The sequence below is a fragment of the Amblyomma americanum genome, chromosome 1 (genome assembly GCF_052857255.1).
Source record: "Amblyomma americanum isolate KBUSLIRL-KWMA chromosome 1, ASM5285725v1, whole genome shotgun sequence".
NCBI classification, from domain to species: Eukaryota; Metazoa; Arthropoda; class Arachnida; order Ixodida; family Ixodidae; genus Amblyomma; species Amblyomma americanum.
In genome coordinates, this window is record NC_135497.1 from 410,504,167 (window position 1) to 410,780,525 (window position 276,359).

The 276,359-nt window shown below is 46.2% G+C and overlaps 1 protein-coding gene and 2 long non-coding RNA genes across 3 annotated transcripts; 1 reads left to right on the forward strand and 2 right to left on the reverse strand.

Moving 5' to 3' along the window:
• Positions 1–3,527: 3,527 nt before the first annotated feature.
• Positions 3,528–5,784, reverse strand: LOC144102903 (uncharacterized). Its single transcript, XR_013308262.1, has 2 exons — positions 5,578–5,784; positions 3,528–3,787 (listed from the first exon to the last, which is right to left on the reverse strand). It is a non-coding gene; the product is annotated as an uncharacterized LOC144102903 (long non-coding RNA).
• A 95,386-nt stretch (positions 5,785–101,170) lies between these two features.
• Positions 101,171–237,458, forward strand: Cad86C (Cadherin 86C). Its single transcript, XM_077650297.1, is given in 24 exon segments — positions 101,171–101,468; positions 185,151–185,209; positions 185,451–185,519; positions 193,092–193,237; positions 194,021–194,065; positions 194,510–194,602; positions 196,819–196,902; positions 197,535–197,660; positions 199,416–199,556; positions 201,715–201,793; positions 203,838–203,959; positions 206,231–206,431; positions 208,375–208,536; positions 210,041–210,205; positions 210,666–210,736; positions 211,441–211,684; positions 218,257–218,385; positions 218,387–218,491; positions 219,579–219,658; positions 220,131–220,202; positions 221,063–221,134; positions 226,195–226,362; positions 233,510–233,635; positions 234,922–237,458. Coding segments are annotated over 24 exon segments (5,163 nt in total). The 5' UTR covers positions 101,171–101,271; the 3' UTR covers positions 237,329–237,458.
• A 25,165-nt stretch (positions 237,459–262,623) lies between these two features.
• On the reverse strand, positions 262,624–273,705 carry LOC144102914 (uncharacterized). Its single transcript, XR_013308263.1, has 2 exons — positions 272,335–273,705; positions 262,624–263,086 (listed from the first exon to the last, which is right to left on the reverse strand). It is a non-coding gene; the product is annotated as an uncharacterized LOC144102914 (long non-coding RNA).
• Between the last annotated feature and the right edge of the window lie 2,654 nt (positions 273,706–276,359).

The window sequence follows — 276,359 nt, forward strand, 5'->3', positions numbered from 1 at the left end:
ACAATTGCCGTGGCCGCAAAACATGCGCGAAATGCGCCTCAAGTGAGCACATTTCAAAGAACTCTGAAGCAGCACCACGCCGCATGAACTGTCAAGGAGATCACCCCGCTTATTCAAAGTCTTGAAAAACCGAAAAGAAATAATTACTCTGAGAACAAAGGAAACATTTCATTCAGAGAAGCATGTCAACGACTCTCACATGCCATTTGCACGTTCTTCTTCACTGCAAAAACAAAATTATCTGATGTGGTGCGACGGGGCGGGGCACCACACCGGGCTTCGGCGCCAGCTCAGGCCAAATGCAGTGAGCCTGCGGCAGGGCCATCTGCGCCCCTGGCAGACGCAGCGAAGGCCGCCCTGCCATCTCTAGAAAGGGGCTTCGTGTCGGCAGCCCAAATGACTTCCCCCATCGGGGATGGTCTGCATCTCGCACACCCGCGGCTCGATCGCTGCACTCCAGCAACTCCAGTAAGGCAATGGACACGATCCCCACCGCATCCACAATGCAGGGGCGGCACAGATCACTTGAGCGTGCCAGGAAACCAAAAACTCAGATTACAGGCCCCAATAAACCGGGAGCCTAGGTTTTTTAACTTTATCCCCCCAAGAACAGTAAAAATGGCATTCCTAATTGATTGGAACTGGCGCGGGATGTTGAACAACTACAGTGATGTAAAAGACGTTTTAAACTCATTTTCTCCCGTGGCATCAAGCTTACAGGAAACAAACTGAGGACCTCAACACGATAACATTTTGAATAAATATAAAGTCTTTGACTGTGACAGAGAACACTAAAGAAGGCTCTCTGGAGGTGTCACTATTATAGTACAGAGTAGTATTGCTACTCGCGAAGTAAAGCCTAAAACTACATATGAAGCATTTGCAGTCACTGTCTTGCATTTCAAAACAATTACAGTATGTTCCATATAGCTTTCTTCTTTCACTTCCTCCTTTATCTTTTCTCTTACGGCGCGGTTCAGGTGCGGAGCCCTCCACTACGGCACCTCTTTCTTATTTCACTCCCTCCTTTATCCCTGCCCTTACTGCGCGGTTCAGGTGACCGCCGATATATGAGACAGATACTGCGCCATTTTCTTTCCCCCAAAACCAGTTATTTTTATTATGTTCCATATACCTCAAGCCGCACTTAACAGTAACACTCCATTATCTAGAAGGAATTTTTAAACAGCTACCAGATCCATATCTGGTCGTTGGAGTTTTTTATTCCCACTCTGCTTTTTGGGGAAGTGAACACGTCGACACTAGAGGTCGTGTTTTATAGGATTTTCTTCTGTACGATAATGTCTGCCTGGTTAATACAGGGAACTTCAAGCTCTTGAAAAATGAGCTGCATAGACGTGTCTTTTAGTTTACCCTCTGTTTTTACTGATTTTAATTGGGGTGCTCTTGAAAAGAGCACCCCAATTAAAATCAGTAAAAACATTTACTAGAAGCGATCACTTTCCCATAGTAATTAACTTGTCATCACCATCATCAATCATTCCATGTAAACCACATATACTAGAAGCGATCACTTTCTCATTGTAATTAACTTGTTATCACCATCATCAATCATTCCATGTAAACCACGTCGTTGGAAACTCCACGTAGCTGACTGATCACTATTTTGAGAAAAGGCCACACTGGAGAAAATCTTTCGCAGACGATGTTGATGTAGACGAACTGAACGAAATAATTACAACGTGTATCATAACTGCGGCACGCCTTGCCATTCATTAGTTTTCGGGTGTGGTACACCAAAACCACAAGGTTTTTTAAAACCAAGATTGCAGAGAAGCAACAAAGAAACCGAATAAAGCCTGGGGAATTTTTCGCCAGTATCCAACGATCGAGAACATTGTAGGTTTTAAAACGGCGCGCGCAAAAGCACGACATATCCCTCGCAATTCAGAGAAAACTTTCTGGGGAACTTAAGTATCTCCTATAATCAGTTCAATCACAACTAAAAAATTGTGTAAGGAAGTTCGTAATCTGAATTGCAGCTTCTCTCCTTTCACAATTCCCCCTCTAAACAGCCACTGGTACACAAACAAATACAGAGGAACAAGCGGGCATTTTAGGTGAACATTTCTCAAGTGTTTCCAACTCATCACACTACAAGGAACAATTTTTCAGATACAAAAACACAGCGGAGAAACAAAGACTTCCAAATAGCGGCAGTACAGACGAACTGTGCAATAATTTAATCACATCTCATGAAATAAACAAACAGGCTGTGCCCGGCCCTGACCAAATTCATTATAAAATGCTGGCACATCTTTCTCAGCCCTCTGTAGAAGCACTTTTGAGATTCTTTAACAAAATACGGGTGTCAGGGAAAATACCCCAAGCTTGCGAAGATTATATTATTGTACCATTCTTGAAACCTGTAAACCCACCAACCTCCCCTAGCAGTTACAGGCACATAGCCCTTACAAGCTGTCTCGCTAAATCATTTGAAAGCGTTGTGAACATTAGACTCATGTTTGTTCTTGGACCTCGTGAAATTATTGACATCCACCAGTGTGGATTAAAAAAATCTCACTCAACAACTGGCCATCTCATCCGCCTTGAAAAAACTGTCAGAGAAGTATTCATACATAAAAGAACACTGTGTATAAGTTTTTCTTTGATATGGAGGAGGCTTATGATACTACCTGGAGGTTCGGTATTTTCTGCGACCTAGCAGACCTAGATATCCGTAGAAGGATGTTGAACTGCTTGAAAGAGTTTCTATCTGAAAATTCATTTCATGTACGCCTAGGTTCCATTCTTTCCAAAAAATCCGTACAAGAAAATGGGGTTCCGCAAGGGTGTATTTTAAGTACTACCCTTTTCGTCGTGAAAAAGAATTCTATAGCTAAAATATCCGAAGTCCATTATGTATTCTCTGTATGTCGATGACCTTCAAATGGCGTGCATATTGTATTGTATTGGGTTTGATGGCCCATAAGCAACTTAAGCTATCATGCGCCAAACACATGGTATAATTTATTTCAAAAATGGGGTGTCCTCAGCGAAAGTCCTTGTCCGGACAAGGACTCCGAGGAGCCATCAAATCGAATGCAGACCTCAGCCTTCTTCTCAGGACTGAGAAAATGGATGAGGTGCGTCAAAAGATGCCCGAAAGCACGGGGTAAAATATTTTTAAAATTGATAGTTCTGCGATATTTGATATCATTCCTGTCAGAAATTTGGCCAATGGTGGTTGAAGTGGAAACCACCACCTTGATGGATTATGGTAGTGGGAACTGCTGAATGTTGGCATAACGGCAAACCATTATGCCAGCATATGGCAAGCTGGTTGCCGGCATAGTGGCAAGCTGGTTGGTGGCATAATGGCAAGCTGGTTGCCGGCATAATGGCAAGCCATGTTGCCGGCATAATGGCAAGCCATGTTGCCAGCATAATGGCAAGCCACTATGCCAGCAAGTTGAATGCTGGAATAGTGACGGACTAGCCGCACTTCAGCCATTCGATGTGACTGTTCTTGAGGTGACATGTAGCAGTAAAAGGAAGCGCACCAATTTTTGAGGTTCAGAGCTCACGACTGGTTTATTATAAATTTACTACGAGGTACCATCCGAGCACTACCACATGACTGCAAAAGAAAGTTATGCATTTTCCAAAACTTCAGCAGCGGATTTGGTTTTTACTGCTTTGCCGCGCTTTCCCTGTCGACCGGCTTCCGTGAAAAAGCTGCGCAAATACTTCCTTGCTGCCCCAACCCTGGAATGTACAGGTGGTTCGGCAGCAGGATGCAGTTCCACGTATTTCTGCAAGCAATCTGAAAGAGCAATGCAGATAACACAAATTGGGTCTCAACTTCATCTTTTTCAGAAAATGTGGCCTATGAATAATTTATCAACACACAAAGGACAAAATTAGCAGTAAACAGCATCAAAACATGCAGTGCTCATTGGAAAGAAATGTGCGGCTGTATCATTATGGCATTTGGAGTGAAATACAGTAAAATCTCATTAATTCTAACTCGAAGAAGACCGGAAAAATGTCCAAATTAAGCGAAGTTCCAATTATCGAATGGGCGCTACAGTCAGCGGTAGTTGCGCCCACTACACAGGTAGCACCCGAAGCAGACACACGCAGTCACACATCGCGAGCTAGCCGCTACTTAACGTTAGGGGCAGCGATTCTGAGAATTCATGCGTTATGCACCAAGAACAAGTATTGGGATGCATTCACGTGAGTAGTGAGCTTTAGTGCTGGAAAAGATGACAGAATCTATGCTCCAAACACGTTTATTTACAGGGAAGGGTTGTCACTATTAAAAGTAATAAGTGATCAGCATTTGCTAGTGTTTCTTCTGCTGAGAGGCCTTCAGCATCAACTGCAGCTTGCCCAAGAGCTCCAGCGCAACTCGGAGTTCTCACTGGCAGAGAAGTAGCATGCTGCAACATCAAGCACTGAGATTCTTCACATGCACCTGACAGTGGTATAGGCCGTCGCTGCTGTCTGACTCATCACTGTCGGTCCTTCTCACCGCCGGAGAGCCCTGTGGCGTCTGCTGACAGCATGCAATCTCAATTATATCGGCGCCACTCAAGGGTTTCAATGTCTCCACACCGCTGTCCGTGTAGTTTGCGGCAAAAAGAGCATGACAGTGGCGGCCGAACTGCTTTGTGCACACCATTTGATAGTGACACAGGGACTGCGGCACAAATAAAACCAGGAACGGCTTGTGCCGAAGCATTAGCAGCACGGGCGAGTGCCCCTGCAGCGAAAACCTGCTATGGCAAGCACCGGAGTGCGGGCTGCGCCAGCATCGTGCGCTTGGCTTTTTTAATTTTTCATTGCTTTACATCTCTAGTAAATTTGCAGCGCACTGTAACCCCTGTGGGTCAACTTCTAGCTATGAGGAGCGATGTCAGCCATGAGCTCCTAGTTCGAATTAATTTTTGCAGATGCCAATTTGTTCGAAATATCGAGTTTCCCCCACTGAAATACACAGGGCTGTGCCAGAACCCAGGCAACAGTTCGAATGAACAGAGTTTGAATTAACGAGCTCTTACTGTATCACGAGCAGAATAGAAAGAGGTCTAACAGAATGCTCAAACACCAATTGTAACTGAATAAAACTATTATTTTTACGCAGCCACATTGCCACATTTTGGGCAAATTTTGTCAACATGGAACTACACTGGACACGGCACAGCCACGTGCAAGATAACAAATGTATCAACATGGAAGGCAACACACATGCAGGGAGCGATTAGAAAAACAAAAAATATGCTGTTACAGCACTAGACTGCTGTGCACGGAGGCTTTTTATTTTACCAGAATGATAATAGATTTGGCACTGCTCACTAATGCTTTCGCAGTCAATGGATAGTTCCTCGATCATTGCGTGAATTATTAATTTTTCTCAGAAAGGACGACACACGCACACACTAACAATTATTTCCAAGGTGCCATCACAATATTCTTATAAAGGATGCATTGTGACATCAGAAAAAGCTGTACAGATTGAAGAGAAAGATTGAATAAAAACAATAAAAAAAGGGGAACAAAGATGCAATAGTGCCCACAGTAGGACTTCAACTTCCAAAGTGTGCTTACTTGCAACTGCCTCTACCTTCTCCGGTGTGGCAGGCATTTTTCTCAACGAGCCTGCCATGCTCCTGCATGCTTCGCAGGTGAGACTGCGTGCAGCAGCCTCCTCCCGCGACCAAACTACACGTGCCATTTCAAGTGTGAATTTCGCATCGGATCGATTTTGCAGCAGGGAATTCCACTTGGCCTCCGTGATGATATGTCCCGGGAGTACCTGCACCTGCAGTCATTAAAGAACAATCAGTCGCATTTTTTCTTACAGCACTTTATGACAATTGTACAGAGGTTTTGAAAACGCTGACACAGTCACAGTCACAAGCAGTGCGAGGGCAATGAAGCAGTCTGCCAGTGTACCTTGTGAATGGTAACAGCCGATGGCAAGGTCTGAATAAAACACAAATGACAGAAACAAACAGACATCGATCAAGAGGACGATGCACAAAGTGACAGTGAAACCATGCTACATATTCAACGTGTATGCACCTTTTTACAGAAGCAGTTCACTGGCTGTGATGTCCACGGCGACACGGAATAATGTGAGGAAACATGGTACAGGAGTCCTGCCAAGGTCTTTGGGGCACACCTAACGCCAGAACGTTCAGCCACCTTCCATATTCCAGATCCTCACCTACCTTATCAGTATTTTCCATACATGTTAATTTGGGGACACCAATTTAGAGTTCCCCACAGCAAGGAAGAGGAAACAACGAAAAGCAATATTGACCGTGAAAACACATCCTAGTTGAGCAACACAGCCGTGAAAAACCAGCAATGAAGCCAGAAAAAGCTGCACTTCCACAACAATCAATCAAGGGAGTGGGCGCACACCTTTGCGGAGCTCACGCAAATACCGCGTTTGGATCGTCGGACTTACCCGTCTCCCCACCCCTCTCTTACACACTCCCAACCAGGGTTTAAGAATAGCATATGGAGGTGTTGACACTCTCCCCCCGCCGTGCCCAAGAGCACCGCCCACTCGCGGCCACAATATGTTCGGGGGGAGAGGGAAGTGTTGCCATGGTAACCGGTCGCTAACTTAGAGGGTGATGTGAAAGGCGAGCCCTCGCTGGGCGGCTCGGTCCGGCGTGGCGCGGCACTGAGCACGTGCTTTTGGCACATTTCGGAGTGTGCAGCTGCGCTGCTGTGCTGTTTTTAACAAGTTGTTTTATTTTGCACCAAGACTTTGTGTTTGGCTATCGTCGGCAGAGTAGCCCACAGCAGGTGAGTGCAGCACAATGGGAGGAAAGTGCTTCGTGCAGAACTGCAATTCGGGCTACCAGACATGTGCGGAGCGTGTGCCATTATTCAAAGCTCCGTGCGACAATGTTCGTTTGGAGAAGTGGCGCCGTGCGATTCCTAGGGCAGACCAGACATTAATGCCCACTGACCATGTCTGCGCCAAGCATTTTGCAGAGGATGCGATATCCCGGGCATATTATGCGGAGCTCGATAAGAGTGCTACTTTAAGCGGAAAAAATGCCCGTGCTTTCCAGAGATGCAGTTCCTACATTACAGTAGCCGACGGGTAATTCGGACTCCAAAACTTCGGTCTTGTAGGATATTTCGGACCTCAATGAGGCGCCGTCAGTCACCCCATAGAAGCACGCACATACATATTCGCGATGGATATATCGGATATCAAAAGTCCAAAAGCTCGATTTTTCGGACAAATTTCAGTCACCTGCGGGCCAAAATCGGCCATCTTATCGGCTTTCCGCCGGCGCAAAAGGTGCCATCTTGGATTGAGGTGGATTTACGGTGCAGTTGTATTGGCTTGACATACTTTCGGTACCTCATTGTTGCCAGTAGAGGTCCCTGCGATCTCCGACACTTCGAGGTTGCAGCCAGATTGTCATCGCTGTCAACTTGTTTCTGTCGCCGACGTTGTCGCGGGCAATTATTGCTTGTCACATACATTTAAAATTGGTTGTTGGGGGAAGGAAATTTTGCAGGAGCTATCTCGCATCTCGGCCGGAAGGAATAAAGGAGGGACTGAGAGAAGGAAGAAAGAGGTGCCGTAATGGAGGGCTCCGGGATAATTTAGGCCACCTGGGGATCTTTAACATCGCACAGCACACGGGCGCCTTAGCGCTTCGCCTCCATCGAAACGCGGCCACCGTGGTCGGGATCCAACCCGGGTACTCCGGATCAGTAGCCGAGCGCCCTAACCACTAAGCCACCGTGGCGGGTCTCATACGTTTGCCATTCGTCGTTTTGTCACTTAGGTTTCTCTGACCGCGTCGACCGAGTGGCGCTCAGTCTTCACGAAGTTGCATCCGTTCGCCGTTTTGTGATTGCGTCCGGCGGTTCCGCCTCTTTGAATGAAAAGTGCCTTATCTTTGCGTGTGTTTGACGAGCAGTGTGGTGCACACTCGGGTTGTGGACAACATGGCTCTGCCGGGTACATCAAAGAAGTGTGGGAAGTATTCCAACTAAATGTAGTGACCTTGCTGTCTAGCGTATACAGTGAAAGCACAAGTTTGGAGCAAATACAGGCGCAAATCGTCGCCAGCAAGAGAAATTTGTCGCGAGGTAAAATCAGTGACGTTTTTTAAGCCGATTTCATCTCAATAAAGTGGTTTTTTTGTACTTCACGGATTTTTCGGTCTGTTCGATTATTCGGACCATTTTCCGGGTCCCTTCGATTCCGAAAAATCGGTCGGTGACTGTGTTTCCGAACTGTCCTAAGTATCTCACACGGCCACAGGACATCTTACACGGCCACAGAGACATAGAAAACCACCCCGGAAGAGGAAACCTCCTGCGCAAGCATCCAAGCTACGTCAGCCGAAGGTCGACAACAGGGCGATGCAGCCTCTCCAAGCTTCTTTGCATGCTGTGATGCCTGCAAATAAGAGAACAGCTTTGTAGCCATCGGTTAAGCGACAGCAATTTGACTCTGACTCTGCCACTCTGATGCCTGCACTTGATGGTGCTTCAACAAATACACCGCATCGCCATTTAGCATCCAGTGGAAAGGAGCTTATTGAAAATTGTGCCCGTTCTATGATAATTTGCATCGTAATAAAAATGCTTTTTTCTCAAGCTTTTGCGTTGGGTTATGGTACACGATACGACGCACCCTTTCATCCCGTCTGATACATTTCCAGCGTGAGAAAGTTTTTACCTAAAACGAGTTGTAAATAGCTTCGCTATACTAGTGATCTGCATCTTGAAAATTAGCCCACTCAACGAAACAATGTTTGAACGGTCTTCATACAGAGTGAAGAAGCAACGATACGCGTCAAGCAAAAACTTTCCGGTGCAATAATTTTCTGCCCTTGTGGGCGTAAAAGGGCACGGGGACCCCCACTTATCTTTATTATGCTTAGATCTATGATTCGATCGAATGAAACATGAATTGAGCGAGGAAGCGAAACGTGAATGAGCTTCGAGTGCTGCTCGACTGAGCCCATATCATTAACCGCTTTGCGCAAGATAATTTCATGCAAACAAAATTTTAAGACTGCTACACTACTGATTTTATTTTAAGCAACGAATTTCTTCTGTGATTTGAATTCAATTCACGCCACCAAAGCGAAAATCGAGCTTGGGCAGCGGAATCTCAAGGCGCCAGAACCGCTCAACTGGGCCCGCTGACATCGGCGCCATCTGCCGGCTTGCAGCCAAACTGCATGGCGCACTCCGCCATGGCCGAACATAATCGGGACGCTCCAGCGGGCGCAGTGTCAACACCTCAGTATTCTTGCACCGTGCTTCCAACAGATCGTCTTCAGACGCCTCCAGACCCGCTCTCTGTCATCCCCTCAGCTGTTATCCCACCATTGTGGCACGTCCCCTGCATGCTCCCTATGCAGTGACCCTCAGGCCACACTCCCCCACATCCTTTTCGGCTGCCCTACTGACCCTCCCCCGCAGGGACAGCACGGCATCTCGAGCTGAGAGGACTGGGAGGTCCTGCTCACATCTGCGGACTTGAGATCGCAGCTTGCTGCGGTGACTCGGGCTGCCAACGTCGTGTCCCTACATGATCTACATGATGCAGTGCGGGACCGCGCAGTGGCCCAGGGACCCAGCAGGGTCTAAAACTCACTTGCAGAAATAAAGTTTTTCTGTCTGTCAGTCCTCATGGAAATTTTTCTCCACAACGCATGTTAACACGTGGTTGGAGATGGCAAAAACTGCATTAAAGACATGAGTTGCATGTAAAAGTGTTGACAATCTTGGTTACGTGCCTGCAACATGCAATTTTGACATTCTGCTGCACCAGCAACAGCAACTGTCTAAGAAATATAACAGTGCTAACACATGCATTCACAGAATGAGAGGAGAAATACGAGACTGAAGCGCTGGCTGTACTGAAATTTTATTGATGGAAGGCAGACGCGGTATAGCAGTGAGGAACAGATGGGAAAAAAATGGGAGCGATACAGTCGGGGATAACAACAGCAACAAAAAATGTAAGCACAGGCAAGCAACATAAGAAAAACCAAAACAAAGGAAAATACTCATTTTGTTGGCCACTTCTAAAAGCCGACATCTGCTGCAAAGAGTTATAAAGACAGGCTGCTAATGCGCCTACTGCCTTACATGGTATACTTCAAAGCTTACACGCCATTTTGTCTGCACTATTACAGAGAATCCAGATGTCTCCCGACCAAGCCATGCATCCTTTGCACTAACCAACGTGCACAACCAAACCTATGTACTCGCCTCTTTAAATCGCTTCAGTTCCAAAAAATGTGGATGCCAGGTAAAACATGAAACTCAGTTCAAGTGTTCCACATGAGTGGCCTACGCCATTGCCTTGACATGTGGAAAGCTTTGTCAGCCAAACTGGCCGGTGCATCGGGGAACGTCTGTGGGAGCATGCCCGAAATTTAAGTGATTTAAAGGACAAGTACACACATTTGGTTATGCATGCAGGTTAGGAAGTGCAAAGGGTGCATGGCTCCGCTCAGAGACCAAGACTGAGTGCCGATAAGACAGCGCATGTCAGCCTGGAAGCATACCATATAACAAATATGGCACTAGGTGCATTAGCCCCACTCTTTATTGTTCTTTGCTCCAGAGGTCAATTTTTGACAAGTGGCCAACAATTTTCTTTTTTGTGCGTGTTTTGGTATGGATTGATTTTCTTATACTGCTTGCTAGCGTGTGCATTCTTCGATGCTGTAGTTATCCCCAGCTGTATCGCTGCCATCCTTTTCCCACCTGTTCCTCGCTTTTATAAGGTGCCTGCCTTCCATCAATAAAATTTAAGTTGACAGTCGGCGTTTGTGCCTCGTATTTCTCCTCTCGTTCTGTGGGTGCATGAGTTAGGGCTTTTACATTTCTTAGGTTCAGAATGCACCAACTCGCCCAGAAGGAAGTTTTAATCAAACAGCAACTGACTCTCCTTTGCATCGCTGGTAGCCAAAATACCACCGAATGGCCGCTTAGGCAGCAATCACGGTGTTCGGCCCAAGGCAAGCCATCCTGTGGCTGCTGCAACAAACATGCCAGAACAATGTGCGTCTTCTTTCTCATCAAGGAATGACAGTGGCAAGTGACAGTAGACAGCCTAGTGTGCCTTTATGCAAAAGCTGCCAGAACCAACAGAATAGTCAGCTGTGCTTCCAGGAAAGAAAGCATTTTTTTATGCACCCCTATGCAACAAAACAAAGCAGTCTTAACGACTTATTATGAAATGGGTTTAGTATGATATGCAACTTGCAATCTCTTGCTACTGAAATAAACATATACATGCTCACCTGTCCATTTACGGCATCAAGTGTGTTTAGTGGCAGGGTAGCAGGAGCCTTTGCTTGAGTAGTGTCCTCTGCACATATTGAGGTCAGAAGACATCACACTTTTGACATGAAATGCAGTTTGGCCAACTCAGAAACCATGATCATAACTCGATGATGGGCGGCAGAAATCTGGAAGTCAGCTACCCAGCAAAGCAAGAACTCCGTCATGGCACGTGTTGCCCTGAACGCAGAAGTTGGGTGCAGTGCTGGAGATGATCGCCTTATGCCCCACATGCATGTGTCAAGCAGCAGGTAGGAACAGCTCTATTTCATCTCCCATCGCAAGTAATGGCTCAGCACGGGTGTGCTTAATTCTTTTATCACAACATACAGCAGGAGCGTGCAGAAAAGATGTGCAACGTGTCTGTGCCTCCCTAAGTCTCCAGTGATGCCCCCAATTTCTTCAGCCAAAACAGGTCTAGTCACCATGGATAAGGAGTATTCACTGTGCACGGTAGCAGACTTCAAGATTTCTGCAACTCGCCCATTGTGCAGGATGCGGGCAGTTCTCTTCCAGTAAAAAAGGAGAAGAAGAAACAAAGCTTTCTAGGTTATACTCGCATGTGAAGTAGTGTCGGCACTCGATGTTGCAGCACGCTACTTCTCTGCCAGTGAGAACTCTGACGTTGCACTGGAGCTCTTGGGCAAGCTCCAAATGATGCTGATGGAGCCTCAGCAGAAGGAACACAAGCAAATGCACATCACCGATTACTTTTAATTTTGAAAACCCTTCCCCATAAATAAACATGCTTTGGAGCATAAATAGTGTCCTATATTCTAGCACTAAAGCTTGCTGCTTACGCGTATGCATTTTAGTACTTGTTTCTGGTGCATAACTGGCCAATCAATTTTATTTGCCATCAGGACCGCATGAATTTGATTCTCAGAATTGCCCGCCACAAACTTATAGTAGCGCCTAGATCGTGATAATGAGTCTAGGTGCGACTGCTTAGAATTCAGCCCGTGTGATAGGGCGCAATGACCGCTCATTCCTGCTGCCATTCGATAATTCGAACTTCCCTTAATTCGAATAATTTTCCAGTCCCCTTCGGGTTAGATTTAACGAGCTTTCATTGTAAAAGAAAATGATGCAAATAAATCAAAACATGCATGTGTACTTGATTTTAATGGTTCACAGAGCTTTTTTTCAGCATAGTTGGAAATTCATTTTATGGTGGACAATTGCACAATTGTTTTTCATCCGAAATTTGCTGGATGAATGGGTCTCTAATGAATGAGCAAAATACTAGACTCACCACAAGGTACAGCAACTTCCTCTGGAGATGTAGAAGGTGGGGCTGAATCACCATGAAACAAAGCCAATCTCAGAACTGGTCACTAATGGATCAAGAAAAATCCAACACTCACCACAATGTACATCAGCTTCAGTTGGGGACACGCAAGCCAGGACCGAGTCAACGTCTAAACAAACAAAACCATTGCCAAAAAAAAATACTGTACACCACTTCACTGCATTTCTGGCTAATGAAAATATAGCAAATTAAACACAGGCAAGCACTTTGGCAATTAAAACCTGAAATGCAAATGTCCCAGCGATCTATGCATTGCCTTCACCAATACAGAACGTTTCCTGAGCGCATCACAATCGCAGCGCAAAGTTCCAGAAGAAAGTTAATGCCTCGTGCCTGTATCATTCCCCTTTACAGAGGATATTCGCTTCACTGTACAGCACAGAGCTTCAGCAGTGCAGACTGGAGCAGGTAGGCATAGGAAGATTAGTGATGTGCGCAGCCTTACGCCAATGCCCGCATGAGTCTCTTGCTCAATGGGAGCATGAATGCCTTTATTGCCATATCGCGCCTTACCACACAAGACGGAGCAAAAAAAGAATTTGAGAGGCCGTTAAGTCACATTTTTTGAAGCCGAACATGAGTGCTCCTCCTTGCTTGTTGGCCACTGTTTCAGTGTGTATGCACAGCAGACAATGTTGAAAAAGACAATGCTACGCTCAACATTATTGGCTCTGCCGCCGGTCAAAGAATCCCAGTAGTCTTTAGAAAAACATGCGACTTCCAGCACACTTTTTATCGTGCAACTCAGTGAGAAAGGGCCTCTCTTGAGCTTCCCTTCCTCCATACCGCACACTGCCTGCTACAGATCAGTCCTCTTATTTCCCGTGAGAGATTGCCAATGGCTCCCAAAACACTAGTCAGTCACTCTTTGAATTTCTTTTCTTAGCCAACCATGTGCTATAGTATCCCCGGTGAGCAGAGGACCCAGACAGGCCCAAAAACGTCAGCCGTTTCCTTTTTTTTATAATTTGGCGGGTGTTCGTTCGTTTGCTGTTATACTTCATTGTTGCCCAATTATCATACTTACTTGATTCTAATGTGCACCTTTTTCCCAGAAAAGTTGACCAAAAATGGCCCCCTGGCAGTTTTCACAGCTGATCTAAGAAAGCTTTGGTTTGCACCTGAATTCAACACCACCTTATACTGCTTCAGAAAATCAGTGAATGCTTTGAGCGATCCACTGCTCAAGAGATAGAGTGAGAATACTGGCCCTAAGGACTGGCCTCAGCTAATTCACCTCTTCTCATATGCCTGTACTGGTGATGCTTAAGGGAGCCGGAAATAAAAATTAGCAGTTAAAAATTTACCTGTAGCACCTGTAGCACTTGTCGTGGCCGTCAGCATCGCCTCGGGAAGTTGTGCGCCTGCAAGCATATCAAACGAAACATTGATTACAGTTTGCTCTAATTTGACAAGATATTCGGGAATATCATAAGTGTTACATGAGTCCAAAGAGCGAGGCATAATGTATTCCTTTTTTTATTATTGTTTTATTAATATTGTTATCCACTGCTCAAGGGATAAAGTAAGAATACTGGCCCTAAGAACTGGCCTCAGCTAATTCACCTGTTCTCATATGTCTGTACAGGTGATGTTTCAGGGAGCCGGAAATAAAAATTAGCAGTTAAAAATTTACCTGTAGCACCTGTAGCACTTGTCGTGGCCGTCAGCATCGCTTCGGGAAGTTGTGCGCCTGCAAACATATCAAACGAAACATTGATTACAGTTTGCTCTAATTTGACAAGATATTCGGGAATATCATAAGTGTTACCTGGGTCCAAAGAGGGAGGCATAATGTATTCTTTTTTTATTATTGTTTTATTAATATTGTTATCCACTGCTCAAGGGATAAAGTAAGAATACTGGCCCTAAGAACTGGCCTCAGCTAATTCACCTGTTCTCATATGTCTGTACTTGTGATGTTTCAGAGAGCCGGAAATAAAAATTAGCAGTTAAAAATTTACCTGCAGCACCTGTAGCACTTGTCGTGGCCATCAGCATCGCATCGGGAAGTTGTGGGCCTGCAAACATATCAAACGAAACATTGATTACAGTTTGCTTTAATTTGACAAGATATTCGGGAATATCATAAGTGTTACCTGGGTCCAAAGAGGGAGGCATAATATATTCTGCAATGACCTCACCACGCTGCTGGCCCCTTCGAACATAGCTCGCTGTTTCATCTGCGATTATTGAAATACATAGAAAAATAAGCACTGTGGAACGACAATGAAGTGTGGCAGAGAAAGGCCCCTTGTTACATAAAAGGTACAACAGTGTCCGAAAATGGCTTCTATTTCTCCCTTCCTAGCTCATAAAAGCTCCTTTTACAGTGAAAGTGCATCTTTGTCATTAGAATTCAGCAATCTATTCATAGAGGCCAACATCAAGTTGTCCTCAGTGTCCCTTCGAATATGCCACTAAATGTCCGCAAGTTTATTTGCATGAAGCAAGATTGAGATAAAGAGGGGAGCATAGTTTGAGCATTCCCAGGAATATTAAAGCAATCATTAGGCCAAAATATGCCAAAAATTTGCTGCACTTTATATTTACACTTGCAGGGCCTCGTGAATACTGAAATGTTTATGACAAAGCGAGTACTCAGGCTGGAAGCAACTACTGCATCTGTCCGAGCAAGCTGAGAAACAAACAACTTCTCTTGCCTGTTCTTCCAAGGCATGTGTTATTGTGCTCATCTTAGAGGAAACGGCCCAGTTTTCTATAAGCAGAGGCTTTGTGGCTGTACCTTGAGCCTTCCGCGCCCATCGCACAGCAGACGTCCAAGTGCTAACGAAGGAACTAAATTGACGAAAGCCGTCATCATAAATCGCCAGCTGAGAAGCCCTCGGCGAGGCCCCAGTGTTTGGGTTGTTGTTTCGGAGGCTTTTCCCCCTAAAACTTCTTGGGACTGCCAAAGTTTGCAAGCCAGTTCTGGTAACTTGTAGTGTGCTACCACTACAGAATCTACTCGCTGGTTTGGCCACTGTCAGTCCCAATCCCATCATGCCTACCGTGGAAATTCCATTAATGATTTGTCACGAGAAGTTGCTCTGGGGCTCTCAAGCCCCACCAGTGTCAGCATGTGCTATCACAAGGCAGTGGCGCATTGCTTAACCACTGTCCCAGGAATGGTATCAAGATTCCTAGTGATCTATGAATGTAAAATATAGTACAAACAATCCGCATATTTGGGCATTAACTCATTAGCACTGTCGTGTCATACCCTTAAGGCAGAGCTTAAGTGTCTCCAACAGTTTTAGTACGCTAGCAATAGGCCCTCACTCAACAATTTCGCCTATCTTTCACTTATGCCACCTTGACCTTGAAAACCGAGCCTTGAACCGAAACTAAAAACAGGAGTGCTAGTGCAGCTAATATGAATTTGGCCTAACCACGCTACATCATCCACCATTTTTTTCAAACTCACGCCCTCCTCTATTTCATGCATCTGCGTATCTCTGCTAAGAAATGGCTATGGGTAAGATTCTTTCAGAGGTCACACAGCTACCGTGACAGTGCGACGATGGGAAAATTGGGCGGCCTCGGCATGTGGGAGAGAAGAACCTTATGTGCAGCTCAGTGAACATTCTGGGCCATATTCTGGGTGACCTGTGGGCCCAGAGGGTGGCCAGTTTGAAGGAGAACCTCCCGGGAATCTGTTCCCTCGGACGATGTCGAACTGGTTTGTTTTGGTTTATGGCTGTTTACGTCCCAAAGGAACAAGGGCTATGAGGGACGCTGTAGGGAAGGGCTACGGAAATTTTGACCACCTAGGGTTCTTTAACGTGCACCGACATCGCACATTACATGGGCCTGGGACTCGTATGATGTGTAACTGGGAGGCTTACTGCACAGGAGCACAGACCTTTGGGCGAGTTGTTGCATTGCAATCATGTAGAAGCGCAAAAAACATGGACAAAGAAGGACTGGACAACACGAGGGCTTCGCCTACTGCTAATGGCTGCTGCTAATGGCTTCAGGGGTCACAACCCTGCTGGATGGGGGATATCGTGACCACCGGCCAAAAATGCAGTCTGCAAGAGTGGACGAAAAACCTCAAGGAGAGAAAACGTGACTTTTTTGTCTCCCTCTTGAGCCATGCTATAAATAAGTGAATAGTTTGCCTCTTTCTACTCCTGCTGCCTGTGCCCTGCCTGCATTCCTTCAACCTGTGCTCCCTCAGTGAAACCATACCTGATGATCGGTGAGACCAAAGGGTCAATATGTGCTAAGAGACGCATCTGAGTACAGCATGAATTGTGTAATTCACTGAAGTCTAAAGTATTACGCCAACCGACTCACAAAAATAAAACCAAAGGTGCTTACCAATTTTCTCCAGCAGGGCACTCGTAAGCTGCCTATTTAATTCATTGGCAGCCTGCAATTCCCTACGCAGGCGCCTGTTTTCTTTATCTTTTCGGGCCAGGGCATCCTTTATGCTGCCGAACTCTGCAGTCTAAAATTTAGAATGCACAAGAACAATAATGTAGACAACAGAAATAATGTGCACCAATATATTGCCGCCAGTGATGCTACTCGTAAAATAAAAACATCCTCCAATAAATTTACCTTTTGCTCGTGCTCCTCAATAATTTCAGAATGAAGGCTGCTGCTCGCATCTTTCTGCTTCTTGACAGCTTCCTTTCTTTGTGGTAAGCTCTGGTATAGAAAATACAGTGACTTTATTTGTTGTACTTTAAGTCTCAATTCTGCATGGTTTTTGCCTTTTTTGAATAAGCAACAGTGTTGAGATAGACCCACAAGATAGGTGGTTATGTATGCCAAAGGCGCTTGGTGCAAGCCTACAGAATACAAAGAATACACATGAGTGACTGCATACTCACCCTCTTTTCACCTGGCACCGTTTCATTTCCTGGCACCCATTCATTGCCTGGCACCCTTTCTTCCGCTTTTTCAATGAAACGCGGCAGCGGTTCCCGCATCAGATTTATTTTTTTTTCCTTAATGAATCGAATGTATCTGAAAAGAGAATGTTGTCCAGATTTGAATTAGTTGCATTCATGGGTTAAAATGGGGTAACTTTCCAGCTTTAATACAGCTATGAGATGAGAAACTTTATGTTGCTTTTGTGCTCCTGATCAAGCCGCCATCAACAGAACTCGGCACAGACGCAAAGCTTCACACCTTGGCCACACCAAATGTGCCTTACTCAAAACGTCACAATATTACACCATCTGTGCAGCTGTACATTGACCATCAGTATCATGGTATCAATTTTTGAGGTAGAGAACACATCCTGTACACTGTAGGTATCGTTTATTGTAGGTACAGCCACGTGTTGGGAACACAAGAGCGGAACATTACTGCTTGCACTTCGCCTGGTCATCGTGCTCTCAGCAGCGGACAAATAGCTAAACACATTCGATGGCAGCCATTTGACCACGACCGCAAGGCGAACACGGCTGTAGGGGTGCTGCATCGCTACAGCCGTATTCAATGCCTTCCGGCATGGCGCCTGGGACCGCACACGAGTACAGAACAGGACCGCACTACGCTTGTGAAGAGCGCTCGAGCGGTGTGCTTAGAAGCAAATGAAGCGATGCGTTAGCGTAGCTGATCTGCTAGGGCCAAACTGTACCTGTACGATTTGCATGTCTATTCGGACCCCCCCCCCCCCCCCCGCCCTCGTGGCTTGGTGGCTTTGGCGTTCGGTCGTGGTGGCCGTATTGCGATGGAGGCTAAGTACAAATCGGCCTAGAGTTGTGCGATGTACGCGCATGTTAAAGAACCCCGGAAGGTCTGAATTAATCCGGAGCCCTCCTTTATCCCTCATGGTCCATGTGTCGCTTCGGTACGTTTACCCCCACAAATTAAAATTTCTAAATTGTCCGCTCGACTGCGCTCGAACGCAAATGTTACTAGTGAATTTCAGTACCTCTGATTGAGTCTGCACAGCCAACACAAGCAAAGCGCATGTTCAAGGCACATTTGCGGCCAACGGCGAATGCTACTCAGGACCGGAGCAAACAGCTCGCACGCTCTAAACAAGTGCTGGCGCAGGCTAAGCTCTCTCCAGATACGGTTAAGCAAATCATACAAAGGCAGGCTTACCTGCAAGCGCGAGAACGTACGCTGGGTAGTACCCTAGTACCGCTCCGTCTTCACTACACCAATATATTTCATGTTTTTTCTCACTGTTGAAGTCGCCTTCATTCGTAGGCGAAAATCGCTTAATTAGTGCCACCGGCACTATTGCTTTCACTCTGTCCTCGTATCTCACAAACGCAAGCATTATGAAAGAAAAAGCACGAGTGTCGTTGTTGCCTCTGAACGACGGCGACAATGCGTTTCGGCTACGGCATGGCTACGGCTTCATCCCTGAATGGCTGCGTTCGGTATTTGGAACCATACTGCAGTGGCTACTGTACCCATACCTTAATTCGGTTCGGCTTTGCTAGTATTGATACGCGGACTGAACATTATCAATAAAGCCCCGGTACATTGGTCACGAATGCAGTACATAGTCAGGTTGACACACAGAAAATTCTACTCCTTGTATATATCAAATCGTCTAATGGCGATTTCCACTGGTCGTGCTGGAACAGCTTTTCTAGCTCCGCGACGACAAATTCGAGTTCCACTGGTCGACCTGGACCGACCGCGCGAATTCCGCTGGTCGTTTGGAGCAACTCCGTTCAATACGGAGCGCTGGTCGACAACGGTCGCTGTGCTCCGAGGCGGTTTGGGGCGCTCTTTTGCGATTAGAGCGCCTCGCTTCAGATCCACCAGTGGAATTCGCCATAAGTACAAGGGAGCGTCCCATGTATACATTGCATGACATGAAAACGAGTCCACACGAGTCCTTAACGAGTCCAGTATGTCCACGACAACATGCGTACTGATTCTAGGTAAAGAGAGGATTTTACTCGTGCGCTGGTACAATTAATGACTCATTTCCTGAACTTGATTCTCGCCTTGGACAGGGGTACATATGTCAGTGTGCTCTAAATAACCCCACAGAGGCTGTGCCTTCAAAGAACTTTGGAGTACGTTGAACCGCAGAGCTAGAGCGAAGAGAGGAGGCATGCTATACTCTAATAATTCGTTAATAATAACTGATTGAACGTCCTTTATTTTGAGAGGAAGGCACAAAGCCTGTAGGGGGGAAATGGGGAAATATACGTTAATCACACTCGAGGTCCGAGACAGTGTAGTTTAGTCGGCACCTTTATACCGCCCTGATCAGGACACTTTGGCTCCCATATATGTAGCAAATAGGGGCTGTACGTGTGTCGGTATCCGTGAGCATAGCAGCGCGGTGCGGCAATTAATTTATTTGCTGGAGTGACTGTATGGCCATTCTCCCGGTTTCAAATGCAGTGCAGTACGAGGACTTTACCGCGGTGATCATATTAAATAACGCAGTGCTCGCGCCGCAACTCTGTAGCCCTTTGTGGCACGGCGTCTGCGTTAGTGCAAGCAACTTTTCACATGTTTTCTCGAAGCGCCTAGCGTCGTTTTCACGAAGTCGGTGGTGCCGCCTGCGTTTAAAGTGTCTGCTGGACACAAAGTGTTCTAGAGCACTATAGAAATGCCTTTCCAAAGCAAATTAGACGGACGCCACAAATTCCTGCAGCACGCCTGGGAAGTGCTGCTGTTGTTGGAAGTGTTGTTGTTAGCCTATCAAAAGATGGCACATACCCACACTGGGGGATCGGCCAAGAATCGGGTGGTTATTCACCTGTACTCAGGTAATAAAAATGAGTGCTGTCTGGCGGAGTAACTTCTTTCCTCTCTAACGTGACGGAATGATTTAGTAAAGGACACTGCAGCTGATTTTTTTTTTGCGAAAACAGCTTGGAATGATACTGAAATTAACATCGCATAAATGTGCTGCAGTTCCTTCCTTGAGCGTGGAAGAAGGCGCTGTGCGTGAAGCGTGACATGTAGTTATTCAACCATTCTTGGCATTTTTGACAACAAGTGTGCTTTAAATACACGCAGACAAATTTTCATATTACGCGACAGGAACGATCGCTTCGTCGAAAAGCTGTCGGCGCGAGTGCGTGTCGCAAATAATCGGGTGCTGCTTAAATAATAATAATTGGTTTTTGGGGAAAGGAAATGGCGCAGTATCTGTCTCATATATCGTTGGACACCTGAACCGCGGCGTAAGGGAAGGGATAAGGGAGGGAGTGAAAGAAGAAAGGAAGAAAGAGGTGCCGTAGTGGAGGGCTCCGGAATAATTTCGACCACCTGGGGATCTTCAACGTGCACTGACATCGCACAGCACACGGGCGCCTTAGCGTTTTTCCTCCATAAAAACGCAGCCGCCACGGTCGGGTTCGAACCTGGGAACTCCGGATCAGTAGTCGAGCGCCTTAACCACTGAGCCACCGGGGCGGGTGGTGCTGCTTAAAAAAAACTCGTATCATGCTAACAGTCTGCTGTTCCGGATGGCGTCATACGATTCAGCGTTTCGTGCAGCATAAAGTTACTAGTCAAGTTAGAGCCTATAGCTTGCGTCAGGGATTCGAACTAGCGACCTATATTCGGGGACTGTGTAAAAAAACGTATCATGGTAACTGGCGGCTCTAGTATTTGATGATTGATTGCCATGTGATGGGCGATGACAAGTTAATGAAGTCATTGTTTTTATTTGATTAATTAAAAATAAAATAAGTATTATAAAAAGGGAGGTTGAAAAGCATGATGACGCTAATTTAAAATTTAGTGCGTATAACTGATAAAATTAATCCTTTGAAACAACTGAAAAAATGCGTTCAGTGGTGTACTGCTCAGATTAGAAAGCACCCATTACGCCATCGCGATTGAGTATTGAGTGCAGGCAAGCTGGAAAAGCCGGTCGTGTTCGAAACGTGCTGGCGGTTACTATTTCGTGGCCGAAGCTGTGTTGTATAAAAGCGTCTGCTAGGTTGCCAGTAGCCTTCCGCCTGTGCGAACTCTCAGCATCCGCGATTGCGAAATCCACCGAGATCGTACTCTGCTGGTCATACGTACCTGAGGTTTACTGACGTTGACGATGTCGGGATCTGCTCCGAAGAAACAGCGTAAGCAGTATCTGGAGTCCGGCGCTTACTTTGACGTGCCGAGCACAACTCTCTACAGGCGTCAAAAGGGCCATTTTGGGGCAGCCGTTGTCGGTCCGTTGAGTGCCACCGTGCTCACGGTCAAACCTACAAGTAATTGAAGTGTCTCCAGCGGTCAACCAAGCGCACTTTCCACTGAAAGCATTGCGTGGGAAAACACGGACGACGCAGCGGGCAGTACGGAGCCGAGGGATGAAGTGCACTCCACTGACTACCCAGACGTTCTGCCCATTGAAGGTGTCGCGCAAAACGGAGCCAGTGGTGCACCGGCCGACGCAGAGCCTCCAAGCTACGACATTCAAAATGACGAGTTGCAACCAGAAAGTGATTCTGGCACCGACGCCAGTTCTAATATGAGTGGTGACGTTGGCATGAACAGTGACTACGACTTTGAAAATAATGAGCTGCAACCAGAAAGTGACACCTTGCTTTTTATCCCCGGGGTCTTCTACACATTCCAAATGTCTCCACCAGTCCATGGTTTTCGTCATCTATAAAACGATAGCACTAGGCTGCTTCCTTGTTTATTAAACTGTGCAACACTTAATGCAAAATTGGTTGCTTCCAGTATTTAGTGTCTACAGCCCCCGCAATATGTTATTTTTTAAAACTAATTTTGGTATTATTTTGTCTCATTTTATCCACCTTCAGTACCTACATCAGTATTTTACTCATTCCTGTACTTTATCTCATGGAATTGTGCTGTATTTTTACTGATGTTAGCCGTTCTCTTTTATTTCAGGTCTGGACCTTGTCAATGGGTTCCGTGTGGAATATATGCACTCTGTCCTGCTAGGCGTTGTAAGACAAGTGACCGAGACAATTTTGTCAACGTCTAACTCAGGTCAACATTTCTATGTTGGTAATGCAATGCACACAAAGCGGTTCATTCGTGATTCACTTACTAGTGACAGTGCACATTAAAGAACCCCAGGTGGTCGAAATTTCTGTAGCCCTTCACTACGGCGTCTCTCATAGCCTGAGTCACTTTGGGACGTTAAACCCCTATAAACTAAAATTAGAACTTACTAGTGAAAGTTGCTGAAATATTACGGCTTTTTTGTGGCACTGCATTTATTACTGATTATCGTCACTTTTTCAAATGTGTATCTTATTGCAGGGAAATGGCAGCTGAGAGATTGTAGACCATGCACATGCTATAATCTGTGGCCTTGGCTTTACTGAGTATGATTAGTGGAAGGCACTGTTAATGGTGCCTCTACATAGTGTACAAAATGTGGTGAAATAGTATGATGCAGCCGTTTAGTACTTACTACTAAGCTGGCTTCCTATTGGACATATTTTGAGAAACCATGATGACATAAGATGGTGGTAGCATATTTCATTATCAACCGGCACACTTAGGGGCTAGTAGGCTGCTGGTAACTGCTGGGTAGGAAAACGTGCTGCATAAAATAAAATGCTGAATCTTCTTTACAGTGTACTCATCATTTAATGTTATTTTAATTGGTAGAAGCAAGTTGCAACCATATGCATGTACAGATATTGATATAGTGTGTATAGCAGAGCTTCTGCCTTTAATTTTTTTCCTTTCATCTCTTGGGATTTTTGTATTCTACAGGGTATTATCACCTTGCCTTATTCTCTCTGCTCACAACAAAAGTATGCACATTTATTTTGCAGGTCGTCCTTCTACACTTGAAGACATTGATTCACGGCTGTTGGCCATCAAACCTCCACACTGTGTGACAAGGCTGCCTAGGCCAATTAGAGAACGAGGACATTGCAAAGCATCTGAGTGGAGGCAGTGGATACTGTTTTATGCTCTGCCGTGCCTAGAAGGTATCCTGCACCCGGACTACTGGAGGCACCTCTGCAAACTGTCAGAGGCTCTCCACATATTTTTGAGAGAGGAGCTCACTCTGTCTGAAATTTCCAAAGCAGGTAACTTATTACAGGTCTCATTTGTGAATATAGCATAGCTGTAAAGTAACTGAGGTAATCATATTTTTTTGACTATGTAAGATTTTGACCTTTTTAAACTCTTGTACAACTGTCTGCAAACCATTTTGAAATATTATTTACAATCATAAATGTTTTTCCTGCATAGTATATTCAGAATAGTTAACTTTGTGAACTGTGGTTCTAAAATATTCACAGAAGGCACAAACTGGTTGGTGCATAAACTTCAAAAATAACTCCTGGCATCTTGAAACCCCCTTTCCTCTTTTTTAGAGTGCCTTTCATATTCTCCGATTCCATATTATTCGTCATGTTAGATATATAGTTCTTTTTTTGTGCTATTTGTTCTTGGAGTTAACTTCAACACTCCTGAAACATTATGCATTGCTTACCTGCTAAAAGTTGTGATGTGGTAAATTGGGTAATGATTCTTTTGCAGTAACACAGACAATTGAGCTAGTTGCTAAATCTTTGAAAACTTTAGAAAGCGCTGCGACAGGTTACACAAAGAGAAAGACACGAAGGACAAGCGCTACTATCAACTGAAGTTTATTGGAAAAAAACACAAGGTAAAATAGCTCACGCAAGGCAGCCAGCAGCGCATGCGCCTACCGCCAAAATGACAAAACGAATCACTGTGTTGAATTAAGATACCGAATTTCACAATCATGGATTACAACAGATGGTGTGCTGACGCATATGTCAGAGTTTTTGTGAATATGATATGCCTCTGATAATTCCCTTGTTAGCTGATTGGAATGCCTATACAGAATGTTTGTACTATTGAACACAGGTACACATGCATTTTTGTCCAACAGGTTAGAATTGCTAAGTTTGCTGTCTCTGTAATACAGGGCCAAATTAGAGGTAGGAGCCACCTTTAAAGACGAATTATGTTGGCGTAGCCGTGTGCAGCTTTTGCTTATCAGCTAGTGTCATGCAATCTTATAGTGTGCTCTTTCTGGAAAAGAGAGATTTCATGTTCCTGAACATGGAACTGCTTGTTTTCAATGAACCTTCGCATAAAAAACATGAAGAAAAAAAATCTTGCAATGAGGTGGATTGAGAATAACTTGACTGTGTTTGTCGAGGAAATTTTTAATGGCTCTCAACTTCACCTAATATTTGTTACTTTTTATTTTCAGAGCTGCTTCTGGAGAGCTTCGTCATTCAGTGCAAGTGATTATATGGGGTTGCCAGCTTGACATTTAATGTTCATGTGCTTCTTCATTTGGCTAATTTTGCTCGGTCACTTGGGCCACTGTGGGCACATTCTGCTTTTGTTTTTGAAGGTGGAAATGAACACATAGTTCGGCAGGTGTCAGCTGCAAATGGCATCCCTCAGCAAATTGTTGAACGCATTATTATGCATCAACAACTGCGCAAGGTGATGAACAGCAGCTTTCTGTGTCTCCACGAGAAAGAGTTTTGCATGGAGACCTTTGGGTATCCCCGTTTACAGAAGGCTACACATGTTGGCAAGTTGTGCCTTTTAGGCAAGGGAAAAGACGTTGCTCTAAGCGCTGAAGAGCAGGATGCTGTGAATAATCGCTTAGGCACGAGTACATTCACAGCACTTCAGTACGAGCGCTTTGTACAAGCAAAGCAGGTCTTTCATAGCACTGCATACAAGCGACCATCCCGTTCTGACTCAACATTCATCAAAACATGCAGTGGCTCGTACGAGCGCATCGAAAAAATATTATTACTAGAGGCCAAAATTTGCGTCTTGATGTGCAGACCAATAATCATTGCAGACAGGGATGCTGCACCACCGCACATCAAAGAGTGCTTTGTCTCATCTGGCAGAGCACTTAATGTGGTACTGCCGGAGGAAGTGGCTGACTGCTGCCTTTTCATTGAATTTTTTGCAGCAAGAAAGACATTCATTTGCGACTTGCCAAATAGGATAGAAAGGGATTGAGGCTAGCAGCAACTGGGTTCAAGCGTCTGATCACATGCTTAGAGCATCAACCCCATAAAGCCCGCAAATGTAATAATCTAAATTATCGTAATTCCTTAAACTAATAGCACTAACACAAATAGAGTCATACCGGTACCTACGAATAACAAGGCTAGCAGACTTTCATGGTCTGAGCATATCCTAACGTAGTCACTGAAAGTTCAAAATCACTCAAGTGACAGCGGATTGCTAGCTGTTCCCTCCTATCCGCAAACTCACCTACAAAACGTTCATTTGCTCAAAATTGGAACATGTGCCTCACCCATTTGGAACCTGCACCAAAATTATCTTATTTGCACATTAGAATCAGTGCAAAGCTGTGCAGCCCGGATTATAGTGTGATGTTATGACCACAGCATCAGTGTTTCAGGCACAAAATTGTCGCTCGGCTTACCTCCACTGTCTTTTCATCAGACAATTGCCGAGCTTCGTCTTTTCCATAAGCTATAGTGTGAGCACTGACTGCGGTTTCATCCATCTCACCTATCTGTATGCCACTTCATCTTCCTCACCTGTGTATACTCATCGTCATCACTTGGGCTGTTTGCGGGTTGGAATAAACCTGGTTCGTGAAGTCCTGCCCTACACATACGTGGTGGAGGTGTGGGCTACAATTTCCCTCACTTGCACAAAACATTCCTACTTCCACCAAATAGAACATCGCGTCGTCTTTTCAACAATTTAAGTTTGCAGCATTTGCATGGTTTCACTAATGCCTACCATAAATCTTTCTTGCCATCAGCCATAGAACTTTGGAAGTAGCAGTTACCTTCCAGAGCCCATGGCAACTGAGTCCGATCTGAATAAATTCTCGAATGTACTGTTCAACCATACTTGTCATTAGCTGTAATTAACACGCATTGCCTACTACTCCTTATGCATCACAAATGCCCTTCTTATTAACATCTTTTTATGAGTTACTTCTTGCACCCCTATTCGCATTATGAGCACCCTTTTCGATGTTGCTTGTATTGCTGCGCGGCCACACCCTTTTGCATTGCCCTATAATAATTTGCTTGCCTTCTTTTGCTATGTAACCATAATGTCCTCTTGCTTTTTTTGCTCCGCATTATGTAGTGCCCCACCTAAAGGTCCTTAAGGGACAATAAATGATGATTTTGATACAGGTTGAAAACATCTGTGGAGATGTACTGGCATGTGTTTGTGCCAGTGAATGTACAATAATAGTTATTTATATCCTAGTGAAGCAGGATTCACTTATGCCGCTTGGTGCTTATTTTCAGAAAGTACACAACACAAAAGCAATACCTAAATGTGGATTCCGCTGAAATACTGTCCCGCTGTGTCCTCACTTCATGTCATTTTTTTCCTTTCTCTTGAGATCTGTATAGTAACTAGTGAAAGCTGTAAATACTGTGAACATAAAGTATATTTTTATTTTTGCATTTCAAGTGAACAGACTGTGTGCAAACTGCCCTGCATGATTATATGTTTACTGTTCCATTTGCCTTATATATAGTGTATTACAGAATATATTTTTGAAGCAAATCTGTCCCTGTCTTTATACATGCATGCTCCAGATAAATTTGAAATTTGTCGATTGTTTATAATAGCAGATGTACACACTGTAGTGCAATAAATAACAGTGTATAGCAGCTCACTTTTCTAACAAATTTTCGTCACTTCAGGGCGCCTAGTTCTGACAGCTGTTCTCTGAGGTGTAATCAAGAAAAGAAAATGAACCGCATATCGAATGAATTATTCTGAAAAATTTTACTTCCCAAAACCTGGAAATGCAATATTTTTTGCCATACAGGATATAAGCATGCCAGACCACGCTTTTCGCGTTCATTTTCTTAGTGTTAGGCTGTATACCAGAGCAAAAAATTTGGAGTTGTTTTCATGGTCCATACATGTACATGTTTTCCTGCCGATATAGTACATTACACGGTACCGCACTAGAAAAGCTTTGCATACATACTTTTAATTGTCTTCACCCTTTGAAATTATCTTCGAACGATTATTCAACAGTTGATTGAGCAATAAAAGCACGCTGTAGACAGCCTTAAAAGCAGACATACAGCTGAAAGGGGCATTCACTGCTGCGCACAAGCCGTGTTTGTGACCTTTTAGGGTGCTTCGCGTTGGGTGAACGTGCGGTTATGCATGCGGTGAGGCTTTCGCGCGGCTCCTGCTTTTCTTGGTGGCATTGCAAGCGAATTGATAGGCTTAGCGGATCGTTTAATTCTACCTTTGAGCAGAATATTTGTTCACAGCTTGCTCGAAAACCGACGCTGTGTTGCTGCTGCTTCCTTAAAATTAAAAATTTTGATGTCGCTATAAAACAAGCCTAATTTAATTTATTGAATTAAAATTTAAGGTTCCTGTTTCGTTTTCGCCGTCAAATCCACGCTAGCCATGCACCCACGGCATCGCGGCACACCCGGCATCGCACCGTTCGCTGCCGTGCACGAGCCGAACTCATGGACTTAGCCGTCGCTGCGGTAGTGTTATTTACGAGTCCGCCCGCACTTTGGCCGCAAAGAGCGCTTGAAACGTGCTCTAACTGCCTGGAGACAGCCCCCGAGGCTCTCGGTGTCTGGTCGGCCGGCCGCTTTCGTATGATAGCGTGCTCTGGGTGCACGATAGCGTGCACCCAGAGAGCGCATATAAGTTCGTATAGTCCTCGCCTCTTCGCTCTGTGCCAAGACGGGCCTGCCAGCGGTCCTCTCGACCAGTATGTGCCTGCCATGCTCGTTGCCTCTATGAAACGCGAAAGCAGTCTTGATCGCTTTGAGGTCGCCGCGGTGCTCCAAGCCGACTTCTTGTAGTGAAGTCCAAGCGAGACACTTAGATTTCTGCATTCGGGGGTAAGCTTTCCGAAGTCACCGAGTGCTCTGCGTTTCGTGCTTCGACTTCCGGGTGCGTCAGCCCTCTGCAAACGACGCAGGTTGCCTCGCATGATCAACGAACACATGACACCATCGCTCACAGCTAGCCGTCTACACTCCCAGTATTATGCCAACATCCGCCATGAAGTTTCTCCAGCAGTTTCTGCCACCACGTTGCCACGAAGCCAGCATCACGGACGAAATCCATTATATGTTGACCCCTAGCTTCTGCTGGAAACCGCCATGGCCGCCGATACCAGCATAATAGTGGTCAATATAGCGCCAGCATCAATGACTGTACCACTATTTTGCCACTATAGCCACCAAGAATCCACTCTGATTCATCTATAGCCACCAAGAATCCACTCTGCTTCCTCTATAGCCACCAAGAATCCACTCTGCTTCCTCCATAGCCACTAACCATCCACTACGTTTCCGCTATGGCTCTCGGTAGGATTTCCGATAGGGATATGTTGTTTAAGATGGCCGCGTCTTTCAGAAAATTAAAAACAGATGAAGTTCTTACAAGTGGATTATCTCCTAAAAGTAAATTTTGGTGGAAGGAAATGCGTTCATCGTAAAATACAGTAAAATAATTTTTTCTTAGCCGTTCAAGTTGTGTGCACGAGAATAAAATGTGATTGACTGTCAGCTCATCTCCACAATTCTCACATAAGGATTTGTCTTGTTTTGTCAGTAGAAAGTTGTGCGTTAGGTGTGTGTGTCCGATGCGCAGGCGGCATAAAATTATTTCTATAAAACGTTTCTGATGCCTGCATGATCTCCATTCTCCCAGAATAGGTTTTACTAAATGTAGTTTGTTATTTTCTTCACTATTCCATGTACATTGCCATTTTTTTCGTAAGTTAATTTTTTACTAACTTCATGCAATCTGCATAAGGTATATTTAGTCTGGACTTCCTTATGGCGAGCTTGAGCAGCGCACGTGTCAGCTCTCTCGTTGCCACGAATTCCGAGATGGCTTGGTATCCAATAGAACTTAATTTCATGTCCTTGTGTTTCAGCAGTTATTATATCATGTATTATATTTCCTATTAAATGTTCCCTTACGTTTCTGGCTTTCAGTGCTGTGATTGCGCTCAGCGAGTCCGTGTAGATAATGCTGTTTTGAATGTTCTTTTCGACTATTTTTGATACAGCCACCAAAATGGCATAGCATTCAGCTGAGAAAATTGTCGCGCACTGAGGTAACCGAACTACGCTTTGCCATTTGTCTTGCACTACAGCACTTCCGACGTAATGTGATATTTTAGAACCGTCTGTATAAAATGCTGTGTGTTCTTTGTACTTTTCCTCTAGCGCCAAAAATTCTTGTAGTATGTGTTCACGTGCAGTTTGCTTTTTCGGAAATTGTGTCATTGTGTAGTCCCCTACAGCGGGAAAGGTGTACCAAAATGGCAGTGGTTTGGGTCTCTGGGAGTGGCGTGCATATCCTCCAGCCTATCAACCTGTGAGGAGCAGATACAACTCACATTAAATAGACTTGCGGTTGGGGCCGAGAGGAATGGGTTTATGTTCTCCCCACATAAACAATTGCTGTTTTCTTGTTGCACAAAAGAGGTTTTCAGATTGATCCCACCCTGCACTAAATGAAATTATACTTCCAGTAAAACAAGAACATATATTTTTGGGCATAACATTTGACAAAAAACTCACATTCCTGCCACACATAAACATCGAAAAGAAAGCTTCCCAGTCTCTGTATAAACTCAAAGTACTGTTACGAAAACATTGGGGATCTGATAGAACATGTCTTTTACAAATCCGCCGGTCTATAGTGTGCTCTACCATAGCATATGGATGCATTGTGTATGGGTCTGCGAGGCCACCTTATCTAAAACGTCTCGACTGAGTGCATAGCCTTGGTTTACGTCTCTCAACTGGCGCATACAGAACATTCCCTATAAATAGAATCTATGAAGAAGTCAATGAACCCTGTCTTACAAGAAGAATTGGAGCCGTATTCCGAGTTTGTGTCATAATAAAAAGCGCCATAATCTGCGCAGCGGCCACATCTGATTGGTCGAAACGCCGGAAGTGGATGTCGGTTCGGTTGCGACTGTGAGCGGCGGCAGGATGTCATTGCGCTGCGGTTGCCGCAGCGAAACACCCAGCGTTGCTATTGCTCTTTTCCGAGAAATGGAACGCTACCAATGCTACAGGAGAAAAATTCAGCCACAAATTTAGTTTCGCATCGGATTCCACTGTGATGAGGTAATATCAAAGCTGCTTTATTTAGCCAATGGACTTCATTAAATAAAAACAATAATTCAGGTGCTTTTTCTGCGCCGTAGAGGTCGGAGGTGCACTTACATAAGATAATATTGTACTCAACTACGCATGGCTTTGCAGTGACAAAAGGCGGCCGCTACAGCCGTTGATCGCCGTTGGTAAACAAAAGGTAGCTACCTTGTTCGCCCAGCACGGCGTTCTACATTTATCTTGACGGTAAAAGAGAACGGAGAGGGAAATTTGTGGCATGCACTAACTCGCTGCACAATGCGCGCTCCGTGTTGTCCTGAACCAAGACGTCGTTGAATGTGTTGCTGTTGTGATCGGACGGTTGTGCAGACGGTAATTTACGTTTTTCATTCCAATTATGCAGGTACTGCAAGTGCTGCGAGATGCCGCTGTTAGGTTTTTAATTTTTCTGCAGCAAATAAATAAAAGGGATGAGGTAAAAATATTCTTGCTGTTTTTCTCTTCGCAGACGAAGTTTTCATAAGTTCATCATGGTACGAAGCGCACGCATACCACGACAGCAAACTGGTGCTAGTTAGGCCTAGGAGCTACCAGATCGTACAACGAAATACAAAACAGGCCAAATTCATCGTCCATCTAATTTTTTATAGGCAAGATAAGACGAAGCGAAAGCCCCGTACCCTGTTTATAGCCAGTTCACGTGTCGAAAAACTCAGTAACATCGACGAGTTCACTTGGAAGCGAGAGGCCCCGCTTGCAAGCGCGCCGCAGTGTTGACTGTCCTTGAGCACCTGCTAGGTATTTGGCGTCACGACGTCGGTTCCTTCGACCCTTTTTGCTGCATCCGAACCACTGTTGTGCTCGCACTCCCTTCCTGCTGTTGAGTTCGGTGAATTTGCACATGGGGGAGGATTCCCTGAAAACCACCGCGAAGGTGAATGAGCCCCCTGGAAGAAACGTGACTGCAGGAATGCCGGAAGCAGCGGCGATAATAGCGTCCCCACATGTTCGAGCAGGCCATCGGATGCAGCGACGATAATAGCGTCCCCACGTGTTCGAACAGGCCATCGGGTGCAGCGACGATAATAGCGTCCCTGCGTGTTCGAACAGGTCATCCGACGACGAAGTACAAGATCATGTTGTCCTCTTCAGTCACGCTGGGGTTGAACTATTGCCCGAGTGCCACGCCTTCGACAGAGGTTCCGCGTTCCGGTCATCAGTATAAGATCATTCAACCCCTGCTGGGAGACAGCCCGCATTCCTGTGTCACGCAGGCGCCTTCCTGTTCCACATGGACGCAGTCCTGACCCACGTGCGCGCCAACCTGGAGGCCGCATGGACGACAACCGGGTCCTGTTCCCTTTCCCTTGACCGAGCTGCGAGAGAACATCAGGACCGCCCTGCCGTGGGTGGTACCATCAGTGCCATCGTGTGATTGGACATCATTCTTCGAACTCTATTCCCCAGCTAGGGATCTGGGGAATACGAAGAGTATTTAACCAGCTGCTGGTTTGTTACCAGAGGAGAGCCCCCTCTTGAGAGATACGCTTTGCTGGGAGAGACTCCCGACTGCTAAGAAGCTCTCTTTACTGAGAAGCACTCTCAGTCGCCCTTACTGGTACATTATGTAAATAGTCTTTGTATAAAGTTTTCCAAGTTTTCTTCCTCCGATCGTCCTCGTCTCTTCTCTGTCCCAGTCACGCTACCTGAATCCCAACAACTGGATGGCAGCTGTGGGACGTCCACTTGAAGTTACCGGCTCCAACGGACCTCGGCACCTACGGGACTGACAGGCGTCAGCTATACCTTGGCAGGGTGAGTGCCCAATGTTTTCCGTTCATTTCGCCAGACCGTACTAGCAAAGACAGATGCTAGGTGCGGATTTCTGTTGTCTGGGAAATTGATTTAGGGAAACTGTTTTGTCCACTTCAAGCTAGGGTTTTTGTTTTAGTGGGCTTGCTAACGCATGGTGGAACTCACGATGGAGAAGTTAAAAGTGCAGGAGCTGCTCTAAATTTGCCAGGAGCTGGGGATTTCGCTACGTTCTGCGAAAAGAAAAAAGAAATTCTCGAGGTTATGCGGCAGGAGGAGGCGACTACTGAGGACGTCGACGAGGCTTGGGAAACGATTGTTGGACGCAGAGAAGAGCAGAAAAGAAGGGAGGCGTGCGACCCGAAAGAAAAAGAAGAGCTTCGGTTGGCTCAAGAAAGACGGGAGTTGAGCGAGCAGAAAGAAAAAGAAGAGCTTCTTTTGGCTCAAGAGAGACGGGAGGTCCGTGAGGCTGAGGAAAAAGCGAGAGAACATGCTCGAAAAATGAAGGAGCTAAAAATCGCGTTGAACGGAGGGAATATGGCGCGTCTTAGCCCTGTAGCTTCGGTAGAGGAGCAAGGGAGGCAGAGATTGCAGGATCTCTTCTCCCCATACCGCGCGGGAGGCGATATTGCACTCTTTTTGGTAAATTTCGAACGCGCATGCGAGGAAGGTGCACATCGACAAGAGCGCTTGGTCGGAGAAGCTACTTTCTATCCATCCGTGCGAGGCGGCCGAAGTGGTGGCTCGCCTCTCACGGGAAGAGTGTGATGACTACGACAAGGTAAAGAGCGCACTGCGTAGAAAGTTTCGGGTTTCTGATGAAGCCTTTAGGCAGCGAATCAGGCAGGCAATGAAAGGCGGAGAGTCGCATACTGACTTCGCGTACCGGCTTAAAGTCAACTTAAACGAGTGGCTTAAGACCGCTGAGGTGCACGGAAGTCATGACAAGGTACTGCAGTGCATCGCACTAGAGCAGTACTATAGCGCGATTCCAGAAGGTCTGAGGATATGGCTGCAAGATAGGCTAACAGACATAGACCTAGATAAAGCGGCACAGCCCGCCGACGAGTATTACGTTCGGCGAAACCTCCAAAGCAAGGCAGGGTACGATAACAGGTTAGGAAAGGGAGAAACCTATTTAAAGAAGGGTCAGGGTTCGGGCTAGTGGGCAATCAGCATGAGGATTCATGGCGCACAGAATACACAGGACACAACACAAGCCGTATTTAAAGAAAATCCCCGACCGAAGGGTGCCACCAGCACGCCGGAGTCACCGAGCAGAGGATGCAGGATCAAAAGGAGGAGGCATCGAAAAAAAAATTGAGTTACCCAAATCTGCGGATTCGCTGAAACAGCAGGCACCTGGAGCTCGCGCGTTTTAAGCGCGAAAGCCCATTGTCTGCTATAATTGCAACAAGGAGGGTCACATCTCATTGAACTGCAAACAGCAAAAGATGGCGTTCGCGTGCATGCGAGAGTCGGAGGAAAACCTTAAATTGCTGGAGCCATACATGCGGGACGTGGTGATAACTGGCAAGAAATTCAGAGCACTGCGGGATTCAGCGGCTACCATGGATGTTGCTCACCCGTCCTGTGTTTCCTCTACGGACTACACCAGCGAATGCGCCTGGATTAAGCAGGTCGCCGAAGAGCAGAGTGCATGCTTGCCTATAGCGAAGGTGACTCTAGAGGGGACTTTTGGCAGACTAGACACAGAAGCGGCAGTTGGCTCAAACTTGCCGACACACTTGCCCTACCTGTTTCCGAACAAATCCGAGCAGCTGCTGAAAGAGAAAGGTCTCTCTTTCACCTCGGGCTTGGCTTGCGTGGCGCTAACACGTTCTCGAGCGCGAGAGCTCACAAATAAACTCGACTGCGCTCCGATAAATGAGCAGGCACCGAACCATTCTCCCGACCAGCCGGGGGATCCATGCAGAAAAACTGATCCGTCTAATCCGCATGACCATGAAGGTGTTCCCGAACAAGCGGTAGCTCATGAAATCTAAGGAACTGCCGATTTCGTAGAGAATGGGGTAACAGGAACCAACGCGAAGGGTTCGACATTAACACCTGCTTCGACTTGTTGGGAGGAGTTGACTAAGGTTGATAGGAAAGCACTTATTGCAGAGCAGAAAAACGACCCATCGTTAAGAACTCTAAGCAATAATGTGAGAAAGAGAATCGCCAGAAAGAACATCAGCTTTCATGAAAAATCAGGCCTTCAGTACCGGAAATACTGCCACTCAAAGGGATGCGCATATGAGCAACTCCTAGTGCCTGAGAAGTACCGGCGGCAGCTTCTAGAGCTCGCACACGGAAATGCATTTTCGGGCCACCTGGGCATAAAGAAAACAAATGCTAGAATAGCCCTCGAATATTACTGGCCTGGCTGCTGGAAACATGTGGAACAGCTTGTTAGATCTTGCGACACCTGCCAGCGGGTCGGCAAGTCGACGGATAAATGGAAAGCGCCCATGACACCAGTTCCCATCATTACAGAGCCCTTTCGGCGTCTTGTAATAAATACTGTCGGCCTGCTGCCAGCGTCCAACTCTGGTTGTCGCTACATTCTGACCTCACTGTGCGTGGCAACCAAATTTCCCGAGGTCATTCCTTTGAAGGAGCTAAGTTCCGCATGTGTTGTTGACGCCCTTTTGTCAATTTCCTCGCGTAGGGTTCCCTGCAGATTTACAAAGCGACAACGGGAGCGTGTTCACAAGCTGCTTGACAACAACGTTCTTTGAACGGTGTAGAATTAAATTCATCCGTAGTTCCATTCACCTCCCTCAGTCAAATCCAGTCGAGCGTATGCACTCAGTGCTAAAGCGGATACTTAGGTCTCTGTGTTTTGAGCATAAGGGAGATTGGGAAGGCTGCATTCCAGCTGCACTCTTTGCAATGAGATCCGTCCCCCACGAAAGCACAGGATTTAGCCCCGCTGAACTAGTCTACGGGCGTGACTTGTGGACCCCGTTGCGCATGCTGAGGGAGTCATGGGAGGGTTACGGAGAGGACCCTTGTGTAGTGGAATACGTTCTCAAGCTACTGGAAAGACTTGCGAAAACCAGAGACCTCGTGGAAGCAAATGTCAGTGCAGCGCAGTCACTGTCTAAAGTGTACTACGACAAGTCTGAACGCAAGCGCACCTTTCAGTCTGGCGACCAGGTGATGTTGCTACGTCCGTCAAAAAGGAGCAAGCTTGAGGTGCAATCGGAAGGGCCAGCTAAGGTGGTGTCCAAGCTTTCGGACAACTACCTATGAGGTAAAATTTAAGAACCAACACAATCGGATAATCCACAGTAATTTGATGAAGCCTTATGTACAGTCTCACGCCATGGATAACATGGCGATGAACATGTCAGAGGAAGACATCTCAGACATACCTTATGTCCCTCATGAGGACAAGCAAGCAGCGCATGAGCTGCTAATTCAATCGACAGAGAGCCATGTTTGACGGACAGTCAACGAGGAGACATGAAAAACGTCGCCCGCGACTTTGAGGCGGTGTTTTCAAACAAGAAAGGAAAAACAACCCTCGTCGAACACGACTTTCAGCTGTCCAGCGAACAGCCTATCAGGAGCAAACCGTGCCGTGTCTCTCCAAAACAAAAGGAAATCATTGAGACGAAGATCTGCCGTATGTGCGAACTTAGCGTCATAGTGCCCTGCGAAAGTGACTATACGTCACCAATCATTATTGTAGAGGTTCCAGGCAAGGATCCGAGACCTTGCGTGGACTACCGGAGACTGAATTCAATCACAGTGGACCAGACCTACCACATTCCGAATATCGAGGAGAGGGTTGAAACAGTCGCTAATTAAGAACATATATCCACACTGGATTTAGTTCGTGGTTACTGGCAGGTGCTACTCACTGAGCGCGCCAGCAGGCACGCAGCATTCGTGTCCCCCGCGGGCACGTTACGCCCTGCAATGTTGAGCTTTGGCTTGAAAAATGTTCCGCACTGTTTTTCAAAGTTAGGGGATCAAGTGCTACTGGAACTTGCAGATTTCGCTCTCCCCTACCTTGACGACGTGGCCGTTTTCTCACAAAACTGGGAGGAGCACATTGAACTCCTGCGTATTGTGTTTAGCCGACTGCTTGAGGCTGGTTTAATGGTAAGGGCGGGAAAATGACACCTGGGGTGCGCCGAAGTGAACTATCTTGGGCACGTGGTTGGACGAGGCGGCCAACGCAGACCTGCAGAACTTAACGTGGCTGCCGTGGTGGAGTACCGTCGCCCAACCACAAAATCGGAACTCAAGGCTTTCCTTGGCATAGCAGGCTATTATCAATATTATGTAAAGGACTACTCTGATTTAGCGAGCCCCCTGACCGACGCGCTGAGAAAAAGTGAGCCTACTAATCTTTATTGGGACCAAAAGAAAGATAAGGCATTTCAGATTCTGAAAACGGCCCTAAGCGAGCGTCCAATACTGGCAGCGGCAGATTTCTCGAAACCCTTTATCATACAATGTGATACCAGCGACCGCGGGTCAGGCGCTATTCTTTGCCAGGAAAGCGATGGCAGACACACACGGCCTGTCCTTTACTTTAGCCGCAAGCTCAGCACGCGGGAAGAGGCGTATAGCACGTCTGAAAAAGAATGCGCATGCCTCGTTTGGGCTATTGACAAACTGGCATCCTACGTCTCGGTCCCGTTTCACAGTAGAAACGAACCATTGCCCTTTGACTTGGCTGCACAATATGTCGCCCAAAAATGGTCGTCTACTGAGGTGGAGCCTGGCACTCTAGCACCACAGCTTCGAGGTTCGCTGCAAGAAAGGCAAGCTCCACATAAATGCCGACGGGCTAAGCCGAGCCTTTTAGCTGGTAAAGATTTTACCAAAAGGGGATGTCCCCCAAATTTTTAGTTTTGGAGATTTATTTCATATTGTCTTCCTAATTGAGAGCGTATATCTCCCATTTTCTTTGTAATAATGTTGTTCATAATCAGGTAACATACCTAGGAGTACGTTTTCCTTCTTTCGGCCAAGGATAAGAAAGAGCGAGTGGTGCAACGTACCTTGACTCTGAGGTATTGAGGCGGGCAAATTTGAACGCCACGTCGGCCAAAACCAGTCACCTATTCCCGTACCGCGTGCCCTCTGACCACCAACCTCATTTCATTTAGCGAATTTAATTTTTTTCCTTCCGAGTGCACCTCGATCGGGAGCACACGCCTTGGACAGGTGCCATGTCTAAGCTCCTCGTCGGGAGACAACATGTGTTCATTCAGCAAAACATTTGATCTCTTCAAGTTTTAGTCGAAGTTTTTTAGCTAAGTGCAGTTTTGGCCCTGAGTTTTGGTCTGGCGGGATGAGTGTGTTATGAGGGCGCTTGCTTTTGTCATGTGTGGTTTGGCGTCTGTGATCCCTTTTGGCTCACATTGCAGGGAATTTCCCAAAACAGCCATCTGACAAGGGGAAGTGATGCCGAGCTTCAGCACTGAAGGTCATCCGAAGACTCCCAGTGAGCATCTGGTTCCTGGCACGCCCAGTCAGCCGAGCTACGTGCGAGCAGTTCATCTTCCGGGCGCAATATCTCACGGCGGAGGTGCTGTTGTGCTCGCGCTCCCTTCCTGCTGCTGAGTTCGGCGAATTTGGACATGGGCGAGGATTCCCTGAAAACCACCTCGAAGGTGAATGAGCCCTCTGGAAGAAACATGGCGGCACGAATGTCGGCAGCAGCGACGATAATAGCGTCCCCACGTGTTCGAACAGGCCATCGGGTGAAGCGACGATAATAGCGTCCCCACGTGTTCGAACAGGTTATCAGACGACGAAGTACAAGATCAGTGTTGTCCTCTTCAGTCACGCTGGGGTTGAACAATTGCCCGAGTGCCGCGCCTTCTACAGAGGTTCCACGTTCCGGTCATCAGTATAAGATCATTCAACCCCTGCTGGGAGACAGCCCGCATTCCTGTGTCACGCAGGCGCCTTCCTGTTCCACATGGACGCAGTCCGGACCCACGTGCGCGCCAACCTGGAGGCCGCATGGACGACAACCGGGTCCTGTTCCCTTTCCCTCGACCGAGCTGCGAGAGAACATCAGGACCGCCCTGCCGTGGGTGGTACAATCAGTGCCATCGTGTGATTGGACATCATTCTTCGAGCTGAATTCCCCAGCTAGGGATCTGAGGAATATGAAGAGTATTTAACGAGCTGCTGGTTTGGTACCAGAGGAGAGCCCCCCTCTTGAGAGGTACGATTTGCTGGGAGAGACTCCCGACTGCTAAGAAGCTCTTTACTGAGAAGCACTGTCAGTTGCCCTTACTTGTACACTATGTAAATAGTCTTTGTATAAAGTTTTCCAAGTCTTCTTCCTCCGATCGTCCTCGTCTCTTCTCCGGCCCAGTCACGCTACCTGAATCCCAACACCACCACATCTGCTTCCGGCATTTTGACCAGTCAGGTGTGGCCGCTGTGGCAGATTACGACGCGTTTTATTATGACACAAACTTGGAATACGGCCCCTGCATCATGATTGCGTGTGATGCCTGGCAACGTGAATTCGCTAATGTGCACGGATGGTCAGACTAACACACCGACGCGTTTGACATGCCAGAGATGGTTTTTGGTCGCCCTTACGGTTCTCGATAGTCGCGGTGATGTGGGTCTGCATTGAGCGCGCTAGTTACCTTGCAAGTTAGTTCTCAGGCGTTAGTGTGGGCCTGCGTGCGCTTCGTACAATGACGAACCTATGAATACATTGTTTGCGAAGTCTGCGAACAGCAACACAGCAAGAATTTTTTAGCTCATTTCTTTTATTTATTCGCAGCAGAAAAATAATAAACCGAACAGCGGCATATCGCGGTTCTTGCAGTGCCCGCATAAAATTAATGAAAAACGTAAATCATCATCTGCACAACCGTCCGATCACAGCAGCAACTTACTTTTAGCGATGTTGCAGACGGCAAGCCGTCACAGGGACTTCATGGTTCAGCTACGGCGGACATTGTGTCACGGCGAAGCTTTCTCACTTGAACTTTGACTTCTCGGTCGTTCCTATGGTTTCGTTCGTGTAGGCATTCCTTGCAGACGTGCGGTTTGGACCTATCTTTCTTTACTGCTATTGCTCACATCGTTGCAAAAAGGGCGTTATGCGCTTCCACAAACTGCCGCAACTTCATAGTAATAGACTGAAACATGTTCCGAGTGTCGTCAAGTAGTGAGCGACGAAAACAGTACGCCGTTGCGATCCGCTGACAGACCGCCTGCGGCGTCCTCCAGCGACAACTGTAGTCTATGCTTCGAGCATTTTGTTAGCGGTAAATGTTTGAGAATGTTGTGGAAGTTGGAAAATTGAGTAAAGTAGGTTGATTTTCTTTCTCTAGCACCAAGTTTTTTTTTTTTCTCAAACAACTTGAGCTATGTGCCACAGCTATTCTCGCGTGACAACAGCCGCAGCGCGCGGTCGTAATTTGGCAAATATGTGTATTCGCCCCCCCCCCCTCACAAGACAAGGTGTTAAAGACTGAAAGATTTATTCTTCAGGCATTTGTGCGGCATGCGGGTTGCTCGAATCCAGCGCTAACACATCAAGCCTATGTGATCACTGCCGTCAGCTGCCGAAGCGGTTACATATCGGCCGCGGCGGAGTTGAGTTGAGTTGAGGTGTTGAATGCTACAGGTGGGGTTAGCCTTGCTTTATCTGCCGGCAATTGCTCCACCGCAGCGTCCCTCCTATATCAACAATGTCCTGAAGCCTCTCGCTACTACACCGCTATGCGCACAGTCTCTCATAATAGCACACATTCTCTCCCGTAGTCACCATCTATACACACAATCAATCCACACAGTCCACATCACAGTCCACTCTAGAAGTCACCATCTATGCACATATTCAGTCACAGTAGAACATAGGCCATTGTATTGCCACAATCGATACACACATTCACTCACAGTTTAACGTAGTCCACTCCGGAAGACACCATGTACGCACACATTCCATCACAGTAGGCCATAGTTCGTTCCTGCTGTCACCATTTAGAAACCAGATCGGTGTCCTGCAGAAATGTTAAAAGAACGCATGCAGCCTCCCTTCTGCATGTCTGGTTTCCACTCGTGTAGACAATGTCCTGAACTGATCTCATGAAGAGCAAAACCGCAAAATAGGACGGGACAGAGGCAGGCGATAACACAGGGAGGTACTGACAACTGAACATTTATTGAAGCACAGCAGAGCTTATAAGGATCAGTCGCGCGTGTAATCTGGAAAACAATCATAAATCATAAAAAGAAGATGAAGCATGTAGAAACAGTTCAATGGCAACCATGACGAAAACATTCAGTGCGGCGAAAAGAAAGAAACCGAGCAAGAATGGTACAACTAACCTGCGCAAAACCAAGCAAAAAACAACCTAGTGAAACGCTGAAAAAATGCTAACTCTTTCTGAAAAATAGACACAGAAGGCGTGCTGACACACTTATCTGGCTCCGATTCCAGGATGGCAACAGCCTCTACAATTTCCCTTTCCAACTGCCCCTTTCTTCTTCCCATGATCTCTGTACAATTAAGCTTAGGATAGCAGCAGCCCTTACAACTGCGACAATGAACGGGCAGGGCAGGTCCTCCGGGCCTACTCAGGGAGCGCGCATGCTCTTGCAGACGAGAGTCGCGCATGAGACGAAGTATGTCTCATGCGCGACCGGGGTGGTTTATAAGATTCCCCTCAGCTGTGGTCGATTTTATATCGGACAAACTGGCAGATGTTTAAACATTCGTCTGCAAGAGCATGCGCGCTCCCTGAGTAGGCCCGGAGGACCTGCCCTGCCCGTTCATTGTCGCAGTTGTAAGGGCTAGCTGCTATCCTAAGCCTAATTGTACAGAGATCATGGGAAAAAGAAAGGGGCAGTTGGAAAGGGAAATTGTCGAGGCTGTTGCCATCCTGGAATCGGAGCCAGATAAGTATGTCAGCACGCCTTCTGTGTCTATTTTTCAAAAAGAGTTAGCATTTTTGTCAGCGTTTCACTAGGTTGTTTTTTGCTTGGTTTTGCGCAGGTTAGTTGTATTATTCTTGCTCGGTTTCATTCCTTTCGCCGCACTGAATGTTTTCGTCATGGTTGCCATTGAACTGTTTCTACATGCTTCATCTTCTTTTTATGATTTATCATTGCTTTCCAGATTACACGCGCGACTGATCCTTATCAGCTCTGCTGTGTTTCAATAAATGGTCAGTTGTCAGTACCGCCCTGTGTTGTCACCTGCCTCTGTCCCGTCCTGTATTGCGGTTTTGCTCTTCATGATGTCATACCAACTGGCCTACACCAAAGTCCTTCTAAGTTACATTTCTTCTAATGTAGGCTCTTTTCTGTGTTCTCTGCCGCTTGAGGATCAGTGTGCTTTGTGTTCTGCGATCATTACCTCCTCGACCTGCAGAGCCAGGGCTTACGCCTTCTGCCTGCGTAATAATGTTTGTCCCCATGACGTCTCATCCATGTTTGGCACGGCTGGGCCTTCTGACGGCCATTGGAAAAGGGTCGTCAAGATCCTCAAAGCTGAGTGCTGGAAACAAGTTAGACTCTTCAATGCTTGGCTTCAAAATTTGTGTGTTCAGCAGTGTGGTCTTGGCTCATCCGGATGGAGGCGATGGCTCGACTTCCAACGCACCACTCAGCAGTCTACTGAATTTCTCTGGGAGCTTTTGCGGCGACAGCTCCCAAAGAAAGAAAAGAGCAAGAGGGGCATTGTTCCGGTTACCTACCTCGACGACGCTTCCGTCCCTGCCAAAGTGGAAAGTCTTCTTCAACACGGTCCCAAGAATGGCCTTGAACCAATGTTGGATAAGTACGACCTTCTAGCCTCCGTACACAGGATTGCTGACAAGGCACCAGCTGAAGAGAGAGGATGCTGCCTCATTGAGAGTGTTGGAAGCCTGTAAAATAATTTTAGCAAGAAGTCTGACAGCTCCAAAGTGCTAGATGAAGTGACCGGTTATTTTAGTGAGCACGATCTCGCTCTTGTTCAGTCGGAAGAGGAGGGGGGTTTACAGTACTGCCGCAGACGCTTTTCGAGGAAAATCATCAAACGCAGTGACCAAGAACTTCCAGGCCGTCAATCAGAAGCCATCTAAGTTCAAGAGCAAGGCAATTGCTCTTTTAGATGAACTGAACCTGTAGATGCTGAAAAAGCAGGTCTTGGTTAGCAACTCTGATGTCCTGAACATCTTTTTTACGGCAAAGACTCATAAGGATGCCTGTCCGTTCAGGGTGATTGTTACAGAGAGAGGAAGTTGGCAGGACGAAGTCAGCAGGTTTCTGCAAACCCATCTTAAAAACCTAAAGCCTGAAGACCCTTTCAAGATTGACGGATCTCATCATTTGGCTGGATTGCTAAAAACAGCCGTCCCTGGTGCTATTTGTGCGGTGTCCGTTGATGTCGAAGAGTTATTTTATTCTGTTCCGCATGGAGAACTTTTCAGTGTTGTAAGGGAGCTCATCGAAGCTGATGACGTGGTTGACTTCCAGAACTCCTGTGGTGTATCTGTGGATTCCTCCTTGGAGCTGCTCAGGTTCTATTTAACTTCAACCATTGTCTCTTTTGATGGTAAACACTATGTTCAAAAGAAAGGAATCTGTATTGGTTCCAGCGTTGCCCCACTGTTGTGCGAAGTCTTTCTGGCCAATTTAGATCGAGTGCTGAAACGCAAGTTGACCCATGCCTTCATTTCTAGCGTTTTTAGATACGTAGATGATTTTCTTCTCCTTTTAAAGCTTTCACCTAATGATGTATTAGCTGACGTAGCAGATGAGCTTTTGGCTGTGTTCTCTGGATGTTCACATTCTCTACATTTTACCCTTGAGCTTCCGCAAGATGGATATATCCAGTTTTTAGACTTAAAATTAGATTTTAATCAACATGACCATGTATGCTGGGCTTTTCAGCCGAGATCGAAGAAAGCTTTATTGCCGTTCGACTCATCCCATTCAAAGCTCGTTAAACGGGCCTTGGCTTCTTCTTGTTTTAGGTCTGCGCTTTTGAAATCATGCCATCACAAAGTGCAGCTCAGTTTTCTTCTTCAACTTGAGCGACTCGAAAAGGCGGGTTTTTCAAGCTCCCTTTAAGATCTGTGGCCGAATCGCTGCTCAAAAAGCTTCGCCAGACGGCAAAAGAAGACACCTTTTCCCATGAGCCACCTATTCGAAATAAGTGTGTTGTCTTACCATATCTTCACATAAAGAGCAGAGCGGAGACGATGCTATGCCGGTCTTATGCATTGATGCAGGAGTGCGAGCAGAGGTCGTGCGAATTCGATGTAGACGGGTCGCCTGAGATCTTTTCAGTCCCTTGGTCACACATTGTTTGTGGGACGCACTCCACAGGGTACTGAAGTAATCGAGCACCGTTTCCTCCAGAGACTTTTTCCAACTTGAGGTACTTTTTTTGATGGAATCCTTGAGATAGCTTTATGGGCGAGACTGTCTGCCACCTCATTACCGTTGACTGCTATGTGAGAGGGTACCCATTGGAAATGTATAGTAAAGCCTCTGCTGTGCAGATTCCGCACCAAGCGCAGAGAGCTTATAGACAAGGCGTCAGTGGGGACTCCGCGCTCTAACCTCTGAAGGGCAGATTTTGAATCAGTTAAGATGACAACAGCTTGAGCCGGACAAGACCCTAACTTCCGCAAAGCCGCCTCAATAGCAACACTTTCAGCCGTTGTGGAGGATACGACATCAGTACAGCGTACGGACCACTTACAGTCCAAAGAAGGAATGTAAAAAGCCGATGCACTAGCTTGTTTGACCTTGTCCACAGAACCATCCGTGAAAATTTGAAGATGGCAGGCATATTCTGTTTTCAAGTGTTCAAGTACAAGCGAACGCGTTGCGGCCAAAGGAGAGCTGCGCTTTGCGCTCACATGGGGAATTGTGACCTTACAGTCGAGGGTCGGAAAAGACCAGGGGGGTCTCAACCGTTTCCTTTGCCTTCGGACATTATTGCCTAAGGAACTAAGAGTATTGAGTGCCAAGTAAGAGAAGAGATCGCCCAGCTACCGTCTCTCCTAGGCGCTCAAATTGCATTAGTAGCCTCTGAGAAGCGATAAGGCTAAGAGGTTTCGATAGGGACTCATTAAGTACTGCCTTGTTCGGAGCCGCCTGGGGAACTACAATGGCTCTTCTTAGGCCCTTTCTTTGGACAACTTCGAGACGTTCAAGTTGTGCTGCCGAGAGGGAAATTCAAGGTAATTGATACATTATGCGACTGACCAGCGCTTCATGAAGTTTGACCATTGAAGAAGGATGGTTTCCCCATTGCTCACGTGCAATTCTACGGATCACATTGACTGCGCGGCGGAGTCTTGTTGACTGACGTATGTACATTCAGGTCACAAGGTATGTTTACGAGCACTCGTTGGATTTATAATTTCTTTCTGACGAGTTTTTTGCTAACTGTATGACCAAATTGAAATACGTTTTCACCAGCAGACCAACAGACATGAGCACGCAGCAAGTGTGGAGAAATTTCAAGCAAGGTGTTACGTTAAAGTTCTCTGTTTGTGTGTACCCGCATGGTGCAGTTATGCTTCTTCGTGTCCTGTGTGCAGAGAGGGAGGATGATGGACAAAGTGATCGCATTAGAAAGTTAGAAGAATTGTTTACCACAGTTCTTTCTATACTGAGGCAGTCATTATGAAAAACTGACTCTGGATAACATAGATCTTAGAAGAGTAGCAGCCAACGTAATCTAGCTGTTTTTCACCTTTCATTGTACAGCACGTAGGAGAGCTTACATCTGAGGTAAATGTTCTAAAAATGAATTCTTGCTGTGCAAGAAAGCACCATTTGCAAATTGCTAGGTGCGGAAGCATGTGAAGTAGTTGTCCACGTCTGTGGCTTACATGTGATGCATTACATGCTTCCATTTAAATACATTGCACTGAACGTTTTCAAAGTTCTTGTCATTTCAAAGATACCCTGGATGTGCTTCAGGAGAGAAACCAGGTGCTGGCGGAAAGGGCTTCCTTATTGACGTAGTTTTAAGATTAATCATGCCTCCCTTCACCCTTGCAAGGCAGCAGCTTTCAGATATAGAGGTAGCATACACACAGAGCATGTTGCCATCCAGAGTCATCACTGAGAGGGTCGTTGGTGGTTTCAAGAAGTGCAAGATGCTGCAAGGAATGCAGACGCTGGTCTAATGGCCGCTAGGTCGATAAGGATAAAGAGTAGTAAGTATACTATAAAAATGATAGTTTTAAAATGCCAAGGAATGCACTGTGTTCACAGACATTCCAGAATTTTTTGTATAACTAATGTCTTAGGTATGTTGTACCAAAGTCTATTAACGCACATGCTATGGCGCAGTGCTAACGTAAAAAAAACAAAAAAGATGGGAATGACTTTTGATCAACAGTCTGCAAGACGTAGCCAAAGGAACTTGTAAAATATGCTGAAATGAACTCACATCAAGCTTCTGTGTGTGCTGGAAAAGCCAGCGAAAAAATTTTTACACTAGTTTTCTATAATTTGTAAAATTTTGCATAAAGTTTTGTATAATTTACTGTTCCTCTCTCAGGCCTCCTGCATTAAACTCATTTATTAAAGTTTTTGCAAGAAAAAAGATTTACCAGTTGTTATTACCCACACAAAATAAGTTTCCCATTAGCCGCTGAAAAACTTGCTCTTTTCGCAGTTCAGCAAAAAAGCTGCCAATGTCAAGCTAGTTCTGCTTTTGGCTGTAGTCTACCTTGTCCTTGTGCCTGTTTTTCTTTTTGTTGTGGCGCCTCGAGCGAAGCTGTGTAGCAGGCTTAGGTGCTTTGTTTCGGCTAAGGTTTTCATTGGGAAAACTACAAGGTAAGCTTATCTTTTGTTTAGCTGTTCGTATTATTACTTAACTACGTTACCTTCAAAACATTGCATATAATGCATTTCCACATTTCTCTACATCTGCATTAACAGTTGAGGTGCCAGCCATTGAGGACTTCTGTCCCTGTACGCGTTGGTGCCTCTCCTTCGACTAGGCTCCCAGCACAAAGTACAGGACAGCAAAATGGCTACACTGTCTCGTCTGCCTTCATGTGAATGCCTTAATTGATTTTACATCCTGGAGCTACTGAAGGCTTCAAGAAACGCCATAAAATAAAGCATTTATTTTAGTACTTTTTTCATCTGCATGATGCAGCGACCAACCCTGGGTAATCGAGGACAGGAATTCTTAACATTCAGAGCTGTAATAGACGTATAAATCGCATTAATATCCCGCACCTCCATGAAGGCTCTGAAATGTAATGCGGTGCATTTTTGTGTTTGGTTGATTCTGTGTGTGAGCGAGGTTCTCTCGCATGCAATACAGCCTCAGTAAGTGGACGTTGTCATAGTTGCTGTGTCCCTTTCCCATCGAAACCTTTTGCGCACATCAGAGGAAGTTTTCAGCTACATAGCCTTGGTGCATGCTTGCTGAGGAATAATTCGTGCTGGCAGAATGGAAACAGTAGCGCTGAATATGCAACACATCTGTCATGCAGTTGCATTTTTGCATTACACCTGAATTCAAATTCAGTTTCTTAAGACAGTTGATCAGTACGCCAGCTTCCGCATTAATTATGCCGTACACCATAGCAAATCTTCAACAAAAGCAATTCTGACAGGGACATTAACCGACAAAAGAAAGACTATTATATGCCTAGGTAACTTTTGAAGCACTGGTAAGTGTACAGACTTAATAGAGGAAAAAAATCGACGTGCCGCATGTCCCAATTTTAGCATAGCAACTAAAATGCGGTGTACCTTGCTTGTAGGCAACGGCAGCTCGCGTGCTACCGCGCGGCAATAAACCTGTGCAGCTCCAATGCAGTGCGCATGAAAACTTTGCAAAGACTAGAAAAGTACAAAAAAATGTAAATTGTGGGGTACGTCTCAAAGGGACACATTGGCTGTGAAAGACGCCGTAGTGAAGGGCTCTTTATTAATTTCGACAACGTGGGAATCTGACATTTCAAGCAGACTGATGCATTTCGCACTTCATCTTCATCGAAACACGGTCGGTGTTGAACCCGAGTCGTAGGCTCAGTAGCCGAGCGCTCTAACCGCTGAGTCGACGCGGAGGGTGTAGAAAAAGTACCGAAAGTTCTGCAAGAATTTGCATGATATAAGCTCTCCGCCGTCGCTGCTACTCTGCTACAAAAAGCGCAATAGTGCGCTCGTACGTAAGGCTATACTACGGTTGCGGGCAGATAAGATATTCAGCTCCTGGCCTAGGTGAAAATGTCCGAATTTGATTCTTTATGGTCCAAATTCAAATGGTTTGTTGACCCATTCCCTGTAGCTGCTGGGACCAGTAGCCTGGAACCAGTAGCTGATGTACCAGTAGCCTCTGGAACCAGCAGCCGCTGAAACCAGTAGATGTGGCTAGCATGAACATTTATTTAGATAAACCATCCGTGTAATAGGTCCTTAGTTTTCTAACCTTTCTGAAAACGTACAAAAAGTTTTATAGTTGCTTAATGATAAGCACACTCCAAACATACAGGAAAACACAAGCAACCTACACTAAATTGTGTCATCCTGCAGGACCACGCTGATCTGCCTATAGTGAGAACACACATTAAACGTAGCAAGCGCCAACAAAAGCGACAGCAAAACACCGCAATACCCATAACTTATATCAGAAACATTTACTCTCACCTTAAAACTGTTACAATGAGCTGATGCTTATATACTCTCTCATTAAAGGCTTCCCACAAGTGTTAATGGGGAACAGTTAATAAACATAGCTTTCTCGTTAAATTTCGGCACCATTTTTGCAATTTATAGCAGAAAAATTCCAAGACACTTAGCTGAAAAGTCTGTTAATTGAGGAACACCATTACAGCATAAATAACCAAAGTTGTCAGTGGAACAACAAAAAGTTCTCAGTAGGAGCCAGTAGATCCCACTTCAGAACAAGAAGCTCCAAGCAGGGACTAGAAGAGCCCAACAGAAAATCAGTGAATGCCCTTCTGAGACCATGTAGATCAAAGAAAACCATAAGGCTTCCTTCTGGAGCCAGTAGACCCCAGCACAAAACCAGCAGCAAACCGGAAGGCTTTCGTCTGGGATCAGTAGATCCAAGCAAGAAAACCAGTTGGTGCCCTACAGGGACCATTTCAACCACCTGCAAACAAGAAGGCTTCCTTCTGGGGCAAGATGAAACCATTAGAAACCAGCAGAATCCCATTAAAAAATTTTAACCTGGAGCGCGAGACCTCCAGGAAATTTTTACTGTAATATTTGTTAGAGAAAAACGTAGCAGCCGCACTATAACAGTTGCAACCGGCCAACTTTCAGCGTGTGAATGAAGTGTTCTAAAACAATGCCTAAACTTCTGCGCGAAGAGACGATGCGCGCTGAAACGTTCACACTTGTACCGCTTTTTCGCCCTTTATTCGAGTACTGAACGTCATATACTGACATAATAATGCACGTAGAGTATGCTGACCTTTTTTACAACTTCGTTCGCACGTATTAACACATCAAGAGCGGAATTCAAGCTTGACAGCTCCGCATTTAAAGCACACAGCGCAGTGCACGCGCGTCTCGCCGAACGACCCGGTAGTCGGAGTAACCAGCATGCCTTGCAGCTCGTTCAGATCGAGCACCACCTATTCTACAGTGAGTGAGTGCATGCCACAAATTTTGCTCTCCGTTCTATTTTACCCTCAAGATAAATGTAAAACGCTGTGGTGTGCGAACAAGCTTTATTTACAATCGTCAACTGACGGCTGTAGCGGCCGCCTTCTGTCGCTGCAAAGTGGAGCTGCGTACAATATTTTCTTCTTTTCGTACAACTCCGGCCTTTACGGTGCAGAGAAGAGTATCTATAGTCTCTATTTCTTTAAATGCATTGGGTAAATAAATCAGCTTTGATATTACCCCTTTAAAGGGGGATTCGATGCACAACTAAAATGTGGTTGAATTTTTCTTCTGCCGCATTGGCCCCGCTCCCTTTCTCGGCAAAGAGCAACAGCGCCGCAGGACGTTCTGCTTTAGTTTCGCTGCGGAAACTGCAACTCACTGATGCCCTGCCGCCGCTCACAGTCGCAACCCAACCGATATCCGCTTCCGGAGTTTCGACCAATCGGGTGTGGCCGCTGTGGCAGATTGTGACGCTTTTTATTATGACAGTAAATCTGAATACGGCCCCAGTAATTGCGCTGCGGGATGAAGCGCAGTGTAGTGCGTGTTTCCAAATGCTTGCTGCTTCAAAACAAAAAAAGACATTTTCTGTCGCTCCTTTTCTCCAGCAAAACTTCCTGCTTTCGCTCCCCCTGCTTTCCTTCTTTTCTTTTTAGGTTGTAGTCGACTACAAACGCAGGATTGCGTTCCAATGGCTTGGTGCTGCGTTTCTCCGTGGACAAATGCTTTCTTTTGCCTTCTGTGCCATCGCCTCCCTTTCTACATATTTTTCCCATGCCCTTGCTGCTCACTCTTCTCTTTCCTACTGTCATTCTGTTTCCTTTATACATGCGCCGATCAGTCTTCTGTCCTCTCAGTGTCATGCATTGTACTCCCTTTTTTGTTGCGTTTTGTGTGCATTTTATTATAATTTTTGCAGGTCGGCAACCCTAGCTTGGACAACACTAAATTTTCCTTCTCCTGAAGTTGGCGCCATCAAACTCCTGGGCACTCGGTCACCTTCTTCGTTTCTCGTCGTTGCTTACTGCATAAAAAAGAAAACGTTATGGCGTGACGCAGGGTTCAGTCGGAGGGGGCTTCCCTGAGACCACGCTAGCTTTGCGACGGAGTCACGACGTCGCTGGCGAACACAAAATGCCGGAATTTTAACATTCGTATGACACGTGCCAGCAGCGGAGGCCGTTCAGACCCTACCGTTTCGATGAGGTGTGGCCTGTAGGGGGAAACGTACGGACAGTGCGGCCCTTTTCTACGGAGCTGGAGAGAGCGCCGCGCTTCGAACCGAAGGAGTGCCGCGCTTGCGCTTCGCTACGTATTTTCGGCGGGGTCCCGAACGCACCAGTATGCCCTTTGCGCTTCAGTGCCGACGCTGCGGTGCTTACGCTGACTCGACTTATTAGTGAGCAGGCTGCAGGGGAAAGTAGCCACCGGTGCTGCTTTCATTATGGGCTTATTTCCTTTCCCCAGAAGAAGAGGTGGACCACGTGCCCTGTATAGCTGCAATGTTGTCAATGTTGATCGGCGCATACCTCCTCCACGAGGTTAGGCCAAAAGTAGACGCCGAAGCCAGTGCCCCGAGCGATTAATATCCCCGTCCCCGGCCGTTGCGCACGCGTGCTCGCGCGTTTCAGAGTGCTTGATCACGTGGCGCGAATCATAAATAGCCGCCGTACAAGCTGTTTACTTGTCCTCCTTTTGTTATCGCTGTTACCGATGGTGCAAACATATACGGTGCGTCACGCTTTAGCTTACCTTCGGCCGGTCGTATCGTGACCCCACGGTAGGAGAAGCTGAGACCTTAAATTATGCACGCGCATCTATTAGGCCTACATGGGAGGTCTGTTAGACCAGTAAGTAAGCAAAGAAAAATGTCAGGCTAGAAAATTTATACCACGAAAACTAAGGCAATGTTCAACAGCGTCGCGAGGAAAGAAGCGTTTACATATTCTCGGGGAGAGGGCGAGTACATGCATCTAAGCCAAGCTATTGCGACAGATCCGAATCATTACGCACAAAGTAGATGGAAAAATTTACCGAAGCGCATTGCGCGCACTCGCACGTACGCACGCACGCACGCACACACTCACTCACTCACTCACTCATACTCTATCACGAACAGACAATTTATCACACTCTAAAGTATTTCTTCATTAACTGCTGTGAACTGCTGTGAACATCGTGGCAATATGGGGATCTGTGATCCCCACATTGCCACTGTGCGCTCACACTGCACCTACCACTCTTTCAGTGCACTGTAGCATCAAAAACTTTAGTAGACACTTGAGCTCCTCCTTATGATATGACGAGATAGCGTTAATAGGTCCCTTCAGCAGCCCGGTGTCCATTTTGCGCATCGCTTCGCAGACACGGACACCGTTGATTCTATCACCATCACATAATGCTTAAACTACCCTCAAGAGTACTCTGCAATCGCATTAGAGATCCCTCCCGCGCAAGAGGTGTTCCTCCTCCATCGCCTAGGTTCAGCCTACATAATGTGAGCGGAATTGGTAATTATCTGCTTTACATTCATAGATCGCGGCGAGTCGTCATACCACTCCTGGAGCAGTGGCGCAGCGGTAAAGCGTTGCACCACTGCACCGGCAGGTGGCTGTTTCAAACGCAGACACTGGTGGGGCTTGTGGGACTTAGGTTGCTCTTCCCGAACAGCTTCTCGCGACTAATCATTCCTTTAACTGCTTCTTGCCATGGGGCAGTTAAACTGCCCAAGCTTGCTAAAAAATCCGGTGGGCAGGTTGTGATGACTTCACAACGTTATGGGACCTAGGTGGCCAGTAGGCCACCTGCTTGTTGTTCACAATGCCGCCGAAAACGACAATACCGCCGACGACACCAGATTTGCTGCAGACCGGGAGCTTTAACTCATTCGAGTTAAAATAGCTACAGTTGACAACGCAAGAAGCGGGAGTGCCAGTTGCACTTACCGCGGATTGTTTTGGATGTCATGGAAATTAAAAGGCAGCGGAGAGGGAAAGAAGAAACTGCAGACGAACAGAGTAAACGCAAAAGGTAAAAAGAAAGCGGCCTGTTACCGCTGGAAGTTCGAACGGAAGAGAAATCGATAGGCTTACGTGAGTGTAGTTCAGAATTACAATGTCCGGTTTAATGAAATAAGTAGATGTTTCCGGCGCAGATTCCACAGAGACAAGTCGCACAGAGACATACGTGGACCATACGGAAATACTAATGAGTCCAAGTCAGTCTCTATGGTGGCTCGGTGGTTATGGGGATCGGTGGCTGACCCGAGAGACGCGGGTTCGATGCCGGCCTTGGTGGCCGCATTTCGATAGAGGCTAAATGCTATAGGCCCGTGTACTGTTCGTTGTGAGTGCAGGTTAAAGAACTTCAGGTGGTTGAAATTATCCGGAGCCCCCCACTACGGCGTCTCTCATTGCCTGCATGAGTCGCTTTGGGACTTCAAATGCTATACAGCCATAAAACCAAACCATTACTCCAAGCAGCATCAAGAAACCCTGCGTAACTTGCTTTTAAATGACATGTGCGATGCGTGGTAGAGAACTTTCAGCAACGAATCTCACATCAGCGAGGATTGTAGTTCAGTCTCGTCAGAATAGATGTGCTGCAGTACGGCGAGAGTTCCTAGTGTGCCCGTGGCCTTTGTTCATGATTCATCAGTTAAAGACAAGAGCGCGACATGAACGAGATACCGTTGAAGTCTCTCAAAAATTGGTGGTGGTTTAACTCTGGTTAAACCTAGAGCAACGCGATAGCTACAGCTGGCCAAGTGGAATTCGCTCAGTTGAATTGTTGTTGTTGTTGTTGTTGCCTCAAATACGATGGCACATACCCACAGTGGGGGATTGGCCATGGTTTGGTGCAGATCCAAACAGGAAAAAACTCACCCAGGTTTATCTCAAGCGGCTCATAAATATAAAGGAATCTGAGAGTAAAAGGAAATCACGAATTTTGTGAGATCTTGAGAAAATCGGAATGAAAATTGAGGAAACAAAGCAGTGTGGTTGGAATTACTGAAGTTTAAAGAATTAATCAGAAAGAAAATAATTTTGAAAGGCAAGCAAAGGCATCGAGAAGTTAACACAAAAATCTCCCGGTTTCAATAATATGCTTGAGAAGAAGCGGACACCTGCCTAATGGAGGGCCCTTTGACGGTTGCACCGAAAGAGAGGAGGAGGGGAAGAGTAAAAGGCAGCCCTAATTGAGCGAGAGGATTTTGCAAAAACTGAATTATCTGCAGCGCAAACCGCCGGAAGTATAGGATGCAATGGTGTATCGTTTCAACGTCCCCGCATGACACACACATATTCCACGGCGTGAACCGAGAATGGCATAAAAATAGATTAAGGCGAGGAATCCTGCAGCTCAACATCGTCATGGAAACATCACATTGTCTTGATGCGCAAGAACGTATGTTTCATGGGAATTTTAAATGTTCGAAATCCGCTGTACCAAGGATGCGTTCATGGCTCAGGTAATAGTGTATTTCGTCACGTTCACGACGGGACGTGGTCAGCAGGGTAAGGTTCGGAACGACATGGGCAACCGGCCCATTGATGGCTGTTTTCGCTAAGAAATCGGCCATCACATTTGAAGTAATGCCACAGTGCCCTGAGATCCACTGAAAGCGCACCTCCTGGACATGACGTGGCACAAAGTACATTATGGATCGGTACAGGAGACTAGTTTTCGAACTTTCTAGTGCAGCCAAGACTGAAAGGCAGTCCGAGAGAATGATAACTTGAGAAATATTGCTGGGAACTTTTTGAAGGTCCGAACCAATAGCGAGAAATTCAGCAGCGAAAATTGGTGTATAATTAGGGACCCGGATAGAATAACTCCAATCTAGCATGTGGGAAAAAGCACCTACTGCTGCCTTTTCGCCTTGTTGAGAGTCATATGTGAAAATAATAATAATAATAATAATAATAATAATAATAATAATAATAATAATAATAATAATAATAATAATAATAATAATGTTTATTTTCGCCACTGAATACAGAGGAGCGAAAATAGGTGGCTGGAGAAAAAGCTGCTCTATCGGCAGCTTGACGGCGCTCCAGTCACCTTTACATCAGGATCAATGGCGAGGCATACAGTGCACATCTGAAACACCATTTTTTTTGCTTTTTTTCAAAGGCCTATCTTGCAGTACAACTGCACTTGCAAAACGAAATGCAAAACGAAAATAAAGGATTCATTTTTATACATGTGCACAACACAGAAATGATGAAATAACACTGAAAGACTGAAACAGAAGGGGAAAACGGACATGAAAAACATCAACATGGTTCACCCGGCCAAGAGGTTGGCGATGTGTCAACGCGGGATTGAAATGACATCCACGCTCTGGAAGTCGAAATGATTTAAAATGGATGGTAATGAATGCCTATTTTTTTCGGTGCCGTAGCCAGTACGCGAAAAGGGAACAAACCATGGTGGCTGGTACCGAAAAGAGTAGGTTTTTGTATTTTTTTTAAGGTGTGCTAAATTTAAAACTGTTTCTGATCTTCCTTGCACTGCTCTTCTGTAGGCACATAGGAGTTTGTGTGTGTAAATATTATTTGCTGTCATAACCTTGTGTTTTCGGAAAAGTGGCTGTGTATGTTCAAGCCTAGATTTGTTTTCTATTGCACGGATTGCTTTGTTCTGAAGTAATAAAAGTTTGGTAATGTTAGTTCCGCGGGTGTTTGCCCACACTAAGGCACAATACTATATTTGTGAATTAAATAGAGCGTTGCATAAAAGTTTCTTAATGTTACTCGGAAGTATTTGGCGACATCGGTTCAACATACCTACGACCCTACATAGCTTCAATGAAATCCTTTTAATGTGTTCGTTCCAAGTCATATCTTCAGAAAAAATTACTCCCAGTGTTTTTACATGTTTTACTGATTTTATGCACTAGGGCCCTAAGTGAATATTCTCAGGTGGTGTAATGGGGGTTCCTGGTGTGCGGAACATAAGGCATAATGTTTTATATTCATTCAGAATTAATCTATTTATACGGTACCATTCCTGAAGCCCATAACAAAAAGTATCTGCTAGATCTTTTATTTCCGAAAGGTATTTGCCTGAAACCAGCACTGTGCAACCATCTGCATATATTATGCATTTATATTTTCCGGGAATTCTTACAATATCATTTATATAAAAAAGAAACAAGATAGGTCCCAGAATACTCCCTTGTTGAACTCCGGATCTCACAGGTCTTACACCTGACTTAAGGTGGTTTAATTCTACGAACTGGTGACGCCCATGAAGATAGGATTTAATTACGCGATGAGAAATTCCCCGAAGCCCGTATTTTTCCAGCTTGTCAACTAGTATGAGATGATTAACAGAATCAAACGCCTTTCTGAAATCGATATAGATTCCTAGTGTCGCTAATTAATTTTCACAGTTTTCTAACACTGTTTCCTTATGAACACTGTTTTCTTATCAAGTTGTACTTTTCTGCGAAAGCGATAATGCGTGAATTGATTACTTTTTCCAATCCTTTTGGGAATATGGGCAGTATAGACAAGGGACGCTAATTTGTCAGTTCATTTTTATCTCCACTTTTGTGCATTATTATTACCCTAGCAACCTGCATTTGAAGAGGAAGTTCTCCACTTGAGAGTGAAATGTTGTAAATGTGTGTTAAAACAGGTGCTATTTCATCTATTACTTGCTTGATTGCAGCATGGCTCGAATACTGGAACAGACACTCCTCCAGGAGACTGTTTAGCCAACTGGCAGATAAGTGCTTTGCATATAGCGGCAGCGCATGGTCGAAGCTAACAGCTGGTGCAGCCTACAAATTGCTGACGCATTGCGTGGACCTAAGCGAGACTGCAATTCTAGACAAGAGGTGCTCAGTAAACACGAATTTAGGCATTTTGTAAAGCTGCCAATGTTTGTCGAGAAAGAAAGCTGGGTTAGTAAAAAAATTGTAGGAGCCACTCCAGGCATTGCCTCAAGTCCCCGTAAGAATGTGCGCACTGTGAGAAGCTGGAAACAAGAGTTCAAGTCCCGTATGCGAGCGTCCAGAAAGAGGACACAATTTGCCACTGATTTTGGTAAACCCAGGCAAAGCCGTAGAGAACGCCGCTCCAAGAGACCAAAGGTTGAATTTTGTATCTAGGACAACCGGCAGAACAGAACACAACCGAACTCCAAAATTGGTCTTACGTAAGTCTTATAGCTAAATAAGAGAGCGTCTCTGCGCATACCGAATTTCTTATTGCTGATTCGCGTAAGGCGACCGAGCGCTCGCTCGCATTTGAAGACTATACTTCTGATATGGAGGTCGCCAGTCTAGATGAGGGTCGTAAATTACACCTAGGTATTTCAAGGACTCCACTTACGGGGTTTGTGCGCCACGCGACTGTATAGACAGATATAAAGAGGGGACGCTGGTGGGAAAACGAGAACGGAAGATTTGGTCACGTTGAGAATTAAATGTAACTTGCCCAGCCATACTTCCAGGGCATTGAGGTAGGCCTTCAAAAGTTGGTAAAGTGAATGCATGCCTCTAGCAGAAGCAAAAAAGGCGATGTCGTCTGCATATACATACACTTTTATGTAACCCTGAATTGCAATGTCCCGCAGAAGTAAGTTAAAAAGTAAAGAGGACAGTACCAAACCCTGAGGCACACCCCTAGTCTGTGAAAAAAGCTCAGCTAGTAAAGGAACCGTCAGAACTGAAGAAACGTCTATTTTTAGGATTTCCTGCGCCCATGCAAGAATGTAAAAAGGCGGCCAAATTACGTCAGGCTTGTTCAATAGTATTGAATGCTCTACGCTGTCATATGCTTTAGCGATATCCAAAGTGACTAAAGCCGCGACCTCTTTCTTCTTCATTGCAACCTTAATTCTGCTTTCTAAATCTAAATGTGCAGACCAAATCGAGCACCCCCGACGAAACCCTATCTGAGAAACACCGAAGGCTTGTATTGCAAGAACGTGGTCTGTAAGACGGCTGTGAACAATGCGTTCATTAAGTTTAACTAAATTAGACAAGAGAGAAATTAGCCGAATGTTATCAATTACAAAATCCTTCTTTGCATTTTTGAGGAGTAAGATTATTTTCGAAATCTTCCATTCAGGAGGGAGCCAAGCTGTCTGCAGGGGCACATTAACAATATGCTATTCATCAGAGGTAAATTCTTCTACAAAAGACTTCAACATACCGAAACCAGGAGCTGCAGGTTTGATGCCAGTAACAGTGGAAAATAATTCAGAGGGTGTAACCGCAGTGGAGTCTGGGCGTGGAGGGGTTAGAACGAATGAAACCGCCAACCGCTTTTCAAAGCGCAGAGCAAGGCCTTACGCTATCTGGTCAAGGTGTTTTTTGCATCCTGGGGTGGTAACGCCACTGACTGTGTAACATGAGAGGACGGTGTATTACGGTTGCGTTCCATGAATCGGTAGAAATTTTTGCGGTTATTTGGGCTTGATAGATAACTGTTCAAATTCGCATTGTACTCCTCCTTCGCCTTGCCAATGGTCCTTTTAAATGAAGCCGCGAAAAAGTTGTAATTTATCCAATTCCGCGGGCAGTGTTTATGAGAGAGGCTTTTCCAGGCAGCTTTTCTAAGTCGATATGCTCTCTGGTACTCACTCACGTTCACTCACGTAAACACGGAACAATCAGAGGCCCCTAACACAGAATAGAGAACTTGGTTAGCGCGATCCAAGTTATCAGATGCTGCAATGGAGGAGAAAGAGTATTGCACAAGTTTTTTGAAAAGTGAGTGATTTGCGAATCTTTGTGGAGAAGCAGTCGCCCTGAGGGTAAAAGCTGCTATAGTGAAAGTGATCACTAGAAGTACCGCAATCCACTGTAGACCATGAAGAAACATGCACCCCATTCACTATCAAAGTTAAGTCAATGACTGCCGAGAATCGGAACGCATGAAATAACTCCTACACTGTTTCAGCAACGCACGTTCCTTACCGACATTCATGACCAAAGAAGCTGCCCACACGCATCTGTACGAAAACCCCAAACTACGTGATGAGAATTTAAAAAACCAGCAATCACCACTCTATTGTGAGACCGCAAAAGAACATTTAAATGATCTGTGCTGTGGACACCTGAAGGAAAGTAAACATTAGCAACGGTAAGGGGAGCACAATGGAATTGCGATATGAACAGCCAACAATTCGCAGTCAGGTCATTGAATTTGGTGTGACACATTAGAAGAAATTAATGTTAACAATCCCCCACCCCGGCCGCAATTGTGATCGACTCGGAGTACCCGGAAATTTTTGAGAGAAAATGACCTAAGAGGAGCAAGCCAAGTTTGTTGAAATAAAATTATGTCAGGGTCGAATTGTGAGACAAGGCCCTGTACATCGTGAAAATATTATGCGACTGAACGGCAATTCCACTGTAGTACTTTTAACCCCGCCATTGTTACCTTAAAAGCAGAAAGGCTGTGACATCCTCTTTCAACACGTAAGTTTTATGTGAAATACTGGGGGAACCTTTCTTGCTCTTGTTGCTTGGGAGGGCAGACTTCGAAGGAGAGGAAGGAGAGGGATTTGCCATCTCGACGTCCGTAGTCCAAAGGGAAGAGAGGTCGGTATCCCCGGCACCATGTACAGGCACAGACGAGGACGCAGCAGGAATAGGAGCCAGGGGAGACACACCAGAGAGGTTATGGGATGGAGTAGTTGATGGAACGGGAAGGCCGACAGTTGAATGAGCAACCTGACTTGAAATGACCTGGAATAGAGCTTCATTGAAGATAGTTAACATGCGGTCCACAACACTTGCAAGCGCCTTCACAACAGCTGACATCACAGACTTTGTCACCAACGCCTCTTCCTCATACCCAGATGAACTAGCAAGACCCGCATAAGATCGCCTCTTCCGGTCTAATTGTGCAAAAGCAGCAGCTCTAGAGGACCTTCTCTGCTGAATGATGTCCAGAACATTCTGCTCATCTGAACGTTGGGGACAGCCAGCATCATCAGCCGGATGAACGCCGCCACAGACTGCAAATGGGACCCTCAGATGTGCAAAGGTCTGCGGAATGATTATCCCCGCATAGTCGGCAAAGCGTAGCAGATTTGCAAGCCTTGCTGCTGTGACCAAAGCGCCAGCAATTCCTGCATTGCAAAGGACGAGGATGTAGCGGGTTGACGCGGTACACTATGGGCCAAACCTTAAGCTCAGACTAGCAAGAAGATCTTGCAAATGTTGCAATCACAGACTCTGTCGGCGCACGTGAGCCATTAGCATCTCTGGTACAGCAGTAAACTGATAACACGACAATACCAGCGTCCTGAAAGTCGTCAAGTAGTTCCTGGGGAGAGGCCGATGGGTCCACGCCGTGGATGATACCTTTTGAACATGGGAGTTGCTCTGGAATAAAAGCCTTAATTGGAAACGATGCGCAAAGTGTGCAGTGCAGCAACTCCGACACGCACTGCACATCCGAGGAACGGCACAGAATGCCCTTACGGCCGAAAGGGCGCACTTCAGAGATTTCCAGGTGGCGGCTGGTAACAGTCTTTAGCTGTTTATGGATCATTTTAGAGTTTTTTCAATTTTAGGGCCCCGTGTCTAATGGGTACAAGCGCCAATGGGATGTCACTGACGCCATTCCGACCGCAAGAATCCAAGGGCAAATTTTGGGCTGGTAGGCTGGCGAACCAGGGAGCCGGACGCCCACCCGGGGAAGCTTTAGACATTGCCCGAGGCCTAAGAGGACATTGAACCAACCATCGGTACAGCAGAAAAAAAAACCTGGCCAAAACCCCACAACGTGGAACAGCCTCACAGCCTCACCGTAGAAGGAAGAAGACGGAGCCCAGAGGAGGCAACAAGAACAAAGACAGGAACAGCGGCAGGAACCGGCCGTTTCGTTTCGCTGGGAGTTCCTTCATCTTCATCCCACTTGACACGGCTCATACGCGCAGCTGTGGCAGCTTGGTTTCGCCGGCGCGCCGCCCTCGAAGTGATTCTCAGAAAGATGTACAAGCGTGCCCTCGATCTCCCGATCACCACATCCAACCAGCGTCTCATGGGCCTGGGGATGGTTAACACATTCGCGGAGCTCCGGGAGGCGCACTTGACAGATCAATACACAAGGCTTTCAAAAACGCCGTCGGGTCGCCGCCTATTAGCCCGACTACACATCCACCACCCAACACTTACGGAAGAGCGCGTACGCATTCCTGAAATCTGGAGATACGCCCTGCACGTACGCCCTCTTCCGGCCAACATGACACGTGACGACCACAGCGGCAGGCGCCTTGCGCGGGCGGAGGCACTGGCCCGTCACTATGGGAACAAACATGGCATCTTCTACGTGGACGCCTCAGGCCCTCACCATGGGGGGTGGTACACGGCCGCAGTCGTCCACCAAAAAATAGTGGTGAATGGCATAACGTTCCGAGCTCAAGACATAACACATGCGGAAGAAGTTGCCATCGCGTTAGCCGCCGCTGACCAGGAGTCGCGAGTGATCGTCACCGACTCGAGAGGGGCCTGCAGAAATATTAAACGGGGGTACATTCCTCTCTTTGCGCATCGCATCCTTCAAAACAGTAACTACCTCGGGGCCCCCGCGTCTCGAACGATTGTATGGGCTCCAGCTCATATGGGCCTCGAAGGCAATGAAACGGCAGACGCCGCCGCCCGCGCGCTCACTCTCCTGGCAACGCCTTCAGACCCTTTGGATACGGATCCCGAACCCAATCCGGCCCTCACTTTTCGAGAAATTACTGAATTATTCCAATTCGGCCATGCAATTTATCACAAGCCTTGTAAGGGCCTCACTAAGGTGGAGGAACGCACACTCCTCCGCCTTTACACCAAAACGCTGCTGTGTCCGGCAGTTTTAAAACACTTTGATCCTGCCTGTACAAGAGAATGCCCACACTGTGCGGAGAAGTCTTCGGACATCTTTCACATGGTGTGGGCATGCCAGTCAACCCCGAACCTCGCCCCCGAACCCAACCCCACCCGGGAGGACAGGGAGGCAGCCCTGCTCGGCTGCTCGGACCTAGCAAGCCAGAAGTCCCTGGTACAAGAGCCCGAGTCGCGGCGGTCGCCAATGGGCTCCTGTAATGAGGAGCCCCCCTTGAGATTGCGAGAGGTTGCTCCGGCTACCTCAAGCTTCCTCGCTGAAATAAAATTTTTCACACACACACCACGCCGCCGGCAGCAGCAGCTGCTCAGCACCACGTGGCTGTTCACGTGACGAACCACGTGATCAGCCATGCCGCCGGCAGCTGCTCCGCACCACGTGACCAAACACGTGAAAGCGTGGCGGCGCAGCCACGGGGTAGCGGCGCCGCCACACTGAAGGCTCGAAATGCTACCGTAATGTAGCTATCACTACAAAAACAAAACGCGATTCAGAAAATACTCCATCCTTTACTCATTTTAATAGGAAAAAGAAAAAGCTTTCAGGCCAATCCATGCTACGCCCGCATTACCGTACTGCATGGAATGAAGTAGAGTGTTGAAGCTGATGCGCCCTCCTCTTAAACGAGCTCTCACAGAGGCTCATGTTGTTTACCTCTCCTGAAATGGCACATATACTCGCAACAAGAGATAGGGGAAAGTTTGGTGTTGAGTGCCATACTGAATGACGCGATAATCCTGGAAATAGCCCTCCTAAGGATAGGCCATCGTTGAGCAATTCACTTCGCCTTTTACTGACAACACTTCGAAATAAGCTGCTCAACGCAGCCATCTTTCTTTTTGACTACTTTAACTATCCCACCATCCACTGGCCTCTACTATAAGAATTTCACAAATCGCCATCGAACGAAGCAAAACAATTCCTTGATTTAGTTCTAGACATTAACTTTCATCAGGTAATCACATCGCCTACAGGAGGCGACTATCCACTGGATGCTTTACTGTCATCCAATCCAGGCGACATTAAAGGTACAAACATATTACCCGGCTTAAGCGACCACACCTTTTTTGTATATGCGCATCATTACCTATCAGAAGGACGTCCTACTCAAAAGCTGATCACTTAATGTAAGAGGGCGTACCTTGACGCATTTCAGGCGACCGGCTCCCGTGTCAGCGCCGCAGTAAAGCTTTTCCGCGCACTTGCGTCCTGTAAAGTTTTGCTGCCGATGGTACATGCTTGGTCTTTTGAGGCGTACTGGGACTACGCGAGCCGCGTTAGGTCTCTTCTGATGCATCTCTGCGGAGGTTAAACAGATAGCTGTTGGTGTAGTCATCGAAGTAATCACGATCGCTTGCACTGCCAGAGAAATTCTTTCTCCCTCATCGTATTGAGTTGAGTTGAGGTGTTGAATGCTACAGGTGGGGTTAGCCTTGCTTATTATGCCGGATATTACTCCACCGTAGCGTTCCTTCTATATTAGTAATGTCCTAAAGCCTGTCGAACCTACAACGCTATGCGCACAGTCTCTTATAATAGCACACATTCTCTCCCGCAGTCACCACCTATGCGCACAATCACACCACACAGTCCCCATCACATACCACTCCAGAAGTCACCATCTATGCACACATTCAGTCAAAGTAGAACATAGGCCATTGTAGTGCCACAATCTATACACACATTGACTCACAGTATAACGTAGTCCACTCCAGAAGCCACCATCTACGCAAGCATCCAATAACAGTAGGCCATAGTTCATTCCTGCTTTCACCATTTAGAAACAAGATCTGTGTCGCAGAAATGTTTAAAAAAGGCGTGCAGCCTCCCTTCTGCATGTCTGGTTTCCACTCGGGCAGACAATGTCCTGAACTGTTCTGTGACGGGTTCCTGTCTTCTTGAAGGAAGCGAACATCACATACCTTTGCGCGTTGCATTCGGTGCAGTACATAACACAATGTTCGATATCCCCACACGCACCACATAAAGAACAGAGCGGAGACAATGCTATGCCGGTCTTATGCATCCATGCAGGAGTGCGAGCAGAGGCCATGCGAATTAGATGTAGTAGCATCGCCTAAGATCTTCTCAGTTCCTTGGTGACACATGGCTTGTGGGGTGCACTCCACAAAGTACTGAAATGATCGAGCACCGTTTTCCTGTAGAGAATTTTTCCATCGTGAGGTACTTTTTTTCATGGCATCCTTGAGAGAGTTTTATGGGCGAGATTGTCTGCCACCTCATTACCGATGACTCCTATGTGAGAGGGCACCCATTGGAAATATAGAGTAAAGCCTCTGCTGTGCCGACTCTACTGCAAGCGCAGATATCTTATAGACAAGGCATCAGTAGGGAATCCGCGCTCTAACCTCTGAAGGGCAGATTTTGAATCAGTTCGGATGACAAAGGATGACAACATGTTAAGCCGGACAAAACCCTAACTTCCGTAAAGCCGCCTCAATAGGAACACTTTCAGCCGTTGTGGATGATACGACAGCAGTAAAGCGTACTTAGCACTTACAGTCCAAAGAAGGAACGTAAAAAGCCGCTGCGCTAGCTTGTTTGACCTTGTCCAAAGAACCATCCGTGAAAATTTGAAGATGCCGGGCATACACGGTTTCCAAATGTTCAAGTACAAGCGAACGCGTTGCTGCCAAAGGAGAGCTGCGCTTTTCGCTCACATGGGGAACTGTGACCTTACAGTCGAGGGTCGGAAAGGACCAGGGGCGTTTCAACCGTTTCCTTTGCCTTCGGACATTAAGGCCTAAAGAACTAAGAGTATTGAGTGCCAAGTAAGCCTTCGACTCGTGTCTCTTAGAGAGCCGCTGGACAAGGGAGCGCCCAGATACCGTCTCTCCTAGGTGGCCAAGATGCATTAGCAGTCTCTGAGAAGCGACAAGGCTAAGAGGTTTTGATAGAGACTCATGAAGTACTGCCTTATTCGCAGCCGCCTGAAGAACTCGAATGGCTTTCCTTAGGCCCTTTCTGTGGACAACTTCGAGGCGTTCAAGTTGTGATGCCGAGGGGGAAAATAAAGGTAATTGATACATTATGCGAATGACCACCAGCGCTTCTTGAAGTTTGACCATTGAAGAATTGAAGAAGGATGGTTTCCTTATTGCTCACGTTCCATTCTACGAATCACTTTGAGACGCGAAAATATAGATGAAACAATCGCATCTACAGCTTTTCGCCACTTTAGATGGGAGTGAATAAGGACGCCCAGGAAACACGTGTGGTTGAATTGACGCATGCAAGAGTGACTGAGGTCTATCGTCAACCGTGCTTGGCGACTTCCTACACCTGGAAACAGAGCAAAGCCGGATTTTTCCACTGACAGGCACAATCCCCCATCTTGAAGGTAAGCTTGTGCCGAAAGTAGAACCTGTCGAGCTATCAGGGCTAATCGCTTGTGTTGGTAGCCAGTAATCCAAATACAGATGTCGTCAGCATATATTGACATCCGCACTTGCCTGCAATTTTTTTTCAACGAATCGGGAAGGCCAGTCATTACGACGGTAAACAGAGTGGGGGGAAAGAACAGTTCCTTGAGGCACACCTCGTGATAGAATCCTTTCGGTGCTTAAGGTACTCTCTAACCATACACGAACCACGCGATCACTTATAAACTTGTAAATGAATCTTAACATATGGCTCTGTATGCCCATGCCTTGCAAACTGTTTAAAATTGAGCTTTGAAGCACGTTGTCGTAAGCTTTCGCAACGTCAAGAAAAATGGCTAAGGTGGAAAGGCCGAAAGCTCTCTGGTGTTCAATGTGACTGATCAAGTCTAAGACACTATCCTGGGCACTAAGACTACGGCGGAATCCTGTCATACATGTTAGCAGTGCCTTGCGGTCCTCAAGCCACCACGATAAGCGTTCATTTACCAGCTTCTCCATCAGCTTAGCTACACAGGAGGCCAATGACACAGGGCGATAAGAGGCAAGGTCTGTAATGTCTTTGCCAGGATCAGTACTGGAACTACATGTGCCATCTTCCATGACGGAGGAACATCGCCAGTCTCCCAAACTCGATTGATGAAGTTGAGGAGCTCCTTCCTGGGTTCCAAGGGCAGATTGTTCAGCATTTGATTGGTGATGCAGTCGGTACCTGGTTCACACTGGCGCCGCAGGCCACTTAGCGCAGTCTGAAGCTCACGAAGCGTGAACGGGACGTCCATGATAGACCTGGAGGAAGCAGGTGGTATAGTATATATATATATATATATATATATATATATATATATATATATATATATATATATATATATATATATATATATATATATATATATATATTCCAGAATTAGCACGTACGAGTGCGACTGCAAATTCCTCGGCCAAGCACGCAATAGGTTTTTCCTTGCGTAATGCAAGAGTTTCGAAAGGGTTCGAGGGGCGAGATTATTTAGCAAGGCTGCCAATAACTCCCCATATTCTCGTCATCGGTGCGAACAGTCAAACTAGCGCAGAATGAGGCCCATTGGGACCTGTACAGCTTGTTCGTGTGCCGTCTAATGGCAGAATTCAGCCTATTGATGGTCGTCTTCAGTTCCCTGTCTTCCGTCTTCCGCACGGGTTGGCCCTCCGCCCTTCTTCTCGCTGCGCAAAGGTTCCTAAGTTTTAAATCCGGGGCCGGAAAAGGATCAGGTAACTTGACCGCCGTAGTTGCATCGTGTTCCTTCACGTCGAGAGCGACAGCCAGCGAGGCAAAACATTGGCCAAACAGCACTTCCGCGCGGCTTCCTTTCGGCGACTACCACGGAGGGAACGAAACCATCTCACCGGTTCGTCCATGCTGTCTTATTTGCTATCCCGTCGTATTGTCATGCGGTGATGACGGCCGTCGAGACGCAAGATGCCTGAAGTGTTCCAGTGGACGCTGTTTACTAGGCAAACCTACGCCCTCAAAAGAACTGGTTGGTTTATGAGGGTTTACCGTCCCAAAGCGACTCAGGCTATGAATGACTCCGTAGTGAAGGGCTCCGGAAATTTCAACCACCTGGGGTTTTTTAACGTGCACTGACATCGCACAGTACACGGGCCTCTAGAATTTTGCCTCCAGCGAAATTCGACCGCCGCGGCCGGGATCGAACCCGCATCTTTCGGGCCAGCAGCCGAGCGCCACAACCACTCAGCCACCGCGGCGGCTCTCAAAAATACTGAATTCGGCGGCAGCTGTAACATCAAGTTCGAGGATCAGACTGATAGCCACTCTCGTCCGCCAATTTTCGCTATGAGATGGCCGAAGCAGCTACTACAATCTCAAGATTTGTAGAAACAGTTACACACGGCTACAGTCACTCCAGGAAACTAATGCCGTCTTGCACATGGCAAAGTGATCAGCGTCCGCATCCGTCAGGATGTGATTTCACCGTAGGGATTTCCAAATTGGGCCCACTTTAAGGCTTTCGTCAACTTTTAAGGCTTTCGCGTCATTCTTCAACATTCTATGCAACCTTATTGATGCTAGAAAATAGTTTAATTTTCTCTTTGTTTGTCTTTTTCCCACCTGGCGGCTATTTTAGAAACGTTTCTGAAAACAGTGGAGCTACCGTCTACTCCGCGCAATCTTGCACTCTAACGTATCAGCAGTCTTTCTTCCTTAGAACAGCCAGCGACTGGAATGTCTTTCCATCCGAAGTGGAAAAAATGGTGGTTGTGGTGGTAGTGCTTTTTTATTAAAATAATAGTAAAAAGGAAGGAAAAGATTTTTGCTAGCCCCGACATCTGCCATCGATACTGCAGCACCTGAGCTGGGGCAGCGGGAATAAAGGATAGCAGGCAGAATGAAGAAATGAAATGAAAGAGGTGAGAGGACATTGGAAAATTGGTTTTTGGGTAAAGGAAATGGTGCAGCATTTGTCTCACATATCGGCGGACACCTGAACCACACTTAAGGAAGGGATAAAGGAGGGACTGAGAGAAGAAAGGAAGAAAGAAGCGCCGTAGTGGAAGGCTCCGGAATAATTCGACCACCTGAGGATCTTTGCACGTTAAAGATCCCCAGGTGGTCGAAATTATTCCGGAGCCCTCCACTACAGAACCTCTTCCTTCTTTCATTCCCTCCTTTATCCCTTCTCTTACGGCGTGGTTCAGGTGTCCAACGATATATGAGACAGATACTGCGCCCTTTTCTTTTCCCCAAACACCAATTATTATTATTATTATTATTATTATTATTATTATTATTATTATTATTATTATTATTATTATTATTATTATTATTATTATTATTATTATTATTATTATTATTATTATTATTATTATTATTATTATTATTATTATTATTATTATTATTATTATTATTATTATTATTATTATTATCTTTGACGCGCAATGACATCACACAGCACACGGCAGCCTTAGCGTTTCGCCTCCATCGAAACGTGGCCGCCGAAGAGGCGACTATCGTCAATCCCGTTCACTTCAAATCTGCCGTCGAAGATCATCTATATCCGATGTAATGCCATTTTGTCAGCCCGCCTGTCATATAATGTCCCCTGTGGCCCTTTATTGAATAATACATAAATAAATAAATAAATAAAAGAGAATTGCCGCCTCCGCCAGCGTGGCACATGCCCTTAAAGATTCAGTTCGTCAACGGTCTAGGTGGCAGTGCAGTTACTCTTAGGATGCTGCCTCATTATACGACTTAAGGTCAGAGGGCTAAAAAAACCGAGGAACAAGCCCAGTACATTGGTGGCAGCGCCTCGGTTAATTTCCTGTTTAAACCTGTTTTGCTCGACTCAGCTGCCCTTTTGAAAAAGAGACTGACGTAACCGATGTTATCAGTCTCATTTGTAGTATTTCCGCATCACTTGGTCAGGATTTGGACTATAGTTTATGGGGATTACCGTCCCCAAAGCGACTCAGGCTAAGGGACACTGTAGCTGTATGGAGGGCTCCGCATAATTTCGACCACCCGGGGTTCTTTAACGTGCACTTACACTGCACAGTAAACGAGCCTCTAGAATTTAGCCTCCACCGAAATGCGACCGCCGCGGCCGGGACTGATCCCGCGTCTTTCAGGTCAGCAGCCAATCACCATAACCACTAAGCGCGGTGGCTTGCACAGCATTTCATACATTGCGAATGTTCTTTGGACTGTTTCGTCAAATGAGCCCAACTATGGCACGTAAAGTGGTTGTTTGCTAGTCGGATATACACAAGCTAGAAATTTGATTTTTATCAGAAGTATTTGTTCTTGATTAGGAAGACAGTTTGTAAATTCCAGTTTTCTTTAAAATTTTTCTTCTCTCAAAACAAGCATATCTTGCAAGTTTTGTTCAAATTTTATCTAAAAGCATTCTTTAAGAATAAAATGCGATAGCACTTAGGTTGCCTGCTAAGGTGTGAACAATGAATGTCTAATGTTCTTCTTGCGATCAAATTTTGGGTATTTTCCCCAATTTCAGTTCTGTGTTCGCACTACAACTCGGCTGTCATCCCCGACCATTCCTCGACCACATGCTGCCATAGCAAGTCTGAGTTGTGGTGGGATGGAGCACTGACCACATGCAAATTGTTGAGGTTCATGACAAATTTTTCAATGTTCAGAGTACGCGTGCAATTCAGCCATTTCTATGCATTATCTCTATCCAAGTCAAATTCAAATTTTGGGGCTCTTTCGGCCAATAATTTTTTAATTGCTACGATGGGCAGGTTGCTCACAAATGGTGGCCACGTTGCCACCTGCCATGGTAGGCAGGTTGTCATCACGCCACAAGGTCTCGTGACCTCTCTCGACCAATAAGGCAATTTTGTAGCAGGGAAAACGGAATTTTTGTAAGACGACCGCCTAACTATTATATTGCATTAAACACCTCTTTTCGCTCATAAAATCTGAAAATAAGACGAAACATATAACGACGTTCATGTTATTTAAAGGTGTTCTTTAAATTTGAAATCTCAAAGCTCTCGGACTAAAAAGATTTAACCAAAATCTACAGAATATATCCATCTTTCTCTCTTTAGGGAAATAGTTTAAGAGCAGACTTGGATAACAGTAAATAGCCCCCAGTATGTTTCAAACCGTACACTGTATGAGCACGTGTAGCGTGCACGGCATACATGGCCGCGCGGGCAGGTAGGAGGTTTAGTTACCCATGGTATCAAGGTGCTGTTTAGGAAAAAAGACAAAGAAGTACTGGGCGAAAAAAACATCCTGATTAGAATGCGGTACGTTCCATTCCGCCTGAGGACATAATCATCATCATCATCGGCTGCTGTGGAAGTCCAGCTTACCTGTTTAACAATACACGTCTAATCCCACACGAATAGCAGCGGAGCACCTTGTGAGCAGACGCTTTATATACTAATACTGCACGTATAATCTGGACACGTGTCGGCAGAGATTGGAGGCCAGGTTATTGATGTCCAGGTGAGCTAGGAGTCAGAAATAGAAAAGGAAGATGCAGCACTCGAAGACGGTAACCACGAAGAACAAACTCGCTACGGAAGCTCCCGTGTTAGAGGCTTGACGAAAAGCTGCCTGCTCCTCTATGTTAGGTCTCACAAAAGGAGCTCTAAAAAAACAGGTCCTGCATTAAGGACTACCCCACCGCATTTCGTGCGGTATGGGGTAATACAGGTGCAGCACGGATTAGCCTGCAAGCTTTCTGACATCCTTTTCACTTTTACACTTTTTTTGTTTTCTTTCCAAGTCCAATGTTCTCTTTCGAGTGCGTGCTTGCGGCGCCGCTGAATTCTCCCGTTTTTTTTCAGACAAGCGGACGTCTGAGGAACAAGCAGGCTGTCTTTTCTACTTTCCTGATTGCACGTTGCGAAGAAAAAAACACCAAACACCCTGCTGCCTGGCTTAGATGGAAATGAAGAAGCTGAGAGGCTTGCTGTGCCAGCTGCCGAACTGAGTCGGATCGATATTGACCAACTTCCATACCAGGAACACAGGCCACATATTAGGACTGCACTCCGCATAGAGTGGCAGCAGTATTAGGACGAACAAACAGAGAACAAACTTTACCTACTAAAACCAAGGATTAGAAGGTATTCTACAGACAAGCAAAACAGAGACAAGAAGTTGCTCTCTACAGACTAAGGATAGGAGATACATACATCACACACCCACATCTTTTAAAGGATACACTGGCACCACCATGCGCGAGATGTGGAGCCGACATCGCAGTTGTCGACACATTAATCATGTTCCCGAGATTGGAAATAGAAAGACGACAGCACTTCCCAGAAGTATACACATTTAGATTACCAAAGCCCCCTTCTTTATTCTCAGGTGATGGACGCATGTTTTCATTGGATAGGGTTTTGAATTTTTTAACTCACGTAGGCTTTTCACAAGAGGTCTCAAATTCCAAGTGACCTCAGCCCGTTCTCGCTGTCGAGGAGAAGGCTCAGCTTAGCCGTAGCCGCCAACTAGATGCCTCGTCTTTTCTGTTAACGCTGCCTGAATGGCTACAACACCGTACGCGTGATTCGAACGCCTCGACGTATCCTCACTCATCCCTCCTCACGGACTCTGTCTCCTTAGTGAGCGGAATACACGTGATCAGCTCCACCTATGACCGCTGTGGCCCTGAAGAACGAAAGTCCGCTTGAAACTTGGGCACCGGACTAAGCGACTGCCACCTGCGTTGTTCACCGATACTTCCTGCTGGCCCTTGCATATTTATTAATGCGTAAGCATTATTTACTTATGCGTGGCGTGGAGAAAATGTGTCCACCGGAAGTGTCCACTTTCGGTGGACACTTACCCAAGCTTCTCGGTAACTCGGTTACTATAGATAGTAACTCGGGTAATATCGGGTAAAATCGAAGGAGCGCCGTGCGGCTGCAGCCCATGTCAGGAAAATCGGGTAAGCTCGGATAGTAACTCGGATAGGTTCGGAGGGGCGCCGCGCAAGCTGCAGCCAAATAAGAGGAAGCTAGGGTACGTTCAGGGGAACGTCGCGCCATCTGAGCGAGAAGTTGCTCGAGAAGAGCACCATGGGTCCCACAATCCCTACGGGTGGCTGTCAGCCGCCTGCCCGAGTTACTACCCGATATTACCAAGTAACTCTGGTAATCTGGGGTATAACTCGGGTAAGTTCAGAGGAACGTTGCGCCAGCTGAGCGAGAAGTTTCTCGGGAAGAGCAGCATGGGTCGCACAACTTCTACGGGTGGCTGGCAGCCGCCTGCTCGAGTTATACCCGAGATTACCAAGTAACTAGGACAATCTCGGGAATAACTCGGGTAAGTTCAGAGGAAAGTCGCGCCAGCTGAGCGAGAAGTTGCTCGAGAAGAGCACCGTGGGTCGCACAATCCCTACGGGTGGCTGTCAGCCGCCTGCCCGAGTTACTACCCGAGATTGCCAAGTAACTCGGGTAATCTCGGGTATAACTCGGGCAAGTTCAGAGGAACGTCGCGCCAGCTGAGCGAGAAGTTGCTCGAGAAGAGCACCGTGGGTCGCACAATCCCTACGGGTGGCTGTCGGCCGCCTGCCCTAGTTACTACCCGAGATTACCAAGTAACTCGGGTAATGTCGGGTGTAACTCGGGTAAGTTCAGAGGAACGTCGCGCCAGCTGAGCGAGATGTTGCTCGAGAAGAGCAGTATGGGTCGCATAATTCATACGGGTGGCTGTCAGTTGCCTGCCCGAATTAGCACCCGAGATTACCTAGTAACTCAGGTAATCTCGGATAGTAACTCGGGTAAGTTCAGAGGAGCGTCGCGCCAGCTGAGCGAGAACTTGCTCATTAAGAGCAGCATGGGTCGCACAATCCCTACGGGTGGCTGTTATCCGCCTGCCCGAGTTAATACACGAGATTACTTAGTAACTCGGGTAATCTCAGGTGTAACTCGGGTAATTTCTGAGGAACGTCGCGACAGCCGAGCGACAAGTTGCACGAGAAGAGCAGCATGGGTCGCACAATTCCTACGGGTGCCTGTCAGCCACCTGCCCGAGATACTACCCGAGATTACGAAGTAACTCGGGTACTCTCGGGTAGTAACTCGGGTATGTTCAGAGGAACGTCGCGCCAGCTGAGCGAGAAGTTGCTCGGGAAGAGCAGCATGGGTGGCACAATCCCTACGGGTGGCTGTCAGCCGCCTGCCCGAGTTACTACCCGAGATTACCTAGTAACTCGGGTATTAAATCGGGTAAGTTCAGAGGAACGTCGCGCCACCTGAGCGAGAAGTTGCTCGAGAAGAGCAGCATGGGTCGCACAATCCCTACGGGTGGCTGTCAGCCGCCTGCCCGAGTTACTACCCGAGATTACCGAGTAACTCGGGTATTAAATCGGGTAAGTTCAGAGGAACGTCGCGCCACCTGAGCGAGAAGTTGCTCGAGAAGAGCAGCATGGGTCGCACAATCCCTACGGGTGGCTGTCAGCCGCCTGCCCGAGTTACTACCCGAGATTACCTAGTAACTCGGGTAGCAACTCGGGTAAGTTCAGAGGAACGTAGCGCCAGCTGAGCGATAAGTTGCTTGAGAAGAGCAGCATGGGTCGCAAAATCCCAACGGGTGGCTGTCAGCCGCCTTCCCGAGTAACTACCCGAGATTACCTAGTAACTCGGGTAAGTTCAGAGGAACGTCGCGCCAGCTGAGCGAGAAGTTGCTCGGGAAGAGCAGAATGGGTCGCACAATCCCTACGGGTGGCTGCGACAGAAGACAGTCACCTGCCAGTGTAGTGGCGCATCGCTTAACCGCTGCGCCACTGCGCTGGTAGCGGTATTAGGACTCGCGGCCATCTGTGGACGTCAAGTAGGGAATGTCCAGTTCTGGATGAAGTCTAGAGTTGGACAAAAATTCGTCTGGTCGGGGACAATCATAATAAAACTGAAAAAGAGCGGGCCCCCTTTTTTCAGTTTTACCAATTCTGCATATATCGGCATTAATCTACAGAGCTCCCAATGGTGTCCAATTTGGTGACCAACGCGAACTAAGTTACTCAAACGCACGGAATACCACAGACACAATTAACCACAAACGGACCAACGAAAACTACAGTAGCGTACAATGCCTTCGCATTCATAGCACGTAAGGAGACTTAAGTGCCCCAGGTTGTTTTTTTTTTTCATCACTTTGTCCCTTGTGGCGAGTTTAGGTTCACTCTTCCTTTCGTACTTGCCTTGGATGAGCATACTTGTCTATTTAAGTTTGCTAATGTTGTCACATATATTCCAAGTAAAAAAATGGCTCGCACTTTTTATTTATCGCTCGCATTTAGAATGCACAAAATATGAACGCTGTTTGTGTTTTTAGGGCGTAGAAGCAATTAACGTAACTTCGGAGATGATTCTACGCGCGCTGACACCAGTTTATAAATATGAAATGCAGGTAAGCCACCTGACCAAGCTTTGAATTGCGTAATTTTTGATGTTCGATATGTCAAACCCCATTGCCAATAAAAAGAATTGAAAACGTCAGTGTTGACGGCCTTCAATTTCGTAGTATAATATTGCCCCACAAAATAAAAAATAAAAAGTTGTTAAGTAAATTTTAGATAACTAATCATCTAATTACTGAGCTCTGTCCCGTACACAATGTCAGCCTTGCTTCACAATCGACCTGCACAGACCGCACCTACATATTTAAAATGAAAATCAGTAAACGTGAAAAAAAATCACTGCATACATATGACAAGCACTTCTCCTACAGATATCTGTCGCCGTGTCCTAATATAACTGCGCTCGTAAAACCTGTAAAAGTACTACAAATTTTGTATTCACACCTAGGCATGACCTTTACTGTCATTGTTCACTGAATAATAAAGGATTTCAAATGCACGAAGCGTCAAATATTACTGCATTCAATTGTCACCGTTTCGACTTGGGAGCAGAACAAGTTACAGCCGAGTGGCGGCGCGCCAAAATTGAAGCCTTTGCAGTAAGTGCGTTTTGTTACCGTTCTGTTTGTTGTAACTATGGGGCAGTCAGGAGGCTGCAACATCGGAGGTAGCAAACAAGTCTGCTTTGACATGTTGATGATGATGATGATTAGTTTTTATATGACGCAAAAGCAGCTCTGGCCAATGAGCCCCATTGCGCACGGTATTTTTTTTTTACTACACAAGGTGGGAACATAGAGCCATTTTCCCCATCAAGTCAACCAAGAGAAGCCAAGCATCAGACAAGGGGAAAGCTTTTACCCTTTTATCACCGGTGGTTACCCGGTGGCAGGGGGTATCAATCTCGCCCCTCCCGTATGCGAGACGGATACTCAAATGACTGCTTTTTTTGTTGGTGCCTGCCTTGGCATAGTTACAGAGGGATCTTGGATGGGTAAAACAGCATGCTTGTCGTGTCTCTTGGCATACAACCCACTATAATGGACAAGGCCACTACTGTGGTTGACGCGTCGAACCTCTGGCGTTGCCTTCGTTCTTCCCTGTACTTCTAGTTGAGGCTCTTCACCAGGAGCGAATTAAAAGGAGGAATGAGAGGTGATTGCACCCACTAAGTGAGAAATTTTATATCGGGAACGCGCATTGTGTCCCCTCCTTCATCTTTCTTTTTCGTTAAAAAACTGAGTTTCTTTTTTCGAAATGAGCCAAATCCAGAAACCGAAACTAAGTCATATTTTGCTATAATGGAAAGGTACCCGCCACGGTGTCTCAGTGATTAAGGCGCTCAGCTACTGAGCCGGAGTGCCCAGATTTGAACCAAGCCGCCGCGGCCGCGTTTCGATCGCGGCGAAACGCAAAAAGCCGCCCGTGTGCTGTGCGAAGTCGTGAACGTTAATGACCCCAGGTGGCCGAAATTATTCCGGAGTCCTCCTCTAGGGCACCTCTTTCTCTCTTTCCTCTTTGACTCCCACCTACCTTCGTACTCTCACAGCAAGGTCGGGGTGTCCACCGAGATGTCAGACGGTTACCGAGCCATTTCGTTTCCTCCAAACTCTAAAATCACAATGGACAGCTAATCCAAACATCTTACATTTGCACAGGCTGTGAGAATTAAAGGTGCCCGGTAATGCCTAAAACTTGACGCAAATCTTGTGCCAAATAAGAAGTGAGATAGATCCAACTGATGTCCGGAACAAAATGAGACAAATCCACTCGTGAGTAGAGATCTGAGCGCCTGAAAAAACCTTGAAAAATTGCGGAAAAATATTTCTTTTCGTTTTTTTATTGCCCAAAAGAACGAAACAAAAACTCCAATATGTAGTAGTAGTAGTAAGTGATTTTTATTAAAATAAATAAAAAGGAAGGAAAAGATTTCTGCTAGCCCGGCATTTGCCATCGATACTGAAGCACCTGAGCTGGAGCAGCGGAAATAAAGGATAGCAGGAAGAATGGAGAAATGAAATGAAAGTGTTGAGCCATACGGAGTTTTCTGGACAGTATAACCTCGCTGCACACTGTAAAATTTGGTCTAAACGACATGTTTATGAGTCTGTCAAGCATCTAGACCCGTCCACATGGTGGCAATGTCTAACAACCAACCGCTTACGTCAGTCACTTGTCGACTACTCCGAATTCCGCCTCATGAATTCGGTCATGTGAAATAAACTGGCCGTCATGAGAAACAAGCTGGTCGAAGTTCGGTAATGTGCACACGAAGTCGCAATTTGCCATGAGCAACTGGCCAATTGGAGGACGCGTGCACAGACTTAAGTACGCCCACTCGTACCTCAGCGTAGGAAAAGGCGCACAAGCATTTTCCTACACCGCAGTGACGATTCAGACTGATGCAGTGCTTTGCGTGGATTGTATTGTGCGCAACGTGTCACCAACTTTTCCTGAAAAGGCTTTGTAGCATCTTTGTGTTGGTACAAAATACAACTATTTACTTACTTCATAGTTACAAAGTAAACGCGCTTAGTTAATGCTATCGCGTTTATTTCCAAAATTTCCTATTTTTCTAAAAAAACGAAGAAAACTTTTTTCTTAGCTTTAAAAACCTCTTGAAATTTTCTATGTCTACTCATGAGAGCTTTCTTTGTAAGCTTGAGCCTCATAAGTCAAACTGTTTGGTGTGTGATTTTAATTATTCCTTCACCAGCACTACAGTATTTCCTGCTCAATTTAATCCAACCGCCAGAATATTTAATCTGAGTGCCACTCAATTTAATCCAGGCGCCAAAGAAATTAATCGAAGCGCCAAAGCATTTAATCCAAACGCCAGCGAATTTAATCCTCATGAGTTCTCACACTAGACCGCTCAAAATTAAAACGCGGTATACAAATCCCAGACGTGTTATCGATGACTTGTTACTTACGAAGCATTAGACACCGAATGAGCAAATAATAATAACATTTTTTAATCATAACAAATGAGGGCCGGGTATTTATACCACCCACCACATCAACCGAAGTACATCGTGAGCGCAAAGCATATTGCAGATATGCATCTGCGGTGTCCTGCAACTCGCACCAACATGTCACACCTTTATTATACTGATAAGATGATCGACTTACACAAAGGTGATGACTAAGATAAACTTTCCGTGATTAGCCGATAGTCCACTCACGACTTCGCATCACTTGCAACCTGACGTCCCACATTCTCAACCAAAGTCATGAGGGGTATGGAACGAAACGTTAGGTCGAATGTAATGACGCTATCACTTCGACACACCTTTAGCTAGCACATTAAGTGTGTTCCTACATGACATTTATTTAATAAACTGCACAAAGATGTGCAATTTTTCCCACCTTATAAATTCACGTGGCTTTCAGCAAAGGGGAGGCACTTTCACGACCGAACAACATTGGTATCGGATTTCCCTGGGCAATACGGCTATCGTTTGCACACAGCTATATTAATGAGTCCACTGTCCGGTCTCACGCGACTTGCAGTATCGTGCATCACATCAAGTCGCTGTTGCAATGTTATCGCTATCGCTAACTCTAAACTCTTTGGCTGCGTCATTACTAGTTGTGACGTCACAAGGAGCTGCTTTCATCATGACGGAGCGTTATGGCAACCCTGCAGTGATGGGCATCAAACCAATCTGTTTTCCCTGTGTAATAAGGCTGTCGTGATGAAGATACGAGTTAGCCAAGTCATCATTCGGCGTCATGTGACTTGCAATATCATGAAATATGACACGTCACTTTCGCAACACTATGACGTTGGGTATGAAACGAATCCGTTTTTCATGCGGAATAAGGCTTTCGTTAGGTCGAAAACACTTTGATGCGGCACTATGAGCCGTGATGTCACATGGATCGACTTTAATCATGAGAATTTATTGCTACCTTCCAGTGATGGGCATCAAACAGTGCGGCTTTCCCAGTTTAATAAGGGTGTCGTGAGGATGGTGGTAGTGGTTTTATTAAAAATAATAGTAAAAAGGAAGGAAAAGATTTTTTGTTAGGCCCGGCATCTGCCATCGATACTGAAGCACCTGAGCTGGGGCAGCGGAAATAAAAGATAGCAGGCAGAATGGAGTGATACATTTTCGCGGAGTCATCATGCGGGGTCACGTGACTTGGAGGATCGTGAATCCCGACACGTCACTTTGACAACCCTATGATGTTGGGTATCAAACCAATCGGTTTTCCTAGCGTAATAAGGCTGTTGTAAAGATGATACATTTTCCACGAGTAATCATCCCTGGTCACGTGATTTGGAGGAACGTGAATCACGACATGTCACTTTGGCAACCCTATAAAGTTGGGTATCAAACAAATCGGTTTTACTTGCGGTATAAGGATGTCGCGAAGATAATTCTTTTTCGCCGAGTCATAATCGGGGGCCGCGTGACTTGCAGTATCATGCATCAGGACAAGTCTCTTTGGCAAACCTATGATGTGTATCAAACCAATCGGTTTTAATTGCGGAATAAGGCTTTCTTGAAGAAAATACATTTCGCCGAGACACCATCAGTGGTCACGTGACTTGGAGGATCTTGAATCACGACACGTCACTTTGGCAACGCTATGATGTTGGGTTTCAAACCAATCGGTTTTACGTGCGCAATAAGGCTCTCGTGAAGATAATTCATTTTCGCCGAGTGATCATCGGGGGTCAGCTGTCTTGCAGTATCATGCATCAGGACTAGTCTATTTGGCAACCCTATGATGTTGGGTATCAAGCCGATTGGTTTTAATTGCGGAAAATACATTTTCGCCAAGTCCACATCCGCGCTCACGTGACTTGGAGGATGTTGAATCAAGACACGTCACTTTGGCAACCCTATGATGTTGGGTGTCAAACCAATCGGTTTTACGTACGCAATAAGGCTGTCGTGAAGATAATTTATTTTCGCCGAGTGATCATCGGGGGTCACGTGATATTTAATACCATGCATCAAGACAGGCCACTTTGGCAACCCTTTGAAGTTGGGTATCAAACCAATCGGTTTTACGTGCGGAATAAGGATGTCGTGAAGATAACTCATTTTCGCCGAGTCATAATCGGGGGTCACGTGACTTGCCGTATCATGAATCAGGACGAGTCTCTTTGGCAACCCTATGATGTTGGGTATCAAACCAATCGGTGTTAATTGCGGAATAAGGCTGTCTTGAAGGAAATACATTTTCGCCGAGTCACCGTCCGTGGTCACGTGACTTGGAGGATCTTGAATCACGACACGTCGTTTTGACAACCCTATGATGTCTGGTGTCAAACCAATCGGTTTTCCCAGTCTTATAGGTTGTCGTGAAGATTATACATTTTCACCGAGTCTTCATCCGAGGTCACGTGATTTGCAGTATCATGTATCAAGATACGTCACTTTGGCAACCCTATCATGATAGGGGTGAAAAGATTTGGGTTTTCGTGCGGAATAATGCTATCCCTGGGTCCTAGCACTTTCGCATCGTGTTTACGAGTTGTCAGGTGACATGAAGCAACTTATCATGATGGGCATATTAGCGACAATAGAGAGATTGGTATGAAATGCATCATTTTTTTCAGAGTAATAAGGCTGTCGTAGGGACGATGCGTTTTTGCAGACTTGCAGACCCAAGTGACATGTGGTATCGTGCGCCGCAACACGTTACTTTTGGAATCGTAGTATGCTTGTTATGAAATTAATCTTTTTTCAGAGAGTAAACAAACTGTCGATAGGTCTGCACCACCGCATTTTTGTGGAGGCAAGACAAATTTTTGCGACAGTAGGTATTGCCGGTTAGGCGCAGAGTGGATGATTTGAATGCCTTACACACAGAATAATCCAGAATACTTCGCCGCAAAATCAGCGTCGGTGTGAAGTATTAGCTTTTCAGGGATTTACAGGAGTTCTATACCATTTTTTGTAAACCTTGTATATATTCATCTGCATGAGAATTTTTGACTCAACATGCGCTCCGAAAGTGGACAAATTTATTCGTGGGAGACGAGGCAGGACTGGTTCGTTAGCCGAGAGAGTCAAATTATTTACATACGAAGAGTGATTTAATTGCAATTCATAGTGTACGTGTGTGGGTCGCCTTGCATTGCGATTTCCGTGTCAGATGTCATCACAACTCAGCGCGGGAGACACGAAGGAGAAGTTGTGGCTATCGTATGCGGCGCCCTCCTAAGCAGTAATTTGCTTCAGGATCCTTTCGCGGCACTGGCCAGCATTGCGCGCCAATGGGCTTCCTTTGTGAGATTCGCTGGTGTTGTCAGCAAATCGTGCTCCTGCTCATGGAGGAAGCCTTTTACGGATGATTTGAAATTTGAAAAAAATTCTGAGGGATTGAAAAACGGGCTATATGGAGGAAACCGCCTCACAGAGTGGTTTTCCGCAGCGAGGATTGCACTTTCCGCGCGGTTGTGCGCTTGCGCGTTGTCGAATATGAACACTGCCTGTGCATCGGGGTCCTGTTCGCTTACTTTTCGCGAAGCCTCAGCAAGGGAGTCGTTGAATGTGGCCCAGAGATCTTTGTTCACTATGCTGTAGTGGAGCAGTCCTCCTGACGACATGCAAACCAAGATATTCAGGTGTGCGCCTTTCGTGCTTGGCACGAGTCGCACAGCTGGCACCGGCGCAGTACATGGCCTTCGCAAAGAAATTCAAATAAGAAGAAATGAAAAAATGCGCCTGTCGAGGCACCAAGGAGAAGGTGGGGGAGGGGGGGAATCTGCGTAGATATTCATCACTGCTGTGGCCGAAGCCATCAAAGCGATGTAGCAACGCTCACAATATACGTACATATTAAGTTAGCGCCACTATAGCATCTGACCGCACCACTCTTCCAGGCTTTCCTGATGACGCTGCTCAAGCAGAATGCCCAAACACGTTAATGAACTTGCAGCGCAAGCAAGCGCCGCGAAGTGCTTCTGGGCCGGGCCCGTGGCGCCGCTGTGAGCCGCGAGAAGCAAACGACGAGCGTCACTGCTTTATTTCACTTTCTTAGTTTCTGCTCACTCGCAGACGACCTATGATAGCGGCAACTGATTTCTGCTTTGGCAGTAAAACCGAGATGTTAACGCACGTTATTTAGTAAAACCGAGATGTGTCATAAAAACGAGGCAATAGTTAAAACTTTCCTATTAAACTTAGCAAAAAGGAAAGTTTGTAATCTTTCCTTATCACTCTCCTCCGTAGCGCTGGCCTTTTAAAGCAGAACTGTACGGATGCTCTCGCGTGCCCGGCTAAGCAGACGTACAGAAGTGCCGCTGGCAGCGCAATTTGTATGGTCCGTTGTTGCAGTCTTCTTGTGAAGCTTCAACCGAACTGTTCGCTCGACGGTGCAGAAAGCACACTCCACAATCGACTGAGATGAAGGGCGTCAAGAAATGATGAAGACCTAGAAAACTGCCTGGCGGGAAGAAGAAAAACTACCGGCCGGTGTCCGCAACAGACCGGGCAAGGATCGTCGATGTGTCGGGGCGCGGTGGCGACCTCCACCAGATCGCTGCCGCACTTGGTATAACTATAAAGACTGTCCGGTGGATTACAGCGACTGATAGGAAAGAAGCAAAGCGCGGTGGATCAAACAAAAGTTCGGCCAGACTGTCAAGAGGGCTTTGTGCGACATTGTTGACAGCAGTTCTGCTTCGACATTCGATGAGACTAGAAACGTCCTAATCGAGAGGTTCCCGGAGATTCACATCAGCAAGTCCACTGTTGATCGCCTTCTCGACGGGAACGGCTGCACACTGAAACTTGCAACACCAAGGCCAGTTGAAAGAAACCGGATTGACGTTGAGCACGACCGCAGAAATTACGCGCAATGGCTGCAGAACCAAGGAACCCCCGCTACTATATGGATCAAACGAACTACAATGTTTGGTGTTCACGAAGCTTCGCGAGAGCCCAGCGCGGCGTGCCAGCCGTGCGACTCGTGCCAAGCACGAAAGGCGCAAACCTGAATATCTTGGTTTGCATTTCGTCAGAAGGACTGCTCCACTACAGCATAGTGGACAAAGTTCACTGGGCCACATTCAACGACTTCCTTGCTGAGGCTTCGCGAAAAGTAAGCGAACAGGACCCCGATGCACAGGCAGTGTTCATATTCGACAACGCGCAAGCGCACAACCGCGCGGAAAGTGCAATCCTCGCTGCGGAAAACCACTCTGTGAGGCGGTTTCCTCCATATAGCCCGCTTTTCAATCCCTCGGAATTTTTTTCAAAATTCAAATCCTCTGTAAAAGGCTTCCTCCATGAGCAGGAGCACTATTTGCTGACAACACCAGCGAATCTCACAAAGGAAGCCCATTGGCGCGCAATGCTGGTCAGTGCCGCGAAAGGATCCTAAAGCAAATTACTGCTTAGGAGGGCGCCGCATACGATAGCCACAACTTCTCCTTCGTGTCTCCCGCACTGAATTCTGATGACATCTGACACGGAAATCGCAATGCAAGGCGACCCACACACGTCCACTTCGAACTGCAACTAAATCGCTCTTCGCATGTAAATAATTTGGCTCTCTCGGCTAACGAACCAGTCCTGCCACGTATCTAACGAATAAATTTGTCCACTTTCGGAGCGCATGTTGAGTCATCAAATTCACAGCAGATGAACATATACAAGGTTTAAAAAAAAAAGGTATAGAACTCCTGTAAATCCAAGGCTAATACTTCACACTGACGCTGATTTTGCAGCGAAGTATTCTGGATTATTCTGTGTGTAAGTCATTCAAATCTTCCACTCTGCGCCGAACCGGCAATACCTACTGTCGCAGAAATTTGTCTCCCCACCACAAAAATGCTGTGGTGCAAACCTATCGACAGTTTATTTACTCTCTGAAAACAGATTAATTTCATAACAAGCATACTAGGATTCCAAAAGTGAGGTGTTATGGCGCACGACACCACGTATCACTTGATCTGCAATTCTGCAAAAACGCATCGTCCCTAGACAGCCTTATTACTCTGAAAAAAAAAAACGATGCATTTCATACCAATCTCTCTATTGTCGCTAATATGCCCATCATGATAAGTTGCTTCATGTCACCTGACAACTTGTAAAGACGATGCGAAAGTGCTTGGACCAATTGATAGCATTATTCCGCACGAAAAACCTATTATTTTTACACCTAGCATGATAGGGTTGCCAAAGTAACTTATCTAGATGCATGATACTGCAAGTCACGTAACCCCGGATGATCGCTCGGCGAAAATGAATTATCTTCACGACAACCTTATTCCGCACGTAAAACCGATTTGTTTGATACCCAACTTCATAGGGTTGCCAAAGTGACGTGTCGTGATTAACGATCCTCCACGTCACGTGACCACAGATGGTGACTCGGCGAAAATGTATTTTCTTCAAGACAGCCTTATTCGGCACGTAAAACCGATTGGTTTGATACCCAACATCATCGGGTTGCCGATGAGTTTTGTCGTGATTCATGATACTGCGTCACGTGAACCCGGATGATCACTCGGGGGAAATGGATCATCTTCATGACAGCCTTATTGGCACGTAAAACCGATTGGCTTGATGCTCAACTTCATAGGGTTGCCGAAGAGACTTGTCGTGATGCATGATACTGCAAGTCACGTGACTCCTAATGATGACTCGTCGAAAATGAATTATCTTCACGACAGCCTTATTCCACACGTAAGACCGATTGGTTCGATACCCAACTTCATAGGGTTGCAGAAGTGACGTGTCGTGATTCACGATCCTCCAAGTCACGTGACCATGGATGATGACTCGGCGAAATGAATTATCTTCCCGACAGCCTTATTCCCCACGTAAAACCGATTGGTTTGATACAAAACTTCATAGGGTTGCCGAAGAGACTTGTCGTGATGCATGATACTGCAAGTCACGTGACTCCCGATGATGACTCGGCGAAAATGAATTATCTCCACGACAGCCTTATTCCCCACGTAAAACCGATTGGTTTGATACCCAACTTCATAGGGTTTCCGAAGAGATTTGCCAGGATGCATGATACTGCAAGTCACGTGACTCCCGATGATGACTCGGCGAAAATGAATTATCTTCACGACAGCCTTATTGCTCACGTAAAACCGATTGGTTTGATACCCAACTGCATAGGATTGACAAAGTGACGTGTTGTGATGCAGGATACTGCAAGTCACATGACCCCGGGTGTCGACTCGGGGGAAAATGTCTTCACTACAGCCTTATTACGCTAGAAAAACCGATTCGTTTGATAGCCATCTTCATAGGGTTGCAAAAGTGATGTGTCGTGATTCACGATACTCCATGTCACGTGACCCTGCATGCTGACTCGGCGAAAAGTAATCATCTTCACGATAGCCTTATTAAGCTGGGAAAACCGCACCGTTTGATGCCCATCACTGGAAGGTAGCAATAAACTCTCGTCATGATTAAAGTCGATCCATGTGACGTCACGGCTCATAGTGCCGCATCAAAAGTGTTTTCGACCTAACGAAAGCCTTATTCCGCACGAAAAACGGATTCGTTTCATACCCAACATCATAGTGTTGCGAAAGCGACGTGTCGTATTTCAAGATATTGCAAGTCACATGACGCCGAATGATGACTTGGCTAACTCGTATCTTCATCACATCAGCCTTATTACACAGGGAAAACCGATTGGTTTGATGCCCATCACTGCAGGGTTGCCATAACGTCCCGTCATGATGAAAGCCGCTCCTTGTGACGTCACAGCTAGTAATGACGCGGCGAAAGATTTTAGAGTTAGCGATAGCAAATAACATTGCAATAGCGACTTGATGTGATGCATGATACTGCAAGTCGCGTGAGACCGCAAAGTGAACTCATCAAAAAAGCTGTGTGCAAACGATAGCCGTATTGTTCAGGGAAATGCGATACCAATGTTGTTAAGTCGCGAAAGTGCCTCCCCTCTGCTGAAAGTCACGTGACTTTATAAGGTGGGAAAAATTGCACATCTTTGTGCAGTTTATTAAATAAATGTCATGTAGGAACACACTTAATGTTCTAGTAAAGGTGTGTCGAAGTGATAGCGTCATTACATTCGACCTAACGTTTCGTTCCATACCCCTCATGACTTTGGTTGAGAATGTGGGACGTCAGGTTGCAAGTGATGCGAAGTCGTGAGTGGACTATCGGCTAATCACAGAAAGTTTATCTTAGTCATCACCTTAGTGTAAGTCGATCATCTTATCAGTATAATAAAGGTGTGACATGTTGGTGCGAGTTGCAGGACACCGCAGATGCATATCTGCAATATGCTTTGCGCTCACGATGTATGTACTTCGGTTGATGTGGTGGGTGGTATAAATACCCGGCCCTTATTTGTTATGATTGAAAAATGTTATTATTACTTTCTCATTGGGTGTCTAATGCTTCGTCAGTAACAACTCATCGATAACGCGGCTGGGATTTGTAGACCGTGTTTTAATTTTGAGCGGTCTAGTGTGAGAATGCATGAGGATTAAATTCGCTGGCGTTTGGATTAAATGCTTTGACGCTTGGACTAATTTCTGCGGCACCTGGATTAAATTGAATGGCACTCAGATTAAATATTCTGGCGTTTGGATTAAATTGAGCGGGAAATACTGTAGTTTCTCACCGGCAACGAAATATATCATGAAATAGGCGGTAGATCTGAACCCATAAGCCGACGATAATGATGGGATTATTAGCCCGTCACCGATGATGCAAGGATGCGCCTCTGCTATGCTATACGTTAGTCTGGTCGGGCTTGTCTGCATTGCCTTTCTGAATTCATTATTGGAAGCGAAATAGCAGAGGCAGACAGGAAACGACGATATAAAAACCGTTGTACTGTCGTTTTTCGTCCTGTACGCGTCTGCCATTTCACTGCAGGTCAAGAATTTTTCTTTAAATCGTGGTTTAGAGCTCCTCTAAGATGTAGAGCATATCATAAAACAGCTTGGATAGCGCAGCATTTAGTGCGTACAAAAAACTTTCGCGTTTTTCTCAGTTTGCATTCAAGTGGATTTGGCTTATTTTGAAAACAAACTCAAGTTCAGTAAGTACATTACGCAAGTAGCGTCGCCCTCTCCCTCAACCGCCGCTTCCAAGAGCTGTCCATCAATACTGCCCTGCTTTTTATGCAGCCACAGGCAAAAGTTTCAAGCGCGCGTGTGATTGCCGCTCAGGCACGTCAAACGTGCAGTGTGACGCGAGCGACCCAGCTGACGGCGGCGCTACCGTTACTGTATCCATGGCGACCAGGCGAGCAGTCGAAGCGGAAAGGGGCACCACGCGATAGGTGAGTGAGGGGACAAGCGTCAAACAGCGCTGCCAGGGACAGCAGTAAACGAGACAAGCAGAAGAGAAACAATAACGATTCGCGCTGGCCGAAAGAAGGTAGGCCCACTCGGCGTACACAGAGTGGCCGTCGCTGCTACTCCAGGCTCACCGTGAAACAGCAATTAAACAAGGAAAAAGCAAGCTTGCCGCCTTCTATGGGGCCGTTACGGCAGACCCTTTCGCCCTTCGTATTTTTAACGCGATAGCCCTAAGGCTGCCGTCCTGCAGAAAATCCGGCGTCGTGAGCGAGAAATCCCCGGTGAAGCAACTTACGTTGGCCATCTAGCTCACCTGACCCTGCGGTGTCGTCGTAACCTGTCAACCGTATTGTGAGAAAACTGACCGCCGTGGCAGGTGCCAGTTAAATTAATGCTTAGTTGCGAGAGGTTGCTTAGGAAGAGCAATCTGGGTCGCACGAGCCCCACCCGTGGCAGCACCAAAAGGTCAATGGCGCATCGCTTAACCGCTGCACCACTGCGCCGAGAGTGGTATGAGGACTCCCAGGGATACATGAATTTAAAGTCGAGGATGACCAATTCTTCATGTACGGAAGTTAACCCATTAAAGCTATCGCGTCATACACTTAAGGCATAGCCTAAATGTCCCCTCCAATATTTTTTTATTGTTTCTGTCCGCGACAGATAGTGACCCAGACACTTTGTAGATTGAGAAGAATAGATTCCTTGCATAGGCTGTATCTAAGAACGAAACATGCCAATGACATGCAGCAAATGTTCACTTTGAAATCAACGACTAAACGTAAGAGTGCCTGAACTAACGCTTCATTTTATTTTTACTATAGTTGCGAGAGTTGCTGAGATTCAATCGTTTACTTTGCTCGTATTTACTATGCACTGTGATGGCTCCATTTTGGTACTTTTCGCGCGTATCTTTAATTTTCACTAAAAGATGACATTTCGCCAAACGCTTTTCGCTCGCTCACCACCCAGAACGAGGCCTGAATAAACAGGCCTACTTAACGTTGCTGTCTGAGCCCCATGTAAGTGTCTGCAAAGCAACATAACCTCTTGGATCATATAGGCGGCCTTCCAAATCACCGATTCGTTGATACGGAGCTGTCATAGCCGGTAATTGTCCCTGATGAGTCAGTATCTCTATGCCTCACCCGCTTTTGTATCTTTTCCTCTTTTTTCGATGGTCCTGCAGTGTTCACCTCTAACAACTGACCTAAAAACACGTGAAATCTTCATGCATAAACTCACAAGCCCAGTTCTCGGGAATAAGTCACGGTTAGTTAAGTCACTTGGCATAAAAAAAAATTGCATCAGTATTTTGATTCAGTATTGTAAATATACAGATGATGAGGATTGAAATCACACATTACTGGTATTAACGCATCTGATCTCTCGAAAGGAAATGACATGCGTAGTGTCAAATATTGTGCCTGTCATTTGCTTCCCAAATAACGAGAGAAGGCACTCATCGACCGCGAAGAACAAAAAAAAATGAACCCTCTTCGTTAGCGAGGTTATAGGTATTATTTACTGAGCAAAAGTTCAGTTATGTACCAGATTTCAATCGCTATTTTGTACTTTAGCAAGAGTTGTTGTCGGGCTAATTGGTTTGTATCCGTCATGGTGGTTTGCGATAAAAACCACGACACACAGAAAGACAGGACCTCAGGTATAGCGCAACTAACAACTGATTCGTTCAGAAGCTTTCACCACCAAATATAGGACAAGTCGGCGCAGCCGCGAAAGATGATCCCACGACCGGCCTGGAAAAATGTGCAACCATTATCATACCCTTCAAAACAGAATTCAAAAAGACTCATTCACGTGTGTAAAACGCCACTGATGTGTCACTGACGCAGTTGTGCGCATTCTTTATAAGACAGGCTTCCGTAATCTTCCAAGAATCTTTATATCATTTAGTCGTGGACGACACATGCACGATCTGCATTGCACCGTCAACTTTGTTTTTCCCTCACCTCCTAAAGATCGTTCATGCTCCTCTGCAGGATCATTTATGCAGCGTCCGGTCGGTTCGATGTTGGCTTTTCCATGCGTTAGAGGAATTTCGTACGCGACTCCTTTCGCGCATTTCACGTAGGGCTTCCCTCGCTATTTGGCACAACCACTCAGTCTGTTTCTGTCCCTAGCTGTGCGAGAGCAGAGTTGGCCCAGCTTCAAAGGTGCTGAGAACACCATAGGTACTTCGCGCCTGTTGGCTACTTTTTAAAATACCTGCGCAAATTTATGCAGGTAACGTACAGTGGTGAGCAGCCTTGTCTAGAGCGCACCGACGGTGCTCTGCGGAGTAAGTCAGCGCCATCTAACGTTAGGCTCTGGGTTTGAGTTTTGCGTCCCGTGCCCATGCGCGGCAAAAACAGTGCGATGCCTCCTCGTGACTTCTCGGCCTCATTTCCTCTTAGTGCTTGCGCTTCACGCCACCAGGGACGCGTTGAATATTATGTAACAGCGGCCGGAAAGCCAACGCGTTTCGCGCGAATCGCAAGGCGCCTAGGAAAGCAAATGCAAGTGATATCGGGTGATCGCCCGTTTCAAAAGCAAGTGAGAGCGGATGATAGCAAGTGTCAAACACGCACCAGACTAAGAGTGAGAGAAAGGGGCTTAATTGGTTGTTTGTTGTCCGTTTTCGTTTTGTCCATATAAGGTTAGCGCGTTACCACCACGCACCATGCGTTGCCGGCGTATTGTTTGAATGCGCGTCTTTGCGCTGTGTTAACAGCGACAAGGGACACTGCATTTGGCATCCGTACAGATCTAGGAACTTGGATGCAGAAACGCGCGATCATCCGCTATCACTCGCGCTGGCTTTCCTGGCCGTCTCGTTACACTCGTGGAACACGGCGGCATGGCGACGCCCTGGCCACCGACACAGCGTCACAAATGCAGGAAGCGCGTCCCTGGCGGCACGAAACGAACACGCAAGGTGGGGGCTGGACAAGGAAGCAATGAGCAGGCATCGCACTGTTTTGGCCGCGCATGCGCGCGGGACGCATGACTCAAACCCAGAGCCTAACGTTAGATGGCACTGACTTGCTCCGCAGAGCACCGTCGGCGCGCTCTAGACAGGGCTGCTCACCCCTGTACTACCACAAATTTCGAACTTTCATTTCGAGCCCTTTTCGCGCTTTTCGTTTGACATTCCGGAGAAGGGTTTCACTCACAGCCGCCAGGATCGTACAAAGGGTAGCCTGTAGCATCCGGTCGGCACACTTGGTTCCAGAAACTCTCACTCATTCATTCTGTGCGGGCACGTCTTCCTGAGCGCAGACTCAAGATAAAGCGCAGCAATGCCCCTCTTCACAGTTTTCGAGTATGGAGACTCATAAGGCAGTAAATCCTTCGCAATTCCGGGGTGATACATCCAACACATATGATTAACCGAGAGGAACATCTTTACGTCCAAAACTGTAGTAATTTACAGTAGGTATACCATACGTAAAAGTCAGGCCCCTGCCAAGTGGTCTGAAAACAACTAAAATCTCGTCCGTCGGGGCACAGTGCTTCATTCTGATGATGATGAATTTTGATGGCGCAAAGGCAGCTTTGGCCAAACAACGACATGGCACAGGGTATTTTTCGGCTTCACAATGGGGGGGCCGAGACCAATTTCCCAAGCTTTCACCGCTGATAAGCCGAGCACCAGGACAGGGAAACCTTGCACCCATTGTATCACCGGTGGGCACCCGGCGGCTCTGGGGATCGAACCCCGCACCTACCGCATGCAATGCGGATGCTCAAACCACGATGCCAGCATGGCGATGCTTTATTTTGCTCTGCTTTTTTGAAAGAAGTAAAATCATCTGCATACCTAAACACTTCTGAAACATTATTGCCAACGAAGGCATCTGTGAGGTACGTTGCATATAAGACAGAAAAATATTGCATAGAAGAGGGGCTACACAAAACGTGTACAGATATAGCTATCATCTATGACCGGATAGCTGCGTTGGTCGGTTCTTGCAAACACCATTCCGACATAAGCAGGGAAGACTGGCTCAAAATAATGCATACGCAAAGTCTCAAGTACCAAGAGGCATTCATAAGGCCTGCCCAGGATGTGTGCCTAGGCTAAACGTTATAGACGCACTTCTTCGAGTCAGGACAAATGGCGAATTAAGAACCGTACAGCAGTTGGAGCACACCACCTGGAAATCCCGAATGTCATGGTGAGTCAGTGCCGCGATAGCACTCTACTATGTCTTTGACAACTGAATATTCCATCCCTATATTGCAACGCGCATTCTTCTTTGGCGAGTTTCAGCAGACAACACAGTGTCTGAGGGTCGGGCGCAGTAGAAAAGCTACAGGGCCGGAGGAAGTCCCTGTATCCCTAAATATAAACTCACTACATAATTATTTCTAAACTGGTAATGTGTGAATAAGTACACAAAATATGCGAGGCCATCAGAAGGCCACAGGCAGCTACTTCAAAGAAGTAGAATACAAAAAAAGGAAATTTCAGTGTGCCAAGGCCTACCGAGTCGATTGCTCTCTGTAAAAAAATAAATGTTAAAGTAGTCATGATGGTGCCAGGAACATTCCGGCCATTAAGAGAGTTAATTGACCAGCTCAGTTTATTTACCTGACTTCACTAGAACTGAAATCATGGCAAAACTTTGATTACACTGCTGTTGAGTGTTGCAGAGAACGTCGGATCAAGCAGTTTTTCCCTTGCTATGTAGTACGCATTCTTTTTGCCCTAGAAACACTTTACTATTCCTTCGCGCTCCCCGACAGCAGTGCTGTTAACCGCCTGTATCTATTATTTACATTTTTTGCGCCTCTGTATCCACGCACACAACAAACGCTGCTGCTGTGTGCACAGTAGTTTGTTCAAGAGCTGCCGGTCTAAAAGTAGCTGTTACGGACCACGAGCAGATAGTGTCTGTTTTCGCATTTTTGGGAATTTTTGGGGATGTTTTTGGAGCGCAGTGGTCAACAATAATATGCGAGTAGTTGCGTATTCTACAGGCGCTCATGTATTCTAATGCCTTAGAAGTATGTGGATAGATGTGTAAAATTTCCGGAAACTGTAAATCTGTATAAAAACTAGGAAAAAGTGCTTTTTGTAGCGATATCTACATTACGGTAGCATTTCGAGCCTTCAGCGGGGTGGCGCCGCCACCCTGTGGCTGCGCCGCCACGCCGTGGTTGGTCACGTGGTGCGGTGCAGTTGCCGGCGGCGCGGCGCCGTGGCTGATCACGTGGTTGGTCCGAGACCAAGTTCCACTCGGCCAGCTGTAGCTATCGCGTCATTCCAGGTTTAACCAAAGCTAAACCACCGCCAATTTTTTTTCGAAAATGTTGGAAAAATTGGTAAAAGATGTTCAAAACAAGCATATGTACATCATTGCATTCCAAGTACACTGGAAGTTTGACAACGAACAGACTTTTTCGTAGATTCTTCCCAAAGACTGCCACTTGTAGGCCTGTGTTATTGATGGTGGATACTTTTGTCTGCATTCACAGCCACGATGAGAAAAAGAAGGCACATGCGGAGCAACACTGAAAGGTGCGAGAAGTGGCCACCAGACGGTCATCTGTCCTGTTTCTATATATACACGACAGTGTTGCAAAGATCCCGTCTAGTTACAATCTCTCTAGAAGCCAATCTAGTTGAGTGGTGAGATCCGGGAGTACGCTTCGAAAGCTGACTGCACCAAGCAAAAGAAGGATTCTCGCAGACAAGCCGATCCGTATACTTTTTAGAAAGGTATCTTAAACACATTGCGCCAGAGTGCCAGCAGATGCCTGGTGAGGTACTGACACAAACAATATAGAGCTTCACAACAACTTTCATGCAAATAACTAATACTGACGATGATTATGAATTTTTATGGCGCAAGGGCACGTATGGCCAAAGAGCGCTATGTCACAAGGTAGGTTCTTCTACTCAAGGTGGGGTTAGAGTCCCATTTCCCAAGCATTTCACCCTAAAGAAGCCGAGCACCAGGCAGGGGAAAGCTTGTACCCACTGCATCATCGAAGGGTACCCGGTGGCAGTGGAGATCGAACCCCGCACGTCCCGCATGCGAGGCGGATGCTCAAACGACTAGGCCACCGCTACGGTGTATAACTGATACTGGCTTGAAGCCTTCGTGCTTCGAAGGCCCTCATTCGAGCTGCCGTCAACTGCACTCGCTAAGCGGGTGACTCTCGGCAGTTATTACAAGTTAATGTGGCAAACTCTAGAAAAAAACCGTTAAAATATAATTAACTTTCACGTGGTGTCTACAAACGTTACAATGCAGAAGGGTATTCAGATCTAATCGCACTTCGTTTCTGTGTCATCACCACGCTTGGAACGTAGCGGCTAGGACCTTTTTTTAGAAATTAAGAGTAGCAAGTGCTATAATGTTGCCAAGACCAGAGACTACAAGCCCTTTTTTTCTTTTTGAAGAAGCAAGTTTTTTTAGTAATAGGTATGTCGTAGCGTTAAAAAAACATTTGAATAAAGAAATCGCTTCTAGAATTTTCGCCACATGTAGCCGCATTCTCATGAAGAACAGAATATCCTAACGTGTGTCGTTTAGGCCTTCTATATCAACTGACAGGTTGCATGATGTAATGGCTCAACTTTTAATTACCTTAGAAATGAAATATTGCACTAAATAAACGACCCTTTTTAAATTTTTTTTGGATGCTGCCGTTTCTTAGTTTCAATGTTGACAGAAAAATTTTTCCACTACCTCATTTATAAGCCGTGACATCATGTAAAGTTTTTCCCCTGTTTTCTTGGAGACAACGACGACAAAAAAAGTTGTTTATTTCTCAGAATTATTGGGTTTTTTCGAGACCCTCGCATTAATATATAATCCGGGATTTAAGGTATACGTGGCTGGGGGCCTTTTCGAAGAGCCATATTTAAGTGTCTCCTCCGCACATTCTTATAGTAAGTAAATTGTATACAAAAGAAACAACAAAGTCTGACAACTGGCTAAACCGCCGCGCTCATATGTGCAGTTTACGAGGGGTGCTCTCCACAAGCGCGAAATTATCCATGACGCACCCTTTCGCGCAATGCTGACAGTCACTTTCTATTAATGCAAAATGCGGCAACTTCTCGGAAGCTTTAAATTTGCCCTATTCACATGTCGCGCTTCTCCGTGGAGTAGCATGCTAGGCAGCAACCAGGCAGACCTCTCCTGTATTTATTGAAGTCTCTGTTCCTCCTCCTCCTCCTCCTTCGTGGAGGAAATGTCGATTATTTTTTACAGCGACAGATGATAAGAGCCCCTTCCTGAGTTTCCCGTCGTAGTAGTATTACGTAGTAGTATAGTCGTCGGCGTAACTGGTACGTGCTACGCCATGGTAACCAGTCAGAGGCTGGTTATCACGGAAGAAAAAGGGTGTGACGTGAGTGGAAGAATTCGTAACCAGTGGGTGGTTGACACAGGAACCATCCGGAGGGTAGCTGTCGCGGAAATGAGGAGGGTATAGGGAAACGGAGGAATCTCTAACCTGAGCACCGTCACCGTGGAAGAAGGAGGGTATGGCGAGAGCATAGGAAAGCTTAACCAAAGGGAGGAGGAAGATACGGGAGGAGGAAGATACCTTGGGAGGAGGAAGATACGGCTAGAACGTAAGGCGCAAGCGGATGGTGGTTGCTACAGGAACCGCCATTGGGGTAGTTACCCTGGGAGGAGGAGGAGGAGGAGGAGGAGGAGGAGGAGGAGGAGGAGGAGGAGGAGGAGGAGGAGGAGGAGGAACGTTACCGTGAAAGGAGAAGCGTATGGCGAAAGCATCGGAAATGTTTAACCGGAGGGGGGTTACCCCGTAAACAATCTGGAGGGTGGTTACCGTGCAAGGAGAAGGAAGAGTATAGCGCAAATTGAGGAATATAGCTTGGTGAGATATGGGAGAGGCATTTGCTCTTGGTTGTTAATGATCATGACCTGAAGCAGCTGCTGCGAAACACGCCACCCGAGGATAGGGTCATCGGTGGCGCAGTGCGCCTAGAGCGGCGGACTGGGGGTGGCGAGCTAGTCGAAAAGCGAGCATGTGGGGAAAACTAAAAAAGAACGATCTAGAACTGTACAGATATAAAGTCGCTCTCATTTTCTCTACCTCGACATGTCGTAAAATATAAACACCTTTACAGCTGGCGCTGAAACTTGCATTCCACAGTGATAACCCCCCCTGTCAACTGTTTGCTGAAATATTATGTGCCAGATAAATCAAAGTCGATATAATCGGTGACGGGTACATTACAAGATCTGTTGGAAGTAAAGCGGTAAAAATTCTGCTCAAGTCATGAAGTCTGAGCCCGTCCACGCGGTCACTTAGGTTGCATTTCACGCACTCCACATTTTGCCAGAACTCATAACCACTCAATAGCATCAAAGCGGCACCCGTGAATTGGTGCACACCTCTAAAGAAGCCTAGGAAGACGTCAATGAAGAGGGTTTAAATGGTACGTGCACTCTGTGTTATTAAAATTCGGCCAGAATTGTGGAAGTGGTGACTACTGCGCCATCTAATCGGTGGCCCATTTTTCTTCTCTTTTCACACATAACAGCTCTTCGTGCTGTTCGCTGCTTTGCCCACTGTATCGGCGGTACCTATGTGGTCCGTGCTCAAGCCATGGTCAGTCGCGCACGTGCATCCAGTTATTGCATAACGAACTCAGTCCTTTTTGGCCACGACGCTAGCTACAGCAGCCCAAAATGCTGAGTATAACTCAGAATCCACAGAAATTGCGGAATGATTTTTCGCGCACAAAGACAATGCCGTCCAAGGTTCAGAGCGCATACCTCATCTTCAAGACAGCTTTTTTATGCCTGTGTCCGAGAAGCAAGTGCAGACCTCCGCCACAAGAGGTTTCAAATAAATCTTTAATTCATTGTAAATATTAATGACGGTTTTATCTTGCCAGTATACCCACCAATGGGGCGCAAACTTGGTGGCTAACGAAAAGGCTGGAAATATAATTGACAACACCCTAGAGCTATGGAAAAGAAACGTGTAGGTGCAGCGTTAAAGATGAAGAAACCAGAATGGATCAGGGCACAAGTAAGAGTTGACGATTATCCCGGTTGAAATCTTAGAGAGGAAATGGGCATGGGCAGGCATGCAATGAGAAGGCAAGATAGTCCCTTGTAGTAACGGACTGGATACCAGGAGAAGCCAAGCGTAGCAAGAGGTGGCAGAAAGCCAGGCGGGCGGATGAAATTACGAAGTTTACGTCCGTAACGTGGGCGGAGCTGTAAAAGGGCAGTATTAATTGGAGGGATGTGGTAGAGGCCTCTGTTCTGCTGCGGACGTAGTTGGGATGATGATTATATAGTTTTGAACTAATAATTTACCTTAGGCTCCGGTGATTCCGAGGCAATCACATACACCTTCTGATAAGGTCACAGAAATATGAGTGAATAGTGCTGTTTTTTGCACGTTTTCTTGCTGCTCGTACCCTATGCGTGTATATGCTCATGTGATCGCAACAGTTTTTCTGCTTAATGTTGGCTCCCTTTTCATTTGTATAGGATGTGTAAAGTTGAGTGGATTTTCTCATAATTTTCCACCAATGTCATTTGTCCTTTTTCCTTCCTGGCCTTCTTTTCTTAGTTAAATATTCCAATCACATTCAGTAGTGGTTCCTTACAGTTAACTTTCCAACAATCTCACGAAGGCCACCTTTTTGTCTCCTTCCAATGCGGATACTTAATGCCTTGGAAGTTCGAAATGAAAACAGAGCTTCAAGACATATTTTTTGATCATGTAGATTTGTCGCTCTTTTCTTACTTTTTTTAATGTCTTAGAACAGCGACTCCAGTTCTATTAACTCGTTTCATTTTGCTTTTTTAGTTGCAGCGTAAGCTCTTGACATCATAGCGCAGTTTATAACGCAGCCCTTTTCGGTCCTTACTACACCTACGATCACAGGCTTTAGGAGAGAAGGAGTCTACGCGTCCAAACCTTCGTTGTCCGTCTTGCTCGGTAGTACCCGCGTTGTATCACGTCGTATTCAACTCCAGTTGCACCATGTACAGTACTCACGGATTGAAATAGGACATTCGGAGCGCGTGGCCGTCGCTTCATGGAGTGCCGCCCGTAGACGCTCATGAAACCAAGGTGGTGCATTGTGGTATGGCGCGAGAGGGAGAACATCTACAAAGCAGAATTGTTCCTTCCAGTAGCCAATGAGCCGGCCTGTGGTTTACCACATGCCGCGTGGCACTGCAAGGTTAGCGCTCCGAATGTCCTATTTCAATCCGTGAGTACTGTACAAGACGCCATTCCGCTGCAAGGATTATCAACATATCGTCCGAGGGCGAGCATTCTTCTGGATAGCTTTCGGGACAAAAGCTTCAAGCTGAAGGCACTGCTTTAACTATGATAAACGGCCAGCCAATGTGCGCCAGTCATAATTTTGACGCCGAAGAGCGGCACCCACCAAGTGCACACCGCGCATGTTTTTGCTGGCAGCACGAAAGACACACGTCGCTAAGACTTCAACCCTTGTAAAGCGCATTCTCGACTGGCCCATACATGCATTAAACGCAGCATACGACCGTCAGAATGCACACGACGCTAGTGACAGTTTGTTCTTGCAAACATACCGAACTTCTCGTTCTGAGCGTGTCCGAAAAAAAAATTGACAGCGACAGATATCGACGCTTCTATTTGGTCGACAACTACAGGAAAAGTGCTTCAACATCTACGCCGGAACTGCGTATAGTGTAAAGCGATGGCTTCAGCAGCGCCATGCACTGAAGTAGCGTCTTCTTTTCATATCCTGCTCATTAATTCAGAGACTGACGCGTCCGCATGCATTTCCATATAGTTCGTGGATTTCAGCAACGTAGAACGTTGGGCCAGTTGGTGCTTCATTTTTTTTTTCATCGTCAAACAGCCCACAAAAAACACCAGGACACTAAGAAAAAACGACAAGGACAAGAGCGCATTCTTGGCAAGGAACGCAAGTTACTATAAGTTATGTACTCCAATCTTTCTCGCATATATATTTCTTGAAAATCTCTCACCTTTTGACGCGCTACGGTTGCGCATCAGTGCTTTCGCCGCTCAATCTTCTTTATTTATTTTCTTAGCAGTTTCAATGATACGGCTTCATCGTGCTCTGACGATTTTATGTTTATGACACATGCGGAAATCATGCGCGCATTCTCACCGAGGGATTGAGTGATTTTAGGCCTGCTTCAGTTGCTAGTGCGCTGTCTTCCATGTCGTACTTTCTTAGTTTCCTGGTGTTTTTTGTGCGCTATTTTACGATCGAAAAAAAATAGTTCGTGGAGCTATCCAAGATGCGTACTGCATTACAAAAAAAGATAAAGAAAACTTTGGGCCTTACTCTGTACGCGCAATAATTTAGTAGGCATCATTTTAACCCGACGATATTACTGATTTAGTAAAGACATAGGAGAGAAAAAAGTACGAACACGGAAGAAGTGAGGGAACGGGAACAGCGCCCGTTCCGTTCCCTCACTACGTCCATGTTCGTATTTTTGCTCGCCTATGACTTTCCTAAATACGCAGCAACAAGCCCAGTCGCAAGTACTTCTCATGTTCCCTGTTATTTTTGTGTGCACACTTTTAGTGCGCTAGTACTCAAGCGCACATTCAAAGAACAATCCCTTTGCTTTCTGGTCCTCTGGTTATCTGTTCACCTTCCACGGTGGACAGGTTGTGAGGACGTCACAAAGTCACATAATCTAGGTGGCAGGTGGGCCATCTGCCTTTCGGCTCACATGAGGACGACGACGGCGGCGGCAAATTTTCCGCAGAATGGGAGCGGTGAATGATGGGCATGTATGGGACGACTGTAAAAAAACATTGCGCCATGTATACACTGTGCTTCATCCATGCCATGCAAACATACACAACACACAAAGTACACTAACCCTAGGGTTACACTAGGGTTATGTAAGGGTCAGTAACGAGCAGTGACATTTTTCACTAATGATAACCAAGTACTCAAGGCTCAACTTAAATATAGGCTACTAAATGTTTATATTTTACACGATAATATTTAGGAAGGGAACTAAAATAAAGAACATGCAGATAATACACAAAAACTGAACGTCGCGTGATCACCGGGTTTAACAGAGTCAATCGTCTGCGTCAAAGACCTCCTATCTTTGCGCCGACACTCTTGCTGTTGCCATCAGGTTTAACTTCTGCTCGCTACTGACCGCGAAATGTAAAGCTCTTTAGTTCCAATCAATTTTGCTGCATTTCTGTGCTAGCAAAGTACCATTATATAGGCGGTGGTTTAAATGCAGATCATCGACGCACAATGACAAAGCGATCGAAGAATGCCTCTAGAGCGCAGTGTAATCATAAACATGTACCGATCGCAGCCGCCGTTTGTAAAAAAACATAGGCGCTAGACAAGCGCTGCATTACAGAGCTAAAAAGCCCGTCTTTCTTATTTAAAGATAACAGCGCGAAAATGGGGACTTCAAGGGCCAAAGGAGGCTCTGATGATGAGGAAAGTTCTCAGGAGTCGAGACACTGTTTCCCGTCAGTACGACAGGTGCGTGGCTCTGCATCTCGGCAAAGCCACAGCGATGTCTTCTTATTACACAACAATGAAATCCTTTGTAGCAGCACTACAAGCCTCCATGATAGAATACAGCTAAAGCTTGCACGTGCAAAAAGAGAAATAACCCAGTCATGGCTTTCCGGTTCACAATCCGGTAGCAGCCATGTGTTTTTGATTTTCAGCGAAGGGTTTACAAGCGAAACGCGCGAAAGAAGCCCTAGAAGACCAGGTCCCTGAAGGCTCCTTCAAGCAAGGTTAAGAGAACTTTCGGCCGCCGCGGTGGCTCAGTGGTTATGGCGCTCGGCTGCTGGCCCGAAAGACGCGTGTTCGATCCCAGCCGCGGCGGTCTTATTTCGATGGAGGCGAAATTCTAGAGGCCCGTGTACTGTGCGATGTCAGTGCACGTTAAAGAACCCCAGGTGGTCGAAATTCCCGGAGCCCTTCACTACGGCGTCTCACATAGCCTGAGTCGCTTTGGGACGTTAAACCCCCGTAAACCATAAACCATAAGAGAACTTTCTCATCAGTTTCTCTTTCTATAGCGCCCTTTCGTCACCTGAGGTAGCTTCCCGGTATCCTGTCGAACTGTCCTACCGCCTACTTCTACTGCGCACTCCGTAATTATTGATGTCAGATTATCGTGCATTGTATGAAACTCAAGATCGTCTTCCTCAGTTTATACCGAATATCTGTTTTGCAGTGCTATCCTAAACTCCTGTGCTTTCCCTCTTACGGCGAACTCGTTAATGGTCTTCTTCTTCACTAGCTTCTTCCGTACCCTCTTAAAGTCTAAGCTAATTTTAGACCTTACCATTCTGTGGTCGCTACAACGCACCTTTCCGAGGACGGCCACATCCTGAATGATGCCAGGTTTAGCGCATAGTATGAAGTCGATTTCATTTTTAGTTTCACCATTGGGGCTCTTCCAGGTCCACTTCCTGTTTTCTCGTTTGCGGTAGAAGGTATTCATGATCCGTAAATTATTTCTATCCGCGAATTCGACTAATAACTCTCCCCTGCTATTTCTAGAGCCTATCCCATAGTCACCTACCGCGTGGTCGTCAGCCTGCTTTTTGCCCACCTTCGCATTGAAGTCGCCCATCAGTACAGTGTACTGCGATTTTGCTTTATTCATTGCCGATTCTACGTCCTCATAGAAGCTTTCAACGGTCTGGTCGACTGTACCAGAAGCTTGGAAGAATGCAAACATCATCTTAATTCATAAGAAGGGAGACGCCAAGGACTTGAAAAATTACAGGCCGATCAGCTTACTATCCGTTGCCTACAAAGTATTTACTAAGGTAATCGTCAATAGAGTCAGGGCAACGTTAAACTTTAATCAACCAAATGATCAGGCAGGCTTTCGTAAAGGATATTCCCCAATAGATCATATTCACACTATCAATCAGATGGTAGAGAAATGCGCAGAATATAACCAACCTCTATATATAGCTTTCATTGATTACGAGAAAGCATTCGACTCCGTGGAAACCTCAGCAGTCATACAGGCATTGCGTAATCAGGGGGTAGAAGAGCCTTATGTCAAAATACTGGAAGATATATATAGCAACTGCACAGCTACTATAGTCCTCCATAAAGTCAGCAATAAAATTCCAATAAGGAAGGGCGTCAGGCAAGGAGACACGATCTCGCCAATGCTGTTCACCGCATGTTTACAGGAGGTATTTCGAGGCCTGAATTGGCAACAGTTGGGAATAAGAATAAATGGAGAATACCTAAATAATCTGCGATTCGCTGATGACATTGCCTTGCTGAGTCACTCAGGAGGTGAACTGCAAATCATGATCAATGAGTTAGACAGGCAGATCAGATCGATGGGTCTAAAAATTAACATGCAGAAAACCAAGGTAATATTCAACAGCCTAGCAAGGGAACAACAGTTCACAATTGGCAGCGAGAGCCTCGAAGTTGTGACGGAATACGCCTACTTCGGGCAGGTAGTGACGGCTGATCCGGATCATGAGAGGGAGATAACTAGAAGGATAAGAATGGGGTGGAGCGCATATGGCAAATTCTCGCAGATCATGAGTGGCAGTTTACCAATTTCCCTCAAGAGGAAAGTGTACAACAGCTTTATCTTAGCGGTACTCACCTACGGGGCAGAAACGTGGAGGCTAACGAAAAGAGTTCAGCTTAAGTTAAGGACAACGCAGCGAGCCATGGAAAGAAAAATGATAGGTGTAACGTTAAGAGACCGGAAGCGGGTAGAGTGGGCGAGGGAACAAACACGGGTTAATGACATCCTAGTCGAAATCAAGAGAAAGAAATGGGCTTGGGCAGGCCATGTAATGCGAAGGCAAGATAACCGCTGGTCCTTGAGGGTAACGGAGTGTATTCCAAGAGAAAGTAAGCGTAGCAGGGGGCGGCAGAAGGTTAGGTGGGCGGATGAGATTAAGAAGTTTGCAGGCAAAGGGTGGATGCAGCTGGCAAATGATAGGGCTAATTGGAGAGACATGGGAGAGGCCTTTGCTCTGCAGGGGGTGTAGTAAGGATGATGATGATGATGATGATGATGATGATGATGATGATGATGATGATGATGATGATGATGATGATGATGATGATGATGATGATGAAGCAAATAGATACTTCCCGCGTCGTCAGACTGGAGAGGCAGGAAAAGATAATCTTTGAAGCATATCTCAGATTGTAGCCACAACAGCGCAGAGCACGCGTAGGGACTTCGCAGCCCAAATACCTGTTATGTCTTTGTTCTTACTGGCGTTACATTGTGTCGCATATGACAAAGTAATGCTAATGCGTTGTTTTCTTCAAGCCCCTGGTTGCGTTGCGGCCGTCTGCCGCGTACCGCTCCAAGCGATCATTTATCTACGAAGACAAAAATGTTGTTCTGGGAAAAAAAAAGGTCTTTCGTCCTGAAAATCCCCACTGGAAAATAATAAAAATGCAGCACGACGGCACCCGCTTCGCTGGAGCTCGCGCAATTATACCTATACTGACGCGAGCTTGCACTGGAATCGCGAGGCGGGTCGGTAGCAGCAGCAGCCGAAGCACGTGGGAAACCCAAACGAGGGCGCTGCCGGCGCGCGCCGGGCATCGGGCTCTCCAATCTCGAGGGTCACAGCGCTACTGCCTTTTCAGCGGGCAGGGCCGAACGGCGGTGGCCGCCCGCCCCACTGTCCCGCTCTCTCGGACGCTGCCTGTCTTCTGCTGTGTGCGCGCCGGTTGCTTCCCCCCGGCGTTTCTGTTGGCACCGCGATGGACGAGGGCAGTGAGCTATCGCATGGGACTGGCTCCAGCCGGCGCCGCCGGCGACAGCGTTCTGCGGTTGACGCCGTGGCGCTGGGAAGCGCGTAGAAAGCGCACGACGCGTTCGGCGCGCGCTGAGAGCGCATACGGCGCTGGCGGTTTCGAGTCATGGTCAACGCTGGAGGAATCCTGCAGCTCCCAACGTGACCGACGACGAAGCCGCCACCGCAGGTAAGCGCGTGTCAACGAACGTCGCAGTTACCTGTTGTCAGATGCTCCAATCGTGCGATTGTAAGAGCGCCGGTCACAAGCTGAATGGCATTCGGCGCGCGTATCTCGAAGGGCGAAAGCGTGCAGAAAGCTACTTCGATCACAGTACCAGCAAAATCAGGCGTGCTGGACACGCCTGATTTCGCTCCTCTCTAACTGCCTCTTCGTTTCTTGAGTGAGAATCCTGCAGTGCAAACGCTGGTTATATATCTAGAAAGCAGCTTGTATTGAAAAACCTGGGTCGTTTGTTAAGAAGAGAACGTTCATTTTCAAGCTTTACTCAGAGCATTTTGTGGAACCATCGTGTAAGGTCATCGTGGGATTAATAAACAGTATGAAGGATCAGGAATGATATATAAGGGCTGCATCACAAACCCAAGACTCGTGACTAAGACGAAGACCGACGACCGCATTATGGGTTTTCTGAATGTCAGAAGTCCATTTTAGTTCCCGAAAGCAGATCCTGATCTGTATTCAAGCGGTTCGTGTAAAGTCGGCATCTGTCTGGAATGAGAAATCATGACATAGTTTCCATGGCGGTTAGTTCGCGCGTATTCGCTGCCTCTTGCATAGTATAACCCCGACCCGAAAGAACCGATGCCGATTCCACTGGAAAATATTTTATTGCTGCATGGAGCTGTTCTCATTAGGTATACTTTCAAACGCAGACATAAGCAGGCAATAATAGCCAGCAGATTTCAACATGCCTGTATACGGGTCAGATGGCTGAACGATGACTGCAATTCACGATTTCTTTAGTTGCATAGTTTCGGCTGGAGAAACTGAAACACCGGCTTCTCTGGGCGATCTCAAATGACGATGCGCTTCTATATACTTGCGTTTCTAACACTACTAAGCGCGGGTATAAACCACGTGTTCTGAGGTCGTCTTAACAGGCTACAGGTTTGTCTGCTGGTAGGAACTGTTAATGGGCTGAGTTTTAACTCAAAAGCTTGCAGGATGTAGCAGGCGTCTAAGATCAAAGCGCCTTACAGTTTGTGCAAACGCTCACTCTCACAACTTAAAAGGTTTGTAATTGAACAACGCCCAAGCCGCAGTAGCCTGACATGCGCTTGCAGAGTGACATACACTTCCAAGCATTGCACCGTGTCCAACCATTTACTCAGGCAGGACAGCGCCAGTCCCAACGCTTCTGGTTATTATTGCTCAGAGCCTGGTGGCCCTGCAAGATCTGCTAGTGAGCGCATTATAAGGAGAATTTCTGTGTGTATAAGTCTGTGTGCTAAACCAGTAAATTTTTATTCTCGTTTACATTAGACTAGAGGCTTGATATATGGGTGTCTTATGGTGTCCATACTTTTTTACTTTCTTTTCTTTTTGACATAGTCAAAACTCTTGGATATGTAAAGCTAATAGTATCGCTGGCAAATCAAAGTCCAGTATGGAATGAAAATTATAAAATTATATTTGGAAGGAAGCACGAAAAGGGAGGGAAGTAAGACGACGACGCAAACGCTTCGTCTTGCGTCGTCCAAAGTTGCCCTGCATCCGTGCTCGTCTCCTTTCAACGAAGTCAAACTCGTCCAACCCTCCAAAAGATCGGCATGTCAGTAGTTTGCACTTACCTGTTGGTTGAAACGGAACACAAATGACGGTACTGGTAACGGCACTCCGTTCAGTACGTGGAAATGTCGAACCCGGACTAACACGTATGCTGTCCATGTCAATCAGCACGTTAACTTTTGAGCTCAGTGGAGTACCTTCAACGCATTAAGAACTGGTAAATCGTAAAACTCTTGAAGCATCAAGCGTCTTTAGTGGCGATCATTCCCTACGGACATGCGGTGGAAACAAAAACTGTCACTCAAGACCAAAAGAGACTAGAAAGTCAATGGGCCCGGAATAGACGTCATAAAAGCCGAGTTGAACGCGCAGAATTTCAGTGATAATTAAAACATTTATTCTAGGCAAACATTTATTCTATATAAAGCAACAGTGATAACTACTCAATTACGCGCTGGTGAAAAGCTGTAGCTGTGCAGGTAATTTGTCAAAGGCGATCAAACTTAACCACGAAAGTTTTGGTAATATCTGAAACACTAATACTGACTTAGCGAATTAAGTCTTAATTTCCTCATTCACGTCGTTGTATATGGCGTGTTCCGAAGTGATTTGGATAGAATGCATTCCATTATTCGGACGTGAGAAAAGAACTAGACGGCGCGTAAATTTTTTTTTTACTTTTCTCACGAGAAAATGCTAAAAGTGTCTATCTTTGACAAAGAACTTGTTTGTCGATACTTAAAGCGATGAGAAAAGGCACAGAAACACAGTCTACGCACCGTTCAACTAATACGTTCCTTTTCGTTAAAGAATGTTGAGTTTTCAGAGCAACGTCATAGCGCAATGAAAGCTGTGTTGAAAAAAAGATGCCGTCAGTTTCAAACCAGACTTGACAGCAGCAGTCTATATTAATTGTGGATATACTCTCCAATGAAAGTGGGCACGCTGGCGAAAACACAAAGCTACAGGAAAACAACACTGCAGTATTTGCGAATGAATACCAGGCGAATTTCTTACTAGACGAATAGAACATAAGTTATTATCAATTGCTTGTACGTTGGTTTGGCCCATTGTGGCTGTGAGAAAATAAGAAAAAGAAAGGCATATACATATGACGGGCAAAACAAGCATAATCCGCGACGAGTACCTCTTTTTCTTCAGCTAAATTAAACTGTAAATCAAAATATTTTGCTGTTTACACGGTTCTTTCTGGCCTTAAGCTTCTACAGCGCAGAACCGAGAATTCACGCCCAAAAAAAGGGCACGTTGAATTCGTTGTTTCCAATTTTTTTTTTCTTGAAGGGCGGGGGAGGGGGGGGGGGGTTACAGAGGGAATCATCATTGCCGCTGAAATTCGGGAGGTCCGCTGACATTTTGTCTCAAAATCAACGACGTCACTACACTCTGTCGGTGTATATTGGCCTATCCGCGAAAATACAAAAAGAAACGAGTCCGTGGAAGCAGTCAACTTCGCTTTTTTTGCAGTATGCGAGCCCAATCAAATTAACGTAAGAGGGGAATTTCCCTATCGGCCACTTCCCGCGTATCCCACTCCCCCTCTTCCCTCTCTTCCCACTTCTCGTGAAAGGGACGACATCGGACGACCAGCCTCAACCGCAAACTTCTTACGAAACAGCAGCATAGGAAAGGGCATGCAAATAGCGATCGAAGGAATTCGTAGAAGCCTTATCATCACCCGACAATCGATACAGGCCCGCTGCAGAGCCTGGGTGTGCGCGCCTGTGGTGAAATTCATGAGTGAAGAAGATCGATGAGGTGTTTGCAAGCACTCTCTCGGAGGCAACTTCGTGCGCGTGGCAGTTGCTTGCTATAGCATCCATGCAGCTCGGGGCGCCTGATGGGGAGTCACTTCGGGTAAGCCAATCGACTTTTAAATGCGCAAATGTGTCATTGTGCTGGCGTTTCTCTTTCCTTCGAGAGGATCGCTGGGGTGTTTAATGTATGCGCTTTAAAGGGTATTTTTCATTCAACCATATCTCGTGCTCACAACCTTGTGACTTTGTACAATAACCATTACTTCTTTCCAAAAAGTAAGGCAACTCAATGGTATCTCAAGCGTGGTAATTAAAACCATGCTCAGTGTTTGTTATGACAGCAGAGTACGTACAACAGCGGCCTATTTCATCTGTTCCGGCCTCCCTTTACAAAAGGTCACAAGCAGATAACAGTAGTGGAGTTAAACAGGAAGCGAGGCATGCTTAAAAGAGAAACGTTATTCGATGACTTTGTGGATTTCCACAAAGCAGACCACAATTTGCGACCGTGCAGAACAAAATAAATCCAAGCTGCAGCCCGTCATACACAGCATAGCAAATTCATAGCTGAAGGACAAAGCACAAAACTTTGCTACCGAGTGATGTCAGAAATAAAGGCAACGAGAGAGCAGACCTCTGTGCTACTGAAGCTCGTGGCAAGCAAATAAAAAAAGTAAATATTCCCTTTAAAGATTGCATGAACTTAGTACACTGTAAATTAAGAAAAAAATGGCAGCCCGATTGGAACAACGAAGCAAATAATGAACTACACTTCAGAAAACCAGTTTTAGATTAATGGAAATCCTGCACCCACCAGGAGCGTTTCAAGGAAGTGATTATCTGCCGTCTTCGTATAGGACACCCACACCCCACACATAATTTCCTACTAACAAAACAAAACAAGCCCCAATGTGAATTATGCGAAGACGAGCTAACCGTAAACCATGTTTTATTTTCATGCAGAAAACTCGAACCAGTGAGAAAAAAAAAGCATTTTGCAGTTTTTTTACAATAAACATATACCATTCCATCAAGCATTGGTCTTAAGTGAAGATGCACTTGTCGACTTTTCGCATGTTTTTAAGTTTCTAAAGAGAGCAGGTGTTTTAAACAAATTGTAGCGCTGATAATATATATAATATATACAGTAATTTATAACAACATAGTCCTTTAACCACACCTCAGCCAATTTCTCATTCCTGAGAAGAAAGCTGAGGTCTTTATTAGATTGGTTGCGAGCCTCGACATCCTTGCGCAGGCAAGGATGGTTGCAGAGGTTGCTCGACTTTCATTAAAGCTTTTACTATTGCCCATTTTTGAAATGCCTTTCCTTTGGCATCACTAGATAGAAAAACTAGCGTTTTAGGCCGTCTACACCACCGATCACATTTCACATTTTCATAAAATTCCGCAGATAATTTTTTGATACCTTGTGCTTGGCACATGATGCCTTAGCTGCCTATGTGCCATTAAACCCAACACAACACAACGCAAGTTGTAGCCGTCCACGTTTATACGCGAATGTACACAAATTTTCGTTCCTCTAATCATGTTCACTGGCCCTAGCAAAGGCGACACTGCTGCCGGTGAGACTGGCCCCTCGACTGTAGGTGAAGGACTTTATTGGGTCATAAAAGTAAAAAAATTAGTGGTTTTTGAGGAAAGGAAATGGCGCAGTAACTGTCTCACTTCTAGGTCCACAACTCAACCCCGCCGTAGGGGAAGGGAAGCAGGTGAGAGTGAAAGAAGGGGGAGGGAAGAAAACAATCGTCCTTGGTAAAAGGTGGAAAAAGGTTATTTTTTTTTGGGGGGGGGGAGGGGGGGAGGGAATGCTGCCAGTTCTCAGTTGCAAACAAGGGGTAGGGATAAGGGAGAGACGGGTTTGTAAGCACGTTTCTAGTCGCAACGGAGTCACGAGAAATCGGGTTACTTCGCTATTCCATTAAAAAAGAAAGATATTGGCGAATAGCTTAAACGGATTTGTATGCAAAGCAAATAAACAGACTTCAGTGGCAAACATGTTCAGATATAGGTTGGACAACGGAATAAAATTCGCGGTGCACCACGCCGTGCCATTTCCTGTGGCTACGGTGCGGCCTCACCGATAAAGAATGAAAGAAAAAAACAAATTTCCTCTCCATGTCAGTGCATTTCTCTCTTCGGTTTCCGGCAGTAATAACCATAGAAAACGAGAGCGCTAACTAGCGAATTCATGACCTCAATAGAAAGCCGACTAGAGGCACAGGCGGGTTAATTTATTAAACCGGGTCGCGCCTCCGAAACATATTCCGTGTTAAGTAAGCTCCGCGTAATATCGGGTCGTTCGGTTAGAGAGAGCGCCCTCACGCCGTCCGGCCCGCCGCTTTCCCTCGCTCCCCTGTGACGACGTGAAGGGGACTCGCGACTCTGAAAACGCGGTAGGCGGTGGGCTCTGACCTGGATTTGACCTCGCGAGATTCGGCGACGTGACATCGGACCCTGCATGACCGCGCCGGAAGAGGGGCGGATGCACCCCGCACGACACACCGCGCCCTTCTCATTGCTTCTGCAGCGCGGGTTTTATTGGTTCAGAGCAGGACAACGAGATGGAAAGCGACGAAGAGAAAAAGGCGCCTTCTGGAGCGGGGATTGATTGTCAAGCCTTTCACGATGCGATTATCTTATGCGCATTTCTCATCGTGCTAATTGTTTCGAGTCGCCACGTCTGGATATTTACAGCAGCGCTCTGCGCGACCGGCGACAAAGCCTCTGCGCGCTCCAAATGCGCCAGGGGTACAGCTAATGCGAACGATAACAGGTCTGGACTTGTGCTCGTTGAGGCCTCGCGTCCGTATATATCGAAGTTCTGTAGTTATACACAAGGCAGTATTGTGGCGCTACTCAAAATTTCCAACTTTAGAACCAGTTGCCGCGTTGATGGCCCAGGGGAAGCGGATATATTTGTCACAGTTAAGTCGCGTGTAAAATGTTGCACAGTTTAAGAAAAGCGTCGCAATTCAACGCTCTCAAAAAGGGCATACAATTTCTTAGCATCCTCAGCATGCGTTACTTAGCAGGTCGACATGTATGTCATCAAGCCGCGATGCAAATTCTGTGAACGAATGCATGGGAAAGAAAGAACGCAGCACATCTCTTGCTTTTGTACGGCATAGCTGCCATCGACGCCCCCCTCCCGACTGCGCACACTTATTCAATGGGACCTAAGCACCTCCGGCATCCGCCTCCTTTCGAATGTTGAACAAGTGCCGGCAAAAGGATGTTTTCGTGACTGATTGGTACGCTTCTAGTTTGCGTTTTCAGCTGTGATTCATACGTTGGGCATATTTCGTGTCGACCAAAATACCTGTTTTTCACTGTCATTAGGTCCCAGCAACATTTCTTATTACAATAATAATAATCAATCAATCAATCAATCAATCAATCTTTATTTTTCGGTGCCCAGGAACAACCCAAAGGTCTTGGTGCTGGTACACCATTCACGCGCACAAAATGAAAATTTATTTCACCACAAAGGAAGACACTCAGGGGAGGTAATGCAGCATTCAAGGCGATAGAAAAAAAAGACACATAAACTAGGCGTGACAGCAAGCATGAAGCAAAAAAGCGAAAACAAGAAAACAGCGAGAACAGCGGTAAATGAAAACAGCTAGAAAAGGCAACAGACATATAAACAACTAATGAAACAATAAACAAAGAGAATGAACACAAGAACGACCGATAACAGCCAAGTACAGCATACAGCAAAATACAAACAAGAATAAAGCCAATACTAATAGGAACGAATAAGAAACCTCTGAAATACAAGCTAGAAATACAATCATACACGATAAGAAATGTAATTAGTGAACGCGTTACAGACAATCAGGCGTGAGTACACAGTATTAAAGAAATAATATTAATGAAAACAAGTACACGTGATGAACAATTAAGGAGAAATAATAATAATATTATTAATAATAATAATAATCTTACTATTATTGCATAATTCTGGAAAACTACCTGATCAATCATTTTCAAGTGGTCGCTACTGATGATAAAGGTGTTTTCAGTTGTAAGCAGTCGCTCAATGCTACTATGCCTCAGGGGTGAATTGTATCGCCAATGTTGTTCAACATTTTCCTTAATGACGTCCCTTTGGCAATTTCCAGAGGTTCGGTGTTCCAGTATGCTGACGACGACGCTGTGTTATTGGCGCTGTGTTATTTTGTTGCAAAATGACGTGTACAATGCATTGCGTTGGTTCCCTTACAGTGTAATTGTTATCTATGCCCCAAAAAGTGCCAGTTTTCTGTTTCCGCTCTCCACTCAAGACTACGGTAATTAACATGCCTCTATACTTACGCAATTCGGACTGCATTTCTTGTAAATGTACTCCGATTGCATACATGGATTCTGTTAAACATCTTAGAATATCTTTTGATACTAACTATTATGGGAACACCACTTATCGTATGCTTGTTCAAAACTTGTCTCAGTGGCATGGTTGCCGTTCAACATCAATCATTTAGTGCCCTTCCTTGCAAAAAAAAAGAAGAAATGTACGTGCTTTGACTTGCAGTGTGTAGATATATGGCTTTACTGTCTTGTTTCTGGTACGATCGAGCGTAGGAGATGCTGGGTCGACAGCATTATAAAATATATTCTTAAAAATGTTGCCCACAATTCCCCAATTTTAACAGCTGCAAATATTTTATGCGAACTTGGTCTCCCGAATTTTCAATCCTTGTCCCTCGAAACTGTTGAAATCAAACATTTTTGGAACTCCACTTTTAAACACGAAAATAACTCCACACAGGAACCCAGAAAACAGTATCGGCATATTTTGCCCCGCCGCGGTGGCTCAGTGGTTAGGGCGCTCGACTACTGATCCGGAGTTCCCGGGTTCGAACCCGACCGCGGCGGCCGCGTTTTTATGGAGGAAAAACGCTAAGGCGCCCGTGTGCGGTGCGATGTCAGTGCACGTTAAAGATCCCCAGGTGGTCGAAATTATTCCGGAGCCCTCCACTACGGAGCTATTCGTTCCTATCTTCTTTCACTCCCTCCTTTATCCCTTCCCTTACGGCGCGGTTCAGGTGTCCAACGATATATGAGACAGATACTGCGCCATTTCCATTCCACCAAAAACCAATTATTATTATTATTGGTCCCTGTTCAACCACAAGGTATGTTGCCGCTTGACGATGTATTATGTCCCAAATATTTTCAACTAGTTACCAGATTAAATTTTTTCCACGACTTCCAAAATCATTTTGAGAAAATTGTTAAAGAATTAAGGGTAAAACAGCTGTTAACGCGTAGAGAAACTTTACAGTGGGGTTACATTTAGTGTTTCTCGTTCTTTTTCATTTGTTTAGGTAGGCCCACCCATTTTTATTCTATTCTGCATTTCTCCTAATTATTATTTGTATTTTTTTCTTTGTCCATATGCTCATGGATCACTATTTATGTCAATTCACCATATGTATTGTAGCACATCTTAAGGCGCCGTCATACAAGCCAGCTACAGGCTCAGAATGGCTTGTTTCTGGGGTAGTACACTTAGTAGAAATGAAAATTATTATTATTATTATTATTATTATTATTATTATTATTATTATTATTATTATTATTATTATTATTATTATTATTATTATTATTATTATTATTATTATTATTATTATTATTATTATTATTATTATTATTATTATTATTATTATTATTATTATTATTATTATTATTATTATTATTACAGACCATTCCAAGTTTCTGCGCTCCTGCACTCCCTCTCCCCTCTGGACAGAATGCAAAAGTTGTTTAATTCTCTTTGTCCTCACCTTGATATATTCGAAAATTCTCTCCCTTCCTTTATATTGGATGTCCGTGACGTTCCACTTTGAGCACTCTTTTTCTCATACATAACTTCCCCTTTCATGCATTTTGTCTTGACTACACTTGTGCGTTTGCACCGGTATTATATTGTTTTTTTCTCTCCTTAATTGTTCATCACGTGTACTTGTTTTCATTAATATTATTTCTTTAATACTGTGTACTCACGCCTGATTGTCTGTAACGCGTTCACTAATTACGTTTCTTATTGTGTATGATTGTATTTCTAGCTTGTATTTCAGAGGTTTCTTATTCGTTCATATTAGTATTGGCTTTATTCTTGTTTGTATTTTGCTATATGCTGTACTTGGCTGTTATCGGTCGTTCTTGTGTTCATTCTCTTTGTTTATTGTTTCATTAGTTGTTTATATGTCTGTTGCCTGTTCTAGCTGTTTTCATTTACCGCTTTTCTCGCTGTTTTCTTGTTTTCGCTTATTTGCTTCATGCTTGCTGTCACGCCTAGTTTATGTGTCTTTTTTTTCTATCGCCTTGACTGCTGCATTACCTCCCCTGAGTGTCTTCCTTTGTGGTGAAATAAATTTACATTTTGTGCGTGTGAATGGTGTACCAGCACCAAGACCTTTGGGTTGTTCCTGGGCACCGAAAAATAAAGATTGATTGATTGATTGATTGATTGATTGATTGATTGATTGATTGATTGATTATTATTATAAGCTTGTATTTTAGAGATTTCATATTCATTCATATTAGGATTGGTTTACTCTTGATTGTATTGTGCTCTGTGCTTTACTTTGCTATGATAGGCCGTTCTTATTTTCATTTCCTTTGTTTCTTCTTTCGTTTGTTATTTATATGTCTCTTGCCGGTTTAGCTGTTCTCATTTCCCGCGGTTCTCCTCCCTAAAATACTTAATACATAATACATACACAATACATATCCTCCCTAAAATGCATAAGGTGAACCATCCTGGCCGTCCAATCGTGTATAGCAATGGAGCTATGACGGAGAACATCTAATTATATCAACTTTCTCATCAAAGACATCCCTCCCAGTTTTCCTTCTTACATCAAGGACACAAGCCATTTCCTTCGGGAGGTTTCCAAATTTACCATCCCCACAGGAAGCCTTCTAGCGACTATGGATGTTTTCTCCCTGTATACAAACATCCCGCACGCCGACGGTATAGCAGCAACGCTGGCAGCCTTCGAAAACTCAAATTCTTCGGTAGATTTGGACAATGGAACTCTTTCCGTCCTTCTTGAACTGGTCCTGAATTCGAACAATTTTGAGTTTCATGGTGAGCACTACCTCCAGATAAGAGGTACTGCGATGGGCACAAAAATGGCACCTAACTACGCCGTAATCTTCATGGCGTCACTACAAGTTCCCTTCCTAGAGAAACAGCCAAAAAAAAATCACTTTTCTACAAGCGTTTCCTGGACGACGTATTTCTTGTATGGGAACAAGATGAAGCTAGCCTGTTGGAATTCATTGCTCAGTTTAATTCCCTGCACCCTTCAATCAGATTCACCCACAGTATCTCCTACTCGAGAACTAATTTTCCGGATGTGGAGATATCGGTAGACGGTAACTGCCTTTCGACTACGCTAAAAAAAAAAAGCCCACGGATAGACGGCAATATCTTCATTTCCAGAGTAGCCATCCGAAACACCGAAAAACAAGCATTCCATACTCTCAGGCGCACAGATACCGAAGAATATGTTCTACAACAGAGGAATTTGACCAACATACAAGGACTCTCAAAGCCGCTCTGTCACGACAGAAATACCCCGGGGAAATAGTCGATGACGCGATTGAACGCGCTCGCAACCTAGAGCGCACATCCATCCTGGCAGAAAACGAGGTGCAAGACGAAAGCAAAACAAACTTAATCTCTACCTTCTCCTCAACGGCTCCCAGAGTAAGTAACATACTAAGCCGTCATTTTAATATAATCAGACATAGGAATAGGTTGTCACTAATATTCAAGGAACCACCCAAAGTGATGTACCGCCGGGACAAGAACTTGCGAGACTTGCTTGTCAATGCGAAAACAAAGAACTCTACCCACGGTGGGTGCCACCTATGCGAAAAACCTCGGTGCAAAGTCTATCCGCACATTTTAGACACCAAACTGGCAAAATGCAAATTCGACAACTTTGTGCTTCACATAAGCGAAGACCTTGACTGCGACTCAAGCAATGTGATTTACAAACTTCATTGTGAAGTGTGTGGGCAAGAGTATATTGGTCAGACGAAGACATCATTTCGCTTCCGCTTCAACAACCACAAAGCCCACTTGTCATCCTTACCCAGCTTAACCCTTTCCAAGCACCTACGTCTGCCACTCCACAGTTTTGAAAACATCCGCGTCATCCTTCTCCAGTCCGGGTTCTCTAGCACCTATTACAGGGAACAAAGGGAGTCATACCTCAACCACAAGTTTGGCACGTTCTCCCATGGCATGAACGCTACTCCTGGGAGGCTCTCCTGCTTGAAGGAGACAACGTAGGAAATTTCGCCCGTCATAAGCTTTGCACAGCCTTATAAATCAAAATACGCCGGATGTTGTTCTTGATCAGTTCAACCACGCTCTGAAATGGCTGGGAATCTAGCTGTTTATTTTCTCAGTAATCTTTGTCCAACCTACAGCCAGCATCCATGTTCTATCTGGAATAGACACCTGTATTCTCACTCTATCACCAAGCCAACTGGAACCACGCGGCAGCCCCGCGGGCCGCAGACTTTTCGCGGTTTCCGCACACATGTATTATTATTATTTTATTTTTAAAACTTTTGTTTTATATATTTTTTTATTATGTGTAAGGTATTCCGCTCCTTATTCATTCTCATTAACCATTTCGTATTTGTTTGGGGCCACATTCTATTCATTTTTTGTGTGTGAATATTTACTTCTGTCAAAGTTCTTTGTCCTGATAATTTTTTCTGCTCTTTTTCCTTTTCGTTTTCTCTCCCAAATTCCTCTCTGCTTTCTCATTACGCACTCGGGCTTCGCTCAATATTTGTTGTCTTTTTCCCCCACGGCTGCCACTTTTTCACGGGAAGCGCACTGCCGGACACGGGTTGAAACGGCCTAGTATATTTATGGGAAGAAGGGCGCCAGGATGTCTGGTAGAAAAGCCCGACGGAAGGGCCTACCGAAGAAAAGAAGCAAAGATACGCATGCGACACGGTCGCAGGTTGCCGCTGCGGCGCGCAACAAGTGTTTCTCGTGCGCGTCCCCAGCAAGCGTCTCAGGATACCTGATACGGGCCGCACGCGCAGACCCGGCGGAGTCTTGCGGGAGTGCCCTAGAGGGGGGGGGGGGGGGGGGGGGGGGGGGGGAGTGCGGTCTCTCGGTGCGCCGAGAGCCGTGTGTAACACTCCTTTCCCTTTTCTATCACTGTTAAAGTTCGTTGTCTTTTCTACTCCTTTACTATTTCCACCTCCCCGTTTTTCCCTGCGTTTTTCTGTGTTTTATTCAGCCGCTACCGCTGCGTGGTCCATAATACGGCCCCTTGACCTCACTCTTAACTTTGCTTTAGGGGCGGAGATTATACCTCCTCGCTCGCTATGTGTCCTTATATAGACAAAACTGTTTCATTGTAAGCCTGCCCTGATGAAGTGAATACCATTCCCGAAACTGTTGGCACAATAAACCATTAAAACGAACAGTCGCGTTTGTCGTAATAGTGTACTTTATATATATATATATATATATATATATATATATATATATATATATATATATATATATATATATATATATATATATATATATATATATATATATATATATATATATATAATAGATTTATTGCGCAAAAGAATACAAAGCACAAGAAACGGGCCTGTCAAAGCCACCAATGGCTTGAAGGACTTGGCCCGACAAAATCAGCGGACGAGTGTGCTATATTCATATCAGTATCGACGAATAACGAGGTAAATGCAGGAGTGCTAACAATTAAGAACCTGAACACAAACAAGGAGCAAATCGCGATAAAAGGATGAACACCAATAAGATAAGATGTACATATTTCAGAGATGATGACCAATGCATATTAGAAGTACTGAAACAACCGCGTTAAATGAACAAATAATGTTTTTCAATTCCTTTTTTGGTGTAATCGAAAATGCCTCATTTGGCAAATCGTTCAGAATTTTCGGCACATAAACACAGCGTCTAGTTTCCCCTTATCTTGTTGAGGAACGCGGCACTACAAAGCGAACACTATTACGAAGGCTTAGGTGGCCGTGGAGCATGTTTTAAAATCACTAAACCAAAAATGCCGTAGCGTCCGGTGCTCTTACCAACTGAGCTACGGAGGTCGTGGGTTCGGATCCCACCGGCGGCATGGTTGTTTTTTCTGCTGGTTTATATGTAATTTTCTTTTAAAAAAAACTAATTGATTGGCACTAGATACTTAAAAAATAGAAACATTCCCCTATGCACCTTGTTTCGGTGACTGTTGGCTTCCTTAATATGTTTGTCAAACGAGCCCCTCACTTCATTTAACTGTCTGCTAATAGCTTAACGGGGATCTCGGTTATGGCAGTCTTGATGCCATAGGTAGCATAAGAGGGCTCTCGCACATTTTCCGCCCTCGCCGTTAGATGATGTTCTACGTCACAGTTGCGGTATTACAGGACGTGCTACGTCCACCGCTATGGACGAGGGTGGCGCTGGTGAACACTCTGAAGGTTCGCTTACACGCAAAATACAAGTACCCACGAAAGCAGCAGATTGGACAGCCGTCGCCGTAGCTCAGTGTGTAAGAGCACCGGACGTGATATTCGGAGGTCGTGGGTTCGGATCCCACTGGCGGCATGGTTGTTTTTTCTGCTGCTTTATAAGTAATTTTCTTTAAAAAACTAATTCATTGGCACTAGATATTTTAAAAAAATAGAAACATTCCCCTATGCACCTTGTTTCGGTGACTGTTGGCTTCCTTACTATGTTTGTCAAACGAGCCCCTCACTTCATTTGCCTTGTCTGTATATATATATATATATATATATATATATATATATATATATATATATATATATATATATATATATATGTGTGTGTGTGTGTGTGTGTGTGTGTGTGTGTGTGTGTGTGTGTGTGTGTGTGTGTGTGTGTGTGTGTGTGTGTGTGTGTGTGTGTGTGTGTGTGTGTGTGTGTGTGTGTGTGTGTGTGTGTGTGTGTGTGTGTGTGTGTGTGTGTGTGTGTGTGTGTGTGTGTGTGTGTGTGTGTGTGTGTGTGTGTGTGTGTGTGTGTGTGTGTGTGTGTGTGTGTGTGTGTGTGTGTGTGTGTGTGTGTGTGTGTGTGTGTGTGTGTGTGTGTGTGTGTGTGTGTGTGTGTGTGTGTGTGTGATGCTTAAGACGATCAGTTCAGCGAAAACCTCTCCCCGCAGCGGCTTTCGTGCTACAGGGGCCGAACTACGGAACGACCACAATGTCAAAATAGTCACAAAACTGTCACAAAGACCCGCTCCAATCGGTTGGCACGGACTGACGGACATGTAGACCAATTGCAGCGGGGCAAATGGACCCCTTTGTGACAGGTCTGTGATTTGATCATTCCGTAAGTCGGCCGCAGTTCAACTTTACAATAGCTCTGTTCAGCCGTTAGCACACGTTTAGCAGGTGGCGCCGGCTCCATCCGTCGACGGTCTGGGCTCGGCCAAAGGGGAAGCTATTCCGATGCATCCTCCTTACTCTTGCGGTACTCCCGAACAAACGCTGCGCTCCTCTGGAGGCGTTTTTCGCGGTTTGACCGCGAAGTCTTCCTCTAAGTGGATCCTATTGACTCCTACGATAGCGTTGTTTGCCGGAAGGATAACTAGAAATGGCCACATGATGATGTCTGCTCCTCAGCATGTAGCACTTTACTATCTATACATGAGGTATCCCGGTTATATTCATGCATTCGTGCGTATAATGATGGCTCCATAATCTTCAAACTTCATCGTCATCCGCATTTGTAATTCCTGAAAGGAATGAACGAAGAGCATTTGAACTGTTACACACAACAACAATGACTACATAAACTTAAGCTGCTTATTTGGCACTGCAGTTCATATCATCAGTACGATCTCCACGTATGTGAGTAATCTTCAGCGACTCACAGTGCGCATTAAAATACCACTACGCAGTAGTTCGATATCTCGGAACGCAAGTCCGATGTATGAAGCACTTGAAGGATTTTCCAAGGCTACCAAAAAATTCTAAGGACGATTATGATTTTCCTTAATGCGAACTTTAAGCGCAGCTCTGTCAGTGTCTCAGGCTCTCTAGGCTCACTGTTTTGCTTTGCTGTGCCATCAGCACTGCTGGCGACGATATTAGTGCGATAGTAGTAGTAGTAGTAGTAGTAGCAGTAGTAGTGGTAGTAGTAGTAGTAGTAGTAGTAGTAGCAGTAGTAGTAGTAGTAGTAGTAGTAGTAGTAGTAGCAGTAGTAGTTGAACAAGACGACGATGTGCAATGGACAGCTAGAGCGTGTGTTTCAGTTTACCACGAGGCGTGATCGGCTGTGGCGGTAGCCTATAGTACTCTCGTGCAGTTGCCGTCGAAGCTGATCTGTTCGCGGAGCCGTGGGTTCGAATCACGGCCGAGGGCGGCTCAACCCACGAACGGCTGCTTAAGAGCTGCGCTCTATAAGCGGCATACTATAGTCTTTCAATGCATACCCGGCTATTGCCTTATTCCTGGATTGACCGAGGCAGGCGCAGGGGCTAGGCAAGCACACGCGAGTACTACCACTTCTGCCCCAGATAAAAATTCACTATCATCATCAACTACCGCTTCTGGTCTTCCGTTTTTGGCATATGAATTACGTCGTCTATCGAGGTCCGTGCGTTTCGGTATGAGTGAAAAGATGGGGGTCGAGCCAATTATAGATGTCCTGACCTATATTTTATCGATCAACTGCCATGATTTAGAATTTAACCACCTCTCAACATATATTTGGAAATTCCCAAGCACTGCTTGCGATTTGCAACATTTGCCTACATGAAATACATTCTACATGGAATCGGCCGCGCAGACAGCCCACAGTGTGCGTGTGGCCATGGCTATCTTTGGGCACTCCACTTCAAACTTATAAGAAAGACGATCAGTTTTTCCCTCTACCTACCGCGTGACTTCTATTTGCTAGACACTATTACGGTGATTCCGGGGAGTTATTGGTGCTCCGTATAGCAGAGGTTGTACATTGGTATATGATAGTTGAAACAGTCAAATGGGTTTCGAGAAATGGCTGGAAGACAGGGGGTATAAAAGTTACATTGCGGTGAGACTGTGCTGGAATCGTAGCGAGGTCGCGTGCGCTACTGGCTCGGAGTTTTTGGTTGGCTTCGCAAAGATTTTACCGTGGACAGATCACGCAGGTTGGAAGTGATGTTCGTTTTTCTTTTGAATGACCATGCAAATGAGCCTTTTCCTTATGGGACGCAGATGGGCATTAACGTATACACGTGACTGGTTGTCAAGTCGTTCAGCACGTTCTTTTTTTTCTCCCTGTCTGCGCTGATGTCGACTTGTAAGCAAATTTTCTGAACTTGCCATATCTCCGCATATTTACACGAACCCTTTGTACGCCTAATTCGTCACGATTTTTCTCCCGTCATCGAGATCCTGGCTACATGCAGCAGAATGCAGGCGCAAAAACACTATGCAAGCGAGGCTCTGGCATTAGGAATCGAATGTAGCGCTTCGGGTGACGCTTAAGGACGAACGTCAACCAACGCAGGACAAAAGGGCGCTACAGATCGATCTACACGTGTAAGGCGGCCAAGCAGCGATCGGAGGAAAAGTTCCACCACTTATTGTTCTCCTCATGCGTCCTCCACCATCTTTCATCTCACTGTCAGGTCAGTTTCCAGGCGTGACACGCCTGCAGCACCACGCCGTGAGAAGCTGGATGCTTTGCTCAGCCAAGCCGGTCACACGTGCGTTGTACGGGGTGATTCAGGAATTAATTTAATTAATCCTCAAAAACAGGTTTTTTGAGGTAAAAATATGGCTTTTTCAGCATAGTATTACCAGTTTTTGCGGACACCAGAAAACCGGTGAGTCGTCTGAAGCAGTAAGCTGGTTAACTAATTTTTAATAATTAACATTTTAACATTTAGAGTTAGGCGTCTAGTTGCAATTACGAGATTTGTAGCCGGTCGCTAGTAACAGCCATATCAGCTTCTGGAATTTCGAAAATGAGGTTACACGTGGCGCTGTGGCTCGACAAAATGTGGCTTTTATGAACAGTTACGTGCACTGGAAAGGTTGCTTTGCACGCATGCTTTTCGAAACAGCATGTATTTTGGCACGATGCAGCCAAGTTTCGTCTAGCCACAGCGCCGAGGATAATCGCGTTTTCGAAATCCTAAAAACTGATGTGGTTATTACTAACGGACCGAATAAAAATCTCTAACTGCAACCAGTTTTCTGTCTATCTGTGATAGTTAAAAAGTTATCAGAAATTAGTTAATAAGCTTACTACTTCAGACAATTGACCGCCTTGCCGATGTGCGTCAACACCGCTAATATTATACCGCAAAAACCATATTTTCACCCCAAACAGCCTATTTATGAAAATTATTTCGTCTTCCCTGAAAAAGCATGTACAAGGTTTCGCATTTTTTTGTTGTGACACATGGCGTTTATTCTATTTTTTTACGCCAAAATTGAACGCAGAGCATTTATCTTAGCTTTGCATAACACCTTACGCCGTCGGCAGAAGAAACGCCATACGCCAAGGCTGCATCAGACCTGGGAGGAGTTTCCCGCCTTCCGTTGCCGTCCTATACATGCGGAATTAAGCGGAATCAACTGAAAATTTTGAGAAAAAAATCTCGTAACACTGGCGAGCTACGAGAATGCTAAAAATTGGAAAATTGCAATATTCTAGCGATACGACCGCGTTCATTTTTTCAGTATAAAGGCTCACGCTCCCTGCAGTGACTCAACTATTTATCAACTGATTTTAATTAAATGACGGCGGCAGTTATTCCCTCCCTTTGTGTGCTCCTGCTCGCGTAGCCTCTGAGCAAGAGGTATTTCGTGTACTGTTGATTGCTTGGTTTTCAAAAATCTGAATGTCCCCCCACACACACACGCACATGCGCGCACACACACAGAAAGAGACACAGAAAGAGACAGAGAGAAAGAGTCAGAGAGAAAGAGAGACAGAGAGAAAGAGAAAGAGAGACAGAGAAAGAGACAGAGAGACAGAGAGACAGAGAAAGAGACAGAGACAGAGAGACAGAGAAAGATAGAGACAGAGAAAGATAGAGACAGAGAAAGAGACAGAGAGACAGAGAAAGATAGAGACAGAGACAGAGACACAGACAGAGACACAGACAGACACAGACAGACAGGCAGGCAGGCAGGCAGGCAGGCAGGCAGGCAGACAGACAGACAGACAGACAGACAGACAGACAGACAGACAGACAGACAGACAGACAGACAGACAGACAGACAGACAGACAGACAGACAGACAGACAGACAGACAGACAGACAGACAGACAGACAGACAGACAGACAGACAGACAGACAGACAGACAGACAGACAGACAGACAGACAGACAGACAGACAGACAGACAGACAGACAGACAGACAGACAGACAGACAGACAGACAGACAGACAGACAGACAGACAGACAGACAGGCAGGCAGGCAGGCAGGCAGACAGACAGACAGACAGACAGACAGACAGACAGACAGACAGACAGACAGACAGACAGACAGACAGACAGACAGACAGACAGACAGACAGACAGACAGACAGACAGGCAGACAAGCGCGCGCACACACACATAGAGAAAGAAAGAGACAGACAGACAGACAGACAGACAGACAGACAGACAGACAGACAGTGACACAGACAGACACACAGAAGCAGACACTGATACAGACAGACAGACAGATACACGCGTACACACACATACGCACGCACGCACACGCCTTTCTCCTACGACATAGCTTCGGCTTGCAGCAACGCAGCCGTCTCGACGGCAAGCCTACGCGGTATGTACGAGTATTTCGCGGCGGCACATGGCGGGCTGCGTGTTCCGTGCCGCAGAGCATTAGGGAAGCGAAGCCATCAGTATCATCTATTTTTCGCCCGTAGATATATACAATTTCGCTTTCTCACCGTTTTTCGAAGCGAGACCGGCAATAGCGCTATCAACAGGTATTCCCGAACACTGCGAATGGCGTGACAGTGCCTCGTTTCTGTGCCATGCCACATAGCGACAGATGCAACAGGGATCCACTTTCCCCAGCGCCCCGGTTTGCAAGGCATGGACTCGGTCGTCGTCGGCACCCCCGTCGTCGTCTCAAGGTTAATGCGGTACTGGCACCCCGTCTAAACGTGTCGCTTCGCGGACACTATCGAGCGACAAACAGTGCTGGGCGCGTACATGCATGGCATTGTTGGTGCACTCGTGTATTCTCAATGGCCTTCATTAATAACGCCCTGCGCGCATATCGACTCGCGTGGGCAGACAGATGGCATGTATTAGAAAAAGCGAAGGTGAGACTCGCTCGATGAACACCACTTTGCCTTTTGGCGCAACAGCTGGCCAGCACGTGTCCTCTCGTCGGGTTGGGCGTGCTCTTTGTTCGCGCATAGTAACGAAGAGAGGAAGCGGAGAAAAGAAGCGCCTACAGAGGGCGGTGTACGGCAACAGGAGAGCTTCCTCTGAAGACAATGAAGGGCGTGGGGGTGAAAAGTCTAAGAGCTTTATTTACTTTTGTTTTTGAGTTGGCGCGCAATTCTGTTTTTTGTCTAGGCCGGTTGTCTTTTGCAAGACGACATGTTAAGCACAAATATGCGTGCCTTGTTAATGGTCACACACATGCGAGCGTGCCTGTGAGGCACATGCCTTCAAAGTCCCACTTCAATTTGTTTACTCGTTTCCTCTACATGTTTAGCATCCTGACGACCTTTTGTGCTATGACAGTAACAGGTATGTGAGAATTTTTCTTGTTTTCGCATGAAATGGCGTAGGTATCATAGAATTTCAATACACGAAACTTCCGCGTTTATCTGTTGGCACCCCCCCCCCCCCGCGCAAGAAAAAAAATAGTGCGTTCCTAGTATCTACTACGGTGTTGTTTTCTCCTTACTGAAAAGAGAAAAGGGAAACAAGTAATCATGATAGCTACCTGCCCACGGTAGCCAGATTCAGTGCAGTTACCACCCACCTGCCCACTGTGGCGCCCAGCAAGAGCCTTACGGGAGGTCGGGAAAAGCAACCTGGGTCTCATAAGCTATAATGATGGCTGCGCAGTGGTGCAGCAGTTAAGCGATGCGCCACTTCCCAAAGGGGGGCTGTTTGAAACGGCCACCTGCCGGTGCAGTGACGCACCTCTTAACCGCTGCACCACTGCTCCAGGAGGGGTATGAGGACTCGCCGCAACTAATAAATACAATTAAGAGGGCAATGACGTCATCAGCACCGCGTGACCACCAGTGGGCCAATCATAGGGCGCCGCCAAAGTTGAAAATGTGAGCCACCCCAACATTTGGAAGCTAGCCCACCCCAGAAAATAGATCAAGGTGGATTAGAGGTCCGATTAGTATCATCCCATGCGACAAACCAATGCAAGGCACGCGAACATTCCGGAAAGTGAAGAATCATGCATACCTCGTAAGGGCAACGGAACCGGTTGGTTCCAACCGGCGTTTTGGGGGGAAAATTGCAAGAACATTAGACACTCATTATAGAAGCCCCCCCCCCCCCTCCCAGTAGTTTTTTTTAATTAGTGGTGGGCTTCCCTGAAACACCCTGTGTAAAAACTTTTTTTCTTAAGCTTGCTATGTGCAGTTTCTTTTTTGTCTTTATATTTGTCTTGAGTAAATCTATTTCACGTTCTTCAGACCATCTTGACAAAAGCCAGAGGTTATTTTATCTGCGCCTTGTTTCCATCCCGTGAGCCTCTCTTTTTCCGAGAGGCGTATGCACCAGCACGCCCCGACACCTGTTATCGAACTGCAGGCAGGCCCCGTCACTCGGTGCGGCCAGAAGCGCCGCCGTGTTTGGTGAGGCCGTGCGCCAAACTGGGTCATTTCAGGCGATCGTTGAAAAGCGAAGAGAGAAAACTGCGCTCTTCGTTCGCGTCCCCGTTTCGTCGGAAATCCGGAGCTGCAGACGCACGGCCAGAGACAGGCGCTCGATGTTGAACCGCGCGTTCGATAACGACTGTGCTCATATTCAGGCCAGCCGGGCACGCACATTGATTGCTTGCAAGTGCCCCTCTACGGTGAAACTTCATTTCGGCCGCTCCCGCTTTTGTGCGTTTTGACTCCGGCGAAAATACGCCGGAAGCACAACGCGGTGGAGATGAAAACGCTCTTTTATTTCTGCGAACACAGTTGCATTGATAGTGCGCTGCATTTCTATATTTTGCGCTACGGCTCGAAATGTCATCGAAGTTTATATAAAGGTCAGAGAAAAGAATTCGCACAACTGTTTGAACACCCTTCTGTCGCAGCTGGCTTTTCATGGCTCCTGTTTGTTAAACTTGAACCAGATTCATTCAATAACGAATAACGTGTGTCAATACGGGGGAAAAGTTCAAGGCTAATGGTAATTAATGCAATCTGAAATCAATTTCAATAGTTCAATAGGCTGCTGCGCTCTTTTGATAAAAATTGTATTGCAAGCAAAATACCTAAGCGGCAATCTCATTTTCAGCTTTAAAGATGCCGGACATTTTTCCCATGACGTGTGTGTTTTGTTGAAACAGCAGTGTTTTATGTTTTCGCATGAGCACAACATGCTGAGAATTCTGAGTTAATTGAAAAAATGATTCTCTCAGTGGTTCTGCTTTTTTTTCTGATGTAATAGCTTGCAAATTACACGGTAGTACGTTCACAATATGCGACCAAGGGTCCATGTTTCGCAACCAGAACGGAAGACTTGGCACTTCATTGGCGCCTGTGATTTTTAAAGTTGGCTCTGTTACATAGAGGCGTCAGCTGCGGAGGTTCACTCTTTCCACGGACTTCCTAATACCTTTTGCATGAATGAGCTAGCGAGTACACTTCCTTGCGCGAGACGGTTGTTATATACGGAGTCAGCGACTGCGCAGATGCTGCTGTATCCAATTTCCTGGGCTAATGAATGGCGCGTAAACAACTTTGCAGCCCGATTCTCGCAGCGCTATCTACAAATGCTGACGGGCATAGCTTTTACTTCTGCTGTCGAAATAACCTAACAATTCTCCTGAACAACACCCGTGTCGAAACTTCCTGAGCGGCCGAGTTCCCAAGCACGTCACTCTGCTCATGGGCACTACACCCCTCACCAATCACCACCAAATAATCTGCACCCCAGGCCACGAGGCTCTGGGGGGAAATGAGAGGGCACATGCTATAGCTCGAGGCATCATCAGCCGAGCGGAGCCACAAACCGTGCCCGCTTTTACCCCTCTAACTTCTGGGCGGAACGAACGCCTCGAGTTTCAGCGTCTTCAAACGAGACACTTCCCTCCACCTCATAGGAAATTAGACACCCCAGTTGCGTCTCATGGCGGCAGGTACAGACGAACACATTTCCAAACCTCCATAGACTACACCTCATACACCCAACATTATACTCCGACACATGTCCCTGGTGACAGGCCCGCCCTACACTCTTCCACATTTCGTTGGGATGTGGGGCCAAACCAAGCACTCTACAGACGGAAAACACGTGTTTTGAACGGAGGGAGGCGCTGCTGACTGGCGATAGCCTGCAGGACCAACGTGCCCTCGTACAATAGTTCTGCAGGGCAGCTCAAGCCAGTGTAGCCCTGGAATAAGGGCCTCACCCGAGAGCTCCAACAACTCCCCTTCTTTTTAATAAAGTTTTTTCTCGTCCTCCTCCTCCTAAACACGAAACTAACAAAAAATTAGCAATTTTCACTAAATAGATGCCACGCTGCGGTGGCGGCGCGAAATAGTTTAAGCAGAATCAGTGTGCGCGGAACCATGTTTTTCGCTCCGTTGCGTAAGCGGTTCGCCGGCAAATTCAAGAATTGTTGTCAGTGTTTTACTGCAAAAATATACATTTGGATGGTTGTTCCATCAATTTTCACACTACAACAAGACAGAAGAGCCGTTAAGTGCCATGACATTTTTTTTTGTGCCAGCAATGCACCGTGAGAATGTGAATAGCGACTTTCCACGCTGTAGCATGGAAAGCCCACGCTTGTAGTGTCAGGCTTGCCACGATTATAGGGCCATGGCAGTGCAGCTGAAATCCGGCATCGAGCCTGCAAAATACGATTTCATCGAACTAGTAGTGCCATACAAATACGAGGCGCTAGTTGTTAAACATCGCTGAGCATACATGTCTAACGGGCCCGCACTTAACGGGTACTAATGGACGGGAAGAGATTTGTGCCTGATTGTGTCTGGAATGGCAGGCCTTATTACGACCTGCGTGTGGGGTGATATGGTGTTTCATTGCCCACTGAGAGCGAGCTAGGGTTGATATGATGATTTCATTCCGGTTCCATTTGATTTGGAATTCTTTTTTGCCCTCTTTGCTCTTCCCCTCGCTAGTGGCTACTTGAATAACTCAGAATTGGAAACAGTCAGACGAATGGAAATGGGATATAGCGGCTTTACATTCATTGCGTGTCTTCCATTCACTCCTTACAAATAAACTGAGAGCACAAATCATGGTTGACTGCTCCGTGCAAAGAGTGCGCCGGAAATGGTGGCCTCACTGGTGTACCTTTGCGCTTGTGCACATGATTAGAAATTTATATTCGTATTTAAGGTGTCACGCGTTTGATAAAAGTGATGAGCATAAAAATGAAAAAGAACCCAGCTTTGTTGGTTAAAAAGCGACAGTGACTGACAAACATTTCTTATAGCTTGTGGTCTGCGCAACCAGCTTGACAGTCACTGGGCCTTGACTAATGCTTAAAAATTGCGTTCTTGGTTTATTCATTTGCCCTTTGCAGAAGAGCCTTCATCTCCGGTGTCAAAGTTATCTTCAGAGCGCGTCGTCGGGCTAGTGCTCCGCTTTCACACAGGTGGTTTCAAACGCCAGAGAGTAATTTCCTCCTTATTTTTCGGAGAGATAACGACGAAGTTTGTTCAAACTATTTCTCGAATCAAATCGTTCTCGAATCGTTTCTCGAATTCAAATCGTTCGAGTCGTAGCTCAACTCGAACGTAATCAAGAAACGAGCAGCTGTTTGCCTCACACGAGACTACCACTATCGGCGAACAAGCGCAAGTTTCGTCGATAAATTTCATCGTCATCTTCATTCTCACCATAATATTAAAAAAATAAAAAAACTATCAGGACCAATAGCCAGAGGCTAGTGACAAGTCCGACACAAAAGTAGAATATAGGCAACAAATAGAAAGAGCGAAATACATGACAGTGAGCAAAAATCAAAGAAAACACTTGGCGCAATTTTTTGCAGCTCCAATCAGCAATGTGTGTGTGTGTGTGTGTGTGTGTGTGTGTGTGTGTGTGTGTGTGTGTGTGTGTGTGTGTGTGTGTGTGTGTGTGTGTGTGTGTGTGTGTGTGTGTGTGTGTGTGTGTGTGTGTGTGTGTGTGTGTGTGTGTGTGTGTGTGTGTGTGTGTGTGTGTGTGTGTGTGTGTGTGTGTGTGTGTGTGTGTGTGTGTGTGTGTGTGTGTGTGTGTGTGTGTGTGTGTGTGTGTGTGTGTGTGTGTGTGTGTGTGTGTGTGTGTGTGTGTGTGTGTGTGTGTGTGTGTGTGTGTGTGTGTGTGTGTGTGTGTGTGTGTGTGTGTGTGTGTGTGTGTGTGTGTGTGTGTGTGTGTGTGTGTGTGTGTGTGTGTGTGTGTGTGTGTGTGTGTGTGTGTGTGTGTGTGTGTGTGTGTGTGTGTGTGTGTGTGTGTGTGTGTGTGTGTGTGTGTGTGTGTGTGTGTGTGTGTGTGTGTGTGTGTGTGTGTGTGTGTGTGTGTGTGTGTGTGTGTGTGTGTGTGTGTGTGTGTGTGTGTGTGTGTGTGTGTGTGTGTGTGTGTGTGTGTGTGTGTGTGTGTGTGTGTGTGTGTGTGTGTGTGTGTGTGTGTGTGTGTGTGTGTGTGTGTGTGTGTGTGTGTGTGTGTGTGTGTGTGTGTGTGTGTGTGTGTGTGTGTGTGTGTGTGTGTGTGTGTGTGTGTGTGTGTGTGTGTGTGTGTAAAAGCATCGTAGCCGCCACATACGCTTTGAAAACAGCCGAAAATATGGCTTCTGAGTAACTGCTCTGGATGCTGTCATACACCTACCCTGCGCTTTTCTTCTTCCACATCGGCGTACTTCAGCTTTCATGTGCGCTCGAGGAGTAGGCAACTTCAGCGATAATTATCTTTTTCTCGTAAACGTCGTGCTTCGCAAAATGTATAGTCCATTGATCCTTCTTTTCATCATCTGCATGTGCGCGCACGCGTGCATAAATTTTAAGAATTTTAGCCCACCAAAAAGACATTTGCTGATGTCGTGACTTTTCTGGAGCCTTAACTGGACAAAACAACTATGGGAACATTTAAGGCACCTAAGTGAGGAATTAATCAATTTCCCAGTTGCCGCAGCTTCTGTGTGTATTTGCGTCAGTCTTTTTTGCACTTGTCGGAAAATTTGGAAAATTGGCTTTTGCGGAAACGAAATGGCGCAGTATCTGTCACACATATCGGCGGACCCCTGAACCGCGCCGTAAAGTAAGGGATAAAGGAGGGGCTGAGAGAAGAAAAGAAGAAAGAGGTGCCGTACGTAGTGGAGGACTACGGAATAATTTCGACCGCCTGGGGATCTTTAACGTTCACTGACATCGCACAGCACACGGGCTCCTTAGCGTTTCGCCTCCATCGAAACAATGCCGGCGTTGTCAGGTTCGAACCCGGGAACTCCGGATCAGTAGCCGATCTAATTACTCATTACTAAAGCTATTCTAATGTAATTACTATAATAATTACTAATAATCAACCGCCATATTCGGACTGGTAGCTGCAGTGGCAGGTATCCGCTGTGCTGTGACGGTGGCGACATTTTTTATGATTTTTTGTTTTGATTTTCTATTTATCTTGATGTCTAGACACTAGGTTTCTCACAACCCGGTGGACAGGTTGTGATGACGTCACAAGATCCTGCGTCCTCTCTCAACCAATCAACGAATTTCGTAACAACCAACATCGGCACGGTTTTAGAGTGATGATAACTGTAATGCTCTTGTATTAAACGCCTAATGTGCCAAGTTATGCGTTATTGCATAAACAAAGCTGCTAGACGCTCATTAAAAGACAGCTGTCATGCTGAAAATGTAGCTTGAAAGTAACCGCTTAACAGCTTCAGGAAGAGAAAGCCAGACCGCAGTAGCGCTAAGCATTTTTAGCCGGTGCGTTGGAAAGATCACTGATTTCGATATTTTAAAAAACTAAATCAAAATTGGAGGAGACACTCAAGCTCCGCCTTGAGGGTATGGCGCGATAGCGTAATGGTTTAATTCCCATACATGCGGAAGGTCAGGAGCGCTGCCAGGCGCCTTGCCGAAACGCGCGGGACTCAAGTTGCAGTCGTAGTTCGTCGGCACATCGTTCTCGACAAACCCGATGCCACGAACGCCAGCATAGCTTCCGCGCCAAATGAACGGGCAGCAATGCGCAAGCTTCGTGGTGAACGCGCCTTGGATGTGCGCTGCGTTGTTCGCCGCTCACCGCGTGATTCCTGCATGCCCGCACGGCTCCACTGCGCCTGAACGAGACGAGTGGGAGGCGCTGCCGTCGCGCGCTATCTTTTGGGGCAGTGGCGTACATTGTGAGGACGATGAGGAGAGAGTGGTTTTAGTGGGCGCCGCCTCATGGCGCTACGTGAGCGCCTAGCGAAGAGTAAAAGTAACGGAAACATACTTTGCCTACTCGCGACTTCTGTAATTTCCATGCTCATAATTACTAATACACACCACACTACATGTCTCTAAAGCACCCTTCTAAGACAACACCGTATTTCCTAGACGCGCCTTTGTTCTTTCCAAAGCATCAAGCTGGCGTGGCGGACTGGTTAGCCTGCTCGTCTCGCACTCCGGAGGCCTTTGTTCGATCCCCCAACTCGGCCAATTTCCTACTCGGTTTTATTTATTAATGCTTCTGAGATTTTCCGCTCACGACCAACGCCGCGGACGACGACAGCGGCTTTTCTGCGACGCGGGTCCCTTGACACTATCGCGTGAAAACAATGCATTTTTCAGACTTATAAAGTATCTGCGTCACGAGTACCTGTACTTTTGTAAAGTCGGCTCTGTTTCAATGATTAGCTAACTGCGGAGGTGCTTCTGTTGCAGGGGCATCCCAGTAGCTTTTGCATCTTGCGAAGCCCGACGTTTTTATGAAATATAGTTATCGTGATGTTGTCTACTCCTGGAGCATACAGAAGGCCCTTAAATCCTATACTACAATTCACAATGAACAATGGAAGCTGGTCAATTCCAGTGCCAATTGCTGCAAGAAAAAGACTATTTTGCATACCCTCCTCAATGAATGTGTAATTGATTTACGTCATATTACGATTGACGAGCTGTGTCACTTTGTGTGCCATGAATTGAAACCGTTTTTATTCGTTTTCTTTCTTTCTCACTCCCTTGTACTGCTTTAAACAGCATATTTTTTATACTATTTTGTAAGAAATTTCATATGTTGATGTATGCACGTGTTGTTCGTTGAAGAGGGGACCGGGGCCCTGGCCAAGCTGTCTCGCAGTTTTTGCCTATGGCCCCGTCCATCGTTTTGATGAAAAAATAAATATTATTATTTTTACTAGCTAGTTACGCATTCACGACAAATACAGCAAAACGTAAATGCAAAATCAGCGACAATTCACTCCTCTGGAGAACTGGGCGAGTTGGCTCGTCTGCACCCGCTTGTTTTGGCGTCTGCGTTGCGCTACATTACGAATAAATATGAATATGTTGTAATTCATTAGTTTAGATGGAGTGTAAAACCAAGCACTTCTTCTTCTTCCTCTGCGGTATTTCATTTCATTTATTTACACTCAGAGCCGGTTGACGTTATTAAACTGAGTGGGTGAAAAATAATTAAAAATGAAAAACTTATGCTATTGAGCAGATGAAAGTATATAGTTGCACACTGTGGACCTAAGGCGTCTGGTGCAGTGATATACACGGCGGCGCGGTGACGAAGCGTGTCCAGTTCGTATTAGTATTTGATAAAAAAGATTGAAAGGAAAGATTAGTTCGACAACTTGGCACTCCAAGACAGGCAAGGAAAATAAAAATTGACTGTTTAAGCCTTCAACTGAAAAAAGGTTATGAAAAAGGCGTGAGGAATAAATTTGACTGCCTCATGAAAGCTCGGAAAGATTTACTGCTCTATTCATGCTTGACTTGTCACATTAGCTAAACACTAATATCTGGCGAGAATTAACCGCACAAAATGATTTTACATTGATTCAAGAGTTAGAATAAATGACCTAGTGTAAGTATTTCACTCAGAATAAGCGTACTCAAGCTCGCAGCGCGAAAGGATGTTGTATAAACTCAGTTCTGACTACAAAAAAAAAAAGTTGCGATGAAGAAAAACATGCATGCAGCAAGCAGTATCTATGACGCATTCAGATAGCGCTTTACGGAATGTATTATTGATAATGTGTTCGCCAAGTTGATCATAATAAGAAAAAATACTTTAAAAGCATCATCAATATCATAGGTGCATGAATTGAGCTGTGAACCGCATTTGTTGCCCTCATTGTTCTGCTCTGATCAACATGATGGTTCATAGACCAGGTGTCGTATCAAGTACAAATAACATCAAGATCAAATTGAAGAATGACAGAGTCAGAAGAGTTAGATATTAACTGTATGAAGCACAGCCACCTTCAAAATGTCTGATAAATAACTTAACGCAATCCGAATGGCTTATAATTAATTACGACAACAAGGGGGTCCTGCGTGAAACCTTCAAGAACTCGTGGAATTACGGGGAAAATTGGTGGGACCTGGTCATTAGCTGTTACGAACTAGGTTAAATCCTGCAGAAAAACAGTAAGTCCATTTCATAACATTAACACCAAGCTTCAACTTATCAAGCTTGAATAGGAAGTCATATGATGCAGTGTAAGAGGCCACATCGACGTCAATAAATCTGCAATCCTCGGTCTACGAGCAATCCGCAATAGAAAATAAAGCATTTGTAAAAACAACTACTTTTGTCTCACAAGAATGACGCTATTGAAAATCTTGTTAATTAGCTGTGGGGAGACAACTAGACTCGCGATCACAGAAGTGGTTACATGGAATAATCAATAATGCGTGAAGGTTAAATCCCCCTAAAAGAAAAATTGAAGCTGCTGGATCTCTAGTAATAGCTTTATTGAGGCAGGCGTTATGTGGCAACCCAGTGTGGAGCCCGATAACACACACAAAAGATTGCACCATGATGGTTTAAATGAATGAAAAAAATTGAAGTGATGTTTGCATCAGGACATCACAGAAACTGTGTTTCAGAAACAGCCTTCAGGATACCACTGCCTGACCAGCTCATCTAAAAAGAAGATATATCTGCATACAGAAGAAGGTCTGCATGCAGTATTGACAGTTCGGAATGAAGACACCTTAGGATCCGCTACCTGATGCCAAGAAATGCTGCCAATCCAGCGAGCTTTACATTCGTATAAGTGTAAGATGTTTTCCAATATGGCCCCAAGATTAGAAATATAGTGGCTTTTTTCGTGATTGTGATACTACGTAGCTTGTGTTTTTGAACTGGTGATCACTGGTATGTTTATATTTATTTTATTTTTACTGATCACTTAACCTTAATGACATGGTATGGTATGGTTTGGTACGGTACGGTATGGTACGGTATGGTAAGTTACGTTTAACGCCTAGAAGTGGCACCTAGGCAATAGAAAACTCCAAAGTCGAGGACTCTAGGTTAATTTCGTCCACATGAGGTTATTTAACGTACACACACATCGCACGGTACGTGGGTGTGTTTTTTATTATTTTGATATAAATGCAACCGAAGCGCCGTGTTCCCATTCTGCAACCTCGTGCTTATCAGCAGATCACCTCCTCAGCTTAGCCACCACGGTGGGTACAGATTACCTGTCTAACAGAACTGTGGAATTTAAGAACAAATACTTTTATTTTTAACGCTTTTTGATGCATAAATGTAAGCTAAGGTTGCACGCCAGATTTTTTCGGAGGCATTTTTGAGTCCACAGTGCAAGGATTATGGAAAGAAGGTAATCCTTAAAAGGTAGGCGAAGCGCTATCGTGGTAACTTGAGTTGAAGTTGTTGAAAGCAACAGGTGGGATTAGTCTAGCGGATTCTGCCGGCAATTTCTCCACCGTAGCGACACTTAAATGTTAAATAGGGTTCGCAAAGCAGACACATACCTGAGACCTGGCTGATCTAAAAGCTAGGCCTGTCTTATATATTCTTGCTGGGATACCGGCAGAGCCCGTGCGAGTGCGATGGAGTAATGTGGCTTGAGATCTTTTTAGTCCCTTGGTCACACATGGCTTATTGGCTGAACTCCACAGGGTACTGAAGTGGCTGAGCACCGTTTCTCTGAAGAGTCTGTTGGCATATTGAGGGACTTTTCTTCATGGATTACCTGGCAGCCCTTTATGGGCGAGACGGTCCGCCACCTCGTCGCCTATGACACCTATATGTGAGGGCACCCATTGGAATCGTATGGAGAAGCCTCTGCTGGGCAGATTATGCACCATGCGTAGAAAGCTAAGCGACAAGGCATCAGTAAGGCACCCGCGCTCTAGCCTTCGAAGGACGGATTTCGAATCCGTCTGGATAACAACAGGTTGAGCCGGACAAGACCCCAGCATCCGTAAAGCCGCCTCAATTGCAATTGTTGTGGAGGAAACGCTTCAGTAAAGCGTGCTCGGTATAAAGGGCGGTGAAAAACACAGTTGGCTTATCGCTGGCACCGAATTTATCACACCACCTGTGCAAAATAAGAGCACGCTTTCTGTCTGCGGCGCCGCAAGGTACACACAGAACCGCACCGGCTAAAGATGTTCGCAGTCACTGTACACAGAGGCTTAGAAAGATCTAGACATCATCGAAAGAAGTCTTCGATTTGTAAAATGCGATACAGGACGAGTATTGTAAATGTCATGTGTTCATAGCACGGCTGTCAATGTGTTGCCATGTTTTACACTACTGTTGACTGTTGACTACGATTGCTTCGATAGATATTCTCGACGTGCCGTCGGCAGCCTTCTCCGTGGTACCTCGATCGTAAAGCAAGTTTGTAACATATGTGCATGCGCAAGTGCGGTTACATCCAAATGCAACGCTGTGTTCTCGTTGCGAGGACCATACCTGGGTGCTGGATTGATATTATTCTACTTTAAATAGAGTAACGGGATAATCAGAGGAGCATTTCTTGAAAATGCATTTCTGCATAATTGGCGCCCAGCATTTCGCCGTTGTATCTGCAATTTTTTTCTGCCGCCTTGGAACAAGCTCATGAAACACTAGGCGCAGCCTAAATTGCGGGCTCTCATACTTGTTGATAATGAAGGGCGCTCCACAGCAGCGGCAATCCCCAAACCAGACGCTCATCTCGCAAATGAGCGTCTTTTCTTTTTTTGCCCTCCAGAGGGTGGCAAAAAAACATATTTGAAATGAAGCTTCCGTTCGAATAATGGCGCCAAGATAGGATCTTTGTGACACCTTGAAATTTTCCAATTAAAATCTGGGACGTATTTTAAGCAGTTTAAATGCTAGCTGGTTAGTCTAATCCTTGTTATTAACAACAGTCATAGATACCCATTACTGAGCTCCGACTATAACCGCAATGATTTCGCACTGTTCTTGCGAATTTTACTTCTTAAAGATCTGGCTCAACCTACAAACACACTTCGAATGTTTCCAGGCGTATGTGTGGGTATTTTACGTTTTAAAGCGAGAAAAAACGTAAACGCAATAGAACCTGTTAAAGGTACTTGGTGGCCTGCTGTGAACGGCTGGTTTGTTCATTCATGCTGCACGAAACGCGTTTCTCGCTGTTTAGTTTTCGAAGCCTATACATTATTGATGACACGTATTAGCCAGATTTCTATTGATGAAAGGGAAAAAATTGTTTCCGACCTCTCGTTCTTAACCACACCTAGTTGCACGCAACTAAATAGTCATTTATTGACAGCCATCATATATTCCTTCGTATTTGTTTGCGCTATGGTCGGTTTCTCTGTGAGCGCCAAGGTTAAAAGAAGAGACACTAACCCCAAACCAGCTGTTGGCAGTAGCAATATCGACGCCCCGAAAGCGAGGCGACAGTGAAATATAATAGCTAAGCGCATATACAGGATGTTTCACCCTAGATTTTACACAATTTTCAGAAATAGGCTTGTTGAGTTAGAAGAGCGATTTTTTCTGCACAGCGTTGTCATTGTTGTAATGCATCAGAATCTAGCTAAGACGTGCTAACTAGCAGGTTGGTTACCTAATATTGAATAATTAACTTTTTAACCATTACTGTTAAGATCCTTAATTACTAAGAGCCATGCTGCTCACCGTATGTAATATCCATATCAGTTTTTAGAATTTTGAAAACGCGGATGCAAGATGCAAATTGGCAAGTTTGCGCCTGTCCTGTTGTGTTCTTCTGCCTCTCTTGTCCTTGTTTCTTTCGCGCCGTCCTGACATCAACGTCAACTACGGTTACCCTCGGCGCTGTGGCCGCACAAATTTTTGCTACAATTCGCTGGACACTTTGAACGCCGTCATCTTTGTTTCGGAGAGAGAAGTGCCAACCGAGCTCGCCTCTAAGCGCAGTTGCTTGGCCTGGCTCAACTGTGGAAGCTGACATGAAGCTCTGTTAAGAAACATTCATTGCATTTATGCCAGGAGCGCAGAACGAACGCACTGAGGTTGCCTGAAATACACGGCTACAAAAGGATGCACGACATAAGTCCTTAGCAAGGAGCGCTTCAAAAGGTACACGAGGTCGCCGTACTGTGGTGGTTGGAACATTGATTCTGATCTTGTAATATCTGTTGTTTTTGTACGCGCAGGGTTTTGATTTTGTTTCTCAAGAGTTGTTTAACCAAGGTTAAACAACTGTAATGTCGCACATTTCGTACCACGAGCAACAAAATAGGGTGCAATTGGAAGGAGACCTGCTGAATACTGTATAGGAACAATAAAAAGGAAAGCACGAATTACCTTCTCGACACCAAGTAGGTCAACTCAAATGGGAGAAAGAGACTGTTTGTTGAATACGCAAGAGGTCTGCCGGGTAGACTATACCAGCGACTAAGGCGGGGCTACACTGTATCCGACGAACCACAGACGCGTGTCACGGACCTCGCTGCATGTGTTCTCTCCAAGCACGCAGCAACAGAGGGAACGCAATTCAAAAAAATATCAAAAACGCATCAGCATGAGCTCCGAGTAGCGCTGGCATCATCATTTCCAAGCCAGGACGCACTGTGCGCGTCCTAAAACTGTGCGCATTAGCATGCTCAAGGCTGTAGGAAACGTGGGCCAGCCCTGCATCAGGCATAGACGAGCACGGCGCGGCGTGGGCGGCTCTGGGTGCGTAACTCGAAACGAAGCAACGTGATCCCAATGCGAAGGACTGCGAAGATAGAAGGGCACGTCGAATTTGGAGAAAGGACGACCGCTCGGGCTCCACCCACTGGCCCCGTGGCCCACGGGCCACTCCCGCCACGTGAACTGCGCCTGTTTCGACCGCATGCATTCAACGATGTTAACTTGAGCAGGTTGTAACGGGTAGCCCCGGCGGCACGTGACACGCGGGGCTCGAGCAGAGAAGCCAAGCATTCTTCGTGAATCAAATGGAACGCCCTTCGCCGCCATTTTTTTTTCTATGGCTCTGGTGTTTGTTTCGTGCGTGTCGTTTGTGTGTCGTATCAGCGAGTGCTGGATTCAGGGAAGCAGCACTAATTGACCACATAAGAGTTCGAATTTCAACTGCGAACTCTTTCCGGTCTATTGCTGTTCGTTTAAAGAAGGAATTCTGGCGGTTAGGAACTTTTTTATATCAACGGGTGCTCTTCCCTTCACTTGTACGTGCAATGCACAGACTAACGTTTTACTATGCTAGTTCTGTCTCTTTTAACAAGCGTGGTTATCAATAACTAGACATCAAGCAAGATATCCAGGCCGAACGCAACCGTACACCAGGCATTCTTTAAAACCACTGCATATATAATCACTCACAATCTACACACAAATGTGACAACAGGTGTCTCAGTCCTGCCAGGTAAACGTAGCATTCGGTAGTCATTTGGCCTTTGTAGACAACGTAGCTCTCACGGATGCACTATTGTTTCGTTTCGTCGAAGCAAGGCCTTCCTAAACGTTGCGTAGTAACTCATTCCTACAACTGTTTGAAAGATGGATCTCTGAGATATGTATCGTTTAAGTTGCGTTCTTTTTTTTCGTCGCTACATATTCTGCCGAACGCAGGAGCTACACCATCATGTTCTTCGAAGATGTCAGTCATTTTACGGTTCTTGTCATTTGCAGGCTTTGTTAAAAATTCAGTTCTTTTAGGCCTTATCGCTTGCCGCATTCTTCCTTGTCTTATTCGTTTTCTCCCTGCTTTCACGCTTGCATTTGGGCCTTCGATGATTTCCTCTCAAGTTTCTTCGTACCTTTCCTTGTCTCTTACATGTGTCTACACTTATGGTACTTACAAGATATTGACACAAAATGACTGCACTGTCCGGTTGCAATGAAGACAACCAGGTAGACTGTAAGAATGATGGAAGCGTCTAAGACAAGCTGTTTATTATTTTGGGTGAATCGGGGCCTTTTAAAAAAAACTCGACGGCGGATAGGCGACACACGGTAGTTGGGGGAATCGCAACGGCCGTGGCCGTCGGCCAGACTTTAAACATAGCTCACATATCTTCAGATAGCGTGCGTACGCCTCTGAGCATTCCCTAATGATTACAATAACCTGCGCTTGATCGCAATCCTTTTTTAACGATCTGGTCGTTTCTTGAGGACGTGCTCAAGGTAACTCACCGCAAGACTCTGGGCCGGCTGCGACAAGCAAAGGACGCAGAAGTCTTAAGCTGCACCGAAGAACTACTCGTGCATGGAGAATAGCATCAAAAATTCATTCCCTGAAATGCCGCAATTGCATAAGCACACACACCAGTGTCCACAAGCGAAACTCTTCGCTCGTTTTAGCGTACAGTGGCTTTTGTAAGTAACGGTTACGGTGTGAATGTCTTTATTCGTTAACAAACCTATCCGTAACACATTTGGACAGCTGAACAATAAATTGAAAGAAAAACAAAAGAAACAAAAACATGCAAATAAGCTGAAAAAATTGAGGTAACCACATATTATTTGAACTGAAAGCTACAGAAAGGTCCGCGTATACTGTACTATAAAAATAAGACATTTCCAGAAGCTATGTCGCTCAATTTCAGCATTCGTCGCGATTTAAATCTATATAAGTTTTTCTTTGCGTAAAATGAATTACTTTATAAAGTTAAATCCTTTGAGACATGCTCCGACGCTTAATTTACATTACAAGTCCTCTTCAGTTATTATATTCCAAATATACACGCTCGACATGGCTTTCTCTGCACAACGCCAACGCCGCCAGTACGATGCTGGCTTATTGCGCAGAATTGGAGCCTTAACGCTATGGCGTTAATCCCTTCATGTGTAGATGAGAGACAAGCCACAGCAGTCGTTCAGTTGACAGAATGCCGCACTCGACATGTGAATGTCTCGCTTTTGGTTCCCACATGTCTTTTGGTTTGGTTTATGGGCGTTTAACGTCCCAAAGCGACTCAGGCTATGAGGTACGCCGTAGTGAAGGGCTCCAGAAATTTCGACCCCCTGGGGTTCTTTGACGTGCACTGACATCGCACAGGACACGGGCCTCAATAATTTCGCCTCCATTGAAATTCGACCGCCGCGGCCGGGATCGAACCCGCGTCTTTCCAGCCAGCAGCCGAGCGCCATAGCCACTGAGGCACCACGGCGGCCAAACATGTCTTTTATTGTACTTAGTTAAATTGTCTTCCATATAAAATAATTTCTCTATTACTTCCTAACTGTAAACTAAACGAACCATAATATCAACATATTGTCCCATGTTTTCCTTACTTTCAAAAACATTTATATCTGTAGTAATACCCAAATGAGCTCATTACTTACTGCCCCTTCTGATCTGCTCAAGCAGCAATACGAGAGCTTCTCTCGTATTCGCGTCCGTCAACTGACTTAGTTCATGGTCGTCGTGGGCCGGTACATGTGTATCCGATAATTTGTGCATTTCTTTGCTGATGACTTGAAGTACTCTGTGAATGTCAAGTCGCTTTCTACGAATATTGCAACAGGCTGTTTTTTTTATATATTAAAGCACTACATCTCCCACCCCTCTTTGAGGCGACCTTGAAGCGACATTTTAGTCCAATGTCATTCGCGGCTCTGAATATCGTTCGGACTGACGCCGTTGTGTGGTGCTTTAAGACAATTTACAAACGCAATCAAATTTTTTGTATACCCTCGCCGCACAAAAGACGGTGCCGCCTTCAGGTTTGATTTTAAAAACTTTTATTTGGCCTTTGAAACACGCCGGTGAATTCTGAAAGGAATGTCGTTAACGGTAACAAAAGAAAACGCTGTTGCGAACAAAATTCCGCGTTTTCTGTTTTGTTTATTTATTTTTACTACACGAAGGAACAGCTTGTGGGCTACGACTTCCTGCTTACCCGAGATATTTATAGCCTCTTGTTAAGGCCGATAAGCTAGCCGATGATTTGCAAACCATTTGTAAGACAAATGTGCGCATGACCGATTCAAACGTTCACCTCAGCTGACTTTTAGCTCTTTAGAAAAGTCAGCAACTTTTTATAGTTTTGCCGTTATACATTAGAAAGCACTAAAACCTTCAAGGAAATTATGTTAATTAAAAAAAGTGCGCGAAACGGTGAGGACGGAGTGACGAGAATAGACACACAGATATTCACAACACAGTGCGTTTGTCTCATATCGTCTCTCCGTCTTCGTCTTTTCGAGAAGTTGCTCGAAATAAACGACACGCGCCAGCTAACCCGCCATAATATACTGGAGGAAATGAGTATTCAGTTACTACAATCCTCTTAAACATCGCTGTCATCATTTAGTGGTATATCTACCATCGTTGGCGGGTCTTGGAGGAAAAAAATATCATTGCGCCTCAAGTAACTCGCTTCAAATAGACCAGCACATTGGTGCTATAAAGTTGCAAGTTATTGAATTACTGTAGCTCTTGCCTGAAAGAACAGGTATGTCACTGCTAATTGGGAACACAGAGAAAACTTTTCAGTGGAAGGACGTTACTACAAAACCTCTTCGTTGCTTAAGTTCGGCGCCCGTGCGGGATAGCCAGCGTACCAGCTGGCAATGGGCGAGCATATCGAGAGCCAATCTTGGTTGCGGAAACGTACGTACTAGTAGATTTTGTGAACCTTGCCCTCGTGTTTACTGATATTCAGATCATAACTCTGGCAGCGTCCGCTGTAGTGCTATCGCGACAGATAAGCGAAGTCACAGTGCGGTCAGTGAACGTATAGAGAAGGAGCTTGGAAGAGCGCTGACGACGACGGCAAGCGGGACAGAGGACGGGGAATGAAAATAGAAACGGCGCAGGTAAAGCAACCCCAAACGGTGGCGCAATCGCCTAAAAGCTCGGCTGCAGAGCACAAGTTAATGGAATCGAACCCCGGCCGTACAGTGGCAGCTGTCTGAAGAAGGTCGAAAAGTCAAAACGCCTGTATGGTGCACGACCTCAGTCCTTGTTAAAGAGTCGCATATAAGTAAATTAATACTCAGCCCACCACTACGGCCCTTCTCTTGCCCAGGTCCACTGTGTCATAAGGCCGCTTCAGTCCGTCTCTCAATGAGCGCATTTGGCAGCGAACGAAGCGCACAGCAAAATGCGATCACTATGATGTGAAACGATGATGTAACTGGTGCGACGTAAACTGAGCGCACTGGCTACGAGGCAGAAAGTGCATGCATGGTGTCTGCACAGAGCCATCATGCGATCATTTGGTAGTGCGCGCTGCGGCGTGCTGTATTTAAACGAAGCGCCTCCTCTGGCGCTGACGGTCATGTGAAGCAACGTTTATAGATACTTTTTTAGTTCCTTAACTCCTCGCAGCGTCCGTAGGGAGCGGGCGGCCTGTCGCCGTCCCCGCCACCGCGGCGCTGCAATCGCGGGTTGAGCGGGGAGAGCGAGTCGTCTGCTAGCGTGCAGCGTGCTAGCACGAGCACTCGCATTCGAATCATCGCTGCGCGACGGCTGTTTTTTGTTTCCGGCTCTTGCCCGGAGGTATTTCGTAACATATGTGTGCTTAGCGCGTATGCGAACTTAAGAGCGGTATTCTGAGCAGTGTCGCAAGCGGCCGTTTTGTACAGGCAATGACGAAATGCATGCTTCGATTCTGCATCCCGTGAGATGAACCTAACCTTGCTACTTCAATAGATTCGGATTATCCGCCGAACCACATTTTCGCGACTGGCTGTTGTGTCATGCATTTCGAGCAAAATTACTTTTAAGTTTTATTACAGCAATACTGGTGCAACTAAAACCCTCTGCTAGCTGTCTCAGGGGCTACGGCCCGCGGCTGCTTTCCCGAAAGCCGCGAGTTCGATACCGGTGTGGGCGAAATGCAAGAGTAACTCAAGGCCATTGGCATTTAAATAAAAAATTTTATTGACAAATCCACTAAACATCGTTGCTGACAACTTTGCTGTCCATTAATTTGTCAGACAAGCTTCGCCTTCTTTCGCTCTAACGGCGCTACTATTGTGACGTTCCTTGTGTGTGCTACGAGGTTCCGCGTTCGACGGCGCGGCGTAGACGGAGACCCAGATGACAGCGGCATCATCAATTACCCAGCCATGCTCTTTGAGAGTGACGACCAGAACGAAGGGGTTTAAGCCCAACCGGACCCCCTTTCCATAGTGTCGGCACGAGTCGAACGCCGCCGCCGCCGCCGCGGGGAAACGGGCTTTATCTTCCCCAATTGGCGTGGCCGTTCCAGGGCGGCCTCGTTTCGGCAGGCCTGGCCCCGTGGCAAGACGGCGGGCCTCATCAATCAACCCTCCCGAGCACATCCCAGGACAAGGGACCACTTTCCCAGCCTTTTAGTGACCTCGCGTTCCGGCCTTGAGGGGCGAGTGTCATTTGATGGAGAACGGAGGCCGGTGACCCGCGGGAACTGTCAGCGGGCCAGAGCGCGCCTTACCACAGCCGACGCTATGCGCTACCTCGAAGACAACCTTCTTTCCCTCGGACTCAACACGTGAGGAGGGCGAGACCATAAGTGCGGTGGTATGTTTGTGCGCCCAAGTGAAAGCCCTGGCCCCCCTCCTTCCCCTCTGGCGTGGGCGTCCTCACCCTAGGGAGTGTGGGGAGAAGAGGATATAAAAATCGACAAGCAGTACGGAAGAAGGACGCTCAGGACGACATCGTTCGCCAAGAGGGCCTTCAGCGCCGAAGCCCGACGGCGTGCAGCTTCTGCCAGCAACCGCTCGAGCTCAACTCCGGAGCCCCTCCATCGTCCCCATGAAGTCGTCGGCACGTAAGCTCGGACGCCCCAGCCTCTGAATCTTAATCATGTATAATTATTGAATATATCTGTTTGTTTAAACTGAGCCATACGGTGTCTCTTTGCCTCTCCGTCCCGTGTGGACCTGCGCATTATGGGGGTCATCACACTATTTTCCAAGCACTTTGCTCGCGCAAAGAAGTGCATGCGCGTCACTAAATAAAAGTAAATTAATTGAGCTGTGAACACCTCAGCATGCTGTGGACAACCAACACCATTCGTGCCTTTTTTTACAAGAGAATCCAGCACGTTCCAAAACAGGTCGCCAAACAACTCGCCCTTTCTAGCCTGTTTTATAGTGCCCTCTACCGTGCTTACAGAGGCAAACAGCTTTTCGGAAGGGTACGCGAGACTGCCACTGACATATTCACGCTCAATAATGAGCATAGCCTCACGCGGCAGAGAATCCTGCGTGCCAAGTGCGTCCGCTTTGCAGAGTTCACATTGCGTTTTCTTTTTCATTTTGAAAGCCACATAGCCTGCCAAATAGTATAAGGCTGTTTCTTCTGGTGATGGAACACTGCATCTTTTGTCGTTGGAAGCACTGGAGAGGTCCCTGAAAGGTATCGTCATCAGCTCCTGCCAGACCTGTTCTTTCATAGCCTTTTTCTGGATAAGGGCGTCGCGACGCTTTTCTCCGAGGCTCTTGAAGGCACTAAGTAATACACGATCAGTTCCCATCTCACAGTTCCCTTTCACAGCTACTTCAACAGGTGTGTAAAGAGAAAGCAGCCTAAATAATTGGCTAAACTTGGTCACTGTAGGGTGGTCTTCGTCACCTCCAAATGACCTCACTAGGCCAAAGAATCTCTGGAATAAAAAAAAAACATTATATATGAGCATTTCTAGGCTTATTCAACGTGCCAGTCTAATTACCTCAAGCGGGTCTTGGTTTAACTTCGCTGTGAGAATATAGCTGACGCCCTTGTTGTGTAGGAAGTCTATAATGGATAGCACTCACATCAATGTCACCCGCAGGGACTCAACGGTTTGATTTGATGCAATGAGTTTGATATTTCCTCTTGCTTCCGTCCGGTTCATCATGTCGAGGAATTCCTCCAGAAACTGAAAAAAATGTGTGTAGATGAAAAAAAAATAAATATATTAAACTACAACAGAAATGGTGCATTATACTATAAAAATTATTTTTTTTTCTTTTAAACTGAGCACACAGAAACTGATTACCTTAATTTTAGGAGAGCCTTTTCTTATTCCAGCTTGAGGAATCTTGGCATTCAGGATGTCAAAAAGATCATTTCGCAGCAAAGTAACTTTTTCAGTCTCTGCGCTGTCGGCAAAGCCAGGTACTAATTTTAGCTGCCGGTAGACCTTTAACCCCGTCGCCACACTGCGGCTGAAAAGCTGAAAAAGAGTTTCCTGATTTTACTACAGCTACAAGTCAGCAAGCTTCAGAATATAGAAGCTTAACATATTGTTTGCCAATCAATAAACGTTGCCCACACTGGAAATATGAACTGTCTGTGGTAGGAGCGTGCATACGCAGTATTTAATCTGGAAAGAGTAATAACATGTTGGCAGGGAAAGGCATCTGAAATATCGTACTTGTGTTGCCAGGCGAACATTCATGGTCTGAAGCCTCTGCGGCTTGACGTAATACTCTGTCAGTTTTGGCACCACTTTAATATCAGCCTTTTTTTCCTCCTCATAAAGCCGCTCGTAGTGATGGTAGTTCACTCGATGGTCCCCGATCTGCAATAAAACTGCCACGTTTGAAGGGAATAAAAGCAAGGCACACATGCTCATTCAAAAGAAACAATTCTCCACATAATAAGAAGGCGTGGTTAAAATAGCTTACCTCTCCATACTTGTGCTTCATCAAATGATTTCGGACACACTTGATTATGTGCGGCATGTCGCATATGAAATGCAAAAATGCACCGTCAGGGAGGCATGGGTGTTCCATCCTGCAATGGGCCTCGCCAAGCTTTCCGCTGACCCCAAGGTGCTTCCACATTGACTTATTGTTTCCAGCACCATCACTGATTACAGCCAAGACTTGGGCGCCATGCTGTTGAAGCTGCAGAACAGAGTTTACTACTTTTTTTGCCAGCACCCAGCCTGGTGCTGCTCCCTTTGTGGCATAGCTTGCAATGGGCTGAACCCACGAATCGAACATGGGATTGAACATTATAACTAAAGCATGGTCTGCTAGTTGTTCAGAATTCGCTTTGGCAACATCACCATAGTCGATAAATCCATCAAATTTGCAAGATGTTCTGTTAAATTCCGTTGTTTCCCGCAACTTCACCTCATCAATTATTATACAGCCATAGGTTTGATGATCTGGCTTTCCTGTCATTTGAAGCTGAATGCTTTCGAGGGCAAATTTGTTTAAACCGTACTCACACGGCAGACCCCTCAGCAGCTGCACGAGGCGACATGTACTTGGAAGGGGAAGAACTTTCATACTAGAAAGGGCCTTGTAGCCCTTCGGGCTTGTTAGCCGCAAAAGTAAACAGACCATAAGCCAGTCGGCTGTGTATCTATGACCACGGGGCGATTTTGCTGCCTGCTGCATTACAGCTCCTCGGAGGGCCATTTTTTGTACCTCAGGCAAATCTTGGGTGATTTCATCCAGAGTTCTTGTCAACGCGTTCTTCAGCTTCTCACTGAGCCGCTTCACTTCTTGCTTTTTTTCGTTCTCGTGCTGCAGTGGCACGGATTAGCCGCTTTCTCAGCACACTTGCTGCCACAGGCACCTTTTTCTTCGGTCGTGTCGATGTTGCCCTCTGCTTCAAACATTTTGCCAAGCTGGTGCACATAGCACACACTTCTTTGTCTGCACTTGTCAAAATCGTGCAGTCTTTATGGTAGAGCGTACTTCTAGCATTTTGGGCCACGCTCCTGCAGCTGGCGACATCGAAGTCAGAGCAACCACGGCAAAATTGCTTTGTGTGCACGATCTGCCAAATTGCCTCTATATCTTTCAAAGAAAAAACCTGAATGTCCGCATCCCACTTGTACAACAACCTTCCATTTGCTTGGACAACGTAGGTCAGGTCCTCACGAAATACGACACTTTTCAGGATGGTATAAACGCCTTCCTTCATCCCGGCGTCATAAAAGACCTCTTTGTATTTTCCCGCCTCCTCCTCAAGGGCCGCCATTCTCCAGTTTCTCGGAAGCTGTATCGACGAGCTCTTTTCCACAATCTGTGCGAAATCAATGCCTTGCACGGGATCAGACAATGCTCCAGGAATTTCTAGGTGGGGCTCCGCAAATCTGGCATTAGCAGGGGCCGCACTGATAGGTACGCTGGGTGTTTTTTTTTTTTTGGAGACCGCCGTTTCTTGCGATTTCTCGATAAATAGCTCGGAACATTCGGGAATTGGCACGGAACTGCATCAGGCTTCAGTGCCCAACACCCACGGTCCATCTCGACAATCTGACCGTCAATGACATGCTTGTAAGTCTTCACAATGTCCACAAAATGTACGTCACACACCTTGCAAGTCTTGCTGAGCACCCACCTTCCGAGAAACTCCGGATCGGATGGCGGGGCAAAAAAGTGCCGTTTCTCCGGGTTGCTCTTGTGCCCGCTAGTACAGCCGGGCAAGTTGGCATCGTCGCGCTCGAAAGCTGCTTTGTTGTTCTGAGTGCACGATGGGCACCACGTGTTCGCAGAGCGCACAGGAACACAAATGAACAAAAAAAAAAGGCAACGACAAACGCGTGCACGGGCTAAGTAGTAACGGCGGGAGAGGGGCCGCGCGCGCGCCGGCGACCGCGCAAACCTCGACTGTAGCGCCCTCTCACCGCCCGGGTACAAACAGCGCCCGCTTTCAGCGGAGGAGTTTGGGAACTAAAAAAAGTATCTATAAACGTTGATGTGAAGTGCCCCGTGGGCAGGCGTGTGTTCACTCTATGCGTGTTCTTGTACCCTGGCCGAGAATAAACTTCCTTCAGTCTTCCGGCAGTCTTCCGGCAGTAGGCGGTATAGCCGTAACCCACTCCGGGCACGCTCAGAGACAAGCCATCTCGCACTCGAGGTCAGAGGGAAGTGTCGCTGACGCATCGCAGAACACGCCGCTCTAGCACTCTAGACTATCGTGGGGACGGCTGTCCGCGGTGCGCATGATTGGACATGTTCAGCAGTGTTGGCGCACTCAGTACGCAGTGTGAATGACGTTTTTAGTTCGTATACACTTTAGATAGGAAGATGGGTGTGCGATTGGCGGGATCTACTTTGAGCTGTGTTTTTTTTTCATTTTCATTAATTATGCTTAGCCCGACTGTTGTTTATTCATATCTGATTTTCTAAGTTTCGTAAGTTTTATCAGCAATGAGACCATGGATCATCCAATTCTCTTCGGTCGAATAAACATCTCCATTCTTTCTAATAAATACGTCTTTCCCTGTGCTCAGAATACAGTGACTAGCGGCGTCTAACAGATCAAATGTCACGTTTGCAAGCGGGCTAGTCGCGGACTTGCGGAACCAAGGAAATCCGTCTGCATTTCGCTATTACCTCTCCTGGACTCCTCGTCCATACTTTTGTGTGTTGACACTGAGAAATGCAGCGCGCCTTTTTACAATGACAGCGTTTACTTCCGCCCAGTTGGAAGGCTTTCACATCGCCGGATTTTAAGTCGCGACGAGAAGTATGTTTGCGATTACCCTCTCCAGTATTGGCGCTCATCATTAAAAGTGTGCGTTCTTCACTCCATTTCTGAGTGCATTGTTTGACATTACGCAACTGTCCATTGATGCACGTTCGATAACTGAGAGAGCGAAACCGCGCTGAATCAATTTGCTCTTGTTTACTGTTGCTTGTTGGCGAATTCCGTGTGGGAACCTATAATTAGGTGTTTGACTTTTTGGCTTTCATTTTTTGAAAAATTCGGCGGAGTTCTTTCGGTGTTAATTTCAGAATGCAAGTTTCGGTTTTTTTTTTTCGCCGAATATAATTTTCGACGTATGAACTACTGCTTTTTTTTTCAGTGGTTTAATGTGGCGATTCTGTGTCGTCAAAAGTCACTTAGAGTCAATCTTAGCATTTATGTTAGCATGAAACGTTCGTTTGCCAGTAGTTAATTTACCATTAATTTTCTTTTGCAGGTGTGCTTTTAGAAGGAATTGCTTTCGTCATTAAACAATAAACCCAAGTTTAATGGGACAGTCGGCAGAAAAGAACGGATGTGGAATTTACTTCTCAGAACTGGGTTGACAAGTTTTATTTGGGTTGTCGCGCTTGATTGAGCGAGAGGGGAAGAGAGGGAGGCATCACGTGGCCTGCGCATTGATGGCAGCGATGAAACTGTGGCTCAATCGTCGCGGTAGCCCGAACATGTCACTTTCCATGACGGCCCTGCACGGCTTTGTGTCTGTGTACTGCTTGCGATTGATAAAGCTACTTAGCCGACTAAGTGCTCTAAGCAAAGGATGGTAGTCAACAAACAGTGCTTAGCTAGCAAGCGGCCAGAAGGTGGTGCTTCCCAGTCTGCAGAGGATTGCAAACAATTGGATAAATGGCTCAAATTGCAAAATTCCCCGCGACTTATCCAACAATATGACACCGTCTCACCAAGCCACTGGCTTCCCTGCTTAGTTCATTTTCATCTGCGACTGAGTGCAACTCGTACTCAACAGCCAGCTAGTTGTGCCTTGTCTGCCAAAAATACTTCCCTTTTTCGGTTAAAACCAAATTTCAAAAACTAAATTCGGCGTATGTTTATCGTGTTTTTTTTTTCGGTTGAAACCGAAAAGCCCTACCCCTACATAGAGAACGACTGGTTATCCAACATTACAGTGCAGAAGACACAGTCAAAATCAGGATGTCTTTATTTTTGCAACACTACAGCGTGAGCAAGGAGCGCCGGACTGCGTTGATATTGAGAATGGCATTTTGCACTCCTGGCGATGCGACCACTATACAGAAGTTCTAGCCAAAAAATCCTGAGGGCACTTAAGTCTGCTTACGTGGTGGAATGCGAAAGCATGTGTTTTGGGGGAAGGGCGCCGTACTCTCAGATCTCGACATCTCGGTGGACACCTCAACCCCGCATTGAAATAATTAAGGATACAATTAAGACTCGAATAAATTGAAGACACAGGGAAAAAATTTGGCGGTGGTTTAGCTCTGGTTAAACCTGGAGTGACGCGGTAGCTACAGCTGGCCGAGTGGAATTTGGTCACGTGACCAACCACGTGACGAACCACGTGATCAGCCATGGTGCCGCGCCGCCGGCAGCTGCTCCGCACCACGTGACAGCGTGGCTCGAAATGCTACCGTAATGTAGCTACCGCTAGAAAACACACCGAGAGACGACATGAGGGGCGCAGGAGTGGCGAACCCATGGTGTGCCTTTACTGTCTTCCCGTCCTTACGCTTAGTCACACTTTCCTTGCCACGCGCTCACCGACTCTTGCTCGAGAAACAACGCAAGAAAATTGCACATATGAAAGAGAAAGCTGGCGACAGCGGCTGCAGCTTGCTGCAACTGAAGCCTTAACGATCCCCTAAAATAGTACGCTGTCTCACAGTCGCCGGGAACTTCCCGTCGCCTAGCTGCCTATACCCAGCGGGCCTTTGAGCGAGGTCGATAAGCATATAACCCAAAGCTGTTTGTCTTTGCGGTAATTTATGGGCCCCGGGACAAGACCTTGTGCGTGGCCGCCTTCCCCGGAGCGGAAGCGGGGCCAGCGTCCCCGACACGCGATGCTCGTCCATTTTCGTAAACGGCGGCGTTCAGGGCAGCCACCTTCTTCCGCGCTGTGTCCTGTTCCACTAATGCAAAGCGGCCGGTTTCGTCGGAAACGTCACGGCGCGTATGGCTCCGGAGAGGCGTGCCCCAGTCCGATCAATCCTTTTTCAGAATTTTGTGCTCCTTCTCTTTTTCGGTCTATCCACAAATGAGTCACCAGGGCCCGCTTCTCACGTCGTGTCGGCAACGCCACTATGCGCTTGTTTCGTGAATATCGATTCGCAACAATGCAGGTGCTGTTGCAAAGTGCGCGTCGCTGCAGCGGTCACTTGCACGAGATAAGAAAGGCGTCCGTGGTGTTCTGCGGCCATAAATGAGTAATGACCTGAGCACGCATGCCTCGAACGTTTCAGGGAAGCACGCGGTCTAGGCGATGCACGTTGCGTCAAAGAGCTCCGTGTTTATTTCACCCGCTTGCGACTTTCGACCATGCACGGGAAAAAAATTGGTGCAAGCGCGGGCCACAAACAAATTTCGCACTGAGATAAAACTGTGGCTTCAAAAATGATAAATCTCAAGTCGTATGTCAGGTCATGCTAAGTATTAATCGACTACATCAGCTTGCAAGAACGCTCAACAGAGTTTCGTTGCGCCAACTCAGAATTTATGGTTTAGGTTTGGTTTGGCTGCAGTTTACGGTGTTTAACGTCCCAAAGCGACTGAGGCTATAAGGGACGCCGTAGTGAAGGGCTCTGGAAATTTCGACCACCTGGGGTTCTTTAACGCGCACTGATATGGCACAGTTCATGGGCCGCGCTAGCATGTCGCCTCCATCGAAATTCGGCCGCCACGTCTGGATCGAACCCAAGTCTTTCGGGCCAGCAGCCGATCATCATAACCACTGAGCCACCGTGGCGGCTAACTCATAACTGAGGCACTTTCGTTCCGGTGTCTGTTCTAATTGGTTAGTAAGCCGCTCAGTCGACGTTGTACTGCCGTGTGCAGGGCTTATACCAGTGTCTATCAGAGTCAGACTCTCAATTCCTTTCGGTATCGGCACTTTACAACAAATGAAAAAAAAAAAAACATCAAGAGCATTGAAGTTAATTTCTTATAGTTCGGGCATGGGACTCCGCCATGACCACCCGATAGCACGCCAGAACTAAGAGTGCAGTGGACTTATAATGAAACATTTTGTTTTACGTGAACTTTCTCCCGCCTGCAGCGAAATAATTCATTGCATTTATGGTAGCAGTATAGAATTTCGTATCGGCATAGTCTTCTGTCCAAGAGCAGAGCCGCCATGAATATACAGAATAGGTGAAAATTTCCCGGGCCGCAGAATGAGCTTTTTGGACACTATTGGCGATGATCACCACATCAACGCCACGCTGCGGCTGCAAGGACCGGCTCGCGGAATCACATCGTCTGCTCACTTTCCTGAATTGTTCGCCGGCGTATTCAGACGTTGCTGACAGAGATTTGAAGGAAAAATATCTCTTGGGAGCGCTCTTACAGGGATACCTGCAAGGTAACGAGATAGAAGAGCCGCCATGCGACACTGCTGATTTTTCTAGTGCCAGCAAAAAAAAAAGAAAGAGCATGCGAAGAGGAAGTTTTCACACTGCAAATAAATGATCACATGAATATGAGAGCACAGTTATTATCAGGCATCCAGACTTTTATTCCTAAAAGCATGCTTTGCCTGGACGGGCCTATGTAAATACGAGGCACAATATGTTAAAAAAGAACAGCCGAGCACATATGACTGGCGGGCACATTTCAAGCACGAATAGTTCTTATTACGATTGTGTCTTATCACGGCAAGCGTATAGAATGATATGGTTCTTTCGCATCCGCGGGGGGAGGGGGGGGTGATTTAATGATATTCTAATTTCATATCATTATGATTATGTTTGCACTTCGATGTCCCAATGCACTCGCTGTCAGTAGAATCAGTCAGACAGACAGGCGGATGACACGAATCGAATGGAACTGAAAGAAAATAATCATGTCATAGTGGCCTTACATCAATTAAATGCCTTCCACTTGTTGTATATTAACAAAACTAAGGGCATACAGCGCGGTTAATCGCTGCGAGAAGAGAGATCGCGGGAAAAGGTCGCCTCATTTCGTCTCGTTTTCCATCTTAATACATTTGAATAGGAATGTGTAATAATTTAATATAGCAGATGATTTAGAAAATTCATGAACATGAAATATTGCAAAATGGTGCATCTTTATCAGATAAAATCTCCGCAACAATGACTGCCAAATTTTCTTCTTTTGTGCGAAGTAGCATCACAGAGTGACAATCTCTGGGTTTTGCTGATCTGATCTCCAGGTTTTGTCATTCACTACCTGTACTAAATTCTTCATCGTCGATGTGAAATATTTGTAATTTTTTTCCAAAGCGCGAGTCCACCGCCTGCTGCTCAACCTTTACGCCGGCAGGTTTAAAATGCCAAACAGCGATTTCTGCGTTATTACTCCTTTATTCCTTTATGCTGTCGAGTACAGAGCATGTCTGACTCACATGACATTGGCTCCATCGGCGAACAAGTGCGAGTTCATCGTAGAATTTTAAAACAAGGGCGATTCCACATAGGCTGGCCCAGGGACCATTCCTCCATAGAGCCGCCATACTGGATCAGTTAAAGCGCCTCCCCCTCCCTCCTCCACCCTATGTCGTGCAAAGAGCCAATAGTCGGGCACCTACGGCGTCTTTCAAGCTACCAGCTTCCTCAGGGGCGAGAACCTCAGCCTTCAGAGAATGTTGAACTTCGACAGTGCCGCAAAAGCCCCACTACAGAGCTCGAAAATAGATCCTGCGGCTTCGGTAACTTTCACCGACACTGTAGGTGGTCCTAGAGTGCGATATGGAGATGCCTCGAATTCGCACAAAGCGTTATACGCCACAGGTGCAAAATAGTTGCTGAGCGATAGATCTGACTATTGGAGGAAATGTAGTCGCAAGACGCTGTGCATGGCCTGACACCGGCTACGATTTTTGAAAGCGTTCGATCAACGCTTCCTCTATTAATCAATGCCTGTTAGATCAGCCAAAAATGGCGAATCACGCCCTTTTGCTGTACCCTCCTCCTGCGCTTCCCCGCTCTCTAGCTTCTCTGCCTACCAATGCTCAGGCTGGCCAAGCGGGTTCGCTGCACTGCGCCGCGTCAGGGGAGATGTGGGAAGTGCAGCTTAAGTGGCGTTGCAGTTGAATAAGGCCTAATGACTGCTGGAGAGACGTAATGTGGTGCCCCTGCTGGAGGCCGCATAAGCGCGCCGTATGGCGGATGGCCGGTTAAACAAGGCGTCGCAGCTGCTCCCATTTAAAAGATGACAATCTGACAAGCCATTTAAAACAAAGGAGGCGTTGGTTCGATATCAGCTGAGAATGTGCAGCTCATAATTGGTGGGGATGTGCCGATTGTTAGAAAATGCAGAAAAGCGCTAGAGCAGCAATCCTGCCATCATGATTGACTGACATTTTGAACCAAACAGCCTTCTTTTTACTAGGGTAACTATATCCACTTGCTGGTACCTCATCGGCATGAGTTTCCCTGTGCGTAGGGAATTCCTCGGAGAGGAGCTGCTTTATGAAAATCGCAATATTTTTACGCAAGATAAACTACGGGGCACAAAAACACTTTAATAGAGGGCTTCGGATTGATTTCAGCAACCTGAGTTTCTCTGAGGTGCTTCAAAATGTCGGTACATGACCGTTTTTAAAGCCGCTACCACCGACATGCAACCGTCATGGCTATGTGTTGCACTGGCAACCTCATGCTCAATAACAGAATGCCATAGGCGCTGGCTCACCACGACAGACTTTGTATGCCACCACTGTACAGAAAAAAAAATTTTCGACTCTAGACTTTTTCGCGACCTCCTTTCCTGCTTTTCTTTTTTGCACTCAGTTTAAAAAGTAACTTCTCATTCAGAAATGGTTCTTTTGAGGCAGTGCGCTTTCGCTGCAGTAATATTGTACACACAAGTGGCCGACATAGCTCGTGACGGTGTTTCTTTTCTAAAGCTTCTGCTTACCGTAAGAGCTTCTTGCATCGTTTCTGGCAAATGAAGTCGTGGCAACCCTGCTGCAGCATCCGGCATTTATGATGGCATTATGTGAGCATCCGAATCGAAAAAACTCAGAAGATAAGCGAATGCAAGTTTCACAAGAAATGTTTTCTTGGCATTGTTTTTATGCTGCATTTTTACGCTCAATTTCGAACGCCCATTTTTTTTTTCTCACGAATTGTAACAAGCAATAAAATCAGATGTTGACCTTTATTTCTTTCCTCTGCGTTTTCAATTCCACTTAAAGCACAAGGAGTAATTCTTGTTCAGTAAGATAACTAGAACAGATGGGTGCCTTCTCAGGGAAGACCAATAAGAAAAATAAAAGTCACAAGCATTGCCTTTTATGCTCACATTTTTATGTGAAGCATACATGGTGAAAAATTAGCACGTGCTGGCTCTCATCGCTCCTCTTCACTGACGACAAGTAGGCGCGGGAAAGAACTCAGAAACGGTCGAACACGATCCGGTGTTGTACAGGGGATCTGGTACAGTCTTGCTTGCAGCAGTGCAGAAGCGAACTCCTTCGACCACGGTTGTAAGTAAAGTAAACTTTTCTTCATCGCGATTACAGATCTGCCCTTCTCATCTAGTTTACAGCGATACTGCGTCAATACGGAAGCCAAAGATAAAGCAGAAGCCTTGCGAGCTCGCAAGTGACTCTATGCGCATATCGAGGCACCATAACATAATGGCCGATGGCGCGCCATCTTTTGGTAACAGCTACTCTCAAATGTATTATCCGCTTTGTTTGCAGCTGAAGTATATCTTTCGTGGTAGTGGCACGAGGAGCAGAATGGAAAATATTTAAGCTACGCGTCTTCTGTACGCTATAATACATTTGAGAATAACCGTTACCTTAAGATGGCGCGCCATCTTTGTATTATGTATTATCGCGTACAGAAGACGCGTAGCTTAAATATTTTTCATTCTGCTCCTCGTGCCACTACCACTAAAGATATGATTCAGCTCCGAACAAAGTGGTCGTGAGCCACCGGATCATCTATGTGCGTCGGTCGTAGCTCGAGCACCTTCCATACTCGAGCCTGCGATTACTAGGAACGTTTTATGGATCTGGTAAAATTTTGATATGAGGCCACAACTGCTGTGAGGACTTCATGGCTAGAAAGCATTGCTCTATAAGCTAGCTGACGCGAAATATCTGCGAAAACGCAGCATTGCTGACGTAGATGTGAGTTTAAACCAAACATGTCAGGTACAGTCATGGAAATGGAAATGGCCGAGTTCTAATTATTTTTATAACACCTTCATTTAGCAAAAATTTTGGCAGCGTGTATCGAACCCGAGCTGAATGAAGTTCGTGGCGACAGTGGACCAGCGCTGCAGGTGATTTATTTTAGCACAAATGAGCGGGAACGTCAGCGGATTTTGAATCAAAGTGACGTGCACTCTGGACATGCACTAGATGTACACTGGATGTCATCCACAGTATTCATGGCATTATCATGCAGTAATGCCGAATGAAAGTGCGCAAGGTTACTGATATTGTCGGCATTTCAAATAGAAGAGTACAAATAATCCTGCACAGACAATGGCATGTCTCAAATTTGTGCACTCGATAGGAGTCAATTGTTGACTGTGGACCAAAAGAGCACGAAAAGGGCACTTCCATTAAGAGCCCAGCGTCCGGTGGTGATTGCTGATCGCAGTCCGTAGGACTTTCTGTTCCGATACATGACCGTGAGCGAAACATGGATTAAACACTGCATCTCTTAGTGGAAGCAGCTGCCGATGCAGTGAACAACGCATGGTAAAAGCGTCCTAAAGAAAATATAGAGCATTTTGTCGGCTGAGAACTCGATGGCCACTGTTTTTTTAGGCAGCCAAGAAATGGTCAGTGTCGACTACTTGCATAATTGCATAAGAATAACAGGAACGTATTCCGAAGTGCTATTTGGCCGTCTGAAACAACGCTACAATAAAATGGACCTGCTCACGCACTTTCTTTATTAATCTGTACTACCCTCAGTGCCCGGGTCGGGCATTACAGTGGGAAGTGCAGTACATAAAGCATTCAGTATTTACAGGAAAGAAAAAACACGGGCACAAATAGATGGGTTTCTGGGTTGGTCAAATGTTTAGGGGGAATCCCCTAAAGTGGAGTGGATTTGTAAAAAGGCACTAATTACTCATTGACATCCACCCGAGCGCAGCCATACGGCAACAAAGGAAAGCTGTAGAGCTTTCTTGATCAGAAACTTCGTAGTTGGTCGTCTTGGTCAAATGTTTAGGGGAATCCCCTAAGGTGGAGTAGATTTGTAATAATATTGTACTCACTGACATCCACCCGAGCGCAACCATGCGGCTACGAAGAAAAGCTACACAGCTTTCTCAGAAACCTCGTAGTTAAAGAAAAATTCGTCCTGGTCCGGGGTTCAAACCCGGGACCACCTCAACACCGTGAGTAGTCGCTCTACGAACTGAGCTACCCGGGACGGCGAGGTTATGGCAGGGCGAGAGCGAATTGATCAATAAATCGAAGTGGGAACAGTGTTGGTCAAATGTTTAGGGGAATTCCCTATTTCATGGGTTTCAGTCGAAAATATTTATACAAAGTGCGCATATGGTTAATTAGAAACACGAAAATCAGCCAGATAGAACATTTTTAAATAAATTATTATCTCTTATTGAAACTAGCTCGTCAGGAAGGTGGTTCTAGTCCTGAATTGAGCGAGGCAGGGATGAGAGGTAAAAAGCATTGATGTAGCATGTTAAAGATCTACTTTATGACTGCGGTCCAAGCGACGTGATTCGTATGTGGGTCACGGAAGCAAGAGGTAGCGAAGAATATTATGGGAGTATATTTTATGGTGTAAACATAACTGCAGGATTTGAAGACGCAGTTCCAGTAGAGGAAGATGCAGAGTAGATTTCATAATTATGGTGCTAGCAGCAGGCTGGCTCGCGGAAAGGCTACTCGGTAATCGACCTTATTAACACAATCAATCAGGTGATAGAAGAAAGCGCATCATCTTCTATAGCTAGTTTTCATAGATTACGAGAAGGCATTTGACTCACTCGAAACCACAGCAGTCATGTATGCATTGCATAACCAGGGTGTAAAAAAGGTGTATGTAATGGTCCTGGAAAACATATTTAGCGGCTACACAGTGACCTTAGTGCTTCACAGAGAAAGTGATAAAATGCCTATCAAGATGGTGTCAAGCAAGGAGACACGATTTCTCTTGTGCTATTCTCGGCGTGTTTACAGAAGGTGTTGAGGGAAATGCACTGGGAAGAATTGGCGATAAAAGTTAACGGATTATACCTTAGTAATTTACAGTTCGCTGATATCATCTGCTTGCGAAATAACTCAAGGGACGAATTACAAAGCATGATACAGTACCTAGACAGGCAAAAAAAAAACGGTTGGTCTAAGAATTGATATGCAGTAAACTAAAATAATGTTCAACAGTCTCAGAAAGTTTACGATAGCCATTACATCTTTGGAAGTGGTAAGGAAATGCATCTCCTTAGGGCAGGTAGTGACTGCGGATATTGGCCGCAAGCGTGAAATAAGTAGGAAAATAAGAATGGGGTGGAGTGTATTTAGCAGGCACTCTAAGGTGTGAATAGCAGTTTATCAGTATCTCTCTAGAGGAAAGTGTACAGGAGCTGTATTTTACGCATACTCACCTAGGGGTTAGAATCGTGGAGGCTAACACAGTAACATTTAAATAGAGGACAGCGCAAAGAGCTATGCAAAGAGAAATTATAGGTGTAATGTTAACAGAGCAGAGTGGGTCAAGGGAACAAGCGCGAATTTATAAAATCCTAATCGAAATCAGGAAGTAGAAATAGTCATGAGCAGGTAATATAATGCGAAGGCAAGATAACCGATGGTCCTTTAGGGTAACAGTGGATTCAGGAAGTGTGCGGGGATTAGTTGGCCACAGTTGGCACAGGACAGGATTAGTAGGAGGGATATGGAAGCAGCATTTGAGAAGTTTTTTTTTTTCGAAATTAACCAAGTCAACCTAAACAGTAACTGAAAAAAAAAACGCAGAACTTTCTTATCCGCATAAACTTCGGCGCTTTCCAAGCTGTTCTCTGATATTCTTTGCATTTAAGTTAAAGCAGCTCTATACCGCCATGTACTAAACAATTATACAAACCATTTGGTAAATATTGGCATATAAGCTTTGTACTTGGTTCTTTTCGATGTGAAACTCTAGATTTGACCCGCTTTTCTTCAGGAAACTTTATTTCTTCAGTTGTAATTCAAGTTTTGCTCATGAAATTAATGCTTAAAATTATTGTTGTGAATTCTGCAGAAAAACAATTCGAACATTCATTGTGTGCATTCAGAGCCACTGCGGTGGTTCGCATACCCAGCAATTCTGGACAAAGGCATTTTTGAGCGGGAAGCCGTTTATGAACTAAATTTTTTCATATAATGCAAGAATTCACTATAGCAATCAATATACCCGCTGATCACCCAACGACAGTCTTGTATTTTTGTCTATTCACGTTTTTGCTATCGTCAGAAGCGTTCCCCATTGATTTGCAATCGCAGTCTTAACTGTTCGATGCGACCGCTAGAAACACTTTAAAAGATATATATATATATATATATATATATATATAATTCAAAGTTGAAAACGCTTCATTTAGCCATAGATTTATTTTGAGTCGACGTTTCGGACAGAGCCTGTCCTTTCTCAAGACTGAAGTTACAGGGGTCTTCTTCCTCTTCTTAAGGAGTTGGCACTGGCACACATGTACGACACATGAACAAAAGAAACAAACGGTGGCAAAGAATACTAGAAAAGATACAGATAGAAAGGAAAAAAAGGGGGAACAAATAAAAAAGAAAGAAGAAATAAAAAAGAAAAAAGAAAAACGTGTTGTACCCCGCCGCCCACCCCGAAGCCGCGGGGAGCCGACCCCGGACGAGGGAAACAAAAAAAAAAAAGGAAGACACGGAGCGGGGGAGGATAATGGCTACCCATCAAGGCAACGGAGCGGCGGCGTGTAAGGTGGACAGGAGCAGACGGTGGCGGGATCGCCCTACACACAAAAGTTAAAGACGCGTGCACTCGCGTGCCCCGTACACAAATAGTAAACAAATAAACAGAATAAAATGCAGACAGGGTCGGAGCTTCCGTCATCTTGAACCACTTCGGCAGCCAGAGCCAAGGCCGAATCAGCGGCGCCGTGAGCTTAACTAAACACACGTGCACTGTGCATGAAAACACCCAGACACACAGCAGTAAAACATCCGAGCTCATGCCAGTGTCGCGTGGCGGCTAAATGACAATGGCGGGAGCATTTAAGCGAGTAAGGTGTACAGAAACAGACGGTGGCGGAATTGTCCAACATATATAAATTGGAGATGCTTGCACTCGCGTGACCTGGCCAGAAAAAGTAAACAAATAAACAAAATAAAATACAGACAGGACAGGAGACTTCCGTCATCTGGAACCATTTCCGCAGCCCGAGTCAAGGTAGAATCAGGGCGCCGTGAGCTTAACTACCCGCACGTGTATATATATATCACAATAATGGACAATTACCTTCAATAGCAGCGTCTTAAAATTTTCAAATTTTCAAATTTTTTTGCCCGAGAAAGCTGTACTTGGCAATACAAATATGTACTCTCGTCCACACACGTGTCTAAAACGCCAGAGCAGCATACTCTGTTGTGCATTAATGGCAGTTGTATTTGCCCCACGGCCTCGATACAGCTTTGAAAGACATGAGGAGTCAAATGCAACCGGTGGGAATGTGTACGCACGATAAGGCCAGGTTTAGAGCCCTAGGCCACTCATAAATGACGCCACTGTACTCCTTGGTGCGCCGTTTGAGCGCTCTAGACAGGTGCGTCGACAAATGTACGTAAATGCGACTAACAGGTTTCTGTCACAAGCCCTGACGAGACAGCCTTCTTTTATTGTGCTCACACTTTGGCAGCGGAAAAATGAACTATCCAGGATGTGTGGGATCTAAAATTGTTTTTACTTCACTACGATATCTATGATTCAGGATTAGTAGCGAAACAAATACAGCTTTCTTGGGCATCAGTTTTAATTGTGCGGCAACTGTAGAACATTGTAAGATACTGTTATGAACTCATTGATGGGATTAGTCTAACCTTCCGATGTGTAGCAAAACCTCTTTTAAACTTTCCTGTCCTCGCACCGAGTAGTTCAGGCTGCCATAGAAAAACAATGTGGTGCGTTTTTGACAATAAATAGCAGCAGAAGGATCTGCGATATATTAATTTTTATGGTGCAATCTTGCGACACGCAAAACGATTTCGTTCGTAAACAACTTCGCGTCGAAAAAATTCGCTTGTCCAGAATTTCTGCGTATGTGGTTACACACAGACAACACAAAACGGCAGGACAATCGCTAGTCCTGTCGTTTTATTGTCTGCGTCTGCTATTCCGCTTCCAATAATGAACTAAGAAAGCCACTGCCGACTTCAAAGTCTAATGTAGCAGAGGTGCATCCCCCATCATCGCTGTCTTCTAGGTGCACATCTTCCGCTGATGTCTTGATATCCTACGCATTCGATCGTAAAGTAGCGCTGGAGAAATGAAACCACCTTCGAAACAGACCAAGGTATCAGGCTCTACCTGACAAAGAAGGCCCTAACGAATGGATTTGGCTGATTTTTTATTTGAAATAAGATTTGCGCGCCGGTTTTCTAGGCGTTTTAGGGTAACATTCGTTACCATAGTTATTTCAAAGGAGAGATGTATGAATGTGCCTGCCATTATAGTATAATATGACTTAGTTTCGGTTTCTGGATTTGGCTCATTCCGGAAAGAACACGAAAAACTCCTCATTTGTTCTGCAGTAGACAAAGACTGATGTTGTTGATAATGATAATATCTGTGCCTCAAAACAGAAGGAGATTGCGTACATCCAAGTTTAATAAAAAGAAAATCCCCACCGATAACCTGGTGCACGAAAGATAAAACACATCTTGATCACTCAATTAATTACACGCATGTCAGCTTCGTGTTTGTTTTCGCTTAAACAAGCGAAAAAGCATTTTCTCTCTAACCTCTTGGCTCGTTCGTAAACATTTCTTTTTCTGTAGTAAATGATTCACGTGGAGTAGGAGCACCGGAGAAGCGTAATCAGCAGCGAGAGTCGTAAATGTAACGGCCACCGCACAGGGAATCAGTAGCTAAGGGCAAAACTGAGAGATAGAGAGGGTTTGTGCAATCACCAGGTAAGAGGAAAAGGAGCAAAACGCAGCTCTAAGCCAGTCCACACCGCATTGTCGGCAAGCCAGTGCAGCCTCCCGGTGGGGTGGGAATGGACGCATGCAGAATTTGACTCTTCCCAGCCGCGTTACCAAAACAAACCGCAATCGCGCAAGGCTTCTGCCACGGCTTCACGAAAAAATAAATAAATGAGCCTGTACTCGTCCCCGTTGGTACCCACCCTCCCAATTTCACAAAGCAGCGCGAAAGCAAGTATAAACTTCCGGGATCATCGGGCGCCGCTCCACTGCTGGGGCTGAGCGACGAACCTGAGATACGCTGATAACGCGCAGAGAAACTTCGCGTCCCGCATGTGTAATCTGCACTGCACGCACGGGGACCAGCTGCAGTGCGACCTCGATTGCAGTACTTTCCCGCCGCCCACGGCGAATGAGCGAGGCAGTGTTTCGCTGCTGGCTACTTTTTGCTTCTACGCTTGACTGTGTTTGACGCGCTGCTCGTTTCCCTTTCCTTTGTTTTCTTTTCTTTTTTCGTTTGTTTCCACTCTTTCGCTTTCTCCGCACCGGCCGGAGGTTTGACGTCAGCTGGCTAGACGACAACGCGGGCAGCTGACCGTTTAAAAGGAGGAGGTCATTTTTGGACCGGTGACATCAAATCTGACCACGCCGCAGTGCGCACCGCCCACAATTAATTCCCGCGACGTGCGTTCCCTACTGGATGCGCTCTCACCCCTTCTGGTGTTTTCTCCCTCTCGTAGCTGCGTCGGGCTCATCCCTCTCCTGTGCCTCTTTCCGCGCGTAGCGAATTTGGTTCTTTGGTACTTCCCTGGGCAGTGGTGTTCCATGATGTAACCGAAAATTCCCTCCATTAGACCTAAAGTTTTCAACTAAAGGCGTACATTTCCTGCAAGAGATTGAAAACGCCCCCGTGTGACCGCAGCGGTGGTCAAGTGGTTGAGCATCCGCCTCGCATGCGGGAGGTGCGGAGTTCGATCCCCCAGTGCCGCCCGGTACCCACCGGTGAAACAATGGGTACAAGCTTTCCTCTGGTCTGGTGCTCAGTTTATTCAGGTTGAAATGCTTAGGAAATGGGTCTTTGACGCCACCTTGAGAAGTCCAAAATACCTTGTGCCATGGCGCTCTTTGGCAATAGATGACCTTGCGCCATAAAAATCCAAACTCCAATCCGTGTTGAAAGAAGTGAATCAATTTTGGTCCTTAAAATTCCCTGAAACTCCGTAAAAATATCGTTTTTGCAAAATTTTACTCCCAGTTTTCCTGAAAAAAATTCCCCGAACCGAACATCAATGTTCACTGTCCCGGAGGGGCACGCACCGCCTCTCTCAAGGACTGATCGCAGTATTGCGCATGTCACTTGGGTTATGACCTCCGAAAATGAGTCGCCTTCGCTTCTTTCCGAACTCTACCACCACACGAATGAATGCTTGTAAAGCGAAAGAAACACTCCCTGAGCTTTGTTACACGCGTATTTTTCCCCGCTCGACCATTATAAACTGCTTCACACACTAACATACATAATTTTTTTCATCGTAAAGCTAACCTTAACACACCTTATTTTCAGCGCCCCAGTAATATTTCCTAATGCAGCGATTCCAGTGCGTTTGCTCCTTGTACATACCACATTCCGCCCTCATTTTCAGAGGCTGCGGCTTCTAGCGACATTCGCTGGTTGTTGGTTGAAGCGCAGAACACATAGCTTCGAACTGTGTCCGACATTCAGTGGGGGAGGAGAAGCAGAGGCGGACAAGTTAACCGGAAGAAGAAACCGGTTTGCTACCCTGCACTGGAAGAAAGGGATGAGGAGATGTATAAATGACTGAGAAAATGAACATTAAGTCAGTGTGCGAAGGCAGTAAGCTTGCTGTAAAAGCACCGTCTATCGTGCACGCCAGAAGCTCTCAAGAAGCTGAGCAGTGCCTTGGAGGCCTTCACCGCCGACGATCGCCGCGGCCAGTGACCGAGAATCTTCGCTTCCATCATTGGGCGTGGATCTATACGGTCCAGCTCACAGCAGAGAGACTGCCTTTCAGCACTGTAGGCAGGGCATTCACAAAGAATGTGGGCTACAGTCTCATCACACCCGCAGATGGCACATGCAGGGCTATCAGCCACACCGATTAAGAAGGAGCATACCCAATCATTCTGGACGAAAGGATTTTTGAACGGCAAGGAATTTATGAACGCAATTTTTTCATATATTGGAAGATTTCGCTATAGCAACTACTATACCCTCAGATCTTTCGTCGGCAGCCTCGAATTTTTTTTGCTATTAACGTTCTTGCGAGTGTTAAATGCGTTCTTTATTGCTTTTACTCCTAATTTCTTCTGAAAAATGGAAAATTCCATGAATCGAACATCAATGTCCACTGTTCCGGGGAGGCGCGTACCGCCTCTCTGAAGGACTGACCGCTGTATTCAACATACGTGCGATGGAAAAATTTTAAACGAAAGATTTTGCTACGCATGGCAAGAATGGATTATTAGCTACAATATTTCAATAACAGTGCCTTGCAATTTTTAAATATTAAAAATTTTTGTCCAAAAAGGCTGGACATGGGTTGGTGAAAGCTCAAAACTTTCATGCAACGTACTATCACCAGCCAAAGTTTGCGGGACGTCGGTGTGCGGGGAAAAAATTATGCCTACGCAGTCACTCAAACCAGTTGCTCAAGTTAAAATAGGGCTAACGCTGCAACGACACTTTATGTAGCAGAGAGGCAGGGTTTGTGTAGGCCAGCTATCACAACGAATAGGCACTTGCCTCTGCTAGGCATCGCTGACAAACTAACCCATCGCGTCAGACACGTGGTAAGACGCGTCAGGTTGATACGGGCACCGCCTGGCCAGTTTTACGCCCGGCCCGTCTCCTCACCCGTGCACGTTTTATATATATGCACGGAAGGCAGTTAACGGGGCTCTCCGCGAAGCGCTCTGGCCGCGCGCGTTCGACCCGCGGGCGAACACACTCGGTACATTTCGCGCACGGTCCAGTGACCGCAATACGTGGTCGCCCCGCGCTTCCGTTACCCCCTTTCCCACTTTTTTTCTCTCTTTTCCTCTCTCTATCTGACTCCCTACTTCCCCTCTTCTCCCCTGCGGGAACAAGGGGCACGCTCAGGTATTCACCGGACTCCAGCGATCCACCACACCTCGCGCGCTGGCGCATAGGAAGCAGCAGCAAATGCGCGTTGCGCGCCGGCTTGCTCTGGCCAACGCGACAGCTGCGAGCCCATGCTAGGAATACGTTATGCAACCCGCGCACCGCCAACAAGGGACGGGTCAGAGAGCTATCCTCTTTTGCGGGACCCGCGTTTTTCGCCTTACAAGCCTCTCATAGGCGGACGCTAACCAAGCCCGCGATCGTTTCGGCGCACTCATGAGCCCATCGGCCGAACGTCGAGCACACAGGGCCCGAATAAAAGTGTTTTTGCCACTAGAAAGTACTCGCTTATCTGCCGAGACGGCTTCATTTGTAACGACATCACGCGGTCTCCGTCATTCGGCTTCGGTTATGTCGGTGACCAGAAGGTTTCATTCCCATGGCTTCGTGCGGTGCCGTAGATGCGCTAGCTTGAATGACGACTCATTCTCTGAAACAAGTGATAATGGGGGCGACGGGTGGCGGTCACGGCGCGCTCGAGCCCATTATGCGAGCCACAGCGCTTGCAGTAAAGGTCACTTTTTCGTCTCTCGCCTGGCGGGCGTGTGGTCACGGGGCCGTGTGATCAGCGTTTGAATTGCCGCAATCAGTGCAACACTTGCCCGTGCTACTTGTGTCCAATGAAGACAGCGTGACTGCTGTTGTCTTCGAAAAACCAGCGAGCATATTATGGCATCTCCAAGACCGTTTGCATTTTTTGCGGTCTGTGTGGTATAATCGCTGCATGAATGGCAGTTGCAATTTTTTTACGCCCTGTACGTTAGCCTTGCATTTTGAGGTCGCAGCGAAGGTAGGATATACTGGGGCTCACAGGTGGTGCCTAGGTCACATTGCCCTCAGGGCCGGAGCGAACGCAAAGCACGAGTAATTCGCGATTGTTTAGCGGTTGCTTGAAGAGCATCTCTATTGAAATGCGATATGCATGAGCCACTCGCTTCTGTGTTATGGTACCTGTGGAGTTCGCTGACCTTTCCGCGAACTCGTTGATCCTGTGTTCGCAAGGAAGGCCGCTCTAGTGGGGTCGGAAGTCCCCAACAAAGGGGCCCGTCCCGTCCCTGCATCCCCTTCGTGCGGCGGACGTCCTCGTTACGCCGCGCCGTCACGGGGATGACCCGCCGGGAAAAACGCTAACCATGTACAGCTGTCGACATGTGGTTGTTAAGGGGTTGACGAGGCTTCGGGGGCGCACGAGATACGGCTGAGTATTAGCCGAGTGACCGGAAGACCACTATTCCCGTAACGACTGTGTTCGTCTCGTGCGGTGTATTCTGTAAACACTTTAGGGATCGTTTTGTCGCGTGTGCGAAAGAGAGAGGAAAGTGGTAACGGCTGGGCCGTGGGTGCCGTGGGAGAGGGTGGGTGCGTTTGTGCTGTTTGTGTATTTGATTGCAACCTCTCCTTTCCCAAATGTTTAATCAGCACTCTTTTCCCAATCTGTGATTAGTTGGCGGAAACCTTATTTTCCTTTCCCTGACCACTGATTGGTGAGGTGTGTCGCTTGTAATCTTATTGGTGGCTGTCCCCGCTAAGGGCGGAGACAGATGGTTCAAAAACAAGCGCGCTGGGTTGAACGGGGGCTGAATTCGTCTGATCCACGATTTAGTCATGTAAATAGTTTTCTCCTTGCTTTGTTTCTTCTCGTTTTTTTTACCTATGTTGTAAATAAATAGTTAACCTTCTCCTTTCCTTGAGTAATGTGAATGTTTGCGAGTAGAATCACCGGGTCATCAAGAAACCCCGATTTCATCATCAAGTAGTTTCCTCTCATCGCCACCGGAAGGGGAAACTCAACTGGCGCAGTCGACAGGATCGCAACTGGCGCAGTCGACACAGGATCGCAACTTCTGTCTACTCGAGGCATTGGACGGAAGGTGAGAAGAACAAGTCGGTGGACAAGCTGTTTGTCCTAAAGGATAAAACGTGAAGCTGCGTCGAAAGACTGACGTCGAAAGCTTCAGGATCACGGGTCGAGATCGAGAGGACGTCGGAGGCTCAAGTCAGCTAGGAGCTGAAGGAGCCGGGCAACAAGCAATCGAGGGTTCGTGTCAGCGAGCTGCTGAAAAGAACCAGGCGTCCACCTCGAACTGGTTTGAGTCAGCGAGCTGCTGAAAAGTAACCAGGCGACCAAGTCAAGCCAGTCAAACGAGGCAGAAGTCAGCGAGCTGCTGAGAGATCCAGAGCTCAAATCGTCCGCATCGTGGAGCCTGTCGTCATCACTGAGGACGACGAGATCACCGGGGCAGAGAGCAACCAGTAAGGTAGGAGACCTTTCTGCTTTCTCCGAATTCACCATGTCGGTGTGGTGTTTAGTGCTAGAAACGATAGCACGGAAAACGGAGATGGCTGCCGTACGGTATGATCAGGAGGGAAGGATGCGACGTGTTGAGCAGGAGGAGGCTGAACAGCTGAGTGAAATTGAAAATTTGAAACTCCAAATTGAACTAGAAAAGAGAAAACTTGCACAGATGCAGTTGAAATTAAGGCAAAGGACGAAAGTTGATAGCGAGGTCTTATTCGCAGCAGTTCAATGTTATAACTGCATGAAATTTGGACATTCGATGATTGACTGTCCGAACTGAAAGCAAGAACCAGATGTTTCCGTGGTGAGGGCACATGTGTGCAAACTAGTAGCTCAGGTAAAGATACTGGCGCCTGATAAGCTACATTCCCAGTCGGAGATGACTGTTAATAAGGTCAGTCAACCAGATGGGACGGATGATCTGGCATGCGGAGACTTGCATACCGAAGGTCAGAGTTCTGAAACCTGTGTGGATTCAGGGACTGAAATAAAATTAACAGGAGACCAAATTCAGTTACTTTCTAGGGGTGAGTGCTCTGAAGAAACGAAACAGGAAGACGCGGTTCTCCAGGTAGCGGACGCTGATCTGTCGTGTGTGCCGATGACTACAGCTTTGAAAGCTGAAGCGGTTAGACAGCAGGGCCTAACCTTGTGTGTCGCACCAGAAGAGATAGGCATAGGAGCGTTCGTCCCTCCTGTGACGAACATGCTTTCAGGGCAACCCAATATAGACCAGACCCAGGAGACACTTCAGTGTATTGCTCGCGAACAAGAGCTCAGCATCGTACCCCAGCCAGTGTGCGCTAACTCTAACGCAGCATTAAGGGTCGAGGACGGGGAGAAGGCGGATCTGATAGTGAGAACGCTCTTCGCTGTAGATAGTAATCCAGCTGCCAAAGATGAGTTGTCTTGCCAGTCAGTACTGACATTGTGTGCGCTGACAGATCTAGCTGAAGGTGTAGGGCAGCTAGTAACATCGGAAACACACTCGGTACTAGAGCAGCCAGAAAGGAACCAGCCAGATGAAGAACATCAGAACTCAGATTTCGATGAGCATTTCAGAATCTCGCACGAATCTGTTCGAGACAGACTCGAGGCTTCAGTGGAGCTTCAGGCAGGTCCCGAAGCTGCAAATGTTTCTGCATCAGATTGGGAGCTAACAGGGACAGCTGCAAAGAATTTCGCAGCGGATAGGACACTGGTGGATATAGGCAATGCCTCCATTCCTGTAGGTTCCCACATGGAGCCACCTGCCCCATCATCAGAAGTGTGCAAGCTCGGCGGCGAAGGTGATCGTAAAACGATAATGTGTGAGGGCAGGCTCTTCTCTGAGGAGAACACCGGCCGCCAACGCTGTAAACAGCTAGCACTGCCTGAAACACGATGTCAAACTGCAGGCCAAATTGCCGATGACAGGCCTAACCCGACGGTAAAACTAAAAGTAAGGGTGTATGCAGACGCGATGGCAGCAGCAATCTTTGTGGAGTTCAGGGAGCTGGTGAGCTCTGTCGATTTTGAGCAAGCTGACAATGCAAATCCGAAAGCGGCGGCAGCCTTTGCAACCGGCGATGTGCCGGATAATTCGAAATGTAGAGCCAATCTGGTTGACGAAGCTAAAAAGAAACATAAGCTTCTGTTTCGAGGTGTAGGCGGCTAGAAATCATTTCTGCCAATTTGGTGCACCGATCTGACATGGTGGATTCTGGAAGGTGCAGATTGGTGTCCTAATCTTATGTGTGCGGATTGAATTAACCGCAATGTGCGCGCGTGTGTACGTGTGTACGTGTTTGTGGACTGATTGAACAGCCGAGTATGCGTGTGTGTGTGCACGGTTGTGTGATTTTTTTTGTGCTCCGGCAAATTGCGACTGAACTTTTATGTCACACTGACAGCAAGTGTCCGCGTGACATTCTTGGTTGGGAGGTGTGGAGTTCGCTGACCTTTCCGCGTACTCGTTGATCCTGTGTTCGTAAGGAAGGCCGCTCCAGTGGGGTCGGAAGTCCCCAACAAAGGAGCCCGTCCCGTCCCTGCCTCCCCTTCGTGCGGCGGACGTCCTCGTTACGCCGCGCCGTCACGGGGATGACCCGCCGGGAAAAACGCTAACCATGTACAGCTGTCGACATGTGGTTGTTAAGGGGTTGACGAGGCTTCGGGGGCGCACAAGATACGGCTGAGTATTAGCCGAGTGACCGGAAGACCACTATTCCCGTAACGACTGTGTTCGTCTCGTGCGGTGTATTCTGTAAACACTTTAGGGATCGTTTTGTCGCGTGTGCGAAAGAGATAGGAAAGTGGTAACGGCTGGGCCGTGGGTGCCGTGGGAGAGGGTGGCCGCGTTTGTGCTGTTTGTGTATTTGATTGCAACCTCTCCTTTCCCAAATGTTTAATCAGCACTCTTTCCCCAATCTGTGATTAGTTGGCGGAAACCTTATTTTCCTTTCCCTGACCACTGATTGGTGAGGTGTGTCGCTTGTAATCTTATTGGTGGCTGTCCCCGCTAAGGGCGGAGACAGATGGTTCAAAAACAAGCGCGCTGGGTTGAACGGGGGCTGAATTCGTCTGATCCACGATTTAGTCATGTAAATAGTTTTATCCTTGCTTTGTTTCTTCTCGTTTTTTTACCTATGTTGTAAATAAATAGTTAACCTTCTCCTTTCCTTGAGTGATGTGAATGTTTGCGAGTAGAATCACCGGGTCATCAAGAAACCCCGATTTCATCATCAAGTAGTTTCCTCTCATCGCCACCGGAAGGGGAAACTCAACTGTACCTTTGTTGAACATGAGCGCGGGCACGCAAGAAGCAAACATTATATGATTTGTCTAAAACTCATTCATAAATATATTTTAGTGTAACCTTAGTTTTAGTATGCCTTTGCTACTATCGCACGGCAGCCCTCCTACACTCCTCGTTTCTGAAGTGATTTCAACCCACACTTAATATTTTTTTTGCCAAAGCGCTTTAGCTAGTTAGAGGATAGAGTCTTAAGTTATGGAAAAAAATTAATGCGACGGGTTTAGAGTGGACGTTCAGAGGAAAAGCCGGAAACAACCCTGCCGATCAAATCAGGAGTTGTGGGCAGGGTTCTGACGTCACATATTGACATGTGTACTGAAAATAATTAGAACTCGAGTTTAAATGAAACTATGAGGTTTTAGCATGACTAAAATGTCATTATGAAACGCAGGGCTGTAAATTATTTGCACTGAAAAGAAAACTGGGGTAATTAGTTCGGTATCGAACCCATGACCCTTAGGCCGCAAGTCAGGCAAGCTACCCTTAAGCCATTGAAGCACGTTCGTCCGGCATGGCTAACGGGAGACCTTTTGTGTTTTGTGCTGTATCAAATGGTCTAGTGTGCTTACTTATCTATGCTGATCAGTGTATGTAATTAGCAAGAGGTGCTAATTAAGAAAGAAAGTAGCAAATACCGTTAAGGCAGAGCTTAAGCGTCCCTCTAATTTTCTTTCACCTCGTCCCATGAGCACAACGTCAGCCCATGGTACAAACTCTCTTGAGTTTTCTTTATCGCCATGGATAACAACTATAATGCAATTTATAAATTTTATGAGCGGTGTATGTGCCAATTTTTAATCTTCTGGAAAAAACGAAAGGGCACGTTTTGCGACTAAAACATTCGACCTCATTCAAGCTGAACAGAGAGAACGTGATTTTTCTCATATTAGATATAGTTCATTTCGAGGCTTTTTTGACAAGGCAACACTTAGGCAGGCTGCAAGACAAGACACACAGGGTATCTTGAAAGCCTTCATACCGCCGTAGGCATCAAGATGTAGCTGTTTAAATAGCACAGATTATAACGTGCAGTTTCCGTTAGCATCAGAGAGCAAGCCTCGCTTGATATGAATATCTAGGACGTGCCAGAAAATTTTTTGCGCATATTAGCGGCGCTGTTAACAATCTCGTTCACCAATGTTGACCTCGACAACAGCACTTGCTAACTTCGACCGCGATAAGCTGTAACCGATCTGACATCACTATTAGTAATATGAAAGTACGAGATATACAAGTGCTCACAAAAAATCTCGGAACGCCGAAATCGCAAAAAAGCCTGAATTTTTTCGCTAAGTAGAGGCACAGCCAGGCATTAAGACGTGTATCGTGCTGTTCGCGGACAACAGTACGGAGTTCATCCTTCAGTTCGTGCATGGATGCGAAAACTGCTAAGAAATAAAGTTTTGTTGTAATTTCCGCGTTCCAAAAATTTTGTGGGCACCTGTTCGTATGGCTGCGGAAAGCTGTTGGTCTTCCGTTTTTTAAGCCTCTTCTTTTTCCTTTCTACACATGTCGCTCCCCGCTCCCCTTTTCCCGCTTATGCCACCACACACGCACAACAAAAACCGTAACTCACCGTCTTCACGCCCTAGGCGGCGCTTATGCGGGTAAATTATAACAATTACATTTATCACTTCGAGGAAAACATCCATCCGCTTTTGCTCGATGCAATGATTACAGGGTCGATTCAATAGAAACTTCAACATTTCACCATTTGATGACCTATATCGAGCGCGGACAGTGAAATAGGTTGGCAATAAATAATCTCGCATAAAAATTTGAGAACGCCACTAAATTTTCATGCTTGAAGCAGTCTACAAACTTGCTTCATTATTATCAACTACTGAACAGATGTTCAAAACTTCTGTACAGCACTCTATGTCAGCCGACAACTGCTCCTGTGTTTCGTTGTTGTTATTGTGGCGCTTCTTATTGTGTGTGCGTGTATCGGTTATTTTCTCTACTTGTAAACCAGCTTTAACTGTTCCGCCTTTATATTTCACCTAAATTTTGCCATAACGGCATTGCAAACGACCTAGCTGGCCTATTAATGTCACATCACCAGTTTTGAAAATACCCAGTCACAAGAACCTTTAAACTGGAACTTGCACAAAGTCCTGCAGCTTTCGTAGAAAAATTTGTCCGAACACCGAGCCAGACTACTGGTTATGTTGCGCTTCCTAGCTGCTATCATGTACAGCCAAACAGGCATGCTCAGCGCTTAAAAAACGCATCTGCTGTGAAGTTCTGCGGGATTTATTGATGCGCAACTTGTTATTTTACTCATACACAAGGGACAGGTAACGCCTTTGGCAGAGCCTCCCTTTTATCGACAAATAGCTCGCGCGTGAACTTTCTCAGTGTTGAAGTGGAACTTTCATTTGCGGTACAACAAGCGTTATTTCACATACGTGAGTCCCTAGCATTTACTCGCAGTTGAGTTCTCTCATTACGCACTGCCTCTCTTATTCACATTCTGGATATAAATAACAAGACAACGTATATAGGCTGGTGCGTTACCCGAAGAAAACACAGATCCTCCAACACAGACTCGTTGGGTCTTCGGATATTTTGCGTTCGAAGCTCCACTATTACTAGCGCTGCCAGTTTTAATCAAAGATCAAAATCATCGTTATAAGCACGTAAAAATTCTTGAGTAGTACCCGCTTCGAACCGAAATAAGTCAGTATATAATGCCAGTATGCCAACAAAACGGAAATGTGCAGAAGGTTACCCTGGTAGTCATGAGACTTTGGGGGCATATTCAGCATCTCAAAGTGTTGACTCGGCCTTGGAGAGTAATGCTGCAGAAATGCATATGCGATTGTAGTAGTCAGAAATAGCTAGCACATTTAGGCTGTATAAATAATTTGTGCGCCGTAATGACCAGGGACCAGTAAATATCCACCTTGTCGGTGCTGCCGCTTCACGTCTTGATTTTTTCTCTTTGCTTCTTCCACTCTTCTAGCTTGGCAACGATGCCTGCTTGTTACTGCACATTCTGGTTACTTTTAAAATTTTCGCTAAATAGTTGTGTTCAATTATTCTAGCGATTCAGACATGTTCATATGATGGTTATATATCCTTTGGAATGAACCCGCCGCGGTGGTTCAGTTGTTACGGCGCTCGGCTGCTAACCCGAAAGACGCGGGTTCGATACCGCCGGCGGTTTCGACGGAGGCGAAATGCCAGTGGCCTGTGTACTGTGCGATGTCATTGCACATTACAGAAATCCTGGTGGTCGAAATTTCCGGACCCCTTCACTACGGCGTCCCTCATAGCCTGAGTGGCTTCGGGAGTTAAGCCACATAAATCAAACCTTCGGTATGAGAAGTATGGCTATTTGGGCCGGTTGTTACATGGTAAAATATCTGGAATGTGGCACGCGTGCCACTTAGACACGCGATACAACAAACCTGCTCACGCCTGCTCACCGTTATTCAGTCAGCGCAAGATCTTAAAAAGGTAGAATGAACAGGAGGCGCCAGGTATCTTTGTAACACTATACATTCTTCAGAAAAGCAATGAATGCATCAGCACACCATCCTTTCTCTTCACCCAATGGTGATCGTTGACCTGTTAAAGCAATACTAGTATTTTCATTTGTACCTGCCCCGTTTCTTTTTTGTTGTTTTTTTTGTTTTCTTCAATCTGTTTTGTGATCTACTTGTTTTTTTTTTCCTGATATCATGCCACGTTCTCTATAAGATGCTCGCGTTGTCAGTTGGGAAATTCATTCGGTTGTTGGTTCGCGCACATGTGTCGCCTCCCTTTCACGGTCCAGCTTTTTCGCGCTGTTTTTTATTTATGAATTCTTCGGAAGCCCCGCCGTGGCGTCGGTGCTTCTCATTGGGGATGAAAAGATACATTTGCCGCACAAAAAAAAAACAGCAAGAAGGCTGCGACACATTGAACTGACTGAAAATGCCCCTCGGATTAGGGAATAAGAATAAAGTAGAGTTACTGGTCCGTGCTCTTAAGTTCCTTTAGCTTTTTGACTGAGACGTGTTGTAGCCCCCGTTGCGCGTGAGTCGCGTGCTTCTTGCTTTGCAATGGCGAAGGAACTAAATATGCTGATGACAACAAGGATTGAATGGCTCTATGTGTACTCCTTCCTAACAAGATGGGGGCGGGTTACATCGGGACAGGAACTCAAAATACTGAACGGAAGCCGACTACAGCCGTATCATGGACTGTTAGCCGTGACAGCATCATTCCGCCACCGGTTCAGCAGGCCGACGACAAAGGGTCGGTTTCGGCGCCAAGCGTCGGCTCAGAATTGCTTCAAGTGTATAGACACACGCGCTTACGTTGTTCGGATTGACTCGAGAGAATTCTGGAACGACCTAAACCGTTTTGCTTGCGCGAAATTATCATCGGATTTACATTTTGATTCAGCCGCCAACTGCGCTTTATTGCTTTCGCTGCTGATCCGGCCTTCTCGACGGAGAACGAGCAAATGAGCGTGTAGATAGCGGCACTTAAGCCTGCGTGCGCGCGCTTCACATCGCGTTGTTCCAGCGTTCGTCGTTTGTACCAGCACTAATTCCTTGATCTGTGCCCTACCTATGCTAGCGTACGCCGGTGAGCCTCGCTCAATTTCACAGCAATCTGCCGGGCAGCATAGCCGTGGCACCCGTCGTTATCTGGGCGGGGCGTGGGCGCTTGACGTTTTGAGATCACTGGGACTCGGGCTGCTGGTTTCCCTAATGACGGCCACCTCCGCTGCACGTGTGCCAAGGCTCGCGTCGCGCACTCCACAAAGGGGCCGCAGGGAGAGAGAAGCGCCAGTAAACCTGGCGTTACGGCATCGCGTGGTGGGAGGGGCGACGCCGCGAGAACATTTTCATTAGCGCGACTTCCGGGCGCACCGCCCATTAATTGTGGCTTCCCCACACAGCTCAGGCGGCCAGAATAGGGAGACCTTCCGTGCTGCGGCGAGGTCAGCCGTGGCCACGTGAACGGAATTGTCCCCATTCGGGATGCTTATATGGAAAATCCTGCGCGTATTGGCGAGGTTTCGGCGAGGAGAAGTTCATGGTCGCGAATTGTTTATTATTATTTTTTTCTTTGCTTTGCTGCTTTCCACCTTTGAGGTAAGGGTACGAAAGGGACCCGAGGTAATTAGATCGAGATGATTAAGAGCTCTGACCGGAGGTACCGATCTCTCGCTCATTTCCTGCACGTTCCTGTCCCAGCGAGACTGTCCCGTTCCTCTATGAGCATGTCATTTGCAACAAAAGTGGGAGGGGTGCAGCTTACAGCAGAGGTACGGGTCAACGCTTCATGCCTTGCAAACGAGGGCCTCCTCCGTAAGAGAACGCAGAGTGACTCACGCAGAGGTCAGTAACTTTAGGACGGGTGCCCAAACGGGCGCCGATGAAGAGAGTTATGTACTATCAGTACATGGCGTACTCGTCCCCAAGGTGTCTGAAAGAAAAATCAGTGAGAGAAGGTGAACAGGACGAAGATTTAAGAAGGCAATGACGTTTACCACTTGGCTTCCTTCGCTGCTGTGTAGAGGCTACTCATTAGAGATCGCAGCCAAATGTCGCGAGCTGAGTATAGAGGCACTGGAAGCGGATTTTTAAGCCAGAAATGAATTAACGGTTACGTTGCAACCTCTCCTTGTCCGCTATTTTTCGCCCGTCCACCCCACTAGAAAGCTCGCGAATCCATGGACTCCACGCTCCAGGCGCCGAAGAGGGACACGAATGTGCCTGGTGTTGCCTCGTTCCCGTGCTCTTGCCGACGCGGTTGATTACAGAATTTGGGTTTGAGCTTGAGTTTATTTCCACAAACAAGGCGACACAATGGTTGTGAGGGATACAAGGGGAAAAAGCTCCTCAGGAGCAGCTTTACTGGCTTCAAGTACTGTTACAGTGGCTCCAGCAGGGCGGAGAGAAGGCTTATTAATAGACTAGAGTTAAAACAAAGGCAAAACAAGAAACCCAAAAAGATACAATTGAAACAGTAAAAGATAAAATAAAACAAATAGAAAAAAATGCCGTACACAGCTTATTACAGAAACACAGTCATGCGTACAAAAATATTTCAAGCAGGTTTCTTAAAGAACAAGTGAGCACGTCGATGTTACATAGAGTAAGGTCATTTAGTAACTTCGGCAACCTGTAGCTTAACATTTCTTGACCATAATTAGTACGCGGATGAGGAACACACCCAGTCTCCGGAGTTCGAACAGCGTAGGGGGCAACGCGTTCTAAGAGATTAGCGAGATATCAAAGATTACCGATTCTATTCTTTGTGTCTTTACGGTAGGATAAAACCAGGCGGTGATTCAATAAGGCGGGAAGTGTCAGGGTTCTAAGATCACGGAAAAGGGGAGCATAATGAAAGTCGTGAGGCTTACTGCATATGACGCGAAGAAATTTTTTCGGGATGACAAGCAGTCTGTGAATGTCTGTGAAAGTTGTTGTCCCCCATACGAGACAGCAGTAATTAAGATTACTGAGGAAAAGTGCGTTATATATTAAGAGTTTTTCTGAAAAGGAAAGACAGCTGATAGAGCGGACTAGACCCAGCACCTGAGACAGTTTACCGGTCAGAAAATTTATATGAGAATTCCAGCACATATTATGGTCAAAGTGCACACCCGAGCATTTGAATGTTCGTACAACTTCGATTTTATGGTTTATGGGGTTTAACGTCCCAAAGCGACTCAGGCTATGAGAGACGCCGTAGTGAAGGGCTCCGGAAATTTCGACCGCCTGGTGTTTTCTAACGTGCACTGACAACGCACACTACACGGGCCCCTAGAATTTCGCCTTCATCGAAAATCGACCGCCGGGGGCCGGTACCGAACCCGCGTCTTTCGGGTCAGCAGCCCAGCGCCAGAACCACTTAGCCACCGCGGCGGCAACTTCGATTTTGAAAGTATTTAATAGTATATCACTAGGTAACGCAGTGTTAATGTTTTTCGGTTGAAAGAGTAAGGCTTTAGTTTTAACGGTGTTTATTAACAGGCAGTTTCCAATAGACCACCTATGTAACTTAGAAAGCTCGTGGTTAGCATGTAGAGTTAGGTCATCTGGAGAATTGGAGAAGAAGAGAAGTGTGGTACCATCAGCATACATAATGAATGCGGTATTGGGATCAATGTTAGTGAGATAATTTGTGAAAGTGTTAGACAATAAAGGACCCAAAATGCTGCGTTGTGGGACACCTACAACAACTGGAAGGACGTTAGATGATATGCCATTCACATGCACAAACTGCCTTCTATGACTTAGGTCTGATTCAGTTAAGTTGAGGGCGATGCCGCGAATGCCATAGTAAGACAATTATTATTATTAATTGGTTTTGGGGGGGAAAGGAAATGGCGCAGCATCTGTCTCATATATCGTTGGACACCTGAACCGCGCCGTAAGGGAAGGGTAAAGGAGGGAGTGAAAGAAGAAAGGAAGAGAGAGGTGCCGTAGTGGAGGGCTCCGGAATAATTTCGACCACCTGGGGATCTTTAACGTGCACTGACATCGCACAGCACACGGGCGCCTTAGCGTTTTTCCTCCATAAAAACGCAGCCGCCGCGGTCAGGTTCGAACCCGGGAACTCCGGATCAGTAGTCGAGCGCCCTAACCACTGAGCCACCGCGGCGGGGTAAGACAATTTGCAAAGCAGAAGTTTATGGTCAATGGAATCGAAGGCTTTGGACAAGTCGACAAAAACGCCTAAGGTTAAAAAGCGTTCCTCAGAATTCTTTAGGATTAGCACTTTCTGTTTAAGGAGTGCCAGTTCGGTCGACATGCCTTTGCGGAAGGCATATTGATGCGGGTTATTAATTTATGCTTATCTAGAAAGCTACATAGCCTACAAAAAATGATCTTCTGAAGTCTTTTGGAAAAAATTGGAAGTATGGAGATGGGCCTATAGTTAGAAATTTGAGCTTCGTCAACTTTTTTTGAAAAGGGCTAGCACATTTGCCACCTGCATTCTGTTTGAAAATTGGCCTGATGAAAGACAAATATTGTAAACATGAAAAAGAACAGGTGAAATTCGGTCAAGGACACACCTCATGGGCCCGATCTGCAGGTCATCGGCATCACAGGCAGTACTGTTGCTCAGTTCTTTGAAAAGCATTGTTCATTCGCCTTCATTTGTAGGGTGAAGAAAGATGGATTCTGTGCAGTGTGTATTAATATAACGGCATGCATTCACACTAGCATTTTGGCGACCGTTAGTGCTGAAATGGTCATTAAAACAACCGGGAAGTGCGTCAGCAGTAATCTCTATGCCGCTTACGACAATGTGGATTTCGGGTGTTGCCCTCGAGTTCCGATTCATTAAATCATTTAGCTTGTGCCATAATTTGCGGCTATCATTTTGGCACACGAGAAAGTTCGCTTCAAAATATGAGGCTCTTGCCTGACGCAGTTCGTTTGTAAGCCGGTTACGGAAAGACTTAAAAATCCGCAGATCGCCAGGATCTTTAGACCTAATAAACTTATTAAAAAGCTGGTTTTTTTCTTTGATTTTTTTAAATAGGTCATTCGTGATCCATGGCTTACGAATTCGCGAAGATCTAGGCCTTCTCAAACACCGAGGAAAGTGTTTCTTATAACATGAGATAAGAATATAAATGAAGAGTTCATACGTGGTATCCGCACATTAAGAGGCATAAACAGTACTCCAGTCAACTTTGTGCAGTTCCTCCCGAAAGTGGTGAAGGCTTTCACTAGTGATTGAATGAAATAATTTTTACTTTGCGATTTTAACTAAAAAATTGGCAGGTGGTCACTGATTTGATATGAAAGAACACCAGACCTGATATCAACCTGGCAAAAATTCGTTTGGTTTGGTTTATGGGGGTTTAACGTCCCTAAGCGACTCAGGCTGTGAGAGACGCCGTAGTGAAGGGCTCCGGGAATTTCGACCACCTGGGGTTCTTTAACGTGCAATGACATCGCAAAGTACACGGGCCTCTAGAATTTCGCCTTCATCGAAATTCGACCGCCGCGCCCGGGATCGAACCCGCGTCTTTCGGGCCAGCAGCCGAGAGACATTACCACTCAGCCACCACGGAGGCGCGGTAAGAATTCGTGATGAAGAGATCAAGGCATGCAGACGTGTCGCAGGTCACTCTGATACGGTCACTTATGACATTTGAACAACATTAAAACAACCATAATACCGTAGAAGCAATTCAAATTCACGCCTCACGGCAATATCAGCACAGAAATTAATGTTGAGCTCATCACCACATATAATGTTGTACTGCAAATTAGAGATGCATTCGAAAAGCCCTTGTCGGAAGAGAAAAAAACAATCGGAATTTTCGTGTTGTGTACGATAAAAAAAAAAAAAAAACAGAGTAAACCGTAGGGGCGTGCAAAACAGACAACACTTCATAGTCATCGGAAAAAGATGAGAATTCCTCGAGACATTGCACGTTGAAATTGTTTCGCACTAGCATGCTGACACCGCCGCCACGTGAAACATTTCTGATTCGACTAAAACAGTCATAATATGGAGGTCGCCAGGGAGGAGTGCTGTGGTCATACCAAGTTTCAGATAGCATAATAAAATGAAATTCCAGGTTCAAGTTGCTAAACCTCGCATCAAGCTCGGCCGACTTATTTCTCGCTGACTGACAGTTTACATGAATGCACCGGATGGATCTATTGTGCTCAGATCCAATAAACTTCTTCAAATGAGAAATGCAAAGGGTTCACGCGATGAAGATGACATTATGAAATATGTCTTTTTTTGCTGTTTTGAACTTAAGTAACTACCTTATCAAGGTCAGCCATGCACTTTATCAGACATCCGTTTGCTCCCTCTTCTTTCCTTTTCCACTTCGGTGTCATGCAAAGCGAAAATTATTGACACGTGCCCATTCCTTAGCAGTGTTCAGCAACATTCGGTTCTGCGCAGTCAGGTTTTCGAACATGAAATCATCTGGCTGAATGTCTGAAAAACATTTCTTTTTTTCTAGCCATTTGACATTTGATGATTGGTGATTAAAACGAATGATTATGGTTTATGGGGGTTTAACGTCCCAAAGCGACTCCGGCTATGAGAGACGCCGTAGTGAAGGGCTCTGGGAATTTCGACCACCTGGGGTTTTTTAACGTGCACTGACATCGCACAGTACACGGGCCTCTAGAATTTCGCCTCCATCGAAATTCGACCACTGCGGCTGGGATCGAACCCGCGTCTTTCGGGCCAGCAGCCGAGCGCCATAACCGCTCAGCCATTGCGGCGGCCAAAACCAATGATTATACCTGATGTTTTGTTGTTCCTTGACGAAAGTCTATGAATAGCAGAGACAGTTTGTTTGGTTAGAGGGGCAAGTATCAATTTTGACGCGATGTCGTTAAGTTTGTCCATGAGCGATTCATCTTTTTTCTTCTTTGATGCCATCAACTTCAAGGTTCAGCTTTCTGCTATGGTACTCCAGATCATTAACTGCGGCGCGGATGGCCTGTACGTCGGAGCTAGTGCAGGAAGCTTCAGTTTCAGCCACTTTGGCTGTGGGTGTCTTTATTTGACTGTCATGCTTGGAGAGATTCGCGAGAACATCGTCATACTTGGCTGATAGCAGCTTGACCGATGCCTCTATTTCGCCTACAGTTTGCTTAAGCGGAAGCAGTTCATCAAGTTTTTTGCTGATGTCAAGGAGCATAGTGGCAAATGAAGCATCCTGTTCCTTGGGCATACCGGAGCTAGGCTTTGCATTTCGGCACGAAGGGCGGCGCCAGGACTTCTGAAGATCTTCATCTATGGATCGAAATTTTTTCTTGGTTACACCAGAACAAGTACGACTGATGTGAAAACGTCCTGAGCATTCGTAGCAAAGTAAGTAACCATCGTTATTCTTTATGAGGACGTCACATTCGTCACAAATAGATTCAGGCATTTTTTCAGGCACACTAGACAGTAGACGGAGCAATACGGGAGACAGGTAGACAGTATTGGCATGAGACGCACTCAAAACTGGCAGCAGCAGTGGGTAAAGTGTAAAAAAAGTCAGGCTAACAGAAAACAAGAGGCTGCACACCAACCTGTAACGACAGCAGATACACTTGATTAGAGGCCAGTCCGCTCGCCGCCACTGCTGCTGCCAAATGACAATGCCGGAAAACAACAAGAGCGGCTGCAGCAGTTGAAATCAGCTAAAAGGCTCATCTCGGAAGTCGTGGGCGAAACGTATCCTCCGACTGGTGCATACGGGCGCTGGTATCTGGCAGGTATAGATTGTAAATTTTAGGGTTTAACGTGCCGAAGCAACCCATGGGCTATGAGGGAAGCCGTAGTGGAGTGCTCCGGATTAATTTAAATCACCGGGGGTTCTTTAACGTGCGCTAACCCCGCACGGCACAGCGTTGCCTTTTGCGTTTCATCTCCATCGAAACGCAATCTCCGCGGCCGAGATTCAACCCGGGCCTCCGACTCAGTAGCGGATCGCCAAGCAGTGAGCCACTGCGGCAAAGGGAGCATGCGGGGACCATCTCCGGCTTTCGCTCTAGAGCGTACATCTCGAAAGGGTCCATGAGGTCGGGGCTTAACCACTCGGTTATCTCCACAAGGCTACCTGTGGTGTTTCTAGTGGGCATTTCTTTCAAATCATAAAAAGACACCAAAAATTGTTTGCTTTTTTAAAGTCGACTCGTACGACTCGTTTTATATGCTACCAAGAAATTTCTTTGGGGAAACCTACAGGGAAGTGCTGCAAAAAAAAAAACTTTTTTTTATCAACCGCGAGGGTGCATGCTGTGTGTCTTGAAAACCTTGAAAAATAGGCTTTTTTTAACCTTCGTATCCTTGCGCGTCACGACCGACCGGTGCGTTCTTGGACTCGGCGGAGAGTTGGTTTCCTGTTCAAATCTAGCACCCCAGTTCGATTCCATGTCCAGAAGCAATGATACAAAAGTGAAAGTTTCAAGGTCTCACCATATGACTGCTGCGGTTCAGCATTGGTCTCCTCCGCGGTTTCCCCTAACAACCGTCGAATTCTACGAGAGCCTGTGAAGGGCCGTCTGCTTTCGCGCCCAGTTGGCTACGCTTGCTCGGTCGCCTCGAATTATGTTGTTTCGGCAGAGCCATAAATTACAGGAAGGGCTGATTTTGGGTTCGGACTTCTGCGCTGCACTTATATGCCTACGCTGCTTTAAAAAGTATAAAACGGCGCATTGTTATGGCAGCCGGAAGTGCAAGTTCCCAACGGTGAAAAATGACAAGAATACTTCTGTACGGTGCGGATGCAAGTGACCTTATCGTGGAGGACGTGTGATGGACGTGCATCCGAGCTCTTCGTCTCCCCTGGCAGCGCGTGGGCAGAAAGCGCATTGATCGGTAGACGCCATGGATTATGTTAGATGTGGGCCCTTGGTTAGACTGGGGTTATCTCAGTCAGGTCGATGTCCAGGGGTCTGTCTGTCTCGAAAGGCTGATGCTGTGATCCGACGAGAAGGGGCGGCATCGAGGAGAGAGGCTTACAAAGGGTTTAATTTTCAAATTTAGAGGAGAACGTGAGATATAAGAAGAAAACAGAATGTTCTCGCACACATTTCATTTTTTTTTTCATTTCATTTATTTACCTTAAAGGCCCCTTTCGGGGTATTACATAAGGGGTGGGGTAATCAAAAATTGGTACATTTTTTCACGATGACATATGAAGTTCAATATTGGCGTTGAAGAGTGACGGGCAGGTGATAGCAGCAGCGGAGTGGGAGAGGCCGTTCCAGTCTGACGTGGCTCGTGGAAAGAAAGAGGTGGAGAAGGTTACAGTACGGGCACGTGGACGAGTAACTTGAAGGGGGTGACCAGTGCGATGTGATATGCGCGGCGGAGGTGCGCAGATGTATGGTTCATGGCCGAGTGAGATGTAATAAAATTTATGAAAAAGAGATAAGGTTGCGACGCGACGACGGCAAGACACATAACATTCAGTGGGTACCTGCTCACTGTGGCATTATGGCTAATGAAAAAGCAGATGAAGCGGCCCGTAAGGGCCATCAACATCAGAGATACATTCGAAGTTTTCTCACGAAATCTGATGCGTCCCAAATGGCTAAAAGTTTTGCGTACGAAGAAACGTATCGGCTTTGGAGTTTGCCGACACATCAGTACCAATTTCTTCACTCAATCGACCCACATCTTAGATCCAGACTCTCACCCAGAATTCCTCGACAACTCGAAACACTTTATCACCGACTTCGTCTGAATGCTGCATATACAAATGGCCTGCGATATCGTTTTGGACAAATGAACAGTCCGCATTGTGACAACTGTGCTTCGATAGAAACTGTGGAACATATCCTGCTTGAGTGCCCTGCGTATGCTAACGAGCGTGCGTACTATGAACATTGCATGCAGAAGCTCTGCCCAGTGCCCCTAACAATGGACAAAGTTTTAGGCCCCTTAGCCTGATTCAGGCAACAGAGACTTGCAATGAACTTTCTTTTTACATATTTAAAAGACATTGGACATCTCGATAAGCTCTAAATTCACTTGCAGGTTACCTTCATGCATTCTTCTTGCAGTGAACTTCGTCAGCCCATTCATCGGACTATGCACTCCATCATTCCATAGGTTGCATCAATACTCGCCACTGCATCCTTAGTACCCATTTCATGGCTGCATTTTATCTTGGTTTTTTTTTTCCACCTCTTCCACGCTGCTCTCCTTCAGTCTTTATCTCCCAAATTCCCCTCCCTACGCAGAGTAGCATGCCAGCGATATTGAAACGCCGGCTAAATTCTCTGTTTCTTCATTAAAGAGTCCCTCTCTCTCTCACGGCAAGAAAGACTTCGTAAATTGGACAGTGATTTCAGGGATGTTACACTGACCTCGTATGAATATTGGGAGTGAATGAAACGGGCGGCGCGATTTTGCACGGCTTCAAGTGAATCGATTAGATATGCTTGATGGGGGCTCCAAATGGGGGATGCGTATTCCAGTTTTGGTCTTACCAATGATGTGTAAGCGAGTAATTTGACCTCTTTTGTTGCGTGACGTAAATGGCGCTTCAGATAGCCAAGGGTTTTGTTTGCAAATGAAATAACATTAGTAACATGTTCCCGCCAAGTTAGATCATGACACACAGTGATACCTAAGTATTTGTATGAATGAATGTGCTCTATTGGATTGTTAGAAATTCTATAGGAAAAGGACAACGGATTAAGTCTGCGGTGAAACGAAATAAGCTTGCATTTGTTAGGGTTAAGTGTCATTAGCCAATCATCGCACCATTTTTCAATGCGGTTAAGATCATCCTGAAGGGCTTTTTGGTCGGAAGTGTTAGTTATTGAGTGGTAGATAACGCAGTCGTCGGCGAATAAACGGATATTGCATGATAGGTGTTCTGGCAAGCCATTTATGTATATTAAGAAGAAAAGAGGACCTAGGACCGAGCCCTGAGGTACGCCTGAGGTTACGAGGGCAGAAGGGGATGACTGGTTGTTAACAGCAACTGACTGAAAATGACACGTTAGGAATGCTTCAATCCATTTTAAGATGTTAGCATGCAAGTTCAGCTGCAAAAGTTTTAGCGTCAAACGTCGGTGGGAAACCTTGTCGAAGGCTTTAGCAAAGTCTAAAAAAATTGCGTCAGTCTGGATTTTTAAGTCGAGGTTCGCATGCAGATCGTGAAGAAAGAGTGCTAATTGTGTGTTACAGGAATAGTTTTTGCGAAATCCATGTTGTGCAGGATGAAAGAATTTGTTACCATCCAGGAACTGCATGATTTCTGAGTAGATGATATGCTCCATGATTTTACACGGTACACTTGTGAGCGAGATAGGACGGTAATTTAATGGTGAATTTTTGTTACCGGATTTTTAGACTGGAAAGACCTTTCCCTTCTTCCAATCATCAGGTATGGTGCCTGTGGAAAGTGACTGAGCAAACAGTAACAATAAACATTCGGCAGAAATGCACTTTGTGTTTTTTAAAAGTTTAGAATTTATTTCGTCCATGCCTGCTGCAGATGAAAGTTTAATTTTATCTATTAAGGACATTAATCCATTAGCAGAAACATCGGTTACAGGCATGGTGTGCGGAATGGTTGTAGGCAGAATAGGTAAGGGCGCATCGGGCTCGCTTGTGAAGACAGAGGAAAAAGCAACTGAAAAGATATTAGCACATTCAGTATCGCTAAATGGCTCTCCTGAATCTTTATTCAGGGTAACTGAATGCGTATTAGCAGGGTTGATAATTTGCCAGAACTTTTTTGTGTTACTTTTTAGGATTCTCGACAAGTCGTCGTGATAAAAGAGTTGCTTAGCGTTTTAGACAGCTGATAAATACGATAAATGCCGTCCGGCCGCTTAAATATCGCTGGTCATCCTCCCATCCCTAGCCAAAAAATCTTGCTACACTATCGACCTCCAATTAAATAACCACTCATGATGAGCTGGGGAGCCGCCCCTTCCGGGGGTGGCACAGCTGCTCTTTCGCTGCTCTTCCGGTGGCAAGGGTCTGCTCTTCCGGCAGCGATGTCGATATAGCAACAACGGCGATGATGAAGATTGAGCACCATGACTAGCCTTCCCTAGAGGCATCGGTCGTTGACCCGGGTTAACTGGAAGCACTGCGCTCAGCAAGGTGGTGGTGGTGGTTGTTGCTATGAAGGGGGGGATACTGGTCCCGACCTATGTTCGAACCCCGGCGCTTCGTGGAAGTGGAAGGCTTGCCACCGTCGTAGACACTCCAGGGAAGAGGGAGGGTTTGTTTCCAGACAGGTTGGACCTCCGTGGGAAAAACTGACACCTTCCTTTCGCTGCCGCTTCCGTCCGGGGGAGAAGGCGTCTTCCCTCAACGAGTGGTCACGCAACGAAGCATCCGCCTCGCCAAGGTTGCTGGTCGGTGAATCCTTTTTCCCGCGGACAAACGACGAGTCTTCGGTTGATGACGCAGCTGCCGTGGCGACGCTCAGGATTATGGCTTCACGCTGGCGCCTCTTTGCAGCACGTCTCTCGATAGCTTACGGGAAATTCCTCTCAGGTTGGAGGCCTCCATTCTCAGCAATGTGGAGCCGAGTTTCTTGCGCGCTGTTGTTAGCACGAAACTGCCGATTACAACCAGCTGAAAAATATGTCATATGCATATAGAGGCAGCAAAGGAACACCGCATTCAAAAAGACGGCAAGGACTTCGACCATGCTGCCGTCAGAAGGCACAAATACAGTGATCAACTTTGGATGCTTTTTTCTCAGTATCGTTTTCTCGCTTGTCGCTAATTTTGTGCAACCGATTTATATGCGAGTGCTACGTTTCGCTTTATCCCCGTTTGTTTTGCTCCACTGGTCGAACCATACTCTCGGTCAGTAATTATTTGTTGTTCAGTTTGACGAATTTTGAATTTATTTATGAGATTTCCTCCTCAGTCGAGACAAGACTACGGACACTGCATCTCAAAAAATTCAAAGCTGAAAAAAATTGAGTTACGCTACAAAAAACACAGTTCTCCGCCTCGCCGAGTTGGAGTGCTGCATGCTTATAGCTATCTAGTGGAGCCACAGAAGTATCACCACACTAAAACCACTCAAATTCGCGGACGAGCTAATGGGAGAACACCAATGGTTGCCGAAAACTCAAATGAACTGAATTTTTTTGTAGGTGTCCTTGTCCGCGTCTTTGCGTTGTCCTTTGTTTTGGCCCACAGGGGAGAAAAACGTGTGACGTAATACATGCAGTGCACCGAAACGGAACTCAAATCAGTAAGTGCCTGCACCAAGAAAGAAAGAAGTGCGCGCACCAGTCAGCTGACGCGACTGTTTCAACCGAGGCAGCAAGAACAGTAAGTGGGGCATTATCGTGGCCACTTGCGGAGACGACGATGGCGGCGTTGAACTAGAACGCTGCAAATGCCTGGCGAAACAATTACTGCTGCTTCAAGGGTAAGGTGAGATCGCCGGCGTCAGCGCCACCCGGTCGGCGAGACCACAAACTCACGAGACTCTGCAGCTAAAAAGCTGCGAAATGACTTTTGGAAGGTTTACTTCGCCCAGCGCTCGAAGAGGGAAGTCGAGTGACAGTCGCCTCCGAAGATGCCGCTGGTTGCCTGTTTCTGTGAAAGTACCCGATTGAGCTGAACCAAGCATGCACGTCACGCGGACGACGTAATGCCTTCGTCACAAGAGGGAGATTCTGCTGCATTGGCCGATCAGTTGCAGCGTGGTCACCTTCACGTGCAGTCGAAGAGGGCTTCGACGAGCCGCAAGAGCCGGAAAAGCATGGCAAGCAACAAAAAACGGCGCTGTACGCATCCATTCCTGCAGTAGACTAGTTCATGCGTAGGACTAAATAAACTGATTTTTTTTGTCTTAATCAAGAGTCTATGGCCTCTTGCGTCGAATTCACTGACTCGATATAGATCGCGGTGCTGAGCTCCAACATGAGATTTTACGCATCCTCTTGTCACTATCAGCAGTTTCAGTGCAGTGCACGTTGGTTTCGAGTTGAAATCGTTTCCTTCCCTTCGCAAAAGCCTCAGCGCCTTGAGATATTAGCCAAGACGATCCTCCTTCATTATTTCTGCCACCTTCATTAGAATATATTTATATTATTTAAGGTACAACTAAGATCCAGGTTAGTAGTGAAATCACCAAGGCAGCATCAGAGGGACAGATCTACAGTTAAAATTATGATTTCGCGTCCTAGGGAAACGTGCACTCGGTACCCAAACAAGAGAGAATATATGCAATGACCCCGTAAGGAGGGAGATTCATATATGTTTCTTTCTTTCTCTCTTTTTTGTTTTGCAGATGTACGGCTGCCATGTGGCTCTGCATGCTTCTACTTCTAGATATTGGAAATGTAGAAGGTAAGTCTCTATCCCGCTGCGTTGTCGTTTTAAGCAACTGACTATGTATGTCGCATCCTTCAAACGCTACCTCGGGAGCTAACCAGCAGGAATCTTGACATGTTTCTGCCAAGTATAGTATGGTTCACTTATACAGCACCTGGAATCTTATAGATTATGACACAAAAATGAATGGAGAGAAGACTCCAATATACCTAATGTTGATAACTGTACCTATTGTTTCTTGCTCGATCATTTTCAGGTAATGCCCCCAACATTGACTACTCACACAATATGAGAGTGCTCAAGCTTCCCAAGGAGACACCCATAGGTAAGCGCGCAAGGTCTTGAGCCGATATTCTGCATTTCTGCTCGCTGAAGCAAGCTCTTAAATGCCGTGAAATGAGCGCTTCATCTCACCTGTGTGCGCAGCAGCTCTATTATTCCCGGGGAAAGAGAGGGTCTTAATCCAAACGAGTACTAAAAAAGCAACTGGATGAGAATCACTATTGGTGCGGTACGTGGAACGGGGGATTTAACGCCGCCAAGCTGCACCCTATAGTGGCTAAAGACACCGCTCTAGAGGGATCCGGTTTAATTTCGATCACCTGGGATTCTTTAACGTGGCCTGACATCGAACAGCTAGCTAATGGTTATTTCTGCATAATACCTTATCTGAAAAGCGGCAACTGCGGCCGAAATTCCATCTCGCGACAGAACAAAAGAACGAGCTTATCCACCGAACCACCAAGGCGGATGATGACGGTCATATTTTCCGAAATGTGGACGTGAGCTGCACTAAATAATCTTCATAGCGACTTATGTGCTTGAATGCCTGCCTCTGTGGTGTCTCATCTTTCGATCGGACTCTAGTTAAAACGAAATTAAGTAAAATTAAATGCCTGCAACTCGTGTCAATAATTTCGTGCACTAAGCCAGCCAGCGACATCGAAATAAACATGACAAAGGTGTGCACTCTTGTCGATAGGTTGTATGTCAAGGTTCAGCCTTATCTGGACAAATAACAACAAAATTATTTATCATCTTTACTGTGTAATGCGACCGACCGGCAGGAGTTCAAGCAGCGCAGCGAAGAAGTAGACGAAGTGCAGCTTGGTATGTTCCATATACCTGGGGTGAAGAAAGAATAGTGCACAGTCGCCTCACAAAACATGTTCATGACATCAACGGTCTCAGCTCAGCTCAGATTGGCTTTCGTCGTGGATGCTCTATATGGTCCGCGCATGTGGATCTGGGGAGCAGAATCCGGCTCTCGCTACGCAGAAGAGAAGTTTCAGCTTTGGTCACTCTTGATGTAGCAAAAGCCTGTGACAGTGTAGAGCATACTATTTTACTTAACAGACTTGCTCAGTTACATCCTCCAACCTACATTTATGCGTGTATATCTGAATTTCTGAAGGACAGATTCTTTTACTGCGCCGAGGGAACCCTATGTTCAAATACATATTATCAATCAAGAGGTGTGCCGCAAGGATCGGTGCTATCCCCTCTGCTTTTTAATATTTTGGTCAGTGGCATCCCCATTCGTCCTGATATAACCGTTTTTATGTATGCAGATGACATAGCTTTTTTCGCCTCGGCCAGGGATATCCACTCCCTTTACCACATTCTGCAGGGATATTTGGATGCTCTTGGAGCATGGTTGCAGGGTATTAATTTATCCTTGAATGTAGACAAATGCGGAGTTTTGGTATTTCCTCCAGACAGGCCTTTGCACATTTCATTAGTCCATCGCTCTCTCCAGATTTCACAAGTGGAATCCGTAAAATATCTGGGTGTTACTTATCACGCAGCATTCGATTGGAGCCTTCATATAAAGAACAATGCGTTTCAAGGAGAACGCACTCTAGGCCGGCTGACAAGAATCGCAAATAAAAAGTTTGGGATGCGCCACGACACGTTACAGTTACTATACAAAGCCTACATAAGACATATACTTGAATGTGGTTGCATTCTGTTCTCTGGTAGCGCAAGCTACAAGATTCAACCCTTAATCTTACTGGAAAGGCGCGCTCTCCGCCTCTGCCTTGGTCTCCCAAAATCAGTTTCAAATGCCCTGCTTTATCTGGAAGCCCGTATCCCTGACCTAACTTCCCGTTTTCAAATACTCACGGTGCGAACTTTCCTCAGGTCGATGGACCCAGTGACTGATGTCAGTACTCCTATTTTTGTGTCTCAGCCGGCCTTATTCTTTTCTCATCATTGGCCACGGTATCAAATGCCACAAACTATGTTAACTCAGAACCTTTTAACACCGATTGGTGTTGATCTCAGTTCTTTGCAATGGGTTGATGACACGCCGGCAGCAGTGGAATTCCATTTCGACCACATCTTCCCAACTCATGCAAAACACATTCCCGCAAACATTTTAAACGGTATTCTCTCGGATCACATAGAGGAATACCCCCATCATACGGTGCTTGCTACCGATGCCTCCGTCAACTGCCAAAAAGCTGCAGTTGGCATCTTTTCGCAGGATTTGGCATGAAGCTATTCTGTCCGCATCCCAGATTATATTCCTATATTCTTTGCGAAATTTTTTACTCTTGGAATGGCCCTTCGCAAATTTCCATGCCATGTGTCTCATGTTATTATTCTCGCTGATTGTTTGTCGGTGTTAGTCTCCCTTGACACTTCACAAGAAGATTTTTTTGTGCTTTATCCTGCGATTTTTTGTCCCATGCACTTTGAAGGTGGTCCGTTTTGTCTGGGTCCCTGGCCATGCTGGTATTCATTCAAATGAGGTGGCTGATTACTTAGCAAGGTCGGCTCTTGACGGGTCAGTGACACATCCCGTCCCGAATTTCAGCCTGCTGGCGATTTCCAGGTTTCAGCGGTTCCTACATATATCATCCAGGTTACGAGGTCCCTTACTAAATACCACTGACTATCGGCACTTAGCATATAATTGGAACGTCCGTTCGTGTAAATCCAGGCTGTGTGAGGTAACAATGACGCGGTTGCGGTGCAGGATTCCAAGTTTGAATTTATATCTATGCAGGTGTGGGTTGACACCGACGAACCTATGTGACGCATGTGGGAAAGTTGAATCTTTAGACCATTTTCTCTTCTACTGCCCAAGGTTCGCACTTCAGAGAAAGATTTACCTGGAGGTCCCTCTCCCCAGGTTAGGGCTCCCTTTATCTTTGCCAGTATTATTATTGTTTGGTGCGAACGCCAAGGGATTTGCATTGGGTTCTATTTGTGGGTTTCTCCACGATTACATAATTGCAACTGGTAGGTTGATGTGCTAATTCTTTTAAAGTTCTACGAGCTCTTCTCTTTTCACCAAAATGCTGTCTGTTATTTAACTGTCAATATTGTTCTGTTGTTTTTATTCATTGATTTTTCAAAATTCACGATTGGTGCTAAAATTTTGTCGTCATCTTCCATGGAAACTTCTTTGTTTATTCTACTACACCTTGGCCAATCCCCCCGCGTGGGTATGTGCCATATACCTGGGGTGAAGAAGAAGAAGAAGAAGAAGAAGAAGAAGAAGAAGAAGAAGAAGAAGAAGAAGAAGAAGAAGAAGAAGAAGAAGAAGAAGAAGAAGAAGAAGAAGAAGAAGAAGAAGAAGAAGAAGAAGAAGAAGAAGAAGAAGAAGAAGAAGAAGAAGAAGAAGAAGAAGAAGAAGAAGAAGAAGAAGAAGAAGAAGAAGAAGAATTTTCGAGTTCATCATATGTTCATCATGTTCATCATATTAACGGCCTCAGCCCCGCACAGATTGGCTTTCGTCGCGGTTGTTCCGTATGGTCCGCGCATGTGGATCTCGAGAGCCGAATACGACTCTCAATGCGCCAGAGAGAAGTTTCGGCCTTGGTGACGCTTGACGTTGCGAAGGCCTATGACAGCGTGGAGCACACAGTCCTCATTAACAAGCTTGCTCAACTACAACCACCGCATTACCTCTACGCCTGGATTTGTGATTTTCTAAAAGATAGATTTTTCTTCTGTACAGACGGATCTTTTTGTTCTAATACCTATGGTCAATCAAGAGGTGTGCCGCAAGGCTCTGTTCTTTCTCCGCTGCTTTTCAACATATTAGTTCGGGACATCCCCATTCATCCTAACGTTACAGTTTATGTATACGCAGATGATATAGCTTTTTTCGCATCAGCAAATGATATTCATGTGCTCTACGGGTATTTGCAGGCATATCTGAGTGCTCTTGAAGTCTGGTTGGACCAAATCAATTTATCACTTAATGTCAGCAAATGCGGCGTGCTGGTATTTCCACCCGACGCTCCTATGTACATCTCGCTAGCCTACCGCTCCACTCCAATTCCGCAGGTGGAGTCGGTTAAATACCTAGGTGTTACTTATGACCAAAATTTGGACTGGCGACACCATATTAAGAATAATGTTATTAAAGGGGAACGTGCACTGGGCCGTTTGACCCGAGTTGGCAATAAAAAGTTTGGCATGCGTCGTGACACGCTACTGTTGCTCTATAAGGCTTATATGAGACCGATTCTGGAATTTGGTTGCCCCTTGTTCTCTGGTAGCGCGAACTACAAGCTGCAGCCATTAGCTTTACTGGAAAGACGTGCCCTACGGCTATGCCTCGGGCTCCCAAAATCAGCTTCCAACGCTGTCCTTTATCTGGAAGCGCGTATCCCCAACCTCTATTCCCGCTTCCAACTTCTAACAGTGCGTACTTTCCTCAAGTCTTTTGACCCGGCCCCAGGTGTTAGTATTCCAATTTTTGTATCCCAACCACACCTTTTTTTGACTAATCACTGGCCACGTTATCAGCTTCCGCAAGTTAGGTTCACGCAGAATCTGTTAGCTCCGCTTCAGGTTGATCTGATCTCCTTGCAACGAGTTGCTGACACGCAGGCTGATCCCGTCTTCTATTACGACTTTATTTTCCCGTCCCATGCGAAGCATATGCCCGCACATACCCTAAATGGTCTTCTTTCTGAACACCTACACAATTTTCCACATCATACTGTTCTCTCCACTGATGCCTCCGGCAGCTGTGAGAAGGCGGCGATTGGCATATATTCGCAGGATCTAGATTGGAGCTACTCCGTTCGTATCCCTGATTATACTCCTATATTCTTCGCAGAGTTTTTGGCCATTGGTTTGGCTCTTCTCAAAATTCCCAGACATGTCGCACGGGTTCTTATTCTCACAGACTGCCTTTCAGTTATTGTCTCTCTCCAAAATTCGGAAAAATCTTTCTTGTCTCGTTCACTTAGGTTTTTTGTTCCGAGCACAGTGCGCGAGATCCGTTTGGTCTGGGTACCTGGGCATTCAGGCGTCTATTTTAACGAGGTGGCTGATTTATTGGCAAGGTCAGCTCTCAGCGCACCTGTAATATATCCCGTCCCTCACCTCATTCTGTTAGCAGCTTCACGTTTCCAGCGGTTCCAACATATTTCAGCCACTTTGAGTGATCCGTTGCTGAATGCCGTGGACTTTCAACACCTAAAGTACCCATGGAATATCCGGTGGTGTACGTCAAGGCTTTGTGAAGTGTCCATGACGCTCCTGCGATGTAGAATCCCTCACTTAAACTTGTACTTATGCAGGTGCGGGTTCGCTGCGACAAACCTTTGTGTATCATGTGGGCAAGTTGAATCAATCGATCATTTTCTCCTCTCTTGCCGGCGGTTCGCGGTTCAGAGAAAGCAATATCTGGAGGTTCCTCTTTCGAGACTAGGACTGCCTCTGTCTCTTACAGTTCTTCTATCGTTCGGTGCGAGTGCCAAGGGATTCCCGTTAAGCAGTGTATGCGGCTACCTTCACGATTACATAAGTGCAACTAATCGATTATCTTGTTAGCTATACACAAAACTCTTTCGCATGTCCAAAAAAGGCTAGATTGATTCTATTCCGGATGACTCATACCTCTTGAATTCATTTTATTTTTCCCAATTTTTTTTTTATCTTGATTCAGTCTTCTGACGTTTCCTTCCCCGCGCAAATGCTTCATTGGCATTCTACCCTATACCTTGGCCAATCCCCCCCACGTGGGTATGTGCCATATTACTTGAGGAGAAGAAGAAGAAGAAGAATTTTCGAGTGACGCCTGTGAGTGTGTCTGTCGCGTCGCCGTCCGACCAACGCCAACCGACCTGCGCTTCGTAAGAACACCTTTACACTTGGTGAATGTGTCTCGATTCCCGTCCCGGTCCTCATCCTGGAACTTCGAATCGGGACGCTTATCGTCCCCGCAACCATGCCGGAATGTCCGAGCGAACCATAGTAGCCCATCCCTGCCACTGTCCTCTGTTCCGGGGTGCAGCGCCAGCGTGACCCTTCTCCATTTAGTGGCACCGACGACGAGGACGTCGACGATTGGCTGGCCTCCTACGAGCGCGTCAGCACTTACAATCGGTGAGACGATTCCGTTAAACTAAGGGACGTCCTCTTCTACCTCACGGACGTTGCCAACCTCTGGTTTCGCAACCATGAGGCCGATCTTCCCACCTGGTCCTCCTTTAAGGCGAGCTTCGCCGACGTTTTCGGCCGCCCCGCCGTCCGGAAACTCCGCGCCGAGCAACGTCTTCATCCTCGAGCTCAGTTCCCGGCCGAGACACTCACTAGTTATATCGAAGATATCGTTGACTTGTGCAAGCGTGTCAACCCGTCCACAACGGAAACTGGTAAAGTCAACCACATCCTTGAAGGGATCGCCGATGACGCTTTTCAGATGGTCTTGGCGAAGAACCCCAGCTCCGTCGCTACCATCATTCAGCTGTACCAAAGCTACGACGAACTCCGAAAGCAACGCGCGTCTACGCGGCAGTCCGGCGCCGTTATTAATTTCTTCAGGTGCAATAGAAAATATTGGGCGTTAAACATATATCTCCGTTTCTGTTTCCTTTTTTTCTGCCAGTAACGCACTTTGCAGAAGCGTTTTGCCATTTCAGTCTTTTTTTTTTCATTGTACAGAATGTGCATGCAAAGCATCCATTTCTCGCATTCACGACCCCTTATTATGGCTCGTTACAATGCGCTACAGGAACCTGTATGAAAGACCGGAACTCTAACGTTGGTGTCTGTTAAATCTATACGCATGGGGTACATTTTTTTTTCTGCTTCCTCAAAGAATCTGGGAGAAGACAAGCGATTTCCGCAAGTCAAAGTATGATAACTTCTTCGCTGAATACTAGAAAGCCCGTGGCTCCCTGACGCTTATTGGGTCGCATTTCACAACTTACAGCATGCATTATATTGAAGGCAATGGCCACCACGAAACAGCCCTGCGCGTCAAGTATGCAATTACGGAGTTAGACAGTGGTTTTCGCGCATAATTCCTGGGATACGAAAGTTCATACGGTCCACCTCGGGCGCTGGTATACCGGTTTGCGAGAAGGTGCTGAATTCGTCGGACGTGTGCTGTCAAGGGTCTTTACGCTTGGGGAGGATGCACGCTATCATTATGCTCGCAAGCTGAACGTGCCGTTTTTTCCCGTACGTGCCGCCAGTTGCCAAAGCGCATTCTAGGTGGCTAATTTATCGTTGTCTGGACACAATAGAAATTTGCCCAGAAGCTTCCGGAAAGCCGGTATCGGTTAAGGCCCGGAAACATTTGAAAATTTTTGAATACCATAAACAAAGAAAGCTGATCTTTTGTTTTCAAAAATAAACGCCGCAAAAAAAAACCCTTCCTATTTTGCTTCAAAAGAAATTCCAAAAATTCTCTTTATTTTTGTAATCATAGTCGCAGCACAGAGAGATCGCTAGAGGCTCAGCGATAACTGGGAATATGACGGAAACGATAAAGCACAAAAGTGCCATTTGGCTACAAGCCAGGCTTCTTTCGTTCATTGTTTGATGTGTCTGCTATGTGCCACCAGCATATATGTGGCTATTTTTTCGCTCACGGAGACGTTTACTCTTCCTGTGCCACCCTTCCACATGTGCGCAGGCACAATCGTGTACAGGCTAAAAGGGTCCGACGCCGACTCGGATGTGCTCACGTTCGGCGCCCAAGATGCCGTGGGCAAGGCTCTGTTCCAGTTCCGGTCTGTCCAGTTCAGCCAGGCGGACGTGATCCTCAAGAAAGCACTTACGGTACGCAGTGCAGCGTCCTTTCTTTTTCCCTGTCGGGTTTTGAGCAAACCGTACTTTCATCTTTCGCTTTGATTTCGTCTCTGCATGCGTCATACCACAGTGAGTCACAGTCTGCAATCATATGCCACCTCAGAGCACAAAAAGTTGCATTATACTTATACTAGGGGTCAGGAACAGAAACATTTATCAGCGCCAGCTATTAGCGTGACGTCAGTTGGAACCTGGTCGTCCAAAGCTACACGAGATGACGTCAGTATCACGTGACCGACGAGCGCCGACGTTGACGCGTGCACTCATAGATACGTTCACAACAGCGTCCTCGCCATTCTTTCACTCGATAAAGATGCGGCTGATCCTTGTTGACTGACAATGCATGGAACGCCTGCTTGAGGCTCCAAACGCGAGTACCACGAGAATCCGTTAAAACTATGAGCTAGACGAGATGCAGACATAATTAGCGCTGGAATTCGCAGCATCTTTAGAGGAAAGTTTGGTATTATTGTTTTGCGGAACGCAATCTGGTATTCACGTACGGCATGTCGGCAAACAGTGCTCACTGGTGAGAATGTCTTGCATTTCTGTTTGCTAAACCTTGTGATTGATATGTGCAAAGAAGACCGCAACATAGCGAAATATCTCAACGCGAAAAAGTTACGCGTATGCTATGTGCATGAAAGGCGTGCTACGAACAAATGGGATTTCTCATAAAATATTGAGAAATGTGTTCGTTGCCAGGCGAACTTTAATTCTACTGTGCTATTCCCACTTTACCTCATAATGCAGGAGGAAGAATACACGATACAGGTATTCGTCACAGATGGTGTCGAGGTGAGTAGTGCTGCTTGTTCACTGGTCATCTAAATCTGGCAGAAAGTACCTCTCAAAGTAGAACTCAACTATAGATCAACCACAAGTAAAGCACTTAGCATTATAAGTGGTTATGTCGGTGATTAACAATCATGTTACACGTGACTTGTTATACTGAGCAGTAGTTCACTAGTGCCCAATATTCGTAACGCTTATTGAACCGCAAGATTGGGCGGAAAAGCATGGCAGTAGTATCGCTCGGCTGCTCTATACCCCTCATTTTTCATACCAACCACACTCAGTTCCAAATTATTCGCGTCAATAGAAACTCACTCATCTTTAAGCAATAAATATGCCTATGAATTGCTCATCAGTCTGCTTTCCGCGAAACTGCTGAAGCGGGGGTTATTCTTAGTAGTTTAATGTGCCATTTTAAATGCCGCTTTCCATTGTTCGCGATTGCAGACAACCGAAGTAGAATCGACAATCATTGTGACCAATGGGACCGGACTTCCCCATCCTTTTGTGGACTACAGCACACTCCTGCGAGTTCCAGAGGTGAGCCAATGCCATGGAGCACTCGTATTCAATTCACAACTCTCGGTCTACACTTGTGTGCCTCGCTCATTGAGAGATGCAGCGATCATATGTGCTAGAATCGGGGCTTCCTCTAGGCCCAGGTAATGCTATCATCCTCTTAAGTTCACACCTTTACTCACCGCCCTGACCGGGTGATTCAGGCGATGCCAGGGGCTGTGTATTCGCGGTTACGCGGAATAGAGCGAACAATGGAGCAAAAACAATCGTTCGGCTTCTATACATAATTCTTATAATTCGACTTGTTCGTTACTATATTAAGCTTCTAACGCAATGCATCGCTTACCTTACTGAGCTCTGCGTGGTTCTCGACACACATACTTCATAGAGGGCTCACAAGTGCAGTGCACCGAGTGATTTTCGGTACCCTGCTTTGTGAATGCTGGTGCGTGAGGCATGACGTCACGCGCCAGCGTTGACTTGGCATTTTTAAGCAGATAAGCGCACCTGAGTACATTGAAAAGGACCAAGAAAAGTTGAACGGATTCACTAGAATCAATGAAAGTCGCTGGATTCCGCTGGAGATTGATTCTGATTGCCAATAACTGTGCTCTGGACCCTACATAGGTTAGATTATTTCCCTCATTCATTCTCTGACATTGATCTTCTAAAACTAGTATTTTAACCTGGCTTTTAGCTAGACCACAGATACAGTGACTGCCTACCATCTTGCCTGTCATTGCTGACCGGTAAGCCGGCGGTGCAGGCGAAGAGAAGTATTCGCAGCACGTGTGGTCTTTATCGTCGTTCGGTATTTTTATTAGCGAACCGTGTGACGCTACTCTGCATGAAGAGCCCTGTAAGCCAAACTTGATGACCGTTTTCCTCGTAGTTAAGGTGATTGTCTACCGAAATCTTAATAACTGAGACGAAAGAAGATTGAATGCTTGTGAAACGCACAACAAACGTTCAGGGCAGCCGCGCCCTAACCAAGGCGCGAGAATTTTGCCTTCTGCAAAAGTGCGCCAACGACGTCACCTGGCTTTTGTTTCAAAACATGTAGAAGTTTTATACCAAGCAGAATATGGAGTTCAGATACATACTGTCTAGACGACCCTCAACGGGAAGTCACGTACTACCTCGTGGCTACTACCCCAAGATAACTTGTTGTCAGGCTAGTTCGGAACTTCTGTCATATAACAGGTCACAGGGCAAGTGCAAATACAAGCTTGCCTCCTTTAACTGCACTGTTTCGAAAACGCATGCCTGTCAATACATAACTGCAACATTTTGGAGCGCCCTGAGCGCACGACTTTTTTTTCTTACATTTACATGGCCTCAAATGGAACACAACACAAAGAAACACAATCTTGCTCCGCAGCGTATCGTTTCAACCGCAGTCATGAGGCCAACTGGCTGGGACTAAGCTCGACCAGCTATCAACTTCGCTACCTTCTTTCCTGGAACAGGACTGCAGCACTACACGGCATGTCTGTGTGCAGTTTTCTACGTCTAGGTCAGGAGATATACGCGATGAGGTTGAAATTAGCAATGAAATCATCAACCGAGGTAGAAATAACCTAGTTCTTGTAGACAAAGAACTGTATATCACAGAATTTCTCCGAATAATACGCAATAATAATCCTGGGCATGTAGAAGAGGGAAGGTTTTCAAAACACCGCATTAAAAAATATTCGTCCTGCAAACAGCCCGGGACTGGAATAAGCTGCTCATTCACGCCGCATGCGAAGAGCCGCGATGTATTCAACCTTTTTCTTGGGTTATTGCATTAGCCGTTTATATATGTTATTAACGTATTCTTTCTATGGACAAAGATTTATTGTACGCAATTTTTTTTGCGGAGGCTGCGGTTGTGGCCAGAATACATGTAACTAACCCACGCCTATCTTGATACTGAATTGGACTGATAATATATTAAATGAATGAATGGATGAATGAATGATGTCGTTGTGGAAAGAGTATGTTTCGATATTTGCAAGGATAGCGGCAGCCGACTGAGCCGAAGCGTAGCAAAGGAGAAAGAGGTCGTCGGCCTCGTCTTCCTTCTACTCGTGGCATTCGTGGCATAGGGAGCTTTCATTGCCTGCTGCCCGTTGCAAAATAAATTTTTAAAAATGAATATTGTGACTTCCTAGGGGTGTCGCACATTCCATTCTAGCGCTGTTTGTGATGACCACTGAATGTAAGCCTTCGTTTGACTCTTCATTTTGTTTCAGAACACCAAGGTCAACAGCAGCATCGGATACGTGACAGCGAGGGAGAGGGAGAACAGCAACTTGCCGGTGACCTTTGAACTCAGGGTGCGTCGCCCTGTTTTGTTTTATGTCTGTGGTAAATGAGGTTGCTTCAGTAAGGCATACAACGTAAAAAAGTTGAGCATAAAGATGAAACAAAGTTTGATATTTGGCTTTCATGTCATCATCACCTTCGCACTTATCAACGTGTCGTCAAAAGTTGAAAGCAAAATACAGTCAAATTCAGACACCCATGACTTTATCCTCACTACTAAAAATCTTTATTTGTGCAGACTATGGCTCTTTGTCCACGTCCTTGATGTCCAAGGACATAAATGTATACCTGAAATGATTAGTCCATACAGCCGCCGTTCTTGCTGTCACGCAGTCACCGAGACAGTACGCGCACGTCTATTAATATCGAGGCTTTAAATTTATATCGGTCCGGCGGCATGCAACCGCGTACACGATCCAAGAGCAACAATACAATAAAAACTGTTTCCTACAAAAGATCTTTAGCCTGGTGTGATGGCTAATCGAAAGAAATATCTTTATTACGATTTCCCTTCATGACAGGCTTTATTCGCTTGCTGTCCCACTTATTTATGCTCCAGTCGTCTTTACGACCCATCTTTTTCCTCTTTTGCCTTCCACACTAGGAGACAAGGGTGACAACTGACGTCCTTCCCTTCACGCAGGGTTCCGACAAGTTCAAGATTCGCTACGAATTTGGGCCACGTGGCACAAGCAAAGCAGTGATCCAACTAATCGAGCTTCTAGACTACGAAACCCGCAAGGTATATGAGCTGGACGTCCTCGCACTGGTAAGGCTACCCTTCTTTGTTCCTCTCTCTTTCGCTACCCCTGACTGTATCGCTGAGGCCACTCTGCCCAGACTATTTGCTGAGTGGTACCGGCGTAACATGACCCAGAGGTGGGAAGAAAAAGAAAGAAGAAGAGTTTTTCAATTTTATTTCACTCTTTAGTAATGCAACTTGCTGAAGATATTTCATATTTGAGCCGTTGGGGAAATATGAAAATTTGTCACAACCCTGTGCATAAAAAGCATATTAAAAGGCAAATGTTATTAGAGGATAACTTTGCTGCACAAGGGTAGATGAAAATGAGTGATTACTCCTTTATTTGGATCATAACTTCGGTCAGAACTTTTATCACATTCTAAATAAAGCGCCCGAAACACTGAAGATGTTTGCCGCACCATTCTCGCCAGTTGATAGCACTTGCGCGTGTGCACACTTTCGTGGACCGCGCCAACGGCAAGGAAGCGCCACCTATCACGAGATTTTTCACGGTGTCATATCATGCGCTTTGTTTGGAGGAGCTTATCGGGATGGAAAAGGCGCCGTAATTCTCACTCTGGCTGGGCACCTGAACCGGGCTCCGAGGAGGGTGATAAGGGAGTGAAATGGGAGACAGAGAAAGGAGTGCCGGTACATACCCCACAAGGTCTAGGGAAGTTGCCTCAAGCTCATCTCGCTACGTGGGCCGCATTGACTAACTTTTGTCTCCCACGGGGCAGTAGCCGCAAAAGAAGAGAAGAGGGTGAATCGGAGAGGGCAGCACACCCCTCATGCATCTTCGGGTGTAGCGAATGTCAAACGGTGACTAAATTCTGTGGTACTAATTTCAAGTCATGAAGCGCAAATAATGCTGTCCTTGCTCAGTGCAAACCAAAAAAAGACTCATCCGCAACGTTACAGCCCCACGCAAGCTTCACTGTTTGTATTTTGTATCTTCCGAAACCTTTCATTAAGTTAGCGAAGCTCGACAACATGTTTTCGGCTGAGCCATTGGAATGATGAAGACACATTTATTGATGCAATTCGCGATACAAATTAGCACAGTAACAGCTCGCCTCTGCCAGTACAGTAAACATGAGTATCTGTCTTTTCTCAAATAAGGATGGTAAGTGATTTTAGTGACGACAACTCGTTACCGGCAATGGGAAATTTTACGTCAGAATAGCAGTGCAACAGCCACTGACTGCGGTTTGAACATTCCAAGCACTAGGTATGGGTCCACATCCTTGTGCCCCTCTCAGCGACATTGACAATGTCAACGTGGGCTCTCAATCCCTACGTTTTATTGTTTTCATTTAAGCCTTGCATTTTGCGTCTCTTTTTTCTATATTTCTCGAGAAATGCTCGTTCACCGTCACCAGCACGCTACAGTGAATGTCAAGATTGAAAAGCAATTGTTGCAGTGACGAATAGTAGGTCTTAGCCGTGCGCGTTGAAAGCTAGTTAAAAAATATACGCCTGTCAGTCCAACCGCGAATACAGTTGATTCCTAGCGTTAGCTAGCGCCGATTTGTAGAGGTTTTTTACTCGAACAAGTAGCCAATGTGTGTTACAAGCAGCACAGCGATTTCCTCTAGAACACTGCATCTTCGTTGGTTTGGCATGTAGGTATGGCACATGACGAGACTCGAAAAGTTATCGAGTGGACTGTCAGTAACGTCATCAAGGGCACAAGAATGTCTTGACCGACTACTGCAATTCTTCCATGCCTTTGTGGGAACAGCCTGGAGCAATGCCCCGGGGTGTGTGTATATGCAGAACGCGTGGACGGACGAGCGCTACGACACACGCAACGTGGCCATGCTGTCTCTGGCCGTAGTAGCGCAGGACGTGCCGGACACGCCGCCTCGATTCCACAATGTACCGCCAGTGGTCACCGTCTCGGACTCGGCGCCCCCTGTGGGTAACTTTGCATCATGCGTTTACTGCCGGCACTATTAGAGAGGCTTAAGAGAAAAAAAATTTGCGGTGGTTTAGCTCTGGTTAAACCTGGAGTGACGCGATAGCTACAACTGACCGTGTGGAACTTGGTCACGTGACCAACCACTTGACGATCCACGTGATCAGCCACAGCGCCGCGCCGCCGGCAGCTGCTCCGCACCACGTGACCAACCACGTGACAGCGTAGCGGCGCAGCCACAGCGCTGCAGCGCAGCCACAGGGTGGCGGCTCCGCCACGCTGAAGGCTCGAAATGCTACCGTAATGTAGCTATCGCTACGAAACAAAAACTGCGTCGGTGACACATTTGAGTTACTTAAATGCTCGAAAACACACATGAACGCGGCTAAAGCTTTTTACACCCTGCCCCTATATAACTTCACGTGCTGCGCGTGCATTACGCATTCCGCAAATCGAACACGTGGCCTTTATTAATTTTATTCATTTACAAGCATACTCCCAGCCTCAATGAAAGGCTTTAGGTAGGCATACAAAGCATACATAAGATATATTATTGGGTACAAGAAAAAGTAGGCAGAAAAGCGTAACGAAGCAGCATAAAGACAAGCCAGCATGGTCCCATCAGGGCCTGGAGGAATTTGTCAGGAAATCACAATGCGATGAAACATGCAATATGTGGGTCGACGCGGTTATATATATAATTGGTTTTTTGGGGGAAAGGAAATGACGCAGTATCTGTCTCATATATCGTTGGACACCTGAACCGCGCCGTAAGGGAAGGGATATAGGAGGGAGTGAAAGAAGAAAGGAAGAATAGGTGCCGTAGTGGAGGGCTCCGGAATAATTTCGACCACCTGGGGATCTTTAACGTGCACTGACATCGCACAGCACACGGGCGCCTTAGCGTTTTTCCTCCATAAAAACGCAGCCGCCGCGGTCGGGTTCGAACCCGGGAACTCCGGATCAGTAGTCGAGCGCCCTAACCAGTGAGCCACCGCGGCGGGGCCAGTTGCCAAGTTTCTATCTAGGAAATGCATATTAAATGTTTAGGTGGCGATAGTACGTTCAGAGCCAATAATAAAAGCTTTCTAAGCGCGTTTCCTATTTTCAGACACTATACTGGAATGCACAGTGAGCCTGTAAGTTGATGTAAGAAGAGCGCAGCGACGCCAGCAAACTGTACTCTGAACGTTTGTTGACTTTCAAGGAGAGTCTAGAGCTTGGGTCAGCAAATCGGTCGCCGACTTCTCAAGGCTCCTTGCGATTTGGAATGGTCCGTGATTGAAAGGCGCCTTGCTATCGCATGCTGAGTTATGTCTGCCGATGGTTCAGGCAGGAACAATACCCGAACCCTTCTCACGCATGAACAGAGTTCGGGTTCTCCAGTACTCGCTCCGGTAGTAGATTCTGCCGTAGTGGCAACGAAGCATGACAAAAAATACGGAGAATGCAATCCATATCGGAGACCAAAAGCCTTTGCTTGTTTCTTAGGAGGCCAATAATCTCCGCTGATCTTGAACTGTGCCTTTAAGAACTGATCCTTTGATGTCATTGGCACGGTCTTTCCCACCATCATTATGGCCTCTGTTTTCCTTCAAGCTATCATGTTGTTTTGGCCTGCTATCAAGTCAAACAAGACTGTAATTCGGGCGATGGTGCCTATCCGGCTATGATTAGGTTTCATCGCAGTTATTATTTGCTTGCAAAACTTTCTTTCTTACTCTGATACATACCCGCCGTGATGCCTCCCAAAGAACGCGGAACCAAGTCCCCGCCTCGCCGTTTCCATTTCGATAGGGGCGAAATGCAAAGACGCCCGTGCGCTGTACGATGACTAATCCGGAGCCTTCCACTGAGGCGTCTTAGGTCATGTGCAGCTTTAATACGGTAAAACCTGCATGCCATACTATGCCATGCCATACCACACCATACCATACCACACCACACCACACCATACGATACCATACCATACCATACCATGCCATACCATACCATACCGTACTGTAACGTACCGTACCGTGCAGTATCGTACTGTAGCGTACCGTACCATACATTACCGTACCTTACTGTACCTTACCGTACCGTACTATTATGTGATATATATATTCCTTCTACGCAGCATCAATAATGAAGCAAGCCTCTTTTTTTTTACCTCAGGGTACAAGCGTTCTGAACCTCACAGCCGAAGACGGTGACTACGGCAACCCTAGAAACCTGACGTATCGTCTCGATAAAGGTATTCACAACAAACGTAGAGTTCAGCACTACTAAAATGCGTCGTTTCGGTATGTACAAGGTAAAGTGATCGCTTTGATTGATGCCAGTTGAGTATTTTCCATGCGACAGCGTAAAAAACAGTTATGAAACGTTATCCTCATGTAATCCTCCGCATAAGGGGTAGTTCAACAGTAAACAAAGAAACAAACATACAAATTAAGTAAATATTTATTGAACTGGCAAAAATCTCGTTCATCTATGCTGTATTCGGCGTTTTATGCTTTCTTGGCGCTTTATGAGATCGCGCTGTAATGGACATTTTTCGTTTATCTTGTACTGTGTCTCTCCATGCTAACTAGAGGTATGCAAATTTTTTAAAGTTTAGAATAGCAAATCGAATGTCCTCCTGTTCAATTCGTAGATCGAATAAAAAAAGTGCCTGATCAAGTTTATTTGAACCTAATCAAATGTGGTTTCAAATCTTCGAATACTTTTCTAATAATCGGTGCTAAGGGTTAATAACGCGTGCCGTGATTTTCTTCGACGCCTGTTTTAACACACGGCCCACTCCGACGCTGCGCAATATTCTGCCGTGATCTGTCGGCGCGGGATGGCAGGTCCAGAGCCCATCCATACGAGTAGCGTCGTTCATAATGCTCACACGTGGAATCCAAGTTTTGGCTACGCGGCAGGGCTAAGGCGGGTTCAGCCCCATTTTTAATGCCAGATCTCGGAGGCCATGGCTAACACGTAGTTATCACTCCTCTCAACTACTGAGATGCACTACTAGATTATCCGCTGTGGCATCAGTAGCAAAACGTTATTTTCCTTTAGGTACAATATGACCGCTTATTGTGTATATGCTGACGTTGTGCTGCTTATCCCCTTGTGTAGATCAGTGTTGCGTCTTTCCGCACAGAAAGCTGTAACTCCATACCTTATGGAGCTGTACCGCAGCACCGTCTCTAGCACTTTTTCACATTTATATTTGTTTTGTACGAACGTTCATAAGCACATATTTGTAAAAATATTTGGTTTGTATTCGATTCGGTTTTAGCAACATTATTTGCATTCAATTCGTCTGCAAAGCTACACTTTGTGTTCAATTCTGGTTTGAGTGAACAGAATAGCTGACGGACGCTAACAGTGTTACATGTTATAGCATGCAAAGCTATTTGTTAGGCGCTTACGCCTGGATACAAAAGGTTATGGGAGTGCGAGTGCATGCAGTGAACCGTCACAGTGCAGTATTAGTAAGGCATGGTCCTCTTCATATTTGGGTTGCACTTGGTTAGGATCCCAGTGTCGATGTCGTCGACGACCAGCGCCATTTCTTTTCTATTGACTGCAGGCCCTACCTTAGCTAAAACTCATGTTTACCGGAAGTGAAACTCGCGAAAAAGGTGCCTACGCAGCTATAAAGGCTACCAGCCTATGCTTCACAGCTTAGGTTTATGAGTGCGGCTAAAAGCCCATATTCATTATCATCATCATGTATTAATCATAAAAGGCCCCTAAGTTAGTGTGTTACATAAGGTGTGGAGATCGATAACATGTGTCAGGGCTCAGTATATATGCGAACGAGCAGCAGTTAAAACTTAGAGAATAAAAAGAGAAAACTGAACGAATTTCTATAACTCAAGTACAAAAGAAAAAGAACAATGGTATAATTATGCCAAACAATAACTTGGAATAAAGGAAAGTAAGAAAAACGAAACAAGTAATGTAATCACAATGTTTCCACGACAGTCTGGGGCAACACAAACCACAACTAACATATATGGGAAAAAATTTCTTGATACAGAAAAAAGAAAATCGTTGTATCAATTTTTGAACTGTGCTATAGATATGTACCTGAATTTAAGGATTTAAGGTGCGGAACCTGGTGTTTCCGCGGTGGTTCCGCAAGGTGAATTCTTGCGAAGCCTGCTTTTAAGATTTCGCATAAGTGGGTACAGCTATCATCCTCCAAACTATGTCCGATATTTAACGTGAATGCGTGGCCAACCAGCACTGTGGTGTCATTTATATCAAGTGGCATTTTTTACCCCACCCGGGCGCAGAGAACCCTTGGTCAAGTCACTTCACCGTCAACCCGCAGACCGGCGAAGTGAAGACGACGCGGCCAATATCAGAGCTGGCTGACAAGTACGGAGGCACGGCGGTGTACATTCTCAAAGTCGCGGTACGTCATGTAGCGACATACAGCTCTGCACCCTGAAAGTTTTACAGGGTGAGCTGCTTATGGGATAGCACCAGCCGGGGACACACGCGAAGCTCGTAACACAGTGGCGGCGCCGCTGGTGGACGCACTGAGCGTAATATTACGGGTTTGCGACGGACCCGAGGGACGGCACTGCTGGCGCTCGCGGCGCAGCCGGCGGCGGACTCAGTTCATGGGTTCTGCTAATTCCTCCACTCACAGCCTCGCGCGGTTTAGTAGGTGCCGGCGGCTGCTTCTATGTCAGAGGAGGTATGGCGTAGCGGAAGCTAAACGACGAGGATAGTTCGCAGCGTCAGTTCGCTTCGCCGCATGACCGAAGGTGGGTCTTGCGGCACGGCAGCCCAGCGCGCTCGGATACGGGAGGCCTTGCGAAAGGCTCGACCAGATGCAGTGCTTCGGGCTGTTGAACGAAAGTATTCTCATCGCTAATAAGACCTCGATGTACGCAAATTAAGGCACCTTACCAACTTAATCAAAGCGAATATTTGTTTAAAGCTGCAGAAAGATATTGACACTTTTCAGAAGGATGATAAAAATATTAAAGCACGGAAAAAAGCGAAAATCAAGAAAACAGGCTGGCATTATTGTAACGGCTCCTGTTCTTCAAAAGGCGATGAAAAGGAAGGATGATGCTGAGAAGACTAAGCAAAAAAAGAATCGGTTCTCCGTACTGCCATAAAGCAGAGGAAAGACAGTGCCGCAGCAAAACTGACGCGTACGTGGAAGCCGGTTAAGGAGTAGGGCTACACTGCACACGCACACATCCGCAGGGTAAACAACAGAGGCCCTACGCAGGAATAACGCAGCTTGTGCACGCTACCAAGTATCATGTTTTGGCGCTTTATTGGTGCCGGGAACAGGTAGTGAGATGCAATACGGAATAGTTGGCATTGTAGCGATTTTAGCCAAAAGCCGTCTGGCAGTTACCATGATTCCATCACGGCGCGTATACAGAAAACATAGCCCCGGCGCAGCAAGCCCGCAAGTGGATACTGCGCCGCTTTCATGCATTTTCATGCCGGCGGCATGAACACCCTCTAGAAGCAGATGCTGCTGTAAGAAGTGCCCAGCAAAGATTTCTCAGTAGTGAGCAGTAGCGGTGGGTAAATGCAGATAAGTACAGAATTTATTTTTATTTATTTATTTATTTTCAATACTGCAGGCCCCTTTACGGGGCCTGTCGTGCAGATACCACTAATAGTTATGCCATATCGTAGCACTTAGTACATAAGAGCTCGTATAAACCGCGATTGCCTGAACTCTAGCTCTAAATCTGCCAAGAATTACGGAGGAGGTAATGAAATCTCTCTGACCGGCTGAGTAGTCCATTTTAACAGGTTAGCACAATTAGAGGGTTAAATACTGAAATCCCTTTACCTACGAGAGATCCCTAGGTTGACATCAGAGCTGTTACTTACGGCAGAGCTTCGGATGGGCGTGATGGTATCTAGTCTATAAGCCACTTTTTTGGAAACGGTATTTATCCACGCTACCGCTTTCATGATGAGATCTAATATAACGGTATATCATTCTTAGGACGTCCTTGTAATTTTCTTCCACACGGAGTAAAGTAGCGTGCATCTTGATCAAGCACGGTGCGTTTCCTCTCGAGAACGTTGACTGAGTGCATTATCACTGATGTTTTTTTTTTTTTTGCGCAGTACGCTTTCATTTCTCTCGCTGTTTCTTGTGACGACGACACTACATATAATTTTTGTTACTTTTCTGCCGCTTCACTTCTGCCGAATGCTTCATGACACAAAAAACTTGAACGCCGCTGCTCTCTAGCAAATTGAAGATAAGTTTCTTAATCAACCCTTTTACCGTTGAATTATTTTTGTGGCTCATTGAAAGAGCTAGCGCCGCTGCTAACATGTGATATCGCTCCCTGAGCATCCTTAATGAGTTGAATATTTCAGCGAAATTGTGATGTACGATAGGTGAGACGATAGGTGAGAAGTACGATAGGTGAGACGGCAACTGAATCGCATTTCTCAAAACTGCAGCTCCCCAGCAGGCTCCTAAACAATGGCAACGTATACAAAATAAACTGCTAGCAAATATAATGAAACAGAATCTCAAAAACTTCAAGACACTTTTTCTTTTCGTGACGGTCCGAGGACTTTTATACGCCGATAGCAATGTGCGTGATGCCGACGACTCCTCCCTAGCGGCGCGGGTAATATGGAGTGAAAAAATGACGTGCATCTTTCACTCTTTACTGTGGCGCAGGCGCGGGAGAGCTCTGGCACAGCCGAGTACCCCGCACAGGAGGCGTCCACGCAGCTGGCCGTGGTGCTTATGTCGCGAGAGAACCACCCGCCTGCCTTTGCCAGCGAAGTGTACGCGGGCTTCGTGGCCGAGCACAGTGCCCCTTCTACGGCGGTGCAGTGGGCGCCTGGTGTGATGGCTAAAGTTTACGACCGAGACCAGGTGAGTCCAGTCAGCAGCATTCGTGTGCATGACATTGGCCGGCAGTACATGGTCGTGATAACAAACTTTACAGCTTCCAAAATCAACGCTCCGCGGTGGTTCCAAATTGCAGTTTTTCCTGCGTTTTGGTTCCTCAGAATTATTTCTGACTCCTGCTGCGTTGGGATAGACTGCTACTACACTCTGAGAATAAGGCACGAGCTACTCGTCCCTCCCCCCTCCCCTTTTTTTTAATACTAAGAGAGGAAAGCGTGTTCATAAGCACATACCACAGCGTTGGAAGCCGTCAATATGACCCCCTTCAACGCTCCTAAATACATTCGTTTTTCAGCATGTGGCTTAGAAACAAGAATGTGTGCCATGTTGAAAGATTATTTGACCAAAACTTTCTTTTGTAAACACCAGGCGAGGCATAATTCATTTTAGAGGGTCTGTAAGGTCTAGTTCATGAAGCGGCGTTGTTTCAAATATTTAGTTCACTTTGCTGGATGACAGGGTTGTCGACGCGATCGCTGTTTTTTTTTTTTTACAGATATTATCGAGCCAAGAAACTACAATCTTAAGCGCATAAAAGCCCCTAGCATACATGGAATTCCAATCTTAGTGCGTCAATGTCGCTTTAGAAAGCATGGTTGACAAGACAAGGACACAAGGCTAATGCTTTAAATTTAATTTCACCTGAGCGCATAGTTTCTTAACAATCTACAAACGATGCGTATTAATCTGTGAGCATTTCTTAACAGGCTAAAACACGTAAAACGTTCTCACATGTTGCTTTGGTATTCTTCCTGTGAATTTTTTGGACGCAGTAATGGATTCTACGTCTACATTATCACTTTCCCGTGTCTGCTTTCTCGTGTCCGCACATTTTTGTCCGTCCGTCCGTCCGCCCATCGATCCGCAGACAGACACCTCACCAGCATAACAAGCTACTCTCGTGGATAGCAGCGCAGGTAGAGGCTCACTTTCATAGCAATGAAGAGCGCAATGTTTTTAAAGCACATTTATGCATGGCCACTGTAGGTTCAAGGATAGGTCATCGTACTCATGTGACCTTGGAAGATGAAGAAGAAGAAGCAGTAGACGTAGAAGAAAGCCTATCCCCCGCGTGGGTATGTGCCATATACCTGGGGTGAAGAAGAAGAAGAAGAATAAGAAGAAGAAGAAGAAGAAGAAGAAGAAGAAGAAGAAGAAGAAGAAGAAGAAGAAGAAGAAGAAGAAGAAGAAGAAGAAGAAGAAGAAGAAGAAGAAGAAGAAAGCCTCAGTAGAATCGATTACCTTGTTAGCTGTATACAAAATTTTGTCGCATGTCCAAAAATGCTCAGTTCTATTCCTGGTAATTCATATTTCTTTAATTCATTTGACTTTTCCAATTTTTATATTGATTTAGTCTTCTCACGACTATTTTTCCCCGCGCAAATACCTCATGGGGATTATCTACTGAACCTTGGCCAATCCCCCTGCGTGGGTATGTGCCATGCTTACTAAGGAGAAGAAGAAGAAGAAGAATACAGTGTGCTGGTACGGAAAGTACTTTGCAATGAAGACGAAAGGGGAGGGTCCACGTCCCCTTTCTCGGCGTTTTTTTTTCTGGCGGCGCAACGCGTGCACTCATGCCAGCACAGCATAGCGCTACTATCATCCATTCCTGCAGTAGTCTAGCCCGGCGTTAGCGCTGAATTTTTACCTCCAAGGCGGGCGCATTCAGAGAATAGACCGCCACTGTTTCAGTGTAGCATTCACTATGACCCGGAAGCACGAGCTTTTTGCAGCCTGGCGGGAGAAAAAGTAGAAAATACTTCAGTCAGTGGCATACTCGGCACGTTCCAACAGCTAATACTTGAAATATCAAGTCACTGTGCAGCGTGAAATTGAATGGCAAGCAACATAGAAACGCAAGGTACTGATGCAGCTGCCGCGGTTGCGTTTCACTTTTTTTTCAGGGGAGAAACAGTACGTTCAGGCTGTACCTGGAAGGAGAGGCGGCAAGTGTTTTCTCCATACACCCACAATCGGCCTCGCGGGAAGCCGATTTCGCCATCTTGGTTCAGGACTCCTCGAAGCTGGACTACGAGGTCGCGAACCCGAAGTATGTCGAGTTCATGGTGAGTGTCGTCCAAAAGTTAGCCTGCTAAGCCTAAAAAAACAGAAGCGCGAGAGGGAGTGAGTTGCTGTAGTTGAAGCCAAAATTCAATGAGTGTGTTTGGTTTCTTTTTTTTCCTTTGGTACAAAGCAGAAAAAAATGAAGAAGTGAGGTTTTTTTTCTGAGGTGTGGTGGCCAGGGGGAGGGGGAGTAAACTGAATTATTTTGATAGCATTGTTTTAATTATTCGACGCTTTAATATTTCTAGCGTTTGTTTAACGGGACGCATTAGTGAAACAATGAAGAAAATACTGTTTATATCGACGATGTGCAAACACTTACGAAAATAGAAGTGTCATTTCCGTCGCGTATGTCGTATGCATTGCCTTCTTCCGCCTGGTCGATGCTGGTGCAACACTATGCTCCCAAAATCACCGTTTTGCGCTTCAGATTCTATCTACAGGAAGTGTCTTTGCACTCTTGAAGGTTTCTGAATACATGGTACCCAGGTCAAATGTAGAAATTAGATTGATTTTACAGGCGAAAGCAACACCGGGGGCTGTCAGGTACGGCGTTGTGGAAGGTTTGTGATTGCGAGGATTTAACGTCCCGAAACGACTCAGGGTAGGAGTCATTAGTCATTAGGTGAGGTGAGTAACAGATACTAACGGTTTTCAGAACGACGGCAACCGGTATCCGACTCCCGCACTTGCCCACATACGGTGCTCTGGAACAAGACCAGTTCAGTTAGTCTCTCCCACACCCAGTGTAAATGTCTAACCTCTGCCTCAGCCCATTCACACTTCCCCTGACTTAACGCGTTTTGGGATATTGGGTGCATGTGAATGCCTCTCCACATGCTCGCATGATAAGGTACTAAGCGAACAAGTCGATGAAAGACGAAGAGCTTACAGTCTGGTCTGACGTAGAGAGCTAAATTGCGAAGTATACTTTGTGAGTTTACAAAAACGACCTTAAATGCTGAAATTTCTTAGCACTCTACCATGTGTAATAGGAGGAGCTTGTTCAACCGGTGTTGTTAATTCCCATCTCCGGCCTGCTTAAATCCAGTGCAGAAAAGTTTTCTCCTATTGATATCAAAATATCCCTGCCCTATAAATAACAGCCGCAGCCACCCTATCGCAGTCAATATTTTGCTTTAATCACCTTAATTACCTCTTTGCTGTCCCGGACGTTATTAGTCAGCTGAGGGCTCAATAGATCTGACTGACCTGACTGAAAATTCTTGTTTCCAAAAATTGTTCAAGAAACATTGGTTGAAGACTATCCAAACATTTTAGAATCTACAGAGAATTTTCAGGTATATATTGCAGCGTTCGTCTAGCAAAATTATAGGAATTGTTAAAGTGCTTCACACTCCAATTTATCGGCGTCTATTAATGTATATCCGCCTTTTCCACGACCGCTTTCATAAGTTTTTGGAATTAATCGCCGTGCCAGCAGGAGATTCATAAGTGTAATGAAAATATTTTTTCACGCTGCCCAACGAGTCTTGTTGCTTGCAGATCGTGGCGGCGGAAACGGAAGCTGTTCAGCCGCTCACGTCTTCCGTGGCTGTGCGGGTAAACATCGCGGACACCAACGACCACGCCCCCATGTTCACGAGTGACATGTACGAAGTAGTTGTGGCCGAAGACGCCAAGCCGGGCACCGTCATCGCCGCCGTCACTGTGAGTGATTTCCGCGGACCTGGTGATGGCCACAAGAACAAAGCACGCCTTGAAAGGCCGAGCGAAAAAGGCGTACTTTTGCTGCACAAATTCCCTTTACGCTGCACCAAAAGAAAATTAATAATTATATGCGTTTTATTGCACTTTTACTCATCGCCATCACTCTCATGCATTACACTCATACCTCATATATATAGGCACTCGTGCTAAGGTTCGTCCTTCATATTATACTCGCATTTCAAAAAGAAATTTGATACTAGCGTATTTTAATGCTAACCACACTCGCCCTACTCCCATCGCTACCCTCCTGTTTTTGTTTTTGTTTTTTTAATGATAGCCTGTGATTCATAATTATCATTCCTAAACTTGAATTCACAGGGTAGCTATCCTTACTTCAGATCTTAGGTATGTTCCATTTGAAAGGCATTTTGATATCTATCTTGCATTATCATTCACGCAGGCCACTGATCCGGACACTGGAAGCTTTGGCACAATCAAGTACACATCACTGAACGGTCCGATCGCCAGAAAGTAAGTGTTCTCTAATACTTTCTTACTCAGCCACTGCTGTGTTTCATCTTGCGCTGCACAAAAAGGCACGCAGCTCTTCTGTCTACATAAATATTGGAGACTAGATCATCTACTTTGGAGTGGCAGTGTCACTGGCTAATTCAGTTTAAGAAATTTGACATATTACATACCTCAAGAAATGGCCGCTTTGTGCCGCTTTGGCCTCGGTAACCGGTTGCTTGGCTTTTATCTATCAGTATATTTGCCCAGTTGCTATGTGTGCTAAGGCTACAATAGGAAACAAACGAAAAGTTGCACCTGTGACAGATAAGTATACAGATGATGTTCTATATGAGAACATCATTTGAATTCAAGTGCAAGCTATTTACGCAAAAAAACTTAAACCTTAACGTGAAAGCAGCCTTGACTTTTGTGCAGTCCTGAATTTCTCGCTTCAAATTTAACGGGTGCACTAGGTTTTTCACATTAATGATCGCCTTGTTGTTAAAGCATTAGGTGCTTTCCATGGTTAGCGCCCAGCATATCCCGGAGTAGCGCGAAAAACTCGCAAAAATCAGCGACAGGCTGCTGCTTAATCGTTTAAAGAGTACTCGGTAACAGTCACTAACAGGCAACATCATATCTGGCTGTATGCCCGATGTTGCCTATGGGTGTGCGCTCTCACGCACGCTGTCATGGGAGTTCGTGTGCGCGCGATTGTGCAGCCTGAAGTTGGACGCGGACACGGGCCAGGTGACGCTGCTGTCATCCGAAGGCCTCGACCGTGAGTCGGTGCCGGAATACGCCCTCACCGTCGAGGCACAGGATGGCGGAGGCCGCAGAGCGTCCACGCAACTCTTGGTCCGCCTAGGCGACGCAAATGACAACGCACCTTCGTTCCGGCAGCCCCGCTACGATGCCGTCCTCACGGCGGACCTGGCGGACTTCGCAGAGCCCCTCATCGTTCAGGTACAACGCATCCGTGCGCTAGGCGCGCTGGTGTGAAAGAACTTAGCTCTACAGGAACAAATCTCGGCAGGCATCCATCTATAGAAAACTTTCGTCGCTCATGCAGAAAGCATGTGTGTTTTAGGTTGCTCTCGAGAACCGACAGTGAGTTTCTGTCGGTCATTCAGCCACCTGGAATTGCCAACAGTCATAATTGACCTTATGCGGCCATTTTACAGCTTTAGCAGTAGAGTCCGTTTTCGGCAAAAAAGCCGTCCGCGCGCGCGCGCGCGCGCGCGTGTGTGTGTGTGTGTGTGTGTGTGTGTGTGTGTGTGTGTGTGTGTGTGTGTGTGTGTGTGTGTGTGTGTGTGTGTGTGTGTGTGTGTGTGTGTGTGTGTGTGTGTGTGTGTGTGTGTGTGTGTGTGTGTGTGTGTGTGTGTGTGTGTGTGTGTGTGTGTGTGTGTGTGTGTGTGTGTGTGTGTGTGTGTGTGTGTGTGTGTGTGTGTGTGTGTGTGTGTGTGTGTGTGTGTGTGTGTGTGTGTGTGTGTGTGTGTGTGTGTGTGTGTGTGTGTGTGTGTGTGTGTGTGTGTGTGTGTGTGTGTGTGTGTGTGTGTGTGTGTGTGTGTGTGTGTGTGTGTGTGTGTGTGTGTGTGTGTGTGTGTGTGTGTGTGTGTGTGTGTGTGTGTGTGTGTGTGTGTGTGTGTGTGTGTGTGTGTGTGTGTGTGTGTGTGTGTGTGTGTGTGTGTGTGTGTGTGTGTGTGTGTGTGTGTGTGTGTGTGTGTGTGTGTGTGTGTGTGTGTGTGTGTGTGTGTGTGTGTGTGTGTGTGTGTGTGTGTGTGTGTGTGTGTGTGTGTGTGTGTGTGTGTGTGTGTGTGTGTGTGTGTGTGTGTGTGTGTGTGTGTGTGTGTGTGTGTGTGTGTGTGTGTGTGTGTGTGTGTGTGTGTGTGTGTGTGTGTGTGTGTGTGTGTGTGTGTGTGTGTGTGTGTGTGTGTGTGTGTGTGTGTGTGTGTGTGTGTGTGTGTGTGTGTGTGTGTGTGTGTGTGTGTGTGTGTGTGTGTGTGTGTGTGTGTGTGTGTGTGTGTGTGTGTGTGTGTGTGTGTGTGTGTGTGTGTGTGTGTGTGTGTGTGTGTGTGTGTGTGTGTGTGTGTGTGTGTGTGTGTGTCCGGTAATGCCTCCTTCAGAGCACCCTCCGGTGGCTGCACCTCCAGGCACCCACCGGTAAAAATTCATCTCTCACCTACGAGCCTCCGCCTAACATCCACCCACCTCTACCTGGCTCCACCGTTCGAAAGCTTGCATCCAGCCAAAGCCCACGTATTTGCTGAATGAAAACGCGACGGCGAAACCAAAATTGAACACGCAAAGGGGATGCGATAAATGCAAAACGGAAAGTGCAACCAATATTTTAACGCTGACTTGTCGCATCGCATCATATGATAGACTATACATTTTTTACTCTCGCAAACTTTCTGATTCAACGGAAATGCCGATTTAATGTTCGTAGTATATCTGTCACTCCACGCAGTGCACACAATTGTCCGGAGTTAGCATGTGAATCGGGAAGATTGCTGACAATTATAATACGCTTCAAGCGTATCACAGAGCGTTCTTGTTACAAGAAATGCCCCCGGGCGTCTGGATCAATGCGTCGCTGCGTGCACGTAACTTGAGCCACTGCGTGAATGCGGTGACGTTATAGTCGAAATATAAAACACTGCTACTAAATCGTAATTTCAAGAAAAGCGTAATTTTAATACACCTACGGTTCCAAAATCCGCTCAAAGTTTTATATGGTAAAGGGTTCATGTTTCATGGCTGTACAGTGCGTGAGCCAGAAGCCGGAAATGACAGGCTCTCAGTCTTATAAGATAATGGCCGCAAAAAAAGGTCGTCCATTTTACTCTATACCATGAGCATGATTCTGGACGACAGGAAAACAGCGTATAGCCTCTTCGGTAATTATATCTTCTCTTCACGTTCTGTGGTTATACTAGTCGCTAAAAGCGTAAAGCAAGCAAGCCCGGGCCAGGCCACTCTGACGCGTGCTTCGCTCTTCTAGCTGAGTTTTCTTTGCAGTGCAAAGAGTAACGCAAGCCATGCTCTCGGCCGCTCAGACAATTTTACGACCACAGGTTAATACAAAGGGTGCCAGCTTTCTCTTTTTATCGTGTTCCCTCATTCTGATAAAATATGAGCTGCCTCTTGCCTCCTGCATTCAGTCACGCAGATGTAGTCGCCGAAGCTATATGCAAAAGCAATAGGCCCAAGAGTTATGGCGCTGGTAGGTCACGTTAGCACGCTACTGAGAGGCTGGTTTATTGGAATGGCTATAAAATGGCGGCGGTGGTTGCCGGAGGACGTGCCCACTCTCCCCGCTTAATCTCAGCGAAATTCAACATACTGAAGTCTACTGCACAGTGAATGCTCGTTAGGCGAAACCGGAGAGACGGAAAGGTATCTTAAATATTGCTGGGGGTATGAAACTGGCTATGCGTCAGATACGCTGCTCAAAATGAGAACGATGATCACGAGTGAGAAACGCTGTAGCCGAAGCCTCTGTATCAGTTTCTATCACCGGGGGTTCTCTATCGTGTAGCTAATTCTGAGCGCATGGTCATTTCTTTTTTCCTTTTCGCCTTCATCAAAATTAAGTAGCCATGTAGCCATGTACGCGCGCGCTCACGCACACAAACGCACACACATGCATGCACAAATGACCAAGGGCTGTTGTTCACATATGTTCAATACTGGACTAAGAAAAATAGCTTGATTTTTCATGAACGGACTCGAGGAGATTGGCGGGGGGACACAGCGCGAATACACGCGGATACACACAAAAGAACGGAGAGGGCATGCGCTAAAACTGCCAACAAGTTCATTGCAATCAAAGTGCAATATTTATACACCAACCGTGACCCACGTGACAAAAAAGAAAAAGCGTAAATAAGAAACAACAAACGAGACAAAGGGGGCCGAAGCAAACGTCAGCCTTCGATCGAATCTCAAAACATGCTCATCATCAGCACACCCAGATATCTAAACTCACGGCAGCATTTAAGAAACCGGACCCCTGACAAGATGACAACTAGCTGTGGGTCAACCCGGCTGAACCTAGTAATACGAGCGATAACTCTGTTAAGCCTGGTTAGCCATGGTTTATCCATGGTTTAGCTTTGAACAAACTTTATTACATATCAGTGTATTGGCTTGGACGGTGACTATACATAGTCCGTCGAAGCGCTAGTTACGACACGTAGCTCATCCATGGTTTTCTGTGAAGGTAAGCACATGCCACACGCTTTTATATAGCGAGCGGCGCGTCACGCGATTTTCGGAAGTTGCGATAGGGCCGTCGGCGAGAGTGCCGCAGCTGCGGGGAAGCTTATCGAGTTACGTGGCATGACGTCCGAGCCAAGCCTCCGCTCCTCCTGGTTTGAAGGTCAAATTTCATAGCCACATGACCTTCAGCTTTGTACGGGGGAGGAGTAGAGCTATCGCTCTAAAGCACAAAAAAAAAACGATAATGAATGAGCTAGACTAAAAGCAGCCTAGCGAGAGCAGTTTCAAAAACATAGAAGCAAAAGCAGAGTTGAAAAAAGTGCAAGTTAACCCAATTTGCAACAGCAACAACAATTTCAACAAATGTATTTAGGTTCGAAGCGATAGCTTAATCAAAAACTACGGCCGCCGCTACAGAACGTCCACGGAAGTTTCTTTCTAAACCAACACTAAACGCATCAATAAAACGCAAAAGCAATGTCAGATTAATGCCGTTCTAAAAAAAATGAGTACCTTGCCAAATAGATCAATCGAAGCGGCGCCAACAAACTGGTCTCCGGCTTTGGCAATCAGCAGTGCTTCAAAGATTATCCTTTCATTTTCAGTGATCCTTCTTTTATACAACGGCTCGCAGTTTTTGCACCTCTTACAGTGATAATCAAGATGGCCGCCAGCCTTGTTACGTACACGCTTCCGCGGTTCCCGTATCGCTGACTTAGCTGCCGGTCTGGCCGCTGTATATACATCCACACTCAAAAGAATATCAGAGATACGAGCGTAGCCCAGTCCGTGAATGGATCAACGTATTTCTTTGAGCACGGCACTTTTTTTTTTCATTTTGCCCGAAGAGTAAATTTTGGCTAATTGGCAAAGGGCTGAAAAAACAATTAATGTTATGTTGTTTCGCGACCTTCTTTAAGTTGTGAGACACCTAATGAAGGTACCGTAATTGCAGCCAGAGATTGCCTTGCTTTTAAAGCGATGGGTTTAGGGCTTCCGTTCTGCTGAATATACGGTGTCCCGTGGCGTCGGGCGTTGTTGTGAAACTTCGCATTGGCCGAAAAGGCTCGACGTCACACGTGGAGCGGCGGGATTGAATGAAAAGTCTCCAAAACATCAGATATATGGCGATTAGAAGGTCGCAGCTTGACTCAAACGTTATTACGACATGTAGTTATATAAAGTAAATTAATTGCGCTGAAAAGAAAATTGGGGTAAATATGTAGTGGAGAATTGAACTTCTGACGCTTCCATTGACAGTAAGACATGATACATTCGTACGGCTTGGATGAAGCGTGGTTTTGTATGTATGTTGTGTAGTCTTTCACATAATCTGGTAGCTGACGAGTGCATGCTAATGAACGTGCGTGATTGGAGAGGCCCTCATCAAGAGAGTAGTGATTAAGCGAGTAGCATGTCTGTGAGGAGTGAGCGTACACGAACTACAGTATGTAGTGCCATGCGGAATTGGTGCGTCATGTGAGCTGGTAACATTAATAGAGCACGTGATCGGTCATTGTGGTAATCAGATCACGTGGATTCGCTGCTGGGACGCATTAACGCTATAGCATCATCCCTTAACGGTGGAGCTTAAGTGTCTCCCCAATTTTTCTTCTTAACTATTTTACTGACTTACAAGGCTAGCGTTTCTTTTTCATCGGTGTACTTACAATGGTTTTTAGTATTGGTTTGAAAAAATTGCCGCGTGTGGCTGTTGTTTTTGACAAATCTATCTCTCTGAACGGTGAGTCACATGAGGTCCCATAGCGCAGAAAACTGGGACCTGGAATATCTTTCTTGAAACTGTTTTTGTTTTAGTCGCAGATCAAGTTATTAACCTGTACTTTTCACTCTGCTTTTTCTCATTGTTTTTGGCTCCCCTTTCACTGGGCTGCTTTTAGTCCAGTTCATTCTTCACTGTTTTGTTTTGTTTTGTTTTCATCTTGTCACCATGTCCAGTTTCTTCTGGCTGCGCTACGTTTAGATATCTGGGTGTACTTGTGATGGGGGGGGGGGGGGGGAACCATGTTTCAAGTCCACTCGAAGGATGAAGCTTTGCTTCGGCCTTCTTTGTCTCGTTTGTTCCTTACTGTTCACACTCTGTTCCTCTTGCCACGTGGGCCACGGATTGTGCACAAATCCTGTTCTTTGCTCGCAATTCGCAATTGGTGGTAGCTTTACCACCTGTCCAGTCGGTCCTTTTGTGCTCGCCCTCACCCGCCGACCCTCTTGAGGAGAGGAGCTTCCTGAGAACCTTCGAACACCCTGCTGCGAGTCACCCTCTTTGTGTGCTGATATGAGCAGCAGTCTGTCGCTCTGAATGAATTTATGCGCTTCACCTGCTTGTCGCGACGATCTTTTGAGGAATATCTGATCTTCTTTCAAGTCTCACAGAAGGCTTCTTTCCTCGATGAATACAACCCCGGCTGCTAAGATAACCCATGTAAGCCAGCTTCGAGTGAAAGTAGGGTGCTTGTGAGCAGGACTTAAGCCTGCGTACTATACTAGACGACATCGCACTCGCATTTGCTTAGAGATAGGCTCGACATGCCACCGCAGGAAAACCTCTAATAATGTTAGAAATAATGAAATACCGCCGACACCTTTTCTACATTTCCGCATGTAAGAACTCACTTCGTCGTACTCACCGTCGTTTGTTTGCTTCCTTGCTTTCTTCGTCATTTGTTCGTTTGACCGCTGTATAAATACTAATTAGGTGGCAAAGCTCCTCGTCTTGTGATGGCACAGTGTGGGATGGCTTGACATTGAGACAAAATTTCTTCGGGGCGAGTACCTTATAGAATAGCGGTTGACTTCTAGCGCTCTAGAAAACCAAAGAGAATTCTGTAGAAATCGCCGCCCCAGTCTACAGCCCACCGTTCAATATTTTTGCACAAGTGCGACGGGGACTGTACGACATTTTACCGAGCCTTTCAAATATCGCTAGTTACCATTCTGAGGATATAAGCTTAATGAGACGCAAAAACAAAGGTTCCTACAAAATTGCAACTGCAACAGAGTGTGTAAATTGACAAGAAAGATAATGTTTCTCTCAGGTCAGTAGTTTATTTAAATAATTATGTCCGCACTGCTCGGCTTCTTCAAAAAAATTTCTTTTTGCAAGCCTCAACTTCGAATGCTAGCAAGTGGAATATTGTGTTGATCAAACCAAGAAGAACTCGGCTCTAAAACATTTACTCTGAGTATTTGGCTCAAGACGCCAAATAAACTTGTCTTAAAGCTTCCAAACAAACGCTGAACCCCTCCCCACTGCTTTTTTTTTTCGGCACAGGCCACAGACGCCGACGCGCCAGGTCCCAGACGCCGACGCGCCAGGTCCAAACAGCAACGTGACGTACGAGATCGTGAGCGGCAACTACGAGCAGAAGTTCCGCATCAACCCCGTGTCGGGCGCCCTGAGCCTGTCGGCGCCCCTTTCGGCGTCAACGGGGGGCCCGCGCTGGCTTGCCGCTTGTGCTTACGGTGCGGGCCCACGATCAGGGCATTCCCGTGCGCTCGGCGTCAGTGCCCGTGCGAGTGCACACGCAGGTGAGCGGCATAGCTTTCCGGATATGGAAAGAATAAAAAAGGGCAAGCGATGGATAGACAACAAATGATTAAGGGGGCAGAAAAGAATCGAAAAGTGGGCGAGTTGGTGCCCGCTCGAGTTGACGTATACAGTGCAAAAAAGACGACAAAGGCAGGGAAAGACTACACGGCACATCCTCTATCGAGTGGAAATTTCATTCAGAGAGCCGAAAATCTATACGTATTTGAAAAGAGCCAAAATACAAGCTAAGAAGTGGCAGGCATTTAACGTAGTTAAACTGAGTAGACGTGTGAAAGCAGGTGTTCATTCTTCAATTAGAGGAAGCACTTAAGCTACGCCTGAAGGGTATGACGCGATATTTTTTAGTGGTTTAATGCGCGTATATGCGGAATTGGCGGCATTCTCTACTTAACATTCATAGATCGCTAAGAGGCCTCATACCACTACCAGCGCAGTGGCGCAGCGGTTAAGCGACGCGCCACTGCACTGGCAGGTGGCTGTTTCTGTCACCGCCACCGGTATAGGGATTGTGCGACCCGTGTTGCTCTCATTCCCGAGCGACCTCTCGCGCTATTGGCGCGACGCTCCTCCGAACTTCCCCGAGCTTACCCGAGTAACTCGGGTTGCTAGGCAACGGCACAAGATCGTGCGGTGAACGTATATGTACGGTGACAAGATTCTTGGCACGTGTTGGTGAGCGTATGAGTTTTGGGCACTGCAACCTAGTTCTGTGCTTGCAGAGTATGAGTGAGTGTAGTGGTATAGGATTGGATGTATAAAATATACAAACCAAGTTGAGATGTTTTGAGAGCTGATTTGAAGCTAGCGAAAATTAGCGCCTTTCTGCAACAATTAGTCTGTGAAGAGTATTGAGGACATTTGTGGTCTTGCATCTTTAGAGAGTTTCCACACTTTGTTGCACCAGTGCTTTTGAATTCGTTATTGTATATGCAGGAACAGTCTAGCCGTTTGAAAATTATGGCTTAATGGGGTGCTAACAAAGCAGTACTCTCACTTTTAAAGCCATGTAATCAAAATCCGTGAACTTTTTTTTCCTGTTATTTCTCGACCTTGTTGCCCTCTCAGGAGTACCTGAACAGATCTATAGTCGTCGTCCTGCCAGGAAGCGAGGACCAAGTCCGCCCCAGGAAGGAAAACATTGAAAGGTATAAACGAAACACCACTCTCAAGCTGCGCTTTGTTCAAGAGAGTGCGTTTTATTCGTGGTTGCGGTCGCTGCAATAAAGTGTCTGTAGGACAGAAGTAATGCTCGTGTGCTGAAGCTTAAACTCCAGTAACCTAATCCAGATTGTCAATGTCGATCAGGTACGCGTCCCATCATCCCATTCCCCAGGATGGAGACATCGTGCGTCGCACATGGCTGGAATATACTGTATACGATGCAGTGCGGCAAGGTCGAGGACGCAGTTACTTTCAAAATTACTGCGGCTGTTCAGTTAGTCTGAAATGTAGGTACAGCTCGCCTTTGACCACATTCCGGTGAATTTGATGCCGAAGGAAACAATTATACTCCTGACCGATTATACTATACTGGCCGAATCAGAAAATTCCAAGTGGTATATAGCATGTGCGACGTGCACCCCGGCAGTTAACGAACGCACATGTTATTCATTTCAGGGGCCTCTCTGATCTTCTCGGTGCCAACGTCAACATTTACTCAATTATGCCTCACAACGGGTCCAAGAATGCGTAAGTAGCAAATTCCTTGAACGTTTCACTTCATCTGCCACCGTAAAAGATAATCAGAACAGATGACCATGTGCGAAGTTTCGTGACAAACTTCGTTGAGGCAAGAGGCGCTCTTCAGGCTTTCTTTTTTTTTTATTGGAAAGCTTTTCTTGAAAATAAACATTTCTGGCTAGATGTTGCTGCGAGGCGCTGACTCCATATCGTGCAGAGTTCTGAGCTCTGGTTGATTGCAATTCTGATAGAGTTTTAAGTAGCTTATGTTGCACCAGTTTTTCCTCGCGACCTTTTTCATCGTCAAATACGAAAGGTATAGGCTGATTTTTCTTGTTACACGGGTCCCGAACACTCTGGCATCCCAGTGCAGACAAGGTTACTTTTAGAGATCCGCGATTTCAAGAAAAAGAGAGTATGCCTGGAGGCTTTTTAATGCTTGCTCTAACTGAACATAAGAGGAGTTTTTTTTTTTTTTTGTCGCAATGAGCCAAATTCAGACATCGAACTTAAGCGAAATTCAGCTGTGATTGTAAGTTCGCAGACAGATATTTCCTTTGAAAAATATCAGAATGAAATGAGCCATAAAGCTAGGATTTTAAAGCATATCACGTAACAGCTTCCAATGCTTGCTGTGGACAAAAATCTTCCGCTTTTTTTGTACGATTGCTTTCAAGGTGGATCTCGCTCATTTAGAAAAAAAAATCTTCAAAAGGTTCTGATCCTGTAAACGTGAGTCAGTAAATGCTGCTAGTAAAAAAAAAAATTCCTTATGGTAATCTGATGAAAAAAGGCGGTAAAGCAAAACAAAAAGAAAGCCTCCGGATTTGCTTTTTAGTGATGAATAGAACACTCTTTTATGTACGCAGGACTGTTGCTCGAGCCTGGGCCGTTTATGAGTCGCAGCCTATCGACCTCGTCTCTTTCGGCAAGATTATGAGGTGAGTATGGATCAAACTAATTGCGCTAATCTCAGAGACAACAATGCCGCTGTCGCTTCGCTTTTTTTATTCGTTTGCTTTCATTTTCTTTTCACTAATAGGTTTTGCGCATTCCACTTCACGTTCTTAATGTAATACCGCGCGCAAACGAAGCAGTTTGTATTGACGCGAAGCTTTGTCATGTTTGTTTGTTCATGCTGGAAGCCGCCGACACTCGGCCTCATCGATTTCTTTCTGAGGTGAGCGGCGACGAGATGTCTATGGCAAGACTGTAGCCGCAATGTTCGAGGCCTTCTTTGCAACTCCAGGTACTTCTCGTCCATGTGTCTAAAGAGAGCGTGTTTGCAAACTGAAGTCGATGAAAGGGATTGCGGAAGACTGCCGTCATCACGCCGGATGCTAATGGTCTAATCGAGTTTAAGATAATGGCAGTTGAACTTGGGTGCCAGCAATGTTCCAGCGTATAAGGGATACAGCAGTGGTACATAAGTGACAAATTTGTCTCGTATACTTAGATGATATCGTCGCTTTTGCCTCGAAATTTAACGATTCTGTAGAAAGGCTTCAGACAGTGCTGGCGGCAATAAAGTCATCAGGGTTAACCTTAAAGTTTAAGAAGTTCCGCTTCGCTTACTATAGAACCGCTGTTTTTAGGCCACATCGTAAGCAAGGATGGAGTAGGTCAGAAACGGCATAAAGCAGCTGCTATCGCGCAGTTTCCGCACAGCCAGCCGGCAAGAAAGCTGTGCGCAGATTTCTGGGACTGGGCGTGTAATTTGCGAGTATGTTTTTGCAGGCTAGTTGGTGCCTAAGCATTCTGGGTTTTTTGCGCAAAAGACACGACACAAAAGAAACGAGGTAGACAGGACAAGCGCTTTGACGGCTTGTCAAGTGACGGCTTGTCAAGAACTTTTCGCACATTGCCGAACCGTTGACGTAGCTGGCGAAGTAAGATATTTATTTATTTATTTTATTGCTTGCTTGCTTGCTTGCTTGTTTATTTATTTATTTATTTATTTATTTATTTATTTATTTATTTATTTATTTATTTATTTATTTATTTATTTATTTACAAAAGACTGCTGGCTTTATTGCAAAGCCTTAAGCAGGAGTGGGTTTTAAAATACACTTTGACAAAAAGAAAATCTCCGTGTAGTACACGCTATTTAGTACACAATACAGAAGAAATGAACGAGAAAAAGAAACAACATTATACATTAGACGACGTCCCGCCGTCAAAATGAGCACTGTGAAAAAAAAAGAAAAATGTTGAAAGTTAAAATATTATGAATTCTTAAGCAAAACCTTTAACGACTCCACAGTAGAATACTCTACAATATTTGCTTTCAGGACATTCCAGTCCCGCAAAAAATAATTCTTATATGTTTCAGTGCGGCATGAGTACTTCACATTTAAGTAATGGTAAGCTTGTGTTGAACGACCCGGGACGAGCTCTATGTACTTGCTACTGTTAATTCCTAACTTGTGAACAATCATAAACATTTACTTGAGTCTCTCGCGGTATCTCCTGAGCTGCAAAGACTCCAAATAGGCTTTGTCAAGTAGCGTGGTAGGAGACGTCTGCCAGCAGTATGAATTATAAATAAATCGCACTGACATTCTTTGAATATAATCGAGTATTTTAATGTTTTCCCTATTATAAGTGTCCCACCCAACGAAGGCGTGTTCTAAAACAGGTAGGATAAAGGTTTTGTATGCTAGTAACTTAAAATTCCGGCGTGAAGTGCCGGAGATACCTTCTTAAATAGCCAAGTTTCTTCATAGCTTTTTTTTAATGTTAGAAATGTGTTTGTTCCGCCGTAGATAAGAGCTAATCGTTAATCCCAAGTACTTAATTGTAGCTGTCCACGGTAGATAAAGGACGACTATTCATAGTATAGGCAAAACTTAATGGCTGCTTTTTCCGGGTGGTATACATTGAAACAGTTTTTTAGTATTAATGCTCATCTGCCATGTTGAGCATCAATCATGAATTTTAGTCAAGGCGTCATTAAGAAAAAGATGGTCAGCAGGAGTTCGTATTTCATGATATAGTACACAATCATCGGCAAACAGCTTGATTTTGACAGGAAATTCTTTAACAACGTCATTTATAAAAATTAAAAAGAACAATGACCTGAATATTGAGCCTTGTGGGATACCGGAGCTTACCAAAGCTGGGCTCGAACATGCATTACCGATTGATATGGACTGAGATCGACCCGATAGTTACGCCTGTACCCACGCCAACAGCAAATCGTTTTTCAAGATATTCTTTAGTTTTAGCAAGAACATTTTATTTGAGACACTACTAAATGCTTTTTTTTTAATCTAAAAAATTGACATCAATTTGGTTATCAATAACTGCGGCAAAGTCCTGAATTGTCTCCAGCAGTTGCGTCACTGTAGACAAGCCCTTACGAAAACCGTGTGGCCGGTTGTCAATTACGGGATTGGTTTCCAGGAAGGCTGACATATGCCGAAAAAGTAGATGTTCAAGTATCTTTGAAGAAGTACACAATAAAGATATTGGCCTATATGAGCTAAATAGAGATGAGTTTTCAGTTTTGGGAATGGCCATTCAAATGGGAGGCTTCGCAACTAGCAGCACTCCAAGTACTTCCTTGTTGCTTACAGCCGCCGCACTTCGACGAAAACGCTGAACCCGAGATTCACATAGCCGCAAGCAGCGTGAGCTTTCATGCCGTTCTCTTGCAGAAGAAACACGGCCGCCAGAGAGTCACAGCGTATGCCAGTAGCCCTTTGTCAGGGACAAAAGCCAACTATTCAACAACAGAGAAGGAGTGCTTTAGTCTAGGCCACATCAAAACTCTGCCCGTACCTATTCGGCAGGCCATTCAAAGTTGTGAACAGCCATCACACGATGTGTTGGCTTGCCAGCTTGAAGGAGCTTGCGACTCCAAGAGTTGGACGTCATCGTGGTCTACAATTCTGGAGACAAGCAGTGCGACGCAGACTGCTTGTGACAAGCCCCCTCGACACGCGGCTGAAAGAAGACGATGACGACGCCTTCCTGAGACTGCTAAGCGCCAGCAGTTTCTCAGCCATGGAGACTTTGAAATGATTACTTCCATAAGCGTCGTAGCAAAATCTTTTCGTAAAGCTAATGTTCTTCATGCGAAACGGTCTCTGAGCACTTGTATACATGTATAAACGTGAAAAAGTTTCTTATGCTCTTCGTTTGTTAACTGCCGTATTTGTCGGTTGGCTCTGTATTTGCCCTGTGCTAAAAAGTGCAACCTCTGTGCGCTTGTGAAAGCCGAGCAGTCATTTTACTACCATAATGTTTAGACGTTTGAGGTTGAACATGCTTCGTTAAAAGCTAGAAGGAAAACAACAAACAATAAAATGGCGAAAGGGTTTACTTTGGCAAAGCATGCTTTGCTAATCTCTGTTATTTAGGTGTGTGTTTTTACTTAACGGTTGCAAGTAAGAACGTTTTTTTCAAACCACCGGTCCCAAAGAGCCCCACTATGCGGCCTTGCTTTGAGGGAAGCGATTGAACAAAGCCTTTCTACAGGAACCACACGAGCAAGTTGTCGCGTTGTTTTCATGAAGGCCCCTTTTATCAACTGATAAAAGCGAAGCATAGCCATGTCGGCTCGACGATCTTCGAGGTATAGCTAAGACACTCAAGTTTCACTAGAGCCTCTTGAGAACTACGGCTTGTTGCAGCTGGCTGCTCCGAAAGAAAGGAATACGCCAGGTGATGCATTTGAGATGTCGGCGCTGATAACCCTCTTAGCCCGCGTGTGTAAACTTGCGTGACCTTTATCGTGGTTACAATGTAAGCAACCAATTTTCTGTAAGCTTCTGAGCTTGAGGGCGAAAGTCTTCTATATGTGTTGGCAACCACCGAAAACATTAGAGATTAAGGGGTGCTGTTTCTACGATACTGGCGCCTGTCTCCTTTTCCCTTCTGTCAGTGAGTGTGCACAAGCGCAATATATACGTCGTCGGTCTTCCAAACAGCGTATGCAGGCAGAAAGACGGCTGACCAGGCCAACGGCGCTGGCATCGTCTTTTCCTCGCTATTCCTTTTTTTTTCGGTGTGCTACCGCCTTAGCGAGCTCCTCCGACCCAAAGTCTTACACATAGCAGCCTCAAAATTGGTGGAAACTTCTTGTTTTGAGTATCGGGTGTCGTCAAAATTTCCGGTACACTAAAAATGTATTTCCGATACCTATACTCCGATATTTTCATTTTTGGCAAGCGATATCTAATACCGATTCACAAAGAGTATCGAAAGATATATATAGTATCGAAGATACATGTATATTCGATACTGCACATGCCTGCCTATGATGGCGCTACGCAGCATACAAGTCAGGTTACTGAGTCTGGCTACCAATCCGCCGTCGACGGCTCAGTGAAAACTTTTGCTCCACTTCTTTTGGCCGCACAAGGTCCTTCAGCTTGGAAAACTTGACCACTAAGTAGCTCCGTGCGGAACGATGGCATCGCAGTGACGCCAGGAACGCCCAGAAGTGGGGATTGTAGTGCGCCTAGAACCTTATTTCAAGCGCTAATGGTCACTAGGGCTTGCATTTTTTTTATTTTGTCTGCCTTTTCTTTCAAGCATCGGGTAAATGTTTATATCAGAGGGAAGTAACCACGCGAAGCTTTGGTATATTTGTTTGGTCATGCTCGAAGCTGTCGGCACGCGCCCTAATCACTGTTTCTAACGCGACTGGCGAGTCGTGACCAGATTTTTCTGGCCTAGCCGTGCGCAAGTTTCTACGATGTTCAAGAGAATCGTGGGTGTCGCAGATGCCTTCCTTGTCCCAAAGCTTCATTTTTCACTTTTAGTTCAGCGCGGCCGGGATCGACGGCCAGTCTGATTTTCGTCGACCGTCGTGTTCACTCATTTTAAGGACACAAGTTCGAATATTAGGCGGTTTGTTTTCAAAGCCTTCAGCCGCCTCCTTGCTGCCCGAGCGTCATCACCACCACGTGACAGTATGAATGGGCGATTGGTAATAATGCGGCTCCGCATGTGGTGTACGCTGAGAGCCTGTCACTTTTGGATCTGTTCGCAGCAACCTGTACGGCAAGAACTACGAGCAGATATCCGTGGAGAGAGAGACGCTGCTCCTGAAGCGATCGGGAAACGACCGCGTCTTCTGGATCCTGCTGATTGTACTCATTCTCATCATACTCCTACTACTGCTCATCATGCTATGCTGCTGCTGGAAATACTTCCTCAGGTGAGCCGCGAGTTTAATTCCTTATGACCTCAAAGCAGTTTCCTACTTTGAAACGTAAGCTCTTGATGAAAACAAAATCTAAGTGTTGGTATTACACTGCACCCACGCCTATCTTTCTTACTCAGCGTAAGGTGTCAAAACACCACTAGGTAATTGGTGCGCCGTCCGCTGTGGCAGGAGTTGACCTTTTCAGTGACTCACACTTACCAGTGAGAGGTAGCATAAAGGCTTGGACATCTGTGGCGAATATAGCCTTGCAAAATTCTGTTAAGGGGCGTTCAACAGCGCTACCTAATCTGCCAAGAGCTCCATTCGTGAAAATTTGGGCCGTATACAATTACAAAAATCGACCGATCTTATTCTGCATATGAAAAAGATGAGTACTAGAGTAAACTTTTGCCTGCATCGAAAATTTTCACGCTGCCTCAATTACACAGCTTCTCCCATCTCGCGTGCTTAGTTTCTTTCTTCTTTCTTCACTCTGCGTGCACTCTATCTCGCAACACAAACAGCAATGAATATAGCGTGCAATGGTGGTGTGTACATGTCTGTGAATAGCGTGTTTGGTTGTCGCTTGTACGACACTCTGCTATTCAAGGTGATTTCATCTCCACTGACGAGGCTCAGCTGTTAACTGCGGCCCACTTTCTAGTGTAGTGCCCCGAACTAGACGAGTCTGCTAAGTGACAGGAGAAATGTCACCAGCCGAGCAATCCTTCGCCATATACCGCTTGGACGCAGAGACTGCATCATCGCCCACTCCTCGACTCCATTTGATCGTCCAACCTTTTTTTTCATTTATTTAACGACCCTTTTTTTTTCAACGATCATTATATACCCCGTTTATGCCCTGAGGTAATAAACATCACTTAAGAAGGAAGATCACCATGAAGTACTCACTGTTAGTGGAGCTGTGCATTCAATGGGGCAGATGGAAGCGAGCCACACGCCAACTTTCCTTTTCCCACATGCTGAAGACCAACTACTCCCCTCTGACCCCATTTACATAACGTGCCTTATTCAGGCACCAGGTGTCAGTGCTCTTAGACTGCGGTTTTCGGCTTCTCAGCCCGTATGTAACTGACCTAAAGAGGAAAAAGCTTGTAATGAAACACGTTAAGCTTAAATATACTTTTAAAGAGCTACAAAAAACAAAAGTCTGGCAACCACTAGAAAAGAAAGAAAGCTCAGCTTGAGATTAGAACTAATAGCTATCAGATTAAAAAATATGTTCTTCCTTTGTGCCATGGCGCCGGTCAGAGGAGGCTGCGTTGATAGCGGATATAAGAGGTGTAGTTATGCATTACCTTGCCACTGTTGAAAGTGCTGCAGTCGAGAGTTGTATGGTAGTATGAAAGCATTTAACCCCACAGACAGAACAGAACTGGCAGAATTGTCAAAGCTGATCAATAAGCGTAAGGTAAGCGACGTAAAGGCATGGAAAGAATCGAGGAAGCTCTAAACAACGTAGATATATAGATAGATGAAGAGGACGAGGGAAAGGCAGGGATGTCAAACCAGAAAGGGGTTCCGGTTTGCTACCCTCCACTGGAGAAGAGGAATTAGGGGACTATAAGGAGGAAAAGAGAAGGGGGAAAAGGCATAACACACACACACGCACAACGCTGTCACAAATTGTCACTCAATCCAGTCGATCTCAAGTAGGCGAAGAGTTCCTTGTATGCAAACAACGTACGTAGCGTAAAAGCGCTCTGGAGGAAACTAGGCACATGCATAAATCCGATTCACGCACTAAGAGACAAAAAGGGATCTGTCATTGCCAATATGGTTGAGATAATTAAAGCAGCCGAGGAATTCTACGCAGTTCTACATAAGAGCCTAAATAATCAGGATGGTAAGGACGGAAGCAGTGGCGTGCAGGAATCGTAGGTCTAGGCGGTAGCGAAAGAGGAAATACCAAAAGTGTTATAAGCAATCCAAAGGGAGAAAGCGGCTGGAGAGGATCATGTAATTGCAAATCTGTTGCAGAATGGTGGGAAGACTGTGTTGGAAAAACTGGCCCCACTGTATACGCACGCCTCACGACCTCGAGCGTACCAGAATCTTGTATGAACGCTAACATTATCTGAATTTATAGAGGGGACGTCAAGGACTTAGAAAACCACAGACCCTTCAGCAAACAAGCTGGCTTTCGTAAAGGCTTCTCGACAATAGGCCATATTCGAAGCATCAATCAGATGATAGCGAAATGCGCACAACTTACCAACTCCTATATGTAACCTTCATAGACTACGAAAAAGCATTTGACTGAGTGAAAACTTCAGCAGTCATGCTGAAACTGCGGAACCAGGGAGCAGAAAAGGCGTGTGTAAAGGTACTGGAAAATAATTATGGCGAATACACATCCATCATAGTTCTTCACAGGGAAAGTGACAAAATCCCAATCAGAAAGGGTGCTGGGAACGAAGGCACGATCTCTCCAATGCTATTAACCGCTTGTTTACAAGAGGTATTCAAATATCTTGATTCGGAATAGTTGAGGATAAATGTTAATGTAGAATACCTTAGTAGTCATCGATTTTCTGATGACATTACCTTGTTAAGTAACTCAAGGGACAAACTGCAAACCATGATCGAAAACCTACCAAGCAAGTTAGAACGGTGGGTCTAAAACTTAATATGTAGAAACCTAGAGTAAGGATCAACAGTCTCGAAAGGGCGCAGAAGTTTACGATAGGCAGCGACGTGTTGTATTTTGTCGGAGAATACTTCTACTAAGGGCAAATAGTAACCACTGATCCTGACCACGAGAGTGAAATAATTATGAGTAAGAATTGGGTGGAGTCCTTGGCAGGCACTCTCAAAAGAGGAAAAGCAGCTTTCCAATATCCCTCATGAAGAAAGTATACAACAGCTGTATCGTACCTGTACTCACCTATGGGGTGGAAACTAGGAGGCTAACGAACAGGGTTGAATTTAAATTGGGGACACCACACCCAGCTTTGAAAGAGAGCAGAATGGCCCAGGGAACAAACGTGAGTGATATTCTAGTCGAAATCAAGAAAAAGAAATGGGCATTGGCAGGTCATGTAATGCGATGACAAGATGACTGGTGGTGCCTTAGGGTAACGGATTGGATTCCGAGAGAAAAAAAAAGGTAGCAGGGGACGGCAGAAAGCCAGTTGGATGATGACGACATGAGACTCATGGGCGAGGGTCGTAACTTTCGCTGTCAGTTGGCAAATCGCAGACGTAAAGCGCGTTGATGCAGATGCCAGTGTTTTTCCTTTTTTTTTAGGTTTCCTTGTCCTTAACGACGTGTTATAAGCACTTTTTTAACTTTGTCAACGCAAATATACCTTGATCTGGTGTATTCAGTATTAAAAATAAAATGATTTTAGTGCCCATCCGTGGCAACATCAACCGGGAACCGCTGAGAGCATGAAGTCGAACTGATTCGGAAACTTTCGAAACACTCTGTCACAACGTTATAAAGCAGAAATTCCACCGTAACACTGCCCCGAGCAGCATTCGAACCAGCGGCGGCGCCATCTGAGCAGCTTGCTTTCCCGATGCTTAAGACCACTCGGTCATCACCGCCTGCTTTCGGGGAGCGTGTTTTAACATGTAGCCTCTCGTGCTCGTTCATCCGTTCGTTCTGGGCCGTGAACGTTTGCTAAGCCCACTTAAGAGCGGGCTGTGGATAAGGGCACGTCAAAGAGCGAAAGCAAAGCAGCGACGCTCAGCGCCCTTTTCAGCACTAAAACAAAAAATGAAGCGGCTGAGCGCGGCGGCACGTAGCACACCAAAAGCGGCCAAAATGAGCCGAGCGAGCTGTCCAACTGAGGAAAGCGGCTGATGTGATGATGGAGGCTCCTCAAGCCGCGAAAACATCCAGGGAGATGATGCGCGCTGCCCAGCTCGAAGGATGCAAGAGGACGAATGCGGGGGCACGTTAAGCAGCAAAAGCACCTGGATAATATCACAGTGCGGATACTACCGTGTATGAGCAATCCTAAAAAGCACTTCGCCTTTCCGCCAACGCATTTCATGCTTAAACCTCTGGAATACGGGATAAACTATCGATCTTTTCCACCTTCTTTCTTTTCATCGCATTGTTAATTAACCAGAAAAAGTACACAGAAGGCAGAACTAGATATATAGATGTAACTTTCTCGCAGTCAGCCTTTGTTGGTTTTGTTTAGCAATACTGATGCACTGCTGCTCGCTTCAGTCAGCATCGTTAAACATCGTAAGGTGACGCTACTGTAGAAACAACTTGTTCAGTTTGTTGTTATACAGAGCTGCTAGAGTCTGTTTTTGTGTCATGTACGGGAGTCCTTTTTTTGCGAGCTCTGAGAGGACTCTGCAATATCCGTCGTGGCCGACAAGTTTCGTCATGCACGGCCGGTCTCGAGGGGGGCACGCGCGCTCTTTCATACGGCCTCCGCATTCGCCGCGGAAGCAATGCGAGTTTTCCACCGGGAGTTACGCCGCCCGCTGCCGCTAGAGGCGCGACGACCCCACCGCTCGCTCCCCGCCTGCATATGCGGCGGCGAGTGGCTTTTGCCTGGCTTCGCGCTGTAGCCCGCTGATTCATGGTGAGCGCAACACCGAAATAAAACAAAATGCAGATGCTTAAGCTGCGTATCGGCGACAAAGTCCACATGTGCACAGATTCTTCGTCACAAACTTTGCTCGATGAAAACATTTAAAAAAGGAATCACTCTCCCATTCCTCAGAACTATGCCGAGCATTAGTGTTTTTAAATCCAGAAGGAAATACTCTGATCATTTCCTCTGGTATATATCATGGTCCGTGATTAAATGACAAGTTAATGCTAAGGGGACGGTAATGAAATCTCAGAGAACGAAAGTTTTGTGCTCGTCCCATAAAAATGTACTGTATTGCGGAGAAAATTCTCTACGACGCTTGAGCCGTAAATCCGATAGCACCGTAGCTGGTGGCTTGAGACCATACTTGAGTCATTGAACTGTGAAATAAATTGCAAGATTGCTGGGAGGTGTATATAGTACTTAATTACGCCGATATCGCTTTTCGCACGTCCTGAATGAGATTTTCACTCTCTTATACGTCACAACTTCCTTAAACGAGTTGCCTGTATCGACATCTCAAAAGAATGTTAATTACTAATGTGCGAGCAAGTGTCAAGGAGCATTGTAATGAATTGTTCTCTGCTCGACCCAATGGCCCGCGGCCTTTCCGTTTTTGTTGTCAAATAAGAGGCCACCAGATTTCTCTGGAATGACTGTAGCCTCGTGCAAGTCTCACTTCATGTTCAAAATTGTCCTAAGCGCATTATGCGTCTAATGATTCAAGTTCTTGGTCATCTTTAAATTTTGCAAGGCCGAGAGTGACCGTCATTCTGACTTTCGTTGACCGAGCACTTGTTTTATAGCTGCGCCGCCGAACTGCATGCTTTCTGTTTGAGGACACGAGTTAGCCCAATAAACAATTTTCGATTTGAACGCAAGCTTCCTTGTCGTCATTCTGGCCTGACTAACGTTAACAGAACGTAACAGAAGCAACCAGTACAAGCAGCGTATGCTGCCACAGATATTGACGCGCACTGAGTGTTGCGATTTCAGAAAGTATGTATGTCCAATGAGTGACTTCAGCTACATTAAAGATCGCCATTTTTTTGCTGTCTACGTATATTCAACCTGCGGCGTGTCCTGAAACTGCCTAAAATATTTGGTTTAAATATCATTGTAAAAGACATCTGATTATGCTCTCGAATGCTCAATGCCCTCTATTCTCTTATATTCAGGGACATTTACTAACATGTAAACACTGCAAATGTTCATTTTCTGTTCCTTACATTGTAAGCTAAGCCAGCTGGTATAACGCGCATTGCTGTGAGGTTTAGTGGAGCTCCGATAAGTTGCGGAAAACTACTTTTCGTGGTGCTACTTTGTTTCCTGTATGACGTGAGGAAAGTTCATGCTCACGGGAGGTTTATCGAAAGCGATTATGAGGATACAGATATGCAGGAGAACAATGCAAAGCTTGTAGTCATCGCCTCTCAGATAAGTCTGCTCGCTCGTAAAGGCCGATTTTATTAAGACAGAGCGCAGTTCCTAACTAACTTTGGTTTGCTGGCAGTTAGTTCATGCTTGCAGTTACTGTAAACAAGTGACTTAATTTTCGCGTTGTCATTGGGTAGGATGGGCGGTCTTGAGACGCCGCCAAACTTAAAACGCCTTTCCAAGAGGAAATCTTGGACCTCGCGTGCTTGCAGCATGCTCTGCTCCTGCAGCCAGGGTTGGGTTCCGTCTATAATCGTTTCTTTCGCGAATGACATAACGCGTTTTCCTGGGCAGGACCATGAATTCTTGCTAATGCCGCTGGTGTGCAGCTGCGCTTGAAATTTCAGTAGCTATAATTGCTCTGCAGATTCCTTTACTCTTTGAAACTAGTCATCCCAGTATTGCATGCCGCATATCATTCTACACAATCATGAAGAACCTGCCGGAAGACGAACTATAGAAGCTGATAGCCTTGCTTTTTAGCCAAATAGAAGGGTAGAACGTGTTGACGTCTCTGCTCGAAGCATACGTTCTACCATACACAGTCGAGCTCAAGGAGAGAGCGCGCAAACGTTAACACGTTGTTTCAGATTTCTCCCATGGCAAAGGCGCTGACTGCGCGGTCTTTGCGTAAAGCGTAAGGGGCAAAATATAAAGGCTTGACGGTTAGTTACACGCGGGCCGAATTGGGAGCGAGCGCGCGTTCTCCTTCGGAGTGAACGGCGGTCGCAGTGGCGGAGCTGTGTGGTAGTGGCGACCCCACCGAGGTGCGGCGGGAGGCGGAAACAGACCCCATTGCGAAGGATGTAAGAAGAGAAGCGCGCGCTCCCCTCGAGACCGGCCGTGCGTCATGAAACGAGTCTTATACCTTTCTTCAAGATGCTGACTACCTCCAGCACCAAAAAACAGACAGAGCACTTGAACACAGTAGAAAGCAGTGGATTCCTGGAAAACGCCAAGGATTTTTATACATAACGTCCCGCAGTCTAGGATAACGTTTGACCACTGCAGTAGTTATCACACTGATGTTTAAAAAATTCTGAATGCGCACAGCACGCGTCCTGATTATGATGCATCGGTGCTGGTGCAGCCGCAGATGCTACTAGTGCTCACCGTCGCTTTACGTCACCTCGCAGGAACCAGCGGCCACGATCGAGTAGCAAGGTGTCTCCCTCGGCATCTGCTGGAGCAGCCACGACGGACCAGTCAGTCCGCGAGCGGCGTTCGACCACGGACAAGGCGTCCACGGCCGTCAACGGAAGGTGCGCCACCTAGGGACCCCCGCACCCTCCCCACGCTATCCCCGCTGCACCCCTGTTCGCCCGTTACCCTCTGCACTGCGTACAACACTGCATCCCCAGGTATAGTCATTGACGATTAGGAGCACCCGGTTCTCTTACATGATCACAAGAAATGCACTCGAGAGGAATTTGCAACTCTATCTTTTTGTCACAGCTGCGACTGTGGTGACCTCGGGCTCTCACGCATTAGGCAAGATATCAAGAAAATAAAGTTCCACTCGCAGGTGGAGGAAACTGTAATCGCGATTACCAAGTCGAACTCTGTATAAGTGAATGCACCAGTAACATAAAAGTGAGCGCTTCCATTTAATTCTTACTTGCCTCAATCCCCATTTCAAGCAATATCCTATACCTTCTTTGGTTACTTCGGATAATGATTGAAGATCCTCGACGTCAGTTGCTTCGAAAGGTTATCCAACTGCCTAGAATGCATCAACGCTATCACTAATAACGTTGTTGGAAGTTCAGCTTCATTACCGACTATGCATAAAAAAAAACACTATACAGCATGCAGAGCCGAAACAATGGTTGTTGGAGCGGTTTTTTGGAACGCCCGACATTTCGCCGAAAAAGGTTCTGGCCCATGATCCCATCTGATCCGTTTAGAACGTGTAGCCGTTAAAAGGGGACAAACCGAAGGAATTCAGCATGTCGACGTGGAAATGAAATTAAAGTTCTCGTTTCAGCTACTTGGTTCATGTTGGACTTTTAGAAACAGCGCGGAAAAAGAAAACGAGGATGGCGTAAGGGCACATTTACAGACAAGCGTTCCCGTCTTGTCCGTAGGTGTGCCTCTCCGTCGCCCGCGTTTTTTTTTTTTCATGCCGTTTCTACAAGTGCAAATGCAGCGCACAGCAACGGAGATCTCCTGCTCCCATTTCAGAAGCGAAGTTACCTTTGGTTCGCTTTAGTCACAATCAAAGCTCTGCTGGAGAAAGTAATTTTATTACGTGGTCGTCACAGGCTGATTTATGACGCTTGGAAAGGCTAGAACTCTGCCAAATTTCTTTATATGCTCTGTTTTGAATCCCTCTTTCCCGTTTGTACTCTCCCCTTGCTGTAATGCTGTAGGCCGATGCAGGTATCCAATGAACAAAAAATAACGCTAAGCGAATATTGCATACGGGAGGGTATAGAAACATCATCTTTAAATGAAACCAAAAGAATTCAAATCTCGGGTATCATGACAGATTCAGCCCCACTGCACGCAGAGCTGTGAGAGATAACACGTGGACATTTCTTTGCAGCGTTCCCAGCGGCCGGCGTGGTTGGCAGGGCGATGGCGGCAGCCCTCGGCCGGCAGACGGCAGCGTTCCCACCCAGTCAGTAGCAGTCGGTACGACCGCCGGTGCGGACGAGGCAGCCCGTCAGGGCGGCACTGTGGAGAACCCGCCGCGGGGACGGCCCGCGAGTCGAGAGCGTCTGGTGCTTCATGGCTCTAGCCTCGACACCGACGCCGTCGTGCACGCTGGTGAAGGAGGAGGCCACCGTCTAGGCGACTTCCTTGTGGTTCGCCGAGACGCAGCCGCCGCCAGACGTCGTCGCCGCGATGAAGGCCCTGATAGTGACGCCGAGCCCTACCGACGAGCGCCGTCGTCTCCGGTCAGCGACACCTTCGGCACAACCCGAAGCGTCGAGTACAGCGGGGGCTCGCTGGGAGGCGTCGGGGGTCCGCGCAGAACGGAGATCCTCTACATCCGCAGCCCTCCGCCGGATGTGGCCAGCGTCGCGGGGGACTACCAGGAAGACTCGTCGTCACGTCGCTGGCGCCGTCTGCGTGAAGAAGAGGCCGACGACAGCGGAAACATCCGACACCGCGCCGCCGCGAACCGCCGCGAAAACGCCCGCCGTGTCAGGTTCTCCCGGTACCACAAAGTGGACGGCGCGTCCTTCGTTTTGCAGTCGCACTCGCCCGACGGCGTTGAAGACGCCACGTCGTCGACGTCAGGGCTGCCCCGCGACCAAGTATGGATCGTGCCTCAAGAGCCGCGGGGAGCGGCTCAACGAGACGCGGTGCGCTACGAAGAGCCTGCCGGGAGGCCGATACCGGCTGCTAGAAACGCACGCCTGCGGGCGATGCACCGTCGTATAGGAGTCGACAGCGAGGAGTTGGGAACAAGCGATTTCGGTGAGTCCTTCGAGGAGTGCGAGCTTCGGTCAAAAAACATCCTTGCTAATGATCTGCCTCAAGTCCATGGCGGTGAAGCGGACGGCCCCTCGTTTTCTCGCGTAGCCGAATCGTCGTTTCAGGATCGAAGCAGAGGACAGCAGGGAACTGCCACTTCAGGAATGGCGGGGGTTCCTCCACAAGTTTTTCAAGTAGATGCGACTACGGCGGTTCAACAACAGATACGTACCAGCCAAATAGAAGACAGATCAGTTCAGGCCGGCGAAAGTGTTCAAGCCTCCTCTGTAGGTTCTCATGCAGCATTAGTGCCTGTCCAGTCAACAGACCTCACAGAACAAACATCATCTCTCATGGTGCCTCAGAGAAAAGCTGCAGTCAGTTCGGGTACATCGACGCAAACGACAACGTTGACAACCAGAACGCAGCAGCAGCAATCGCAGCTGGACTCAAGCGTGGCATCACCTTCATTAGCTACAAATATTAGTGGCCCATCTATTTCAGAAGCGCCAGTAAGCTTCACACATAGTGACGGCAGCGCCGCAAGATTTTCAGACACTGTTCCAACAGATCCTGCGAATGTGTCGACGGTCTCCCACGTTGCACAAGTACACCATATTCAACAGGAGGGCGCACTTACCCAATCTCACATTCAAAGTACACTGCAGTCACTAGGCCTTCAGGGCCCACAGCTAGTTGCCATCACCGGTATGTCACCCGTATTCTTCAGCACTCAGCTTCCTGGCACTCAGGTGATATCTCAGCCCTTGGACATCGCGCATCCTAGCTACCCTCGGACCACTGTGCATCATCAGCCTTCTGGGTCAGCGCCAACACATTACAGCACAGAACAAACCACACATTTTCTGCATCCGCGCGACCAAGTGCCACATGCACCGTCTCATCTTTCCGAGAGCAAGCAAGACCTCATCTCCGATCGACATGAACAAGCTGGAACGCCATCACTCACCACAGAAGGAAGAGCTGGAACTTTGTCGCAGGATCGAATTTCTCATAGTAACTTAGTGGAAAAGGTATCAGCCACCGCGATTAAAGAGAATCAAGAAGGATCTGCGGTTAGAGGACCTACTACAGGGCCTGTCCCATCCGCTACCGTGCATGATGAATCAAACAAGGCAAGGTTCCACGTCCCGTTATCGGTTCGTGCTTCTGGCCATACGACCGAAGCGGAAGAGACACCGACGCACCAACGCTACTCGACACTCAAGATCACCACTAAGGTAATCACGACTGACGGCAGCATCTTGCACGAGGGCTCCGCAACCCAGACCGGCGCGGCGAGCGACTCAGAGCTGGAGGCAATCGAGCGAGAACTCAAAACGAGCCTAGGAAAACTGGATGAGTCGGGGCAAGATGATTCCGACTCAGGGATAGGAGCCGGCGCCAAGAACTTGCGTCTGAAGAAGAACGCTTTCATTGAGAAAAAGAGCCTATTCACCATAGCGTATGACGGTGTGAATACAGAAAGGATCCGAACGTGCCTCGGGAGCAGTTCGCCTTCTCCTTGATTCAGTTGCAGAGCGAACTGTCGCGCGCCAAGCTAGTATAGATTTTTCTACCTTGCTCCCGCTTCATTCTTACCTTCGAGTCACTTTTCCCCCAAGAATGGAATTTCGTAAGATTAGAAACTAGGGTGTAAAGGTATGCAGTTGACGTCACACTTTCCTGTTTGCACGTTCCTGTCTGAACCCCACGCATTGTACCTTTATAATACCAGACCATTTCGTACATTCAGGTGTTCCGATACAGCCCTGTCGTGCCTGAAGCAAAGCCTTTTCTACGGAGGCTTCTTTGCCGAGTAATGTCTTCAGGAGTTGGTTTTTCTTGTTGAAATATTGCTTGTCTCATTCCATTCAAGATGCCGTCTATTGCGATCATGCCATGTCGCATCTTGATTAGCTGGCGTGTGCACGAATTTGAACATTTCTTTGTGAGCACTCAAAAGAGAAGAAGTCCCAAATGATAGTTACGGTTGACGCGTTTCTGTTGTATATTGCAGTTGAATATAATGTTGTTGCCCGTTTGTTACACTTTGGATTGTATTATTATTCCGTTCTCATCCATGAGTGTACCGTGCAACCATTTCACATGCAACTATGTGAAGCTTGTTATACTCAGCTCAGCGACAAAAAATTTATACATCGTTACATACGCAAAGGTAAATTTTACTGATCATAACTTAATGTAATCTAAGTTAGATCTTGTTGGCTATTCACTCTGCGAGAGCTGTGCGACATTCTTGTAATTCTATCACTATTTAATCTAAGTTACATCTTGTTGGCTATTCACTCTGCGAGAGTTGTGCGACATTCTTGCAATTCTATCACTACGGAAGCGTTTCACCGTTACCCCGTAGCATTACACAGGACTTCTGCCCACGAAGAGACCAAACAAGCAATCACAAGAAAACGTTACAGTTCGTTTTCTTCTGAAAGTTGCCGAATATAAAGTAGTGGGCTGTCACGGCTAGCCCGAGGGCATGGGGGGAGGGGGGGGGGGGGTCAGTGACCATGAGGAGAACAGACGAAAGCAGCAGTTAGACGAGATGCACCGCGCTAGACCCTCTGTATCATTTGCACATCTTTCGACGACGGCGTGAGCTACGGAGCGTGTGTTACGAACAAAGACAGCAGCCGTTCGGTTCTTGGGAATAACCGGTCTGGTCTTGGAGCAAATGCGTTAACGGCTGCATCGCAGTCGAGGTCATGCGCCCTCTGTGCAAACAGATGTGGTCACGCCGGGCACTACGTCAAGCGTCAGGGCGAGATACGAGCCAGCTACCGCTGCCTCCTAAGCCGCTGCCTCCTAGGCAAATTTACACATTTAGTGCCACCCTTAGCGTCAGTTTGCATTTTCCTTTTGTCGCGGCCTTGTCTTACATTGCGCAGTTTGGAGCCTGGGCACTCGTTCGCTTATGTGGCCGCAAACCTAGTGAGCTGCGTTAATGACAATGTATCAGCTTTTCTCACGTCAGTAGCTTTCGTTAGGCGCTACGCGAGTTTCATTTCCGCAGATTAATCGAAGACAAGTCCCTCTCTTCTGCCCACGAAGAGTATTTGGATGCTCTGGAGGTTGATTTGGCTTACAAGTGTCATTGGGCGACGGATGCTTGTCAACAGTGTCGCAAAAATACACAATAGTGTCCTGCCCTTTTGTGAAAAGTCTGCAAAATAAAACTGATTTTCCTAAATCATTGCAATTTTATTTCAAAGCTAATAATTTTAGTTGTCTCTAAACTAAAACATCGATAGGTATTCCCTTGTTGAAGCCTTCGTTTCTCACTTGAACATCAATGTTATGTTAAGCGAAGAATGGCACGGCAGAAAAAGACGAGGACGAGAGTGTACCACCTTCTTCTTCTTCTTCACCCCAGGTATATGGCACATACCCACGCGGGGGGATTGGCCAAGGTGTAGTAGAATAAACAAAGAAGTTTCCATGGAAGATGACGACAAAATTTTAGCACCAATCGTGAATTTTGAAAAATCAATGAATAAAAACAACAGAACAATATTGACAGTTAAATAACAGACAGCATTTTGGTGAAAAGAGAAGAGCTCGTAGAACTTTAAAAGAATTAGCACATCAACCTACCAGTTGCAATTATGTAATCGTGGAGAAACCCACAAATAGAACCCAATGCGAATCCCTTGGCGTTCGCACCAAACAATAATAATACTGGCAAAGATAAAGGGAGCCCTAACCTGGGGAGAGGGACCTCCAGGTAAATCTTTCTCTGAAGTGCGAACCTTGGGCAGTAGAAGAGAAAATGGTCTAAAGATTCAACTTTCCCACATGCGTCACATAGGTTCGTCGGTGTCAACCCACACCTGCATAGATATAAATTCAAACTTGGAATCCTGCACCGCAACCGCGTCATTGTTACCTCACACAGCCTGGATTTACACGAACGGACGTTCCAATTATATGCTAAGTGCTGATAGTCAGTGGTAAGGGACCTCGTAACCTGGCTGATATATGTAGGAACCGCTGAAACCTGGAAATCGCCAGCAGGCTGAAATTCGGGACGGGATGTGACACTGACCCGTCAAGAGCCGACCTAGCTAAGTAATCAGCCACCTCATTTGAATGAATACCAGCATGGCCAGAGACCCAGACAAAACGGACCACCTTCCAAGTGCATGGGACAAAAAATCGCAAGATACGGCGCAAAAAATCTTCTTGTGAAGTGTCGAGGGAGACTAACACTGACAAACAATCAGCGAGAATAATAACATGAGACACATGGCATAGAATTTTGTGAAGGGCCATTCCAAGAGCCAAAAATTCCGCAAAGAATATAGGAGTATACTCTGGGATGCGGACAGAATAGCTCCATGCTAAATCCTGCGAAAAGATGCCAACTGCAGCTTTTTGTCAGTTGACGGAGGCATCGGTAGCAAGCACCGTATGATGGGGGTATTCCTCTATGTGATCCGAGAGAATAGTTTAAAATGTTTGCGGGCATGTGTTTCGCATGAGATGGGAAGATGTGGTCCTTTCCAGTAAGATTAAGGGTTGAATCTTGTAGCTTGCGCTACCAGAGAACAGAATGCAACCAAATTCAAGTATATGTCTTACGTAGGCTTTGTATAGTAACAATAACGTGTCGCGGCGCATCCCAAACTTTTTATTGTCGATTCTTGTCAGCCGGCCTATAGCGCGTTCTCCTTGAAAAGCATTGTTCTTTATATGAAGGCTCCAATCTAATGCTGGGTGATAAGTAACACCCGGATATTTTACGGATTCCACTTGTGGAATCTGGAGAGAGCGATGGACTAATGAAATGTGCAAAGGCCTGTCTGGAGGATATACCAAAACTCCGCATTTGTCTACAGTCAGGGATAAATAATACCCTGCAACCATACTCCAAGAGCATCCAAACATCCCTGCAGAATGTGGTAAAGGGAGTGGATATCCCTGGCCGAGGCGAAAAAAGCTATGTCATCTGCATACATAAAAACTGTTATATCAGGACGAATGGGGATGCCACTGACCAAAATATTAAAAAGCAGAGGGGATAGCACCGATCCTTGCGGCACACCTCTTGATTGATAATATGTATTTGAACATAGGGTTCCCTGGCGCAGTAAAAGAATCTGTCCTTCAGAAATTCAGATATCCACGCATAAATGTAGGTTGTAGGATGTAACTGAGCAAGTCTGTTAAGTAAAATAGTATGCTCTACACTGTCATAAGCATTTGCTACATAAAGAGTGACCAAAGCTGAAACTTCTCTTCTGCGTAGCGAGAGCCGGATTCTGCTCTCTAGATCCACATGCGCGTACCATATAGAGCATCCACGACGAAAGCCAATCTGAGCTGAGCTGAGACCGTTGATGTCATGAAATTGTTTTGTGAGGCGACTGTGCACTATTCTTTCTAATAATCTGACTAAATTTGAAGTCAGCGCAATTGGCCGAATATTATCTAAGACGTATGCTTTTCCTACATCTTTCATTAATAAAATAATTTTCGCCGTCTTCCAAATGCTTGGAATCCATGCATTTTCCACAGAAGCATTGACCATATCTAAGAGGGCGCTTGTAAACTCCTCGGCTAAAATTTTAATCATACCAACACTGACACCATCTGGTCCAGGAGCTGCAGGATGCAGCATTGAGAGGACTGAGAGGAGCTCTGATGCGTCAACCTCGGTATAATCCGAAGAGGGTGAAATTGTGCACAAAGGGACGTTTCTCTGCGTCTGCGTCTGTACCACCTTGCGACCCTCTCGTCATCGTCTTTTTCTGCTGCGCCATTCTTCGCTTAAAATGTGTCACCAACTCGCTTAAATCTTCACGCTTCTTTATCAACTTTATGCACAAGCATGGACACGCGAACCTAGCACGAGCGACCTCAAAACCACATGCTCTATATCACGCTTGGCTCTTTCTATTTGCTGTAGCAAGTGTAGCGCGAAAACAGAGTCGTTGTTTGGCCATGACCGATTACATCAAGTAACTATACATGAAGCATTTAAACCACCCTTTCGATACTCTCTTGTAAACAAACAAGCAAAGAGGATGCTCCACGAAGTACACGACGAATTCAAAGAATCCCGCAGTGCTATGCACACAAGCGCGACCACTCGTTGCATGTCGGTGGCCGCCTGACCTGTGAACCGTTTTTTATTCTACTTTTTGCACGAATGTTTTCCGAACACTTGGCAACTGGCTTTCTTTGCAAATAAAACAAAAAAGGCTAGTAGCAGATTTTCAAAGACCACCATCTAATGAGAAATCTTTTAGGCTGTGTTATTAATGCGGGAGTGGAGCACTTTGGTGGGTCCTTTTATAGGTTTGTTTGCAATTTCTTGCCATTCTTCGCGTCCTTGCCTTGGGTGGCCGTGATTGCGGTAGCGCCATTGCAAGCAGAACGGCACCACAAGCTGTTTTCGCTGGATAACAGAAGGCCTTTCGAACGCATCGGCAAAAATTAAGATAAAGGTCCAGTACGACGACGTATTACTATCAAGCACCGGAGGCATTACGCGTGTAACCCCTACCTTGCGCAGTTTTTCTATACTCACCAGTACGCTGGTGGTGCCCATAGAAGATGGAATGTCCCGTCCGCACTGAAATGAGAATTACTTAAAAATGCAAAACGGGGGCACAATTTATATGCATTTCCTGTGAATGATTTTGTAAAATCGTGCTGCATCGAAGTAAGAGCGGACGTATTTGACTGGGTTCCATTCCCTGACTGTCACACGCTGTGCACGAGTAAAGCCGAGGCAAGATAAATTGTCAGAATGCTTTAGCCGCATATTTTTCACTCATTTGAACAAATTCCCTGCTTCGGGAAACTGAATTGTAAGAGGTACGCAGACCCTCGAAACAGCTTCTCCAAACCTGCTAGGCACTGAATTCTCTCAACCTGTCTTTAGAGGTCCCGTGGAGCATCCTCTGCAAGCCTTCTTTTTAAGTGTTTCCTCCGCATGCCATGCAACTGCCAAAATGTACTCCAGGTCCAGAGGAAGCTGCATATCTGCTAGTTGATTATGTTGGATATATAGAGTACGAGAAGTGTGCCTATGTCGAAAAAATGACGTGTTCATGAAGTGGCTTGTTGTTTGAATAAACCGTTTACGATGACATTCCAGTTCTGCTTTTTATTCAGTGCTGACCAATTGCCGTCATCCTCGGCAAAGAGACAGAAGAAGGGAAGTGCGGGATTTCTTCACTATCGCGCGTTCTCTGTCTTGCACCCCTGCAGTCGTAACACTCAGGCATTATGATAACATCGATTTCTGTTCTCAGCTGGCGAGTTCCGCAAAGGTTTCATTTTCCAAAAAGACAGACATCACTTCCTGAAGTCTTCACTGGGACGTGTGCGTGCGTGCGTGCGTGCGCGTGTGTGTGTGCGTGTGTGTGTGAGGGGCTTCAGGAAGTCATACGTATAATATATATATATATATATATATATATATATATATATATATATATATATATATATATATATATATATATATATATATAAATCGCCAAAAATAGAGACCAGCCTTTTTCAAAAAAGGATGACACTCGAAATTGGCTGGTCCTCCAGCCGAAACGTTGTGAATTAAATCCTGTTATGTTTTTCAATATTTGGTATTTCATATTATGTTGACCAATCAGTTGCCAGAAATTACTTTTGATATATATATATATATATATATATATATATATATATATATATATATATATATATATATATATATATATATATATATATATATATATATATATATATATATATATATATATGAAAGGGCGACACTTCTCTGACAGTGTTCAGCAGCTAGCAAGAGCACTGTTTGACGAAGGCCGTTGTGCAGCTGCGTTGATGGCCGGTGAAAAGCGCCCGGAATGTAATTTTTCATTGTTCTGCACTGAAAATAGATAACAATAGGAGGCCATACAGAATAGAAATAATGCGCCATGAGGGCGCGGCAGGCCGCGGCGCATGCTATAATCAAACTGCACGCGCCTGAAACCGAAACCGGAAATGTCTCACCCAGCCGCTTGGTGCGCTACAGTCAATTGGTCCGTATGGGAGTATCCACTCTTTATCAATTCGGTTCTGTATGGTGAAGGTCTGTATTACGTAATGCACGTGAATCGTAGAACAGAGCTCGCGTCGCGCCATTGACCAGCACGGCCAGTCATCATCATCAACCTCACTGCACTCACTGCAGGGCGAAGGCCTCTCCCATGTCTCTCCAATTAACCCTGCCCTCTGCCAGGTCGCGTGGCGCCATTTAGCATTTAGCAGCACGGCCAGTAACCAGCTCTAATTTGTTTTTCGACGTGGTGGTCGGCGGAGGCGGTGCCGGCGGCGTCCAGCCGCCGCGAATGTCGTTGTTCCAGCGTTCTGTGTAGCACACGTTGGCACCATCCCCTCTTCGGCACGTGGCGAGCGCCGGTGCGCGGGTCGACCATCCCCTCTAGTCTAGTTAACTAGTTTCCCTAACAAGATGAAAATCGCGAAAGTTTCTATTCTTTTTAAGGATGGCGATAAAAATGATTTTAATAGCAGTCGATGCGTATGAGTACTTTCTGTATTTTCTAAATATTTAGAAAAGAATATTATTTTGCGAACGAACAGTTTGCTAAACGCGACATCTTTCAGACTGTCAACTTGCATTTTGCAAAAGCAGGACTATGAACACAGCATTAATAACAGGGAACGAATGAATAATAAATAATATTGATGAAGATAAGCCTACCCTCAGAATATTCGTTCACTAAAGTAAAGCTTTTGATCGTTTAAACCATCAAATAACAGTAGAACAAGCTCTTCACTTATGGTGTCCGCGGTTTCGGTTCTCTTTGTTTCAGATTATTCTTTTAAAGCGCCAGCAGTGTGTTTACATCGCTCATAGCTAGCAACTCATCCTATAAGTTGCTGTATTCCGCTGCTCCCGAGGGAAGTACTCGGGGACCCTTTTCAGTCTTTATGTCAACAATATCATGCAGAAGCGAGTCAGTGCACGATATGTGCTCTATGCAATGATACGGGCCTCTTTCTGTCTAGCAGATTAGTAAACGAAGTAGTAGGAAAAGCGAGGAAATAGCTTTCAGCGCTTTGGGATTGGTTAAATAGCAGAGGTTTAAAAATAAATGGCAATACATCCAAGGCCATATTAATGATCGCTAGAGACAAACAGCCACACATAGGAGAAAGGCTGTTTGTTTGAGATGCACCCTTAGAATTTGTCTTTAAAAAAACAAATTCTTGGTGTGTCTCGCTACTGACATGCCATGGGCTGATCACAATAAATCCTTTCGAAGACACTGTCTTCAGCGGTTGGCGCATTAGCACAGTGCCATGATTTTCTTCCTGGTAGGGGAAAATATCATATTTATGATGCATTCTCACGTAAATTACTGTTCACGATTTGGACCACAACCACACAAGCTAATATTCAAACACTTCTTCAAAAAAAAGCAGCTCACTCTATTGCAAGTATGTCCCGCCTAAATTCATCTGCACCGCTGCTGACACGATATAACATATGAATTAAAGGTATTGAGTTCTTCCTAGTGTACTCTACTTGTTTTAAAAAGACAAGTTGAACTACCAATTAAAAGTTCCCTCGCAGTAGAAAAGGCAGGAAAATAATTCTTGCACCCGTGCTTGCTAGAATCGTCTGCCTCGGGGGCTGGGGTCAAGGCGAGCGCGTACGATCTACTCCTGACAAAATGAGCCATTCTCCAACTGAGCCCTACTGATGAGGCCAGCTAGAGGGCTCGGGCCGGCCTGAAAGCCCGGTCCGGAAAATGCGTTCTTGCTTCGAGCCTGTGCCGGGCCAGGGCTCGGGCCTGTGTTTGGCTTTTGATTCATTATTGAAGGCTGAAGCACATTTGGGGTGTCCTACTACCGACACGGATGAAACAAGGCCATGGTTTTGGTTGAGAAAGAGGTTACTCAACGCTTACTTTCTTATTTGTCTTTTCAGCTATAGCTGCGTATTCCTCATGCGGAAAAAAATTACAAACAATACTTTTTCCTTTTACAGTTGCCTGGAACGTCTTGGAAAATCTTTCCAGTGGTTTATTAATAAGACACTGCTACTACTTTTTACAGCGAACAGCGACAGCTATTTAGCTCCAATTCCTGGGTTTCGCGTCATCGCTGTCGTACGTAGTAGTAGTAGTAGTGGTAGTAGTAGTAGTAGTAGTAGTAGTAGTAGTATGTCGTAGTGGTCGGCGTAACCGATGCGTGAGTGACCATGGGAAGCACTTGCAGGGTAGTTACGGTGGAAGGATGAGTGTATGATGTGAGTGTAGGAATTCATAACTGGTGGGTTCGTTGCCATAGGAAGCATCCGTAGGGTGGTGTCCGTGGAAGGCAGAGGGTATGGCGTGAGCGCAAGAAGGCGCAACCGATGGGTGGTTGCCACAGGAATCTCCCAGAGAAGGGTTTCTATGGAAGAAGGAGGGTACGGCGAGAGCGTGGAAGGCGTAAAAGGTTACCACGGGAGCTGTCCGGAAGGTGCTTACCATAGAAGGAGGAGGCTTTGGCGAAAAACCGGAGAGGGGTTACCTTTGAAGGAGAAGCGTGTGGCGAGAGCGTAAAGCACAAGCTGAGAATGGCTACAACGGGAGCCACCTGGAGGCGAACCCTGGAAGGAGGAGGAGGTTATGATGGGACGAAGTCAGCGCAAAACCAGACGAGGGACCAAGAAGACGCATAAGCTATGGCGAGAACGTAGGAATGCCCAACCTAATACCGCTGTCACACGGCGAGTCTCAATGGCCATCGAGTCGAGGGTCTTCGAAATTCTCAATCGCCATCGAACTCGAAGGAGTTGTGTCGCTGCTACACAGCAAATCTCAATGGCCATTGAAATGGTTCTCGTGTCTTACGCCAAGCTTGTATGGCGCCACAATCGCTACTTCGGATTTTGCGCAAATAACAAAAATATTTGGTAAATGTATACTAAATGCTGAAATACACGCATACGCGCATGTCGTTTAAAACCCTTTTAATTGCACATACGCGACGGGCAGATGCAGACACTGCTGTAGCTACTCTAATACAAGACGGGCCAAAACCAAGCCAGTCCAACTGCGTCGGAGCGCTGCTTCGTCAGGCTTAAGACCTGGGAAATCGCCTTGATATCTGAAAAAAAAGCTATTTGTCTCTTTAAACTTTATGCAAGGGTAATAATGGGCAAATCGAAGGCGAATACAACAGCTCAGAACACGATATTGCTTTGAGGGATTAGCGACGAAGCTATTATCGCTGTGAAGCGGGCGGGCAGGGCGCCGCCATGTTGTCAACGCTAAGTACGCAAGCAACGCAAAGACCGCAACGCAAAATTAATGCGCTTAATGCGCTTAAAACCAGTCTGATACAATTTTTGAAATTATTGTACAGACTGTTTGCATTAAAGTTTACGTGAATGTTTCTTCATGCTTTTGTACCGTGAATGTGTCGTGTACGAAAAGGCGCTTGGCGCTGCTCGAAGCGACGCTAGCAACCTTGGGCAGCGCTCAAAGGCCCTCGAAATCTCAATGGAGTTCCGCGGTGCTCCATTGACTCGATAGCCATTGAAACTGCCCGTGTAGCAGCGCTCGATCGCCTTTGAGTCGATAGGCTATTGGTTCGAGGGCCTTTGAAATGTCCGTGTGACAGGGGTATAAGGGTGGCTATCGTGGGAAGAGGAGGAGGGAAAGTGTGGCGAAAGCGTAGGAATGTAGCGCACTCCATATGCTGCAGCTGCTGCGAAACGCGCTGCTAGAGGGACGTCAGTGTCAACGCGCACCTAGTGCGGTAGACTGGAGGTGAGGGATGTCGTTGGAAAACGAGTACGAGTGTAAAACTAAAAGAGCGCTCTACAACTACACAGAGATGAAATCGCTCTCATATTATCTGCCTCCGTATATCGTAAAATATAAATACCTTCACAGCTTTCAAAGAATTTCGCGTTATACAATCGAAAACATCCTGTCTATTCCTTCTTTTTTTTTTGGCGTGGAACAGGGCGAAGCTCGTTTGTAGGTCGAATTTAATCAGCGTCGCTCAAGAAACCACGTTCGCACACGCCTGGCTGTGTTCAACAAAACACTATGGGGATGCTAAAGTCACCTTAAGAGTAGAATGCGATAGCATACTCCGGGTTCCTACTGACGTGAACTCTTATGCTGCCGAGGTTACTATCTAGATACCATAGGTTGCTCACAACCCGGTGGGCTGGTTGGCACAGGGCTCGGTGGGCAGGATGCGATGCCGTTACAACGTCACGTGACCACTATCGACCTATCAGGGTAGCTCATCAGCACATGTTATAACGTCACAACGTGACCTTGTGGCAGGGTTATGGTGTGACGGGAACTAATGCTATGGCATTAATACGAGAATTTAAAAAAAAAGCTGAAAATCTAGCAGGGGTCTGCACTACAGCGGCATTCTTAGTAGAGCGTTTTAACGCCTTACAAATGACTCATTTGCACGAGTGCGTTCGCCTATGAAGTGCACAGCAATCCTGGCTTCGGCTGTATGAGCTATCGCCTAGCGCACTCAGTGGGATCTACCACAACGCGCTCCGCATCTGCTTGGTTTTGTGTTATCGCTTACAACTGGACATTTGAAGTCTCATATTAATAACGGCTGGAAGATGGCCTTCGTTCGATTATCCGATATACACATGTCTGTTCCAAGATAACCTTTGATTGTCCGCCTTCGCATACCGAAAACACATCTCTAATCTAGAGCATCTTGGTTTAGGGCACTTTGTGCCTTGAAGCTCATACTATGCAATAAATAGGCGCTTTTGCTTTTCGTCTCCATAGAATCGCGGCCAGTGCGGCTATGAATTCAGCCGAGAAATAGTGATTATAAAAAAAAAACGAAATTTTATAGCTACAGCTTCGATGATGTTTTAGTATTTAGACATCGTAGGCTGTAAAAAATGACTGATTAAACGGTTCGGCATAACGAAAAGTTCATTCCGCCTGTATGCAACCCTTACATTAACTGGGGGCTATTCGCAGACGAGATCACTGTTCAAAAAACCCCAGACAGCAAACCCGCCTTATATTGTATTCTTTTTGCATTCACCAAACAAATTTTTTTCGATGTGTTATTGCTATTTCATTTTCATTCGGTATTTTGTTGCAGTCAACGCGGAAAGACGAACCGCAGACCATGGGGCAATTGACGGGCTGGTGGCGGATGCTCTACTCTGTGTCGGGGGTGTCGCGCTGCGGTCAGATATGTGCCGGTGGGCTGCATCTCTCCGGTCACACGGCGCAAGCCGTACTCTTTTATCTTTTTCCTTCGCCAGTCGCGTTGGTCTCGGCTATGTAACCGAGCGCCGAATAAAGGCTTGCTGCAAGCGACTCCCCAATGTCGTTACGTCGTGGACGGAAACATGACTCATCGGGCAGCGTTGCGAGGGTGCGTTACCTTGACGGGCCACAACTTGTCGCTTAGCACCGGGAGCTTCTAAGGCAATTCCGGTTTGGTCTTTTCATCCAATACAAAAGTTTGTTGTCGATGAAAATCGGAACGGTCTGCAAATTAAAAGCGTGATAGAATGTCGGCGCTTGACTGAACACGGTTTTTTTTTCTTTTAAAAAAAAGTTATAGGCCAAGTGTCTACGGAAACCCGTCTGGGAAGAGGTTAATAATAATAATAATTGGTTTTTTTGGGGAAAGGAAATGGCGCAGTATCTGTCTCATTTATCTTTGGACACCTGAACCGCGCCGTAAGGGAAGGGATAAAGGAGGGAGTGAAAGAAAGGAAGAATAGGTACCGTAGTGGAGGGCTCCGGAATAATTTCGACCACCTGGGGATCTTTGGGCTCCGGAATAATTTCGACCACCTGGGGATCTTTAACGTGCACTGACATCGCACAGCACACGGGCGCCTTAGCGTTTTTCCTAGGAAAAACGCTAAGGCGCCCGTGTGCTGTGCGATGTCGGTGCACGTTAAAGATCCCCAGGTGGTCGAAATTATTCCGGAGCCCTCCACTACGGTACTAGGAAAAACGCTAAGGCGCCCGTGTGCTGTGCGATGTCGGTGCACGTTAAAGATCCCCAGGTGGTCGAAATTATTCCGGAGCCCTCCACTACGGTACCTATTCTTCCTTTCTTTCACTCCCTCCTTTATCCCTTCCCTTACGGCGCGGTTCAGGTGTCCAAAGATAAATGAGACAGATACTGCGCCATTTCCTTTCCCCAAAAAAACCAATTATTATTATTATTAACCTCTTCCCAGACGGGTTTCCGTAGACGTTCACAGTGTATTTTTCGCTTCCGCTCCTCCTGACCCAATGGGGAACCTGCGCTGCCAAGGTGGCGCTGCAATTGTTCCATTCGGGGACTCAAAACTGCTTCTGTCAGCCGCTTGGGCCGCTGCAAACGCGAGAACACATTCTGCGCAATTTGTCTGACAGCATTCATTGCCTAGCTTCTCTCGGCGTAACCCAGATAGCTGACGCACGACATGTGCGCCTTCGACAGAGCGCGGAGGCTCACGCCAATAAGCCCCTGAAGGTGGCGCAGAACAGCACCAATAGTACTACCCAAAACTGCTTGCTCTTCTCGCTAGGCAGTGTGTTATGGCGCTGCAATCGGCAACGCAAACTTCAGCGCGAGTTCCCCATAGCCAGGAAAAGATAGGCATTGACCATTATTTCACTTGCCACCACCTTTCCCGCTAAACCCTCCCGAAGAACCCTGGGCAGCACCCGTCTCACAGTTCGGCATCTCTTCCGACCTCGCTTCCTCATAGAAAAGTTGAGTGCGTTGGCACTCTGAGCTCCTTTCCTCTCCCAGCTTCCGCTGCGCTTTCCCTTAACCGCGGCGTCTAGCAGAGCTACTCCTGAGCCAGAGGACGCAAGCTAAATTAAATGCCACGACGGCCGCGTTTTGATGGAGGTTCAATGCTAATGCTCTTGTGGGCTGTGTGACGTCAGTGCCCGTTAAATATCTTCACTCCACTACTATTCCGAGGACCTCACTACGACAACTCAATCTCTTATTCTTCTTTCACTCCTTCCTCCATTCCTTCCATCCACGGAGTGGTCCGAGTGTCCATCGAGAAGTGAGACAGTTATTGTTCTTTTCCTTCTCTCAAATCCAAAACACACCAATACCCACGGAAGAAAGAAAAGTACACGAGCCAGTCGCCTGGCTTTCACAGGACCGCCATCACTGCTTTGTGTAGACAGAAGGCAGTCGAGAGAGAGAGAGAGATGGGAAAGATGGAAAGAGAAGACGCGCGTCTCAGCAACCGCTTCCTCCCAAGCGACAACGATGGCTGTGAGTTGTTCTTTCCCTTCCAGGTTTCACCCTCACCCACTTTCTCTCACCGGTTCGGAGTAGGCATCTTTCCCAAACATCTGCGATGGTTCACCTGTTAGAGCGCTCGCCTACTAAGCCGGAGGACCCGGATTCAAACCTAGCCCCGACGGCCGCGTTTCGATTGAGGCGAAGCGCAAAAGGCGCCTGCGTGTCCTGCGATGCAAGTTAAAGGTCCCCAGGCGGTCGAAATTATTCCAGAGCTCTTCACAACCACACTTTTTTCTCTCCTTTCAATTCCATCTTCATCCCTTCCCTTACGGCGTGGTTGAGCTGTGTCCCGTAAAGTGGGACAATTACTGCGCCTTTCATTTCCTAAAAAACTAACATATTTCCTTTACTTAAAAAGAATTATTTACATACTTTCAGCAGTGTTGCGCATCTTCACTGTCCGAAGGAGTCCCACGGCAGCTATCGCTGTGAGGAACATGTAACGTCAGCACGAACTCTTGCTAACTTTTTCGGTTTACGTAACAAGCTCGTACGTTGCGAATATTTTACCTTTATCATTCAATCTGGATTGTCCTCGAAGTAATGAGTTGTATTTTATTGTGTCGATATAATGGTCTTGTGTATAGAAATCCAACCAACTCAGGAAAATTCAACTCGAAAGAGATTGAAAATTGGCTCGAATCATGGAGAGTTAGAACAGAACGTAGTCTTTTTGCTGGCAGGAAAATTGTTCGTTGGTATGCCGGTAAAGTTTAAAATGTACGCACTTCCCGTGACGAAATTCCAGCGGATTTTGGAAGCGGACTCTATGAACATCTAATAACGCAAATACCAGAGGTGCATCATTCTTCCATCAACAAATGATGCCACATATTCAAGCAATAACTACCCGGTATACAGCGGTATCCCAGGAAAATAGCGAGCCGGCAAGGCCGCATGATCTACCCACAAACAGCTGCGTATGGGTATCGATTGCAGCTTCTAAGTTGGAGGAAGCAGGGCGCTTCGGTCTGTTCAGCTGGGAGGTCATTCTTGCCTTGTGGAATTAGGGCGTCTTCGAACTCATGTCCCAATCTCTAAATCCTGGCCTGTGTCTTCGACATCCTCCCTGGATGCCACGATATGATCTTTTTGTGTGTCCTCTGCGGCATGACGTTGCATTCAGGACATATACAACTTCGTTATCGGTATGGCTGACAAGCCTGATTGCGCTAGCTGCAGCTGTGATTAGACTATAAAACATATTTTGTGTGCATGTCCAGCTGTTAGTGCTGATAGACACTGAATATACCGCGAAATGACACACTTGATTATATGGAGGTTTAACGTCCCAAAGCGACTCAGCTTATGAGGGACGCCACAGTGGAGGGCTCCAGATTATTTCGGCAACCTGGGGTTCTTTAACGTGCACTGACATCGCACAGTACATGGGCCTCTAGCATTCCGCCCCCATCGAAAGGCGACCGCCGGGATCGAACCCGCGTTCGAGCCCAGCACCATAACCACTCAGCCACTGCGGCGGCCTGACCTGACACAACTGGCACCCAACCCACTGACCTATAATTAAGATTCTCAGAAGGTAACCGTAGGGACCTTTGGTTCTGAACACCGATCAGGGCCTGTTCAATTTATTGAGGGAGTTCGGTCTGCACGGCTTTTCCGTCCACCAAGTCCATGGCTAGGAACCTCCTTTCACTATTAGGTCTGCTTTTCTCCATTGCCTTTATATCCCCTCATTCCTTTTTGCCCGGTCCTGGAAGGCTCGTGCTACCTCCCCCTGGTTGTCGTTGCCGGCTTTCCCTGTCCGCTCTCTTCCTCTCTCTGAGCGGCGCACATATACGGGGCTATGCACACTTGGGGTGAGACGCGAGCGCTTGACCCCGCTCTTCAGAATGCCAATGCGTCCGACCATAGCCGCCTATGATTCCGAAAATATAAGAGGCTGTGGTCCGACGCTTCCACGCGTAAAACTCAATTGGCGCAGGCGAGGAAGGATCTTTAGGTGCTGCTTCGCATCCTGTTGCAGGTTCCTTAGTAGCGCGGCCGCGTAGGACGCACAGGGGCTCCGAAGAGCGCGGCATGCGCTCGTGTGTTAACCCCAAGTGTGGACGGCCTTGTACTTATCCATTTACATCCCGAACCCATTATAAAAACAGGAATTTCGTGTGCAAAATTATTTCGATGTGCTAAAGCCCCATGTACTGTGCGACGTCGGTGCGCATTAAAGAACCCAAGGCGCTCGAAATTATCCAGAGCCCTGCACTGCGGCGTCCGTATTTGCATGAGTCTCTTTGGGACGTCATACCCCATGAACCAAATCAAACAAGTTGTTTTGCCTATCACTTCTTTCTTCTAATGCTGTTACCCGACATGCATGTCGCTCGCGCGTGTAACCACATTGTATATATCAAACTTACTCTGGTCCTGCAAAAATACGCTCCAACTGCGCAAGAATTTTTATCTCGAACATTAATCATCACCGCCACATCTGCTTCTTTTCAATCAGGGAAAGGAAAGTTGGTCAAATATACACACGCGGAAGGAAAAGACATCGTCTTTGACGTCGTCGACGTCATGGCTTTTTCTTTTTTCTTCTTTTCACCGGAAAATTTTCAGTCTTGTGCGCGAGCATGTTTATTCAGCCGCCGTAGGACAAAGATAGTCGGCCTGAGCGCGTTCTTCTTCCACATTTTCCTTTTGTGTACGGCTGTATCGCTTTGGTTCAAGCCCACGGGGTGGTTCAGAGAAACTGCGAATCATGTGTCTCTACAACATGTATCAGTTAATCAGTAACTCGTTTCGCGGAATAAACGTTTTGTATGCGTGTTACTCAGAATGTCTTTTCTTTTCTTCATTGCTAGCGCTAGTGCTTCAAAACATTATCGCTCGTACCTGTCGTGTCTCCGTCCGCTAACTAAAGGAAAAGCACTGACTTTTCTCCACGCGGGTAATTGCATTACAGAGGCAATTCATTGAGAAACTATGTCAAAATAACAAGTCTGGTATCGAGGGTAGATGTTAACTCTCTCGTCTGGCAGCTGTATTGCCAGAATTAACGCTCCTGTCTTTGGAGTTGAATACACACTGTCCAACGACGTCTACGCTGCGACGCGAAAACAAGAGGCAGCGTTTTTCATACGTGTTATTCGGAGGACGGTGTTTCGTATGCAGTCGTAGTTCTCGCTTCAGAGCATGCGACGGCTGCGAGGCCGCGTCTAGTTTTCTCTGCTCTTCCTGTAATTTATTGCTTTCTTGAAAACAGGATATTGGGTTTTGATGAAAGGACATGTCGCAGCAGCTGTCTCACTTCTTTGTGGACATCTTAGCCGCTGCATGTTCCCAAGTGCATGCGGCAGGCCCGTGAGACCTGAAGGAAAAAAACAACGAGTGTTTTTTTTTTTTTTTGAAAGGAAAGGGTCATAACTGTCTCACTTGTAGGTGGACACCTAGCGGGAAGGAATGGCGGAGGGTATAAAAGAGAAAAAAAGGTGCCGCAAAGGTGGGGGGGGGGGGGGGGGGGGGGCTCCCGAACAGTTTTGGCCAGGAAGTACATATTGCAACCGCGGAAAACGGCGAGGAACGAAGAGAAGGAAGCACAGGACAAAGCGTGGCTTTTTCCCCCTGGCGGTGTTTTTACCGTGCGCTGAAATCGCCCAACACACGGGCTTCCTGTTTAGAAATTGTAAATTTCTGTGCTTTCTGTCCCGAACGGACACTTGTGGGCTATGATTGACGCTATAGTGGAGGGCTATTTAAACCACGCGAAGATTTTAGCGCGCACTGACACCACACAGCAAAAAAGACGAACTGCGCAACAAGAACACGGACGAAAGGGAGGCAGACACACACTAACGCGTTAGTGTGTGTCTGCCTCCCTTTCGTCCGTGTTCTTGTTGCGCAGTTCGTCTTTTTTGCATTATGATCAACCAACTAGCCCGACAAGTCCTGTTGACCACACAGCACACGGGAGTTGTTGCATTTTGCCTCCATCGAAATACAGCCACCGTGGATGCGATTAAATACGCGATATTGGGGTCAGCAGTCGAACTCCAAAGCCACTGCGGCATCGCGACGGGGAAATTGGAGGGGATGGAGATGGAAAGGTTGGGAGATAAAGAAATCTGCAATGAAAGCTACGAATGTTGATACGTCTTGCTCATGACACTGTGTTCTGACGTGCTCACATATGATGGTTGGTTGGTGTGTGGGGTTTTACATCGCAAAGCAAATTGGGTTGTGAGGGACGCCGTAGTGGAGGGCTCCGGACAATTAAGACCACCTGGTGTTCTTTAACATGTATTGACATCGCACAGTACACGGGTCTCTAGCATTTCGCCTCCACGGAAATGCGACCGCTGCTACCTGGAACGAACCCGCGTCTTTCGGATCAAAAGCCAAGCACCACATCCACTGAGCCACCGCGGCGGAATTTCATATATGAACCATCCAAATAGCAGTGGAGTTCATGTCTCGCTGAGAGCTTTCACTTCAATACAAGAGTTATGACATGAAGTTAGAGAGCTTGCACTGGTCAACCAATTTCGTGCTGAAAGAGACCGATAAAAGTTTTTTGAAATTTGGTTTTAACTGAAAAAGGTCAGTATTCACAGCTACTTTCCATAGTTAGCTGGCTGTTGAGTACGGGTTACGCCCAGTGAACGTTGAAATTTTTGGAGGGGAGCCATGGAGACGTGATGCGAAGGCGGTATTATTGCTTAAGCAGCGCGGTTGTGTGATTTTAAGCAATTCTCCGCTATCTTACACGCCTCTGCAGACCGGGAAGTAGCACAACCTCGCCGCCTTCTAGCTAAGCCCAGTTTTATCACGTAGGGCCGTCAGACGTTTAAATAGATTTATCATGAGCACGTAGAACACTTAGACGAAAGCATGCATGGATTTCATGAAAAAAGCATCATGTTCTGGTTACAACGACGATTCAGCGGAAGTTCCGTCGCTGCCACACACGCGCAGACCACGTGATGCCCCGCCCGCTCGCCCAACTCAATGCGACAACGCAACAATGACATGTCAACCTAGTTTAAGTGGGCTTCCACTTGCGTTTTTGTCTGCCGGCTGTCTAATTGAACTTGTGTTACTTCGTTAACGATGATAGCAATTACTACAAACACAGCTACAAGGGCTATACCATTTGCACGTTATTTACTAGTAAATAATCTGTTCGCGCTGACAAAAACTCAGATAGGCTCCAAGTGACTTTTGACTGCACATTATTGTCATATCAAATCGCCGAAAAAAGTGAGTAATTTGTTCGTCCAAAAATTTTTTTGTCGAAAAAAAAAACGAAACTTGCGTTCTCAAACAAATACTGAAAAAAGTCAACCGAATCCTCAAAAAATAAAAAAGCCGAGAAAAGTCCAACCCCCACAGATATTTAGCTAGTGAGTGTCGCAAATATGTGCACTGAAGAAACGAGAAGATAACCGAGAATATCAGAGTTCACAGGTAATCCGACTAATCACTTTGGGTGCTTTCCTGGACATGCCAAGGCCACTCAAACTTTACCTTGCGACTGCATGTCAGCTCTCTGGTCACTCACCGGAAGCAAAATGCTCATTTCAAGGACACACTTACGCTGTAAGCGCACACAGTTGGCCTCTTTCTAATTTCACAATCTTTGTTCTTCCTAGTTTCTTTCAAATGGCGAATGCTCGCAATTTTTCGATCCATAGCGAAAGGGATAATGGGAACATCCTTAGCTTCTTCGCCAGGCCTCAGGGGTTTTTTCCGCCACACTGGACAACACAGCAGCCATTTTAAATGTAAAAATAGAAAAAACTGCTTTTCTGTACGACGACCGTTGGAGTAGACGCGCTAGTCCTGGTGCAATTCATTGCGACGTCGGCAGTGCCAAACGCAGGCGCTCGTTCACGCCGGTTACGTGACAGCAGTTCTAAAGTCGCAGCTAAACATGAGAACGGAGTAGGCTTTTTTTTTTGCAAAGTGTTTCCTGTCACACAGCGGGAATTAAGTAGGTATTCTAGGCATTCACAACGGGCAGGAAGAGCATAAACGTTAAATCGACACTACTGAGGACAAAGTAAAGTCTATATATCTGTCTATAGTAAAATCTGCAGTATATCTATAGATTCCTGCATTATAACGACAGATATAACGACAGATATATAACGACAGATAGTTTAAGTGAAAACTGAATTTCTATCAGCTACAAAAGCCCATAAAGTTGAGTACAAGAGTCGTAATTAGCCACCGATTTCTTAAGCGAGCCGCGTGCGTCGAAACAGTGTGTGTGTGTGTGTGTGTGTGTGTGTGTGTGTGTGTGTGTGTGTGTGTGTGTGTGTGTGTGTGTGTGTGTGTGCGTGCGTGCGTGCGTGCGTGCGTGCGTGCGTGCGTGCGTGCGTGCGTGCGTGCGTGCGTGCGTGCGTGCGTGCGTGCGTGCGTGCGTGCGTGCGTGCGTGCGTGCGTGCGTGCGTGCGTGCGTGCGTGCGTGCGTGCGTGCGTGCGTGCGTGCGTGCGTGTGTGCGTGTGTGTGTGTGTGTGTGTGTGTGTGTGTGTGTGTGTGTGTGTGTGTGTGTGTGTGTGTGTGTGTGTGTGTGTGTGTGTGTGTGTGTGTGTGTGTGTGTGTGTGTGTGTGTGTGTGTGTGTGTGTGTGTGTGTGTGTGTGTGTGTGTGTGTGTGTGTGTGTGTGTGTGTGTGTGTGTGTGTGTGTGTGTGTGTGTGTGTGTGTGTGTGTGTGTGTGTGTGTGTGTGTGTGTGTGTGTGTGTGTGTGTGTGTGTGTGTGTGTGTGTGTGTGTGTGTGTGTGTGTGTGTGTGTGTGTGTGTGTGTGTGTGTGTGTGTGTGTGTGTGTGTGTGTGTGTGTGTGTGTGTGTGTGTGTGTGTGTGTGTGTGTGTGTGTGTGTGTGTGTGTGTGTGTGTGTGTGTGTGTGTGTGTGTGTGTGTGTGTGTGTGTGTGTGTGTGTGTGTGTGTGTGTGTGTGTGTGTGTGTGTGTGTGTGTGTGTGTGTGTGTGTGTGTGTGTGTGTGTGTGTGTGTGTGTGTGTGTGTGTGTGTGTGTGTGTGTGTGTGTGTGTGTGTGTGTGTGTGTGTGTGTGTGTGTGTGTGTGTGTGTGTGTGTGTGTGTGTGTGTGTGTGTGTGTGTGTGTGTGTGTGTGTGTGTGTGTGTGTGTGTGTGTGTGTGTGTGTGTGTGTGTGTGTGTGTGTGTGTGTGTGTGTGTGTGTGTGTGTGTGTGTGTGTGTGTGTGTGTGTGTGTGTGTGTGTGTGTGTGTGTGTGTGTGTGTGTGTCCCGGAGGCTAGCTGAAACCGATGCTCAAATAGTGGTCATTTCAAAAAGCAGAGACGCCGACCAGTAAAATGAAATTTGAAGTTGACATTTCGGCGGGATTCTATCATACTCTCGACTTCATCAAGCAGTGATCACGGAATCATTTTCTATGTAAGTGTCAAAAGTTTGAATAGACTCATGGAAGAAGGCATTTCATCTCTATATCAAAATTATTAGCAAGAAACTCAATTTTTTTTGCGGCGAGAAAAACATCATCATTGCCGGAAAGAGCATTGCGATTCATTTTTTTTTCTTAGCACAAAAACTGACGGAGTTGTCAGCATTGTCCCCTTGAAATGTTCAGAGTGATAAAATGTGAGGTTCTTGAGCCGTTTTTTTTTTTGTTCACGCAGTGCATGTCTGCAAACCCCGTAACTCATCACACAAATGCCTACACAACAATACAGGAGCTAACTAAATGAACATGAATATACTTATTTCGTACACAGTAAACCAACCTGCTTCAAGATAGAAAAATAGCTCGACGAAATCGCGTCTGCCATATTGTGCTCCGTCTGCAAGCGCTGAATTTCGCAAACATTTAATCGCAATTTTGGTATACCAATGTGTTCTGGCGGTGCCAGGAAGGAGTTCTAGATAGCCTATTACAAATCTTAAAGTGCCTCTAGGGAAAAAGCGCTGCCATAAAAATTTAGTTTTACGCGTGATTCGTCGAAAAAAACCCCCCGTCAGCGTTATACAGAACCGACAGCCGACCGACACCAATGGAGTTCTTTCGCCGAAAATACGCGCATCCTGTAGAGATAGGAGAGGTGGCAGTTATCGGTGCGGCGACAGTCTGAACGAAATGCGAGTGGAGCGACAAGAGCGCGGTGCTACGTGGCGGAAACGGCATTTCCTGCTGATTGCCCAGCGTGGAGCGGACGTTGTGGGCGATGCCTCCGGGAAGCAAAGAGTGCACCCTGATTGGCTTCTCCGTGGATCTCGACTGGAGGCTGCTGCGGGTGCTGAAGTGCATTCCACAGCACATCGTGTGCTGCGCCTGTGTACTGTGTACTGATCAATGTAGCGGACAACGTTATTCCTGCTCTACAGTGTGCAACACGTTGCCAGCAATTGGTCCATTTGGATTTTAAAAAATCTCTATAAGTATGCTTCCTCATTAATACGCTTGGCATGTGCGGCAGTAACTTGTGTTCCGTCATCCCCGAATTTTTTTACTTATTCCGACCTCTTCCTTCTTCATTAACGCGGCCAACTAAGGCTGACGTAATTCAGCCGACCAGATACACCGATCACTGACGTGATGTGCGGGCGGGAAGTGCATTCTGACGTCCAACGAACTTCTTTTCCGCGGTTCTGACCTATACTCCACATTATATGGCATATCCCCCTCAGCCTCTTACAGAAGAAGCCAGCGCCGCTCAAGCCAGGGATAGCCACTTAACGCGTGCTCGCGCTGCACTCCTCACCCTCTTACAGAACGCGCCTGTCGAACCCCACGAACTTGTCTTCCCCTGTCCTCACCGCATATTTCACTATCTTGCCCTCAGGAGTTCAATCACTCTCTTCTGACTCTCCTCCTTCTTTTACAAGTAACACCAACGCCTCGAAACCCAAGGAACGGGCGCTGAACGGCCCCGCTGTAAAATAAGACGCACAGTCCAGATCGATCAAAGGGCAGAATATTGCCTGCCATACTGTTTTACGGTGGCAATACCGAGGCGTATTTTATGCCTAATTTGTTATTAGATAACATCACTTACGTAAAAATTGTAGAACCCATTTTAGGCCTGAGCGTGTTTATTAAATCTGTAGATGAGGTTCCAAAAAAGGTGATTTTGTTCATTGAAGCAACTTGCCAGCTCCGTAGCACTCTTCTCCGTCATTGAATAAGGTTTAGGTTTACGTTTACGGGCTTTAACGCCCCAAACCGAGTCAGGCAATTAGGGGCGCCGTAGTGGAGGGCTCCGGAAACTTCGACCACTTTGGTTCTTTAACGTACACTGACATCGCAAAGCACACAGGCCTCCAGCATTTCGCCTCCATCGAAATGTGACCGCCACAGCCGGGATCGAACCCGCGTCTTTCGGGTTAGCAGCCGAGCACCGTAACCAGCAAGCCACCGCGGCGTCCATCAGTCAAAAAACGCTCGAAGTATAAAAAAATAGCACGCGACTGCACTCTTGTTCTAGCGTATGTACTGTAGCACGCCCAACCGTATTTTGACCCCACGAAATTTGCGCGCTGACTGTGTAGAAGTAAGCAGCCGTCGCTGCTTTTAGTAGACTGCACAGTGCTTATAGGCCGAGAAATATAGGCATACGCTGTAATAGAGCAGCAAGTTGGGCTAGTTAGTACTGGCTCATGACTGAATAAACTGCAACTGCGCACAACAGAGACCAGGACTAAACACGTAAGGAACAGGATCGCGCTTGTCCTGTTACTTACGTGTTTAGTCCTGGTCGTTGTTGTGCGCAGTAACAATGCGCAGTAGGTTTTAGTTGAAGCGCTTCTATGGCGAAGAAATTGATGGCAATACAATGCATTGTCCTGCTCGTTCCCGGATGCAGTTAACTGCAACCTCGTGCTTGTTTGTACGTCACTAATAAGAGTATAGAAATTGTAACAAAAGCCAAATTTCCATCACTGAGTAACACCGCGCACTGTGAAGCTGCTAAATTAATAGAGGACGAATACCGGGGGGTAATGCAAGAGCGTTCCGAAGAGCAGCTGATTTTGTAAAGTCAGCTTAGTGACCTTTAATAATTTTAAAATGATATAATTCACGAACAGAAGTGTCGCTAGATAATTTTCTGAACGTTCCTCCATGGATGGTAAGCTTATCTTTCCTAATTAACGAGAAAAATGTTCGCAATGAAAAAGGTTCAACGAGCTCTCTTTCTTTTAAGTGAGGGTGTAGAATAAGAAATATATAATTAGCTTACAGAAGAAATGACAGAGAGGTCGGCGTAAGCTGAACGACGCATTAGCTTCCAACTATGTAAGGTGGATATTAGGGAAGAGTGGCGAGATAGGTTAACGGTGCGCAAAGAGGGAAGATGGCTTGATTTCACAAAGCGAGAGGTTCGCAATTGAAGTTTTCGTTCCATAATGGTACCTGCTCAGGCATTGCCGAAAATGCTGTTAAAAGGAAAAGAATTCAGTACAAAACGGTCTCGAAAATGGGAATCTTGCTAACCTATAAGAATTAAAAGTTTCTCTGCCAGAGCCTTCAAATATGAAAATTATATAATAAACGACTAGATAAAAAGGACCAAAAACCAATCTAAAATGTTCATCTGCAAAGATAGACGATATCAAACAGTCTATCCAATCCAAACACTGTCTGATCATTTTGGCGAAATTCAGGGAAGGCTCGAAAACCACGAAAATAAAATCTGCAAACAGCTCCCGGGCTTATTTCTAGGCCCAGCGGAACTTTTAGGCTAAGCATCGCGGCACAACACAGGTGCGGAGCGACCCGTGTGACCGCGGTGGATGGCTAGCAGAAACAGCTGCCGCTGCAAAAAAATCATCTCAACTCGATCCCTAGCTTGAAGTTTGCAATGTAATAATTAGGTTATGGCCTAGCTACTACCTATTACCCTTAGAGTCTCCCGGGTTGTAGCGTTTTGTCTTGCAGACGGAATTTCGGTGGGTGTCTTGAGTCATCTATTTTTCAATCTGTTCGCGGAAAAAAATAGTTACGTATGGACTCTCTGATAGACTTTCTTACATCAGTACCGCTTGTGTTCTTGAACAAACACATGAACGCAAACACCACATGCTTGCTGCATGACCAGCGCACTTCCGAGAATAAGCGCTGGAGGTTTGGGCTGTGGTCAAATACTCGGCGGCACCGATAAAATGAAGAAATAAAAGAGGTACACAGTGAGGTACAGCATATTGCCTACACCTGGACAAAGAAGCAATTAGAGAATACTTTCATAACTATAGTCATGTATAATGTAAAGAAATTAGCGCAAAAAAATAGAGACAAATGCTGAAAAATGAGACACCAACTAGCCCAACAACACGCCCTTCTGAACTACAGTCTTAGGAATGCGAACTGCAGAAGTGCCTCGTCTTCCTGATACTGCGCTCAAGTATTTCATCGCGCAAACAGCACGTAACGCAATCTGCCACGCGTACCTCACCGCTAGAGAGGAGATGCCTGTGAAAAAAGCATGGGAACATTTTGCTGCATAAGGACTCGGTAGCGTTTGCCTCTGAACTCCAATAACAAGTTGAAACGCTGAAGTTATTTTTGCTTTTTTAAGGCATTTTACTGCGCGAAACCTCATTTTTACGACGCACGCGCATAAACATTGGAAGGAAAGAGGCCCAGTCAGCAGATATCAAAACGCGATTACAGCTTTCACAACAGTCCGAAGAAGCAGAACGATACGAACGAGCTTTGAGCAACCCGTAAAGGCAGTCGAAGCAGAGCGCAGTGCGGCCACAGGGCGGCCAGTACGATGCGTCGGGGAAATCCGCCGTACACTCTGGTCGGGTTCTCCGCGGGGCTCGACTGGAGGCCCTTGCGCTTCGTTAAGCCCATTCCTCAGAACAGGGTGTGCAGCGCCTGCGGACTGGTACGCAAGACGAACGCGCTGCTTCCCTGCATGCACCTCCTGTGCGCGACTTGTTACCAGCAGTCCGCGCAAGACGGCTCACGCATCTGTCCGCTCGACGGTCAGCAGTGCCACGACGAGGACGTCGACTGGAAGGAGTCCCCTGCCGATGAGATGCTGCAGAGAGAGGTGAGGAAGGAGGACTAATTAGAGGCGTGAGGGGGTGTGTGCGCATACATGTAGACACGGCTTCGGTGTGCCCGTAACTCCAGTGCTCAAGGAGAATATTGTCCATTTGGGCCTGAGCCAAACGCGAGACGTGGACCCGAAGAAGGGTGCGCTGCATATGCATGGTCACATTTTCCTTATGGGCCTGAGAGTGGTCCTATATTTGAAATCTTGAACTGAAGTTTCTGTAGAAACTTTCTACTGGTCATAAGCTAAGCCGTAAGCCAAAGCTCAGAACCAAGATAATGCAGAAAAACATGTTTCGCTTGATCGCTGGGCTGCTGCTTTCGCGCGAAATGATGACACAAGGCAGCGGGAAATTTCGCTAGCTAGGGACGGACTTGCATTTTTTTTTAAGGGGAGGGTTGGGGAAGCACGGTGTTATTTAATAATAATAATAATTGGTTTTGGGGGGGAATGGAATATGGCGCCGTATCTGTCTCATATATCGTTGGACACCTGAACCGCGCCGTAAGGGAAGGGATAAAGGCGGGAGTGAAAGAAGAAAGGAAGAGAGAGGTGCCGTAGTGGAGGGCTCCGGAATAATTTCGACCACCTGGGGATCTTTAACGTGCACTGACATCGCACAGCACACGGGCGCCTTACCATTTTTCCTCCATAAAAACGCAGCCGCCGCGGTCGTGTTCGAACCCGGGAACTCCGGATCAGTAGTCGATCCGGAGTTCCCGGGTTCGAACCCGACCGCGGCGGCTGCGTTTTTATGCAGGATGCATTTCTCTAAGCTTCTTAGCTGAAAAAACGAAGTCAGTGCGGTTCTCGTATGCAAGGTTTGTCGCTTCCGAAAAGGCAGTTAAACACTGCTTGAGCAAAAGCGACTGCACACCGGCAAAGCGCAGAAGGCAAAAATGAACGAGCAGTCCCGAAGGGCGCGTGTTGCTATCGCAGCCACTGAGTTGCGTTCTTTCGTAGGAGGGTGAAAGTTAGCCCAACGAGAACGACTGCTGCCCAAATCTTCCTCCGTCCTCCTGCCTGTCGTCACCGCAGCGTTAGAATGCGTTAACAAAACCTATGGCTTCACAGCGGCTATGGCTACTGATCATTGGTCATGCCATAGGGGTTAATGTTACTGGGTTCTTTTTCGTGCCGAATAACATCTGTATACGCCCAGAGCATTGCGATCGCTGCGCCGCCTATCGTCCGCAACGCGAAACACAGTCGGGGCTTCCGACACCCTGCCTCCTCACGCAGATGAGCGTGTGTATAGTGAGGCATGTAAAGAAACAACCTATTTGCAATAGACTGTTCAAACAGCTGTAAAAACACCCCGAGAACTCATTTCTAGTTTCGTATACTCCCCCCTACGAACGGGGCGCAACGAAACGGTTTCCTCCACTTCCACCAAAGAACACTGCTTGAGCAAAAGCGAAGCCAGCCAGGGAGCCAGGCAGGCTTCCTTAAAGATAACAAGGCTTGCTCCAAATTCCTGGAAAATAATATTTTTAGTTGGTGTTTACATAGCACATCCACAGTGCACAACAGGTTATACGTGTTATCTGCGGGCTCCTTTTCTTGCCTTGCATGAGCACAATGCGTCATAAAGAGTAAGCTCCAGCACCTGTCAATAGAGGAAGTCCACTTAAAGCTGAATATGAACGAAAAGTACGCTAATTTTGACGCACTCGCTTGAATTAGAACGAACAAAACAAGCGCACTTTGCATGGAAAATTAAGCAGTCTATAGTAAGAATTCGATGAAAGGAAGCGATTCTTCAGTGTTAGGAACATTCTCATCTCTCAAAATCAATGTGAGCAGAGGGCTCTTTCAGCGCTAGCGAGCCTAGAGGGTGCCTTTCACAACAGTACGAAAACTTGTCAGACTGACCTCAGTAGCCATTTAAAAGTTATGGCTGTTGATGCCCCAACCACTTGAGGGGTGCACTTTTCACAATGTTGCAGACGTAAACATTGAATATCCGGTACGTGACGGGAGAGCGCGCGTTGAAGCAATCCCATGCGACCAACGCTGCTTGATTCTTATCTATTCTAATCTAGACTGACATCGTATTTTTAGATTTTGCCAAAGCCTTTGATAAAGTACCCCATAACCGCATGCTGATAATGCTTTCTCGATTAAATTTAGACCCCCATATTTTGAAGTGGACTGAACAGTTTTTGACTAATCGTTCGCAGTTTGTCTCCGTTAACAATAACAACTCTAACTCACTCTTAGTAACGTCGGGCGTCCCGCAGGGATCTGTGCTTAGCCCACTACTGTTTCTCATATACATTAATGATCTGCCTTCAAACGTAACATCTAACATACGCATGTTCACTGACGGCTGTGTACTTTATCATGCTATTATCACCAGCGCTGACCAATCTTCTCTTCAAAATGATCTTAATGCTGTTCAGGAGTGGTGTAATAAGTGGCTAATGGAACTTAGCCCACGTTAATGTAATCTTTTGTCTATCAGCCGTCGGCGTAATCCTCTAATCTTCTATTACGTAATATCTGAAGTTCACCGTACAACTACTTCATTCACACAAGTATCTAGACATAACAATTTCTAGTGATCTTTCTTGGAGCTTGCATGTTACTAACATAATATCGTCAGCAAACAAGACGCTAGGTTTCCTCAAGAGCCATCTTCACCATGCTCCCCAACATTTAAAGTTATTAGCTTACAAATCATTCGTCACGTCCAAACTAGAATTTGCATCGCCCATTTGGAATCCTCATCAAGCTTACCTAATCAATGCCCTCGAATCTGTTCAAAATCGTGCTGCTCGCTTCATTCATTTATCGTCATCTTATGACATCAGCGTTTCCTCCTCAAAAACAGCATCCGGATTATCACCCTTATCACTCCGCCGTCACATTGCCAGCCTGTCTTTATTTCACACATTCTTCCACAACCCTACGCACATCGCTCCTTATATTCTTCCCCCAGCACGCATGTCTCATCGCAACAGCCATCGCCTTACAAGGTGCTCGGCCACGCTCATGCGCCGTCACATTTTCTAATTCTTTCTTTCCTCGTGCAGCCGCGGACTGGAACGACCTTCCAAACAACGTTGCCACCATCACTTGCCCAAGTCTTTTCGCTGAAAATGTAAAAACGTTCATGTTATTGTGAATTTGTGCTTTTAATTTTTGCCACCCCTTATGTAACACCCTTTTTTGGGGAGGCTTTTAAGGTAATGAAATACCAGTCAGGCCGACGACAACAAACAGCGCCTCTCTTTTTGCAACTTTCATGGGCTATGGAGGGCGCTGCTGGTGACCCAGTATGGCTATCCCAAGAGGGGATCGGGTACGTCGACGCGGTGTCGGTCTGTGTATGGTGGTTCTGCTTGAATCCTGATGTTCGCAGCGCTCACCGCTCAAGAACCAGCTTACGGCTGGCTATAGATACATCACGTCTCCAATTGGAGGGAGCCAGCCACATTTTCGTTATCTTTTCTAGAACGCGAAGAGGTGGTAAAGGCTGGACACACTCTATGTTGTGGGATGGCAGCGTCGTAGTGTACTGTGCAAGAGCTGTGCGGTCAGGCGTCCCAAATTCGGCGAGAAGTGTGTACACGCTTATTATTCCAGCGCTGTTTTCTCTTCTACCTTTTTTACGTATTGCTGTCGAGTCCCTGCGGCAAGGGTGCAGTTTGTGCTGGGGAAGTAGGAAATTCTGACAGTAGACGGTGAAGAGCAGAAAATTTTCATTTAGCGCTCCAGAGAATAAACCCTGTATAATGCAGCTTGCAGGACAGGGTTAATTGGAGAGATGGGAGAGGCATTCGATCTGCAGTGGGCGTAGTCAGGCTGATGATGATGATGAATGCAGCGTGCTATTGGGCCCACAAGCTTTCCGAAATTCGGCGACAGCTATACACCCCACAATTACAAATCGCGCTGGTCTTGAAAGAACGTATGTGCTCATTTCGTTCCTCGGTTCGGTGAAATCTGCGTTCCGGCTTGGGAAAAGCGGTGTTGCTGTTCGGGTGCGCAGTTGAAGGTTCAAGTTATTCACCCTATTCCGGGACGCCGCCTGTGGTCTCGAAGCTAAGAATAGTTTTTTTTTTTTTTTCAAAACGTGAAAGAAACGGGGAAGGCCGCCAGACATTGAACCGGGTGCTCTTACCTCCGTGTTCAGTCCTGTATGCGCTTTTTTAGTTTATGCATCTGTACCAACACGCCCAACTCAAGGTCCTTCGTCAGATATTGGGGAAATGAGGAATGACAAATATTTGCAACGCACAGCTGGTGCAGGCTTTAAAACTGCAGTGGTTATATTTACACGTAAATTTATGCAAAGTATTTTCTCTGCTGGGCGACAGATCATGCAAAGAAATAAGCGCTGGAAGCAATTCAGTGACATATTTGCTCATTGGTATTGGCCACTTCGTGACACAAGCCGCCATTCCCGGCGACTGGCTGCACGCAGTATGCGAGAACGATACGAAAACTGCTACCAGATGGATACGCAACCAGTTGTAATGGTGGTCTACAAGCAGCGGCTTTTTTTTTAACAGCATTTATTTAGGCTTGGAAGCGGGGCTCAAACGTGTAAAAATTTTGCGACTTGTGAAAATTTTGCGACAAGAAAACCACAAATTTTCCGCAAAATAACAATTCTTTGCGAAGAACAAAACTATTATCCGTACCCGGCAGGCAAAAGAAAATTTGCAAATTGCCCCAATCAAGCTACACTTTAGTCGATAGAGCAAGAATAGTAGCATGCATGCATCCGTCCCCGCAACCTCGCAAAGGCATCAGAGCAATGAGAAACGATTCATTACATGTTGTACCCCAGGAATTACACGCCAGCACAACAGAGTGATCGTAGCATTTCCCCGCAGGATTTATTATTCGCTTTCCAATATGCAATTTTATGTATGATTCTCGCTTCAGCCGTTTGCCCGAAATAATCATGTGCAGGTTTGTCTCCCTTCAGGGCACGATCTGAAATCTCTGGAACGCGACAAATCTAGTGGATGTTATAGTGCCTAGCCGTTCTGAACACGTAAGTACACATTTATGTAAAACATTTTATTCATCGAAATGATCTTGGCGCTAAGAGATCGCGTTAAGTGGTCGAGAGTACATAGCCCACGACGACTTTGTCAGCCCACTCCACCGCCAGAGCTTGGGTTCTGGGGTCAGAGCTAGCCAGCATGGTCTCCCACCGCTCAGAAGGAGAATCAGTAGCTAGGCCATTCGAGGGTGGCTCTGTTTTGCAATCCCATGGGATGAGACCGTAGTTGGCTCATTGGCGACAGTGTTTACAACTCGCGTTGTATTTATCAGGATAAATATTCGCGAGGAGTGATGGGGTGCGTATCGATATCGTCTGTACACGACGCCACGTAACATCTTGCTCTTTAGTCAGGCTTTCGTGCGGAGGATGAAATTTCTACTCTCTAGATTACAATGATTGGTTAGATCATGACATGTGATCATGGAATCCTTCATAAAAATCAGGGAGCTAGACTCTGCTCGGTCAACGAAAGCTCGGGCTTTATGCGCTGCCTCGTTCCCTGGATTCTCCGAAAGGGCTGGTACCCATAAGTTCGGAGTAATTTGATGATAGTTTGGTGGCGTTAAGGTTTTTACGGGATATGCTTGTAATTTGTCCTTTTGCGAAATTACTGATAGCCATTTCAGAGTCACTAACAATGGTGCTCTTTTGGTATGCGCTAGGGTGAGGGCTATAGCTGCCTCTTCTACCGTTTCAGAGGATTTCGTTTTGATGGTTGCTGAGACAACGTGGTCACCGTTCTTGTTCACAGCCACAACTGCAAAGGCATTTGTATGTTTGTATTCTGCCGCATCAACATAAATTGTTCCGGTGCACTGTCCGTATTATATATGTAAGGCTTTGGCTCGCGCTCGTCTTTACCCTCATGTTGTATGGGTTGCATGAATTTGGGAAGTGGTTTGATTAGTAGGGCTGCCCTATAGTAGCGGGGCATGTCTATTTTAGCGTTTTTACTCGTATGTAGAAAGTTTATTACAAGCCTGGTTATAATACTCCTGCCAGTTCTGGAATTTGCTCGCCATTTGAGCCATTAAATGGGCTTCTTTCACTCCACTGTACCTGTTGTGTATTCCTAAGCTCACAAGCCTTTCGGCTGAGGCATTTAGTGGGAGTTCTAAGATGGCTTTGTAGGCCTCCGTATCATGCTATCCAATTTGTTTTTTTCTGCTTTAGCAAGTTTGAGATAAGGGGTGGAATAATTATCCTGCTTAGCGCAAAGGCCTGCACTAGTAGGCATAGATCTCTTTCGCTCACCCCTTGTCTTCGATTAGCTATGCGGCGCATTAATCGCGCCATCGCTTCTATCATGCATTTTAGCTTAGTGAGTGTGTCATTATTCTTTCCATTTTTTTGTAGATACAACCCGAGATGGTTTGTACCTCTTTAATGGATCGTCCATTCACATAGGCTTTTATTTGCGGGGGGGGGGGGGGGGGGGTAGTTGCAGTTCTTCTACCTCTTTATCTTATCACCAGGCTTTTGCTCTGAGCAAGCGAGGCCAGCTTCCCATGCGCATGCCTCAATGATTTCCACTGCTTCTTGGAGTGTTTCGTCCATGTAGTTTTCGCATCCTTTGGTTACCCAAAGCGTGATGTCATCTGCATAGAACGTGTGATGTAGGTCTGTTATTTGTGCCAATTTTGGGGAGAATTTTGAGGGAGAGCTTAAAAAGGAAAGGGGGACAGGATGGAGCCCTGTGGTGCTCCTTTGGTTCTAGTGCGATTGGGGCAGTCTCTATTGTTCCGACCGTTATCAGTGCTGTTCTGTTAGTGAGAAAGGATCGGATATAATTGTACGTCCTTTCTCTGGGGTTAATTTCTGACAAGTTTGCCAAAATGGCTTTGTGGGAGATGTTGTTGAAAGCTTAGTAAGGTCTAAACCTCCTCCTGTTCCTGTTCCCTTATCAGCTTCGATTATGTCCTTGTTAAGCTGGAAGAGTATGTCCTGGGTAGATAGGTGGGTCCTGAATCTTAACATTGTTTCAGGTAGGAGGTTCATGTCCTCCGCATAGTTTTGGAGCCTGTTGAGGATGACATGTTCTATTAGTTTGCCTAGGCATGATGTTAATGAAATGGGGTGTAGATTCTCAGTGCCGAGTTTCTTGCCCGCTTTAGGAATAAAGGTTATTTTCGCGTGTTTCAGCTCTTGTTGTATGTTGCCTGCCTGCCAGTATTTGTCCATAAGGTCCGTAACCACCGCGATCAACATTGTGTCTAAGTTCCTGAGAGTCTTATTCGTTACTTTGTCTGGTCCTGCCGCAGATGTCCGCAGTTTTCCAATTGCGAACCAGACCTCTGCGTCTGTGATGTCTGCGTCTAAATTTAGATTACGAATACCACGGTATTCTTGTTGTATGAAACCCCCATTCGTATGTAGATAGCGTTCTGCTAGCTGTTTGATTAGGTCTTCTATTCTACCCTCATATTTATGTTTGAGTCTGTACAGCTGACTGTTGCACGGGATGTGTTTGTTCTGGGTCAGGAAGGTGTCTTAGAAGATGCCATGTATTCTTATTTCCGAGTTGTCCGTTAATGCTTTCACATATTTGGTTCCATTGTTGTGTTTAGAATGTAGATTCGCCTCTCGATATCAGCGATCCTTTTACGGGGTTGTTTGTTTCGTCTTTGCTTCTTCCAGCGTTTTTGGAGGCCTTTGTGTGCCTGCCATAGGTGTAAGAGTTTTCAATCTGCAATCTGCTCCCCTTTGTCAACTGGCACCACAACGCTAGTGGAGCTGACATCCTCATTCAGGGAGCTTAGCCAGTCGCTAAGGTTAGTGATCTCCTTTGGCGCTGTTTTATAGCGAAGTTTCCTGAACTTGTCCCAATCCGTGGTTCGTATTTCTTTTAGCTTTGTTTTTGAGTTTTGTTGTGGGCAAGGTAATGCTAAAGATGAACTGATCACTACCAATATATTGACCGGTGTTGACTCGCTTTGCGTCCCTGACGTTTTTAGAGAGGAATAAGAAGTCCGGAGATGGTGTCTGCACATACTGTTCCCATGCGTGTGTGGTCGCTCGGGTTGTTTGGCGCTGTGAGCCCTAGTGATTGAATGGTTCGCCAGAGCAGGTCCTTTTTCGAAGTTGCTTTGGTACATACCCAAGCTGTGTGTTGAGAGTTGAAGTATCCCACAATTATTAGTTGAGTTCTAGCAGCCAGCTTTGTTGTGTTTATCAATAAGTGTGGTAGTCATTTGCCTTTGTTTCTGAGCGGGTTGTATACATTAATGATAAAGAGATTTGTGTGTCCTTTTTGTCTTGGTACTGTCTGGAGGATGTATTCTTCTTCTGATTCATTTATAAAATGTTGAATCGCGGTGAAGTTTCTATGCAAGAGCTGGGCTGTGAAGGAGACGGCTTCGTTACTAGTGTCATAATTGGGTGGCAGATATGCTCTATAGCCTGGCAGTGTAGCCCTACCGCAAGGCTCTTGCACTGCATTCCCATCTTGGGTTGAAGCAGATTGTTTGATATGGAGCTGCAAGTGGGCCCGTTTGCGGTGGAAGCCTCTGCAGTTCCATTGCCAAATTTCATTTTTTTATTAGCGTGGAGCCATGTTGGGTTACAGATGGTTGTGGCGTCGTGGACAGATCCAAGATGGGGGACGGAGAGGGGGGAGGGTAGGCGGACCTCGATGGTTGTAAGTCTATCCATTATTTGCTGCATGCAGGTGGCTATTTTGGATAATTGTCCTTCCAGTGTTGCAAAGCGACTATCTATCTCTGCTGATTTGGTGGTGACGGGGCCTTAGAAGTCTGCTTGTTCCGTAGATATAACACTATTTTTCTCTGACAGAGTATTAATGTCTGCCCTGAGTTTGGTAGGCGCTTTCGACGGCTGCGGGGTGGCGGCTTCATGTGCCTCGGCCTTTCTTTTGGATTCCTCGTCTTCCTTTGGAGGAAGCGGTCTCTTAGTTGCTGTTCTGGCGTCTGTTTCCATCGCGTTATTGGCCGATGACTGGGACGCGGTGGGGGGAGTGGGCGGAATGGCGTCCGTTTTCACCGCATTGTTGATCGAAGCCTGGGACGCGCTGGGTGGCGTTCTAGCCGCACTCGTTGTTTCTGCCTGAGGCCACTTGTAAGAGGCGTTTAATTTCAGCCAACTCTTTCTTAAGGTTGGCAATTTCTTGGTCTCGGGATTGCAGTTGGATTTTAAACTCCTGTTCTCGAATATGTACAGATTAGAAGGCATCTGCCGGCCAGCTCACCTTTTTGTTGGAGCAGCTGTCGAGCTTCTCTTCGCCTTGCCTGCTGGGCTCCCAGTGGCGGGAAGCAGCTGGAGGCTTTCCGTCTCTGGCTGCCTCCTTGTCCGGAAGCACCCTGTTCACTGATCCTGGTCCTTGACTGGTTTCCGACTGGTGTTGGGTGGTTGTCCCCTTGCTTGGGTGTCTGGTTGCCATGGGGCATTTCTTGTTGGTTCTTGTTAATTTGTAATTCCGGCTTCCTGTGTTGTGGCCCCCGCTGCAGACGATGCAGACGGGTTGGGAGGCTGGCTGTTCTCCCTCCAGAGGGGTGAATGGTTTTCTCCGCAGCGGCGGCAAAGGTGCGTTTCGGGTTCGTAGCAGGCCCGGTGTCCTACTCTCCGGCAGTTGAAGCAAACTTCATGTTGCCCCCTGAACGGGTGGACTCGAAAGACGCCACGTTGAGATTATTTGACTGGGTAGCTTCTTTCTGAAAAACGTGATCTGTACCGTTCTGGATTGTCCGATTTTTCAGGCATCCACAACTTCTATTCCTGGGTTTGTTTCCGAAGCCTTGGCGGACAGCTTCAGGCGAGTCACTCGGGTAGGCGGTGTATATGACCTCTTTCACAGTCTTCAGGCGCCGCGTACGACGTCACGTTGTAGGTTTGACTTTGTAGGTTGAATTCTTCGATCTTGGCGTATGCAGTCGCCCGTTCACGGAGGGGCGTGCATAGAGTGAGGGTGTTGTTGGCCGAATTGACTCGGATTATGTCTTCATTTTTCAGTCTCATACGGCAGCCTGGCCACTTCGCCGGCGAAGAAGAGTAGTAGCCCGGCCGCAAAGTCCCTTAGATTCCAACCTTGCGGTGGTCAAATGATTTTGTACTCATTGGTCGGTAAGCGCAAGAGAAGGGCTTTCTTGCAGAGGACAAGTAGTTTTTACCCCTTCTTTCACCCTAAAAAAATCGAGTTCGACTTGCCTTGACCATGCCGCTGCTCAGGCTCGTTGGCGGTCGATGCGGGCCCTTTAGTCTTCAGGCCTCGTAGTCGGTCGTGGTACTGAAGAACGATTTCCAATTTTCCATCCACGAGCTCTGACGGTGATATTTTCTCGCCTTCCACGGCGTATTCTATCACCGCGGGTCCCTGGGCGCTCGTACTCGACGAGCGCAGTCCCCGGCGGCGGGGTAGCAAGCTAGGCTTAGCTCGATGGCTGGGCCGACAACTGGCCGGCAATTGACCTAGGTGTCCGTAGGTTGGCGAAATTCAAATTGGACAGACACAGGACGATGGTCCGGATGTGTTCGAAAAAGATTCGAGATTGATGGCTGACTCTTTCCACCGAAAAGTGGCTTCAAGGCGGGAACCCATGCGACACGCGTCCGCACAGCTCCGTCGTCTTCGTCTTCACGTAAGTGCACGTGAGAAACATCTTCCATTTTGCAGGATTCTATTTCCATTTCATTTTCAAGTTTCGTTCTCCATTCCATTTTGCAAGTTTGCCCCGGGCATACAGAAAGAACATCTCGCAAACGAAACACACCGCACGGTGCACGCGAACAAAACAGCACAGGGAAAAACAGCGCATGTCAAAACAGCATGCGTAAAAACGGCGGACAAAAACAGCACAGTGACAAAAGAGCACAGGGAAAAAATGGCACAGCGACAAAACAGCACAGGGGAAAACAGCATGATGACAAAACAGGGCACGGAAAAACAGCACGCGTCAAAACAGCACGCCGGAAAAAAACAGCATAGCGAAAAAACTGCGCAACGAAAGGAGGAGGAGGACGAGGAGAAAAGGCAGGGAGCTTAACCAATACCACCTAGACTAGCTCAAGGCCTCCGCACGCGTCCGTGACGTCACACACAGCATATGTGCCTGGAAGTCAGCCTCACCCCACGAGATTTTTCCGGTTGCCCGTCGGGCACCCATTTCTCAAAATACTGCGTGTTTTGTGCCAGCGTAATATTAGTATTTAACGGTTTCTGATTAGAAAATGTGTTCTTCAGGAACAGGCGGGAATGCGAAATAATCGACGCCTTCGCTATGCATGTTGCTCCAGATAAGCAATGCGTCAGCTCCGCTTCGGTGCTGTTAGGGAGAACTGAATTAAACTACCTCAAGATAAGCTAGTAATCTTCGGCTGTTGTAAAGGCACGTGTTGTTCGTTTCTATTCTATTTTATTTATTTCTTCATATCGCTCTTGTCAGTGCGGTGCGGTCTTCCCTCTTCTGCGCATGATTTGACGTTAACATGTGTATATATATTCATGTTTCTTCATAGAATAAACAATTGCTAGAAAGCGCTTTGTCCTGTTTGTTCGTCCCTTCTCGTATTTTGACAGCGCTTATCATCCCCTTCAAGAATGCATTTCCAACCAGCCCCAGTTGTAGCTCCTTTGACTTTTTTTTTTAATTCTTCCTAGTCAGTTGTCTTGCATCCATAAAATGATTACACTATTCACTTCCCACTCATAACCACTTCAGAAAAATCGAACATTCCCCTATGCTTTCCTTGGTTGCATTGACTGTCAGCTTCCTTCATATGTTATTCTATACTACTTCAGGTTGCACGAATGTTTCACAACAAACCAGCAAGATTTCTAAAAAAAGTTGCAACGAATACAGTGAATAAAGAGTTTATTTAAGCACTTCACACTCACACACACATACACAAAGAATATAGCTGTCATCAAGTTGTGTGATTTGGTGAGATGCGCACACAAGAATACAGTACAATTTGTTCAGTGCCATACTGTATGAAACAGGAACAAACATACCCATTTGCATTTACATGTCCATCATACAGAAGGGAAAAAAATTTGGTACACAAGTTACCACCAACTACAGTTCTATCAAATGTTCTATAGCTGCAGTTGCTGAGTATGAAAAGAACATGTACAGGTTATAAAATGCCTTAATACAAAGCTATCTTTATAATGTAATCAGGTGTGCAAGAAAGGTCCGCTATCTCAGAAACACTTGCCATTAAACGATACAGTCATCAATCCTCAACTCTTTAGAGTTTGCATTTTTCGCTGCCCCTTCGACACTGTTGTGTTGTTTTTCGTTTTGCACAGATTATTTAACAGCGTGTTGGCAGCAGCACTCAAAATATGGTGCATGACTTTTTCTGGCGAATGACCAGAATCACACGTATCAAGGTCTCCAGAATCGTGGAGAATGGTTGACACAAGAGAAACAAGGGCCTCCTTCTGATTTGGAAGAGCCAGAAATTTGGATGCATACTGGCTCACTCCTCAATTGTCAAGGACTATGTCTGTATAAAGTACAGCGTTCACTACGACATCTCGTGGAAACTTTAATCCTCCTCTTGTCATGCCTGAAATGAACAGTGTGTCATCATGGTCAAACTGGTGTTATCCAGGACGAGATTGTCCTTGCACGACATAACACATGAGCTTTTTCAGTGTTGCATGGGCACAGTATCCCGCAACATACGTAACAGCGGGAATCATCGACGATTTTTTTGCTACATCAGCATTGGTCACTGCTATATGAACTGTGCACAAAGAGATTCAACACTTATGACGGAGATCGGTTCTGCAATAATGTCAAGATCAGGCATGTCCAGTACTTTATGAAGCCTTAGCTTGTTCTCAGATTCATAAATCTGCCTGATCGAGACATGGTATTGGGCTCCGGATAGCTGGCGATACTTCCCGAATCTATCCTCAAGGCAATCTGTTTTGAAATTTCCAAGGAGCACATACCGAAATCCCAGTCCAGCTCCTCCAGGCAGTATAAAGCGATCTCATGCAGAGCGTGGCTCGTGTGGCCAAAAGCCATGTGAGTTTCGTCAGGTGGCCAGCATCGTGTCTGAGGCTAGCCCAGTAGTCTAGCCACTCTGGTATTTTTCTCAAAAATTCAAGCTGTGGAAATGTTGTTGACGCAATCGGAGACTGCATTTCATCACGCAGGCGTTCACCTTTTCTTGGCGTCTTTACATTCACTATTCGCCACCATGTCAAAATGGTGTTATGAAATCTGCTGTTCTTTTAGCATGTTGTACAGCGGAACTGCA